Source organism: Mixophyes fleayi, chromosome 7, assembly GCF_038048845.1.
Source record: "Mixophyes fleayi isolate aMixFle1 chromosome 7, aMixFle1.hap1, whole genome shotgun sequence".
In the NCBI taxonomy this organism is placed as follows: domain Eukaryota; kingdom Metazoa; phylum Chordata; class Amphibia; order Anura; family Limnodynastidae; genus Mixophyes; species Mixophyes fleayi.
In genome coordinates, this window is record NC_134408.1 from 25,038,059 (window position 1) to 25,326,416 (window position 288,358).

The 288,358-nt window shown below is 42.1% G+C and overlaps 13 protein-coding genes and 1 long non-coding RNA gene across 21 annotated transcripts in view; 9 read left to right on the forward strand and 5 right to left on the reverse strand.

The window, feature by feature from the left end:
- The first annotated feature begins 2,150 nt into the window (after nt 1-2,150).
- GLIS2 (GLIS family zinc finger 2) lies at nt 2,151-37,219 on the forward strand. 2 transcript variants are annotated; one of them, XM_075179426.1, is made up of 7 exons: nt 2,151-2,892; nt 20,970-21,182; nt 21,379-21,527; nt 21,879-22,052; nt 22,628-22,761; nt 26,267-26,385; nt 32,752-37,219. In XM_075179426.1, the coding sequence occupies exons 2-7, from the start codon at nt 21,005-21,007 to the stop codon at nt 33,483-33,485; spliced, it is 1,488 nt and encodes a 495-aa protein (XP_075035527.1). In that variant the 5' UTR covers nt 2,151-2,892; nt 20,970-21,004; the 3' UTR covers nt 33,486-37,219. The 2 variants fall into 2 exon arrangements, with proteins under 2 accessions (XP_075035527.1, XP_075035528.1); XM_075179427.1 differs by lacking the exon at nt 2,151-2,892 and adding an exon at nt 20,610-20,850.
- A 3,254-nt stretch (nt 37,220-40,473) lies between these two features.
- On the reverse strand, nt 40,474-140,961 carry PAM16 (presequence translocase associated motor 16). Of its 3 annotated transcripts, XM_075179432.1 has the most exons (31): nt 140,743-140,961; nt 138,400-138,496; nt 135,605-135,679; nt 134,634-134,704; nt 132,418-132,595; nt 131,791-131,867; nt 126,536-126,586; nt 115,384-115,470; nt 115,079-115,161; nt 71,302-71,356; nt 70,655-70,712; nt 70,362-70,507; nt 69,692-69,787; nt 69,373-69,483; nt 69,072-69,168; nt 65,235-65,410; nt 64,585-64,690; nt 63,740-63,826; nt 61,325-61,467; nt 60,338-60,442; nt 60,074-60,159; nt 59,807-59,948; nt 59,075-59,164; nt 58,800-58,916; nt 58,557-58,692; nt 58,289-58,377; nt 57,871-57,957; nt 44,091-44,175; nt 42,747-42,886; nt 41,932-41,997; nt 40,474-40,712 (listed from the first exon to the last, which is right to left on the reverse strand). In XM_075179432.1, exons 1-31 carry the CDS (start codon nt 140,800-140,802, stop codon nt 40,629-40,631), a joined length of 3,081 nt encoding a protein of 1,026 aa, XP_075035533.1. In that variant the 5' UTR covers nt 140,803-140,961; the 3' UTR covers nt 40,474-40,628. The 3 variants fall into 3 exon arrangements, with proteins under 3 accessions (XP_075035533.1, XP_075035532.1, XP_075035531.1); XM_075179430.1 differs by lacking the exons at nt 40,474-40,712; nt 41,932-41,997; nt 42,747-42,886; nt 44,091-44,175 and adding an exon at nt 56,101-56,693 and having other exon boundaries at nt 140,743-140,960; XM_075179431.1 differs by lacking the exons at nt 57,871-57,957; nt 58,289-58,377; nt 58,557-58,692; ... (22 more) ...; nt 138,400-138,496; nt 140,743-140,961 and adding an exon at nt 45,486-45,592.
- On the forward strand, nt 45,449-48,200 carry LOC142097529 (uncharacterized). 2 transcript variants are annotated; one of them, XR_012678199.1, is made up of 2 exons: nt 45,449-45,624; nt 47,166-48,200. It is a non-coding gene; the product is annotated as an uncharacterized LOC142097529 (long non-coding RNA). The 2 variants fall into 2 exon arrangements; XR_012678198.1 differs by lacking the exon at nt 45,449-45,624 and adding an exon at nt 45,633-45,719.
- VASN (vasorin) lies at nt 86,419-100,164 on the forward strand. Its single transcript, XM_075179434.1, has 2 exons — nt 86,419-86,828; nt 97,496-100,164. The coding sequence occupies exon 2, from the start codon at nt 97,506-97,508 to the stop codon at nt 99,477-99,479; it is 1,974 nt and encodes a 657-aa protein (XP_075035535.1). The 5' UTR covers nt 86,419-86,828; nt 97,496-97,505; the 3' UTR covers nt 99,480-100,164.
- Nucleotides 140,962-146,218: 5,257 nt separating the features above from the next.
- DNAJA3 (DnaJ heat shock protein family (Hsp40) member A3) lies at nt 146,219-155,704 on the forward strand. 2 transcript variants are annotated; one of them, XM_075179428.1, is made up of 12 exons: nt 146,219-146,403; nt 147,257-147,381; nt 148,565-148,648; nt 149,655-149,855; nt 150,002-150,154; nt 150,265-150,412; nt 150,725-150,789; nt 151,990-152,118; nt 152,238-152,353; nt 152,436-152,533; nt 153,280-153,391; nt 154,552-155,704. In XM_075179428.1, exons 1-11 carry the CDS (start codon nt 146,256-146,258, stop codon nt 153,387-153,389), a joined length of 1,377 nt encoding a protein of 458 aa, XP_075035529.1. In that variant the 5' UTR covers nt 146,219-146,255; the 3' UTR covers nt 153,390-153,391; nt 154,552-155,704. The 2 variants fall into 2 exon arrangements, with proteins under 2 accessions (XP_075035529.1, XP_075035530.1); XM_075179429.1 differs by lacking the exon at nt 153,280-153,391.
- Nucleotides 155,705-164,461: 8,757 nt separating this feature from the next.
- Nucleotides 164,462-172,129, forward strand: ECI1 (enoyl-CoA delta isomerase 1). The gene is made up of 7 exons (XM_075179435.1): nt 164,462-164,564; nt 166,372-166,476; nt 167,798-167,925; nt 169,553-169,699; nt 170,133-170,254; nt 170,802-170,980; nt 171,688-172,129. The coding sequence occupies exons 1-7, from the start codon at nt 164,513-164,515 to the stop codon at nt 171,852-171,854; spliced, it is 900 nt and encodes a 299-aa protein (XP_075035536.1). The 5' UTR covers nt 164,462-164,512; the 3' UTR covers nt 171,855-172,129.
- Nucleotides 172,130-174,882: 2,753 nt separating this feature from the next.
- On the reverse strand, nt 174,883-191,268 carry LOC142097530 (deoxyribonuclease-1-like). Its single transcript, XM_075179436.1, has 9 exons — nt 191,160-191,268; nt 185,297-185,430; nt 183,479-183,567; nt 182,426-182,512; nt 180,290-180,405; nt 178,849-178,961; nt 177,928-178,082; nt 175,723-175,819; nt 174,883-175,478 (listed from the first exon to the last, which is right to left on the reverse strand). Exons 2-9 carry the CDS (start codon nt 185,426-185,428, stop codon nt 175,425-175,427), a joined length of 843 nt encoding a protein of 280 aa, XP_075035537.1. The 5' UTR covers nt 185,429-185,430; nt 191,160-191,268; the 3' UTR covers nt 174,883-175,424.
- Nucleotides 191,269-205,415: 14,147 nt separating this feature from the next.
- On the forward strand, nt 205,416-211,027 carry INTS15 (integrator complex subunit 15). Its single transcript, XM_075179437.1, has 7 exons — nt 205,416-205,534; nt 205,868-206,066; nt 206,339-206,560; nt 207,524-207,689; nt 208,144-208,629; nt 209,213-209,252; nt 210,501-211,027. The coding sequence occupies exons 2-7, from the start codon at nt 205,875-205,877 to the stop codon at nt 210,799-210,801; spliced, it is 1,407 nt and encodes a 468-aa protein (XP_075035538.1). The 5' UTR covers nt 205,416-205,534; nt 205,868-205,874; the 3' UTR covers nt 210,802-211,027.
- A 5,497-nt stretch (nt 211,028-216,524) lies between these two features.
- NAA60 (N-alpha-acetyltransferase 60, NatF catalytic subunit) lies at nt 216,525-227,176 on the forward strand. The gene is made up of 8 exons (XM_075179438.1): nt 216,525-216,725; nt 218,080-218,163; nt 219,669-219,784; nt 219,869-219,998; nt 220,090-220,186; nt 222,062-222,296; nt 223,691-223,852; nt 224,780-227,176. The coding sequence occupies exons 3-7, from the start codon at nt 219,675-219,677 to the stop codon at nt 223,845-223,847; spliced, it is 729 nt and encodes a 242-aa protein (XP_075035539.1). The 5' UTR covers nt 216,525-216,725; nt 218,080-218,163; nt 219,669-219,674; the 3' UTR covers nt 223,848-223,852; nt 224,780-227,176.
- Nucleotides 227,177-244,797: 17,621 nt separating this feature from the next.
- LOC142098649 (forkhead box protein J1.2-like) lies at nt 244,798-250,736 on the reverse strand. The gene is made up of 3 exons (XM_075181479.1): nt 250,619-250,736; nt 247,946-248,417; nt 244,798-246,068 (listed from the first exon to the last, which is right to left on the reverse strand). Exons 2-3 carry the CDS (start codon nt 248,411-248,413, stop codon nt 245,415-245,417), a joined length of 1,122 nt encoding a protein of 373 aa, XP_075037580.1. The 5' UTR covers nt 248,414-248,417; nt 250,619-250,736; the 3' UTR covers nt 244,798-245,414.
- A 10,018-nt stretch (nt 250,737-260,754) lies between these two features.
- On the reverse strand, nt 260,755-266,735 carry NUBP2 (NUBP iron-sulfur cluster assembly factor 2, cytosolic). The gene is made up of 7 exons (XM_075179443.1): nt 266,631-266,735; nt 266,085-266,203; nt 264,856-265,054; nt 264,132-264,286; nt 263,851-263,961; nt 262,275-262,344; nt 260,755-261,193 (listed from the first exon to the last, which is right to left on the reverse strand). The coding sequence occupies exons 1-7, from the start codon at nt 266,644-266,646 to the stop codon at nt 261,051-261,053; spliced, it is 813 nt and encodes a 270-aa protein (XP_075035544.1). The 5' UTR covers nt 266,647-266,735; the 3' UTR covers nt 260,755-261,050.
- A 252-nt stretch (nt 266,736-266,987) lies between these two features.
- SPSB3 (splA/ryanodine receptor domain and SOCS box containing 3) lies at nt 266,988-276,260 on the forward strand. 3 transcript variants are annotated; one of them, XM_075179440.1, is made up of 7 exons: nt 266,988-267,091; nt 269,741-269,885; nt 271,338-271,512; nt 271,591-271,778; nt 272,378-272,480; nt 272,589-272,714; nt 272,963-276,260. In XM_075179440.1, exons 2-7 carry the CDS (start codon nt 269,757-269,759, stop codon nt 273,322-273,324), a joined length of 1,083 nt encoding a protein of 360 aa, XP_075035541.1. In that variant the 5' UTR covers nt 266,988-267,091; nt 269,741-269,756; the 3' UTR covers nt 273,325-276,260. The 3 variants fall into 3 exon arrangements, with proteins under 3 accessions (XP_075035541.1, XP_075035542.1, XP_075035543.1); XM_075179442.1 differs by lacking the exon at nt 266,988-267,091 and adding an exon at nt 270,743-270,864 and having other exon boundaries at nt 269,770-269,885; XM_075179441.1 differs by lacking the exon at nt 266,988-267,091 and having other exon boundaries at nt 268,928-269,885.
- Nucleotides 276,261-276,509: 249 nt separating this feature from the next.
- Nucleotides 276,510-286,433, reverse strand: EME2 (essential meiotic structure-specific endonuclease subunit 2). The gene is made up of 8 exons (XM_075179439.1): nt 285,372-286,433; nt 284,085-284,221; nt 282,538-282,630; nt 281,056-281,168; nt 280,847-280,958; nt 280,417-280,532; nt 279,753-279,942; nt 276,510-277,766 (listed from the first exon to the last, which is right to left on the reverse strand). Exons 1-8 carry the CDS (start codon nt 285,976-285,978, stop codon nt 277,530-277,532), a joined length of 1,605 nt encoding a protein of 534 aa, XP_075035540.1. The 5' UTR covers nt 285,979-286,433; the 3' UTR covers nt 276,510-277,529.
- A 634-nt stretch (nt 286,434-287,067) lies between these two features.
- Nucleotides 287,068-288,358, forward strand: part of MRPS34 (mitochondrial ribosomal protein S34) — a 5,674-nt gene continuing 4,383 nt past the window's right edge. Inside the window, exon 1 of the mRNA XM_075179444.1 lies at nt 287,068-287,298. Coding sequence (XP_075035545.1) covers nt 287,185-287,298 — 114 coding nt within the window. The 5' untranslated portion in view covers nt 287,068-287,184. The remainder of the gene's footprint in view (nt 287,299-288,358) is intronic.

The window sequence follows — 288,358 nt, forward strand, 5'->3', positions numbered from 1 at the left end:
ATACACCTCTGCTCATGAGTGATTACACCCTCCGCCCTCTTTGGGGGAAGAAGAATGAAGGAATGTCCGTCCTGCACAGATTATCTGTGTTTCTTTCTCACCATCAGTAACTGACTGTTACTGACCTACTGGTATCACCTTGCCACCAGACACTCGCCAACTTCGAATGCCAACTGCTACAACTATTGTAGGAGAATCTCGCTGACACCACCAGACTCCTTTGCGGCACCTAGAACCGCTTACTTTTAAGGTAGCTGGTATAGCTGCTACAGCACCTCTTTGCTGTGGGTCGACTGCTACCTCCTGACCACAGATTAGAGTGTAAGCTCTTATCTGTAGGTCACAGGATGCAGCAGGCAATAGGCGTCAGGCAGAATCTTCAAGCAGTGATATTTAATTGCTCAAGTTGACCATCCAGAAGTACAGATGGTGTAATACATTACATGGTCAAACAGAGCTCTTTATATACTGTTTTTGACACACATGTTGACAGGGGGTAAACCAGCCCCCTTTCCTTTTTGGCACCACAAAGTCTAAGATATATTAAATGATTAGCATTGGGATGTGATATGTTCTCTAAACTTGGATTGAAATGCAATTTAAACTTAACAAAATTTACATCAATCTGTGATTTCCTAAATTACTTGTTGTTAGGTTTCCACTCTCTCTAATTAGCATGGGATTTCCTTTCTTACAAACACACATTTCCTTCAACATATGCCTACTGCATCACAAATCAATACATTTGTAATAGAAAAATCAGTACATTTTGCAATTATATACATTGGCGCACTGCGCCACTAATTTATACACTAAATTATTTCTAAATGATTCAGCCACAGTGACATTAATTGAATATTTTTTTTTTCTGTGCAGTCTTTTGGGACTGTATATTCTACATGTTTTGGACATATCCTGCAGTGTATTGTCTGTTAGACAAGAGCGTACCTAGACCCATATTCAACAAGAGACGTTTCCTCAGATCCTCCTAGTTGATTACGAACGTGCGTATGCCCATTTTACGTGCGTTAAAAAACCCCAACACATTTTATGTTAGTTTTGCATGCCTTAATGAATAAGGCCCCGTATATCTAATATACATAATTGTAATAGCTTTTTGTATTCTCGTTTGTAACCGTCTATTATAAAAATATTTAATTTACCTTTTTCAGAACTGTAGAAATCACTATATCTGTATTATCCTGTATTTAACATAACACATAGCTGAGCAGGCTTCCTAACTATACACTGTATTTTAATGTTATACTGTGTTTTATACGCTCACACCTGTTAATAACAATAAGGGGTATTCTATTCTCTTTGTATACACTATAAACATACCAAATGTCGCCTGTGGAACTTGCTCACGTGTACAATTTTTCTATTGGGTCTATTTTTTGGTGCATTTTAGTGCTGTATGCATGTCTTATCTATACAGGGCATGTGTGTCATATGTAAGTATTGGCACAGTGTATCTGTGATGTGTGTTGTTTACCTGTGATGTGTTTACAAGACTCCTCTAGAGTTTTGGTGATATGTTTGCAGGCTTGTGTGGAATTTTTGTGTTATATCAGCAAGTGTTACATCTGTATATAAGTGGGTTTGTGTCTACAGGAATGACACTGTTATAGGGGCTGGGCCATGTATTGCTGATAAGTAATATGTACATGCATACTGTGTATAGTTTAAAAGTTGAGTAAGGTGTGCAATACTTGGAGTAAGGTGTGCAATACTTGGAGTAAGGTGTGCAATACTTGGGAGAAATGCAGTTGTGTATTTTGAGATTTGTGCAATCTTATTATGGTATGCAATGTGTTGTAACTGTGGCTGTGTGTGCAGAGACGGTCTTTTTTTGTTACATTGTGTGTTTTTTGTGTGTCATATGTGCAGTATGTGTGTAGGGGTGGAGTTGTGTATGTGTGGTATGTGTGTAGGGGTGAGAGCTTGGCTGAGAGAGATCCCTTATATTATTCAAAGCCACTCCTTTCCCCTGTGTACTGGGAGAGAAGGGGAGAGAGGGTTCTGCAGCAGGCGCCTGTCCCCCTCCTATGGGCAGAGACTGGGAGGGGAAGAACTTGGAGAGGGGCGGTGTGGTGATACCCCCCTCCCTCCTCTCCCCTGCAGCCCCTGTCTGGATGGCCCCGCGCATGCGCGTTATAGCTGCAGCCCTGGAGTAGAACTGATGTTGGAGGGTCATTCTCAGACAGTTCTGCAGGGCTGCAATAAATCACCCTGCACATTCCCACCCCTCCCTCCCTCTCTCTGTCTGTCTCCCTCCCTCTCTCACTCTCTCTCTCTCCTTCCTTCCTTCCTCCCATCAGCCTGCCACCTCTCACTTTGCAGCCTCTTCTCCCTGCTTTCCTAACCCAGATCCCCCCTCCCCCTTGTCCCCTATTCTCACCCTATAAAATTGGGGATTTGATATGCTCCCCCATACCCTAGCAATTCCTGACAGTCAAGAACACCCTTTATCTCTGCAGATTAGGGAGGTTCTGTGTCAGATAATAGAACACCCCCCCCCCCCTCTCTCTTTATTTCTCACCACCCCACTGATACCCCCCATACAGCAAATATGACTCCTGGATCTGTCTATTAAAAAAAAAAAGGGGGTTACCGCTTCACCTCAATTGGATCTATAGCAAAGAAGACTCAACGACCCTCCTCCAGACAGGGATCCAGAATCCCAGACTGTTTGTTGTGGGGGGGAATATATTGCATATTTCTGAAATCCTGGAGAAAAAAAAAAAAATCAGGAAAAGGATCTATTTTGAAGGAGGATAAGATTCTTTTGGAAATCGTTTTATTTTTATTTTATTTTTTAATATTTTTTTTTCAAGCACCAAAGAAGACAAGGATCACTATTATCCCCCAGACATTGCAACCTGCAAAAAGGTGAGAATGATGACAAGGGTTGTGGGGGGCAGAGAAGGGGGAGGGGTGATGTTTTTCCAGACCTGTTTATTAGCACAGTTATAGTTTATAGTATAATTGGAGCAACTGTGTGAAGAATAAAGGGTTAGTCCTTCAGGGTCACAGAAAGGTGATATTATTATACAGAGGGTAGGCTAACCCCTGGGTGCCTTGTGGTGTGTATGGGACTGTGTTCTCCCCAAGAAGTGTCATGGTGTTGGGCTGAGTGCAGCATATATTATGCATGATACTGAGTATAGGGGGAGACCTGTCACACCAGTGTACTGGAGAGGAGGGGGGGTGATCTGTCACATCGTTATACTGGGGGGAGGGGAATCCAGGGGATTTTACACTATGTACCCCCTTAATAAAAGCCTGATAGTGTCACTGGTAGATTGCTGTATGTCACTATATTCAGCAGTAAGGTGCAATTCATGTTAATACTAAACACCATATATAATGCTGTATATTCATTTAGCAATGTTACAATATTTTGCTTGTTAGTTTGTATAGGAGTGTCAAGTGATACCTGCACGTTAACATATGGGAGATGACTATCCCGTTGTTTGTAGGTCGGATAAGGTGAGGTATGGCTTCTGTTGACTGTATTGTATCATATTTTCCCCTTATTATGTGAGGGACAGGGGACTGTGATACAGTGTTTGTAAAAGGACAGACATATTTTGTACAAAATACGTATTTGTAGTATATGGATATTCATTTAAAATACATGTGTATGTGTCATACAGATTAAGGAGAGGTCTCTGCCCTGATGTATAGAAGCATGGCTGCTTTCAGTAAAATTTCTCATAGTTAAAGAAAATTATTTGTTTTGTCTGTCAGCAAAATAGAATATTGTATGGACACAATTATACAACATTGTTTGTTTGAGTTTCTTAGCCCTGTATTTACAACACTTAAGTTCACTTGTTTAGAGATTATTTGTGCATTATTAAAATGCTTCAAAAGTAAAAATTGCAATCTGGCGTTTGTGTTTACCAGTAAATGTCCAGTGTAATATTTTATAAGGGATGGCAATTCTTATTGGTCGGAGTTTGTCCTGATTTCTGTCATGTGGTCTGTGATTTAGGAGGTAAGGACGAGTCTGTGTATTAGGATAGGAAAGGCCTGTGTCCTGATGTATGTGTATTAGGAGTAAAGAGGTCTGTGTCCTGATGTCTGTGTATTAGGAGGAGGGGAGAGGTCTGCGTCCTGATGTCTGTGTATTAGGAGGAGGGGAGAGGTCTGCGTCCTGATGTCTGTGTATTAGGAGGAGGGGAGAGGTCTGCGTCCTGATGTCTGTGTATTAGGAGGAGGGGAGAGGTCTGCGTCCTGATGTCTGTGTATTAGGAGGAGGGGAGAGGTCTGCGTCCTGATGTCTGTGTATTAGGAGAAGGGGAGAGGTCTGCGTCCTGATGTCTGTGTATTAGGAGGAGGGGAGAGGTCTGCGTCCTGATGTCTGTGTATTAGGAGGAGGGGAGAGGTCTGCGTCCTGATGTCTGTGTATTAGGAGGAAGGGAGGGGTCTGTGTCCTGATGTCTGTGTATTAGGAGGAGAGAGTGGGGTCTGTGTCCTGATATCTGTGTATTAGGACAGGGAAGGCCTGTGTTCTGATGTCTGTGTATTAGAAGGAGAGGAGGGGTCTGTGTCCTGATATCTGTGTATTAGGAGGGGTCCGTGTCCTGATGTCTGTGTATTAGGAGGAGAGGAGGGGTCTGTGTCCTGATGTCTGTGTATTAGGAGGAGAGGAGGGGTCTGTGTCCTGATGTCTGTGTATTAGGAGGAGAGGAGTGTTTTAGGAATTGATGTCTGTGCACTACGAGGACTGGAGACATCTGTTTCCTGGTATCTGTGTATTAGGAGGAGGGAAGTGGTTTGGGTTGTTCCTGACTGTGTATTAGTTGACTGAAGAGATCTATGACCGGTTGTCTTTATATTAAGAGGAAAGCAAAGGTTTGTGTTTTGACAGACATCATAATAGTCCTGATTTAGACAGGTCAGTCCCCATTTAAGGGACAGCATTATCGCACGGGGAGAAAGTGAGGAGATCTGACTGTTTACTACTGCTCTACATAGCAGACCAGCAGTCAGTGGGTGCCAGCACACCTGCCATAGGTGCACACAGCATTGATAAGGTGTTTTGGAGTTGGTTGGGGACGGGCCTGCACTCAAAAGCGCCCCCAATGGGATGTGGCCACGCCCATGATGGATGATCATGCCCCCTTCTCATGAGCGCACCGCTGCACATTGTCCCAATTCCGACTTCAAAATTTGGGAGGTGTGGTATTAGGGTAGGCAGGAGGTCTGTGTCCTAAGCCTTGTGTATTAGGTTATGCAAGAGATCTGTGTCTGATATGTGTATTAGGAAGAAGGGGAGTGGTCTTTGTCCTGATATCTGTGTATTAGGTAAAAGGGGTATGGTCTGTGTATTAGGTAGAAAGGGAGTGGTCTGTGTCTTGATATCTGTGTATTAGGTAGAAGGGGAGTGGTCTGTGTCCTGATATGTGTCCTGATATCTGTGTATTTGGTAGAAGGGGAGTGGTCTGTGTATTAGGTAGAAGGGGAGTGGTCTGTGTCCTGATATCTGTGTATTAGGTAGAAGGGGAGTGGTCTGTGTCCTGATATCTGTGTATTAGGTAGAAGGGGAGTGGTCTGTGTCTTGATATCTGTGTATTAGGTAGAAGGGGAGTGGTCTGTGTCCTGATATCTGTGTATTAGGTAGAAGGGGAGTGGTCTGTGTCCTGATATCTGTGTATTAGGAGGAGGTCGGGGATGTTTGCTGGAGGGCTGCTGGTGGAGAACCAATGCACTGCCTCAGCTGAGAACTGGCTCCTGTTTGGATGAGTGTCCTGGCCTTCCAGTCAGGAGCTGCCTGTCACTTTGAGTCTGTGTGTGAAATTCATCTTCTCTTCTGGCCCTCCAGCGGCGGCCGAGGTTGCCCTCCATAAGTCCCCACTGCAAGAGACTACAAGGAACAGCTACATCTGTAAAATAATGGTGGTCCCGGGGAACACTGGCTCACTCTCATTTACTAGTCTACAGTAAAAATGTGTTGTGTAAAACTCCTACTACAGGTGGACAGCCCCTTTTAAATCCATTTGATCCCAGGTTATTGCAGTAGGAAAACAAGGTGCAATGCAATAAAAAAAACTAAGCCGTCAACTGTGCAACAGGTGAATGTGGGCAAGTTCTGTTCAGTTTGTTTGGACTTATACACATGCACACCGTGGGCAGCTACAACATCCTACTAGACCACACCCATTTCGGGTGAGGTCATACCCATTTCTGGTGAGGTCACACCCATTTCCAGAAGGACACACCTGTAATAGATACCAAAAATTATGACTTGTCTTGTGAAAACCTCACCTTTTGGCCGTTGTGTGTATACAGCATGTGACGGTGTCCCACCATGAAATCCGAAATACATTATTTTAGGCCTGAAAAGCCCTGTGTCTGCTAGTTCTGGGTGTACTAGACTTCATCTATGCTAGATCTGGATATACAACATAAGAAGTATACTATATTTGTGCGTCTTTCCCAATACGCATTTGCCCTGCAGTATTAGGTCCTGGGTACATTGAACATCAGTGTGCTCAGCTCCTGTGTGTGTCTAGATCTTAGTGTGCCAGGTTTGCAGGTTGTAACTATAATAATGTCCTCTGTAGTGCAAACCTCCCAACATGTCAATCAGCCAATAAAAAGATGCACTTTTCCCCATGCCTTCAATAATGTAACAAAGCATTACTCCCATCATACTAAATCACAGCCTACTATACACCAATGCACATAATATAAACGGTGACTGCTACTTTTTGTCAGCCAGTGAAATATTTTATCAATTCAGATCTAGAATTCAGTAAGAGGAGGACAATATGGCAGAGTGTTTGGTTCCACAAGGACTGGAGCCCGGGTCATAGTCTGCAGAATGGCTGCTGTAAGATCACGGGTACAGGACGGGTGCAGATAGGAGGGATCTGTCTGTGTATTCTGATTGTCAGAGGCCCTGTGCGTGTGGGGTGAGTGGGTTTTGTGTCAGCCTGGTTTGATGTGTAGGCCCTTTGTATTCTGGAGCTGGGTGTGTGAAGCCTGTGTATTCTGGAGATGGATTTGTTAAGACTCTGTGTATCCTGTAGTTGGGTATGCGCAGGCCGTGTGTTTTCTGGAGATGGAGTCGATGGACCCTTTGTACTCTGGAGTTGTGTCTATGAGAGCCATGTATGTATTAAGGAGCTATTAATGGGGGAACTGCAAGAATTGTGGACCCGCACTAGGACTTGATGCACAGAAGTGCGCTTATTTTTTACGTATGTTACTGCTTGTTATTTGAGACTTGAACCCCAAAAATCCATCTGCTTTGTGGGTTTGCTGAACCACGTGAAAGCGTGTATTGAGGAAAGATGTCATATGAGTCCAACCGACTAACACTTTAGGACCACACCCCTTATATTTTCCAGTTTCTCTCCTAAAATATACTTGGTCCTGCAATTTAGGAAATAGCTCTGTGAATGTGCCCACTCCACCCTTTTCATTTAAAACTGCTCTACCACACACTTGATAAATTTTAGTAAGTCTCTCCATACTCTAGCGCAGTCATTCCCAACTCCAGTCCTCATGGACCCCTAACAGTGCATGTTTTCCAGATCTCTTTGCTGGAGCACAGGTGTAATCATTACTAACTGCCACATTTTGAAAGATCCACAGGGGGCACCTGGAAAACCTGCACTGTTAGGGGTCCCTGAGGACTGGAGTTGGGATACAGTGCTCTAGCGGGTTACTCGGGGGCGGATCCATGCAGCTCCTCCTCCTGGGGCAGGCAGAGGGTGGTTGTGAGTGGGAGGACCAATCACAAGCTGAAACCTCTTGATTGTGGCTTATGATTGGTCCTCCAGTTCACATCGTTCCGCCCCCAGTTTTAATCTGGAGCTGAGAAGCCTGGTGAATAGTGGGTACAAGGAGCAGCCCCCGGGGCCCTGGCTAAAGTAGGGTTAGTAAAATTTAGTTAGTAGATGGTAGTGCAGATTTAAATAGTCTCCTTCTGCAATACACAATCTATTTTTTTGCATATTGAGACAAATGTTTGATTGCGTAACTGATGCTGCGATCTTGGCCCACAGATTCATGCTTTTCTCTGTGAAATTGGATGCATTTTTGCAAAACTAGGCGCGTGACCTCACCTGTGGTCTTTTTGTGGTTCGTAAATGACCCTTATTGCATATTCTGGTATGTTAGTTCTGAATCTGGGTGTGTTGTGGAGCTGGGGTAAATCCTGTGTACTGTATGTTGAAGCTTTCAGGTGTCGATTCTATCCAATATTACTGATTTTCTTGGGAGCATCCCAATTCCTGTAGGTCAAAATGGGACGTACTAGAAGAAGAGTAAATGGGTGTGGCCTGGGTGAATTTGGGGCAGGACCTCTTATCAGGAATGCTGAAGCTGCCTGTTTGAGACTCTGTGTGTTCCGATCTACAAAACATCCAATCCCTGCCAAAAATCTGTCTTGTCCAACCACGGCAACATTCTGAGGAAACCCCGCCCAGCTTACCATCAATGGAACCTCTTTCAGGGTATACAAATTGGGACAGTCCCCTAAAATCTGGATTATTGGGAGGTATGGTGTAGAGAAGGCCCGGCCAACCTGTGGCTCTCTAGCTGTTGTGAAACTACAATTCTAGATATAATTTTGTAGAATGTACTAAATAAATGATAACTAGAATCTGATTGGTTGCTACAGGCAACATCTCCACTCTTCAAACCAGCCGGAAACTCGCAGCTTGATACATTTACCCCCTGGTCAGCTGAACTAATGAATCTGGGAAGATTGTGACCAGTGATCTAGGATGAATGCTTAGGTCAGTGGTTCCCAAACTGTGCGCCTAGGCTCCTTGGGGTGCCTCGGCCAGGACCAGTGGTAAGCAAAGCGGGGGACTACTTGGTAATAATTTTGACTTAGGGGTGCCTTGAAAAAAGTATGGAGGTCCTAAGGGGGATCCACTGGCTTAGGTTATGATTTAAGACAATTCTTATTTTATAGGCTCTTTTTACACTGTCTATGCAGTGTGGTGAACCCACCTTTCTTCACACGCTTGTGCTCAATGCAGCTGGTTTCTTACCATTAGTGGCGGCCTCTGCTGGTCAGCTTCTATAGTGATCTGTGAGGATTCAATGCCGTTTCCTGCACTGGTCATAACAGCTCTAATAGATCATTACAGAATCTGGCCAGCAGAGGTCCCCACTAATAGGAAGTGTCAGAGTCCTGCTGCATTGACAAGACAGCAAGGCAGACAGATATGTGATTTAATTATTCTTGCTTACAGACTGGTAAAAGCTTTTCTGTCAGTCATCGTTTAATTGACATCCATGTAAATTGAAATCCTGTATTCCTAGTTAGTATTTGCACGGACGCACACAGGGAGCCTTTGACTATTGTTATTATGGAAGGAACTTACATTATGAACAACTTTTGATAAAGGGGACTAAGTTGTAATCCATCAATTGTTTGCTTTACCCACCCAACACCATAAAAATATTGTTCTAAATTTAACTTTATTAATTAGATGTTCAGATATAATAATTTTCAAACTCAGCTCTCAAGGAGTGTTGGCCCAGGATCAAAATCTGTCAGGGGGACCAGAATTGATATGGGTGTGCCTTGTATTATGATCATGTCCAGTGGTCAGGTCATGTTGGGGGTGTAGTGTCCTATGTCTGTATAGAGTGTAATAGAATTGTATTATGATCATGTCCAGTGGTCAGGTCATGTGGAAGGTGTAGTGTCCTATGTCTGTATACAGTGTAATAGGGTTGTATTATGATCATGCCCAGTGGTCAGGTCATGTTGGGGGTGTAGTATCCTATGTCTGTATACAGTGTAATAGGGTTGTATTATGATCATGTCCAGTGGTCAGGTCATGTTGGGGGTGTAGTGTCCTATGTCTGTATAGAGTGTAATAGAATTGTATTATGATCCTGTCCAGTGGTCAGGTCATGTTAGGGGTGTAGTGTCCTATGTCTGTATAGAGTGTAATAGAATTGTATTATGATCATGTCCAGTGGTCAGGTCATGTTGGGGGTGTAGTGTCCTATGTCTGTATAGATGTAATAGAATTGTATTATGATCATGTCCAGTGGTCAGGTCATGTTGGGAGTGTAGTGTCCTATGTCTGTATAGAGTGTAATAGAATTGTATTATGATCATGTCCAGTGGTCAGGTCATGTTGGGAGTGTAGTGTCCTATGTCTGTATAGAGTGTAATAGAATTGTATTATGATCATGCCCAGTGGTCAGGTCATGTTGGAGGTGTAGTGTCCTATGTCTGTATAGAGTGTAATAGAATTGTATTATGATCATGCCCAGTGGTCAGGTCATGTTGGGGCTGTAGTGTCCTATGTCTGTATAGAGTGTAATAGAATTGTATTATGATCATGTCCAGTGGTCAGGTCATGTTGGGGGTGTAGTGTCCTATGTCTGTATAGAGGGTAATAGAATTGTATTATGATCATGTCCAGTGGTCAGGTCATGTTGGGGGTGTAGTGTCTTATGTCTGTACAGAGTGTAATAGAATTGTATTATGATCATGTCCAGTGGTCAGGTCATGTTGGGGGTGTAGTGTCCTATGTCTGTACAGAGTGTAATAGAATTGTATTATGATCATGTCCGGTGGTCAGGTCATGTTGGGGGTGTAGTGTCCTATGTCTGTATAGAGTGTAATAGAATTGTATTATGATCATGTCCAGTGGTCAGGTCATGTTGGGGGTGTAGTGTCCTATGTCTGTATAGATGTAATAGAATTGTATTATGATCATGCCCAGTGGTCAGGTCATGTTGGGGGTGTAGTATCCTATGTCTGTATACAGTGTAATAGGGTTGTATTATGATCATGTCCAGTGGTCAGGTCATGTTGGGGGTGTAGTGTCCTATGTCTGTATAGAGTGTAATAGAATTGTATTATGATCCTGTCCAGTGGTCAGGTCATGTTAGGGGTGTAGTGTCCTATGTCTGTATAGAGTGTAATAGAATTGTATTATGATCATGTCCAGTGGTCAGGTCATGTTGGGGGTGTAGTGTCCTATGTCTGTATAGATGTAATAGAATTGTATTATGATCATGTCCAGTGGTCAGGTCATGTTGGGAGTGTAGTGTCCTATGTCTGTATAGAGTGTAATAGAATTGTATTATGATCATGTCCAGTGGTCAGGTCATGTTGGGAGTGTAGTGTCCTATGTCTGTATAGAGTGTAATAGAATTGTATTATGATCATGCCCAGTGGTCAGGTCATGTTGGAGGTGTAGTGTCCTATGTCTGTATAGAGTGTAATAGAATTGTATTATGATCATGCCCAGTGGTCAGGTCATGTTGGGGCTGTAGTGTCCTATGTCTGTATAGAGTGTAATAGAATTGTATTATGATCATGTCCAGTGGTCAGGTCATGTTGGGGGTGTAGTGTCCTATGTCTGTATAGAGGGTAATAGAATTGTATTATGATCATGTCCAGTGGTCAGGTCATGTTGGGGGTGTAGTGTCTTATGTCTGTACAGAGTGTAATAGAATTGTATTATGATCATGTCCAGTGGTCAGGTCATGTTGGGGGTGTAGTGTCCTATGTCTGTACAGAGTGTAATAGAATTGTATTATGATCATGTCCGGTGGTCAGGTCATGTTGGGGGTGTAGTGTCCTATGTCTGTATATAGTGTAATAGAATTGTATTATGATCATGTCCGGTGGTCAGGTCATGTTGTGGGTGTAGTGTCCTATGTCTGTATAGTGTGTAATGGAATTGTATTATGATCATGTCCAGTGGTCAGGTCATGTTGGAGGTGTAGTGTCCTATGTCTGTATACAGTGTAATAGAATTGTATTATGATCATGTCCAGTGGTCAGGTCATGTTGGAGGTGTAGTGTCCTATGTCTGTATACAGTGTAATAGAATTGTATTATGATCATGTCCAGTGGTCAGGTCATGTTGGAGGTGCAGTGTCTTATGTCTGTATAGAGGGTAATAGAATTGTATTATGATCATGTCCAGTGGTCAGGTCATGTTGGGAGGTGTAGTGTCCTATGTCTGTATACAGTGTAATAGAATTGTATTATGATCATGTCCAGTGGTCAGGTCATGTTGGAGGTGTAGTGTCCTATGTCTGTATATAGTGTAATAGAATTGTATTATGATCATGTCCGGTGGTCAGGTCATGTTGGGGGTGTAGTGTCCTATGTCTGTATAGAGTGCAGCAGAAAAGTTTTATGGCCATGTCCATGGTATATATTCCAGCTTTCAGCTTTCAGCCAATGAAAAGTGCTCTGGTGATGACTCCCACAAATTGCCAGGGCACAGACTTGTGCAGTATGAATGGGGTCAACCCGGGAAATTCCCGGGTCCGAGGTGCAGTATGAATGGTGTTTCTGAGCTGGGACGCTCCGAGCCCCTGCTAAAACCCGGCTTCAAAAACCCGGGATATTGCCGGGGCGGCAGTATGAAAGTGGTATAACTAGTGTGTAATAGTCCTTGTAAGGACCCCTTAAGCAAATAAACAGCACTGCTTGAAGATTCTGCCTGACCCCTATTGCCTGCTGTATCCTTTGACCAACAGATAAGAACTTACATTCTAATCCTCCCTCCCTTAGGATGTAAGCTCGTTTGAGCAGGTCACTTCTTCCCTCGTGTCTCCACACCTGTTCTTCTGCTCCGTCCTTACTCCATTTGTCTGTCCCGGAGTTTCTGAAGCACTGGTACTTTGTGTTTACTGTTCTGTACTGTTTAACCCTGTATGGTTTACTGTTTGTACTATGTACGGCGCTGCGGACACCTTGTGGCGCCTAACAAATAAATGATGATGATGATGATGATAATAATAATCCCTTCCCTGGTTGTCCTGTGTTGAACCCAGCGTCTATAAGTCAACCCTCTGCCCGCTACCCAGCAGTTCTGATCCATAGTAAGCAGTCAGGATGTACCAGCCAACCCACAGCAAAGAGGTGCTGTAGAAGCTATACCAGCTACCCCAGAAGTAAGTGGTTGTAGGCGCTGCGAAGGAGCCTGGTGGTGGCACCAAGATTCTCCTACAACTATTGCGCAGTTGGCATTCGCAGTTGGCGAGTGTTTGGTAGCAAGGTGATATCATCACCATCATCCCCATTTATTTATATAGCGCCATTAATTCCGCAGCGCTGGAGTGGTCAGTAGCAGTCGGTTATTGACGGTGAGAAAGAAACCCAGATAAATTGTGCAGGAAGAACATCCCTTGTTGTTACAAAGCTTTACTACTGTTTTTTTGTTTTCTTTTATTTTTGTTTGTTACCCTCTTTTGTGTCGTCTTTGTGATTTTTTATTTTTTTATTTTTTTTCTACTCTCTCCAGGAGCCACTGTGGCAATGGACAGAACATGCTTTACATCATTACACCTGTTGTTCTTTACTCATCACTTTGGTATTTCGGGTTGGGCTTAAAACAGTAGTGTGTCTTTCTAACTAATGGGGGCAGAATGTTCCAATCACTGGAGTTATCTGTACAAGCCTAGTACACTTGCTTATACCTCGATAAATGGACATTAACGGTCCCAAAACATCGTATTAAACACAGAAACTTTGCTAAACTTGTGACGTTACGCTGTTTTTATCAAGTATTTGCTGGCCAGACACATCTCTATCCATCTAATCCAGGGATACGCTGAATGCAGCATTCGGTGCTAAATATAGCGGAATATAAGAGTTTATAGCAAAATCTGGCTGTAGATCATGCAAATTTAAATTGAATTGTAATTGTAGCGCACAGGACACACGGCAGGTAATTTTCGACTTGTAGTACAAAGTGTGATTTGGGCCATCGGTGTACTGCGATTTGTGCCAAAGTACATGTGTTTGGGCAGCAAGATGGTGGATATTTGCAGAGGAACAAATTTTACACAGACCGAGGGGAAGAGCTAGTTGGAGTGAGGGTGTTTCTTGCAAGCTACGGCGCCCACTTTTGCAGACTGGTCCAAAAACGAGATTTAAGTTTGTGGAGTGATTATTGCAATGCGTTAAGGAGTGGGGCGGGCACATTATTAGGGGCATTCCTGAGGATGGGCAAACAGCCATTTGCACTGTGCAGAAGGACTTTACTTTATACCAGCTCAGAGCCCATGGTCTTTGTGTCTCCTACTGTACTTTTAATGGAACCAATGTTGTGCCTCCAAGTTGCATTTCTGTAGTGAAGCGTATTTCCAGGTGGACTCCAAGCAAAGTCATAAAAACTTCATACCCTTAAAATTTACACATGTAATAAGCACAGTCTTGATCATTGATGGTGTGGTACTCATCATCTCCCGAATCGACTATTGCAATTGCCTCCTTACTGGTCTTCTCAAAATCAGACTTGAACCCCTACAATCTATTATGCATGCAGCAGCTAGATTGATTTTCCTTGCAAACCGTTATTCCTCTGCTGAGCCACTCTGTCAGTCTCTACGTTGGCTGCCTGTATTGCAACAAATCCAATATAAAATTCTTCTACTAACATACAAGGCCGTCAACAAAATTGCACTGACATACATTTCCTCATTTGTCTCAAAATATCTCCCAACTCGACACCTCCATTCTGCACAAGATCTACGTCTCTCTTCCACTCTCATCACATCCCCCCATTCTCGGTTACAGGACTTTTTTCGGGCTGCACCCACTTTGTGGAATTCCCTCCCTCGCACAGTAAGACTTTCCTCTAGTCTCTAAACATTTTCTGAAAACCCACCTCTTCAGACAAGCTTATGATATTCCTCAACCACCATCTTAATCTCCCCTATTACCACCCTCAACACAAGACAACAACCCTCTGACCAACATTGCCACACACACAGCCCACTCGGTACGTTTACCTTTGCATTCTAGGTGGTCCAGTGTGCAATATGATGTAGCACATGCCCTAATCTTGCGAGCAGGGTTCTCTTACCTCTCTGTCTGTCTGTATTACACAGTATTGTCTTATTAATGTTTGTTCCCAATTGTAAAGCGCTACGGAATTTGCTGGCGCTATATAAATTGATGATGATGATGGTACTAAACTGCTAGGTGGGTTGGACCTTCATGTAATGTTACATGTCTGTAAGGTGCGCCTCTTCCGCAGATTTAGGTTGGAGAGGAATCTCTATCTAGATGCCGCACTGCAGAACCAAAGCACTTTGCTACGTACATTAAGTGCACTTCTTAAAGAGGCCCAAAGTTTTCCCAAAGGGAATGAAATTTGCGGACACATTGCAGTATTTAACTTGGATGGCCGGGGGAATGGGGATCAGCAAAGACCAGCTGCTGAAGACTTCAATACACTCCTTGAGCTACGCGTTTCCTTAGTAGAGTGTTGTCTCCAGCCATCTACAACAGAAATACATCTTACAGGCTGAAGTAAATAAATGAAAAAGGTCAAAAATCTTAAATACCAATAAATACCATGCACCTCCGCACTCCTGATCATTCTCCTGGTTTGTAATCCATCAGTCTGTACAGAGCACTTAGGCTACCTAGTACGCTGTAGACCGGTGATGGACAACCTAATACACTTCAGGGGCCGCACGGGCGGCCCTCTAACATTCAAAAGGGCCACACATTACCCTTAATCTCAGTAATAGTTTAAAATAATACATATAATCAAAGAAAGAGACGAGTAACATATCAGCAGGCATTTTAAGTGTTACAAACTGTAATAAATCTGGCAATAAAGTACGAAGGAGCTGGAAGCCGCAGGTGCGGGCTCGTAGGACCGCCTGTTGGCCAACATTGTTGTAGAATCATCGCTCAGTCTTATAAAGCCTTAGGCTTGTGTGAACTCCGCTCTATCCCCCAGAATGATGCCAGATAGAGACACACTATCGGTCATAAACGTTGATTTATGCTAATGTCCAGCAATGGTTTACTTGTCTTCTCAGTATTATAACCTCCGGTCTGCCTATTATAGATACCGTAATCATAATTGAATCGTATAATATTTGTCTACAAAGGTGCACACGTGCTGTAATAGCTACGGCCAGTTAGGCCATTTTAGACCTAATTTTCCGCAAATCCCATCATGTATGTACTCAAGAAGACTGCTTACATCATCTGATGGGGAAACATTCTGTGTTGGTCGGGATGGACCATAAACTCGGTTGGATGATGATTGCAACTGACTGAATGTGCTAATGGTACCCATCTGATCCGGCCAGTATGTGAAGACGTTTGTCAGAGATCTGGTGGGTGTGTTAGTTTGTGGATTGCCGGCTTAACGGTGAATAATTTATAGGAAGAGTTCAAAGTTTATAAGACTTCGTCCCTGACAATGTGTTAAAAAGTGTAGTATCTATCTACAGTTATCTCATATGCTATATATTTTAAAAAGCCTTTTCACCTTTAGCCATATTTTTTTTGTATAACCTAATGTACTTTTTTATAGAAACTTTGTTCTACAATTCTAGCAGTATATATATATATATATATATATATATATATATATATATACACAAGTTAACCCGTGCATGATACTCATGCATTCTAGTCAAATCAAGCTACTTAAGGTCTTAAAAAGGTTCTTGTCATGCATTTGGACCTAGCCCAGGCCTCCTCAGTGGAAGAGCGTTACTTCCCGACGCAAGCGGCCTTTTTAATGTGTGTTCATGAGGTAAAATTACCTCATGAAAATGAGTTTGACCCCTCAAATCGTAAATTTAGCCTTTACTACCCCTCCCACGGGGGGAAGGGGGGATGATGGAAGTTAACTGACTTGACTATTCTAATTTTTTTGTCAAATAATGTCAGTATACCAAATTTCAGGTCAATTGGACGAGCCCTTTCTGAGAAAATAGTTTTTTCCACACACACACACACACACACACACTAACGCACGCCTCTACACATGTGTGTTCATGAGGTAAAATTACCTCACGAAAATGAGTTTGAGCCCTACCAAATTTCAGCCCTTTTTGAATTTTTTTCCCCACACACACTAAGAATTTCGTAGGTCAGTGTATAACTCTGCCCAGCAGGTGGCGCTGCAACTTGGTTTTTTTTTTCCACACACAGACAGACAGACGCCACTAAGCATTTATATATTAGATATGTGAATATATATATATATATATATATATATATATATATATAGATTAGATATACATATTATATATTGTTTATTTACATAGTGTTAACATATTTTGCAACATGATACGTTGTGAAATCTCCATGTAAATGCACACACTAACATGCTGAAACAATAAAGATGTCTCTGTTTAATTGAGATCATGATCTGAGTGAGAATTACATGTAATACACACTAGGTATCGAGGAAGCAATGATGTTATCTTGGGGTATAGTGGTCGCGTGTACAGTGAAAGTAATGAAAGATGATTGAAATATATTCATCTTTGGTATTTTTAATATATTGGAATTAATATATTGATACATTTTTGGGATTCTTACTGCTGTTGAACACAACGTTCTCTGTGATGTAAAAAATCTCTACAAAGCTTTTTTATAAAAAATGTATTAAAAATAATTATTATTATGTGAGTGTTCACCACTTTTGCTTATCTACAACTAAATAAACCTTGGTACAATCAGTTGTGTTCAGAGATCAAATGAATTCCATCTATGTACAGTTAAATCAGCAATTAAGTGAAAATTGTAGGTGTGGTTTTTTTGGGTTTTTACATAAATCACAGTGGCAGGCTCTAGAAGTACCTTGTTAATTAACTTTCTCCTTGGTTATTTTTTTCCTTCAGACTACTATTAATTATTGATAGTTCTGCAGATCTTCCACAGTGTAATGTCACTGCCATAGCAACCACAGTCACATGACACATCACGTGACTGTGGCTTTGGAATGCCCCTCTAAGCTCTGTTTTCACAGTGACATCCTCCCCCTTCTCCCCCTTCTTCTCCCTCTTTGGCCTGTACCCATACGTTAGACTGACTGTGTTTGTGTCTGGCAGGCAGAAGATGCATTTTGTATCTGCTCTGTGCACTGTGACATCCTCCCCTTCCTTCATTCCCCTCTGACCCTCTGTGGCAGCCATACTTGCTTGCCCTCCAGAGAGGTATTGAAATTTAGATAATGATTTGTAGGTGGATAGCTAGGATGGTGAAAGGCAATTTCAAGGGAAAAAAACCTTCTATATCGTATTGCTGCTTTAAAAGGTTTCAATTGATTTAAAAATAAATACATTTTGCATGTAAAAATCTCAGAATTAGTGGCTTTCTAAAGAAGAGCTTCGTCATGAAGACCGAAGAACATTGAAAGTAAATCCGAGAAAAGATTATTGAAATGCACCAATCAGTGGAAGGTTATAAGAAAATTCCACAGACTTTTAATATCGCCAGATCGCTGTCAAAGTCCATCATAAAGAAATTGAGAGAATTTGGCACAACTTGGAATATTTTTAGAACTTGCTGTCCTTCCATAAAAAGGTTGTGGCCCTCTGACCAACCCCTTGATGTGGTTTGGTGGTATTAAACGTAGAGGGAGCTTGTCACGTCTGATAGCCTGATAGAAGCTGAATGGTACCACGACGGATTATCAAGACGTCTCTGGGTTACGAGAGAGACTCACAGAGCAGAATCCAATCCGGAGACAGGAGAAGGGTTAGTAACAAATCTGGAGTACAGAGATCCAATACAAAGGCCTACAGAAACACCAGGATCACTAGTGGAAGGGAATCTAACAACCAGAAAGCTCAGTTTAAATGGTCAGAGGAGGTTTGAATCTGGTGACCAGGGAACCCAGAAGGTGCACAGGACCTAGAACTAGAGAGAAGATTTAAATTCCAGCAGGACAGTGATCCAAAATGTACAGCAAATGCAATATTAGAGTTACATAGAAAAAAAAACCAATGTCCCGGGCTGTCCCAGGAATAGCCTGGACCTCAATTTCACTGAGAATCTGTGGAATGATTTGGAAATTGTTGTTCACCAACAGTCCCCATCCATCCTCATGGAACTCGGGGAATACTTTAGAATTAGAAGTATCCATCTGTGAGTCTCTACCAGCTCTAATGGTGTAATGACCACTAAAACAGGTGGCTGAATACCAGAGCGTCCAAATATTGGTGATATATTATTTGTAATCAATGAATTAAAAGCTTGAAAGTTTTTTTTATTTGTTTTTAAGGAGTATATTGTGTTGAGCCCGTGTATGAGGTTCAGGATCCCCTGTGGCTGTCATTGTACATTGGAGAAGGGGGAGGGAATTCCTGAATGGATGGAGTGGAAAAGCCTGGGGACAGGTTTAAACATGCCGGGATTTGGTCTCTAAACTGGGTAGAAACTTTGGTTTATAGTGGGGATTATTTTAACCCTTACATCGCCACTCTCGTCCGGCTTGTTGTAACGTTATTTTGCTCATCTGGAGAGAAGCATTGTGCAGACTGAGAGGTGTATTTAGTGTTACCAAACATTGTTACACTGTGATATTAGCGGATAACCAGAAAATCAGTATGTGTACAGCTGTTATACTCTATATAATGATTAGGACTCTCCTCTCTGTGTCAGCTGTAAGGACACATAACAGTGTCTCTGTGTGGATCATGCTGCAAGGACCAGGAATGAAGAGATAATATCAAGGTCAGGAACTCTGGGGGGGGGGGGCCCTAGCTCACATTGTGCACTGGGACCACTGGCAGGAATCCCATTTCAGGTGTCTATTCTCAGTAATGCATTATACCTGGTCTGTAGTCATCTATCACAGCATCTCTCTGATTCCCTGGTGGTTACACCCTGTCACTGCCTCTTAGTCGCCCTTCACTTCTACCATCAATTGTGTCCTCCCTCTCCCCCTGTATCACAGCTGGCTGCACTCTCACTGTGTGTATCCGACACTGACCCCGGGAGACTCTCCACCTCTGTGTGTGTGAATATTCACATGTGATCTGTGACTCTGTGTATGTATGTACAAGTATGTGTGCAAGTGAGTCTGTATATATGTGTGTGTATGTACATGTGTGATGTGTGTATGAGCCTGTTTATGTATGTATGTATGTATGTACATGTACAGGTGTGTGTGTATATATAATATATATATGTGTGTGTGTGTACATGTGTGATGTGTGTATGAGCCTGTGTATGTATGTATGTACATGTACAGGTGTGTGTGTGTGTGTGTGTGTATATATTATATATATATATAAATATATTTAAATTAAATACACACATGATGTGTGCATTGATGGTAGGTTGATTCTTAATTGCTTCCTGCAATGGATAAACTGTAACCGAGGGCTAAATATTACTAGGTTGAATAGCTTATTTGTCTGTATATGTAATTATCTGTGTATAGACGTGTACACGTTTGTATAAGCAGGCGTGCATTCCTTTGTATGTATATATGCTTCTGCCGTTCACCTGGTCTCATGTATCTGTGTTTTACAGAACCTAGCACTTCATTCTCTTCCTCCTCTATACTCACCCCCCCACCCTCAGCTACCTGACACCTAATTACTTCCTTACTCATTTCCTAGTTCTCCCTCTTCCTCCTCTTCATGTCTTTCCCCCCCTTCCACTCTCTTTCCTGTCCTCTCAGTCCTCTCCTGTGAGCCCCCCCCCCTCTACTTCAGTGTCCTTCCCCCTTTACATTTTCTGTGTCATCCCCCCCCCCCCCCCCAGCATCTCTCTCCACCCTCCCGTTTCTCTCTCCACAGTGCTCCCAGGCCTGCTAACATTCCTCAGTGTCTGGCCCATGGCTGGCTAGTTGCCCAGTATGGGGGTGGCGCGGGGTGGGGGGGACACGCCTTTATCCCCACATGGCACTGAATGGGTGATCCTCCCTCTCCCACATTCCCTTAGGAGAGGGGGCATCTGACGGGGTGGGGGGATAATATGCCCCCCTCATCCTCGAGGAAACCACACGTGGCACTTGATAGTACCCTTTCACTGACACGGCACCCAGCCACACACAGTTATTTAACCCTTAGTTCCGTGGCAGGCCACATGGTACTAAAATAAGGGATGTTCTGCAGGTCTGTAACAAGCAATGGGTTAATGATGCAATGTGCAGCGGATTTCTGACAATCCCAGGGCTAACTGAGTAAAGCTGTGTGGGCTGTTTCTAATTCACTTCTTCTTTCCTGCACTTTAGGACAGCTGGGGGTGCTCTGGGTGTAGCCATTGACCATGCACTCCCTGGACGAGCCCTTGGACCTGAAGCTCAGTATCTCTAAGCTGCGGGCAGCACGAGAGAAGCGAGATCGTACTGGGGGGAGCGCTAGGAAACGTTCTGTGCACCATGAGCTGATGATACGGGATGATGGAACAACTGTTATCACCCCTGTGTGTTCCTCGCCCCCACCAGGTAAACGTTCTGTGCCAATGTCTATAGTACCCGTCTTCCTGCTTTGTGTTATACAGCTACTGTCCCACCCATTATATTTGTATAAATGTCTGCTTCCTCTCTGCTGTGCCGCCTGCCCAGATCACCTGCACTGTGCCATTCTCTGACATGATGCCAATGCACCTGGGTAATAATAATCCTGCTTTATCCTGTACAGGGTTCCTGCCTCGTTTTCGGGAAAGGGACAGTCCACCCTTTTCTTCTCCCCCAATTGTGGACCTCAGCCTCTCCCCCTCTTCTGGTATGGACTCCCCTAGCCGTGCATCCTTGTCCCCCGAAAGGGTGACTGGAGGGGACACCCTGTTGGTGAGTCCACCCCACAGTGATTATTAGTACAGACCTCTAGGACAATACAATGCTAAGCTGCCCAGACCTGTAGGTGGCAGCGTTCTATTCAGCTGATCAGAGGCATCTGGCTCTGATCCCAAACATATTTTATACAAGAAGATTTTGCTTCAAGGACGTGTCTAGCCCAGAGCTGTCCCACTTACATATCCTCATTATTGCAGTCCTCATGTACACCTAGAGGTAATGCAGACTGCAGTCCCCAGAACAGATAATATCTTCTGTACTTTCCTCTGAGAATAACATATATCTCTGTTCATCTCTCTCCGCCACCCCCATCTTATCTGTCCATGTCCTCTCTCTGTCCCTCAGGACACTCCGTCACTGCGCTGCAGGGGTGATACCGCTCCCAGTCCCTTCCAGTTCTTCCTGCCTCTTGGCTCCGGACTCCAGCTGCCACCCTCCATGTTCCTGACTCCCCCCAAAGAGAGACGTCTGTCCCTGGAATACACAGAGCAAAAACAACTGGTGTGTCAGTGGGCGAAGGTAAGCTCCATTCCCTCCAGGTCCCCCCTATAGACTCTCCGGACCTGAGTCATTAAGGAGAGCCAACCAAAAAATAGGAATACCTTTACATCTTGGCAAAACCATGTTTTTATTGGAGGGGGGGGGGGATTTAAAGTGTCAAGACAGATTTATAGTTGGGGTAGGGCGTGTCCTAGATCAACTTTAAATTTCAGTGTCAAAATAAAGCTGTCAGGTTTTTGTGTGCTACATTATATAGCAGCCAGTATTTTCCTTACATGCAAAATAATATACTAATTTGCACCCCTTGCATTGTAACATGGTTTGTCCAAGAGAACACTTACTCTTCCTTTGCCTTACACTCCTTAATGACTAAGGCCCTCCGTCTTTCCATAGATGGCCTATTGTCTGTTGTTTATCTCATGGTCCCATGTCTTTTTCTGAATGCCTGCTCTAGTGTTTGTGTTGTCAGTGTACATTGTACTCTGCGCTCCATCTTGTCTCTTTCTCTCCTCTCTCTCCTTATCTTCTCTCTGCCCTCCCCTGAAATTCTTCACCTCTTGCTTGGCCTCACCTTTGACCTCTGACCTTTTCAGTGCAATCGTCTTTTCGAGTTGCTGCAAGAGTTGGTGGATCACGTTAATGACTTCCATGTGAAGCCAGAAAAGGATGCTGGATACTGCTGCCACTGGGAGGGATGTGCCCGTCGTGGGAGAGGATTCAATGCCAGGTAAGGTGGAATACAAAGGTTGTCAGGGTACTTTGACTAGAGTCTACAGCAAAATGGCTGCATTAGAAGCATTGCAGAGCAGTTGTACCTTATTGAATATATTTTTATAAAACTACAGGTCAATATTTCAGTCATATAACGCAGCTGCCTCTGGGATACTTTCCGGTAGGAAGCTTTCAGTAGCAAAAAAAATCAGAGTTTAGAGTAAGTGAATTAAAGAGGTTTATATATTATTTTTATCTAAATATGCTAGACTTGATATATTGAGCATGCAAAGAAAATAGGTCCCTTAATTATGATCATCCACCTTGCCCACATACAGTCTTTTTCAATTACTCTGCAATCAAAATGATAAAACATGAATGACCACGTTTCCGAAAGATGTTTTGGCTCGGGCGGTATTGTTTTAGATCTTTCATCTAAAACAAGCATGGCGGATTGTACAAACCTATAGAATATGTTTGCATCTGAGGTAAAAATGTGTGCTTTTGTTCCTTGAAAGTGCGTCTTTCAGATAAATAACAACATTCTTCCATGTTGTGGTTTCTCACATCCACAGTCCAAAACATATGCTGGTAGGTTGGGTGGCTGCTGACAGAATAGATCCTAGTGTAGAATTTAGATTGTAAGCTCCATAGTTAGAGGATCAATATTGAAGGGTCACTTTCCAGACACACTCCATGGTACATAAGTCGAAGCAGCTCACGTTATCCCCTCACCTCTGACCTCTGGGCCAGGAGCGTCACCCCCTCACCTCTGACCTCTGGTCCAGGAGGGTCTTCCCCTCACCTCTGACCACTGGGCCAGGAGCGTGCTGCAGCAAAGGCCTCTGATGTTGGCCAGAAATTGGGTAAAAAGAGATAAGTGCTCTGTGTGCCTGGTCTGTTACAGATTAAGGATAGAGGGATCAAAGGTGAGTAAGGGGGTTGGGGTGTTTTATCTACTCTATAGGGAGAACATACAAACTCCACATAAGATTGAACCCATGGCTCCAGCACTGTGATACAGTAATGCTGTTCACTGCCTCAGTGCTGCCCAAAATGTGTGTTTTCAGTATTTAATGTAGAGCCTGTAACAGCAGACGTTTCAAAATCATTGTGCTGGACAGAAGACCAAGGGGAAACAGAGCTTAATTTTCTGCCCAGCGTTCAAAATAGTGCTGTACGTCATATGACAAGCGGGCATAAGCTATAACAGTGGTAAATGGAATTTCACATGGTGTCATCAATTGAATAAATAGTAAGTAATAGCTTTGTAACAACGTCCTTGACTTGATCTCTGAGTATATGGATCTGTCTGATTTGGCCTCCACGTTTGTGACTGAATGGAACAGATCTGCCCTTTTATGGGCAATTTAAGATACAGTAAGTGATGACCAGTGTAATGGAATAAAGGGCTCTGGGCTGAGTGAGTCTGAGATCAGTGCCCCAAATGTTCATTTCAAACCCAGTAAATTGAATTAAACCAAAAAGATTAAGCGGCAGATGCAGAGTGAGCAAAAATGCCGCGATTCACCGCAAATAGTGTCATTTAGTGGTGGCAGGAGCGGGATGCGGGAGATTTGCAAGCTCTCCCGGGAGTCCGTGAGACCGATCCCAATTTCGGAAGTCACCCGGACATTCCGGGAGAGCTGGCAAGTATGGCATATTTGTGTGATTCTGCCACTTACGGGATGGGAGCAGGAGCTAGTGGATGATGATGATGATGATGATGGTGAGTCTCTGGAACTAGCAAACTGCTTGTGATTGGCTGCTTGCAATTCCTCTCTGTCACTGATTGGTGTAAATTACGCCCAATATAGGACCAACGCTGCACCAGGCCCTAAATCACCTCACAGACCTCATCACTTGCAGCACCACCATCAGAATTATTAAATATCTTAGATTTCTTTAAAAAAATCTTATCTCTGAAACGTCGTCAACATAAATATATAACTGAGAACGTAATGTCCTGTTTATTATCTACAAATCATGATCTAATTTAAATGAAATCTTTGTATATGGTCATGGAAACCGAAAGCAACAGCGCCATCTTGTGGAACGGAGGAAACCAAAATAACATTCTCCCCACAAAGAGTAATTTAAAGGGGAAAATGTTTTTCAGTGAGTTGAATATCGCTGACTGTATTACAGTGAGCCACAAGTGTTGTTAAATTACATTACACTGTCTATATGGTGTACACAACAGTTTATAATTTTCCAGACAGGGGTGCTTATATAATGCAGAGGCTCCCCCAAAAATTAGCGGCACAGTCAACCCACCAGTTTAAACCATGGAGCTGTAGACCCAGGAAGCAATGTGGGAGGGGGTGGGAGGGGGGGCCTAAAAGCATATACCAAGGAGAACCAGATAAAACTCAGTTATTGTGTTCTTGACCTTTGACCAAAGTTGGCTGCTTGTTTGTATCAGACTCCATATGGCAGAGGTGCCCAAACTTGGTCAACTTTTAAGGATTTCTGCTGTAGATACAGGTGGGATAGTTACTGACCCAGCCAAATAACGTAACTCACCTGTACATGATTAAAGAAATCCTAAAAACATGGCCTGTTGGGCGCTCTTGAGGACTGGGGTTGGGGGTTCTTATAGCCAATAGTTATCAACTGAACCTTAGTCTCCCTGGGGACCAAGCTGTACAGTTGTTATGAGTGACCCTTCTATGCCCTGGTTAGTTGAACAGAGTTGGCAACTATATCTCTCTCTAATATCTACATAGCTACAGCCACCACCTACCGCTGTGAGACCGCGGGTCTAGATAGTGACATCTATGGTGGACAGAGTGAATATTCATTTCAGACTCTACCGTAGTGTCATCATACCTACACCCTACTAACTTCACTTTTTCCTTTTTTTCTCCTCATCTATGCGTTAAATTAACTCTGAGAATAAAAGAAGATTGGGACCGTACTTATTATTTCTTGAATGTTTAATGCATTAATAGAAATGTGCTTAAAAAGGAGCTTTGACACATTAAGTGCACGTTGAAGGGGTAAAGGATTTGTCGCTGAGGGGGTAGGCTCAATCTCTGCCAACTCTGAGATAAAGTCCTTTTGCAGTGAGAAACAGGCTTTGTGACTCCCCTATGAATGCCTACACACCACCCTTGAATCTCATTTAAATATTTTGACCAGTTAAATGAAATCTCTTTTGGCATGTAGGAACAAATCGCAACACTCCGAACCACCCCAAATCTGTATATACAGGCTAATTAGCACAAAATAGGTGCATGACATCCATAAATGGCATTGGCTACAGAAAAGAAATATGCAAATTAGTTTTGGCAACTGTGTTATCAAATAAATATGGCAACGGACGGTTGCTATCTTTTGAATAATGTACTGAGCAGACAGCTGTTCTGACATTGAGAGGGCAGGACAGTGCAGGCTTGGTTGCACTACAAGGTGCTAATTTTCTTTTGTTTATGTTTAGCACCCAAGCTTATCCTCTGTGGTGCATGGACAGTCCCCTGTCTCACTGATAACATGACGTCTTTCTGTTAAATCTGCAGGTACAAGATGCTGATTCACATTCGGACCCACACTAACGAGAGGCCACATTGCTGCCCGACTTGTCACAAGAGCTTCTCACGGCTCGAGAACCTGAAGATACACAACCGGTCACACACAGGTATGCCCGCCACGTCCCTGCTTTACCCGCGTCTGTTTGTTTGTCCGTTAAGTTTATTCGCACCCAGTTGCAGACATTTCATGACCAATATTCACAAGGCACAGGTACCAGAGGTAGACAGACGTCCTCAACAAAATGTTTTATGGATATTGGGCCGTAAACTTAAAGCAACCTGCTACATCTGAAAGACAGCGGGTCAACGGAAATTGGGGTGGGGGGGAGAAGTTAGAAGAGGCGCTACGGATAAGAGGCAATAAACGCTAATAGCTATAACATAGAGGTGCGTCAAATTAAAAGTGTCACGAAGGTCACGGTTTAATCAGCGTAGGGATGCAGTGAACCTTATAGACCGGCATAATTTACTTTTAAACGGAAGCATAGAGACCAAATGGGAATTTCCTAAAAAAATATTTGAAATACATACTGTACGGCAACAACATTTCTAGGAAAAACCTAAGGATAGATTTACTAAAATTATTAAAAAGGAAAAGTAGAGGTGTTGCCCATACAACCAATGAGACTCTAGCTATGATCCTCTAGACCAGGGGTCAGGGAACTTTTTTTACCTTTTACCCCCAAAATATATTTAGATACGCCGACGTTACCCCCTTGATTTGAAAAGAAGGAAATCCTATATTATTAATTATTGGAATTCCAAATTTTATTGAATCTATTCAAAATTTCTTTGAAAGCTTCAACTTCAAAACTTCAGGTTTTGGAGAAATGATGTTGCTTCATTTTTGATACGAGAGCATCAATATTGGGGCATTTTGATATCAGAGCACTTTGGATACAGTCTTCAGCATCCAATCAATTTCTCTGATTTGTTTTTATGTTCGTTAGAGTGGAAAATCCTTGTTCGCAAAGGTAGGTTGTTGCAAAAGGCAGCAACTTTTTGACTGCCTCCTTATGTGCAATTTTGATGCCTTTGCATCAGTTGACATCCAAAAATATGACAGATTTGCTTTGTTGTCAAATGCAATACGTGCTTCATTATTGCATCGAAGCTCAAGAAGTGCCTCTGCCAACCCTTGAGGCTCTTCTGGTACAACAGCAATTTCACATTTAAAGAGGTCTACAATCCAACTGACAGCATGTGAATCGGCAGCATTACCCCCAGGAATTTAATTTTTACCCCATTTGGGGTAATACCCCTGTTCCCTGACCACTGCTCTAGACTGTACTATGTAAATGATAGCTAGAATCTGATCGCTAGAGTGATGGGGGTGAAAAGCTATTTTTAGGCACTCCAGTCGTCAAAAGGAGTGAATGCCAAAATTGTAGAGGTGAAAAATGAAAACAACAGAACCATAAGTTTAATATATTGAATCACATATTGAATATTAAAATATAAATATTATCAGATGCAATCAACTTGAACAGTAATTAAAAGGGAAAAAAAGATCAAGCAGTAGAAATATGGAATGTAGCTGATAACCTACTGGGGGGTCAGGGCTGTGACCTGGAGACTCTGATTTTGAACAATTATAGACGACCTAAATTGGACAAACTAAGAGCGTGCCATGTGGCAACGGTTTGATGTGTTTACTCTTGGTCAACTCTATCAGGAAGGTTATTTACAATCCTTTGATCAATTAAAGCAGAGGGTCTGGTCTCTCCTGTTCTGCTTTTTACGTTTTCTCCAATTACGGCATGCCATTAATTCTCAGTTCAGTGACTCCTCACCTCAGATTAGGGTTTCCCCTGTCAAAAAAAAAACTGTCTGCTGTGGGTACATGTAACACAGTATCTATCTTCTACTTCGGGTTTAGGGATATATTTACTAAACGGCGGGTTTGAAAAAGTGGAGATGTTGCCTATAGCAACCAATCAGATTCTAGCTATCATTTTTATTTAGTGCATTATACAAAATGAAAGCTAGAATATGATTGGTTGCTATAGGCAACATCTCCACTTCTTCAAACCCGCCGTTTAGTAAATATACCCCTTAATGTTTAAATACCTTCTGATATATTGATGAATCTCCAATATAAATGGGATGGTGACTTGACTTGTGCCTGGAATCAAGCGCTTCAAAGTCTAACGGAAGCCACATGGTGTCTTCGGTATTAGCAGATACAGTTGTATCTTCTCCAAAGGGTTTATCATTCTCCGATAGGCAATTTCGGATGTAGGGAGCAATTCTAGTGTGGATTAGGGGAGAACACTTAGTGGCATATGCCAGGTGGTGAGGGGCTTCTGGACAGAGGTTTGGGAATGTATTGTAAATATAGCACCAATCCCCCACTTAAGGCCTAGATGTGTCTATTTGGTATTTCCCTGGAGGATATAACTAATAAAACAATGTACAAAACATATGTACTTTGCTGTGTATAATCAGTCAGTTGATAAATAAATAAAACCTAAAAAAACAACTCTAAGAATAATGAAATGCCGGCCAAAATATACATTATTCGGGCTGTGCAGATGGAAAAAAAACCTATAGCACCTAATCGTGATTCCCAAGAGTGTTCCTTTCTTCCTATAGATATACTGTACATCCCAACCTTCTGGTTGGATGGTGGGAAGGGGCTGATGTGTGTTTTTCTATATACAAATCTTTATAACAGCATTACACGGCGATGTGTGGGGCCGAATGTGAAACGGTAAACCACCAGCGGATTACTGAAAACCGCCAGATTGGCTAGATGTCTGAAACGTGCTGGTCGAGGTATCTTGCCATTCAGAACATAAGAGGAGGCACCGTTGACTTATGAATTATGGGGGCAATCATTAATTATTGATTAAGGGGCAAATTTATTTATTAACTTATGGGGGCAATTTTTATATTTCATTATATTATTGGGGCAATATAAATATATAATTAACTGGGCAATACTATTTGATTGCAAATGGGCGTAAAATTATGTATGATTCCCACATGTGGCAGTACATATAGCCCCATTAATATAATAATACAAGAATTGTACCCCACTTAATATAATGAAAAATAACAGTTGCCCCCATGGGTTCATTCCGGGTGGCTGCCATTATGCCACCTATATAAGCTATGTTATTTCTTACATGCGTCGCACCTATTACCAGCACTTACTAACCTCTGTTCTGCTTTTATTCTATTATCTTTGTCATATCTTTGGACTGACTACTGATAGTTCTTCATCTTTCACCATCTACCTTTTACTTGTTTTAATTGTTATTATTGAAGTTCATTGCATTTTAGAATATATATAGATATAGAGGTACCGTATTTGCCGGCGTATAAGACGACTGGGCTTATAAGACGACCCCCAACATTTCCACTCAAAATTATAGAGTTTGTTATATACTCGCCGTATAAGACTACCCCCTCTTCCGCACACCTTCCACACACACACTGTATTAAATCACTGGCCCCCACACATGCTGTATTAAATCACTGGCCCCCACACACACACTGCATGAAGTCACTGGCCCCCACACACACACTGCATGAAGTCACTGGCCCCCTCACACACACACACTGCATGAAGTCACTGGCCCCCACACACACACACTGCATGAAGTCACTGGCCCCCACACACACACTGCATGAAGTCACTGGCCCCCACACACACACACTGCATGAAGTCACTGGCCCCCACACACACACTGCATGAAGTCACTGGCCCCCACACACACACACTGCATGAAGTCACTGGCCCCCACACACACACTGCATGAAGTCACTGGCCCCCACACACACACTGCATGAAGTCACTGGCCCCCACACACACACTGCATGAAGTCACTGGCCCCCACACACACACTGCATGAAGTCACTGGCCCCCACACACACACTGCATGAAGTCACTGGCCCCCACACACACACTGCATGAAGTCACTGGCCCCCACACACACACTGCATGAAGTCACTGGCCCCCACATACTCACTGCATGAAGTCACTGGCCCCCACACACTCACTGCATGAAGTCACTGGCCCCCACACACACACTGCATGAAGTCACTGGCCCCCACACACACACTGCATGAAGTCACTGGCCCCCACACACACACTGCATGAAGTCACTGGCCCCCACACACACACTGCATGAAGTCACTGGCCCCCACACACACACTGCATGAAGTCACTGGCCCCCACACACACACACTGCATGAAGTCACTGGCCCCCACACACACACACTGCATGAAGTCACTGGCCCCCACACACACACACTGCATGAAGTCACTGGCCCCCACACACACACTGCATGAAGTCACTGGCCCCCACACACACACTGCATGAAGTCACTGGCCCCCACACACACACTGCATGAAGTCACTGGCCCCCACACACACACTGCATGAAGTCACTGGCCCCCACACACACACTGCATGAAGTCACTGGCCCCCACACACACACTGCATGAAGTCACTGGCCCCCACACACACACTGCATGAAGTCACTGGCCCCCACATACTCACTGCATGAAGTCACTGGCCCCCACACACTCACTGCATGAAGTCACTGGCCCCCACACACACACTGCATGAAGTCACTGGCCCCCACACACACACTGCATGAAGTCACTGGCCCCCACACACACACTGCATGAAGTCACTGGCCCCCACACACACACTGCATGAAGTCACTGGCCCCCACACACACACTGCATGAAGTCACTGGCCCCCACACACACACTGCATGAAGTCACTGGCCCCCACACACACACTGCATGAAGTCACTGGCCCCCACACACACACTGCATGAAGTCACTGGCCCCCCCACACACACTGCATGAAGTCACTGGCCCCCACACACACACACTGCATGAAGTCACTGGCCCCCACACACACACACTGCATGAAGTCACTGGCCCCCACACACACACACTGCATGAAGTCACTGGCCCCCACACACACACTGCATGAAGTCACTGGCCCCCACACACACACTGCATGAAGTCACTGGCCCCCACACACACACTGCATGAAGTCACTGGCCCCCACACACACACTGCATGAAGTCACTGGCCCCCACACACACACACACTCATATATGCTGATCACACACTCTGCATTGACCTGACATAACATAAAACAAACATAACATAACACATACTAATAACACTTACCTTCTTCTGCTGTCACTCTCCTCTGTCCCCCTCCTGTCACTCTCATCTGTCCCTCTCTCCCTCTCTCACTTTGCCCCCTCTGCCGCGCCCCAGCCATAAAAAAAAAAACAGAAACACTTACCAATCCGCGCGGCGCCGGGACCCAGCATCCTCCTCTCTTACGCAGCCTGTCACTGATATATGACAGGCTGCGTGAGAGAGGAGGATGCTGGGTCCCGGCGCCGCGCGGATTGGTAAGTGTTTCTGTTTGGTTTTTTTTTATGGCTGGCCCGCGGCACCCCTGAGACCCCTGAGTTTGGCACCCGGCGTATAAGACGACCCCCCCACTTGGAGGCATGTTTTTCAGGTCAAAAAAGTCATCTTATACGCTGGCAAATATGGTATATAGATCTATCTCTATCTATATCTCTATCTTAACATTTATTATGTGAGTCACTATATTATTCTGGGAGCACTGCTGTTTACCTCTACAATGTGTTCTACAGAAAGGTTATTTACTTTGGAAAAGGGCACCTTGGTGGTAACCTGGTTATAATGTATAAATATATCCTAGGTCAATACAAAGATTTTTTTAATAAACTTTTCATTACAAAACCATACATAACACAAAGGGTCCTCAATGGCTAATGGAACAAATATGTTTTCTCTGTCGACATAGGAAGGGGTTCTTTACTGTAAGGGTGGTAACGCTGCGGAATTCCTTACCCCATGGGAGGGTGATGGCAAATTTACTAACAGAATTTTAAAATGGATTTGATACCTTTCTTGAAAGAAAAGGTCATCTCTAGGTATAATAAGTAGCAGACATTATGGGGGATTGATCCAGGGAATATATCCAATTGACATTTTTGGGGTTGGAGAGGATTTTGCTACCCCTGTGAGAGGTGGTAGATGTACTCGACGCTCAGATTGCCACAGCTTGTGGATGCAAATTTTAAATAGAGTCTTAGGGGTAGATTAACTAACTAAAATTTCTAAAAGGGAAAAGTGTTGTCCATAGTAACCAATCAGATTCTAGCGATCATGTTCAAGTATGTGCTCGATAAATGATAGCTAGAATCTGATTGGTTGCTATGGGCAACACCTCCCCTTTTCCTTTTTAGAAGTTTAGTAAATCTATTCCTAATTCCTTGTAAACTGCACAGGTCTGGTGGCATTTCCCTAAATCTGATTTCTGCTTTATATAAACCCTGTTTTAACTAATCCTTTCTAGCGTAATTTCTAATGTCACGCTTCATTTTGTAACCATGAACCCATGCTACCCCCTCCTCTTGGAACTTTTTCACACCAGGCCAATTATTTTTCCTCTGCAGGTGAAAAACCCTACATGTGCCCCTACGAGGGCTGCAACAAGCGCTACTCCAACTCCAGCGACCGTTTCAAGCATACGCGCACCCACTATGTGGACAAGCCCTACTACTGCAAGATGCCGGGGTGCCAGAAACGTTACACAGACCCCAGCTCCCTCCGCAAGCACATTAAGGCCCACGGGCACTTCATCTCGCATCAGCAACGCCAGTTACTGAAGATACACCAGCCACCCAAAATGCCAGTGACAGGGGATATCAGCTATGCAAGTGGTGCCCAGCTCATCATTCCCAATCCAGCCGCCATCTTCGGCAGTCAGACGCTGCCAATTCCATTGGCACCGGGACCTTTAGACCTCAGCTCGTTGGCTTGCACTGGAGTAGCATCGGCCCTGGCAGGGTTACCAAATCCCATGCTGACATTGGCAGGATCCCCTTTGAACCTGGCAAAAGGCTCCCTGTTGTCCCAGGCTTACTCTGCGGCTGGTCTCGGCCTACCTTTTGTCTCCTTGGTTACAGCAGGAAAATCAGAAAGCGAGAAGCGGCCCAAGGGTCAGAGGTCAGAGAGTGGCGAGAGGACTGAGGTGACAAAGATGAGGCTGAGTTCACCAGATGGGCTCTCTCTGCTGCCTGCTGGGGTATTAGATCTGTCGCCTGGTGTAGGCTCAGATTCTCTCCTGCCGGGCTGGGTGGTCATTCCTCCAGGGTCTGTGTTACTGAAACCAGCGGTGGTCAACTGAGACGGCCATGCCCCCTGTAACTTCCCACCTGTGCCCACTTCCTACATACACGCCCTGACACAGGCCCTTCATCCCTGTAAGAGGTATAACCCAGTTATATTCCTGGTCCGTGGAACTCTTGCACAAACAACAATACAGAGAATGTGTTTCTTAGGCCTTGTGACCACAGGGTGGCTCCACAGAGGGCCGACTGGATTTATATATTTGCATTGCCTGCAGAATCGCTTTTCCCTTTTTAAGCGGGACCAAACCGGCTGGTTGAATGCCAAATAGTAATGTGATTCTACAGTAAAGAAATGTGGCAAGGACTATTCTGTAAAATCTCATGAGAGACAGGTTTTGTGGACTATGGAGAACGAAGCACTTTGTGATGTTTGGAGGGTCCCTGAGCCAGGTGAAGTTACGTTGTGAGCTGCAGTCTTTTGTTTCTCAGAATTCACGAGAGAAGGTGCAAAGCCTTCTGAGAAAAGCAATAATTTGGGAGATGCTCAGACCAAGCTGACTCTGATATGACAAGAGGGAGCGGAGTTTGGATAGTTTGGGGAACACATCTCTTATCCACTCTCCAATTCTCTGCCGTACTAATCATCTTTTCTGTAGGTCAACTCTTTTACAATGCTCTATCACACTCTCCACTTCCTGCGGCCTAGGTCCTGCATCACTCTTAATTCCAGAACTGTTCCCCTGTCAGATTTATGTTGTCCGAGCCTGCGTGATCTCAGCTCTCTATGTCTTAAATCCTCTTTCTACATTCCATTAATCATTTATTTCTTTCTCACACATAATTATGCACTAGCTCACTCTCTGCACTTCCCCATAATCCTCTCTACCAGCCATTTTCCATACTCCATTTCTCTAACACAAGAAGACCCAGCTCTCCACCCTCCTGTTCGCTAGATTTCCCACGACAACGCATTCAGGCGCAGTGAATGCTGCTTCTCGACGCTTCTCCGGAGAATGTGCACAAATTTTGCTTTTAAACCAATCGACTCCCTATATATCCCTCATTTAACGATGTGTTGAGAAGGAGGTGGATCTCCGCAAGCTCCGTCGGTGAAGGAGCAATCCAAGCTATGTTATAGACTGTGAGCGTGATGTGTGTGTTTGATGCTTTGCTGATGTCCACTGACTGGTGTGAAGATTTCTGGGTGCCCCACTCTCAATTGTTGGGGCTCTACAGCAGGCCAGGCAACCTGTGTCTTTTCAGGTGTTGTAAAACTACAAGTCCCAGCATGCTTTGCCAGTAGATAGACAGCTGGCAAGGTATGCTGGAACTTGTAGTTTCACAGCACCTGGAGAGCAAGAGATTGGCCAGGCCTGCACTATAAGTTTCCACCTAGTGATGGTCTAGTGAATTGCAATGGCTGCTTTTTCTTTCGGACTTAAAGGAAAACTGTAGGAGGTGACCAAAAACCAGTGAAGTTTAAAGTGTTAAATGTTTTAGCAGATTGGGCGTGCTATAATGTGGTTCTTCTCCTGGGTGGGGGAACACATTTTATTTTTTGAACACACATAAAAAAAAGAGAAAATACAAAGAATCCAATGTCCCACCTTTAATTTTAACTTAATTACCACATTTGTGGGAAAGAAATTAAAATAGTGCGTCTTAAAATGTTTTAAACGTGCAATACGTGGATGTGTTCTACACTATACTTTAATAATTGAGCATTCATCCATTTATAAAACAACATTGTTTACACCTAATTCCTCATGTTAAAAATTTACTTTTCAATAGAAAATTCCCAGATCCATCCATACATTATCTGTACAGCGCTATACAATTAGTGGCGCTTTATAAATAAATGGTGATGATGATGATAATACGTTCCACGATGCCCTGGAAACTAACCCAGCCCTCAGCGCATTGAACGTGGTTCCTGCCCTTACTATAAATATATCTTTCTGTGTTACAGACAGAACCTTTCTTCTAATCTGAAAGAGTGACCATGTGCTATCTGTAAGGCACTTGGCGTAAGATCCCCTAAGAGATGCTTATATTTATTTTTAATATATTTAAATATGATAATCATATGACCCTGTAAATGCCTCTTTTATAAAGTCAATGTATAAGTACAAATAAGAATATTTATGGTGTACAACATGGCTGATGTACATTTGATAGATAAACAAGTGCAAACAGCTAGAGCTGGCACCACATGCTGGTGGTATCGGCAGCGATATTGGCTATTTGGCACATGTGGCCTAAAATAAGATTGTGATGCTGATAGTTTACACTTTCAAATTCACAGACCGGTCTCAGTGACACAGAAGAGATTCAGCTGCTCAGCTTGTGCAGTGAACAACTGGATCATAAGGATCTGGCCACGTATTTGTGTGCCCATATTGGACCCCGAGCGGATCGCTCTGTGTGGCTGGCATAGGTGTCCTGTTACCCCCTAGCACAGGAACTTAGCAGTGCATATGTCATGTGCATTTTAACTACAGTTTTCTTTTAAGGCCTTTGATTTTTCTTCATTTTTGCCTCATTTGCAGCCCTTAGAACTGAAACAGCATTTTCTAAAGGGGCCCTTTCCAGTAGGGCCAGTGCCAACTGTGTTTCTGGATGGTTGGGGATTTCAGCAGTCTATATTCAGTAGAGATGAAGCAAACCTGCTTTAATAATTTCTTATTCGACAATATAGTAAACATGGCGCCCCTGCGGTCCCGTTTTACTTTGCACATACAACAGAGATGACCGGACTGTTTTCATTTCCACATTGAGGCAGATTGGCAGTGGCTTTATTTTACTACGTTTAAGGTGTTGCTTTAGTTCCCTTTAGTTCCTATCCTCTTCATTGATAAGAGTCTATGAAAGGGAAGAGACGGCAGCCATTTTGTGGGAGGGACCTGTAGGTCAGTGTTGGCCAACCTGTGACACTCCAGGGGTTTGTGGAACTACAATTCCCAGCATGCTTTGCCAATATATAGCATCTTATTGCGGGAAGGGTATGCTGGGACTTGTAGTTTCACAACACCTGGATTGTCACAGGTTAGCTAACACTGCTGTAGGAGAATGCGCCTCAGGTCTCAATGATGTCAACAGCTCCAAGTGAATTCTGCCCACAAAATGGCCTCCCTAACAGTGGCCCAAAAACAACCAATCAGCTATTAGCTTTCTTTTTCTAACCTGTGCTAGCAAAATGATAAGTATAATCTGATTGGTTCATAGAGATTGCAACACATTTGCAAAGGGTCATTAAGAACAACCTTGAGGTGACAGATTCCATTAAATAAAATCCTTTACACATTTGTATATAACTTATGGTACATCTCCTACCATGCATTTTTATTGCAAATTGATATATCCTCCTTAACAGTAACTAACATGTATCAGGATGTCTGAGACACTTGAGTACAGCAGATGAGCCCAAGGTAATGTCCCCAGTTAAAGGCGTAGAGTTTGCTTAAAGGGAGTGATGCTCTATGTGGCCCAGGGCTACTGGAGCAATGATCTGCAGGCAGCCATTTAAAGTGCCTTCTGTATCATAATTAACCTCCCACATCCCTTTGTGTCTTTAACTCCTCATTGTCCAAGTGAAGACAGCATCGGCGTGCGTGAGAGATGCTGAGTGACTGCACCGTGACGAGACCGCCCCCTTGAGTGCGGAGATTGTCCTGTAAGCTCCCTAAAGGGGCGAGCTGCCAACGAGATGCTTCCCTGAATTGGGGGCGTTTATTCAACCATTAAAAATATAATAAAACAAAAGCAAAAAAAAAAAAAATGCCTCTGTTTGCTTTCTGGAGTTGTGTCTTGTTTGGTTAGAGAGAGAGGATACAAGATGGCCGAAAAGGGACATTAATTTCAATCACTTCCTGGTCAAAGCAGTGGGCATCCTATTACCAGGGACCTCGACAACTGCAAAGGATGCAAGACCCCACGGTTCAGATAAACAGGATAGAGGATTATATTTAACCATTTTTAGAATTTATTTTACTAAAAAAAAAAAAAAAAAAGGCACAATTAGCCTTTAAGCTAAAGGTCTAAATCACTGTTTCCCAACTCCAGTCCTCAGGGACACCTAACAGTGCAGGTTTTCCAGGTACCACCTGTGGATCTTTCAAAATGTGTCAGTTAGTGATGATTACACCAGTGCTCCAGCAAAGAGATCTGGAAAACATGCACTGTTAGGGGTCCATGAGGACTGGAGTTGGGTATGACTGGTCTAAATGATACGTTTAATTGTAAATTTTAATAGCTCGTGTCACCTCTGCTTCTCAAGTTAAATGAAAGTAGAGCAGAGCACTTCTCCAGACTGTACTCACCAAAGGGAAAGAAACTTATTAACACAAAGTCTTAACTCGTATCTCCATACTGTACACAACCAATAACATCAACATTAAAATGAACTACTGAGCAGGGTGTAAAAGCTCAGAGTATTAGTTTTCTCTTGGATGGAAGTAATAGAACAGCATTAGGTAACAAGTGGCCCTGACTATGCATGTAGTCATCACAGTAAGAGCAATGTCACAGAATGAATGCAGTGCATTGACACAGGGCCGGCTAGGCCCCTGGTAACCACAAATGTAACGAGCAGCTTCCTTGTGATCACAATGGGCAGTTCTGAGGCTCTTGGTAAATATCATGGAACCCACTACAGGATGAGAATTTAGGAATACACTGGGGCAAATTCTCAGGAGTTACAAAGGAACAGGAAAGGCAAGTTCTTGATGAACATGAAAGTCACAGATGTTAATTAATATTGTACCAACCAGATCATCATTGCCGTTTACTAGTTACATTTTCATGACCTGCTCCTTCCCATTAGTGGAGCCCCAGGTACAATATGCCCAAGTAGCTTTCCCTGGTCCTCCATTGCTGCGATAGAGCCCCAGAAAAAGTTCATCATTCCCTATTCTAAGATGGTCACATAGATGGGTGTCGGCAGGAGCAAGCACACAGTGGTCGGAGTGCAAATTTAGAAGCGGTGGAATGGAAAATGTAAGCAAATTGAATTTTATAGTTTTACAAACATAGAAGTGGTGGTATAGCATGCCACTGTATACCAACCACTTCTGCCACTGTGTGTATGAATATATAATTTACTTTGGTAAATGTAAAATATATTATTACCGGAAATTCAGATGCACCTTAAACTTGAAAATGGGCTTGGTCATGAATGGAATAAAACCCTGCGGCCCAGACCCTCCAGTCATGGAGCACGTACAGAGCCAACTAATAATTCCTGAAATAAATGATGTGTCTACCTTACACTTGTTTGTTGTGCAATATATTTATTTTATTTTTTTTTGCAATAGAGGAATCTACAGTTATAGTTATGCTGTATTTTAACTATTACTAATGTCTATAATTTTAATACGTTTCCCCTGGTTTCCAAGAGAAGCAGTCCAGCCCTGTTTAGGCATCCATAAACGGCCACCCCAGCATGGAGCATCATAACCACTGATTGACAGTCCCAGCACTGTCACTTTCCTTTGCTAGAAGTTGCTGAATATATTGGTAACATTCTATGAAAAAAATAAAGGGGGGAGGGGGGGATTTCATTTAGTCAGCCCCTCTTCTGTCAGATTTTATGCTGCACATTACATCATATTGCTTACAGTGTAACTATACTATATTTAAAGGGCCATTAGGCTATGTCTGCAGAATCTGTCAGTCATGTGTCTATTAATTCATGCAGCCTGGGCGGTCACTGGTGAATGGATCAGCCTAGCAGTTACAACTAATAACATTTCTCCGTCAATGAAAAAAAAAAATTTAAAACAATATTAAGGTTGTTTCCACGTTATTCCCAGATACATTTTTACATTAATTAGTATTGAGGGAAAATTCTTTGCAAGTCTTACCTAGCACTAATCTAGTTAAAGTTTGTGAAAAAGATCAGAGACAATTTGGTGCTTTGCAATATTACACCTAGATGGAGTCATTCAAACATTTACTAATGTGAGTAAATTTTACTGACAGCGCTTCAATAGAACAAAGTAAATTTAGTTGTTATTTTATTATTATTATTCATTGAATAAACTGGCAAGGGACCTGGAGTTCATCAACAGCAGCTGCAGAACCATTGCACACATTTTCTTTATGCATAATAAACACACTATTGGTACTCGCACATACCCTAAGCATGATGGGATTTAACATGGGTATCACACTGAAGCATCTTCTTCCAATCTGCTCCGCATCTCTCAATTACTTGCATTTCCTTATCTTAAGGACATCCCACAGCCACAACCTCAGGCACATAAGTCAGCCTGCGTTTACTAATGTTCCATATATAAAAGAAGTTTACCAGTTGTCTACGACGCCGAGCTGATCGGCCTATTACTATATGCATAATGCTATTTTACAAGGTGTTTCTGCTAAATTACATATTCAGAAAACAATAAGCACAACCCTGGAGTTATTATTCCAACAGCAAATATTCATAAAACCGCACAGGGCAGAATGTCACAGGTCAGCCACACTTTGGTACATGTCACAGTACTGTGAAGACACTTACGTCAGTTCTTTCTTATGCAGTTAATGTACATGGAACCAGAAAATCGTGACCTGATGATTAGCTGGTCCACTAGAAGTGCATTATAACAAACAGAACTAGAGAATGGACTGTAAGCTCCACAGCAGGCCTGTCCAACCTGCGACCCTCCAGGTGTTGTGAAACTACAAGCCCCAGCATGCTTTGCCAGTAGACAACCTGTTGATAGCAGGAAGGGCATGCTGGGACTTGTAGTTTCACAACACCTGGAGGGCCACAGGTTGGACAGGCCTGGTCTAAAGGAACAAGGAGCCTGGAGAATCCTGTGTTCTGAGCATAAATTATGACAACCCAATATAAAGTGTGGGCAGTACAAGGCAGCACAGGTGCAGGAATAAGTGCTCGGCTGAATATACAGGTTTCTTCATGAGAATGCAGCCGATCCACTCACTAAGGACCAGTGGCCTCAACTCGGGCACAATTTGTGTATTCTCAGCCCGAAAAATATCTGCAGCTTCCGCTCTAAAGATGCCACACAAGACTCACTCCCATTATCTACAAAATATACATCTTTATCATGACATTAATAAATTACAACACATAGGCATTGCCGTTTGTACATTGGCACAGGGGCAAACGCCCCGATTTGCTGTTAGAAAGGTCCATGCATAAAACTAATAATGGGAGACATTTGGCCGGCTGTGCGTCACGTCGACTTGACCTCCTCTTCAGACTTATTCGCGTTTTGGATCTCTAACTCCTGGTCAAGTCGCTCTTTAGCTCGAACAACCTGAAAAAAGATCAAATGATCATCTAGTGTAGTTTTTGTTTTTAGGAATTTACTACAAAGTAACGACATGCTGCTTTTAAACGTAAAAGAGTACTTTCTGGAAGTAGACATAATCAGAGAACCTGGATCTAATAAATAAGATGCTATTACCCACCACATTCATGTAGAATATTGATACAAATTTGGACAATATTTATACTGCCCAATATACAAAGCTCATTTGTAGGGGGGTACAAAACAAACATTTCTGATCTGGCAATAATACAGGAAGGAATTTTTTGGGGACTTTTAGTAGCGTGTTGGAATACATCTTTATATTATAGGAGTTCTGTAATGCAGAACATTGAACAGGGCAAAAATACTTTACACAATTCTGGCTATAGCCTAGACTCCCAAAGTTGATGTATCTCCAGTAATTTGTCACTATGGGCAGTAAGGTGGTTAGCATTAAATGAATACACTATACACCACAAGTCCTTATTGCTAATTAACACTGTCTTCATTTCTTTTGGAAGACATGGAGAAGAACATTTGCGAAGGTCTCTTAGAGGCTCCTAAGTTTATCAGTGTGGATCTGACATACATCTTGTATTGTGTCACATGGGAGAGTCAAAGGATTCCGTGTCAGAAGCCCATGGGAGACTAGAGGTGGACACATGACAGGGATACAAATGCTCAGGGTGTGTGAGGCGTTAAAGATACTAATTATTTATAGATAATATGGTGGTGTTATTGGGGCTTTTTTTCACTTTTACATCAAAAAGTCCCCCACAGCTACAGGCCAATGTCATGGGACAGGGCCATATAGTGTTGCTGTGTTCTGGAATGTGTTCTAGTTGGGTCTCTACAGGATGTGTAGTTTCGGTGTAAAATTGTATGGTCCTGTCTCCCTCCAAGGCTCAGCCAGAACCAGCTGTCTGTAACTACTAGCTCGCTGTGTCTCTCCCTTGTATTGTATGTTGCTGGCAGCAAAAAAAAGATATTACAGGAACGTGAGGATTTTACAGGGATTTCAGAAGCGTTTTGCTCCTGCCCGCTAAAGCCGCACTTCTAATTTGAAGACTGAGGGTGTAAAACAGGGACCAACGAAGGAAGCCAATTATGTACGACTGCAGAGAAAGAGAACAATCCAAATATAAGACTGGCTTTAGGGGGCCTGTCACTTGCATGTTGGCTATGTGTGCATGGAATCTGCTGAGGCCGGATGGGACACACTTACCTTGGACTGCAGGTAGAAGGATCCCCCCAGTGCCTTGTCGTTAGCTTTAAACAGATGATCATAGTTCTAGAGAAGACAAGATAAATCATGAGGGTCTGTCGGGATTTATCTACTCTGAGCATTCTATGTTTATCGGATGAACATAAACCCCCCCCCCCCCCCACCACCAAATGTGGATGACAAAGCTTCACCATATGATATTTACTTATTGCAGTTTATGCCACTTTATACACACACAACCATCCATAAGATTTATACACAGAAGAGGGTGTTTGAGGGATGTCCTTGTTGTACAAGCACATTGTTTTAATCTGACTAGAAACAAAGCAACTGACTCCCCCTCCAAATACAAGTCCTTTGATGTTACACATTTACAAAGCACAGCAAAGGGAGCGATACAAGTTTAGTACTAGGAGAAATACGAGTTCCCTGCCCAGAAAGAAACAAACAGTAGGTGATAGTTTAGTGCATACATATACATGGTCCCAGTGAGCCGCTGGTGTCAAGGTATTGTGATTATAGGAAAAGGTTTTTATAACCTGTGCAAGTCTGGCTCATTCTCAAAACTCCCCAGGGAAAGATTGCCTGGAAAATTCAATGATGCTGATGTTACGCCTTAAATCATGTACCATATGGGCACAAATGTATAAACATCTCCAGTATTTAAGGTTCCATCTTGTGACAGACTATTGTCACAGCAGGCTGCTGGCGTGGAGCAGTTAGTACATCTGGAAATAATTAACGGTATATTTTATAAAGGTAGTTTGAGCTATTTCAATGTAAAAACAAACATCTGCGTCCTGTTGAGGCGCTACCTTATGGATCTCTTCAGGGTCCATTTTGGAAATGTTCAGAATTTGTTGGGCCTCCTGCAGGCTTATTCCGGACAGGCTGCTGGCTGCCGCAGACTCCTTCCCGGCTCGGCCTCCTCTGGCCTCAGCTGCTACTCTGCTTGCTGATAGGGCAAAGAGAGTTAAGGAGGAGAGTAGCAACATATTAGCATAAATACCTGTTATTTTAAAGCATTAATATAGTTTAAACATGCATAAAAGACCAATAAGCCTGCCTCCATTTGCGTTACATAACTGGTCTTCCAAAAATACATTCACAGGTAAGAAATGTTTTGGGAGCTAATCTGATCAAGGAAGGTTTCAAATACAGTTTCCAACCTGGGGAAGTATTTTCCTTACACACACCAAACTTCCTGTCAGAATGTGGCGCTGTATTACAGCCAGAATATCTTAGTCTACTATGATTGATAAGAGAGAACAATAGCTTGCAGTGAGGTAACTGTACATAGAGGGTCTGACGTAAAGTTGAACCAACTCCAGTTTGCGTAGCGGAAGTTGGCACTGTGCATGTCCACAAAGAGAGTAGACGCATATGTACAAACATACACTTCCACCTATCTGGAATCTACACTTCCTTATGACAGGGGAGGTAAAGGGTGTGCAGACGCAGCCCTACTACAGTACAGTGGTGTTCACACAGCCCTGTGGAAATATGCATATATATCCCTGGTAGTAGGTGTATCTTTTGATGCATCCATCACCTGCTAGATGGCAGGTGCTAATACAAACTGCTGATGACTTGGCATAAACCAGACGCATCTCTTGAAGTGTAAGCTCTGCAATAGGGGGAATACGCAATTATTGCAAGAGCTTTTTAATTTTTTTTTTAAAAAGAGTAATTTACCCCAGGTGACAACTTCTCCTGGAATGTATAAGAAGAATATACCACTTCTATTATGCAATTAAAGACAGCATTATAACCACACAAGCAATAAAATGGCACTGAGGCTTCCATGGCGATTTGTCACACACTGGCAGGTACTTTCCTGTAATCTTTGAGCACAAACAAATTCTCCAATAAAAAAAATAAATGCTCTGAATGTATATTTTTGGTAAAATGTGTCACGCTAACAATTAAAAAAAAAAAGGGAACAATTACTCTGACAACGCACATTGGTGCCAATGGCAATTTATTTATTGCTTCAAGTTAAGGAACAGGTGGACATTCAACAAAAAAATAATACAGTTCACTCTTTCCTAAAATATAACACAATACTTGACAGCATTTCACGTTCATGAAACTCACAATATTCTTCAAAAACAGGAATAAAAAGACAGTGGAATCTATTCTGTACTTTGGCCACTTACCATTTAACTCTTGGCGAAGAGCCTTTGTAAACGCCCGTCCCACAACCTGTGCCCCCATCACCAGGATCTGTGCCAAGTATCTCGCCTGTGGGGTAGTATCAAAGTACATGTTATATAAATACATTGCTGGTGAGGTACAACTGATAAATTCAAGGGATTTTCAGATGGTGCTTCAGATTGCATTCCAAAAGGGCTAATGTAGGGAAAAAACAACATGTATTTAACCATGGTAACTTAATCCATACAACGTATACTGATACAAATATGTACAATCTATTAGAGCTTGTTCACAAAGGGGATGATTTAGAATTGAATTTAAAAGTTGCCCATTTGCATATATGCAAGTACGTGTCTGAATGCTTGAAAATATTTTGAAGGAGGAGGCAACAAGGCAGCACAATAGACTGAATATGTGGAGTGAAGCTGAAGAGGACACCAAGGGGAACAGGGGAGAGACCAATCATGATATTGTCAACCACATGAGAGATGATGAGCTCATTTTTGGACATACTGAGCCTTGTGCTGTTGCTTAAGTGAGTGGTGAGGTCAGGGGAGGAGAGGTAGATTTGGGTGTCACCAGCATAGAGATGGTACATTTTTCAATAGAGTAGTCATAAAATTAAGATATTTATTCCGATAGGTCAAAAAGGGAACATAAGCACTAACTCCTCCAGTACACAAAAAAAGGCCATGCTGAAACTTATAGTTCCACAACAGCTGGCAAGCCACAGGTTGCTTATCAATGTTTTGAGGAATATAAACTTGTCAAATATATCAGAGCTGCATGTACATGTGTGTAGTAGGCACAATAACTGCTGACTGCACTTTGTAACAATTTAAAGGGTATTTATGATATGAAATTATATATATATATATATATATATATATATATATATATATACATACATACACACATACATACATACATACATACATACATACATAGGTGGAAGTGGGGGTGTATACAGGTGTGTACCATACCACCACTTATCCTATTGCCTTCATTGTAAAGTGAATAAATCCCATTCACACACAAATTCCCATTACATATGTCATCCCCTCACTCCTACATTCCCACCTTGCACTACACTAATAATCTAGGACCATGAGATTACAGGTAATACACAAGGACAGACCATAAACAATCCCCCCTGTGACCATGAGCTGACAGGGACTACGTGTGAGCCCCCTGTGGTAGCCCCAGCACCCCCCCTCCAGCCACTGCTGGGACTTGTAGTCATGTGGTTGCAGTCAGTGATAGAGGACAGGATGCTGCATGATGACACCTCCATGTAACACACGTGGGGGCTGCGCGGTGTCAGCGGGTGTAATGCCAGTGAGGGGACCGGTGACCCGGCACAGGGGTGTGGTGTGGGGCCGGCGGGTGACACTCACCATCTTGCTCCGGTGCCGTCAAGGTTATTACACGCTGGGGCGGCCGGTTCCTGACCGGCAGAAGGACCTTGATGACATCACGGACACGTGACCGCGTGACGTCGGCGCGCCATGTGACCTGGGCCCGAGTTATATCCGGGTACTTCTCTTAGCGCGCTAATATGAAGCTGCTGTAATGTGTTATATACATCGTCACACCTCGTGTAGAGTATCCCTCACACACGGGCACAGGGTGTATGTAATAGAATATAATATAAATGTAATATACAGTCTTTAGTGACTACACTGGGCCCAGAATTTTTGAAATAACATACAGCAGATGTACTAAAAATAGATGTAAAGAAATATATATCGATGCAGTAAATAAAATTAAAACCAAACTAAGGAGTATATTTACTAAACTGCGGGTTTGAAAAAGAGGAGATGTTGCCTATAGCAACCAATCAGCTTCTAGCTGTCATTTTGTAGAATGCACTAAATAAATGATAACTAGAATCTGATTGGTTGCTATAGGCAACATCTCCACTTTTTCAAACCCGCAGTTTAGTAAATCTAGCCCTAAATCTGTTAATGCCAGAATATGTGAGAGATAACCCCGAATTAGCTTCATTAAGATCTTTTTATTTAACTGCACCATACTTATAACACACAGTTAATATTCAAAATGGCACTTAGCAATCCCAGAATTTCAGCATGTATCTCAAGAGAAGCAAAAAGACATTGAAAATTTACATGAATAAACATCAAGCTGTTTAATTCCCTGTAAATAGGACTCTCTTTACAAATTCAGGTCCAAAAATGTGGGAAACAAGTCACATAAGTATGAACCAAGAAAATGTCAATAGCTGTAATAGATATTCATTAGGAATTTACAAGTCACAATGTGATCCCAGAGTTTCTTTAACATGTTGCTAAAGGGGGTCGAAATTCCACTTACAGAGACATTGCACAGTTCTGTGGTCCGAACCTCCTCCACAACTATTCACAAGTTCTCATCCTATGTAACTGATTAATACACAATTTGGGGAGATGTTAATGGGCAAAATAGTAGGTGAAGATGGTAACACTTGTTTGCATGTGAAATCTTATTATCCAAAATGTAAAGCATGAACAGTACAAATATTTAAGCACTCGGGGGTATATTTACTAAACTGCAGGTTTGAAAAAGTGGAGATGTTGCCTATAGCAACCAATCATTATATTTATCCTTTCTACAAAATGACAGCTAGAATCTGATTGGTTGCTATAGGCAACATCTCCACTTTTTCAAACCCGCAGTTTAGTAAATATACCCCTTAGTCTCAATTTATCTTGGCAGGTTGGTCTAACTGACGATATTTGTCTCGAAATGTGAGACTTTTTCAAAGATAATTTGTTGAGGAGAAGACTCTATAAATAGTGTTTCTCTCATACTCATGGTGTCTGCCCCTTAATTATTCAGCTTCACATCAATTTTTTAGTAACCTGGCCATAGAAAAGGGGAAAACCTTTTTGGTGTTTAGAGAGAACTTTATTTTTCTATCGTACACTTATGTCATATAATAAAAAATAATAGCAAATAAGATCAATCTAAAAACAGTATAAATCCAACTCCAGATAAATCATTGGAAAATCACTTACTGTATTTAAAGTATTCATTATATGCAACTGATTGTCTTGTGTGATCAATTATCGTTGCAGGTCTAAGAAATGTGCCCAGGATATAAGTACAGCACTTCAGTGGCGGAGAAGACCCCTGGCTCTCCAGAAAAGGAGTAATGTTATTTCGAACTGTCCCCTGGAGCCATTGAGAGAGGGGAGAACTGTCAACTTAAGCTGGTTGTCATGCATTGTGCTTATTGGCATGAACTAGTTCCTTGGACAGGTCAGCCTACCTCTGATAGCCAGGCCAGCTTGTCTGACCGTTCCATCAAAATCAACCCTAGACCCTATTCGGAAAGCTGAAAGACATGCTGAAAGTGAAAAAGCATTTTAACATGGATTCTTCTTCAGCCATTGCCCCAAGCAATGCTCATTTGGACACTGACTAAATCATTTTTGTGTATAAATGGAAGCCGTGTCTACACAGACGTGCCTCTTCCAAAGCCACCACGGTCCCTAAAGAAAAAAGGGAGAGGGAAAGTCGGCAGCTGGTTTACTTATGAACACATTAAGGAGAAGCCAGAGAAACCAGCCAGCACTGATCTGAAGATGTTTCATTTGGTGACGGTGCAGAACATTCCAAGAAACAGAAGCAGGAGCCACGTAAAGATCCACGTCCTCCAGACCAGACAACCAAATATGACCTTACTTCTAAGGAGCTGATCCAAATGTTGCTGCAGAGCGGGGCTGAGCTGAGCAGGGAGGAGGAACATGTGCAGGAGCTACAGAATTGCATCCATGAGCTCCTCGTACGCACTATGGACCAGCCACCTGCGCTGCTCCAGACCCCACTGGAGATGGAGCAATCTACAGATCCCAGATGACAAAAATAATCATCTTGCATTATCGTAAATTTAATTGACGGTTGTTTTATAACTTAAAAAAATGTACGTTTTTCTTATTTGATGTGTCATTTGTGATTCAGAGTCGTTTTGTTGATATGTGAATTGATTGCTTGATACCTAAACTCTGTTGTATATAAATATTTATGGTTTCTACGTGGTTTGGCAGATCCTATTTTTCAGCAGCTGCATTCATGTTAATAAAGCTCTCTGCGGGGCCAGAAAAATATTATTTTCAGTTTTGGTTTTTATTGCCAGATCCCAGCCTGAGGAGACCTGAAGCTGCAGGTATCAGTAAGGTCCTGTTGGAAGGCCGGTGAGATCTTCTCTGACAGTTCCTCTTACTTCATACTGTAAAACCTCTGGAGAGATGGTTCTGTTATCTCCTTCAGTACATCATGTACAGGCAGCATTTATATGGTTCAAGCCTCCAAGACAGAACTTACATCAGGGTCATTCCATGTCAGTTCAACCAGGGCTGTCCACCACCCATCTCAGATTTCTACGAAAAATTTGTAGGTAAGAGAGGATGCCAAAGCAACTATTTCTGCCAAATATCTCGACTGTCTGACAATTAGTTGATTAAATATTGATTTAATCAGCAGAGTTCCCTGCTTATTTTTTTGTGGTAGTAGTATATACCTTTTTTAAACACACCCAAAAAAATGGGATCCCTAATGTCAATTGAACCTAGTGTTTTTAATTCTATTCGAAAACCGTGCGTTTTTGCAGTAACGCAAAACATGAGGCAGATAAAGTAATTTGGTTTGGATTTTTGGATTTGGGAGGAAGAGTTACCTTGGGAGTTCAAATTTTGTGGTGATTCCTTAATAAACACCCGTGATACTTCAAATAAACTGGATAAAGAAGTTGCGATTAGTAAATTATTTAATAAATTAAAAAATCAATATTTAATCAACTAATTGTCAGACAGTCGAGATATTTGGCAGAAATAGTTGTTTTGACATTCTCTTTTAACTAAAAAAATTTCAAAAAAATCTAAGATGGGTGGTGGACATTTCATGTTTTTTGGGTGATCTGATGTGGAATGACCCATCAGTCTTTGTCCTGAAGTCTTGAGCACATGTCCTCTGTGTCTTATCTTATGCACATTGTTGTAAATAAAACACCCTTTATGTTAATGAAGAGGTTAATGCTGACATTGTAAACTTTATATCTTTCACATTTCAGTATTTCATTACATTGTTGCTGTACTTGTCACATTACTAACCTCTGTGATTCCAGCACCTCTCTGAAGTAAATAACCTGATTGTATTTGGCTGAGCTTCAGTCCAGGGAGCTGAGGATAATGATGCGGGTATTGGTGAATGTGAACACTCCTCACAGTTCATATACTACTTCTGTACTCTGTGATACCTAGATTCCCTGGGCTGCCGTCAGCACCTCGGTAAGAGCCCCGGTATGGCAGGAGCTCTACTCCTATCCAGCCATGGGAGATGGTGCCTGTTCCACCACAATGTCTATGGGTCCTCCTCAATAACTGGCACTGTGCCCACTCAGAGATCTGGGCTAGCTCTATACGTTATGGGTTACAAGGACGGCCCTGTTTGTTAGGTATAGTCCAAGGAGGCAGACCTGGCTCTGGACTTTATTCTGGATGAAGACCTTTAAAATATAATAGATGTGCAGTAAGAAGGAATTAGAGAAGCAGTAAAATGGCTGCATTATGTAAACATGCTCAGTTGTATATTTGATATGTACTCTTGAAGCTCTATGTTTAAGACATGGCCACCTTATAAGCTTATCATATCCATATCCTCTCCTAGCCCAATTCCAAAGTGACAGTTCTTCTTTGAGCTGTGTGAGTTTCTGGACATGTCCTTTGGAGTAAAAGATGCTTCTGGCGACTAGTGGGTAGCCTGCTAGAGGGCACAGAGGGGTACACAGTAACCTACGTGGATGACAGTGCTAGTCCTGGAAGGAACATTTGATTTACTTGAGTAATGTGCTAGATAGAATAACAGGGGAAGGTTTAACCATAAGAATGAAAAAAATTAAAATTGGCATTATTATTATTATTATTATTATTATCATCATTTATTTGTCAGGCGCCACAAGGTATTCGCAGCGCCGCACACAGTACTAACAGTGGACTATACAGGGTGAAACCATACAGAACAATGAACAAAAAGTACCAATACTTCAGATACTCCGGCTAGTCATATGCAGTAAAGACGGAGCGGAAGAACAGGTATGGAGACAGGAGGGGAGGGGGCCCTGCTCATATGAGCTTACATCCTAAGGGAGGGTAAACAGACCAGGCACAAGAGGAGCCAGTTGAGGCTAGAGGGGAGAAGGGAGGACGAGCTAAAGGGAGGAGATGGGGGTTAAGTAGATGGTTGGTAGGCTTTGAGGAAGAGGTGAGTTTTGAGTGCATGTTTGAAGGAGCACAGAGTAGGAGAGAGACGGATGGAACGAGGGAGGTTGTTCCAGAGAAGGGGGGCTGCACGGGAAAAGTCTTGGATTGTGGAGTGGGAAGAGGTGATAAGAGTGGAAGAGAGGCGGCGGTCGTTGGCTGAGCGCAGGGAGCGGGCAGGAGTGTGAATGGCGAGGAGGTTAGAGATATAAGGATATATACTACTGGAAATTTGTACCCCATTTCAGCATCATAGTTAAGCCCCTGGACATAGGACTGTGAGGAAGCACTACTTTTAAATCTACACTTGCTCAAAACTCTCTTAACTTTGACAGGAGGTTTATAGTGCAAATGTATGTCTCCGACTATGGGCTGGGAGCTGGGCTCAGTCAGGTGAATGATCAAGGGGAAGAACAGGGACTTTAAAGGTCACAATCCTCTCAGCTGGTCACACAGGGTGGCTGGGGAAGCTGCTCAGGTGGAGCCTAACCCTCCAGTAATACACTTTTACTGTACAGCACAGAAAAGGGGGCCACCATGGTAACACAGATGGATCATCGCGTCAGAGCGAAAGCATTGTGTCAGGTGAGCAGGGAAAACAGTCATGCAGGTAACAATTTCCCTGCCACCGTCTAGAACAGGGGTCAGGGAACTTTTTTACCTTTTACCCCAAAATATATTTAGATACGCCGACGTTACCCCTTTGATTTGAAAGGAAGGAAATCATATATTATTATTGGAATTCAAAATTTTATTAAATCTATTCAAAATTTCTTTGAAAGCTTCAACTTCATAACTTCAGGTTTTGGAGAAATGATGTTGCTTCATTTTTGATCCGAGAGCATCAATATTGGGGCATTTTAATGTCAGAGCAATTTGGATACAGTCTTCAGCGTCTAACGAACATAAAAACAAAGCAGAGAAATCGATTGGAGTGGAAAATCCTTGTTCGCAAAGGTAGGTTGTTGCAAAAGGCAGAAACTTTTTGACTGCCTCCTCATGTGCAATTTTGAATGCCTTTGCAGCGGTTGACATCCAAAAATATGACAGATCTGCTTTGTTTTCAGATGCAATACGTGCCTCATTATTGCACCGAAGCTCAAGAAGTGCCTCTGCCAGCCCCTGAGGCTCTTCTGGTACAACAGCAATTTCACATTTAAAGGGGTCTACAATCTGACAGCATGTGAATAGGCAGCATTACCCCCAGGAATTTCATTTTTACCCCATTTGAGGTAATTTACCCGTCCCCTGACCACTGCTCTAGAAGATAGAGGTGTCATATACATGCTACTTACTAGTCATATAGAACTGCAAATAGGTGTTTGTGATTTAATTCACAGTATTAGCTTGGTGTGCCTCAAATGAACTATTTTTCCAACCATGGATTAAAACCTGAGAGGGGAGGACAAAATCACTTTGTTATCTCTCCCCATGATGTATTTATGTACAGAGAGATCCAGATGTGTGTTCTTACCTACAGATGAGTGCCCAATACAAAATATCAAATATTATACATACAGTATTCATGTCAGATACGTAAATGAAGGGAAATTCATGACCTGTTGTGTGGAGGTGATATCCTGAGAGGAAATGTGTTTTGAAACCAATTTGCATTTACACAGTAATTTTGGCTCTGACATCACATTGGAAGGGGAGTATAAATGTTCTGTTAATCTACCAGAGTTAGATTAACATTCACTTCTGGGAATTAATTTCATATTGAGAAGTGTTCTAGTGAATTCATGCTCCACCAGCAAGTTGTGAGAGATTAGTTTGGATAAAGGCAGGGACGTAACTAGAAATGTTAGTGCCCTGGGCGAGAAAGCGCACCAGTGCCCCCCGCCCCTATCTTGTTAGGTGTAGGAGTTCTTTCCCAGCCATTACAAACGCTTGGCAATGCGCCCTGGTAGGTCACACTGCCCTAGATACAGCCCAATGAAACAACAAGACAGTACATTGTGTAACACTACTACTCACACAGCTACTGGGGTACAAGGGGTATAGTCAGCGCAGGCTGAAACCTGTGCCCATTAGCGTGGGCACAACTAACAGGTTTACAGCCACTGAAAGAGGTGCACAGACAATGGAGGAGTGGAGTCAATGTGCAGAGAGCCCAAGCAGGAGGTGCACAGTGTAACTGGTGAGCAGAGGTTATAGGTAATGAGAACAGGAGGGAAGAGGGCCCTGCTCACTAGAGCTTACAATCTAAAGGGAAAGGGGCAGACAAACGTTTGACACATGGGGGTGAGCCAAGGTAAGGGGATCTGAGGGCAAGAATCAGAGATGGAGGATAAGAGAGGGTGAGGTATACTACATCATGAAATGGTTAAGTGGAGGACTGGTAGGTTTTTCTAATTAGTTATAAGTAATGAAGGAGACAGAAGAAGAGGGCGATTGTCAGCGTCTGCTCAATAAAACAAAATAAACTCCAATCATTATTTTTTATAGTGCTTCCTGTTTTATTCCAACAATCCTGCAGCCCTGAGCTTGCACTATACAGTGGTGACTACAACTACTCATACAGGGAGTTCATTCAGACCCTATAGTAAATGGCAGCATCACAGGTGGCGGGTACTGACAAGAGAGCATAAGAACCTCTGTGCAGTTTTGGGACATAACTGAAAACAAGTCACATAAAATATAAAAATACCGAGCACCAGCCCTCAGATCCCAGATCCCAGCTCTCTTCTCCACATGTGTGCGAAATCAGGATAACCCCCAAATCAGTCATGTCATCATCATCACCATTTATTTATATAGCGCCACTGATTCCGCAGCGCTGTACAGAGAGCTCATTCACATCAGTCCCTGCCCCAATGGACTTACAGTCTAAATTCCCTAACATACACACACACATACACACAGACACAGACATACATAGAGAGACTAAGGTCAATTTTGATAGCAGCTAATTAACCTACTAGTATGTTTTTTGGAGTATGGGAGGAAACCGGAGCACCCGGAGGAAACCCACACAAGCACAGGGAGAACATACAAACTCCACACAAAGGCCATGGTCGGGAATTGAACTCAGGACCCCAGCGCTGTGAGGCAGAAGTGCTAACCACTTAGCCACCGTGCTGTCCCCAGGGGAAGGAGGTGCTCCTCCTTGTACTGAGAGTCCCAGTACACCGACTCCTTGTACATGATAGTCACACACGTGTAGTACACACTAACTGTGTCATGAGGCCCTTAATGTTCAGCGCTCTACTCTCAGTATTCTATAGTAATTATACAAGGCATTAATCTGACAACACCTCAAACATGGCAGATGTTTGCTGAATGTTCTGATAGATGCTAATTAGCGCTACCATTGATTGTGATTTTATTTTTTAACACACATAGAAACTTCTAAATGCTGCAACAAATGTTGAATTTGATACAGTGCAAAGTGAACTCATGTCAGAAGGGGGGTGACAGAGAGTTTGAGAATACACGTTACAGTGCTGTAGAAAAGCTGATCATTATAAATCATGTTTTCAACCAAGACAGAAAAAGTAAATGAATGTGAACATTTGAAAAATCATCACATTATTAGTTGGAGGAAAGAAATTGAAACAAAACAATATGTCAGGTATTGGACCCAAAGTCCAATTGTCAGTTACTGGACCTGGTTTCCAGCAGCAGATGTCTGGAGATCCTGCCACTGCCCGCTCTCTATAATGGCGAGCGTGCATGTAATTATATAGTAGCAGTCATGTGACTTAGCCTGTCCAATTCAAAAGTGATCTATATATATATATATAACGCTAAGCTCCTACCTATACTCCTTCGGTCCAGTACATCTTGTGGGTATTCCTGTGATTTATGGCCCTAATCTCACTTTTGCTTATCATTTGGTACAGTTTCCTGTTTTCGGTTGGGCCAGTGCATCTGTGGCTTTAACAGATCTCCAGGTGCTGATGTCCGGAGGAGAGGGGGTCCCGCTACACCCTCGCACAGACCCTGCGCCGGGGATGGCAGTACATGCTGCAGCTCCTGACCGACCCTCGGGAGTTGGTACATGGCATGTTGCACATAGTTGTATAGCGCAAATAACATGCGGCCATGGCGCCCCCTCGGCTTTGCGCCCTGTGCGGTCACACCGGCCGCACCGCCCTCGTTACGGCCCTGGATAAAGGGAGAGTATCAGCTCTTCAGAAAAATCTTGGTGATAGCATTAGTGAGGACAAATATAGCATGTGAGGTAGACAGGGAAAGTTTTAATCACTTTCAACAAACCAGGTGGTTGTTTTTGGATTAAACCGGGTCGCACACACATCGCGCAGGCTCAGGTGAGTGCAGGATCGTGTCAGTGTCTCTTCCTCAGGTGCTTACTCCCCTCCTCTTCCTCCATCGGTCGGGGTCAACCAAGATTCTGTTCATGGCCCATTACTTTTCTCCCTTTATACATCCTATCTTGGTCAACTCATTCACTCCTTTGGCCTGCAGTATCACCTCTATGCTGAAGACTCTCTACCTTTCCTCCCCTGACCTCTCTCCTTCTCTCCTCTACCATGTATCCGACGGCATCTCTACTTGGATGGCTGAACGTTACCTCAAGCTCAATATATCCAAACTGAGCTTGTCATCTTTCCGCCAACCATTCTCATGTCCCCTCCTCCCGTTTATTTCAAAGTTAACAACGTGACCCTCTTCCGTTTCCCATGCACACTGCCTGGGCAATCACTGACATCATCGCGGTCATCATTGACTCCTTCCTCAACTTTACTCTCCACATCCAGATCCTCTGGGCATCCCTGAAGTCTTCACAACATTGCCAAGGTTTGTCCTTTCCTTGCCTTCAATGTCTCAAAGATCATCACCCACATTCTTGTCATCTCCCACCTTGATTATTGCAACTCTCTGGACTGCCTGTTATGTGTCTTTCACCCCTGCAATCTGTGATGAATGCGGCATCATGTCTAATCTAGGCTCGCCATTCAATCCAGAATACAATTCAAGATGCTTACCCTCACCTATAAAGCCCTTGTTAACACCTCCCTTTACTACATCTACAACTTTGTCAAGAAATTCTCCCCTACATACCCAATCCTTTCTGTCAACGACATTCTCCTCTCCTTCTCTCAACCCCTCCTGCAGCAGTTCATCTCTTCTGCTCCCCACCTTTAGAACTTCCTACCCCATCTGACCAGACTTGTCCCAACCTCCAATCTTTTCAAACGCTCCCTCAAAACTCACATTATTCCTACCCAGTCCCATCCCAAGACATCTCTGTCCTCACGTTCCACCTGCCCATTCCACCACTTCCATTGTCTCCTCTCCCCTCTAGAATGTTAGCACTCAAGAGCAGGGCCCTCTCTACTTTCCATCTCATATCCTCATCTCCTTGTCCTCTTGTAATGTTTCTTTATTTTCTAAGTTATGTCTCCTGCTATAGTAGGTTTTCTTGTTCCAATATGTAGTTGTATTTATTGTATTATGTTCGGTTTGCTGACTACTGTGCTGCAGAAACTGTGGTGCATGATCAGAATTTTTTTTGCCTCTGTGTATTGCATGCGTCTCCAAACCGCAGTATATTAAATCCTGCAGATTGGGGCTGAAAACCACGTGATATGTGGCGGTTTCCAAACTGCACAAAAAAACAGATTTTTCATACATTTTCCACTTAGTGTTTACAGTTGTTACTCATCCATGACACTGCTGCATGTGTATTGGTCTTCTTGCTAGGAGTGTGCTTTACCTTTAGTGGTCCTCATATATATTTTACCCCAGCCCTGTAGAGCAGAGCTGAACACAACAGGCAGAGACAGTGATGTTTTGACAGTTTTATTAGAAGATAAGGCAGGCCCTGCTCAGCAGGGTAGATTTGGCAATGCTGCAAGTAGTCCCTGTGTTAGTATAGTGTATGGCTTCTACATAGCAGGTAAACATTAGACAGGGAGTTACCAGGATATCTCATTAGCTTTGTTCCCTTATTCAAAACTAGGTAACTGGGAAGAAACTTGGATTTTGTCCCCGATTGTATAAATTCATGCATTGAGCTTTGAAAACAATACAGGTTTGTAAATCAGATAAAGATTGCTCTGACAGCTGTGCTAATAAAATCACAAGTGTACCCAATCTTATATACACAAGAGGCAAATACAAAATGACATCATACACCAGATGACTTCTTACGATGCCCGTGTGCTCAGTGCACGTGCTGCGAGCTGCTCTTGTGGGTACAATCATCCAGTTTCCGACTTGCCAGGAATGCTGTGAGGATGTAAACAGTTGACCTGAGTTTATTTTTCCCTGGGACTGGAATGTATCAGAAGCAGAGCTGCCGCCTAAGCCTTTTCCAGTTATATGGGAGAGAGGTGAGGGTGAGCAGGCAGCTGGGAACACAGGGGGTCAGGACTAATCCTGGAAAAGACAAAACACAGACTTGTCAAGAGAACAAAGAGCGTTTGTGCGTGGCTCTGTACATTCCTCTATGTACATGTGTGGTACAGAGACGTGCTAGCATGCAGATATTTGCAGAGAAGTGTTTTAATGTGAATCTACTGAGATCTGTGTATAGATTCAGTGTAAACCGAACTGAAGCATCTAACTGGAATATGAAAATCACCCCAGTCCCATTGAAGCTTATAGTCTATCATCATCATCATCTATTTATATATATAGAATTCTGCAGCGCTGTACAGAGAACTCACTCACATCAGTCCCTGCCCCATTGGGGCTTACAGTCTATATTCCCTAACATACACACACACAGATCGAGAGAGACTAAGGGCAATTAAATAGCAGCCAATTAACCTACCAGTATGTTTTTGGAGTGTGGGAGGAAACCGGAGCACGCAGAGAAAACCCACGCAAACACGGGGAGAACATACAAACTCCACACAGATAAGGTCATGGTTGGGAATCAAACTCATGACCCCAGTACTGTGAGGCAGAAGTGCTAACCACTAAGCCACCGTGCTGACCAAATCCAATCAGAAAAGACATTAATTATTATTAAGATTAGTTATAAGAGACAATTCTAAGAGTTAGAGCCTCTCACTGCACAAGCGTTGGGAATGCACAGTAAGATGGAACCACTGCAGGGCAAGACATCTTTACACAGCAGCCACCCTGGACCTCAGCTTGCAGACTATCTGTTTGCCATGCACGCTCCAGCATGGCTCCCCGCATCTGTGGGCAACATGACTGAGGGAGCCCCACAAGAGGCAGCTGAAAGCTGCTACATAGGACCCCTGGGAAAGATGAGTCCAAGTTTTTAAAGTCCCGTCGGCTCACGCATTTTATTAAAAGAATTAAAGATCTGTGTGGGAGATATTACTGGCTCCTCGATTTGACTGAATGGCTCTTGAATTGTACATTATGCTGCCCCCTGGGCGGGTGCTTGGGTGATCAATGCTACTGTTCTTGTAAGGAGCAACAAACAGCTGTTACGTGTGTTAGGACATTTACTCCTTTTCTTTCTTGCAAGTGTCTGGAGCAATTTAGCTTATTTTTACCATGTTCATGCTTTGCTAAAACCACAAGATAATAAATAAATGAAACTTATGATCATCTCATGTCCATGTAATTTACTCACCCACTCGTCTTCATCTACCCCTTCAAAGGCATCCTGGGGCAGAGGATCGTCCCGGTTGCCCAGTTTTGCCACCATTGCATTCAGTAGCTGAGAAACAGAGAGAGAAGTGTGAGCTCTATGCATACATGTAATGGTCACCATGCACACACTAGATGGAGCCATTTCCTGACCTGAATCAATATTGATGAGCATACAGTCTATCAATGCACTAAGAAACAGTGCCTCGTGCCTCAGTGCTGTAATGGTTCTTAGTAGTATAGGATGCACTCTCATAAGTATTGGTTTAGAACACAAAAGTGATGCCTCTTATACAGACAATGGCTATATATTTACTAGTATATATACACTGTATGTCCCTGCTAACAACATTTACTAGATGTACTACTGCTGCAAAAGATACAGGTGTTTGGGATCTGACCTCCTCTTTCTTCTGTTCATCAGTCTTCTCCTGGATGTAGACAGAAGAGGGGGTCTTCTTGGGTGGGGCCTCTTTAGGAGCTTGGCTGACTGAGGGGAGAGAAGGATTATTGATAACATTTGCCAGTATAAAGGATAGAAGCAGCAGAGAAGGCTTAGTGTATAATGCTCTGTGGAGGATGAAAGAAACTGGACGCGGTGAAGTTCTCTGCTCAGAATATCCGATGAACGAAGGAGGTTCCGCAGCAATGCTCAATAAGGTACATTACCTGGAATCATGCCAGCAGGGCACAGGTTGATGCTGTGCTGGTGTTTGTCTTTGCCACTAAGCCATTCCTCTGATGACAAGGCTGCATCCCATGTCACACGTGTGGGTGGGAACACATCGTCTTGGAAAAACTCTTTCTGTGTAGACAAGATAATACCACCAATATTACACTGCTCAAACCAGATCGGTCTTCGGTAGTTGGTGTTATAACTCTCCATGTCTCAGAAATACAGGCAATACCCACCTTAACACGTGGCACACGGAAAGCCACAGGCTCAAGCGAGGTAGAGCAAAAACGCATGGCGCGCAGAATCTCCACCTCCTGCACAGCACAATCCAATTTCCGCAGGTACTGGAAGCCCTGCAATAAGAGGGGACAGTTCTGTGATATTCGTTATACACTAATACATATAGCAAAGCACCACAAGATATCACAGCTATAGCTGCTATGTTCGTGAATATTCCTCTTATAGAGGACCAGCAGGTATTTTACTGGTTGGATATGGTCAGCTGACTCACCTTGTGTGGCTCACTAGAGGTGAAGCTGTTACATTCCAGGAAATAGGGGGTCTCTGGTGTCACCTCATAGAGAAACACTCTGGTGTCACCCTGTGGAGAATTACAGCCGTCAGTGTCACATCAAGAGATTGCATTGTGTGTCCTTTGTAGAGATGCTTAGGACCAGAGACATAAGACACAATGAAAGTGTACCCTACACTTGTCTATAGAGTGTGTGGGGCTACGCAGCACACAACCCTCATTCTGACAAGCGTCAAATCGCACCATCAGCCTAAAAGATTGTTGCTCTGTCTCTGTGTGTCCAACTAATTTAAATCTGGGCTTTCCTGTTAGCGAACGCTACTAAGACAGAGATGTAGATATCAGCTCAGTACAGCGGCACATTACCAGATAAGATAGCTGCAACATGAACAACACCTGTTAATATACATCCATACATAAGCCCCATTGAATCTCACAGTGACAGTCACACTCTGAGGAACAACCGGAGTCATGAGAGTTTTTGAAATAATTGTATATTGTATGTACATACTGTACATGGACACAGTAGTCCAAATGTTTCTTAATTGCATTTGTCTATATCCATGTTCTTAATAATTTGTTATCTACTTTCACAATGCTTATAAATACTGTAGTAACAGGTAAATTGCATTCAAAATTCTTAGAAACGCGATTTTGCTCCTATTACTGCAGCATTATACATGACCCTAAAAGTCACCACAAGGCCCTTACCTTTCCAGTGAGCAGTAGGAGCCCAGTGTCTGGGTCATAGTGCGGAATTAGTGTGGCAGGTGACACGTCAAGACTGAGGATGGTGACAGGGCCGCGTGACAAGTCCTCCGTGCTGTGCAAGGTCAGCAGACGTTCGCTTCGACTGTGAAAAACGATATTGTTATTAGCCATTGTACAGGTGTCCAGATGCATTTCCTGTCAGCTATGACCTATATGCACGGTTCTTTCAGAAGTATTCAGAAACTGGGTATCATTGATTCTACTCACCTGTCAAATCCAGACACAAGGAGATATTTGCCATCACACACCCAGAGAATGCGGGCTCCACGCGCACCTTCAGGTCCAGGCCCCTCCTATGAGCAGAGTTAGAGGAAGAATCACATGACTTGAACTAAATAACCCTATGGGGGACATTTCTGAAAAGGGGTGCACAAGTAATAAAAGTAATGGCACCCTTTACAAAATTAAAGCAAATATCTGAGATACCCATATAGCAGTTTTGAAAAATCCTTTTTAAACACAAGGCCTGACCTGCTTTGGCTGTCTGGAAACCCGTGGTTCATATATGCGAATGCGCTGGTCCTTGCTACAAGTAGCCAAGTATTTGCTGTCCGGACTCCATGCTAGAGAGAAGATCTGTAGAAGAGAAATGGTTAATGGATCCGGCTGTTCTTTGAAGACTCTCTTCCCTATATCAGGAAAACCAACCCTAATAATAAGTCCCTGCTTTATTATATATCTGTTTCCTGTACTCCTATTAAACGTAATCCTGTATCACCCCCAGTGCATTCAGCCACATAACAGACTCTATAAATGATATTAAAGGGAGAGGATTACACTACAGGTGGTGAACTCTGCACAGGTTACCAAAGTAAAACAGCACTTACACATTAAAAAAACAGCTATTCAGACACTTTTACCAGTGACAGGTTGGACCTGTTGTAGAACAAGCACCAGGTGCTAGTAAGACGACATTTATAAACACTCTGTTTCACAAATGTGTGCAATTTTAGGCAATACATTATTTGCACAGGTTTTCTTATTTGTCTTTTACATATGCCCCCTACTCTAGATACATTACAAGAGTTCATGTTCTCATCACTGCCATTATTACATAAATAAAGTTACATACTTCCCTTACTTAAAATGATTTAAAGAGCAGTCAACAAGTCAAAAGTTTTGAAGAGGGGGCATTTAGTACTAGAAAACGAGTCACCTGATTACTGGTGAACCATGGTCACCAGTCATGTGGTACCTTCTGAGGATTACAGCCAATCAGATATGTCCTTCTCCGACACCAAATGCCCCACCCTCTTTCACATTCCTCCGACCCGACTGCTGTCAAGAGCGCAATCAGCATTTAACCACAAAGGGAATATGTAAAGTTATATTATAAATAGTAACATTGATATATTTCTTCTTGTATATTATGTCTGAATGCATTTTATCCTATGTGATTTATAGCATGGCATTACTTCTAGTACTCTGCATGTATAAGTCTGTGTCTGAAGGTGTCACCTGATCTTTGTGACCCTGCAGGGTTATAGCATCTCTTCCTGTCTTCAGGTTCCACACTCGCACAGTAAGGTCATAGGAGGAGGAGACAAGGATATCGGAGGCGCAGGGGTGGAATCGCACTGTGTAAATCCTCTCGTTGTGAGCTGTGGAACAAGAGTAAGGGTTACATCGTAAATGTGCTGAGAATAAACTGTCTTTTGTGCCTAAAGTGAAACTATGTCCCATTTATTTACATAAGGTGTGTAAACCTCTTTCATAGTTTATGCAGCCTATAGGGTAACCAGGCTGCTTCTCTGGTCCAGGAGCATTCCACAGCCATTCTGTTTCCTCCAGCTAACATCAATCATTCCTGGCTCTAATCTGTGTGTGTCCCAGGGTATGATCAGTGCTGGCTGTACTGTGTGTGTGTGTCCCAGTATATGATCAGTGCTGGCTGTACTGTGTGTGTGTGTGTCCTAGTATATGATCAGTGCTGGCTGTACTGTGTGTGTGTCCCAGTATATGATCAGTGCTGGCTGTACTGTGTGTGTGTGTCCCAGTATATGATCAGTGCTGGCTGTACTGTGTGTGTGTCCCAGTATATGATCAGTGCTGGCTGTACTGTGTGTGTGTGTGTCCTAGTATATGATCAGTGCTGGCTGTACTGTGTGTGTGTCCCAGTGTATGATCAGTGCTGGCTGTACTGTGTGTGTGTCCCAGTATATGATCAGTGCTGGCTGTACTGTGTGTGTGTGTCCCAGTATATGATCAGTCCTGGCTGTACTGTGTGTGTGTGTGTGTCCCAGTATATGATCAGTCCTGGCTGTACTGTGTGTGTGTCCCAGTATATGATCAGTGCTGGCTGTATTGTGTGTGTCCCAGTGTATGATCAGTGCTGGCTGTACTGTGTGTGTGTGTGTCCCAGTATATGATCAGTGCTGGCTGTACTGTGTGTGTGTCCCAGTATATGATCAGTGCTGGCTGTACTGTGTGTGTGTGTGTGTGTGTGTGTATCAGTGTATGATCAGTGCTGGCTGTACTGTGTGTGTGTGTGTGTGTGTATATCAGTGTATGATCAGTGCTGGCTGTACTGTGTGTGTGTGTATCAGTGTATGATCAGTGCTGGCTGTACTGTGTGTGTGTGTGTGTGTGTGTGTGTGTGTGTGTGTGTGTGTGTGTGTGTGTGTGTGTGTGTGTATATCAGTGTATGATCAGTGCTGGCTGTACTGTGTGTGTGTGTGTGTGTCCCAGTGTATGATCAGTGCTGGCTGTACTGTGTGTGTGTCCCAGTGTATGATCAGTGCTGGCTGTACTGTGTGTGTGTCCCAGTGTATGATCAGTGCTGGCTGTACTGTGTGTGTGTCCCAGTGTATGATCAGTGCTGGCTGTACTGTGTGTGTGTGTCCCAGTGTATGATCAGTGCCGGCTGTACTGTGTGTGTGTGTCCCAGTGTATGATCAGTGCTGGCTGTACTGTGTGTGTGTGTCCCAGTGTATGATCAGTGCTGGCTGTACTGTGTGTGTGTGTGTCCCAGTGTATGATCAGTGCTGGCTGTACTGTGTGTGTGTGTGTCCCAGTGTATGATCAGTGCTGGCTGTACTGTGTGTGTGTGTCCCAGTGTATGATCAGTGCTGGCTGTACTGTGTGTGTGTCCCAGTGTATGATCAGTGCTGGCTGTACTGTGTGTGTGTGTGTGTGTGTGTGTGTGTGTGTCCCAGTGTATGATCAGTGCTGGCTGTACTGTGTGTGTGTGTCCCAGTGTATGATCAGTGCTGGCTGTACTGTGTGCGTGTCCCAGTGTATGATCAGTGCTGGCTGTACTGTGTGCGTGTCCCAGTGTATGATCAGTGCTGGCTGTACTGTGTGCGTGTCCCAGTGTATGATCAGTGCTGGCTGTACTGTGTGTGTGTGTCCCCCAGTGTATGATCAGTGCTGGCTGTACCGTGTGTGTGTCCCCCAGTGTATGATCAGTGCTGGCTGTACTGTGTCCCCCCCAGTGTATGATCAGTGCTGGCTGTACTGTGTGTCCCCCAGTGTATGATCAGTGCTGGCTGTACTGTGTCCCCCCCAGTGTATGATCAGTGCTGGCTGTACTGTGTGTCCCCCAGTGTATGATCAGTGCTGGCTGTACTGTGTGTGTGTGTGTGTGTATCAGTGTATGATCAGTGCTGGCTGTACTGTGTGTGTGTGTATCAGTGCTGGTTGTACTGTGTGTGTCCCAGCGTATGATCCATTGATGGGGTTGTTCTACTAAGAAGCAGTAAATGCTATGTACAGGATTTGTCAGCTTTCAGCCCATAGTGCCCTGATGAGGGGGGGGGAAGGTCCAAATCTTGTGGCCGGCATGCAATGCATCTTAGCTGTACGACCCTGTAAGAATTATTAACAATGTTTCCTGTAAGAACAGTCATTACCGTATGATGTGTGACCTCTTACCAGCAAGCACAAGTTGGGGTTCAGTAAGTGTCTCCTTAAGCCCATCCTGGGGAATTGTCCACACCCGTATCCGTCCGTCCTCTCCGGCTGATATGGAGGAAAGAAACAAGTGAATTAATAAATATAACAAACATAACTACCACCACCAAGTGTTAAACAACTAATAGGCGTGGGTATTGTAGACAGGCTTGCATCAGTTGTACAGTCTCTCTGGCTCAGGGTTGTCATTTTTATATCTCTCTAAAAAGGTATTTACCAGGTGCACAGCCGGTTGGGATCCAGATACTAGTTTTTGGGGTTCTCTGCTAGAGATGCAACATAAACTTTTTGGGTACTACCTATCTGGGGGTCACAGAACAGAGATACATTGACACTAAAAAGAAAAAAAAAAGTGGAGAAAATATCTTGCTTAGAATTCTTAAAGTTTTATGTATAGACAAGTAGAGGAGGTAAAGTCTAATGAAGCAAACATTACTCCTACTAAGGTGTTTAGTGTTTCAGCTCTGGACGAAAACCGGGACTGTGTGCACTGCAGATGGGGTGTGTGAGTGGAAGGACCAATCTGATATTCAAAGACATTGAGGCTTCTGATTGGTCCTCCAGCTCAAAACCCACTTCTGCGGCCATTTTAAAGGGGTGAGTGAAAAAATTCACCTCTTTAGGTCTTAATGCATCTTTACAAGAAGAAAAAATCTCCATCCAAGTAAATAAGGGACTAACAAAACATGAAAAGACAACAGAAAAACAAAACAGAAACATGGCATTGATAAGGCAATGGAACTGTTGTCTGACATCACTTTCCAATTCTCCCCATAATAAATATAGCCCTGTAGTTACGGTCATACCAATGGCCAGCCGGTAAGGGTTGAATGGGTCCCATGTGAGATCTGTAACAGGCGCCGTGTTCTGGAGAGTGGGCAGTGTATCTGGGAGACGCCCGGTCTGCAGCAGCTGTGAACAAGATATAATCTTCTGCTGAATTATCCATAGAAACACACAATCCTATGATTATAGGTTAGGCCCTAAGGCCTATATGAATAGACTCTGTCATTAACTTCTTTTTTTTGCTTCTTGAAATAGGTCAAACATTCTCCAAGTATGAATTAACAATCTTCTACGTGGAACAATCTGGACTGCTACCAGAACTCTTGACAAATACTGCTGATAGCCGCTGACTGTAAAATCTGGCTCTGATTATTATTCTTATCTCTTATTTATAAAGCACCAACATATTTCTCAGCACTGTTCATTGATGGGATGATAATACAAACAAGTGACGTAACAGAAGATAGCCCTGCCCAAATAAGCTTACAATCTATGGCTATCAACATGAGATACCAATTTTTGGCTAATCCATTTCTTTTTACTTGTCAGCACTAAATCTGTCTAGCACGCTAGCTGTCCCATCACTTAGCAGATTATAGAAACAAAACAAAAATCTTAGGAGCAGAATAAAGTATTTCCAATCTGGCCACACATGTGAGAGGTCACTTACCTCCAAGACTGCCACCTGCCCCCCAGGAGCGGCCATAGGAAGCGCCAGTCGTTGGTGATTTACACAGAATCCATCACTCTCCCCCGGTGTGCTCTGGCTTACCCCTCGCAGGTTAGTAATGTGATTGTCACGGTGGAGGACAGTCCCCTGAGTATGACGGAACCGGGAGCTGGGACCTGTGAGAATCAGACATTAGGTCTATTTTAGATAAAAGCTAGCTAAGCGCCTACAATCCCATGATAATCCAGGCCTTGGAGCCTGGGGTTTGAATGTAAGCTGCAGCAGGGTTGTGGGAGGTGGTTGGATAAGCCACATCGACCACCTCCATCTAGAGTGGTTTGCATCAAACTCCAGGAGGTAAACGCTGGGGCATCATCAGGGCCGGATTAAGAGACTGGAGCCCCCCCCCCCCCTCATGAGCCCCCCAAAAGCGCTTACTTCCTTCCATTCTTCCATCACTGTAGTGCTTCCGTGGCGCACAGGAAGCTTCTTACCGAGGAGATCTCGTGAGAGTGAGACTATTACTCATAGCCTGACTCTCAGGAGATCTCCTCAGTAAGAAGCTTCCTGTGCGCCGCGTAAGGACTACAGTGACAGCAGGCAGCTAACAGCATAACATTTGCTGTTAGCTACCTGCCATTCTCCGTGACCATTCCCGCCCCCGACCTAATGAAAGCCGGCGGGCCCCGCAGATGCCCAAGGCCCCTGGGCTGTAGCCCAGTTAGACCTCGGGTTCATCCGAGCCTGGGCGTCATAGGACTGGGTGCCCTGGCAGGAGTAGATTTCTACTCAACAGTGTGGGAAGTCCATAGGATACTACTGATTGGGGGTTATTGTTTTTCTTCTAAAAACAAAAAAAAAATAATCACAGAATTGTAGTTTGACCATTGATGATTGGAGTGTATTCGACCTGATAGAATGCAGTAAATACTTTATTATCAATGTTTCATGAGATCTCTGAATCCTTTTATCACGACTCCCATGACTGTTAGGGATATTTGTTCTTTGACTCTTTCTAATTTATACATGTGTGAGCGTTATGCAGCTTTATTTGCATTTCACACAAGTGCTATGCAGTCTTCATTCAGATTCCATAGCAACTCCGATCATGTCATTTCTTCTATGTACTTTCTATTCATAACAGTGAATTCCACACAATAGTTTGTTTAACTATAATGTGGCAGACTTTGAATGACATATTTTCTAAGGCTAAATATGCAGCTTTCACGTTGTTTTATTCAGGTCCGCCATATAGTCCAATTATGTGACTAGGAGATATACTTCTTTACATATCTATTACATATTGTCATGGAGCCCTCACTCAGGTCCGCCATATAGTCCAATCATGTGACTAGGAGATATACTTCTTTACATATCTATTACATATTGTCATGGAGCCCTCACTCAGGTCCACCATATAGTCCAATTATGTGACTAGGAGATATACTTCTTTACATATCTATTACATATTGTCATGGAGTCCTCACTCAGGTCCGCCATATAGTCCAATCATGTGACTAGGAGATATACTTCTTTACATATCTATTACATATTGTCATGGAGCCCTCACTCAGGTCCACCATATAGTCCAATCATGTGACTAGGAGATATACTTCTTTACATAACTATTACATATTGTCATGGAGCCCTCACTCAGGTCCACCATATAGTCCAATCATGTGAATAGGAGATATACTTCTATACATATCTATTACACATTGTCATGGAGTCCTCACTCAGGTCCACCATATAGTCCAATCATGTGACAAGGAGATATACTTCTTTACATATCTATTACATATTGTCATGGAGCCCTCACTCAGGTCCACCATATAGTCCAATCATGTGACTAGGAGATATACTTCTTTACATATCTATTACATATTGTCATGGAGCCCTCACTCAGGTCCACCATATAGTCCAATCATGTGAATAGGAGATATACTTCTTTACATATCTATTACACATTGTCATGGAGTCCTCACTCAGGTCCACCATATAGTCCAATCATGTGACTAGGAGATATACTTCTTTACATATCTATTACATATTGTCATGGAGCCCTCACTCAGGTCCACCATATAGTCCAATTATGTGACTAGGAGATATACTTCTTTACATATCTATTACATATTGTCATGGAGTCCTCACTCAGGTCCGCCATATAGTCCAATCATGTGACTAGGAGATATACTTCTTTACATATCTATTACATATTGTCATGGAGCCCTCACTCAGGTCCACCATATAGTCCAATCATGTGACTAGGAGATATACTTCTTTACATATCTATTACATATTGTCATGGAGCCCTCACTCAGGTCCACCATATAGTCCAATCATGTGAATAGGAGATATACTTTTTTACATATCTATTACACATTGTCATGGAGTCCTCACTCAGGTCCACCATATAGTCCAATCATGTGACTAGGAGATATACTTCTTTACATATCTATTACACATTGTCATGGAGTCCTCACTCAGGTCCACCATATAGTCCAATCATGTGACTAGGAGATATACTTATTTACATATCTATTACATATTGTCATGGAGCCCTCACTCAGGTCCTATATCAGCTCTGATCATCTGATGTTTTCTAATAAGTCTCTACTTATGGTCTTGAGATTTATACAAAATTTTCTGTACTTTAAATATATTGGCCATGGTTTTGAATTTAGCATATTTCATGAGGCTATGAATTCCTAGGTATATTGCCTTTAGTAGTATTTTAGTAGTATTTGGGTTTCCTTCATATCCCGAACATTTGCCCATGAAATACAGTTACATTTCCCACTCACCCCTTATCACATCTTTTAATGCCAAGCAAATCGCATTCTACGTTTATGGATAGTTTGTAATTTGTATAAACTATTTATAATTATATTTACATAATAAAGATCTTTTACTTCTTGTTTTCCGCATCACACGTGATATGAACACTCCACCTACAACTTGCAGTACATGTGAGATCACAAATTGTTTCCTATTTGCCACTAATTACACAATAATCCACAGGTATACACACTGCAATGGTTGTAACATTTGTAACACACAGAATAAAATATGCATACTAAAGTACAATGTAGTGAATAGCATTGGATTTATATTGGATTGGCCCGCATCACTAGATTGGCAAGCTTTGGAGTTTCCATGCTTTAATATTGTTTGTCAAATTTCACAAGGTGTTTCACCAAGTAGGTGTTAATAAACCAAACTGGGCGATTCCTGGATAATATACACACAATACCCCTTAATAGCGCTGGATATGTATTGAAGGGACCTGCAATCCCCCCCAAAATCTCTACAAATTGTAAACAAGTACAATCCCGCTTGGGAGTTACTAATAACACACAATCTGTGAGTATAGTTCCATTTGTATTAACTAAACCTGTTGCCAATCAGTAGTGTGTAACAATCAGCCAGTAACTTGTTACTATTCCTTGGTCAGCCAGCAAGTATAACATAAAGTCTACATCAGAATTGCAATCCCATCGGAATTGCGGTAGTTCCTGGGTACAGCGCTGGAATTAGAAGTGGTCAGTGACAACCTGGCACTAGTGGCAGTGTGCTAACACACGCTGCATGGTCACAGTTTCAACACCGTAGATTCTGACAAGAAGTAGATAGCCTGCTTGCAGTCAGGAAGTGGGTAAGTTGGTGGTTTTAATTGTATATTGTTTGATCACTATGACATTTTATGCAAGTTATTATAACAGATGGAAAGATAGAAAGGGGGTGAAATATCATTGTGTCTACAGATTGCTGCAACGCAGGAAGATAACATGAGGTTTCATCTCGCAAAGGCGACACAGCTGAGTGACCATCACTTACCCAGAATGCTTTGCAAGGAGCGTTGGCTGGTGCTGGAGACAATACCACTGGAGGGGGATGTGACAGAGCTGGAAGGAGAAGAGAGGACACTGCCATCCTAAGAGACACAGAGGGAGAGAGAGAGACGTTTCTTGTGGTCACTCATATTTATTAAAGATTTCCAGACAGTTATGATGCCGTGATCAATAGAGCAATACAGTACGACAGCACTTGTCCTTCGGCCTTATAATGTACTACACCACAACATACGACCACAACACTACTACACACAACCAAATCTAGAGTATAACCATAAACTCACGCTTGGCTGAGGGGACACTAGGCTCTGCACTGGATCGGTGGTCTCTTTCCTTTTGCCTAGGTGACAAGAAGGAAGTGATCTTCTGGCTGGGTCTAAGGAGATCTTCTCTACCTGAAAATAACAATGGTATCATGTAACCCTGCGGTGGTTTTGAAAGAGCCACATACAGAGAGTGAAGGGTGGTCCCACTTTCCCGCTACAAACAGCTGGGTCCACCATACAGTGAATGCAGCGGGTACACTTAGACTGATCTCTATGGTTAATGTGTCCTTGTTCTCTGGATGGTCTCCTGGTACAGGCCCAACCAGCTGTCACTTACCTGCTTGTTGTCTCCCGCCCACCAGCTCTGAGTTGAGAGAGCAGCTGTGCAGCTGGCCGTGTCTGGGTACAGGTCAGTCTGGAGATCCTGCACTGCCTGCAGAGCATAGGGACAGAATCAGAGCCAGGGAGGGGATATTAGGCAGGGAGAGAGACAGATTGTGTGTCACGGGGTGACAGGCCGAGACCAAGAGGCAGCGTCACAAAAGTCAGGCAGTATATGCAACAATTTATCCTGTATGGTGCAATTATGTGAAAATAGCAAGTGAAACACATGTATGCAGATGTGACAGTCTCCGTACTTACATTCGCCACCAGGTGTTTTTGACAGCCTGTTGCATAGAACAAATAGTTATTTTATATTTGGAGTTAATAGATGTTAACATGGGAGGACATTAATGATAACAGGTGCTGTAACCCATAGCAACCAACAAGATACTAACATTGCTTTCATTTTCTAAACTGTATTAGAAAGTTAACGTGTCATATGTTGTTACAGCACCAGTTTTCATCCATGTCGCTGCACGCGTTTCATGGAAGACAGTCTCTAGGAACATGCATGGGTGGGAAGATGTGGATACTGTGTATAGAACAGGCAGCGGATACAGTAAGCGCACAGCAGACAGCCCGTGGATACAGGAATTGCATGCGTGGCAGGCGGCCTGTGGTACCTTGCGTGGGACGGTGTAACTGATAGGAATGATGAACCTGTCACTCAGCTGGAGGAGGCGCAGGAGCTCACAGCTCATGACATCAAGGCAAAGCTTAGGGACCAAGGCCAGGCCACGAGTCTGCTGTTCTGTGACACACTGCGAGACTGGAAGACAGGGAGAGACACTTCCTAAAGGACTGCCATACAGCAGGAACACAGCCAGTGTGGTGTAGTACAGGAATAGGAGGGGGAATTGCCCAAACACATGGCCTGGTGCACGGGGACAGCAGGATTAAAAAAAAGTAGACTTACGCTGGGCAAAAGAGTGGGACTCTGTGTTGACCTCCATACAATACATTGTACCTTCACCCTGCAGGAGAAGTAAACAAACAGCTCAGAAACAAATAACACTTAAGACCCTCTAACATGGCACCAAGTGGTTATTTTTAATATCTTAATGATACGCAGAAAAAAGGTATTGTAACCCTCAGCAACCAGATTCTGTATTTTTTAATGAAAGCAAACATCTGGTTGGTTGCTATGGGTTACAGAACTTTTATGCTGCACAGTAACCGCAGCACAATAATCCAAAGACGTTTTATTGCAGGTATTTGTGGCAATGTTACGGCCATACATCCAACCTTTATCAACCACACTTTAACAGTGAACATGACCTGCTTTAAATAACCCACTAATCTAGTGAAACGACTACATAAAATTCAAAGATATCATATTTAGTCCTCAAATCTAATCATTTATATTACATTATAAATATGTGATCAAAAAAGTGATAAAATCACATAGATTAATATTGCAATAATACACCAATTTCCCCTGCACTATTTTCATAAAGGCCCACTGATAAGTTCCTGTCAGCAACTATTAAGTTGGCTATATGGTACGGTTTAGTTACCTGTTGCAGCTAAGACTTCTGGGTAAGGCTAGTCAGACATGTTTACCTGAGCAGCAAGAATGAGGAGGCCTGTGTCTGCATCATAGAGAGGGATGAGTAGTCTGTGGACAGAAAGGACATTGCACACTAACACCACAATGAGAGTTCTGCTGTACATGCACTATTTTATTCCATTTTGTTGTAGAATTATATGCACTTATAACATTATATATCTGTTCTGGAATACACAAAACCCTGGAATCTCCTGGGTTGACCCCATTCATACTGAACACGGGTCTGTCCTGGCAATAAGTGTGAGTCATAACAAGAGGAGCTGAAAAATACTGAGATCATTTAAAGGGGAATGGGTTTTTTTGTACACAAAGATGAAGTCAAAGTAGTTGGTGACTGTTCAGAGCATTTCTTTAATCATGGCTGAGGAGTCACTTTTGTGTAGCCCGGAGTCCATGTTTTATTGCGTTTGTTCCACGTTGTGTCAGGATTAACGATGACGTCATCCTCCAGCGTCCCAGACACCCAATCAGCTTCTTTCTGTGAGACCCGGGTTGAAAAATCAACCCGGGTCTCACCATTCATACTGCAGGCTAACCATGGCCGACACTGGAATTATCCCACCAAAAGTCCCGGGACCACCCGGGAATTTTCACTAACACCATTCATACTGCGCCTAAACCCGGGTCCATCTGAGCTTGCCCTGGCAAAAAACCCGAGTTTTTGAGGCAGTATAAATGGGGTGAAAGCTCCCATCCCAGGCCTTGCACTGACATGGAATATACACAAGGGGGCAGATGCATCTCACACATTTTACTTTCCTCCAGATGTTATCAATGACAAATTGAGTGGTTATGAGCGTGTGCACAGAGATAATTTTGGATGAGGGAGTTACTCCACACAGCGTTATTGTCTATGGACATAAAATCACAACAGCTGCAGGATGAACTTTACCGAATTTTCTTTTTTTGGTTGGACTGAAGCAGACAAGACCTCCCTCATTTTATTAGGGAAGTTTAAAAAGTTCACTGCCCAATACAGTTAAAGGTTGCAAGATAGAGTTCTCTTTCAATTCAGTACAATTATGGCTTATACAGCGACACAAAATTCTGCAGCGCCATACAATGGGATAGTAGAACGATGTTAACACAGGAAACAACACGGGATATATAACATAACGCAAGTTACATAACTAATGCAGGTAACAGAAAAGGACATAGTAGAAGCATCACAGAAGGATGCAACAATAGACTGGAAGCATATAAGCTAAATACTGAGGATAGGGCCATAGAGGAAAGGGGAATAATAGGTGAATTAGTAGAGGACATGCAAGAGGTAAGGGATAGGGGGGCATGGGTGGACGAGATGGGAGGGGACCTGGAGACAAGAGGAAAGAGAGCTTACAATCTACAAGGAAGGGAGGATCTATGTAAAGGATCATTGGTATATTTGGGGAAGAAGAAACAGAAACTGAGATACTGTGAGTCCTTGCGGGAACAGAGTTCTTTTGGATCGAGCAGTCAGCTTATATCTGGCGCCATTGGGACTTGTTGGCGCAGTAAGATGAACATGCCCAATTATGATCACATCACTTCCAATAAGCTCATTATCAGACATTTAAAAGCAGCAAAGGTTGAACAATGAAGCACTCCAATCCTTTATCCTTTATCCAATATTTATTGGCAACTATTAAAAAGCACCCATAGGTACAGTGGCACATAGGTCCAATATACCTATGGGTGCTTTTTAATAGTTACCAATAACGATTAGTTTTAATCTACACCTGGACTGGACTGCTGCATTGTTCAACCTTTGCTTCCTTTAAATGATTCCATATATTTTGGAAGCACCCCCTCATAACTGGTGCACATTAATTTGAAAATGTGACCAGTGAGGATGGTCCATAACCTGGTGCGGAGCTAAACTCTTTTTATTATCAGACATTGCAGTAATTTTTTGGCCGTAAGTTCTAAATGATATAAGCACCCTCCAAAGTGTGTAATATATATAATTACTACTACAGAATACAGTGTGTACATTTAGTTGAAGGATGCAAACTCCAGCTGCCGTCAAACCATCTATACCTCCCATCATAGGAATTTACCTATTCTGATCAGTAAAAGGGGGCAATGTCCTGCAGATCACTAGAGAGCAAAGTGCAAAAAAATCTACTTGCCCCATTGGCTTTAGGACTGTGACAGAGGCTGTGAGCTTAGACACAGTGAGCGTCACAACCAATGGCAGGCTGCAGGATGCTACCTAGGTCACACAGAGAAGAAGAAGCAGATGTAGAGGGAATAGGATTTTAATTGAGGTTGATTGCGGCAGCAGAGTTAGGTCAGCTGGTCCAGAGGGGATGCAGGGACAGGGAACTCTGTTGGGGTCTCACAGACGAGAGACAGTCGGAGGGGATGCTGTGTTTTGATCCCTGCCGCGGCGGAGAGGTTAGCCCCATCCCAGGCTATTTCCTGCTGGGCCCCTTTCTCCAATCTTACGTCACCCTACACAGACCTCTCTCACACTTACCCACTCTCCCAGATCCCCATCCTCTACCTCTAGCTCTAATCACCTCCTTCTCCTTCCCTATGCCCCCCCAGGGCTGGGAAATCTTCCCCCAGAATAACAGGCCCGTGGGAAGTCACTGCTACAACTCACCCACGTTACGTACACTTGCAAGCAACTGAAATGATTAAAAATCCTCCCCATCAGGAAATCCCTTAACACTTTAAACCCTATTCTCTCAGAGAGACCAGCTATAAAAGTGAACAGTTTATTCACAAACTACACTAAGCAACATTCTCAAGCGTTGCTCGTTTTACCATTTATCCTTTTAAAATGAGAAATGTGGGATCCCGCAGACCAGCTCTTTGAACAGACTGATCAACAAACAGCATGTAAATTAAACATACAAAAGCTGTTCACCGAGAAGAAGGATGGACTCTTGTACAAGTTTCCATGGTGATGCGATTAGCAGCGTTCTAAGGCCTAGAGGCGGCAAAGATATATCTACATTTGAACGGTTCCGTAAATATAAATCTGAATGTACACACGGAGAAGACTAGAGGGCTAATTAGTCTTGTGTTTTAGACCAAGGAGCTGTGCTCAGGCAGTCGGCCATTTTTTAAGTGACCCTTTTGGTCCTAGTAGGAATTCTCTCACACATCTCGCTTTCTCTCTTGTCAAACATTCATGGAGAGATTTATCTCTGGAAATATCTCAAGTATAGTGGGGGCCGTGAGAGAGAGGAGGAAAAGAAAACGCGAGAGCATGGATGTTTCAGTCAATAACGCAGTAAGAACCACGTGAGAGGGATGAAAAACTGTTTTACTTTTCCCATTCCATTCTTCTCACAGAGAAAGATTAAAAAAAAAAAAAAAAAAAAAAAGAGAGACAACATGGCTGCCTTTTCTTTTTATCTGTGTTACAACCTGTTCTTAAATGAAAAATATCCTCTACTTCTAAATTATTTGAGTATATCACATACACTAATTGCCAACTGCACGGACGGACATTTTGGAGCTTAGAAGACAAAAATAACAGTCTGACGATGTGGTGCACAGACAACGCTCTGCGCACATTGACGGCAATTACGGTAGAAATTTGCGCTTCTTTTTCCTCACACCTCTATGGGGTGTGAGGAAAAATGAGTCTCCGGAAAGTCCGTGAGACACTTTGCAGCCTATGGGGAGAATTCAGTTCGCTGCTTTCTCCAAAAATATGGATACAGACCACATCAATGGCTGCCTCCGCAGTGACGTCCACTGTTTATAAAGCAAGCGTTCACTTACAAATTGGAATGGCCAGTTTTCAGCGCTTAACTATAAACTTGTTATAAATAGTGCTTAAAAGAGCAAATAAAACACACATTTTGCCATTCATATACAGGAAAGCCTGGGTGTATTTAGATAAATCTGTCCAGTATGTAATCTTTCCAATTTACTTTATAAAACGGACAGGTTTAATGGTGGAGGTGGAGCTTCAGCATACCTGTTAAAATTCCCAATAAAAAAAATAAATCTATCATTCATATGCCCCCTTGATTTGCCCAGGCACACCCCAATCTGAAACCAAGATTCCCTAGGGAAACGCCTTCGGTGCTAGCAGACCAATTTAATAATCTATAAAACTGGATAAAACCCTGCATCTCAGACCACGATTCATCAAATCGTTAATCAAAGAAGATATACACAAACTGTCGAGCGCTGAGAAAATCTGTGATACTCACATCAACCAAATGACATAAGCTAGTAAGATCAGACCAAGTGTATAGGTCAATATTTATTGTATTTAACAGTGCAGATTGCTAAAAAAAATAAAAATAAAAATAATATAACAAGATTAAAAATTCTCGATGACAGACAGTGAATACATCACCCTGCATGTGCACATATAATTCCTAATCAGAAATAAATCTATATTATTGCATGCCCGGGCAAGCAAAATGTTGCATCAGGGAAGGAATAGTAACATCTTCCCCTCAGATGTAAATAATGGCCAAAAAGTATCCTTCTCCTGACACCATGGTATATACAACTGGCAAGCCAAACGGAATGATACTGCCCAAGGATTTCTTACCGGCATGTCAGCTATCCCTCCGGAGGGTCCATAAGATCTGGAAATGATCATTTTGCAGTTTGTGAGGGGAAAGGGGTAAAATCATTAATCATATGTTTTAGCAGAGCTAAAGTGGAAAATCAGTGTAATATTAAAGTAACACTTAAGCACAGGAACTCATTAGGCTACCACAGTATTGGTATTATTGTAGCTATTTTGTGGGCTGAACCAGTATTCATCCTATAATTTCACTATGTTCTAGCAATATCCCCTTGTGCCTCGTGCCTCGGTGATGTCACAAGTTTCTTTGCACCTGTTTTCAAAACCACCCCCCACCTCCTTGACTTATTCTGGAAAACTGCCATTTAAAGCCTAATAGCTTATTTTTTTTATTTTAGAAGACCCTTATCATATTGGTTGCCTGATGGCTGTGTGCATTTTCTTTTAGTCAAATTAAAAAAATCTCAACAGATAAAAAAAAGTATATTTCCCTAGAAGTACTAATGAAGTACTTGTGGATTTTGATACTTAGAATCGACAAGTTTTTAAACAGATTGAGGCTTGAGGTATTGATGTTGTGAGGAAGACACTGGTTTAGAGACTTGCTTTGGACTTTAACAGGACCGATTCCCACAACACCCAGTGATCCCTTGGCCATACATAACTGAGGCTTGAAACCAGGTTCTTAGCCCTGAAACTATGAGACTGTAATACTGTGGGTGACATTCATGAAAACTCTTCTACAGGTACCATATTCTGAGTCTGATTGGTTGCTTTGGATTAACAGCACTTTTTCTTCACAGTTACGCTATCCACACATGGACCTAACCTGCCATTTGTCCAGAGAGCCTGGGCCAGTGGGCAATTTGACCACATATGTAAGTGGCTACATCAAAAATTATCCCGTCGTTCTGGTCGTGTGGCTGAATGACGTCGGGCTTCACTTGGGCCGGAAGATGACCAAACACAAGAACCAAGAGTGGTCATCTTCTTACTGCCATTATTTACAGACTTGCCTGATAACGATGCAATCTATTTTGAGGCCACAGATCCTGCGATATTGGGCCAAATTCTCAATACTGTTACGGATATTGCTGCGTGTGGCTAGCTTTTACTAGAGAAACAGTTTTCATAAATGTCCCCCATTATGTCAGATATTTTGGTCTTCGGGCAGGCTTGCTACCTACCAGGAGCTCATGGGTAGAGGAACAAGCCTGCCCAGCGAAGCACTGGCAGAGTAACGCTTCTGAGCCATTTACACTGCTCTGGAGCGTTAGAGTGGACGGGGTGGCATGCACCCAAGCGCATGCATGAGGCTGTACCCACATGACCTGCTTCAGCAGTCCTTGGGTTTTCCCTCAGCGCTACATTGATGGCACAATGTCTGTAACTACAGACTCTATGTGCTTTTTGTCTTTCATTAACAAAAAATATAAAAAATTTAAACAAGTTTAGTTCCTCTTCATGTGAGGAACAAACAAATGTATAAGGAAGAAAAGAGAGAAATTACCTCAGAACTACACTAGACTCTTCAGAGTAAGGTTCTGAAGAAATATTGACACAAGGAGAAGTTATACTTCCCTTTCAGTCAAAAAACACTTCCAGGGAAAGAAATCCAGATGTTTTCCCTTTTGGTGAGACGAAAGTCTCAAAAAATCTCCTATTACCTTCAAATACAGGGATGCTTATTTAAGCACACTTTCCTCATTCCCTGCAACTGCCCGTAGCAGCCACGAAGAAGGCGGCCACAGTTAGCACAATAATTCTGCCCATTGCAGTTAAACCAAAAATGCGCTTAACAGGCAAAAACACCAGCCCGCAGCATGCACTAGAGGATGACGTCATCTGACCGCCTCAGACTGTAGACTTGGAATAAGAGGATATTATCAAGTCCTCTGCCTCCAATAGCAGAAAAATGCACATAAACCCACTAGAATTGAGAACGAACATCAAAACTAGCTCTCAAAGCCCTCGTTTAACTCCACTCACAGGGATTGTCAGTTACGATCAGTGGTCCAAGTAGTCTGGTATATGGTGGTATGCCATACTGCGACTTCTCCTGCTGCCATTCACCAATTATTTTCCATATTACCACTTTGACCACTGGTTATAATACAATTAAACCGCAGTCTCTTCCTTAAACTAACTGGGAGGCACTATGCAGGGAGGCTTTGGACCTGAGCAGTATGAAACCAAATTCACCTCATAGCTTCATACCTCCCAGGAGAGGCAGATTCTGAAAAAATATCCAGCTCTCTCTAGCCCTATTCATCCTTCTGTCTGACACAGAGAAGATACATAGATGTAAACTTATATGTCAATCCGAAGCACAGATACAATGGTTTGTATCCAGAGTCCGGTCCCCAGAGCTTGTAGGATGGATGCCATGTCACTCCCTTTCCAAAGATTCACCATGGGATCCCTCATAGCTCTTTCCAGGTTATATCAAACCTTCTATAAACACTTCCTTACCACATGTGATGGCAGCTTTATTAAGCTACTAGGGGAATCTCTCTTGGCGGAAGCGTTCATCTCCTCATTACTGCCTACCTAAGACTCCACAGAAGAGCCCAGTACCTTAAGATAATACAAGAGTTTAATGTTTGTAAGAACTTTACTGATAAAATCGAATATAAATTCACAAACCCAGTCACAACCCAGATTCACAAATCCAATGTATTTGGATTTTTATAATGGGAAAATTCCAAGGTCTAGTAACCTTTACTGTAAAATCATACACTCAGCTCTTAACTTGACAATTCCCAATCTAACATAATGAAAGTTGTACCTTAGACTAAGGAGAGGAGCAACCCTTTCTAGACTACACTTCCAAAGGCCTGGACAGCCTGTAGCTCTCCAGGTATGGTCAACCTACATCACCATCATCTATTTATTTATACTTACAAGCCCCCACATGCTTTGCCAGTCAATAGCTGGAAGGGTATACTGGGATTTGTAGTTTCACAACACCTGGAGAGCAACAGGCTGTCCAGTTCTGATCTATTACTTTGGATATAGACACTTTACTCACATACGTAAGTTCACACTTTGATCCAAACCTTGTGCTGATCTCTTTCAAATAAACCGACTTCTTTGCACTCATCCATCCATACAAGGGACCCCTGACTTACTGAAACACCAGACAGGCAGTCATCACATCATCTTAAGGGGAAGAACAAAGTCTTCTTCTTTTGAAAAAAAGGTAATTGAATTAGACCTTACAAAGACCTCACAAAATCCTTCTCTATGTATTGTTGCGAGTCTCACAGCCCCCCTGACATCTCTCCGCTCCTCATCCGATCCAGAACACCCCATAGGGAAGCCAACGTTAATACGATCAGAGCTTATATACCAACAGGTTGAAAAATGCAGCTATCAGCACGTCCCAGTTTAAATCCCCCTCTATCAGGGGGAAAGCAACAAGTCATTGCAACCACCAAGTGAGAGCTATTCTACCCATCAGCTGTTGCCAGCTACCAAGCCTTACCCAAGAACAAAACAAGAAGTTTGGAAGAATCTATTATTTGCAAACTTCATTTGTTCTAGGGAACTAGGCCATGGAGCAACAGCACCTGCCCTCCTTGTATTTAAACTGGGTGTTTCCTCTTTAGAATGGTACATACTTTGTATTCATCAGGATCAGTGAGAAGCCAGAAGGACAATAGAAGCTGGTACAGAATCTTGCAGCACTATCAGACACTGTTAGTTTTCTTGTTATCACTTTCTCTATTGACTTTGTTACTTAAGCTCATGTTTCAGGAAACATACTAATCCCAAATGCAACATGGTATCATAATGTTTTCTGGGGTCCTTTCCTCTCACTCTCTAGGGACTAAACTTCTATAAAAACTGAGGAGTGCTCAAGTGGGTACAGTCAGCTATACGGATGTACATACACACGTCACATACAAGCGTGCGGGCTGGTCCGCTCTACCACCCCAGGGCAGTGTAAAATACTTGAAGCATTTTACGGACAGAGGGTCTGATTCATTAAGGAGTATAAATGCAGATACGTGCTATATTTTGCGTAAAACCGCACTGTACATGCCGGAAACTGGAGCATAAGCCAGAGAATGCAGTAATGTCCAATTAATCTTCGAGTGCAAAGGACTCATACTATAGCCTAGGATTTCATGGGCGGAACGGGGAGGGGACTGGGTGTATGCACGTGGCCAGTTTATAGCAGTGTCTGCAGTGTCTATACGTAAAATTAATTTTACGTATAGTAGACATTAAGAAAATCCTAATAAATTTATTTTATGGGGGAGGGAAAAAACTGAAACTTATTTTTAAATGTTTTGTCTTTAATGGCTATATTATTAAGAGGTGACTTTAACTGAATAGGTTTGTTTTTCTGTGCGTTCATTTGTGACCTATGTTATATACGTATCCTGCAGTGTATTGTCTATTAGACCAGAGCACACCTAGACCCGTATTCAACAACAGACGTATATTATAACATCCGCTCCTCCTTGCATACGCCGGATGTACGTATATTGTTTAAAAAAAAAATCACACATTACGTTCGTTTTACATTTGTTAGTGAATCAGGCCCAGCTTTTCTCCAAGAATGCCTGTTTCTACACCCATCAGCTGTTGCTAGTTACCAAGCCTTAATTCCCTAGAACAAATTAAATCTGCAAATCATATATTCTTACAAACATCTTTTATGCATGACACATGATCTTTTTATTGGTAACAGTCTAGCGAAATACCTTGCTTTCTAATTTATATTACTGTATTTATACAAATATATACCTCAATACTACACTCAGCTACATAAATGTCACATAGCTTGTAATTATAATGTCTATTTAAATGGCCGTTTAATCTAACTACCATGGATGATAAATGACCCCAAAACTATAGATCAGTTTTCCTCAAATGCTTCCCTCAGGGACCACCAAGAGTGCATGTTTTCCATATCTCCTAGCTGAGACATAGGTGTATTAATTACTGACATATGTTAAAAGATCTATGGGTAATTATAATTATGTTACTGGTGATTCTGAGGAGACCTGGAAAATAGGTTAGCGGTCCCCGTGGACCGTATGTCTGAAACACTGTTCTAGACCTCTCACTCAGATAAGAGCTTGATCTTTATGGTAAAGAGAACTATAGGCGACAGGTCACTCAACAGGAGGGGAAATTTGCAGCATACAATTTTTTTTTTATTGTATTTAAGAGTGTTCTACAGATTAGCACAGATGAGTCGTAACCCATAGCAACAAGTATCTGTCATTCTTCTAATACAATTTCCAAGCTCCTGCTGCTGATCAAGAGCCAACTGTAAGATAAATGAATGGGTTCCATGTATGAATCCCAATTGGACTTCGTCCCAGGTGGGAGGGGGGCCTTCCTAATGGAGAATTCTCCGTCTGTCATTTAAACCCGGGAGAGGCGGCCATTTAAGGGCTTCATGAGATCGCAGCCTAACCATTCACTAAGAACCACTGACATCACGGAGGTACTTTGTTTTTGTAGATGACAAATAAATGTCCCACCAAGAACCTGTGATAGCCTGACCCATGGTAACGGGTTAGAGCGCACTTGCTATTAAAGTGCATCTTTATCAGCTACACACAGGGAAGGCGGCTATTTTGTGAAACAAACCAGTATTCTCTGCTCTGACTGAATTTAAAGGTTACATTCTCAAAATAGCTGCTGTCACTGTGTGCAGACAGCAGGTGCATATTAAATTCGTCTTGATGTCTATCAATAATGGGACTAGCAACTTTTTTTTTTTACTTATTAACTTATTTTTCCTGACTTCTGCAATATACAAATCTACACCCATACTCTTCTATATGACTCAGGCAGTTCAATATTTGCTGTAAATGTGTGAAAGGCATTCTAGCTTGACCAATCTTTTTTTCTGTATAGATGTCAGCTAATTCATTGCTTCTTTTGTGATGAGCCATAGCACCCCCCCCCCCCCCACCTACACACACCTGTTTTATGTGTCAGCATACTGACATACACGTGTTACACCTGCTGTCCCGACACACAGAAACAGGTCTTGCCGGTCCCACAAATGTCACCCAGATATTTGGCAAGAATCGGCATGCACCTGACAGAGCTGCGTTTAATATCTTCCTAACTGGAACAAGACGTGTTCTATAATTAGGAAGCAAAGCTTCAGGATCTGACCTATATCTGCAAAACCGAAGTTCAAAACGTGTTAAAGGTTTTCAGAAAACGTATACAGGGTTCGTTAGAGCGGTCCTATCATGACTTGCTAAAATTATATTCGTGTCAGTCACACATCTTGTTGCTTTTGTATTATGAATGGAAAGGTATTGGTGTAATTAACATGTAATTCTTCTGCCAGAGCTATGGCAGCCATCTTTCCAGCTATGCTGACACAATGTATGTCCCCTCCCTGCCCTATATATAGAATGCCTCTCTGACAGGGCGTAAAGAAGTAAATAACTAAACAAGTAATCATATTAAACAAACAGCAAGCATGTTAGGTTTACAGCTAAATATGAAATTTCAAAAGGTGAACTCTCCACCTAACTTTGTGTTAGGTGATGGGAACAGGACAAGCATGGAAGTCTGTCCAATCAGGTGATGCTAAAATGTTCCTCTTCCCCTTTGAAAACCCTCCAGGTTCCAGCAAGGTTTGGACAGCTGAATATTGGAGGTGGACATTCCATTAATCGCCACCAAAAAGGTGCAGAAGAAACACCAGCGAATTATGTACACAGACTGCGTAAATTGTTCAGGGAGAATATTTTTCTGAGTGCTGTGTAAATGACAGCCATGAAGACAGTAGGAACATCACAGGACTCAGGTAATCCCAGTCACCTAACCAGGTCTTCTGGTGACACCTCAGCGTTATTAGACTGGCCGCTCATTGAGGTCATGAGCTCAGCATCATAACGTGGAGTAGATTTGGAGGTCACAGACGGCATAGCAGCCTCTCCCTCTGGCTCACCCACTTTTATTGGCTTAAACGCTATAAATCTGCAAGATGTAACTGAGGAACAGCAGGAGAACATTAGACAGGAGTGTTGCTATAAACTTTTTGTTTGTTGGCCTCCACCCAGTCCTCAAAACTGGTAGGATAATCTTTCCCACCCAGAGCTAGAAGTAGCAGGGCCACATTATTGTCTACAACCATCGTGCTTTGTATCCTGGTATTGCTGCATCCTGATCTACTGGTGTCTTACAAACTCATATCCTGATTGGGATCACACACCTCTTAGAATCCTTTATTTCTAAGGACTGAACACAGTTCTCTAGGTCACTGGACTGTTCGGCTAACAAGGTGCTATCTCACACATGTCCTATTCTTACATCCTGCGTAAACAATATACATTATTTAGAAGTCAATTCACTAAAGATTGAGAATAATGTATTTTCTTCATATAATTTAATATTTTTTGGGGTCTGTTTTGCCAAACTACTTGAAATACGGCTCAAATGACATCATCATCAGCTATTTATATAGCGCCACTAATTGCGCAGCGCTGTACAGAGAACTCGCTCACATCAGTCCCTGCCCCACTGGAGCTTACAGTCTAAACATTGACAGTTCACTCAATATTGTGAGCCGTTTGTCAGTAATTTAGAGGGCAGTATAAATGTAGAGACATTTTTTCATCTGTCAGTAAAAAAATAATGACAATCGTATTGCAAATAAAAGGACAATACCATTCATTATGGGGCTATACAAGTTTCTGAATTACGTAAAGACCTTGGCAATCCTCAGAGCGTTACTAATTTTTACTTTTGGTAGAACATAATATGGTAGTGAATGTGTAAAAAGTGCCAAAGAAATAAGGAGGGATGGTTAGTACTACAGCATATGTATGAAAGGTAATCATCATCATCATCATCATCATTAATTTATATAGCGCCAACATATTCCGTAGCGCTTTACAATTGGGGACAAACACATCATGGTTTGTTATGTTAATTGCATCCATGCATTTATTATTTTGCTTCTCTGTACCCATTGTCCTTTATCTATCTGTACCTCTATGTACGGCACCTTGGGGCGCCTTATAAATAAAAAATAATAATAAAAGACAGAAAAGCTCAGGGCGCTGTACAAAAGAGGTAAATATATGCTTGTAAATACTGCCCAAACATACAGCCCCATTCCTGTAAGCATGGGTTATAATCTCAGACTTACTGTGTGGCAACAGGAGCTGGAACTACAACTCCCAGCATTCCTAACAGCTAGACAGGGAAATGTAGTTATAACAACAGCTGCTTAGTTACAGACAGCACAAGCCAGAGGTAGAGGAAGCCTCTGCTAATCAACTTCTCTAAATCACTAACACTGGATCATAATCCAGAGAAGGGGAGGGGGGTAGTAACCGTCAGCATGCTGGAATGGACTGCAATATATCAGGAACTACTCACGTCTGTGCACACGGATATAAAGTATATACTGTGTGTGTGTGTGTATATATATATATATATATATATATATATATATATATATATATATACACACACACACACACACACACACACACACACCACACACATATATACACACACACACACACACACAGGCACAATGATCTGGAAACCTGTTATCCAGAACGGAAAAATGTACATTATTGCTGCTGTTCTGTCATCTTATCATATAAACAGACATGGTTACCAAGTGTTTCTTCCTGCAGTAACTGGGGAAGGAGCTCTGCTAAACAACTTAATGAGGAGGAGTGTGGGGAGACAATGGAGTGGAGAAGGAGTGTGGGGAGACAGTGGAGTGGAGGAGGAGTGTGGGGAGACAGTGGAGTGGAGGAGGAGTGTGGGGAGATAGTGGAGTGGAGGAGGAGTGTGGGGAGACAGTGGAGTGGAGGAGGAGTGTGGGGAGACAGTGGAGTGGAGGAGGAGTGTGGGGAGACAGTGGAGTGGAGGAGGAGTGTGGGGAGATAGTGGAGTGGAGTGGAGGAGGAGTGTGGGGAGACAGTGGAGTGGAGGAGGAGTGTGGGGAGACAGTGGAGTGGAGTGGAGGAGGAGTGTGGGGAGACAGTGGAGTGGAGTGGAGGAGGAGTGTGGGGAGACAGTGGAGTGGAGTGGAGGAGGAGTGTGGGGAGACAGTGGAGTGGAGTGGAGGAGGAGTGTGGGGAGACAGTGGAGTGGAGTGGAGGAGGAGTGTGGGGAGACAGTGGAGTGGAGGAGGAGTGTGGGGAGACAGTGGAGTGGAGGAGGAGTGTGGGGAGACAGTGGAGTGGAGGAGGAGTGTGGGGAGACAGTGGAGTGGAGGAGGAGTGTGGGGAGACAGTGGAGTGGAGGAGGAGTGTGGGGAGATAGTGGAGTGGAGTGGAGGAGGAGTGTGGGGAGATAGTGGAGTGGAGTGGAGGAGGAGTGTGGGGAGACAGTGGAGTGGAGGAGGAGTGTGGGGAGACAGTGGAGTGGAGTGGAGGAGGAGTGTGGGGAGACAGTGCAGTGGAAGAGGAGTGTGGGGAGACAGTGGAGTGGAGGAGGAGGAGTGTGGGGAGACAGTGGAGTGGAGGAGGAGTGTGGGGAGACAGTGGAGTGGAGGAGGAGTGTGGGGAGACAGTGGAGGAGTGTGGGGGGACAGTGGAGTGGAGGAGGAGTGTAGGGAGACAGTGGAGTGGAGGAGGAGTGTGGGGAGACAGTGGAGGAGTGTGGGGGGACAGTAGAGTGGAGGAGGAGTGTGGGGAGACAGTGGAGTGGAGGAGGAGTGTGGGGAGACAGTGGAGGAGTGTGGGGGGACAGTGGAGTGGAGGAGGAGTGTGGGGATACAGTGGACAGTATATATCACCTAACAATATGCATAAACCTAAAATATGAGGATCATCTAATATATGCATCCCTGTAGATCTATTCCAATGTATGATAAAAGTCTGCTTTTCCCACTTATTTTCAAACTACAATACTCTGGGCTGAAGTAAATAACTACAGTTAACAGGTATTTTTAATATCAATTAAAGGTATAATTCCACCCAAAAATCTCTTTCAACCCCCGATTCTCCTCCTCCAAGTATCAGAACTGTTGTGTTTCAGGTCAGGGACCTCTGCAGGTTCTGACAACTCCCCTCCACCAGTGGTACCAACCCTGCTCCTTACAGAGTTGGCACAAGCAGTGCTGTATTAGCTTTTAACACAGGCACTGACATAACTGTCTGCAGACAGCATCTGATTTACCAAGTAATTCAGCGCCACTGAATTGACAGTTAACGGTGTTCGATAAGCAGCAGATACAGCGTTGGTTAGTTCTCCCAAACCGTGAGGGTCCCTGGCATTGGACGCCCACAGTTCTGCTAGCTGGTGAGAATGGGGATATTGGATAAAAGTTAAAATGATAATTCCCCCCACAGGTAACTAACTGGGGTTGGAAAGGCAGCCACAGACCGTCATCACTGTCAAAAGCATTATTAAACTGACTGTACTGCTGGTTAAATTTTATCCCTAGTGCCATAGTTTTAGGAGATAAGATAAACTATACAGAATTCGCCTATTAAGCAATATCCATGCAGCCTGTCGCGTGGAGGTCACACTGTGCAAACTGCGAGTTATGTAAAGCATAGAGAGGCAGGATGAGCACATTCAGCATCTCTGGGCAGGCTGTAGGTATGGGGTCAGTGGAAAGGTGGAGGTGGGAGGTGTACGATTTAGGGGGGTTAATTCAGGCCAATGGTTAGCTAGGAAGCACTGGAGGGAAGCTTAGCCCTGCCTCTGTGCTGGTGACGCCTTCACTGCCCCAGGCAAACAGCATAGGAATAGCTAAACTATCACTTCCCCAGACAGAAAGAGTGAGCCAGTGAAGGAAAAAGCAGGACACAGCGAGGGGGGGCAGGAGAAGTAGTATAGAGAGAGAGAGAGAGAGAGAGAGAGAGAACTTTGATGAAAAAAAGAGAAGGGGGAAGAGTCTGAGAGACAAAGGCGGCTCAGAGAAGTTGTGAAGTAGAAGAACTCAGAGAGGTGTGAAGTCAGGAGGAGAAAAGTGAACTTCAAGGAGAAGAAGAAAAGTTCAGGACTTTGCTCATCTGGATGTCATTTGATTGTTTGGGATCATCTCCAGTCCCCGGACACACGGTAAGATGCTCTCCTCATTGTATCTATCACCCCGTACAATAACACACATTTATGTGCATAACCCGGGATATTGTATTTACACACCGCTGCACACACTGTCAACACACACAGCCTGGGAGCACAGAAACAGGGGCAGGACAGTGTCAACTACTTAATGCTTGTTTTTACCTCTAAGACATAAAACTAACACAGAGCTGTGGTAAATAAACACAGTACAGATGTGGCTTCATGGGATGCTCAGGTAACACAACATCTGCAGCAGCATCCTCAGCCAGGGATATAAACATCAATACAACTGAGATGGGTCTGGTTCAGCCACTGCCATGGTGCCCAGCTCTGGAGCACCAGTTGACGTACCCGAGGTTGCCACTCTCCTCTGATTGCTCAGCCGGAAAGCCACAGACAGTGTCAGCTTCTACTTACTAACACAACGCACAAAGTGTGCACTCAGAACTACAGACAGACATGTACCTCTATACAGCAACGTCACATTCTACGGGTATTACACAAATTAGCACCACACACAGATATTCAGAAGTGTGGTGTGAAGCAATTGTACACAGCAGCACATAGCTACACATGCTACACAGAGACCTTCTGTCTGCTTCCCACACACAGCGCAAGCTGGCCGTGCAGAGGAGGCAGCCTGGAAGCTGTACAAAGCTGACACATGGACAGTGCACAGTACCACTGCTTGCTGCACATAGTGCCTGTGATCACACTGTGTACAATTAACCCTTCCTTCACTCCCCTGGAATGATCTCCTTTATGTTAGCGTCACGGTTCTACGCCCAACATCTTTACCTTAGAATATTCGTTTTTAGAAAATTTTAATTCCATTTCTCCCTCGATATCAAGGTATAATAAAAATTCCCCTATCGGCAATCAATCACTGCACCATAATTTACTTATTTAATCTTACTTAACTCTCATTATTCCATTTAAATGTCAATTATCCCCTCAACTTCCCTGGCTACCCTTCACCTATCACACCTCTTATATCCACAGCGTAACATCAATCCCTGCACTCAGTCAGCAATTTAATCTGATCCCAATAACATTTCATTTATCTTACCCCAGCATTTCCCATCCATTCTTCTCAACCTATTCCCATTACCATTATCACATTCCCTTATTTCCCCTAAGGTCACTCCACAATGTCCCCCTCACCTCTCGTTCAATCCATAACTTTTACCATCGCCTCCGCTTCCCACAAGTACTGCGTTTCCAAGTTTCTCATTACCTCATAACCTTTACATCCGTGCTCTACTGCCATCATCTTCTCTCTTGCTTATTGCCACCATCTGGTAATCACTCTTCACTAATTTATATAACTTCCGTCATTATATAATGTCCATTTTCATACTACATCATTGTATACTCTTATCCGTTGTCCCCTAATCATGTCCCTTTCACACATCTCCTCTATATTCCCATACTCACAATAAAAGGTAAAACATCTGGATTCAACTTATATCTGGCAACTCATTGTCACTCACTCTCCTTTATATATCTCTCTTCAGCATCTTGTCCCACTCACACTCTACTCCCCCAACAACAAGATCCCCTCATACCACAACCATCACTTACAGTATTTACACGACATTCTCCAAGTATTAATGGGGTGGCTGGGGGTCAAACAATACCGAATCATCGCTACTCTGTCACCTGGGTTTACACATTTAAAGGGGAATTCCACTTTCAGATAATTCTATTGTCCAGACAGATTTGATTTTCAATGCCCTTGGACGCGACAACAGATCTGCTGTGCAGACACAATTGTATCTAGTGCACAGTCCTGAGCTTCCCGGTCATCATATCCAAAGGCAATGAAAATAAACAAATCAGTCTGGACAATAGAATTTTCTAAAGTTGGAGTTGCCCTTTAACTCCTATAAGAGTACAGCTTAACAATAAGCAGGAGATGGAACAAAGAACAGGGCAAATAAAGATATGTGGATCCAGGTAAAGAGGGTTATTAGGGCAATACATCGGTGGGACAGTAATGGGGCATTTCACGCATTCAGCCAGGACAAGGTTCTCAATAAGACTATTTTGACAACAACCCAGATTACTCAGAGGCTGCGGCAGAGCCAAGAATAGAGTAATAGTGACAGGAATCAGGACATCCAACATTGTGATTACAGACAGAGACAGTGGCAGAATGAGTTCATAATGACGCCTTAATATCTCTGTGTGTCATCAGACACACTCAGTGGCAGTTCTGGGCTGTTGGAGAATCACAAGTACAGAAGCCTACAGAATACTATGGGGGTCACACAAACAGACTAAGGGCCACTGTCGGGGTCACACATGCAGCCAGTAAGAGTGTTAGGGCAGGAAATTCAGAGGAGCGATCTCCAGTATCATGCAGCCAATAGCAGAGCCAGGGGTCAGGTCTTGGAACTCTTTTATCCCCCCCGGGACCCCCACGTTTATTTTTATGTTGGGTGGGTGTAATAATACAGCTGCCAACTCTGAGCCTCATCCCAGCCTCTGTGGCTGAACCGCGGGGAGTGGCGATAATTAAAGGCTGGGTGGGGCAGGCAGCTTGTGAAGTAATGCCCAGAATGGTTTGGATAGGGAGGAGAGGAGCCCCCCTGTACTTGTGTGCGTGTGTGTATGTTTGTGTGTATACAAACACACAGGCGCTAAACTCTCTCTCCCTTGTGCAAGCCAACATAAGTAAAGGTAGTGATGATTAACATCTCTCCAAGACTTTTTTTTATTCATAGTTTACTTAAGTTCTAGCTCTGCGGCTTTTGTTGAACTACAATTCCCAAGATGCTCTGCTCGGAAGCGTTGGCATGCCCATGCACACCACAATCAGGAGCTATATTTACTAAATGGTGGGTTTGAAAAAGTGGAGATGTTGCCTATGGCAACCAATCAGATTCTAGCTTTCATTTATTTACTGCATTCTACAAAATGACAGCTAGAATCCGATTGGTTGCCATAGGCAACATCTCCACTTTTTCAAACCCGCAGTTTAGTAAATATGCCCCCAGGTGTTGTTCTGTAGGCATTAGGTTATGGCGAGCAGATAACAGCACAGCCCATCCAGTCTGCACATATTTCTACCTGATTTTGTACACGTGTGTGGTGATATCAGTTACTTTGCTTTTGTGTCACAGATCATGTCCAGAGGCAGACAAGCAGTGTCGCTCTATTTGTTTAGGAACTACAAGTCCCTGCATGACCTGCCACACTTTGGCTTTCCAACTGTGGCGGAACTACAAGTCCAAGTACGTCCTACTAGCCTCTGACTCCCCATAGAGATAGAAGCACACAATGGACTTGTAGTCCCACAGCAGCAGCTAGAGAACTACAGTTGCCTAACTCTGATCACGTCACCACATTCCATTACCGAGATAGAAAAAAATCCTATTTGTATCTGACTTCTGTCAGCTGGGAAGCTTTTTTTTTTTTTTTATTAAGTGCTTCCTCGCACCCTGCAGTTTATTCTGGCACCGTTCCTTCCTCTGTTGTACTTTCTTCAGTGGCTTTAATACATGTGACAGTCTCTGCCAAATGTCTATCCTCTTCAAGTAGATTGTGAGGTAAACATGGCTACACATTTGTAAGGGTTTACCCAGTGTACCTTGCTGCACCACCCCATCTGACTTCTACAGGACGTGTGTGAGAAAAGAAAGACAACTCTCTCACAGCTAATATGCAGATGAAGTACAAGCAGACTTTTCTTCTAAAGTCCTAAACACACTAACCTAGGGCCTGATTCATTAAGGATCTCAAATGAAGAGGATACTCATTTCAGTCTCCTGGACAAAACCATGTTACTATGGAAGGGGTGCAAATAAGTGTTCTGTTTTACACATAAGTTAAATACTGCCTGTTTTTTCATGTAACACACAAATATTTGATAGCTTATTTGTACACTGAAATTTAAAGTTGATATTTGTGTGTTACATGAAAAAACAGTCAGTAGTTAACTTATGTGTAAAACAGAACACTTATTTGCACCCCTTCCATTGTAACATGGTTTTGTCCAGGAGACTGAAATGAGAATCCTCTTCATTTAAGAACCTTAATGAATCAGGCCCCTACTTACTACTTTCATCACCATCCTAGTATTTCCTCTGTGAGGCTATTGCTGCATTAGTGACAATACCGTGTGAGTGTTCTGTCGCCAGAAACTTGTCTCTTCTTCCTGTAACAACCGGCTACACTTGTACCGACTGTCGCTAGTAACAGGTATATAGGGACAGTGTCCGCAGGTCACGTGGGACTACTAGATGCAGGGCACTGTCACTAGTGTAGCCCAGCCACGGCTTGATACATCCTTATATAGAGAGCATTATATAGAAACCTGAGCTTATTTAAAAAAGGAACTCCTGGAAATAAAACAAATAACATTTTAATGGAATGCTGCTATAGCCTGTTTCAAGAAACCTGCCCTACTTGTAGTTAGCAATCCCATTTGGCAAGGAAGGTGTTAAAAGGATGATGCCACAAGAGACTAAGCATCACTGCCATAAAGCATTAAGGGCTGTGTCTCAACTCCCCAGCATTACAAAGAACAGGGAAGGAGGCTTCTCCTCCGCAGGATCTTTATAAAGCTTTAATATCTTAAGCTGCTGTGATTTTACAGCCAAAACATACAGTTAGTCGATGTATAGACAGGTAGTGCATCATTAAGAGGGAACATGACAATAGGGCAATGCATCACAGAGATAGTTAAGGAGTGGGAGGCTGGAACTCATCCTACCTCGCTTATAATAGGCATTGTATTGCAAAGTCTTTGGAAATCGCACAGCATAATTATATATACTCACCCCAGGGCTATAATAGGAAAATATTTGTTATAGTTACTGGAGAGGAATACTTAAAGTGCAATACTCTGCAGATGTAGAAGTACATGTCAGATGCCCTGCAGAAGCAGCAGGTATAGGGGGATACTGTGCGGTATTGGACTGAATTGATGTGGAAGGATATGCAGGAAATAGGTGATGATCACTGATGTAAATATGGCTGGTGTACAGAGCATACACCAGGTCTGGACAACCTGCAGCTCTCCAGGTGTTGTGAAACTACAAGTCCCAGCATACCCTGTCTGCTCTCGGTTCGCTATCAACAGGTAAAGCATGCTGGGGTTTGTAGTTTTACAACATCTGGAGAGCCACAGATTGCCCAGTCCTGGTATACACAATGGGCCTGATTCATTAAGGAAAGTAAAGCAAAAAAAAAAAATGAGTAACTTTGCACCTGGGCAAAACCATGTTGCATTGGAAGGGGGAGGCAAATTTAAAATGTGAGGACAGATTTATAGGTGTGGTAGGGCATGCCCTATATCCACTTTAACTTTCAGTGTACAAATAAAGCTATCAAGTACTTGTGTGCTACATGAAAAAACATCCAGTATTTATCTTATGTGCAAAATCATAAACTAATTTGCACCCCTTGCATTGTGACATGGTTTTGTCCAGGAGAAAACTTACTCATTTTTTTTGCCTTACTTTCCTTAATGAATCAAGCCCAACGTGTATAGAATATTTTTTTTTAATGTCATATAGTTTTGTTTGATAGAGAAACTATATTTTTTATATAGACTTGTTTTGGTTTTTGTACTGTTCCTACAGACACGATTACTGTCTATAAACACTTATTTTCCTTCATAACAAAAAAAAATACTCTTCGATCATTAGAAAAGGCTGCAGGAATATTATTTTACATTAAATAATGACATTTTTCTTTAGAACTTTATTGAAGTGTACCCCTTCCTAAGATAGCAATCAATTCACTGGATATCAGTGAGGTGTGAGGTACAAAAGTGCTTCACAGTGCATGTGGTGGCAGCCATTTTGTAGCAAAACCAATATTTATTAGAATATTGCCCATCAATTCTGTAGAAATTAGGAACCTTACTGATGCCTGAGCGCAAAGTCCTGTCACCCACACACAGCCTTTTTGTGGGCTGATCCTTATAGGAAAGCAGACTATACTAACATCACACGCATGAGGCACTATTTCCTAGCGAACGGATTGGTCACTCATGAAATAGAGATATGTGTTCTTTGTATGTAAAACACAGCAAGTCATTTGTTAATAATATGCAATACTTGGCTGTCAGGCACAAGCAGGGTCACAGTAATAGGAAGTTATGTTTTCATATGCTGGAGGACCGCGGCCTGCTCTGCACGGACCATTGGCACAGGAAACGGTTTGCATGACGCTCTGCAGTCTTGACAGCGATTAAACTGCCATATCCTACAGACCAATCCAAAAAAGGCGCTTAATGATCAGCCACAATGTCACTGTCCTAAAGTTTACTTTTCCTATCAGTGAAAAGTGCCTCCAGGATCAATGACCCCCTCTGCTTCTGTTGTATTAACCCATAGCCTCCCACTAGCTTCCAGCACCCAGATGAGCTCACTGGTTAAAATTCCCAAAAGCTCTAATAAAATATTTTATCCAGTTGTTTATTTATCATCATCATCACCATTTATTTATATAGCGCCACTAATTCCGCAGCGCTGTACAGAGAACTCACTCACATCAGTCCCTGCCACATTGGAGCTTACAGCCTAAATTCCCTAACACACACAATGCCAATTTCTACTAAGTGGTACAATGGCATAATCTACCACCGCTAATTTCGTGTGCTACACACTTTAAGTGTTGGTATACCAGGTTTCAGGTGTTCAGGGGGTCTGTAACAGCTGTGATTCTGTGAGATGGACACTCAGACTCCACAGCAGAAGGTCCCTCGTGTTCCGACCTGCAGATGTCCAGAGACAGGGGAGGGCAGGGGAAAATGCCTTACACTGGGATTCCTAGCGACATAATGCTTGCTTATCAAAGGGCTTGCCGCTGGGCTACTACAGAATGCTGTTTATAGATGCACATATTCTATAGCCAGAGGTAGAATTGCATAGGCACACCTGGATGCATGCCATGAAATAGATCCATTTATCACTGGGCAAAAGTGCTATAGTATCTGTATAGTATGCTTGTAGCACGTAAATTGCACCAAAAACTACTTTAGATTGTAAGCTCACATGTCCAACGATCTCTAAATTTCTTGATTTAATTATGGCTAATTACGAAAAAATATTGCAAAATGAAAAAAGTGCAGTAGCCTATAGCAACCAATGAGAAATGAGCTTTGATCGTTCTAGTGAAAGTCAGACAATGAGAGCATCTGATTGGATCACTATTTGCACCTTTTGGAATATGTCAGTACTTTATAAATACTGGCTACTAATACTCAGGGTATTGCAGCCACCTACTACATAAACACTGTATGTTCTGGTGAACTTTTAATGCCCATCATTATTATTGCTGTACAATCTCAGATCTTTACTCAGCCCCTGCTCCAGTGGAGCTTACAATCTATTTTGCATACCACTGGCAGATACACATACGCACATTATAGCCGATACACCTGGAAGGAGACCCACAAGAACCAACACAACAAAGATATCACTGTGGACCCTGGGTTAGCTACTACTATGCGGTCTATTCAGTCATTCTTTGTGATTGATAGGGATAGTAGTCCAAGCTGGAAAGCCTAGTGTAGGCTTACAGACATATAAAACATTCATATATACGTAGTCACGTATAGGACACATTTAATAAGAAGGGTGTTATACTTTGCCTCGCTTCACTTTAAGTCTTAAAACAGATGACTAACGTCTACTTTCTCATCCCATCAGTGCTTAGCACAGCCCTACTCGTATTCATTTAATATGATTTATTATTAGAATGTTTATTAGCAGCTTCACCCTGCCGAGTCACCGGCTTGTGATATGTAGTAAAATGTCTCATACGTATTTCCGTGTTGGCCTGTACTAATCTAGCTAAAGGTTTGATTGCGTGCCAATAAATAACAAAATACTGCTAAAATTTGTCCCATTTAATTCACCTAGACTGGGTTAAATAATTCTTATTAAATATAATGCCTCTTATTATACCACCCCCCCATGCCCCAGATTACTTAGAGCAGAGATTCCAAATCGTGCTGCAGATCAAATTGATGGAAAACTCAATCCGCCCAGTCTTATACAGTGGACTATACAGATAGCAACACACAGATGTAAGAGGCAGCGAAAATGAGCCAAGCACAAACGTCTGACTTCAGGGGCAGAGGTCTAAGAAACCCCTTTAATTCAGCCCATATTATTTCAACTGGGAAAATGGGAGCAGAACATTTGTAAATATTTATCAAAGCTGGTGCACGTAGAAAACACGCTGTAACCCATGGCAACCAATTTGATGTATATGTTTAGGAAAGAAAACCAAGACACCCCAGATGTACACCCAGCTCAGAGCATAGCAGTGGTTGGCTGAGACAACAGGATGGTACCTGGGATAGCAAGAGCAACAATCTCAGAAGCCCACCTTAAACCACACTCACTTTTACCATCAGGATAGTTATGTGTAAAGTTTACTCCTGACAGGATGACACTGCTTCCCCCCCCCCCCCCCCTCCAATTCTCCAGACAGCACAAGCCTTGCTTACCCCCCTTGTAGCAATTACCAAATTGCCCCTCCTCTCCCCACCATCTGTAACATCTCTGCACTTATCCCTCTTTATTCTAGTCCATTCTCTCCTCTCACCTCTGCCCCCCCATCTCACAGCTGCACATTCCTCAGAATATTACCTGCCTCCTACTGACCCCTTCCTTAACTCTGTCAGTACAGGCTCTGATACAGACATATACACATTCTATCTCTACTGATCTCCTGATGTACTCATGCGGAAGAGAACTCTGGCAATATGTACTGATGGAAAAAGCCATGCCCATACATTGTTTTCTGCAGGGATTTGCAAGATAATTGTGGGAATTCTCAAGCATTTACTTTATGCACACACACAATTCAGCTAATAGGAAGGGACTGCGAGGCAGAGGCTGTAGAGAGGGGACTGTAGAACAGTATCTGTGCGAGGCAGAGGCTGTAGAGACGGGACTACAGAACAGTGTCTGTGCGAGGCAGAGCCTCTAGACAGGGGACTGGAGAACAGTGTCTGTGCGAGGCAGAGCCTCTAGACAGGGGACTGCAGAACAGTGTCTGTGCGAGGCAGAGCCTCTAGACAGGGGACTGGAGAACAGTGTCTGTGCGAGGCAGAGCCTCTAGACAGGGGACTGGAGAACAGTGTCTGTGCGAGGCAGAGCCTCTAGACAGGGGACTGCAGAACAGTGTCTGTGCGAGGCAGAGCCTCTAGACAGAGGACTGTAGAACAGTGTCTGTGCGAGGCAGAGCCTCTAGACAGGGGACTGGAGAACAGTGTATGTGCGAGGCAGAGGCTCTAGACAGGGGACTGTAGAACAGTGTCTGTGTGAGGCAGAGCCTCTAGACAGGGGACTGTAGAACAGTGTCTGTGCGAGGCAGAGCCTCTAGACAGGGGACTGTAGAACAGTGTCTTTGCGAGGCAGAGCCTCTAGACAGGGGGACTGTAGAACAGTGTATGTGCAAGGCAGAGCTCTAGACAGAGGACTGGAGAACAGTGTATGTGCGAGGCAGAGCTCTAGACAGAGGACTGGAGAACAGTGCGAGGCAGGACCTCTAGACAGGGGACTGTAGAACAGTGTCTGTGCGAGGCATGACCTCTAGACAGGGGACTGTAAAACAGTGTCTGTGCGAGGCAGGACCTCTAGACAGGGGACTGTAGAACAGTGTCTGTGCGAGGCAGAGCCTCTAGACAGGGGACTGTAGAACAGTGTATGTGCGAGGCAGGACCTCTAGACAGAGGACTGGAGAACAGTGCAAGGCAGGACCTCTAGACAGGGGACTGTAGAACAGTGTCTGTGCGAGGCAGGACCTCTAGACAGGGGACTGTAGAACAGTGTCTGTGCGAGGCAGGACCTCTAGACAGGGGACTGTAGAACAGTGTCTGTGCGAGGCAGGACCTCTAGACAGGGGACTGTAGAACAGTGTCTGTGCGAGGCAGGACCTCTAGACAAGGGACTGTAGAACAGTGTCTGTGCGAGGCAGGACCTCTAGACAAGGGACTGTAGAACAGTGTCTGTGCGAGGCAGGACCTCTAGACAAGGGACCGTAGAACAGTGTATGTGTAAGGTAAAGCCTGTAGAGTGGGGACTGTATAAGCTTGTATGTCTGAAGCAGATTCTATAGAATTGTGTCTGTGCAAGGCAAAGTCTGTAGAGAGGTAACTGTAGAAGTGTGTCTTTGTGAGGCAAAGTCTGTAGAAAGGGGAATGTAGAAGTGTGTCTGTGTGAGGCTGAGCCTCTATGGTGGGGACTGGAGAAGTGTGTAGAGAAAAGAGCCGGAGTAACTTGTGTGAGGCACAGGGAAACAGTAGAAGTGTGTCAGTGTGAGGCAGAGAGTCTAGATGGGGACTGGAGGAGTGTTTCTATACAAGACTGTGTGGCCTAGGACACAGCCTTTTATCTACATGATGTTTTAGAAGTGACAGACGAGAAGGGGGGTCTACATACCGGTAGGGGCTGTGTTTATACACACAGGGCATGGCCTGACAAGCACAAGCCTTTCTTGTGCTGGAGTTGAAAGGTCATCTAACCTTAATGATAGGGGTACAAATACCAGGATATATTGTTAACTAATTCACTACAAGACAGAAGTATCCTGTCACCACAAGATATACTAGTATTTTCTATGTGTTTTTATGCTTTTCTATGTGTTTTAGTACCATGTGTTAATTATATCTTGTTGTTTCATTTTAACAGAATTTGCATCATGTATCTGCCCTTTGTATGGACTGTGCTACTTAGCACTGCTTACACTCTCCTCATTGAAGGTTGTCCAGATGGCTGTCAATGCAACCAACCATTTACCGTCTTCTGCTCGACTCGCAAGAACCCCAACTTTCCCCGAAGCATACCTCAGAACACTATCCAATTGTACCTCTTTGGAAATGGCATCAGCCTGGTAGAGGAAAGCAGCTTCTCAGGTCTGTGGGAACTGCAGCTCTTAGACCTGTCTCATAACAAGCTCTCTAAACTACCCGGAGGGGTCTTCAAAAGCTTGGCAAACCTCAGCAACCTGGACCTCTCATCCAACCAAATTAGTGAGATCTCTGCAGAGACATTTCAGGGGCTAGGTCGACTAGAGAGGTTATACCTCAGTGAGAACCAAATTCGCAGCATTCATCCAGATGCCTTCAGAGGCCTTGAGAAACTACTGGAACTAAAGTTGATAAAGAATCAATTGGTAGTCACTCCAGCCTTCTCTCTCCCACATCTTCTACTCTTGGATCTCAGCTATAATTCTATCCCTTCCATCCAACCTGGGACATTCCATGCAAGCAATATTGAAACTTTACGGTTGGCTGGTTTAGGTTTGAAAGAGGTACCAGCAGGTCTTTTAAACGTTCTTAAGAATCTTCATGAACTGGACATATCGGACAATCAGCTGAATAAGGTGCCTACTGGTCTACGTGGCTTAACCAAACTCAATCTTGCTGGCAACACTGCAATTTCTCAGCTTCAACCTGATGACTTTTCTGGCCTTACTAGGTTACAAGACTTAGACTTAAGTGGATTAAGCCTGCGCACTTTGCCAAAGGGTTTATTTCAATATTCAACAGGACTCCGTGGTGTGAGCTTGGCAGAAAACCCTTTCAATTGTGTGTGCCTATTAAGCTGGCTAACAGAATGGTTGAGGATCAATGGGCTTTCTCTACTCCGCTCAGAAGAAACTCGCTGCCACTTCCCTCCCAAAAATGCTGGTAAGATCTTGAGCAATTTGCAGAACTCTGAATTTGGCTGTCCTGTACCAACAACGGTCTTTGTGCCTACAACCATAGCACCTAGCAGTACAGCAGCACCACCTGTACCCACCAATCCTAGGCTAACATATACCGTGACCACTGTCACTACCACCACAATTTCACCTAAACACCCAATAGATGAAGAACTCGCTCCACCCACTCTATATGATCAGCTGTGTCCGCCTCAAACTTGCTTAAATGGTGGCTTTTGCCGCTTGGATTCACTAGGTGAACTGGAATGTGACTGTCCAATTGGATTCTACGGAATGTACTGTGAGATGTTGACGTTAACACCAGTAGATTTTACTGAGCAGCCAACAATACAGCTGCAAGTGCTTGAAGTGACTAGCAGTTCTCTCAAAGTAGATCTACAAAGTTATATCCAAAGTAAGAAACATCTACCAGGGCTTAGGCTGACAGTGCAAAATCTCTCTGGACCAGACCATCGGCCTGTTATCTACCAGCTGCCGCCAACACTCCCACACTATACACTGATGGAACTGGCTGCTAACAGCACTTATAAGATCTGTCTTGGAACCATGCGTGATGTAAACCCAGAGACTGAACTATGCACTGAGGCACAGACTACAGGAGAATCTCCAAAACACAGTGCCCACATTACTCATACCCAGGAGGGAAGTCTGACTTTAGTTTTGGTGCCTGCTGTAGCTGCTGGTATCCTCCTCTTGGTGGTCATAATAAGTGCTGTCTGCTATGCACGGAGACGTAGAGAAAAGGCACACACAGGTGAGATCGGAGGTCCACTGGAGTTGGAAGGTGTTAAAACAGCACTTGAAGAGAAGGAAGAGTTAAAAAAATTGCCTGAAAGTCCAAATAGTCCAGAAAAAGGGGGCGAGTCGGAAGAGCCTCTCATGCAGTCTGCCAGAGTTGGAAATAATAACGATGCACCTACGGGTCGGCTTCCACACTCTTACTTTTAAGCTGGAGACCGACACCAAACCTAGGGACCCAAACACACTCCTGGTACCAAGCAGCGGGAATTTCTAAGGTATCTTTCATAAGACATGTCTGAGCTTGCTGGGAGACCTGCCCAGAAGACAGCTGTGCTGTCTAGGCATTTGGGCAGAGGACAATAAAGGAGGGCTCATCTGCTTGCAGCTCCAAATACAAAACGATGAGCAGGGGTAATATCTAGAAACAATTGCATGCCAGCGCAACAGTTACCGCTTGTATGTTACCCAGAAACACCCTGCGGCCAATAGGGTTTTTCTTACGGACATCGGAGAGACAGATGTTCTAAGCTCAGTGCTGGGACTCAGACTCAGGCCACACATGGGTCTGGAAAGACATTATAGCTGAGCAAAGGCAAAAAAGAAAACAAGCAAAAAAAACCAACCCAGAATAAAAGAAAACAAAAAGAACTTACAAGCCTTCTAACACGAAGGGGCACTTACTTGACTGGACAGAACAGCATTTCATTAAGTTTTTAAATATTAAAAGCATGCATCCTATGCCCATGAAGGTGAACAATTAATTTGTCCTGACAAATGAACGGTAATGTCAGGGAAATTTGGGGATGGCGGGGGTACAAGGCACCGATTGCTGGACAAGGTGGTGCCGATAAGTAATAATTGGCCGCCGTGTAATAAATATTGATTCTTTTTATGTGTCTGGTTTTCTGTTTTATTATTTTTGTTACTCCCGCGGCACAGAGTTGAAGCTCTGCAATCAACTACAGGCAGGATATTCTGACACTTGTAGTTCCACACCACCTGGAGAGCCACAGGCTGTCTGCCTCTGCTCTCAGACATAGTATAAATTCCAAGAGTAAGTGGTTTTGCAGAATCAGACACCACATTGCAGTGCTTCTCAAGGATACGTGGCCGTTCTGCAGCCTCTAATTGTCTGCCAAGGTCTCACTTTCAATTTTTCCAACAACTATGAAGTAAGGGGAAAAAGTGAGGTATCAGCTCATCTGCTGAAGCCATTAGAACCAGACCGCTCCAATTGGAAGGCGTGTGCATAGGTTAAGTGGAGGGGGATGATATAGGGGGTGGCTGATATGTGGGCCCCTTAGGAAAGCTATGACTGCTCATCAACCCTTTCGTTGCAAAAGAATACCCTAGCTTACATTGGGAGCAATAGAGGAGCTTTGTTTTAAAAGGTAAGATGTAGAATGCATTGATTAATGCTCGCCTTCATTATGCTACAGTGCTACAGAGCTGTTATGCCAAGCCACTTCCTGTTGGAGACCTGGACACTCTCATTGTCATGTATGTGCTCATCTCCAGAGCCCTGTGTGTAGTGTAACATTTACCAGATCACGCTAATGACTTAACCCAGAGGGGTTGTGGAGCAGACTGCTGCTGGCGATGTGCACAAAGGATTGTTGCTTTGATCAGTACAGCCTCCATCTAAAAATAGCTTCCGTTTGTGATCTGCAGAGCACTGTCACAGTTTCTCCTATATGACATATACCCCCCTAAAATCCCAAAAATGCATTTCCTCTCACTGTATATAAATTCAGAGCCTGATTACGTGAGCTGAGTGCGCTGTGTCATCTGCTGCGCTGTGACATCTTACAGTACCCTTAGACTTCCTACCTGTGTGACACTTGCAGGAGAGCTTGCAGTCAGAGTTGGAGTTCAGGAGTAAGAAGGGGGATGGGGGGGGGGGGTCTGGAAGTCATTATCTGTGCTGGGCAGGAGGTCTGCAGCTAATCTGTGGCGAGTGTGCAGGGAGTAAGAAGGAGGGAGGGGGCAGGTGTGTGCATCCTGAGGCCATGTTTTATATTACAAGGAAAGAAAGGTCTCTCTGTGAAGGAGAGATATTATCCAAATATCAGTGGGGTGGGGGAGAGAAGCAGGGGCAGTACATTGCCTTGACAGACTAGAGGAAAAACAGACAGGCAGAAAGCGTCAGAGACGGGTTGAGATTTATACTATACGTGTGTGTATTATAATATATATATATATATATATATATATCACACACACACACACACTGTAGATGGAGGTAATGAGTTCATGCATGTCATTAATGAATTCAGAAAGAGTCAGAGGTACTAGGTTAGTACTTGTTATGTATGAAGGGATATTCACACATCGGTAGCAGGTTAGTGATTATTATGTAATTATAATGTAAGAATGAAGAGAGATTGAAGAAGAATTCATACGGACAACAATAAGGCCATGAATGGATGAGTACATGACACAGAGGATCGAGAGCAGCACAAGATATGAGTGCAGGCAGGAGTGAGTTGCAGTACATGGTAGAGAGGAATGATAGCAGCACAGGGTATAAGTGAGTGCAGGAGTGAGTTGCAGCACATGGTATAAGTGAGTGCAGGAGTGTTGCAGTACATGGTAGAGAGGAATGATAGCAGCACAGGGTATAAGTGAGTGCAGGAGTGAGTTGCAGTACATGGTAGAGAGGAATGATAGCAGCACATGGTATGAGTGAGTACAATAGTGAGTTGCAGCACATGGTATAAGTGAGTGCAGGAGTGAGTTGCAGCACATGGTATAAGTGAGTGCAGGAGTGTTGCAGTACATGGTAGAGAGGAATGATAGCAGCACAGGGTATAAGTGAGTGCAGGAGTGAGTTGCAGTACATGGTAGAGAGGAATGATAGCAGCACAGGGTATAAGTGAGTGCAGGAGTGAGTTGCAGTACATGGTAGAGAGGAATGATAGCAGCACAAGGTATAAGTGAGTGCAGGAGTGAGTTGCAGTACATGGTATAAGTGAGGGCAGAAGTGAGTTGCAGTACATGGTAGAGAGGAATGATAGCAGCACATGGTATGAGTGAGTACAATAGTGAGTTGCAGCACATGGTATAAGTGAGTGCAGGAGTGAGTTGCAGCACATGGTATAAGTGAGTGCAGGAGTGTTGCAGTACATGGTAGAGAGGAATGATAGCAGCACAGGGTATAAGTGAGTGCAGGAGTGAGTTGCAGTACATGGTAGAGAGGAATGATAGCAGCACAAGGTATAAGTGAGTGCAGGAGTGAGTTGCAGTACATGGTAGAGAGAAATTATAGCAGCACAGGGTATAAGTGAGTGCAGGAGTGAGTTGCAGCACATGGTATAAGTGAGTGCAGGAGTGTTGCAGTACATGGTAGAGAGGAATGATAGCAGCACAGGGTATAAGTGAGTGCAGGAGTGAGTTGCAGTACATGGTAAGAAGAATGATAGCAGCACATGGTATGAGTGAGTACAATAGTGAGTTGCAGCACATAGCATAAGTGAGGGCAGAAGTGAGTTGCAGTACATGGTAGAGAGGAATGATAGCAGCACATGGTAAGAGTGAGTACAATAGTGAGTTGCAGCACATGGTATAAGTGAGTGCAGGAGTGTTGCAGTACATGGTAGAGAGGAATGATAGCAGCACAGGGTATAAGTGAGTGCAGGAGTGAGTTGCAGTACATGGTATGAATGAGTGCAGGAGTGAGTCGCAGTACATGGTATAATAAGTGAGTGCAGGAGTGAGTTGAAGCACATGGTATGAATGAGTGCAGGAGTGAGTTAGAGTACATGGTAGAGAGGAATGATAGCAGCACATGGTATGAGTGAGTACAATAGTGAGTTGCAGCACATGGTATAAGTGAGTGCAGGAGTGTTGCAGTACATGGTAGAGAGGAATGATAGCAGCACAGGGTATAAGTGAGTGCAGGAGTGAGTCGCAGTACATGGTATAAGTGAGGGCAGAAGTGAGTTGCAGTACATGGTAGAGAGGAATGATAGCAGCACATGGTAAGAGTGAGTACAATAGTGAGTTGCAGCACATGGTATAAGTGAGTGCAGGAGTGTTGCAGTACATGGTAGAGAGGAATGATAGCAGCACAGGGTATAAGTGAGTGCAGGAGTGAGTCGCAGTACATGGTATAAGTGAGGGCAGGAGTGAGTTGCAGCACATGGTATAAGTGAGGGCAGAAGTGAGTTGCAGTACATGGTAGAGAGGAATGATAGCAGCACATGGTATGAGTGAGTACAATAGTGAGTTGCAGCACATGGTATAAGTGAGTGCAGGAGTGAGTTGCAGCACATGGTATAAGTGAGTGCAGGAGTGTTGCAGTACATGGTAGAGAGGAATGATAGCAGCACAGGGTATAAGTGAGTGCAGGAGTGAGTTGCAGTACATGGTATGAATGAGTGCAGGAGTGAGTCGCAGTACATGGTATAAGTGAGTGCAGGAGTGAGTTGAAGCACATGGTATGAATGAGTGCAGGAGTGAGTTAGAGTACATGGTATAGAGGAATGATAGCAGCAAAGGATGTGAGTGCAGGAGTGATCACAGAACAGACAATGAACGAGTGCAGTATTAAGTGAGAGGAGTGAGCATAGCACACGATACAGGGTACTGAGTGCAGGACACAATACACAGGAGTGAGTGAGAAGCACAAACGGAGGAGTGAAACCTCAGAATGAGGCCTTTGTTTGGCTCTCAGACACCGGCCCCTGGATTCCTGCTGGAATTTGCTGCTGTGTAAATATTTTCACTCTGGACGCGTCTCTCTTCCAATCCCTTAAATCTGCGCCAACTTCTAGCCTCAAATTAAAAACCAGACTCTGTACTGAAAAGCATGCTGGGATATTGTACCCCGCACAAAGCTCTCTTATGTCTTGTTATTAACTCTCTGCGGTCTGGGATATTGCCAAAAACCTGCAGTTCTCCTTCATTAACCCCGTTGTCAGAGCATTATAACCATATCAATCAGTTGACTTACAGATTGTTATGTAATTAACTTTCACCTATATACCTGCAAAATATGTTTATTCATTCTCTCCCAACACCTATTGTATCCAAACCACTGGGTGACTATTGTGCCTTTCTCGTGCACCAATTCTAAAGCACTACAAGAAAAGCTAACAATTTGTGAGACAAAAGAAGATTTAGCCACTTAAAAGCAAACACCTGCAGCATATTGCATTAGTAAGCAATGCTCTGCTGACAGAGGTTGCAGAACAAATCTTAATCCACCTCTTCTTAAAAATAATAATAAAAAATAAATTACCCTTTTGTCACCACAAAGTCTTACATGAACGTTGTTAAAATTCTAACCACTTGGCGCACACGGGGTTAACGTTTTCATATGATTCAATCCCTTAATTTATCCCCTTCATTAACTAAATCAACGTTAGCATCTGGGAGCCATTTCTGAATGGACATTAAAATCTGCCAGAGCTAAGACTGGATAGAAGGGGGGTGAGGGGTGAGGTAAGAGAACTTATTTCTGGTATAATTATGGGGTCAGCTGGTCCCATTGGGACGGAGACTGAGGGCTATGTGGAGAGACGGGAGGAGGCGGTGAGGGGGGAAGAGTTGCCAGAGTTAGGCACTCACCTAAGAATTACCACTCTGTGGTCTATATACATATTTAGGAGATGAGCTGTATATACCACAAGATGGGCGATATCCTGCCATGCCGAAGAGCAGAGCTTACCCGGACTGGATTAGAAGTCAGGATGCTTGAGGCCTGGCTCTGACCTGTTTATTTTATGATTGCTATGGAGATCAGCCGCTGTCTGAGCTCTTGCTAAATAAACCTACTCCTGGAGACTAGGAAACAAGGAGAGTGGGGGGTGGAAGAAAGGCACAGATGAATATCTACAAATAAAAATCTACAGTGATACACATAAATCTATTACCATAATGCTGTGGACATTAACTGGCACAAGCAACTCGCCTCAACACTATTTACATCCTCAAATAATTATTTTGCATAATGCAGTTTTAATTAAACTGCAGTACTTTACATAAAGCGTTGCCTACACATCTACAAAGAGCACTGATCCGCACCGGAGTGCCTTGGTGATCCGCTCCGGAGTGCCTTGGTGATCCGCCCTGGATGATCCGCACCGGAGTGCCTTGGATGATCCGCACCGGAGTGCCTTGGATGATCCGCTCCGGAGTGCATTGGTGATCCGCTCCGGAGTGCCTTGGTGATCCGCTCCGGAGTGCCTTGGTGATCCGCTCCGGAGTGCCTTGGTGATCCGCTCCGGAGTGCCTTGGTGATCCGCTCCACGCACTTCTAGCTGCATGAAGGACATCTCTACCAAGTAATTGTGCGCAGAGACACAAAGACAACCTCCAGAAGCGCACTGTGCTAGAGTATAAACTCTACAATGATCTCCAACCTCCTACTCATTTAGCATCACACCATTTAGTTAAATAAAAAACTTTTTTATCTAAAATACTGCCTGGATCAGCCTGATGTATGGCCTATATTAATGAGCGAGCAGGGGGGGGATAAGGATTGTCTTTATTATAGCTGGTAATTTTGTGTGTGATGTGTTTTATTATATTGCTCACCGTGCGCCTGGAAAGCCGCATCTCTACCTAAGTGCAATATCAAGGTGCAAAAACGGGGCCATTAAAGTGTAGTAAGGAACCCTGCGGTGAGCTGGTGCAAGTGCTTTTGCAGAATGGAAATGGCAAGGAATTGTCTGAAAATGCACACGCCCCACCCCTTTATCTCGTATTCAATAGTTGTTCACTGCAACCTGAAATCTTGTTTCTACAACATATCTGCTAGGAACGCCTTCCCAACATGTCTCCCCTCTGCTGGTGCAAACTGCCGCTGCTCGCAAATGTCGCCATCTTATTACGCAAATCAACTACAGCTGCTGTATTACATGATCCCTCATCTATCACTGCTGTATTACATGATCCCTCATCTATCACTGCTGTATTACATGACCTCTCTTCCATCACTGCTGTATTACATGACCTCTCTTCTATCACTGCTGTATTACATGACCTCTCTTCCATCACTGCTGTATTACATGACCTCTTTTCTATCACTGCTGTATTACATGGCCTTTCTTCTATCACTGCTGTATTACATGGCCTCTCTTCTATCACTGCTGTATTGCGTGACCTCTCTTCTATCACTGCTGTATCACATGACATCTCTTCCATCACTGCTGTATTACATGACCTCTCTTCTATCACTGCTGTATTACACGACCTCTCTTCTATCACTGCTGTATTACATGACATCTCTTCCATCACTGCTGTATTACATGACCTCTCTTCTATCACTGCTGTATTACGTGACCTCTCTTCTATCACTGCTGTATTACGTGACCTCTCTTCTATCACTGCTGTATTACGTGACCTCTCTTCTATCACTGCTGTATTACATAGCCTTTCTTCTATCACTGCTGTATTACATGACATCTCTTCTATCACTGCTGTATCACATGACATCTCTTCCATCACTGCTGTATCACATGACCTCTCTTCTATCACTGCTGTATTACATGACTTCTCTTCTATCACTGCTGTATTACATGACATGACCCATCATCCTCTCTCTCCCGTATCTATCACTTATCTATCACATGACCCATCATCCTGTATATATCACTTATCTAATCACATGACCCATCATCCTCTATCCGTCACTTATCTATCACATGACCCATCATCTTGTATATATCAATCTATAAACATGACCCACCATCCTTTATCTGTCCCGTCTCTATTACTTATCTATAATATGACCCATCATCCTATATCTGTCCTGTATCTATCACATGACCCATCATCCTATATCTATCACTGCTCTAATACAGACTATAAAATCTTGTCTTTCTCACTGATATATTACAAGATGCCTCATCCTATAACTATCATTGCTTTATTACATGACCCTTCATCCTGTAACTGCACTGTGTTAATACGCTGCTATTAGAATACATATATTACCATGTCTATACTACTGTAATTCTAATCTTAGAACTTTGTCTATATTATAAGCCCTAAACTAAAGCAGAAGAAGAACAGATACGCTGTCGCCTGAGCAGTCTGAGTCGGCACAAAAGACAAACAATTACAACCAGATGGTGTCTGACCGATCTCCAAAAATCATCATGAGTTATTTATATAGCGCCACTAATTCCGCAGCGCTGTACAGAGAACTCATTCACATCAGTCCCTGCCCCATTGGGGCTTACAGTCTAAATTCCCTAACATACACACACACAGACAGAGGGACTAGGGTCAATTTAATAGCAACCAATTAGCCTACTAGAATGTTTTTGGAGTGTGGGGAGGAAACTGGAGCACCCAGAGGAAACCCACGCAAACACGGGGAGAACATACAAACTCCTCACAGATAAGGCCATGGTCGGGAATGGAACTCATGACCCCAGTGCTGTGAGGCAGAAGTGCTAACCACTACGCCACTGTCAGTATAATCAGACGATTCCAGTATATCTGTAACAGTACCGACTGCCTCCACATTGCAGCCGCAAACAAAACTAGGAATGTGCCCTCTAACTACAGCTATTGCTTGTCTATTACATGGTTATATGTTTGTTTATGTCTGTTGCATAATGTCCTGGTGTGCTGCTCCCAGCTCCTGCAGTAATTAAAATTGCAAAATGAGACATCCCTGTAGTGACGAAAATCATCAGTTATGGGCAGCACGGTGCCTTGGTGGTTAGCACTTCTGCCTCACAGCACTGGGGTCATGAGTTTGATTCCTGACCATGGCCTTATCCGTGTGGTTTGTATGTTCTCCCTGTGTTTGCGTGTCTTTCCTCCCACACTCCAAAAACATACTGGTAGGTTAATTGGCTGCTATCAAATTAACCCTAGTCTGTGTGTCTGTGTGCATGTGTGCATGTGTATGTTAGGGAATTCAGACTGTAAGCTCCAATGGGGCAGGGACTGATGTGAGTGAGTTCTCTGTACAGCGCTGCGGAATTAGTGGCGCTACATAAATAACTGATGATGATCAGCTAATGCTCATTGATAAGACTCCATGTACAATACCAAATGAGAACTTCCCCTGTATACATAGGTTATATCCTGAATGATTCCTTTACTTATGCAGGAACCACTAAAATATTTCTCATGTCTCACTGCCCAGTGGGAAACATTAATAAATAAGCCACTGCTATTCAGCAGAAGAGGCTTCTGGGTAAAGTCATTTACATGGCAGCTTCTTGAACCAATGTTTGAGTGTTGAGCGCAATATGCAGGCTTGTACAGACACAAAATACCAACACTGATATAGAGATGTTTCATCCTTGTTAGAAGGTAAGGCATAAAAGAATTTCTAATACAATTTAAGGTAAATGACAGAGTTCGCTATAATTATGTCTTAAATACAGGCCTTCATACAACTATTTTCCCATTTTTCACCTTGTATTAGTATAGTGGTCATAGTTTTCAGCTAACTGCACTGTGCAATCAATATGTATCAGCATCCGTCAAGAAGTTTGATATGATGCTGGAATGTGTAAGTAAGTCAACACTAATTACATATACAACATAATCACTGGGGGTATATTTACTAAACTGCGGGTTTGAAAAAGTGAAGATCTTACCTCTAGCAACCAATCAGATTTTGGCTGTCATTTTGTAGAATGTATTAAATAAATGATAACTAGAATCTGATTGGTTGCTATAGGCAAACCTGCAATTTAGTAATTATACCTGTGGGATAATTCTAAAAAAATGTTGCACTGTAAAAGTTCCTGCGATCCATAATAACCAATCAAACATTATCTTCTATAGTGTAATCGGCACTACAGCAACCGTGCAGAGAGGTCTAGGCTATTTGCTGATTTTGTTTGTAACCTACTTGCTGTCACATTTCACACAGTTCCAAACTAAACTCTCTTAAAGAATTCTAAATTAAGCTTTGAATAACATGTCACTCATCAATATACTTGCAGAACTTGTATCACATATTTCAGATTTTCTCGTGTGAATACTTGCTAGTTAGCATCTTATCATGTTAGGACTGACCAGGAGAGGAAGATATTGGTGTGGGGTGGTCAGGTTAAAGTATGTTTCAATATGTGGAACTAACATTTCCTGTTTTTAATATAGAAAAGTAGTTAGAACAGCATCATTAATTTTGTATTTGGTAGGTGCAGAGCATCAATGATTTTCTTTCTTTCTTCCTTTCTTTATAAAATTGCGTCATTTTGGACCTGCCCCCTGTGATGTAATTTTACACCGGGGGCGATTCATGGAGTATCGCGGAATTTTGGACCAAATTCTGGCCACTTCACTAGAAAGTCGGCAGAATTCGGGAGATTGCCATACTCTCCCAGGAGTCCGCGAGACTCTCCCAAAATGCGGGAGTCTTCCGGACATTCCCGGAGAGTTGACAAGAGTGCTTTATACAATGCGGGCAATGCTCTTTTGCACCCCAATTTGTACATGGTAAGTGCAGAATATCAATGTTTTGATTTTATATGTATATGTGTGTGTATGTATAATATATATATATATATATATATATATATATATATATATATATATATATATATATATATATATATATATATATATATATATATATATAATCTTCCCTAACAAACATAACTGGACAAACCACAGATGGAATAAAGCACAGCGTGAATAGTAAAAGTTGTATGAGGGTGTATACAGTCTCAAAGATATTTTGTTTTGATGAAGGAATTATTTTATTACTTTATTAACAAACTTATAAATTAAAGATGACTTAAAGGTAGAAAATCCCATTAACTAAATCACACTTAGGAATACCTCATGTGCAATTAGAATTGAGATATTCAAAATGGACAATCTCCTTTAAAATATTAATAAATGGGATGGGAATCCAAACTCCCCCTTCAGCCAAAGCAGAATATTAACCCAGATTGGCAGGTACTGTGCAAGCCGAAGAGGGTGTCCAGGTCAGGTAGAGGGATGATCATGTGACACACATATCGAATCTTGGGGCACCATCTTTAAACAGGTACTCTGCAATGCAGAGGTTGGGTTTCAAGCTGAACGATTAAATGATAAAACATGCAGGCTACATGTAGTTTCCCCTCCTATGGAGTGTTACAAGACGTGTGAGCAGTTTGTTTAACAAGACACAATGATAAATATTTGTAGTGGGATTCATTAGCCTGAAGCGTCAACTTGGGGAATGTGGTTTACATAATACATCATTCTGTTTCTTCTGAAGAATATCAGATATTTGGATGGGAGCCTTCTAATGAGGTTCAGCATTATTTCAGGATGTTCACATTCTTTCTTAATTAAATACATAACTGCCATGCAATTAAAATGTCTTCTGAGGATTTTTGTTTGGGTAATTCTGTTCCTTCGTTCTCTGTACTGCAAGCATTGGAGTGATTTAATTCTCTGTATTACACAAGTTAGAAGAGAAGTCTTGTAAAGTAACTACTTGTCTTCCACTTGATGGTGAGGTACCATGTTTTATGCTACACATTCTAGAATTACTTTTGCACACTTTAAAGTTTCCTGCAAAATGACCCTGAACTAGACCACGACCATCTTGTGACATGGGGCTAGATTTACTAAGCTGCGGGTTTGAAAAAGTGGGGATGTTGCCTATAGCAACCAATCAGATTCTAGCTTTCATTTTGTAGAAGGTACTAAATAAATGAAAGCTAGAATCTGATTGGTTGCTATAGGCAACAACCCCACTTTTTCAAACCCGCAGTTTAGTAAATCTAGCCCATAGGGTTTAAAAAAAAAGAAGAAAGAATTTCAACACCAGGGGGTAAATGTATCAAGCTGAGAGTTTTCCGGCAGATTTGAAAAACCAATCAGATTCTAGCTATCATTTATTTAGTACATTCTACAAAATGACAGCTAGACTCTGATTGGTTCCTATAGGCAACATCTCCAGTTTTCAAACCCACCGGAAAACTCTCAGCTTGATACATTTGCCCCCAGGGGTTCTGATTCCTCATCCTCACAACCCATTGGCTGAAGATAGATTGAGGAGACAGGTTTCAGCATCTAATGTCACAGTTAGCAATACTCCGATTTGCGGCCTGTCTACAAGAACCCGACTACACTCTGAAAGGTGAAACTCTGGAGCTCTATGAGAGTCACTAATAGTTTTAATCCCTAAGGATGTTTAAGTAGGAAAAGAAGCGATCCACCAGAATCCACCGCTGTCATTATCTATTTATTTATATATATAGCACCACTAATTCCGCAGCGCTGTACAGAGAACTCACTCACATCAGTCCCTGCCCCATTGGAGCTTACAATCTAAATCCCCTAACACACACACACACACACAGACCGAGAGAGACTAAGGGCAATTTAATAGCAGCCCATTAACCTACCAGTATGTTTTTGGAGTGTGGAAGGAAACCGAAGCACCCAGAGGAAACCCACGCAAACACGGGGAGAACATACAAACTCCACATAGATAAGGCCATGGTCGGGAATGGAACTCATGACCCCAGTGAGGCAGAAGTGCTAACCACTGAGCCATCGTGCTGCCCAGTAAACCAATCATTCTCTCCAGGGGGTAAATGTATGAAACTGCGCAGGGAGAATTTAAAGCAACAATGGCTTTAAAAGGCACGTTTTGGTAGATGACTGTACACGTGGGCCGACGCTGAACCTCTGCCAACCAGATGTATGTTATCCAGAAACGGAATCTATTTTGATTCCAAATTTTGTCTTGATCCTTCCGAGGCATTGAGCGCATCTAGTGGCCACAAACGCGACGCGATAATGCCAATTACGTGACAACGTGACAGTGGCAGATATCAAATGAGACTGAGAACCATAAAAACCATGTTGAGGAAATGACTTGTCCTTGAGAAAGCAGCAGCTCCTTTTCGTACGGTGGGGGTTGAAGATTCTCCCATACACAGGAAACATTGTCACAGCACAGGCAGATGCAATCAAGCAGTCAAGGACATTATAAACCTGACCAGAAGAGAACCAATGACATTCCTCAGTATTAATTAAAGAATTCCTCCTTCTCAGAGTGTGTTCTGTAACATTTCCAGAGTTCATTCTGTACATTGGCCAAGTGAAACACGGCTTAAATACACTTTACAGCACGAGGAGTCATATATAAAGGGCCAGATAGTCCAGAAGCAAACCGGAGTGGAAATAGAGCATGTTGTCAATAACAATGCAAGTTTTTCTACTGTTTATTATAGTCGCATTATAGTACCGAGTGTACAAAGCCAAGACAGAGACATACAACAGACCAGTCCGCCCATCCAATGCCTCCTGTCTGCCCAATCATCATCATCACCACCATTTATTTATACAGCGCCACTAATTCCGTAGCGCTGTACAGAGAACACACTCACATCAGTCCCTGCCCCATTGGAGCTTACAGTCTAAATTCCCTAACATATACACACACCCACACACTCACACACAGACTTGGGTCAATTTGATAGCAGCCAATTAACCTACTAGTATGTTTTTGGAGTGTGGGAGGAAACCGGAGCACCCGGAGGAAACCCACACAAACACAGGGAGAACATACAAACTCCACACAGATAAGGGCATGGTCGGGAATCGAACTCACGACCCCAGTGCTGTGCGGCAGAAGTGCCAACTACTAGGCCACCGTGCTGCCCACATATCAGTCGCTCATATATCTTATGAGATAACCTGCACACAACTTGCGTTAAAAAAAAAAAATGAACGCGGAACTAAGCGTAGTTCTGGATGTCATCAAATACAAACGGATCTCAATATACGTGTCCATTTGGGCATAAGTACGCTCTGGCTAAACGTTCCTTGCCGTATGCAGAGAGACAGCACATAGCGCAGGATAAGCACATGTATAAGTGCAATATAAAGTCCCATCAGAACGCATGCAGAAAAAAAAATATTTTATAAAATAAATTAACAACTTAATACTATATTCACTAATACAAATATTTGCTAAAAAAAGGTTTTAATTTTTTTAAAAATAGTAAATACATAAATCAGGATGTTCTTACTGCGTACTGTGCATACAATGTGTTATTGTAGTTTCTTTTACTTACGTACATACATGTTCTGTGCTATTTAGTGGCACGCATAAGTGTAGTTTTCAATACAAACACGAAGCCCTGACTGTCATCATTAACAGTCGGCACAGACACCTGCCCTGGAGCTGGTGCAAATGATACGGCTAAAAAACACGTTATTGAGAGAAACCAAGAACACGAATTGTCCGCATCTGCGTAGAGACGCCCTTCGTGCACATCGCCTGCATTAATCTGCCCCGTCCCTATTCCGCCCTTCACGTAATAGACAGTCGTAAGTGTCACTTCCATTCAGACATGAATTGTATGCAATGCGCTGATTGGCCCAATGTCCATTTCTGATCATGCACGAGCTATTTAACTCAAGATACGCTACGCAAATGAGCGTACGCACGTAGGTGAATCTGAGCCTAGATGTCTAGTGTAGTGAGACATATGAAAACGGATATTAGATTGGTTGAAACAGTGCTTTATTATATAGCCCCCTAGCCTAACATACCCAGGTTTTTCCTGGGACATATCTTTTTAAATTTTGGACAAAAAGAAGCATATCCTCTGTATTGGGGCATGGTCAAGGCAGTTTCGGGGTGAGGCAGAGTCTGTCTCTATTTTTAAATTGGGAGCATTGAAAGGTATGAGTCTAGTAATCTATCTAGAGATCTGAAGATCAACATAGACCCAATATGAAATATTCTCCAGTATACAGTGGATAATTGAGACTATTACTATACATTTATGGAGGGTGATAGGAGAGCAATGCTTTAAGGCAAGACGTCTGAAATATCACAATAGATGATAGAAAACTACTCTATAAACCTCCAAGGAGGTTACTACTGCAAATCAGCATGCCACATATGTAGATATGAAGGTAATTTATAATAGACTATAAAATATTGGATTGCGCACATCAATATATAATGGAAAGTTCCTCTTTTTGCAGAGCATGGGATCCACGCTAACAGTTATTATTAACCTTTATTTATAGTGTCAACATATTACGCAGCACTTCAAAGAGAATGTCTGAGCGTTCCCATCGGTCCTTCTTATAATGATCTTGTTTATGAGACACCAATATATGCCAAAAGCAATTCAAATAGCCATAAAACACGGTACTTTATGAGGGCAGAAAGGTGGAGATTGCTCTGCTGACAAAAGGACATAACGTAACAGGCTATACAAGGACAGCCAATAGTCCCAGGTCTGGTGGGACAGTCACAATTTCTGGACCTCAAAAAAGCCAGGTCTACGGGGATGAGGGAATGGCTTCTGGGTAATGGGGATGTGCCCTGGGGGATCCTGGGAGGGCCTGTTTGATTTAGAAGCGTGATTATTTTGTCCCAGTAGTTTTATTTCAAATTTTTGGAGGGGTGCAAGAATACTAAGGGATGGATGATTATAGCTTATCTACACATTAATATATTAAAGTAAAAAAAAAAAAAAAAGATCAGCATCATTTTGGAAGCTGTACAAAAGAAGAAAAACATTCATTCATACTTATTGGGTTCATTTGAAAACAAAACAGGTCACAGACCATAGTGTTTTCCAATTGGCCACAGCGTTGCTGTGATATCACAACATTTCTTGGCCAATCAAATTCTGGCATTTCTCAGTTTCAGGCTCACTCTCACTGAAGGGGTGAAGAGATGTTCTATATTCCATGTTTCTATGACTCTGAATTTTGCAAGATATATAGTTTAAACAAGAAAGGCCAGATTATTTCTTGAAATGTTACCTTTAAACTGCCCTTCACAACACTGTGGAACTCACTAACCATTTACTGTACAGCAAACAGAACTATTTTAAAAACCTTGTTCCTACCCTGAGGAGGCATCCAGTGAGAAGGAGGTCACCGGTCGGCTGAAGTTGCGAAGATCCCAAAGCAGTAACTCTCGCTCCCTGACCTAATGTAACATGGGAAGAGTAAGTGGTTGAAAGTACATTGTACATTAACGAGAGCAAGGAAAGCGTCAGAGAGAGGTGGAGGCACAGCAATTAGACGGCAGAGTAGTTCGGATACGGAAACGTTCCGCTCCCTCACTAAGGTCTACTGGTACCCAAAGGCTCAGGTAGAAAGAGTTTAACAGTTCGGAGAGGGGGTCGCTGAGGCTTGGGATATACTCTACCTGGTTGAATCCGGATGTTATGAGATGATTGTCGGAATTCGTCCAGACTACCCGAGAGTCCTTATTGTTATCATGACCCTGTGCGTCCTGAAAGAAGCCAAGAGACCGTTAATGCAGCGTATGGGCTGTATATAATATATAGCTTAATGATAAAAGTAGGAGTGTTATCAGCACAGCAAATCCTACTTCTCTTATATTCATATGTAGACGCGAAAACAGCCATTTGGGCGGGGAGAACCCAATATTCAGTCAAAGGGTTCACTGGGAATAAGGGACATCAGTGAGGCGTGAGGGAGAAAGAAAGAACACAGTGAATTTATTAAGGACATTAGTGAGGCGTGAGGCACAATGTGAGAACACAGTGAATTTCTTAAGGACATTAGTGAGCCACAAAGTGAGAACACAGTGAGCTTATTAACGGGGCACATTGTAAGAACGCAGCACTGAAGTATGCTGAAGAGGTCACAGGATTTTAGTAATACACATAAGACTAGAATCTATTATATTACTCCCAATAACTTCAATGAAACAGGAACAGAATGATATAGAAAAATGGCATAGAACGTGTCTGGATGGACCAATCAATAAAATAAATCATCAGCAGCACTATCATATATGATGAGAGCATAACTGAAGAGAACCACAAGTCTTAATTTTTGTTTTAAATGACAATTCTGCAGTATAATGTCCCTTTAGACAGTAACACCCGATAACCTGCTCCCACCTGTTCAATGCAAACTCTGCCAGGGCAGAAGCTGTCACTACACTTCAGGCAGCAACAAATTCTCCTGTCACTCAATGTGACCCCACACTTGGCCAACTGTAGCAGTGCCACTCCTGTAATGTGATCTCCAAACTAGTACAGACCTGGCTGCAGCCTGCACCGTGCTGCCTCCTGCTCTAAGCGTGGCACTGGGTTATGCTGGCACTGCCACAGCCTGGCAGTGAGCTGGCACTCCCGTCAGCCATGTGAAATCTCTGTCTCCAGGCTTAGCTGACACACGTTATGTCTCCTGCAGTTTTATAACATATACACTTGTCTGTATATATATATATATATATAGCCTATAAGCCGTGGAGCATGTATATGTGTGCGTGTAAATATTTATACCAGTGTGTGAAGTGCAGGTGTCAATAGAAAAATAGACAAGACAGCGTGTATAGGTTTCTACAAGCGTGTGAAAGCCACTAGACTATAGAAAATAAATATTATTACAGGACAGAGTTCATAGTCATACATGTGGCTGTAGTACGGCCGATCCACTCAGGGTTCTCTATAACAACATCTCCTGTAAACATGGAATCTCATGTAAAAGCTACTACATGGCTTCACTATGTGGGGTCACATATGTAACTGTGTCTATAAAAACTTCTGTATATTAATAAGCGTCGCTGCAAACATGGATCCTATGCCTCACATTTTATTTTTGGTCTTTCTTTCATCTGTAAAACATAAACTCATTTCCACAGTCCAAAAACATAGGATAGGGGGGGGATTCAATTAGCCGCTCGGTGCCGCCGGACATCGCCTGGATTGCCGGCCAATGTGGTAACAAATCTCCCGTTCTCCTCACATCTTTATGGAACGTGAGGGAAAATGAACGGTGATTTGAGAATAAATATTGACGCCGTGCGTCTCCGCGGACTGTTCCGGAGAAAAATCTCAACACTTGGCGGATAACAGAACTCCCCCTATAGTAATAGGTCAATGGGCTGCTGACTAAACTGGGCCCTAGTGTGTATGTATCTGTGTGTTACGGAGATTAGACTGTAACCTCCAATGGGGCAGAAGACTAATGTGAATAATAAATGTTCTCGGTACAGCGCTGCGGAATATGGGGGTGCTATATAAATAAACGGTAATCATAATAAGTTTTATACATACAGCCTCAGTCAAGTGTACCTGAGAACAGATAGGTGTATATGTTCTATCAAAGTATAAATAGAGACCACAAGTCTCTCACTACACACAAATTCATATATTAACCTTTAGATTGGAAGTGAAATGCTGCATCCAGTGTAACCTCTATTTAGGCTCATTTCCATATACGTATACATGCATGTATAGATTATATAGCCTTGTGTATAAGCGGTTAAGACTGGGAGGAGATGTCGCTGTTACTATTTATAGATATCACCTCCGCTTGGTCCTCACTTCCCACGACCCCAAACCCTGTAATCCCACACACTTCCTGCGAGTCGAGGGGGAAAGAATGACAAGAAGATGCCCTTACACACAGTTATTACAGATTCTCGTTCTGTCACAGAGTCTGTGTGTGCTTCTATAGGCACATGTGTCACGCCTGGTCTACAAATATGTGCTCAGCTCCCAGGAACACATAGAGATTTCTTTTTTAGATACATATTCAATAACAGATAGAGAGTAATTGCTGTTTGGTCAGTCCCAGCTCAGTACATACACCCTTGTTCCATCTTCAAACACCTTCCGCCTGTTGCCATGTTGTCATGGCAACAGAGGTCTGACATCTTGGATTCTGCATGGGGAAATAGCCAGGCAAACATCAAACCCATGGGAATTAGCAACTGGACACAGCTGTGACTGTCACAGAGTCCCCCTACGACAAATATATCCCCCCTGTAAAGCTAATAACAAGTGGTCAGCATTCCTTCAGTGTATAGGAAACAGGGAGCGCTTGTACATCAGTTCCGGAACACATTAAACGTACGAATTGTAGGACTTCACTAACTAACAGGGATCACACTAAGGGGTTGAAAAAGGTGCGGGTTGAAAAAAAAAGTGGAGATGTTGCCTATAGCAATCAATCAGATTCTTTCATTTTGTAAAATGTACTAAATAAATGATAACTAGAATCTGATTGGTTGCTATAGGCAACATCTCTACTTTTTCAAACACGCAGTTTGATACATTTACCCCTAAGTAATTACTGACCGCTAGTGTAAGAGCAGATTTCTTAAAGCTGCTCACATAAAGGCAGATACAATCATACAACCTGAGAGAGAAACAACTAGATTGGATCGCTAAGGTCCATTGGTTTTTGAAAAGAATCAATGGTTGTTTAGGTCTTAGAGTAATGCCGTAAACAGAGGGTTCGCCCCAGAGGTGGAACTAGTGAGGTTTGGTCCCTGGTGCAGGGAGGCCCCCGACCCTCTGCATCTGCCATGCAGCGGGCCCCATTATCTCCATGGGCCCACTTCTCTTGCTGCACCAATGGTAGTTCTGCCTCTGGTTCGCCCCCTACGTCAGTCCAGTCCTCGTTAATAGGACATTTCTATTAAGATATATTGAAGAGAGTGGGAGGATAAATCACACACCAAAATTTCAGTGCCATAAGGCTGATGGAGAATCCTGGCTTCAGCTGACAGAAAGGGTCCTGGGGGGGCGGAAGTTCACCCATTATTATTTGAGGTGGGGGAGAAAAACATCACAACTTTCTTACACTGGTTGTGCACTAGAGCTTTGCGCCAGGCTTTATTTGATGACATGGTGCAAATGGTAATCTCTAAAGGTCAATTACTAAACCGGAAAATATGCGCAAGTGTGCCGAATGCAATTCAGGGTGCACGCGCATTTCACGGTCTTTGGAAACAAGCGCGTAAAAGCAGTCTTCTGCTAATTTTGTGGGTTTATCGATGCTCCGGAAAAAGCACAGGGTGAAAACTGCAAAAACATCACAACAAAGCCCACCCCTTTATTCAACTTTTCGGATTTTCTAAATTACTGCTCGGTTTGGCTTCATCTAGGTCTTAATTTTATCACGCGAGCAAGGTGACATCAGGACTGTGTAGCATCTGTCACTTTGTGTGTTTCAAGCTTTTAATTATATTGGTTGAGGTGCGCTTATATATATGCACTTTCCCACAGGAAAGCACAAGAGCATCCCGTAATAGGTATAGAAACAAGACCCGATCTCTAGGACCTCAGTGTTGGCGGAGAATTCGAGACCTTTTACTGAGAGAAAAGGTAGATGCGCCCAACCACAAACCTGTAAATAAATAATAATAATAATATAATAATAAATACGCCCACTCCACCCTTTTATCAAATTTAAATAATCCCATCTCGCATAATGAAATCTCATTCCTGTACAAAATTATCACCGTGTATCTGATGCTCAGGACTGTTGTTAACGCCAACCAACTTGTTGCTCAGTACTTGGCGATACTGGCTGGCAGCAGCAATAGTACGCTTAGCGCTTAGCACTTCGCCCCCAAGTCTGGGGTCAATCTGTTCATGCGTGAACCGGCTTATATTTCCACTTTCGTGAAAACCGTGTTCATGGTAAATAAGCTTCCCCATGCTTTACCGGAGGCCGCCTCGCTGATAGTCATCAACGCCCCAGGGTCTTTATTAATTAGGGAGAAGTCCTAATTCCAGCGATAAACTCTTTTTTCCGTCAGAAAAAGGGAAATTATCCAGATGATTAATAGACCCCTTTGTCCGCTTTAATTAAAGTGCTTCTGTTGCCGCCACAGAGTGAGGCAGCCATTTTGTCGGTAGAACCAACATCCATAAGACTGCAGTCTACCAGTTCATAGGACTCGGTGATATCAGTGAGGCACGTTGTGAGAAGGAAGCACTTAAGTATCTGTCCCAGTGATATTGCAGGTTCCCAGTGAAGGCAAAGGCCCCATTCTCATGACAGTAGCGGCAGCCATTTTGTAGGCTGAACCAATAGTGTGTAAGTGACAAACGCTTACTTTTTACCCCTAGAAATCTATAGCCAAGAATACAAAATTTCTCAGAATTCAGACTCCTCCAGAATAATTTTACTACAATCGTCACCCAAAACTGATTTAGCTGAGAAACCTTCAAGGCACATGATTTTCTGTTTCAAAGAGACATAAAAGTAATGACTGCCTGCAAAGCATGCTGGGAGTTGTAGTGCAAGCTGAGGAGCCATCTGTGGTATATTGGCTGACGTAACTTGACTGCTTACAAAATGCAGTGTCCAATATGTAGTGTTACGGTTTCCATGAGACGGGCCTAAATGTTTGTATTTCTCAAGTCCAAAATTGTGAAACAGTTTTATATCTTCCAGGAATGTTAAGAAATGATGAATCACACTGAGTAAAACCACTGGGACTATGTCTGGTATAAACAGCTCATTCACAGTGTAGGAGATCAGAAGAGCTTTATCTCGCTTCTACCCCCACCTAGCTGGACATCATGGAAGTGACTTTATGTCTTTGTCCAAAATATCTCTGTATTAGAACGAGGGGAAAGGTTTGTGTGTTTATGATGCATATTAGAAGGAGGGGGGATGTTTATATCCTGATGCCTGTGTATTAGAAAGAGAGGTCAGTGTCTGGATGCTTGTGTATTAGGAAGAGAGGTCTGTGCCCTGATGCCTGTGTATTAGGAAGAGAGGTCTGTGCCCTGATGCCTGCGTATTAGGAAGAGAGGTCGGTGTCCCGATATGTGAGTATTAGGAGGAGGGGAGAGGTCTGTGACCTTCTATCTGTGTATTACGCAGAGATTATTGTATATAAAGCAGAGGAGAGATGCCCATTTATTAGAAGATCATGACTTCTGTGTATTAGGAAGAGGGGAGAATATTTGTCCTGTTGTCTGTGTATTAGGAGGAGGGTTGAGGTCTGAGTCCTGATACCTCTAAGGAGAATATGCCTGTGTATTAGGAAGTGAGGTCAGTGTCTGGATGCTTGTGTATTAGGAAGAGAGTTCTGTGCACTGATGCCTGTGTATTTGGACAAGAGAACTGTGTCCTGATACCTCTGTATAAGGACATGTCTGTGTATTAAGAAGATAAGTCTGTGTCTTGATGCCTTTGTATTAAAAATAGATGTATGTGCCCTGATGTCTGTGTATTAGGAAGAGAGGTCTGTGTATTAGGAAGAGAGGCTTATGCCCTGATGTCTGTGAATTAGGAAGAGAGGCCTGTGCATTAGGAAGAGAGGCTTGTGCCCTGATGTCTGTGTATTAAGAAAAGAGAGCTCTGTGTATTAGGAAGAGAGGCTTATGCCCTGATGTCTGTGAATTAGGAAGAGAGGCCTGTGCATTAGGAAGAGAGGCTTGTGCCCTGATGTCTGTGTATTAGGAAGAGAGTATTGTGCCCTGGTGTCTTTGTATTAGGAAGAGAGGTCTGTGTATTAGGAAGAGAGGATTGTGCCCTGATGTCTGTGTATTAGGAAGAGAGGTCTGTGTATTAGGAAGAGAGTATTGTGCCCTGATGTCTGTGTATTAGGAAGAGAGGCCTGTGTATTAGGAAGAGAGGCTTATGCCCTGATGTCTGTGAATTAGGAAGAGAGGTCTGTGTATTAGGAAGAGAGGCTTGTGCCCTGATGTCTGTGTATTAGGAAGAGAGGACTGTGTATTAAGAAGAGAGGCTTATGCCCTGATGTCTGTGAATTAGAAAGAGAGGTCTGTGTATTAGGAAGAGAGGCTTATGCCCTGATGTCTGTGTATTAGGGAGAGAGGCCTGTGTATTAGGAAGAGAGGCTTATGCCCTGATGTCTGTGAATTAGAAAGAGAGGTCTGTGTATTAGGAAGAGAGGCCTGTGTATTTGGAAGAGAGGCCTGTGTATTTGGAAGAGAGGCCTGTGTATTAGGAAGAGAGGATTGTGCCCTGATGTCTGTGAATTAGAGAGGTCTGTGAATTAGGAAGAGAGGCCTGTGTCCTGATGTCTGTATATTAGAAAGAGGCCTGTGTATTAGGAAGAGGCTTGTGCGCTGATGTCTGTGTATTAGGAAGAGAGGATTGTGCCCAGATGTCTGTGTATTAAGAAGAGAGGATTGTGCCCTGATGTCTGTGTATTAGGAAGAGAGGAGAGGACTGTGTCCGGATGTCTGTGTATTAGGTAAACTGAGCAGACTATTGTCCCATCGCCTGCATATTAGAAGCACACAAGCTACTGTGAGAGGGGGATGAGGGTTTCTCATGAGAAGCCTGGTTTGAGTGGCTAATGGAGAACATGTGCTGAAGTAATTTTGCGCCAAGCAGAAGAACAAACTGAAATTAAACCCTTTCTTCAAAGCCAGATCTGCAGAACATTCCTGCACTAATAGTTTCAACACTGAGATCCTGGCATTAACCCCTCCATGCCCGTACAAGTACAACATTCATCTCTTAATGTCCAGCAAGATTTTACGAAAGGAAATAACAGCAGATCTCCCTTTAACCCGTTGCGGTCCGGGGCACTTTAACACCAGAGCTGCAGATTCGGCACCTCCCTCCCCGCTGCCCCCATCTGTGCAAAGGATCCAGACCTGCAGACCATTCCCCCAAGGAAGAGGAAATTGAGTGTATTTGGACAGAGAGGGAGAAGAGGTTAGCAGGAATTTCATGATGCTGGAGGAAAGAATTTCTCTCCTCCTCCCTCTCGTACGCCCAAAGTGCTGAAGGATGCTGGGCCTGCAACATCTGGAAACGTTTTCTGCGGCCAGTTCACCCACACACTCAGGGATGAGGCTGCCCAATTTAATCCTGTTGCATGTGGCACTGGTTGTGCCAACACACACAGGAGGTACCCGGCCCAATCTCTATACCCTACTGCTGACCCCTGAGCAGGCAATGCGGACAGGCGATATATGCTGGTTATGACTAAGGCCGTATGAGAAAACACAGAATAATTGACAGATAAGCCGCCCCCACAAATACAATTTCTTCCTTTTCATAATAATTCTGCTGATCCTGTATGTTGTCTCACTGTCTCCTTCGCATCAGCTCGGAATGTGCTCATCGCTGCAGGATTTAAAACATGCTGGTATCATGTGACAATGTGCTCAAATTGTTATTGGCTATCGTCCCTCAAAATACTTTGCACTTCAAATTTTAGCCTCAGACATCTGCAAACCAGTTTCTTCATCTATATAACCCAATCTCCCTGCAGCGTCAGAATGAAATCCTGTCCTGCCACTTCTGTGACATCTGATTCTCTCCCTGACACGTCTGTCCATGAATTTGAAGCATTCTATAAGTTATAGTTAGAGAGAAACTGCGAAAGAGCGCTTGGAGGGAGGATTAAGGGACGCAGGCTGTGGTTTAGCGCAGATGCTTAGATGTTACAGAATTAAATTGAAGAAACTCTACAGCATGCATACATGGCGCTCTCTGGTGGTGAAATCAATATTGCATTTCTAAGACAATTTTTTTCTGAAACACAGTAGGACATTTATTGGGCATATAAAGTGTTACCACTCTATAATTACTTGCAATATACGGAGTAAATAAAGAGTTAGGGCTCAAAAGGAGTGTTGTTTTTGCCCGTTTTCTAGCCTGCATTAATGGGACGGAGAACTACCATGTCTGAATGACCCATTAGGGAGATTAAATTAGGATATTTCTAAAGTGCTGAAGCAAAACAACCTGTACTAAGGAGCTCAAACGAGTATGAAACAGGCTGTCTGTAGGTGGATGAACTGTGTGTGGCTGATTCATTAACTCCACTGCTGCTATGTAAATGGAATTAATCTAAAGTTTCCAAAAATATGGCTGATCTTTTTTTCGCCCATGTGTTCTTCTATTATTGCACATATAAACGTGTGTATCCTGCAGGCTGTTCTATCTGCCTGCATACGGCAAGTATCATATAGCCAGAACATACTTAGACCCATTTTCAAACGAATATGAACATAAGAAAACAAACATGCATGCAAATTGCATGTCATTTTTTTTTTTTAAACGCCAGCTGTATTCAGATCTCCTTTCCTTAAAGAATCGGCGCTATAATATGCATTCAATAGGCTGCATTGTTATGGATATTGATTCAGCCCATTAAAAACTGTCTCCACTCTAAGTATGTGGGAAATACAACATACTGTATGTTTAAAAAAATTCCAGCACTTCTTAATACATGTTTTACGTATAGATAAAAATAAATTCTAATTCTAATTGAAGTGGACCTTTCAGTGAAGCGTTTTCAGCATATGCAGGTTACTGCGTGTGAATATCTAAAGTACACTGACAGGCTACTTACTAAGCGCATCATTATAATGTTGATAAGCCAGTGATACCTGAAGGCGGTCTCAACACTACTAACCAATACAGAGTGACTTTCCTCCCCCTCTGACCAATCAGAGTGAAGCCGCTCTGTTTTGATTAGAAGCTGATTGGACGCGCAACCTCTCAGTTGCGTTGCAGCAAGGAGCATGTTATTGTCATACACAAAGTTTTTTTTTCATTGTATTCCCAATGGATTTCAAGCAGGAAGAAAGAAGAGGAACCTCTCCGGATGTAGACGAGCGCTAATGTGGAGAACACAGGGTGTGGGGGGGTTTATTTATTTATTTATTTTTTAAAGTATTTTTCTTCACTGTCTTGGTGTGTTTATGTTACAGTAATTCTTTGCAGGTGCACAATAAGTCCAGTGGGTCCCAGATGCCAGGACATGTTGTCGCTTGTAGCTCTACGTGTGCCTGCATGCTCTGGCAGCCATGTGCCGGCTGGCGTTCGTAGTTCGACAAACGCCTACATAAGTAATTAGGCATGTCAGGGCTTTCTGGGATCAGTAGTGCACCAGCAAATAAAAAAAAGATTTTATTTATTTCTTTAAACCCTTTATTACCCCAGCACTCACTGGCAAGGAGTGTTGGGAGGAGCCAGAGTGCTATTTTCTTCTAAAGGGGGAGGAGGCACTTTTTTTTTTGCAGGCCAGATTTCCCTAGGGAATTGAGCATCGTACTGAACAGGCTATGACTGCCTCACCTTATGACAGGGGACCCCACGCTGCATCACCAGAGCAGCCGGTCAGAGCCTGGTGCTGGTATCGGCTGTATCTGGGGGACCGCATGCTGTTCGTCCCTATGACCTGGATGTTACCAGCCAAGGCTCCGAGTGCTGGGGCTGGGAACACTTTGGGAGGGCAACAATGTTTTTTTTTTAAATATTTATTTTTACCTTTTTTCTATTTATTTTTTTTATTAATTGCACCAAGTCTCAGATGCCAGCAAAAGGCTGATCCGCTTGTCCCTGCAGGTCAGCATCATTCACAATTACAGGAACATGCTCTTACAGTGCTCTGCCCTCCCCCCCCCCATTCCACCTCTACTGGAGTAAGAAAGGGCAAATGTCAGATGCTACCGACACTATTGTGCGTGGGCATGTGCAGAGAAATTAGCACAATTTACGCTAATCAAACGAGCATACGTCCAACTTGGCATCAGCCCCATTGTGCTTTAATAGGGCGAGGCAGGAGTCAAGGGTTTTTATAAGTGCAGATTTTAAAGAAGGCATTCTCAGGTTATGGATGTACGGGAGTATAAAATAGAATTAAGGCTGGGTACACACTACATATAATGTCCCCCCATGCAATATCGATAACATATTTTACCAACGTCTGAAGGTTCCTATCAGCAGCCGATTCCTGTGTACACACTATATACGTTTTATACGATTTACCTTCAGATCTGTGCTCTTCATCTGTCATAACCATCGGCTGAAAAGATGATGACTCTGCCCACTCCATAGAGATCTAGGGACACTGCCGGTCCTGAGTGTATACACACTGCAGGACTGGAACAACAACGTTCCATTGTTTATAGAGATTTTTAGTCCGTTTATAATATCAAATGAAACAATACGGTGTGCTTTGGAACAATAATCGCTCATCGTGGGAGTGTACACACTAATGCGAGATTGGGTCGAATGATCATTTATCGTTTGATTGGCCCGATAATCGGATGAAAAACCTGTAGTGCTTACCCAGCCTTACTCCTAGGGCTAGATTTACTAAACGACGGGTTTGAAAAAGTGGAGATGTTGCCTACCAAACAGATTCTCTCTGTCATTTATTTAGTACATTCTACAAAATGAAAGCTAGAATCTGATTGGTTGCTATAGGCAACATCTCCACTTTTTCAAACCCGCAGTTTAGTAAATCTAGCCCCTAGTGTTTTACTGAGTGACTCAGAATAACTGGTTTACACTGGGGGATCAGATAACAGAGGAGGAGAGGAAGAATGAAACAATGACATGAAGGGATCCCTATCTCCTGTTGTGACACGCTCTGTAAATCTTATCTATGTGTGACATTTGTTTATAGGATGTACCAGCATGTAATCACATGCTAACAAATGTCCTAATGCAAAGAGACTTGTACCAGCAAATGCTCAAAACAATACACTTAAACATGATTCAGTGCGTTACTGTATCACTACCCCCCTCCTCCCCTGGTCCCATCACTTTCCTCCATATCTGACATTCTTGGTCATTACCTGGATGGCTTCAGAGCTCTTGCGGACATCAAAAATCCTCAGCCTCTTGTCCTGCGGGAAGGGAAACCGTACAATGTCACAGGGAAGAAAGTCTGTACAGACATGATCAGCACGTTGGTTTACAAAATACTGTTACTACATGAATCCCCAAAACTTACAATGTGCGAGGTTACACACGACGCAAGAGGTTACATACAACGTGAGAGGTTACACACGACGTGAGAGGTTACACGCGACGTGGGAGGTCACATACGACGTGAGAGGTCACATACGACGTGAGAGGTCACATACAATGTCAAACAGGGAAATTCATTTTTACTAAAATGCTTTTCTTTCATTGCTGTGTAGAAACATTGCAAAAAGTAAAGATAATAATGGTCACGTTATATGATGGAGTTTAGATTAGTCTCACTGTATGGGAGTTTGTATGTTCTCCCCGTGTTTGCGTGGGTTTCCTCCGGGTGCTCTGGTTTCCTCCCACACTCCAAAAACATACTGGTAGGTTAATTGGCTGCTATCAAAATTGACCCTAGTCTCTCTCTCTCTCTTTGTCTGTGTGTCTATATTAGGGAATTTAGACTGTAAGCTTCAATGGGGCAGGGACTGATGTGAATGAATTTTCTGATCAGCGCTGCGGAATCAGTGGCGCTATATAAATAAATGGTGATGATGATAATAACTGATGTGAATGACAAATATTCTCTGTACAGCGCTACAGAATTGGTGGCGCTATATAAATAAATGATAATCATTCTTCAAGGCTGGGAAAATCAAGTAGCCATTCAGAGCTTTTGGAATGCTCACAGCAGCACAGATTATTTTAGCTCAATCAATTCCTACATGTATAAGTAAGATTGAAGTTAGAGATCCTAAGCCATCATGGAGCCAAGATTATGATCATCTAAACATTAACACCAGCACTGAGTAGTGTGGCTCATGTCAGGAACACTTTACTCCTGGATTTAAGGAAGTTCATACATCCAAGGTGTTAGAGCCAATAAGGAATGGCTTCTGTTGTGACATCACTTCCTCCACACTGATTAAATAATCTTCTGACTGAAAACTGAGCTTCTATACGGGTCCATCTAAGGCTAGGTACACACTGAAGAATTTTCCGACCGATGTGTTATCTACGACTGCTCGGACGATTAATGAGCACACACTAGTCACGTTTTACACGATTAACGAAAGACCGACCGACCGTCGGGGGAAGTGACTTTTCACGTCCATATTGTCGTAAGCAAAGATTAGAAATTTGTACACACTGAAACGACTAATGCAATGATAACCCCAAGAAATTGAAATAAAGGGCAGACCATGTTTAATAGTAACCACCCCAAACCTCATAAAAAAGCGAAGGCAACACATTTTCTTCATACATTCGCTAGCACGTGTACATTGAACGCTCGTTCTCAACCGCAAAACAAAAATAAGTATGTTTACTAATATGGATACTTTTGAAATGAGCGACACCACGTGGGACTGGTACAAGCATCAGAAATTAACATACACGCCACCAAAGGAGGCGCAGTTCGGCGGCTGCTCGTGGATCGATCGGAAACCTCTACACACTACATGATCGGTAGGTGGATTGGTCAGGAAATATTAAACAGTACGACCAACCAAATGAGCTGACAATCGACACTTTGGTACGACTTTTGACCATCGTGTCACTATACATACTAACCCGACGTCGTATGTCGGCTGATTTGCCCGATTATTGGACGAAAACGCTTTAGTGTGTACCTAGCCTAAAGAAAAAGATCCATGATTTTACCAAACCTGTGATCCTCAAATCAGGAAATACAATATGTATGTATAAAATTATCACACAGGTATCATCATCACCATTTATTTATATAGCGCCACTAATTCCACAGCGCTGTACAGAGAACTCATTCACATTAGTCCCTGCCCCATTGGAGCTTACAATCTAAATTCCCTAACACACACATATATACACACACACACACACACACACACACACACACTAGGGTCAATTTGATAGCAGCCAATTAACCTACCGGTATGTTTTTTGGAGTATGGGAGGAAACCGGAGCGCCTGGAGGAAACCCACGCAAACATGGGGAGAACATACAAATTCCTCACAGATAAGGTTTCTGCTTTTTGGATATTAAACTCATCACCACAGAAGATCGGTACTATTAACTGTTAAACATGGAACAAGAGGTAAAAATCGGGACTGCCAGGGAAAAAGTGGGAGCCTTAATTTAACTCTGCACAGATATACCACACTTTTGTTTTATAAATTAGCAGAAGCAGGAACACCTGCAAAAAATAAAACAGGTACGTAGTAACAGGTCTTTAATGTCATAATTCTTACCGCTCAGTCTGTATGTATTACCCAGTATTGTTTTATTACTGTTTGTTCCCAACTGAAAAGCGCTACGGAATTTGCTGGCGCTATATAAATAAATGTTGATGATGACGATGATTCATTATGCTAAGAGCGCCACCTGCAGTGTGAAGTCTGCTAAAATTGTATTATTGTATGAGAAGGCAGCATATGAAGTCACCAGTGACATCACTACGGCAGTGTCTCAGTTCAAATGATACCAGAGACATCACATCACTAGTTCTAGCTGTTCATTAAATTGAACACAAATTTTGGGTTCAGCTCTTAAAAATGTCTGTTTCTGCCATCTGCAGATGAGGGACATAGTTTCAGTCACTGTAACCACCTATCGACGACCTATTGTAGAGCATGGATGGCACCAATTATACTTTCTCATGTTGGGCAGAAGCATCATCACATCAGTATCTGAAGCACAGCGCCACCTGTTGGTGAATAAAGCATTTGATTCTAAGCTTGATTGGCTCCTGTGAGCTGAATTTCATCATCATCATCACCATTTATTTATATAGCGCCACTGATTCTGCAGCGCTTCACAGAGAACTCACTCACATCAGTCCCTGCCCCATTGGTGCTTACAGTCTAAATTCCCTAACACATACACACAGACACCGAGAGACTAAGGTCCATTTTGATAGCAGCCAATTAACCTACTGGTATGTTTTTTGGAGTGTGGGAGGAAACCGGAGCACCCGGAGGAAACCCACGCAAACAAGGGGAGAACATACAAACTCCTCACAGATAAGGCCATAGTCGGAAATTGAACTCATGACCCGGTGCTGTGAGGCAGAAGTGCTAACCACTGAGCCACCGTGCTACCCCACGTCTGGTCAATCTTATAAAGTCATGTACCCACCTATGCAATGTTACTTGAAATGCAATTTCTGCAACAATTTCACTAACTGATAGTCCCAATGAGTGTGCCGATTCACGTGTACACACCTACACAGTTTACCTTCAGATCTGTGATCTTCATCTCTCATAACCATCTGCTGAAAAGATTGTGACTCTGTACAGATAACGGCTTACACTGCTGGTCGTGAGTGCGTACACACTGCCACATTTACTCAACATTGTTCCATTGTTACTCTTAATTTTTAGGAAGTTTAGAAAACCAAATCAACGGATGCGATGTGCTTGGTATGATAAAACAGGATTGTGGGAGCGTACAGACTAATGCAATATCTGACGAAACAGAGACACAGAATTTGACAGCAGATAACAGCCGCTTGGCCCATCGTCTGCCCATTTTTTAACCTATGGTAACCTCAAACCCTATTTGATCCTCAGTTCTTTGTAAGGATATTCTTATGTCTATCCCAAGCATGTTTAAACTGCTCTACTGTATTAGCCTCTACCACCTCTGATGGGAGACTATTCCACTTATCCACTACCCTTTCTGTGAACTAACTTTTCCTCAGATTTCCTCTGAACCTACTTCCCCCCAGTGTCAGTGCATGTCCTCATGTTCTAATACTTCTCTTCCCCCCAGTGTCAGTGCATGTCCTCGTGTTCTAATACTTCTCTTCCCCCCAGTGTCAGTGCATGTCCTCGTGTTCTAATACTTCTCTTCCCTTGTAGAATGTTTCCCTTCTGTACCTTATTCAAACCCTTGATATATTTGAAAGTTTCTACCATGTCCCCCCCTTTCCCTTCTCTGCTCCAAACTATACAACTATACAAATGGTCATGAATCGCGTGATCTGCCTGATAATTGCATAGGCGTGTACCCAGCTTAACTATTAATCTCCATTTCTGTCACATCCTGACATCCAGTGCTCAATGATGTTCCAAACTTGTGCCTGTATGTCTTTTCTATGTTCCTTTCATGTATTGGTTACCGAAACGGTTTGATTTGGTTCCTTGTTGATACGATTTTATAGACCAGGCTCGAACCAGTTGGAAATTGTTCATTTAATTTGTATTTTATCTGGAAACCTGTTATTATATGTATGAACAACGTGTATATATAGCACTGGTGGGCACACTGTACAGCGAGAGGCGGCAATGGATCGCCAATCATTTTGAGCAAGCAGCCAAGAACAGGAGGAACTGCCATCCAGAGGGTAGGGTATGAAACAGAAGGAGAAAAAAACTCTGAAGGCTTGGGGGAGATATCCATGCTTTGCTCAGGAAGTAGGTGATGGACATTATCATCATCATCATCATTTATATAGCGCCACTAATTCCACAGCGCTGTACAGAGAACTCACATCAGTCCCTGCCCCAATGGGGCTTACAGTCTAAATTCCCTAACACACACACACAGATTAGGGTCAATTTGTTAGCAGCCAATTAACCTTCCAGTATGTTTTGGAGTTTGGGAAGAAGCCGGAGCACCCGGAGGAAACCCACTCAAACACGGGGAGAACATACAAACTCCTCACAGATAAAGCCATGGTCAGCAATTGAACTCATGACCCCAGTACTGTAAGGCAGAAGTGCTAACCACTAGGCCACCGTGCTGCCCCTACTCTAACCTCAACCACTAGCCAGAATGATGGCAGAGTGGTTAGCATTGCTGCCTCAAAGCATTGGGGTTATGAGTTCGTTTCCAGCAAGGTCCCTATGTGTGTGGAATGTGTATGTTCTCCCCGAGTTTTCGTGGGTTTACTCCCACAGTCCAAAAACGTACCAGCAGGTTAACTGGCTTCTGACAAAATAGGCCTGTGTGTGTCCGTGTGTTAGGGAATTAGATTGTAGGCTCCCTTGGGCAGGAATAGATGTGAATGATCACAAATCCTCTGTACAGTGCTGCGTAATAGGATATATCAGTAATAACCACTGCCCTGAGATTGAAACACAAACACACAATGGCACGTTCTGACACAAAACAACAATTAAAGTTCTTATAACGTGAATGACATCTCTGTGCACTCACCTTTGAGGATGTCCCAATAAGGACACCATCCTGGCTCCAGCAAATGCTCTGCACCTGATCCCCGTGATCATCCAAAGCTACAGAAGACAAGAAAGGATTTTATGTGAGGTTCTTAGATACTCAAGGGAAAACGTACTACTTTGTAAATCTTCACAGATCTGTAAATCAACTTTGCAGTTAACAATGTGCTTCATTTTAATTGCTTACTGTATATTAAAAATTCTTTATTATGATTTACTATACAATAGGATATTGGGAACTTGTACAAAAAAAAAAATAATATTAATAAATTATTAGCCGTTGAATGGCTTGGCGACTGATGTTTTGGATTCTGAACGATTGGTTAACAAACCCGCTATAATTGTATAGTAAGATCTTCGTTTCTCGCTATAACATTTAGAAAACAACTTTCCATCCCATATAATGAATATGCCCAGTTTAGGAGGCGATTTCCTGGACGTGCCAGTTACTGAAGTTAGGAGGTGCCAGCGCTACCACGGCAGTTATAAACCACTTAAAAAAACATATTAAAGAAATATAATGGGAAAGTACGTTATTTACAGCATTTTATGGAAAATTAAAAATGAGGTAAGAGTTTATTTTTTAATGTTTTTTCATGGTTGTCACCTGCAAGGGCCGTTTCTCTGGAGAGATCCCAGATTTGGGCAGTTTTGTTGGTTGTAGACACCAGTAAGGCATCAGCTGAGGGGTGGAACTGCAAGGCTTTCACAGCACCCCCTTCCACGGTCAGGATCCCAGTAGGGTCACCCACTTCTCCTGCCTCTGACACGTGCCATAACTTTACCTGCAAAACAAGAGTAGGAACCATAGGGACACTGGTCAGAACTCTATACATAGGAGATGATGGGGAGTAAACTGCAAATCGTGCCTGAGTGAAGAATTTGCTCCCATGAAAACCATATTGCACCACATGGGGGGCAAATGCAAAGTTTTTCTTTCCATGCTGGGCAAATACTGCGTGCAGCACACATACTGGACAGCTCTATGTACACACAGCATTTTAGGACTGGGCCATCCATACTCACAATGTGATTTTAGATGACCAACGTGCCGGCAGTACTCATATCGAATGCTGGATGGGCCACGAACACATGTCAAGAGGATATGCTGCATTTATGCTCCCCCCCAGCATTCGCTATGAGTGAAAATGGCTCACCTCACTATAAAGGCCATTATAAATATAATACCTTTATTCTGATAAGCCGTGCAAATATTTACATATGTATTTGTGAATGTCATTATTAACTTTTTTAGATCAAGTATTTTATGTTCACTGTCCCTTTAAATATATATATATATATATATATATATATATATATATATATATATATATATATATATATATATATATATATATATATAAAGCATAGTTGCCTACTCTCCCGGAAAGTCCGGGAGACTCACGAATTTTTGAGAATCCTCCCGGACTCTAAGGAACCTCATGGTTCCTGACCTGTTCAGTTAGTTGACTGGTGGGGGCAGGGCTTAATGATGTTTTTTATGTGTCATCACAGCCCCCCTCCCGCTCAAATAGGCCAAACTGACTGTGACATTCAGGGGACGGGGCCAAGTTGTGTGTCCCACTTGGCCACGCCCCAAAAAAAATCGCCAGTGAGTTCTCCCCTCCCAGAACGGAGATCTCAAAAGTTGTCATGTATGATATAGAGCGACCCAGAATATCTTACTTCAGGAATGGAGATTTGAGTGAACATGTCAAAAATTCTGTCAACAGAACCAACTTATTAGATTTAATGTTAAATGAATATTATACGGACACATATGTTATTTTGCTTTGCAGATCTCTACTTAATAAGTAAAACACTCAAAAACCAGGTTCATTCACAAGGTATTGTGTGGTAATTCCATCTAAGTTCTCTGTTATTTCCACCACAATGTTACTGTATTGTGGACTAATATCGCTACCACAATAAAACTACCCGACACCTACACACACGATGGAGGCAGCCATTTTGTGGGCTAAACCAATATTCACAAGAATGCAGCCTAGGAACTAATGACATCTCTGAGACATGAGGTGCAACTTGTAGGAGTGCCTCATGCCACAATGAAATCACTGGTTCCTAACACACTCATAGGGGCATAGTCAATTAGCTTGGCGGTCCACGAGTACGTGGCTGCTGCACTTTACTTAAAGTAATACGGCAATATGGCGAAGGGAAATCCGCGTTATTGCGGTACAGCATATTACTGTTGCGGCCGTTCCGGCGTGTAGTCCGAGCAAATTGAATATGTCCCATAGGCTGCATTCCCATGAGTATTGCTTTAGACTACAAAATGTCCGTGCCCCCTCTGTGTGGGCAATAAATACAATTTAACAGATGCAAATCTACAGAAAAATATAGTTTAGAGTGCAGAATACCATATGCCTGTGTCTTTTACTAAACAATTACAGATGAACACCTGCAATGCTTCTTTATGTCCTAAAGTGCCCCAATCTGTTCACCAAGTGTATTTCACAGAATGCCATCCGCTGGGGCCCAGGGCAGAGGAGGGCGATTACAAACACGCTCATGCAGATCACCGTATGCTAGTGGCTCGCAACCAATCATATGTCTGAACAATCCGTTCAATCGTTTGTCACTTGAACGCTGTTGATAATGTATATTTGAGGGGTGGTTGCACTCCTCTATACTAGACCAACCTTCGTAAAAAGTTCACATACCTGCTGTTGGCTCAGGCTTCAGTATGGATAAAACTTCAAATGATTAATTAATTTCTACAAGAACAGGTTTAAAACAAACACTCACACATCTAATGGCCAACTCAGATTTCTAAACAAATAAAGCAATGTTCCTACTCACTGTTTGGTCAGCAGATCCCGTGACCAGGAGCCTGTCGTCAAACGGAGAAAACGCAAAGTCTGTCACCACGTCTGAGGTAATGACGGGGGTAAAACACAGACATGAAAGATAGAAAACACGTTTTTTAAAATGTAAGTAGAATAATGGGAAGAAAACACACAGTAGAAAACAAAAAATACACGGTGAACAACAGACACTGAGGATACAAACACAGATTAGGTAGGTTTGACAACAAACCAGGGTGATATTTCCCACATCAGGAGTAATTGCTTAGACAACAAAATGGCTGCCTTCACTGTTTGAGCCAAAACGTGCACACTAAGGGCTTGTGTATTTGTATATTAGTTTGCTCATATTTACGCCAAACAAGAAAATAGATCTTTATATGACTTAGCCATATTTTCAACAACCTAGAAACATCCAAAGTCATTAACTTAAATAAGTATTAAAATGTATTTGTCTAAGGCCCTTACAAATTGGGATTAGTAGAAATTATAGGAAACAGAGCAGAACCTTTTCAGTGCGATGGAACAGTCTTTTCTGTCAGTATATACAGGAAATATGTGGGATTTTAATGGCAGTTACCAGCCTAAGGTTGCAGATCTAATATGTAATCAGGACCGTAACTTGCATTATAGCAAGCATAGCAATACAAACAGGGTTACATGTCATGGCAATAATACAGTTTAAGGCATTCTTGTTAATAGATTATATAAAGGGTGATTAAAAAGGGAGACCTGTGTTAATACGCTAGAACTGTGTGTATGTTAGGGAATTTAGACTGTAAGCTCCAATGGGGCAGGGACTGATGTGAGTGAGTTCTCTGTACAGCGCTGTGGAATCAGTGGCGCTATATAAATAAATGGTGATGATGATGATGGTGATAAGTTATCTAAATCAAGGTGTTTTGTGTTTTTTAAAGGTTTTCATTTTATTCCACTTTAAGATCAGCAAACGTTCCCTCCACACACCTGAGTGACAATGCAGCCGAGAGGATGTCCTCTTCTCTCCTTGCTCCACCTGGAGGGAGGTGATGCCCAGCACCCCTACAAATATACACACACAGCATGGAATAAAATCATTACTGGCCATCACACAGGAACACATTTGTTAACTACAGTTCTAAAACATTTTACATTATATAATTATGCGGCTGTTTCCTACATTTTATATTTTTCTGTGGCGCTAAACTCTGAATTCTTTTCTGTGTCTGAATAACGAACAAAAAGTGAACTTCCATAATAAAATGAAGCTGGAGGTGACTACATGATAAATGAGTTATATCTTGCAACACTGGGGCACTCCTGCGATGAGATGAAGGCACATTCTTCTCTCTGGGAGCAGAATTATAGACGCATCGGAGACCAGGGGGTAAATGCATCAAGCTGCAAGTTTTTCGGTGGGTTTAAAAGTGGAGATGTTGCCTATAGCAACCAATCAGATTCTAGCTATCATTTATTTAGTACATTCTACAAAGTGACATCTAGAATCTGATTGGTTGCTATAGGCAACATCTCCACTTTTCAAACCCGCTGGAAACTGGCAGCTTGATACATTTACCCCAAGGCCTTCAACTTAGCTCCCGAAAATACAGTATTTCTTCCCTTGTGCCTTCACCCCTCACATATTGTTATTGGAGGAGGAAGTGCACAGTGACACAGAAAGTAATCACTGGGTGCTTCCTCCTGCAGTCACTGTGCGAGGTGCACAGCGGTCAGTGATGGCAGGAGTACAGGTGAGGACAAATACTGCTTTTATTCCCACTGTTAAGTATCAGCATGCTGCTCACTGCAAAATAAAATGAGCAGTGTTTATTCTGCAAGGAACCACACTGCATTTTCAACAGTGTTTCCCCAAAAATATTAAACCTCCATGCAAACATTTTTTATGCAACTAGATGCCCTTTTGGGAGAATCATACTCTGCAGGTCAGAGAAGTTAAAAATATGCAATGTGTGTGTACTGTGCTTTGGTGGTTTATGCTTTCAATCTGTGGTCTGAGTGGAGGTAACTGTCAATCACGTTAAAAAAAAAAAAACACATGCACCTGAGTAACAGAGAATTGCAAGTGATTGACAGTTACACCCCCCGGCCCCCCCTCAGACCACAGATGCTGCTGATTAAAGCATAAACTGCCACAAACCCTATGGAAAATACAATAAGTTCAGCGAGTTTCTAACGCTCACCTAGTATTGTTAGAAGCAGCGACAGAACGGGGGTATTCTGGCATCATCAGTAGTGACTGATGTCTCCGAGTAACGGTTGAGAACAGTGGGTTTCTACATAGGGACTTGTGCTTACACATTTTTTGTGCACTACGAAAATACATAGTCCACATTATACATAGAATTATTTAAGTTCACAATACTTACCACTTGCTATAATTCAATGATTCAGTGTTTAACATTACAATTGACAATTTCATTCTATTCTTAGAACAAATTTTAGGCTAAGGCTAAGCAGGTGATTTCCAATCTCTGCAATTAAACCTCATGCGATAGATCGCGTAAAATAGCAGAATGTGCCTTGTCACAAATGTATGTGATTAATCTCGTGAAATTAATTGCACAAAGGAAGAAGAGAAAACACTTCTGTGTTGTCTATTGCAGTGAGCGTTTCCTGCCCAGAATCGCCTACCATATCCTGAATGAGCAACTAATCGCTCATCCCACTATACGTAAAGAAGTTCATTCGATGCAATTAAGTTGCGTGAGGAGATTGAAGGAGATCATTGCACTGCAAAGCAATTAAAAATCACTTGTGCAGCAAAGGACATGTTGCCATGAGTTAAAAATTAATCTTTTGAGATCACAAAACTAATCATTTCCGATGGAGCCTAGGCCTTATAGACAGCAAAGAATTAACTTATGCATCAATAACAAGGAGTTTTGGGAAGCAATTTGGCTGCTACGTCCTGTACCTTCTGCAACCGGTACAACTCTAGAATGCATTGGCAGTGGATACTGCATCAATCCAACTACATGGATATAACAGCATGAATTTTGGCATATGATCAGGCAGAAATCAGATGCTGAGATGTAGCAATAATCCTGAGCTCGGAGAGAGAATTTGCTGATAATTGGCACTTGATGTTCAATTGATAAATTACGATCCAGTACAACATACCAATTGCACAAATGGGGGTAGATTTATAAACCTTCTAAAAAGCAAAACAGTGCTGTTGCCCATAGCAACCAATCAGATTCTAGCTACCATTTATCCAATACAATCTACAAAATGATAGCTAGAATCTGATTGGTTGCTATGGGCAACACCTCTCTACCGCATGGACTGAATTCAGCAGACTTAGACCCATTGGCTGCTGTTTCTGCCATCTTGTATTCAGCCTTACGTACTTCTGATTTTCCAAGGTTCACAGTTACAATGGGGGTTGCCATAATGAGGGTTATATAACCATCTCTGATTCTGTTACAAATTCCACCATTTTCAACCTTATATCTGTTACTTGGGTGGAGTTTGCTTATTGAGTACATAACGAAAGACACACACTGAGAGGGAGATTCAACTGCCGGCAATGTGGCGGACGGACAACGTGCCATGCACATTAGCGGCAATTACAGTATAAATATCTGCTCATATTCTCTTGCACCTCTATGGGGTGCGAGGAAATACGAGCGGAGGTTTGAGGCAAATCTCTGCCGCACAGTGTCTTGCGGACGTCCCTGAGACACCTCACATCTAATTGAATTCCCCCCTGAGAGTGTATTTGGAAAAACACACCTAATAACTGAGAGAAGCAGACCTACCTGAACTGTCTGTGTTATACACGATCCAACTATGTCCACTCTTTATGTTGTTTCCATTGGAAAAAGTGGATACGCCTCCGATGTCCCCAATCCAACCCTAAAATCACATGGCACTACATGAGAGAAAGGCACACAACAAATATACGTGTAGTACATATAAGATAAAGCTAACTGTTGTCTGTGGGCCGTCTGCAGTTATGTTCCTCCTAATGTCACACTTGCCAAATATTTTAACTTTCTCTGGGCTATCCTGACTCCTTTTAACGTGATCTTTATCCTGACCCCAGATCTTATTATCAGCTAAAGTACAAGTGTTGACAAGGTTCTGTAGTTCTATTACATAAAGGTCTACTTCTGAAGCTGCGATGAGTCAAACTCTAGACAAAACAAATGTTTTCTCTGTAGAAGCTCTCAATACATCAAGAGAAACAGGAGAAATCGGAGATCTCAATAGGGCCGCGATCAGACCCAATTCAATAAGCCGTGAAAAGCTTTGCTGTTCACCGCCAGCCTTAAAAAGCTTACTTTTTTAATGGGGTCCAAAGCCGCCGGAGAAACCGGTCTGAATCCCACTTCGGGCGGATGTCACTACGGCTAGCCAATGAGCCCTGGCTTGGTAAATAGCAGCGGTACTACATTTTGCTTCAATGCGATAAGCAGCGATACAAAATGCAAGTTTCTGCTGCCCACTAAGCACCAATGGTAAATAGACCCCTAAGGGGGATATTCAATTGTTGGCGTTACAGCCAAAAGTAACGCGCACCGCGCACTATTGCCGTCATTACGGTAATAGTGCGCGTAAATAACGTTATTACGGTACATTTCTCGCTGGATTTCAGGGAGCTGCGAGCTGAAACTCGGCTTACTATTACCGGAATACCGGTAATAGTTTTTCCGCGGCGGAAACCGCAGACAATTGAATATGCCCCTAAATGTCTATAAAGTGGCTCAGTCCCATGTCTACTCCCAGCAATCTGAAAAGTTAATGCCATTTACAAAATGTATTTACAGTGCCAGAGTTCACCATTTATCCTGGGTACTGTCCATGCACTGCCTGCTTTGCCTGCCAGAGAATGCTGGGACTTACTGAGCTGATAATATATATACATTAGTTTTACATGCATTCATTTCTTACCAACAACCTTGCGCTGTTTTATTTGGCTGCCATCAATGCTGTGCCCTGGCAGTTTATCTAGCTATGGTTGCGATGTAGTATAGGAAGTGCAGAAGGAAATGAGAATCTTATGACATGTTCAAACAAACAAGACACCGGAAATCTGCAGACGTTCAAACACTGCTCTCCCTGTATAGCGCATACAGTAGCTCACAGCTTGGGTACAAATCAAGCTCTGTTTTGTGTTTATGATGTGAAATGATGATGATGTGACATCAGTGGGATTAAATCCTGGCTGACAGAAGCTATTCACATACATTAGCATTGCGTGGGAGGTTCCTCTGCCTGTCAGGCTGTTACAGCTGCAGCACAGTGTAAGCATCTTATATGGGTATAAACAACTCGAAATAGAAATCTGTTTTTTAGTTCTTCATCGGTGGTATTTTCTTTAACAATTGGAGTAGTTTTATTTATGATACTGGAACACACATAGCTGGAAGTAATAATACAAAGTGTGTATAGGATTCCGCTGGGTATAAGCAATAATATGGTTTAGGCATCTACATACCACAAGCCAAATGTACTAGCAGAGCCAATTGCAAGCACATAAAAATGAACATTATACACACCATGGTATAAAAATAAATAAAATAGTGCAAATAAGTTTTAAGTCTAATTGTATTCAAGAAATCAAACTTAAGATATTCTTTAAAAGTGCTTTACATGAGCAAGGTCCCTCCCTGGCTCTAAGACAGTAACCGACATACACAGGGTAGGTTAGACCCATCTCTGCTTGAGAACAGATGTATAACCCAGAGATCAGTCATTCTGATTGACACGCAAGTGCCCTGTCTTGCACATGAACACTAGAGTTAAGATAATAATTTGGACTAGTAGTCCAAAGGTTAAGAACTCCAGGCTAACATAAATACAGCTCTATATATAGCATGCAACACACCACAATTCTGATCATGCAAAAGCGTGTGCACATGTAAATCTGCTCTGTATGTGAACCTAGGTATGATCTCATTCATTAACCCTGCCCTGACCACCTAAATCATTATTACTTTCTAGCTGTGCATATTAACCCTTCTTCTGTTGCAGATTGTGCAATTCCTCTACATGCATTTCCTCCAAAGCCATTAACCCTTTAGGGTGCAAATATTCCTATTACATGCACCACTTCCCACTCACATGTAATTAGCTGTACCTCTCCCCCCCCCTCTTACCTCCTTTTTGGGGATTTTGGGGATGCAGTTCTTGAACTTGGATGTCTTGAATCGATTCATGATGGTGCAGACTGTCTACTCCCCAGTGACTGTCCCTCCCTGAGCTGGGCTGTCTCCCTGTCTCTCAATCAGATGAGCTGTCTTATTTTCTCTCTTCTTGTCTCCCTCTTCTGTCTCTGGAGTCCCTCCCTGCCCCTGAGACAGGAACCAGCGATGACATCGGCAATCCATTGCTCCGCTCTGCTCCTGTCCTCTTTTACCTCTGACATCCTCTAGCTAGGTCTGCTTATAATAAACTTTTTCTTGTAATGATTCGTGTATATTTTCATAGTTTTTTATTCATTTATTTTGCCTAAAACAGAGTAAAGCAGCCTATGGCTCCCCTGCTATAAGTTCCTGACAGGTTATGGCTGACAGGACATGCTGGGACTTGTGGTTCCCCAGCAGTTGAACAGACACTGTTTGCCTGCCCTTGGCCTAAATGATCATTGTTCATAATTATATATTGTTCAAATTATTTATATACATGTATTTTTATAAGGATGGATTTTATTTTTATTTCCTTTCTGATTTTCTTTGTTGGTGGGAATCCCCGGTGCACATAAACTGATAAATGACTATTTTATATTAAACATACCCACTTACAAACAAGTCTCAACGTTTTAACCAAAATATTACATATTTTACACACAGAACAGTCTATAAATCTTGTAAACTTGATATATTGATCGTGTGCAAAAAAAGAGATTACTTGATTATTCAATGTACCCACTCTCAAAGTAATAAAATTGATTCTAAGTACTAGGAAATCACAATACCTGAATGACCTTTATAATTAGGATTTTTGCATTCCATAGATGTAGCAATAATTGTAAAATCTCATCTAATATGATCACATCATGGGTTCCGTCAGTTACATTGGTTCTAACCAGCTCAGCTTTTATATACAGGAAGCTACCAAGATCGTCTCTCTTAGGGGCATATTTAATGGAGCACTATCGTGCACTTACTGTGAAATCCACGGCCCTCTGTGTGTCCTGCATATTTAAGAAGGGTGCATCGCAGCAGATATCGTGGATATCTGCTGCTTTGCATTTCTTTTCATTTTTGGGAGCAGTCACCATTCTACAGTATGGTGACTGCTCCCAGCTGCAATCTAACAAGTTCCGAAAAAAAAATATTCGGAAACTTGTCATGTTAATGTACGCCAGCCAAAGTTGGCGTACATTATCATAAACGAAAAATTTCAATGCTGTCAGCTCTGCTTCGAAGAGCAGAGCTGGACAGTGCATGTGTGGAGGGATCACATGATCCCTCCCTGTCACTCACCGCTCTCTCATTGCAGAGACAGAGCGGAGATGTTGATTGATGAATGAAGAGGAGAGAAGAAGACCTGGAGGAGATCCGGAGACAGCGCATTCCGAAGAGGACGTGGTAAGTATGATTTTTTTTTATCACAAAAACAGCAGTTTATCGGAACTGCTGTTTCGGTGTTCCGTTTTTCCTAAATTTGAGAAATAGTTCAATCCTTATCAATGCGATAAGGATTGAAAACTACTGAAAACTCACTTTATGAGAAGATTGATAAATGTGCCCCATAAACTGGCCACACACATTACAATTAGAGATGCTCAGGCTAAGTCCCTCGAGAACCAAACACACCCGAACTTAGGGGCAAAACGCCCTCAGAATCGAAAACGAGGCAAAACGTCATCGTTAGTTACGTCGTCAGATCTCGCAAGTTTTTAATTCCTTTTTCAAGATCCAGCATAACGGGTGCTGGGAGGAAGGCCGGACACCCATTTTTCTTTTCTGCCACTGCTGTGTGCCAATGTGTCCTAGATGTGCTAGGAACTGCTATGTGTTTGTGTCATTGCTATGTCGCTTACCATCCAGCCAGGTCGCTGCAGTCTTTGTCCGAAAGTGTATGTAAATAATATTGTATTCTGTGAGGTTGTCAACATTGACTGCAAATGACTTGAAATTAGTGTTATTGAGGTTAATAATAATGTAAGAACAAAAAAAGAGCAAAAATATGTGATTTTAGCATATTTTAGGATTCCCTAAAACAACCAAAACCAAAACACACAAGGGTGGTTTTACAAAACCAAAACACATGAGGGTGGTTTTACAAAACCAAAACACAAAGCTAATCCAAATCCCCCCCAAAAAAAAACAGTTCACGGGGGTCAGTGAGCACCTCTAATTACAATACAATCTTTCAGTGCCATCTTTTGTTATAGAATTGATAAAGAATCAACATGTCTGTGGATGAGAATAGATCCATTACAATGAATTGTAGATGTTAAAATCAATCAATAATCCATTTAGTTTCAGTGGAAAGGTCTCATTCAAAACATTTGTACTGAAGTTGATTGAATTGTATGTATTGTAGTCGTTTGGTTAAGTCTCAGTATCCTTGTAATGTGTTTGAAGACAGTATTTTCTTTTTTGACTTACGGTCTGATTGCAATGTGTGTGCTTAGATTTTACAGTCATGAATGACACAAATATTATTTTTCACAAAGTCTGCTGCTTCAGTTTTTATGATGGCAATTTGCATATACTCCAGAATGTTATGAAGAATGATCAGATGAATCAAAATTAATTTCAAAGTCCCTCTTTGCCATGACAATGAACTTTATCCCAAAAACAACATTTCCACTGCATTTTAGTCCTATCACAAAAGGACCAACTGACATCAGGTCAGTGATTCTCTCGTTAACACAGGTGAGAGTGTTGACGAGGACAAGGCTGGAGATCACTCTGTCATGCTGATTGAGATAGAATAGCAGACTGGAAGTTTTAAAAGGAGGGTAGTGCTTGAAATAATTGCTCTTCCTCTGTTAACCATGGTTATCTGCAAGGAAACATGTGCAGTCATCATTGCTTTGCACAAAAAAGGGCTTCACAGGCAAGGACATTGCTGCTCGTAAGATTTCACCTAAATCAACCATTTATCGGATCATCAAGAACTTCAAGGAGAGAGGTTCAATAATTGTGAAGAAGGCTTCAGGGCGCCCAAGAACGTCCAGCAAGCGCTAGGACGTCTCCTAAAGTTGATTCAGCTGCGGGATCGGGGCACCACCAGTGCAGAGCTTGCTCAGAAATGGCAGCAGGCAGGTGTGAGTGCATCTGCACGCACAGTGAGGGGAAGACTTTGGAGAAGGGCCTGGTGTCAAGAAGGCCAGCAAAGAAGCCTCTTCTCTCCAGGAAAAACATCAGGGACAGACTGATGTTCTGCAAAAGGTACAGGGATTGGACTGCTGAGGACTGGGGTAAAGTCCTTTTCTCTGATGAATCCCTTTTCAAATTGTTTGGAGCATCTGGAAAAATGCTTGTCTGGAGAAGAAAAGGTGAGTGCTACCATCAGTCCTGTGTCATGCCAACAGTAAAGCATCCTGAGACCATTCATGTGTGGGGTTGCTTCTCAGCCAAGGGAGCGGGCTCAGTCACAATTTTGCCTAAGAACACAGCCATGAATAAAGAATGGTACCAAAACAAACTCTAAGAGCAACTTCTCCAAGAACAGTTTGGTGACGAACAATGACTTTTCCAGCATGATGGAGCATCTTGCCATAAGGCAAAAGTGATAACTAAGTGGCTCAGGGATCAAAACATTTAAATTTTGGGTCCATGGCCAGGAAACTCCCCAGACCTTAATCCCATTAAGAACCAGGGGCGGATTTAGACTTTATGTTTAGGGGGGGGCGATTTTCCATAATCACGCCCCTCCTTTGCTCTGATTGGCTGGCCCGCGTTAAACCCCGCCTTCCGCCCGCGATTGGCCCAGCCCCCTCCCGTTGTGATCGCCGTCTGGGACCACTCTGATTGGCTGGCCCACATTTAGCCCCGCCCCTCCCATTTTGATCGGCGGCTGGGACCTAGCTTTTTGCTGCTAGGGGGGGCGAATGCCCCGATCGCCCCCCCCCCCCCTGGATCCGCCACTGTTGAGAACTTGTGGTCAATCCTCAAGAGGCAGTTAGACAAACAAAAATCCACAAATTCTGATACACTCCAAGCATTGATTAGGCAAGAATGGGCAGCCACCAGTCAGTATGTGGCCCAGAAGTTGATTGACAGCATGCCAGGGTGAATTGCAGAGGTCTTCAAAAAGAACGGTCAACGCTACAAATATTGACTCTTTGCATAAACTTAATGTAATTGACACTACTTCAATCCACATCATGAGGGCTATTTATGATGCCAGGGTAAGAACCTGGTCTCTATTGCTATGTAAATTAGGTTTCACCCCGATTTAAGAAAAAATAGTCATCAGGGCAGCTGTGCGATGGTCGGCTTCCCATGGATACTGTCTGGCATTGGTAAGAGCAGTCTTATTGCTCGCCAAGCCAGAACATGGGCCCTCTACGCAGGTGTGAGACAGAAAGTCGCCACTAGTATTGGAAGCCTGGATTTGGGTTTCCAGTTCCAGATTCGTGAAAAATAAATTAAAAACTATAATTGTTTTTTTTTGTACAAAAATAGACAAAGAAACTAACTTTACATTTATGGGGAACCTTTGCTGTAGGCCCCTGGTGAAGGCTACCAAAGGTGAGTGTTCATTGGCCAAGGGGCTTTTATAAATAGCCCAAATACTAAAATGATCCTGTCTCATGGGAAAAGTCACTATCAGCATGCTGATTTATAAGTACACACTATACATGTTTTTAAAAAATTACCCTCAGATCTTTGCTCTTCACCTGTCATAATGACACACTGCAGGATTGGACCGACATAGGAGCGAGATGTATAGTTATGCTGAACAATCAAATTAAACGACGATTGGTACTTTGGAACGACAGTCGTTCATCGTTTAAGTAACTTAGTTCTTGGCCCGAATGGTCATTTATTGCTTGATTGACCCAATAGTCAGCTAAAATACCTGTAGTGTGTACCCAGCCTTGAGGCTTGAAAAAATGATCTGCATGTTTGTTAATATTTGTCAATGTTATTTTTTTTTTGCTTTTTAGAACCTCATCTTTAATAACTATTAAATTATAAAACGCCCAAAACTTACACTAATAGTGAGATTTGTATTAAATACACAGAATAAGAGGACCTGTACCGGACAATTGATCAGACTTCACAAATGGAGACATTTCCAGGATAAAAAAAAATTCCATGGACTATGTTACAGAAGCCTATGAATGAAAAGACAAATACTATACATAAAGTTCTGCATAAAGAAAACAATGTATGCCAAAACGTGAATAAATTATTTTTATATAGGGCATGAACAAGTTATAGGTATGTCTAGGTACTGTCAGGCCATGGACATCAGTGTTTTGCTTTGGAAATCAGAGACATTTTACGCAACTTTCTAGAAAAGTGCAGAAAGCGCCCACACTCATACATTAAGCACAGATAGGAGTACAAAGATGGCGGCCAATAGCCTTCCGCCTCTCAGACAGCGCGTCTGAGAGGCGCAAGATGGCGGATTTCCGGTGTCCTAATGACATTCCTCACCCGGTGTATGAGTGACGCATGCGCGGTGGAGACTGCTTGTCAAGATGGCGGCCCGCTGTTCCTCGCGTTGCCTCTCAGCTGCTCTAACTGGAGCTCGCAGCCAGCTGCCTCCTGGGGTACATCGGTGGCACCGAGGTGAGGGGTCCCTGCTGCTGGCTCTGCGGACAGCGGCCGCCCGGGTGTCTGCCGGAGGTGAGTGTCTGCAGTGAGTCCATGGAGGACAGCTAGTGGCCGGGGTCTCTCTGATGTGTGCTGGACTCCCAAGGTTATTCTGCTTTGTGGCTTTAGGACAGGCTTTAAGCCATATGTGAAATCTCAGGCTGCAGTGGGGTCACTGATCCTAACACCTGCTGGGACTTGTAGTTCCTGCTGGGACTTGTAGTTCCTGCTGGGACTTGTAGTTCCTGCTGGGGCTTCTTGCAAATGTTTGGTGCCTTTTGTAAAGCCAATTTTTCAGTATTAGCAACACTGTAAAAATTGTGTTCTTTTTATAACTACAATTTAAACCTAGTGTTATAGTGAGAGTGATGTTATAAAGGAGATGACGTGTTGGCATTCTTTGTGTAGAGACTAACCTTGGCAGTGAGGGAGGGGGTTTGTAATAAAGAGGGAACACTATATTTATTAAAGAATATTTAAAACTACACTACCACCTATTGTAGCATTTTACTAAGGTGCGCCTGTCACATGCAGTCATTTTTCTCAGGTTCGCCTGTCACATGCAGTAATTTTTCTCAGGTTCCTTCAATCCTCCCACAGTCTTCATCATCAGACAAAAACTGGGGTAATGGGGTTGGGGGGGAGCGAGATGAGAAATCTCAAATTGCAATCTCCTGAGTGCAGCTTGTGATTGGTTCTTTTGCCCACACCACGAGGAACAGGTCTTCTGTCTTTTTAAAGTGACAAGCAGAAATTATTTGCTAGGTCTGTATTTCTTTACTAAAAATACTAAATAGGAGGATTGCAGTGATGAAATCTCATAGGGTTTTATTGACCTCTCATTGAGCTATACATCATGTAACAGTTGTGTATCATCTTTTTGTAGCCTATACTGGAAATGTCTCACACTTTCACACAAGTTCATCAGTTTGCAACAAGACAGACTTTTACCAGGTTCTGGGGGTCTCGAGGAATGCGACCCAGAAAGAAATCAAGAAGGCCTATTATCAGGTAATTATTAATAAGATTGAGATTGAAAATATATTGTTTAAAAATCTGTGCCTTAGAAAGATCAGGATCTGCAACAAACATACATCTTAAATATTTGTAGCCCAAAACTGTAATTTCCACTTTCAAATTCCAAATTTCCTGAGGGAAGAAAATGGGAGCCAGAACCTCACTTTTTCAAAATGTAATGTTAGGATTTCTGCAGAATCACAACATGCTTTACAATGACTAGTCCAATCCATAATATTGCTTATAGCTAAGTGATGAGTGACCTGCTTTCTTTTTTTTTTTTATTTATTTATTTATTTATTTTTAATAAAAACTTACTGATGTTGTGTAAATGCTGGGGAAAGACTTTCCAGACATTTCCTTAAAAGACAGACAAAATGCAGGCTTGTGCCAAGGTAGATGTTTTCCTACGCAAGTATGCAAAAATGTTTATGCTGCTTGATTAGGGTCACAATTATATTTGAGCGAGGTTGTTCTAGAAAGTGTTCTATAGGGCACATTGGAAGCTATTTGAGAGGATGGGGGCGGCTCTCTCTACGTGTCCTGGTTGCACAATGGTCCTAGTACTACATGTACTGGTCTCTTTTGATGTCTGGAGGTTTATATATTGATAAGTATAGTTAAGCTTTATTTTCCCCATAGTTAAAGTCATTATATTTATAGTCTTATACGCATGCAGTGGCCTACTAATCAAAGCATCCATCTGTTCTTCATATGAACCCTATACTCCTGTCTGTTTTATTCTACTGTGTCTTTCTGCACCCTCCAGTACTAATGACTGACTGCTATACAGTAAAAGGTTATGGGAAACAGGTTTACAGTTGTAGGTGACCAGCTCTGCACATTGGCTTATCCTTTATGGAGGTTCAATGTCAACAGGGGTCCTGCACACTCAGAAGAAGTAGTTTAGGGGAATACCAACCTATAGAGAATACTAGATAGAATCTGGTTGCTTTGGGCAACATCTCCATTTTTACTTTTTATAAGGTTTGATACATTTACCCCTGAATGTTGAATGCAATGGTTGGATACTCAGGAACCTGATGATACAAATGGAATTATAAACTGTTTCATGGGTTACAGGGTTATAGTTAAAGCTGTTGTGATCTGGTGTTGGCAGATATAAAACAAATAATATTTTGTATCTAAAATTATCTGCATTTTGTCTTTTCTCTAGCTGGCCAAAAAATACCATCCAGACACAAACAAGGAGGATCCGCAGGCCAAGGAGAAGTTCTCTCAGTTGGCAGAAGCATACGAGGTATCTGACATTACACACCTGACCTGGGATGTAAATATATTGTTAAACTCCTGTAAATAATAACTGTATAATTGGTGAGTTCTCATGAAATTGTTTATTAGGAAAATGTGTAATATAAGGAATAATGCACTTCCTACTTTAAAGTACTTAAATTTATGGCATCATTTTTCTTTTATTGTCTCTTTAAAATGTATTAAAATTGGTTAATCTTATTAGGCTTTTAATTTGGCAGCTTTGTGCCATGGTCTGGTGAGGTAGAAAGTTACCAACCACAGCCTAGAATGGGATTCTTGCAACAACATAATCTCAGTTTGAAAAGTGAACCACATATTGTATATATGTACAGGGCCTGTATGTGGAGTGGGCATGGATGGTTGAGGTAGTATGCTTTATAGTTGTTGAAATATAATTTAACTTTTAATATTTTTCTGCAAAAGCTGTATAACCACCACCACCCAGTCAGTCAGTCCAATATTTATTTTGTGGCCTTTACAATTGTTAAAAAAAAATATAAATATATATATATATATATATATATATATATATATATATATATATATATATATATATTCTTATATTCTTATATTTCTATATTGTTTTTAGTACAAATGGGTATGAATTTACTCTGTGACATTAGTGTATTGGTCGCTTACAAACAGTGGAGGCAGCCACTTTGTAAATTCGTGATATCGCTAGTGATAGGTTATATTCTCATGACACACAAGGGCTGTTCCTATTGTAGATAATTGGTTCTTTAAAACCGGAACCTTGTCTGATTCAAGAGCTGTAAGCTGTTGGTTATTTTCTGTTTGTAGCAATATATTTGTGCCATCTTCTATCAGGTATGTCACAATCTCTCTTCCCATCTGCAGAATGTACAAATAACTGATCCCGTTTGTTTTTGTACTAAAAGGAAGGCCTGTGATGCCTATGTTGGAGGCTACCAGCCGCTTGTCCACCAGTGTAGTTTTGTGGTTTATATTCACAAACCGATTCCCGCTTTCAGGTCCTGAGCGATGAAGTGAAACGCAAGCAGTACGATGCGTACGGCACTGCCGATTTTGCAGCGGGTGCTAGCGGAGGTGGACAGCAGTACTGGAGAGGTGGTCCCACTGTGGATCCTGAGGAACTCTTCCGCAAGATCTTTGGGGAGTTTTCTGGATCGCCCTTCGGCGACTTCAATAATGTTTTCGACCAGCCTCAAGAGGTGAGTTTTGCTGATCCCACTTTAAGTGAACAAAAGTGTGTAAATATCCTCCGATCACAACAAGTGAAGTGTTCCTGTCAATCGCTGACTGTGGCGGCATTTTTCAATTGTAAGCCGTATTCTACTTTGACTCCTCTCTTGTGCAGTACATCATGGACCTCACGTTTACTCAGGCAGCCAAGGGCGTAAACAAAGAGCTGTCTGTTAACATCACAGAGACATGTCAGAGGTGCAATGGGAAAGGAAACGAGCCTGGCACTAAACTTCAGCACTGTCACTACTGCAATGGCACTGGCATGGTAAGTGGAGCAAATATCGTCCATCCTTTGCAACCATCATCACACCTGTTGTTCTTTGGTGCCCGTCATCTTTATTGGACCAACCATGTGATCAGACTGTATCTTTGTAGGAGACCATAAACACCGGCCCCTTTGTTATGCGATCAACGTGTCGGCGCTGTGGTGGGCGGGGTTCAACAATGACCAATCCCTGTCTGTCCTGCCGAGGGAGTGGAGAGGTCAAGCAGAGGAAGTCTGTGACTGTGCCAGTCCCCGCTGGTAAGTGTTTACTACAGTTGTATACGCCGCCCAGTGGTCATTTACTAACAAGGTGGAACAACGCATAGGCGGTAATTCAATGCAGCCAATCAGCAATTGGCTTTTTTTCATGATATGCAATAAAAGCTGCTTGCTTGCTATAGATCACTGGACATTACCACTTTGCTCCTTGTTGGTATAGAGCTCCCAGCCTTTCTCAGTTTGTGTGCATTTTGCTTAGTAATTGCATTTTGTGCACCAGATGTAATTTGTTGTCATCTTTGTTTCACACTGATGTGAAATGGCAGAATTTTTATACTTTGTCTCCAACAGGCGTGGAAGATGGGCAGACTGTTCGGATGCCAGTGGGGAAGAAGGAAATCTTTATCACATTTCGGGTTGGTATAGTTAGCTGGCTCATTATCTTTAGGTTTATCAGAGTTAAAATCTAATTTTTAACTGTTGTCTGTGAATGTTTCTCTCACAAAAGTTAATAAGTTCTGGATGTTTGGAAATTCTGAAGTCTGCCCAGCAGAGGGCAATGCCCTGCACTGATTTAACCCTCGATTTTGCTTGCAGAGTAAAGCAGAAAAGCATATGATAAATGTGTGTTGCGGGGCACTAATGTCATAGTTGAAAGATCAATCATGTCTCTTGTTTCAAGTTAGAATTCTAATCCTTCACTATTCTCTACTCCAGTTTTACAACATCAGCCTAGTGAATTGGTAGATATTTGGACTCCAGGTTCACTTTATTCCATGTGGGGTCCTGCTGATGGTATTTTTTGCTCTGCTCACTCAAGGATTTTGTTTGTCTATGGGCTGAATGCAACAAATAGCGAAACTACAGTTTACAGCACAGTGACAATCCAGTGATACTGAAGGAGAAGAGGCGCTAAAGATGACCACGACTCTGACATTGACGTTTGTTCCTATGGATACATTGAATCCATACAGAAATACAATCTGTTTAAGCAAAACTATAATATATACATCATGTTTTTAAATATTTGTATTAGGGATTAAAAATGTATTATATAATAGTGTCTTGTCGTGATATTATGCATTGATTACAGAAGGTTCACTGGTGGCAGCCCACCCGCACAGGACGTCCATCACTCCCTCACAAGGGGAATTAGAGACAATACCATATACATGTCTGAACCCTAACCCCCTCTATTCATGCATATAGTACTATATAAATGGGTGGGTTATACACCATTTCCATTTGACTACTCCTGCACTACCGATAAAGGCCTGCCAGAGTTCTGGACTTCCCTAACAGGCCTTCCAATACCTTTGTTATACAGTGAACAACTGTGTCTTATTCCTTTGTCATGATGACCAATCTTTCTCATTGTATCAGTGATGGATTATAAATTGCTTTCTGTGCAGAGTATTTCAGGATTTAAACTGAGGCTCTTGTTTTACTCAATGTTAACTTAAACATGTCTACATCTTGGTGTTACTTGTGCTTCGTCCAAGTGTTTATTAATGGGGTGCGGTATCCTTGATAAGGTTGCTGAAAATGACTTGCCATGTAACCTGTTGCACTGCTGAGTTACCTTGACATTGTTGTGATGTAACAATACATTACAGGTACAGAAGAGTCCCCTCTTCAGACGGGCTGGGGCAGATATCCACTCGGACCTCCATATTTCCATCGCTCAAGCAGTCTTGGGTGGGACAGCCCGGGCGCAAGGACTGTATGACCCTATCAATGTTGCTGTAAGTTTTCTTCCTGAAATCTAGATCCTGTATGAATCGTTTTCCTTTCTCCTACTGTTGCCTATCTGTTGGTGTGTGTCGTTTCTGTATCCCCCTCATCTATCTGTGCTTGTTCCCAGATACCAGCAGGCACACAGGCAGATCAGAGTATTAGAATCGGCGGCAAAGGCATAACGAGAATGAACAGTTACGGCTATGGAGACCACTACATCCATATAAAGCTTAAGGTTCCGAGGTGAGTGGGTTAGGGAGATGTAAGTGCAGTCCCAGGTGTGACATAAAGACCCTGGTTCACCCACTTCTCTGCTTCCACTTAGGAACCTGACTGACAGACAACGGACACTGATGCTGAGCTTCGCTGAAGATGAGACAGACATGGAAGGCACAGTGAATGGAATCACAAACACGACGACAGGTAGATAAAGCTCTAATCCAAAGGATTCTATCTGTAAAGGAGACTATTCCAAATAGGGGAGTACAGAAGAAAATGTGTTTAACATGCTAATTACACTACATGAAGGATTTACCTCCATTTCTGTGTCCTCTTCCTGCATGTTTGTCAGAAATTATAAAGTGGTTAAATTGTATGTATACCACTTACCTAAATTGTCTCAAATTCAGCACTTTTACATGGAGTAAAAAATATTAATTTTATCTAAAGGTAGTACATATTCACAATCTTTACCTACAAATAACAGATTCTTAAGTAATGAACCCTACAGTCATTTTTAACCGTGGAAATTAATTGTTCTATGACGTATTTTCAGAATCTTTAATTGTTTAAAAGAAGAAAAATAAACTCCTTTTTGTTCTGTACACAAGTAAAACCATTTTTTCCTGTACTCCCGTTTACAGTATTATGAGTGAAACGTTTTTGCTGCGTTTGAAATGATTGTTCCCGTTAGTGAAACTTCCTGCTCTCGCTTCATCTCACTCTGTTATGGGCAACCGTCAGTTGATAGTCTACGCACACTATAACCCAGCCACCCATGGATATCACAAAAACAAATTCTAGGTGTGGTTGAAAATAAATGAAGATTGGTACAATTACTGGACCTATTTTAGAAGGAATGCTCCCAAACAGTCTGTTCAAAAATGAGAGTAGAACACATTGGTTTGGGGTGGCAAAAGCCTCTGATGCCTGTTGTTTGTGCCCACTAGGCAGTGCCCAGCAGAGATCTGCAGCTGTTGAGGACAGTCCTGACACTGAGCAGGCAGGGGAGAACAAGGAGGGATTCCTAAGCAAATTAAAGAAAATGTTTAGTTCTTGACGGTAGGAATAGCCCATTTTTATTTGTCTCGTATAGAACATGCGCTCTCTGTATTACACCAAACTAAATCTGCCGAGAGTTCGGTGTAGACACTTACTGGGCCTGATTCATTAAGGAAAGTAAAGCAAGAAAATTAGTAACTTTGAACCTTGGCAAAACCAATGCAAGGGGTGCAAATGGGTTTATTGTTTTGCACATAAGGAAAATAATGGCTGTTTTTTCACGTAGGATGCAAATACTTGATAGCTTTATTTTTACACTGAAATTGAAAGTTGATCTAGGACATGCTCTACCCCAATTATAAATCTGTCCTCACATTTTAAATTTACCTCCCCCTCCAATACAACATGATTTTGCCAAGGTCCAAAGTTACTTTTTACTTTCCTTAATGAATCGGGTCCATTGTTTAGGAAATGTTTATTGGTTCCACACCAGTGTGCCCGCGTATCAGAAATGTGTGTGTCAGATGTACAGGAAAATTTGTGTATTTATGTTTAACCTCCATCATTGAGTGCTGACCACAATCAGAACTGATGGGTTGGTTATGCCAAGATTATTTTAGCCATAAATTCACATTTCCCGGTGGCAGCAGTTCTAAAATGATCACACATATAGTGGAGCCACTGACTCCATGTTACTTTACCTTGACATTCTGGAGAGGTTAATTCTTTCATTGCTCTGATAGAGAATATCTTCAGGGATATGAGAATCATGCCTGAGCTCAGGTCCCAGACCCTCACAATTACCAGCTGCAGCTTTCTGCTAGGAACGACATCTGTGCTAACTTCTGCACACCAGTCCTGAATATCTATTACCTTATGGTTTTATACACTGTGGAAGTACTGTATTTTTACACCTTAAGACAGACACACAAGATGGATAAAAAAGTGTATCTGTCTTGTGCTTCTGTTTTGATCTGTGCTATCTGGGCTGACGTCAGATTGACACATCAAGTGCCACATGGGAAATTGCATATTGTCTCATTCTGGATTTTGTAGTTTTATTTCAGCTTGTGAGACGACACAAAGGTTTTGCTTCTCCTGCTAGATCTTTTACATGGGTTAATACGTTGTCTTGCACTTCCCATGCTAAACATTGTTAGATGTCTTTGTACACTTTGGCTGATTTATTGTCCATGCTAATTAATATCTGTACTTTGCAGGAAAGAGATCAGCTGGAAACTAAGAAATAGTTTGGACTCTTCTTGCCATGGACACACAGAACATTGTAATGTGGCACCTTAATTCTTGGAACTTGCCCTGCGTGACACCAGACAGACCGGATCAGTTTACTGCCATCTGCGGACACTCGTAATGCAGGAGCACAGCCTGTCTCGCTGTAAATGAAGGACTCTCCAGGACTGGCCAAGCTCTTTGTTCCTTTCAGTTTAAAGCCCTTGTATTAATTTTTTGGACAAGTTGCAGAGCATTGCTATAACCTACTTGTGTTCGTTCTCACCATGAAAACATGGAGGTCTCCAGTTGTGGAATATATTTAGGTACCCAAAATATATATTACTTAGGTCACCAGGGTGGACATGCAAATATTGACTTTCTGCTTCACCCCATGTGTGAAATGATGACTTTAGTATCACATGTTTGTATCGAGTTACAGTGTAGTAAATTTACTGTACACGAGGAGGAAACATAACATCCAGTTTCTAGATAAAGCATGTTTGATTTTTTTGCATCTGGATTCTGATGCAGTATCAAATGTGACCTGGCACCTTTATCCATGAATGTCTTATAGTCTACAACAGTACAACAACTAGCATATGAGCTTTGTTGGACCCGGTTGCTGCAGGTGTTCATTACATAAGTGCTGCCGGCTGTGAATATTTCTTCTAATCGTTATTTGTGTTTACTCACTGACAGAAAAAGTGACTGGGAAGCTGTGATCATCCGTTTGTTGTGGAGAGCTATAGCGTTTAATATATGGCCCCTGTCCTCATTCTCTGCCGTTTATTTTATTTCTCTTATTTTAAAACATAAGATCTCTTCTGGCAGGGCTTTATAAACTGTCCATATATGTGCTGTTATAGACACAGGTCTTACTCATACTAGGGATACCCTTATGTGTGTACCTGCATTGCACTAATCTATGTTTTCTCGGACAGGAAATGTTTGCTCTTTTGGATGTTAGAGCTCATCCGTTATGCCTAGGGTGTAGACTACTAAATTGTAACATTAATGCACATAATTTTAGGTAAATATTTTGAAGCAGCCCATGTCAAAAAATATTTTCTGTCCTGTGCTCATCGGTGTAGAGATGTTTTGCTGCTTGTTCCAAATAGCCTATAAAATTTCTGCCATTCAGTGTCCTTTGTGGTTTTTTTATGTGTAAAGTGTTGACTATCGACCTTAGGTTTTCTCTGCTGGGTGTAGTTTTGTACTAGCAACACCACATTGATTGACAGGAAATTAGTATGGCCAGGGAGTGTGTTATTTAATAGGGATTAATCATCCCTTTCTTACCTACACTCCTGCCTGTATTCCAGGCTCCAAAAATATGCCAAAATCTGGTAAAAATAACAATAATTTTGTAAAAGAATCATCATTGAGAATGAATGGTCTATTGGGCACCTGATTTATCTGAGTCTTTGATTGGAAATGCCTTCAAGGATGGCACTTGGCTCCTCACCAGCTGCAGCCTATGGCCCCCTATTCTCTTTATATTCAGGAATCCTGAAGACAATTCTCAGTTCGTCTGCTCAGTCACTCAGTGACAACTTTATTAACTTTTCTAATACTGGAGAGCACTTTTCTGACATAAAAGCCTGAATTCTTCATGATATGGATTCACCAAGGTGCTGGAACCCATACTTGTTTATATGATGCCACCATGCAGTTGGAGATTTGCTGGTGCACTATTGGATTGAGATCTGGTGACACTGGAGGTCATTGGTTTACACAGAACTCATTGTCAGCAATACTTGGATAGTCTGTGACATTTAAACAATGCTCGATTGGTATTAAGTGACCTAATGTGCGCCAAGAAAACATTCCTCACATCATAACCACCATCACCAGCTTACACTGTTGACACAAGGCAGAATGCATTCATGTTGTTTATTCCAAATTTTGACCCTACCATCTGCATATTGCAGCATAAATCAAGATTAGTCAGACCAAGCAATGTTTTCCTATATTCAACTGTCCAGTTTTGGTGAGCCTTAGCTGACAGGGTTGAAGCCCGGTGTGGTCTTCTGCTGCTGTAGCCCATCCAATTCAAGGTTCGCCATGTTGTGCGCTCAGAGATGCTCTTCTGCATGCTGCTGTTGTAACGCATGGTTATTTGAGTTACTGTCGCCTTCCTGTCAGCTTGAACCAGTCTGGCCAATCTCTTTTGACCTCTCACTTTACCAAGGCATTTTCACTCACAATTCTACCACTCACTGGATGTTTTTTGTTTTGTGCACCATTCTCTGTAAATTCTAGAGACTGTGAAACTCTTAGGAGATTAGCAGTTTATGAGATACTAAAACCACCCCGTCTGACACCAACAAAAATTCCATGGTCACTTACATCACCTCTTGACTACGTCTGCATGCTTTTATGTATTGAGTTGCTGACATGTTTTGCGTTAACGAGCAGGCCCAGATTCTGGGATTTGGAGATCGATGAGTACTTGGCTTCACACAAACTCACCCATGTGGGTAAACATACAAAGTTACTCAAAAGTCTGAAGCTTTACTTGTCCCCTAATTTTAAGGATCACTCAATTGATTTACTATATAAAGCCAGGTGACGGATGCTTATAACCCAGTGAAGATCTTGAACCAAGTCTTCCACACGTGACAACAAATTGTGTATTGGGCTCCTGTGTCTAATCTGTGGCACTTCTTTACAACAGATGAATGTCTGTTTTTGGTCTTCTCTAGGACCCCTGAACACTATTGAATCACTTTAATCACAAGGCCAGCTCCAAAGACTTAGTGCTTATTTTATGGCAGATTTATATTGATCACTGCAAGTACTTAAGGAAAACCTAAGGGTGGATGGTGAGTGAGAGAGAATCTGTTGGTAAGTACATGTCAGAGAATTAAGAAAGAAAGGGAGACTCCCATTGTTTTTCTATGAAAAAAAATAACTTCTGGAGGAAACATCTTTCCTTTTGGCATTTCCGATAACCGTTAATATGTAGAAGTGTGACATTGTTTGGTTCTGGATACAGAAGGATACTTTTCATTGTATTCAACAATATAGCTGTTGGCTAGGGGGACTAATATCTCCAAGTAGGTGGTATACCTCACAGGAATTGGATACAAAGCATGTATAAATAGTATAGAAGAGAGAATGCAGGCACGAAATTAGCCTGTCCCACATATGATGGATTTGCAACAAGATCAAGAGTGTATGGAAAGAGGTTTGTGGCCCAATTTGCTGTATTACTAGCGGTCAAGTCATCGTCGTCCTACCTGGCCATCTTGTACTCTGCTCCAAGGGCTCTCCCAGAGGTGCCCACCTATCAGACATCGGTGAAACAATGACAACTGTAATGTAGTGGCTAAAAACTGAGGATGACTCTTCTGAACTGGCCACAAAAAGTGACGTAGCTTCCATAATAATAATATGATGAGTTTTGTCCCAGGTTGTCGAATCCTTGTGCTAAAGTATTAGTGAATGGTATGATTTCAAGTATTATTGATATTCGAAATGGTGCTAATTATTGCCCACTATCCCCTCTTCTTTTTGTCCTAACGATAACATTTGGCGGAACTAATTAGAATTAACCAAGACATTAAAGGCGTGGAGGGAGGGGGGAAGAATATAAATTATTACCATTTGCAGATGATGTTTGACCTATCCATTCCTTCCCTCGTACATCTCTCCTGAAGTTTTAGAAAACTCTAGATTCTCTAGTCCGAGAAACTCTAAGGGCCAGATTTACTAAACTGCGGGTTTGAAAAAGAGGAGATGTTGCCAATAGCAACCAATCAGATTCTAGCTGTCATTTATTTAGTGCACTCTACAAAATGACAGCTATAATCTGATTGGTTGCTATAGGCAACATCTCAACCTTTTTCAAACCAGCAGTTTAGTAAATATACCCCTAAAACTCCAATCAGATCCAAAGAAAACTGCATCACATCAAGTCATTACCTACTCACAATCTGGAATTGGACAAGCAAGCCTTAGCTCAGAACTACAATTTTAACTGGAGAGTGAAAATTAAATTAGTATAAAAAGAGATTTGCATGCACAGAGATAGCAGTTTATCTCTTGGTTCAGGCAATTAAAATGATTGTGCTCACGAGAATTTTATATTCTTTCAAGCAACTCTGGTTCATGTCACTGGGGAGGTTATTAAACAAATACAGAACTTATCTCAAGATGTATCTGGTTAAGTAAACCATCCAGGCTAAAGATTTCTATTATAACCAGAAAGTCTGGTGGTAGGGGCAGGGCATTATTAAGAAATATTATTATGATATCTAAGGCAAGAACTCTGAAAACATTGGTGTTGGAGGAATGATATATTGAGACATCTTGACCATGTTGTCTACAATGTGCAAAATTCAATTAGGCAGTGCTGTACAGCTCAATTTGCACAAGTGTGAGTAGATCTTTGTCAAAGCACATAAGTTTACAGAGCAAGATGGTGCATTTGCAGAGGAGCACAGTTTGCACTGGCTGAAGGCAGGAGTTGGACAGAGAGAGAGACTTCTTTGCAAAGAACAGAGTAAGCTCAGTGGCGAACCCAGTTTTGCAGAGAAACATTATTGAAGTGAGATATGAGGGTGTATAACATGCATGTTAAGGGTGTTCCTTGTGTGGAAAGGCTCTGCAAAATTATTAAACTTTTGGAAGTGCTGTCAGTGGATATCTCGTTCTATACTTTCAATGAGGCACAGCTTGTGCCTTCCGATTGCAGAAGCTCATTTCTAGGTGCACTTTCCCCAATGTAAAACAAAGCTTTAAATACGCAAACGTGTACCATGTAACAATAGCGGTCCTGTTCTAGGAAGCTGAACTGTTCATGTGATCATTACACTTATTACATGGCACCTCTTCAGATTTTCCACCTCTCTCCTTGTAGAATCTCAGATGTTATGATATTCTAGTGGGATCTCCCATTAGTTTCTTTCCCCCAGTTCTTATGATACAAAAAGTATTGAAGATCAGAGACGACTTGGTATCATTTCCTAATTCTGGCTACGAAGGACATGGTTTCCAGACCTAGTCACCATTTTTAGAAGAACGAATATGGAAACTCTTACTAACACAGGATTTGATTCAGTAGCGAAGCCTTGTACATCCAGACCTCAGGTGACTCAGATTGGTTAAGGTTTTCATGCAAAGATCTGTCTTCATAAGTCATCAATGTACTTCTTGCTGCAAGACCATCAACCACAAAGTTTATAATATAGTACAGCATCCCAGGTGACACTTAGACTTGACTGATTTAAAATAATATCTTTCCCATCACCTACTGTTAGCAAGGACTTGCTGCACAATTATGCAATGGGATGACCAATGTTGGAGCCTAGTGCAGATACTAAATTGTACTGGATTAATGTCACTACACAATAAAGATACTAGTGGTCAAGGAGGGTCCTTTTAAATAGGATATTCAAGGTAGTAAGTCATCTCACGCTCCCTGGAAACGGTCAACTGTACCTGGCAGCTGGGGTGGGGAGGACGGTGCCTTACTTTACTAAACCTGATAGTGTGGAAGACAGGTTTAATCACTGATGAGCTCAAGATCTCTCCCTCTCTTCACTTTTGCAGCACTCAATATTGGCTGTAGGAAGAGGCACTCTCTCTTCCCTCCAGCATATTGGTTTCTTCAGCAGCTCTACTCCTATTGCTGACTGACCTCCAAGAGAGCAGGATGCCCAGCTGGCTCCTCCATTTATGTTGTTTTGGGGGACTACCCCAAAATAATGAAAATTATAATTCTGTCAGTGACATCATCGAACGCAGATATGATGTGTCCACTAGGGGGCAGAGTAAGCCTGCACTACACTAATAAAATGTGTTTACAAGTACAATTGGCTATGTAATATAACAAAAGCTAGGATTTGGGGAGGATTTATACATTATTTTAAATGTTTCTCTCCACTTGCAGCTAATGAGGGAGGATTTAACACCTTGGTATGTGCTGTCTTCAAAATTAAAGAAACAAGATTTTGGGTATTTATTATCAAGAGGTGGCTTTTCCTGATATGGTTACACTGTGCTATTACATCTATTGGTGCACTCTATCTCCACTGAAAGTCAGTGTTATATAGTTCTCAAGTCCATAATGGCTGTCCCAGAAGCAAAAAGCATCTTTTGACTAGCCATGTGCCTCGATTTGCACAAGTCCACTTGGATTTCCACCAGAGTGCAAAGTTTTACAGAGCAATATGTTTAAAGAGGCCCAACAGCTTCCACAGGTAGAGGGGAAGAGGTGGGTGAAGTGAAGGCATTCATAGAACAGTACAAAGTAGGCACATGAATCCTTCTCATTTTGAGGTGCAGGGCAGAAATTAGATTTGACTTTGCTGTGTAGGATTATTGTCATAAGGTTAAAGGGGTGTAGTGGGTCCATTTTTAGGGTCATTTTCCCGCTGCACAGCTATTTTCACTCACAAAGGGACTTTAGCACCAGCTGAGAGCTGTAGGTTTTCATGTGTCATCCTATTCTTTTCAAGGGAACCTTTTTGCAGAAATCACATTTCAATGCACACTTCAAGCAATGTAATAAAATATTTACACAAACATAATTGCTACATGTAGTAGTCCACTTTTTCTCCTGAATATTATAAGCTATAAATGAAGCTAAACCTAGCAGTATCTTGGGTGACAGGGGTGGAACTAAAGTGAGGGGATAGATTCAATTTAGTGCAATGTGCCCTGAAGTGCCTCCAGAATATTCGTGGGGGCACTCTGCAGCGATGCAGTGTTGTTTTGGATTTTGCCTTGAATCCCACAGATGTGATGTTGGGTACCGTTGCACTGGAAGTGCCTACAGCCGAACATTGCTCTGCACATCGCGCAGGATTGTAACGGCCCTGTAGAATGCTGAATGACAGTTGCAATAATGCACATTGCGACTTTTCAGAATTTTGCACCTTGCCAGACAACTAGGTGCACTTCTAGGCCACATAGTTAACTTCTGAGAGCGGTGGGTATGCATACACCTTAAAACACACTGGCCCGCCAGCCAACACACAGACACAAGACTAATGGCCCTTTCAAATGCCATTAGAAAGACATTTCCATTTTAACCTGGAAATGTAATTGTAGTAAGACATATTAACCTATAGAAAAATGGAATGTCCTAGAAGTTCTTCTGTACAGTCATCTCAACCGTGGACTGTGTGATTATATTATTAATTTTTATTTGTAAGGAGCCACAAAGTGTCCACAGCGTTGTACAGGAACAAACAAGAGAACAGTACAAGGTATGACATTACAGTACAGTAAACGAGCAGCACAATAACTCAGGAAGCTCAGAGCACAGCTTAAGAAAGGGTGAGGGAAAGTCGGGACAGCGGGAAAGTCAGCACAGCAGGAAACCTGGTGTTCCCAGTGTGGGCGTAGTAACAGGTTAAGAGCTTTAAAAAAGGAGCAGTGAAAAGCAGGAGCAGAGTCGGTAGGCAGGACGCTAAAGAAGTAGGTAGGAAGAGTAGCTATGGAGCAGAGTTAAAAGTGGTGGAACCAGGAGGAGAGAGGACCTGCTCAGAGGAGCTTAAAATCTAAGGGGAAAGGCGGACAAACTTAAGACACAGGGAAAGTGAAATGGGGACTGGGTCAAACGGAGCAAGAAGGAGAGAGGGAGAGGTAGCCGACAGGTGGATAGTTAGGCAGATAACTGAAAGGCTTTTAGGAAGAGGTGGGTTTTTAATGCCCGTTTGAAACTGCTTAGCTTGGGGGAGGATCTGATAGCATGAGGGAGATTGTTCCAATGGAGGGGGGCACCATGGGAGAAGTCTTGAATACGTGAGTGGGAAGAGGTAATCAGAGGGGAGGAGAGGCGACAATCGTTGACAGATCGCAGAGTGCGGAAAGGAGAGTGAATGGAGAGAAGGTTGGAGATATAGGGAGCAAGGGAGTTGGCAAGGGCCTTGTATGTGAGGGTATGGAGCTTGAAAAGGATTCTGTAGAAGGGGAGACAGATGTGTAGCTGTGAGAAAGGAAGATGAGTCTGGAAGCGGCATTAAACACAGAACAAAGGCAAGCGAGATGAGAGTGTGGGAGGCCAGTGAGGAGAAGGTAACAGTAATCCAACCAAGGGAGTGGATGAGAGATTTGGTGGCATCATGGGAGAGGAAGGGCCGAATACGAGCAATAATGCATAGCTAGAAGTGGCAGAATTTGGCAAGAGAATGGATGTGTAGGGCAAAGGAGAGAGAGGAGTCGAGGGTGACACCAAGGCAGCGAACTTGGGGAACAGTTGAGATAGTAGAGTTGTCAACATTGATAGAGAGGTCAGGGGCGGAGGTGGTTCTAGATGGAGGAAAAACAATAAGTCGGTTTTAGCGATGTCAAGTTTTAGAAATCTGAAGGAATTAAATCAGATTAAAGAGGTGAGGTGGGAGCAGCCGGTGAGGGAGAGGGAGCGAAGGAGGTGAAAGGGGATAGAATCCAGGGGGCAGATTGAAGGGGGAGAGGAAGAAATGAGAGAGTGGACTTCATCACCTGAGGTTGGGCAGAAGGAGTAGAGGAGATGGTGGCTGGAGGGAAAGGAGGGATGAGAGGAGGGGTGATGGAAGACTAATTGGAGGAGTAGATTTCAAGCCTGGAGGCCTCAATGTTAGAAGAGAAAAAGGAGGCAAAGTCAGTGGCAGTAATGGAGGATGGGAGGGGAGGAGGCATAGGAGAGTGTTGAAGGTGCCAAAGAGGCGGCAGGGATTGGAGGACTGTGAAGAGATGAGATTCAGAAGAGATGATTCAGCTAAGAGTTAACCAAAGTGTATCATTGTGTTTACAGGCTTTTGTCCATTTTTTCTGCTCATGGCATGCTTCCATTGCGATATATAGAATTTGTCATTTTCCAAAAGGATATGGTCATGCAATAAAATAAGCTTTTGTTCCAAAGTTCTGACCCTAATTACAACCATCCTTGGTGTCCATCATACAAATGCTGTGTTTGGTTAAAAAGATCTGTCCTCTTCAACTGTAAGCCATATACTCCTAAGACTTTTTCTTTCTTTAAACGTAAAGAACCAGAAACTGCTTCAGTGGGATTTTGTCTCTCTCTCATTAGCAAAGTTTTAACTCAACATAAAACGATGTACATTAACAGTGATTTCCCACAAAACTTATATACATTATATACAGTTCTGAAGAATCTGGCATTCTCCCTGATGCTGAGCCAGTACAAGACGTGGTTGGCTTCACTATCTGTGGCATGATGACACGGTTCAGAAATTGTGTCCTATGTTACTGTATTGATGCTTATGGAGGTGGCCATTTTCATGGAGACCAAGATTTATTCCGACAGGTAAGACAACATGACTTCAGTAATGGAGCCAGAAATGTAAAAGACACTTCAGTCTGTAGAGATTCATTAGCTGCTTTTGTTTAACGCATAGTTGCCTACTCCCGCATATCTGGGAGACCTCCCGGGAGAGCAGGGCAACCTCCCGGTTCTCACCCCTGCAATAGATAAGTGACAGGGAACGGGACTTAATGACCCAAACATAGCAATGAGTGGCATGGAGTAGGTCTAAGTGGCTAGTGGGCAGGTTTGCGTGGCGTGCAGATACGTCTGAGTGGCATGTGGGAAGGTAAGGGTAATATATCACCCTTCTGCAGGTTGAAGAGCCACAAATGTGGCCCCTGAAGTATATTGGGTTGCCCATCACTACTTTTAAGGGGTGTATATACACAATCTATCTGCAATAGGCTTCAGACATAAATATTTTTGAATAAATGATGTATATACTGTGGTTTAAAATATACTGGGTCGGCAAATCATTTGGAGATTCCATAACACAACAAAAAGATCTCATTCTCCACTAATTACCTACATAAATACTTGTATTTAACTACTTGCACCCATGTTATCCTTCCACCCACCAGGTGTCACCCTTTCCGAGTTATATATCTGAGAAACAGGTTGTGCTTGTACAGCACAGCTCAGCTGATCCAGTGCGCCGCTGCCAGTGCCTAGGGAAAAGGTCATACAAGATGGCGGCGCTGGCTGTGCTTAGGAGTGCGACTCCTGGCCGGCTCCTATCAGGTGCGTGAGTTCCCGCCCTAAACAACCGCCACTACCCGCGCGCTGACTTCCCGCTCCAGTGGCGCGAAATGGTTTCTCTGCCCCCCTCCATGAGAGGTTTCCCGCGCAGTACAGGCGCTGCTGCTCAGTCAGTGACACACACAGAGGTGGATGTGCCCTCTGTGGACTCTTGTGTAACACTAGCGGGCAGTGTACTTCTACTAGATAGGACATTTCTTGTTACTAAATAAGGACACGTTAACTAAAGTTATCCCCCAGGAAATATGGCTGATAATGTTATTGTAATTGATTTACTCGATAACTGCATAGAGCAGACTTGGGAAGTTGTCTCGCTCCAGCTGTTGTACTGCATGGCATGCTGGGACATGTAGTTGCACCACATGCAGAGAGAGACACAAGTTGATCATGTTGGAACTACAAGTCTCAGCATGCTAGGTGGGCTGGCTGTGACCAGTTTCACAAATAGCTGAAGGCACAAAGCTTGTCTGCCCCAGATATAATAAATGAAATCACTTTATAATTTGGATCTGTTAAATAATCTAAATAATGTTATGCCACAGTTGGTTTTTATCTCAAAAGTGAGATTAAAAAAACAAAGCATCACGATTGGTGACTTTGTTTTACATATATTGTGATACGATGGAACGCCTATGCCACCATGTCTTCTGGTTGGAGACCGGCTGGTCCTGCCTTGCTACCAACCCCTTTCTTTATCCCTGAACGCACCCCATCTAAACACTATAGGGGTGTGCTCCGCTGCCACCACCAGGCTCCTTCACTGGCACCTGAAACCGCTTCTTTCTGAGTAACTTGCTGCTGGTGTACCCCTGGGCTGGTACCCCTGACTTCTTCCTTCAGATCAGGGGTGCCGTGCATGGTTTCCCCTGGCCTCTCACAATGGCCAGAGCTGCATGGTAACGGGCAGGGCGTTGGTACTAGAGGCTGGGTCCCAAACCTCAGAACGGCCGAATAACGGATAAGATTGGTCTTATCTGTATGTCACAGGCTACAGCAGACAATAGGTGTCAAAGCAGGATCTTGAAACAGGGATGTTTATTACTCAGAAAGGGTCTTTATAAGGACCGTTACATACTAGTTAGAGGTACTAGTGATCATCCATAAGTACAGATGGTGTATGCAAAATAAAGCTCTTTTTATACAGTTTCTGGACACATGTTGGAAAGCGGTAAACCTGCCCACGCATGGCAGGGGGCACACATGGGCATTCAATGTTTAGCATCAGGATGTAATATATCCTCTCAACTTGGATGTAATGCAATATAAATTTAACACAATTTACATCAATCTGTGATTTCCCAAATTACTTGTTTCATTATTCAGATAGTTCCCCTGTCTCTCGAACAGGATTACAACCCCCTGCTGTGCATTCAGGCTAAAGAGATGTGTTGGTCACTCTCAGATTAAAAGGATTAATTAACATTGGATTTAATTTCTTCAGAAATGTTAAAAAAAACAAATTTCCTCCAACATGGTGCACTACCTCAGACATCAATATATTTCCAATGCAGAAATCCGTACATTTGCAGTGATATGCATCGGTGCACTCTGCCAGTAATTGAAATACATTTATACAATAAGTTATTTTAAGTTGATCCAGCCACATATATAACTTATATTTAATGAAAATCCATGATAGCTTATATCTATAGAACCAGAGTTGGTTTTTGTATGGTGATTACATACAACTAGTAAAATAAATACAATCATTAATACAAGTAACACATTTTTATATCTGTAGTGTTTAAAATGTAATATGAGCTTTTTTTTTTATTATTGCAATTCTCAGGATCATTGTATGTGCGTAACGGTGGGCTGGCATTATGGTCGCGCCATCACAACCAGCGGAACTTCAGTAACAATAAAATTCTTGTAGAATTGGATGAAGCAACTGGTAAGATATGGAGCTAAAAGTCCTGTTTTTCAGCTTTTAGTAATTTCTTTTCTACCTTCGTGACCTGGGGTAATTCATGCATTCATGGGCAGATCACATGGCAATTTTGCTGCGTGTCTATTCTCTGTGTACACATTTCACTTAGGTATGTTTTGGGAATTTTCTGGACTTAGGCTTCATTAGAGTAGTAAGGTAAATGTTGATTTTAGAAGCGTTATATAGGCAACCAAGAATACATTCCATGATTATTTCAATAGTAACCTCTAGAATTTGATATTTTTTTTAATGACTGCAGTTTTAACTATTACAGCACTCTTACTTAATATGATGCATTTTTATTTTACTTTTTTCTTTTATGTTTTAAAATGTTGAGTCACATTTATCTGAAACTCTATATTGATCAAAGGCTGAAAGAAGTGAAAGGGCCACGTGCACCCCAAAAACAGCAGCACGGTTTGACATTCCAGATTTCCACTATTGTGATGTCACGTGTTCCTGTAATCCGTGCATTGCTCAGCAATTGGGTGGTCAGGAAATGCAAGTGATTAGTTTCTAGAATCCTTGACAAGCCAGGATCGGGTTATGGGGCTGCCTGCTAAAGTAAGAGGATAGTAGGGAGGATTTAACCTTATCAGTTAGATAAAATCACCTCCTGTCCTCCAGCTAGTAGAACAGAAGCCCTGCTATAACCAAGATGATCTGATATTTCAATATTTTGAAGTTTCTTCGCTTAATCGTTCTGATTGGTTTACCTTACCATTTATTCGTTTGGTAGGTTTGATTAATTTTGTTACTGATAATTTGCAACATATGTTATATGGGCAGAATGACGGACTGTCATCCAATTTGGTCATGCACATTGGTTACCAGCTTGGAAAGATTTGGCCCTTTCAAGTTTGAGCTAAGCAACCAGAACACGTACAGGCCCATTAGTTATCTCCCAAATAAGATTTATGATCCTTCATGAACATAATGCTATCCATTTTGATCTCCTACACTATACTGATTTTGCTTTATGTTTTAACTATCTTAAATTATCATGCATTTCTCCAAGATTGAAGTGCAGCATATTTACTAAATGACCGGTAACTGTGCAAAGAATTTAGCTCATGTACCGGTAAGTCTGTTACCACTGTGGCCAATCTTCCTACAGCTGCGCATTCAGCTCCACTTTTATCACTGAATAAAGGCTACAGAGCAGCTTACCAGTATATTTGGATCAGGTTTCTAGTAAAGGGAGCTATGCTTTTTGATCAAAGGCCGCAGCTAAAGCCTCATGTTACTGATAAGGCAAAATAATGCAGCTCTGTCTCTGTCTCAGGGGTGGCAGTCATGAAAATGAAAAATCCTCCCGTGAACAGTCTCAGCTTGGAGGTTCTGACAGAGTTTTCTATCGGTCTGGAGAAGCTGGAATTAGACCGTGGCTGCCGTGGGCTTATCCTGACTTCTGTATGTTTGATTACATGGTATCATTTATGCACATATATGACAGTACTGATTCAGATATGTTCTGTTAGCAACTGGCTATATAACATACTTGGCAACTTTCTAAAGTTGGCTTCCGGGAGTCTGCCGGGGGAGGTGGGCGTGATGGGGGATGGGGCTCCAAAATTCACGTCATTTTGGAACCGCCCCGTGACGTAATGATGCAAATGCGTCATTTGATAGCAGGGGGGGGGAGGGGGGCAAATGACGCGATTCCCGGGGAATCGTGGCGTTTTGGACTTAAATATGCCCACTTCCTAGTGAGGTGGGCAGATGCGGGAGATTGTCACACTATCCCGGGAGTCCGTGAGACTCTCGCGAAATGCGGGAGTCTTCCGGATATTTTGGGAGAGCTGTCAAGTATGCTATACTGTATAATATATATAGATAGGTATAGTGCAGGAATCGGCGCTCAAGGTGTGACAGTATTGGAAAATAAACCAAAGTTCAGTGGAAAATATAAGTCATAAATAAATGGATCTTTCAAGATTCTGGATAGTCCTCTTGGACCAAGGTTATAAGTCCAGTCTTGTATATATGTAAAAGACAGAAAACAGAGAAATCAGAGGACTAGTGTGTATATGTGATAGCCCATCACCATAATCACCACACCAAAAGATCAATAAAATAGCTTATCTGCATAAACTGCTCTTATTCAAAGGCAGGAACCGTTTAGCTGTGTAGCAACTTCCAGAATAATAATATAACCAGCTTCCCCGGTATCATGATGTTTCTCCAGAAATCTACATAATCAGCACATCTGTATGTCTGTTCCTCAATCATACACCAGTCACAAAACCTCTCAAATCAAGTGGCAGTCACAAAGATCAGCTCCCAGTGCAATAGGAGTATTAATAGCAGCTTCTCAACGCGTTTCGTCTGTCTCCACAGAGGGTCTCTGGTGTCTGCAGTCGCCACACTGTCAGCTCGTGTATTCCGCTGGTTTGAATGTAAATATTTCTCTGTTTTCTGTCTTTTACATATATACAAGACTGGACTTATAACCTTGGTCCAAGAGGACTATCCAGAATCTTGAAAGATCCATTTATTTATGACTTATATTTTCCACTGAACTTTGGTTTATTTTCCAACACTGTCACACCTTGAGCGCCGATTCCTGCACTATACCTATCTATATACTCTGGACTTACCATCCAATATAAGGAAGGCTGCCTCCATACGTGGAAGAGGTGTTTTCGTGGACTCTTTTTGAAATATTCTTATACAATACTGTTGTTTGCGCCAATTTTTTATTGTTGTATATCTTGTATAATATATATGTATACATTTTATCTGATGGATCCTTTCAGTTTTTTTGGAGTCTTCTACCATATATTACATCGTAAAACATTTTTTTGCCTACAATTTTATTCCTCATTCGACTAACATGGGACCATTTTTATTTGTACTTGAGTAAAGCATTAGAATTTTATAGAATATAAATGGTAAACTCAATAAAAGCTATATATCTTCATCAAAGAGGGTTTAATTATTATTTATTTTTTATTTTTTTTCTAAAATACATTGCATGTCTATTTGTAGGCTTGCCAACAGCTGTTTTATTCCCTCTTTTTAAATATTCTTTGTTTAGGCATGTCCCAAAATCTTCTCCGCTGGGCTGGACATCACAGAGATGTGTGGGAAAAGTGCGGAGCACTACGCAGCTTTCTGGAGAGCTGTACAGGAAATGTGGTTGAAGCTGTATGGGTCCAGTATGGTGACCATTGCTGCTATCAATGTAAGGGCCTCTCGTTTAAAGATTGTTTGTTTCTTGTAATAATTTGACATCCATGTATTGTGTGGCTAAAGTTAAACATAATAATTTCTTGTTTATAGGGCTTGTATACAAAAGTAGCTTTCCTGAGGTGGTTGTTTTTTTGCAAATGCTGTCCACACGAACAGCAATTAAATAGATCAATAGATACTTTGCCTGCCGGTGTTGTGTTCCATTTGGAACACAAGACAAGTATTCCGCTAGCATGGACAAGCCTATAGGTATAAATGGACTTGCTGTCTAATGACAAAAATAAACGTTAATGTTGTATAATGCTGCTGCAAATTTGATATCACTTTACAAGTACAGTGTCATGTTTAGGTCCTTGTAGATCCTATTGTAAATGTCATGTATTGTAGAACTGCTAAGGAATTAATCGCTTCCTCTTGTTACACAGGGATCGAGCCCTGCTGGTGGGTGCCTCATGTCCTTGTGTTGTGATTACCGGATCATGGCTGACAATCCTAAATTCGCCATTGGCCTGAATGAGACCCAGCTAGGCATAGTTGCTCCTTTCTGGTAATGTGTTGTCCAGGGAAATGTTAGAATTTTGCTTGTATATTTTGATGTATGCAACTAAACAGTGAAGGTGTGCCTGCAATTCAATCGTATCCATTGTTCATATAATTACATGTGTGCTTCCACTCTGTTTAGCACACAACCATTTTAGTCGTTGGGGTTTATATTATGAATAGCCTTTGAAAATGCTATTTTAAGCTGAATTTTATATAAAATATAAGAAGTATGCCTTCAGAATGAGAGAAATACGTATTTATAGTTTGCTGTTAAACAGATATATCGGCGATTAAACAGTTAATTAGACTGGGATTAGACTTTATTAAAATGTGTCCATCAGCCACATGTCCAATATTCTTTCTTAGTTTAACACCTTCCTGAGGTTTTTATGTATAGAAACAATGACACTATAAACTGTTGTTGTGGTTTGTTTTTTTGTTTGTTGTTTTGTTTTCTTTCATTTTAAAACAGATTGTAATTCATCCTTAGGCATGTTGGTCGGGAGTGGCATAAATATGTATACCCAACTTCTTGTTTGTATTCCCTTTAGGTTCAAGGACACCATGACAAACACTTTAGGTAATCGTATGACTGAGCAATCCCTCCAGCTGGGCCAAATGTTTACAGCTCCAGATGCACTTAAAATTGGGCTTGTGGATCAGTTGGTCCCAGAAGATCGGGTACAGAGCACGGCAGCTGCAGCCGTGGCCCAGTGGCTTGCTGTCCCAGGTAAAGGCCACATAAAAGCACAGTAGCTTTGATGAGTAATGCACACTGCAAGCACTTTTTTTATTGTAATTTTAAACAGTAGTGAACAAACCCATATTCTATAATAGACATACTAGATTCACCAGAACAATCAAATCATATTTTCCAATAATGAAACATCGATAAATACTTCCTTACAATAAGTGTAAGAGTCAAAAGCTTGGTGTGCCAAGCAAGAATATGAATACAAGCATTCCACCTGTCTACGTCTGCTGCAGCTTCTCTTATTCAGCCAGCATTTATAGCTTGGTTTCAAGTAGTCCGTCACTCGGCTTCTGCCAATTTGTTCCAGGAATGCTGCTTTTATTTTTTTTCTTCCAGTTTTTCTGTGTCCTCATGCTCCTTAATTAATCAGATTAACTTGATAGCTGTTGTACTCTATGGAGAACAGTAGGCTGGTGTCACCTGTGTTATAGAAAGCTATGCTTTTCCAGCCAAATAAAAGCGTAACGTTCTGAAGCTGTGACATGAGAAGCAAGCACTTCATAGCTTCTCAGCTGTGAGAAGGCTGCATGTGGTATTATCTACATATCAGTGTTTCCTGTGTCATATGGAAATGTACTACTACAGGAGAATTAGAATGCTGCAGTTCTGGTTACAAAACACAGCATTCTAGAAAGCTATAGCTTTCTAGCAGTTTCATGTCCATATTTTGTTTTTTTCTACAGATCATGCCCGTCAGCTTACCAAGTCCATGATGCGCAAGCCCGCCATAGACAGATTAGTCAAACAGAGGGAAGCTGATATCAACAATTTTGTCAGCTTTATCACAAAGGACTCCATCCAGAAGTCTTTGCAGGTCTACATGGAAATGCTAAAACAGAGGAAGCAGTAACCAGCAAAGTGGATGATGGAATATGGGAAAAGCCATAAACTGCCATAAATCACAAACATTGATAGCAACGAGGAAGTGAAGTTGGAATCTTGCTCTTTTAAGCTGTCTACTTTACCCGTCATTGTATCTAGAAAACTGAATTTTTGAATTGTACAGGGATATTACATCTTCACTGTATCTGTGTGACTTATTATTTCTGCACACAAATAGGCAGAAATGTGGAAATCCACATGTGTGCTTTGTACTAACTAATAAAATATTTTGTGAAGAACAAAGCCTTCAAGTGTTATGTCAAAGTCCATAAGGTTCAACTGCACTTGTCAATCTGGTTTTAAATGGAATAAGTCTTGTTAACAAGGATTCTGGTTTATTGAAAAAAAAATCCAAGAGAAACCTGTTGGTTTGCTTCTGACTGACTAGTGAGTGTCGTATAGGCAAACGTTTTCTAGCATTAGTTTAGACCTTCATTACGTGGACTATTTTGGAACGCTTATGTTTTGTTTCCAATTGCATAGTTCTCCTAGTCAAATACAGTATTTCTGTTGACTTCTGTTTTTGTTTTCTTTCTAGAGGCTGCTTCAATGGGAAGCCCTCACACCACTTTTTTGCTTTTACATCAGTAATTTTTATTGAAAAGTTTAACATATGGGGTACAGAAAATAAAAGGGTTACACAGATAAGGGGCGGTGGGACACTAGGGAAACACCCTCACAGAGAAGGGTATGGGAGTTGCTCAAGGAAGATCTTAACATAGATGAGACAATAATTAGTATATGTGTAGAGAGCTGAAATGAGAAGGCATTGAAAATAGAGAAGCACTTTAATACACAATGTGGTAATGTAAGTCTGAAAAATAGTTAAAAAAGATCTTGGAATATGGGCCACTAGTTCTTGCGAGGAGACTCAGGGGGATGCTAAAAATACTTGAGGGAAGAGGTTTCTCTATTGGCTTCAACCCCCTTTGTGGTATACACATGCCATTTGTACCACTTCATGATAGGGGCTGAAGCAGAGGTAGAATAAGGCATGTCAATCGTCTCCATTTCGAAGCTGTGCTGAATTTTGGAGATAATTTTAGATAGAACAGGAGGGGCAGCAGTCATCTAGTTTTGGGCTGTCGCTGCTTTTGGCGCAATCAAAATATGTCCTAGCAGGTATCTGTCGTGTTTAGGGACAGAGGTGGGATACAGGTGAAGCAATGCCAAAGCCGGGTCCATATCCAGAGGTTCCCCCTCCCCCAAAACGATTGATATGACGTAAAATATCTCTCGCCAGAGTGGTTGAATCACTGGACATATCTGAAAGACAAAATATATTGGCCGATTGGGTGCATTGACGCCAGCAAGATTTTGTTTGTGAAGGCCAAATGCCATGGAGCCTAGCAGGAGTAAGATGGATCCTATTTTACTAGCTTAACATACATCTCTGAATGATTAACCAATTTTGACATACAGTGTGACGTAGTGTATATGGTTTCCCACTAACGAGGGGAAAGGGTGCGGTTGAGGTCCGATTCCCATCTTATTTGAGAAGGGCTTTTGGAGGGGGTGAGAAGGGATTGGAGATACTGATACAAGAAAGTGATACCCCCCTCTGTTAAAGCCTTTCAATAACCTGTCCAGGATTTGGGCCGGAGGAAGAGCTAGGGAGTGAGGAATCTTAGAAGCTGCCCCTATCCAGTGGCGTATTTGGACATACTTAAACATGTCTTTAGTGGGGATGCCGAAGCGCTCCTGAAGAAGGGCAAAAGGGAGCAACAGGTCCTTGCCATAGAGACCTTTAAAGGAGATCACACCCGTAGAGAGGTGAAGCTCAGGGATAAGTCTAGAAAGGGCCTGAAGGGAGATATTTTACGAATAGGGAGTGATAACTCTGTGTGATGGATCATTAGACTATCCCAATTCTGCAAAGCGTCCGAAAAGGAGAGGAGACGAAGAGAGGGGGGTGGGCAAGCGTTCTTTTAGGGATCCACAACAAGTCTTTCAAGGGGTAAGTTCAAGAGGAGCCCCGTTCTAAATCAACCCACGGTTTGGTGTTAGAAGGAAGGGCCCAATCTCGAAGATCTAAAAGTATGCAGGCCTCTCGATAACCGGTTAGTTTGGGGAGGTTAAGCCTTCCAGCTGTTTAGGATGAGTCCTACAGTGGTAGGCCAGGAGGGGACATTTTTGTTTACAGGCATAGGACATCATTCGTTTATAGAGAAGGTCCATGTATCGTTTGGGAACAATATAAGGCATAGTGTGAAAGAGGTACATTCATTTTGGCAGAAACATCATCTTAAAAGTTGCAATATGGCCCAGCCAGGAGAGCTCATAGTAGATCCAACTTGTGGTCAATGCTGTAAGGTGTAGAAGGGGTGGGGCAAAGTTGGTTTCAAATAGTCAGCGGTGTAGTGGGGGTAATTTGAATACCCAGGTAGGGTAAGGTTTTCTGGACCCACACAAAGGGAAACCTCTGCTGCTAAGATTTAAGGTGAGGGGGGGGAGGGAGCGCTGACAGTTTTTTCCAGTATAACTAAGTTTTGGGGTATAAAGAGGTAAATCTGCAGTACTTAAAGCAGATTTGTCCATTTCAATGTCTATAACCATGTTCAAGTTCCCCGAAATTAGCAGACGACCTATGTGAAGGAGATATCCTTGGTAACATATGTTCTGTAACAAATTGAGACATGGTTACGGGATATATATATATATATATATAATGACCACAGTAGTAAATGATTCATTCACAGTTCCAACAAAGATGAAGAAGCAGCCAGAGGGATCATGATAAATATCAAATCAATTGCACTCTCTAGTTCAGCAAAATGGCAACTCCTAAGTATTTGTCCAAAGCCAGTTAAATGAGTGATATGCCAAAAGAAATGATTTTGTGATTGTGACACATAGCTTACAGAATAAAAAACAGAAACTGCTTTCAATGTCCTTATTATATTTAATTGTAGACAGTTATTTTTTATGAAAACAAATCACAATAACTCTTCTCTAAAACTGATTAGTCATAAATCAAACACCAACATATAGTGAAATAATTTTATCATGTTTAATATTGTTAGCAAAATTACACATTTTTTAAACAACATATAAAATGGCATTTTTTTTTTACAATACTGTACAAGTTCCATAGACATTTAAAAGCTCTCAGTTCATTGTTTCACCTTAATAGATTGATTTGTACAATATCACTTAATACAATATAATACAGTTTCAGACGCAGGCTGACTTACAAGCTACAGTATTCGGTCACGAACCGATCTAGAGTGGCTGGTGAGAGCATTTCTCATTCATATTCTTACCCTTTAATTTTTCTTATATTATTCATTATAACAATTATGTCACATAATATAATGTGTGATGTATGTATTACATTATTTTCCACAGGGATATTATTATAGTTTATTGATACATAATGTTTTAAATCATCCATGTAATAATATTCCTGATTAAATGTCTATATGAATGAATAGTGGCACAGTAGAACATTCCTTAAATGTGTAGAGTCCTCGTGTTGATTGTACATAGTTGGTGTGCAAATGTTTCTTCTGTAGCTACACAGTGACAATGGCCTGGCTTAAACCATCATCATTTCGATCTCCACAGGGTAGTGGTCGCTCACAGCCAAAGCCTACAGATGAACAAACATATAAAATATAGTTAGAGGTCTGTCATTAAAACAATTGTGCTCAACAATGTTCCACTTTATAGCAAAGTGTATATGTGGTTTAAAAGGTTTTTAATGTATCCTCAAAAATGAGAAAGAAAGTGGGTAATTTCTGAAAAATCCACATTTTTAGAATAAATGCCCCATTTTTATTTCACCTTACTGAATGCTGTTGACTGGTTTGCAGTATTTTATCTCTATGACTTACCTGCTCTTGAGTTAGTTTGTACTTTTCATTAAAGTTAAATATCTTGGCTGAATCAGGCACTATGGCGTTATGAAGGTCTTCACCGCTGATAACAATTCTGCAGAAAAAAAAGAAGTTGGGTCTCTGAACTTTGTGTCATAAAATGGCAAGTTTGACACCATATTCTTTCTGTAATTGTCCACAGAAACCTTTCAATACTCTAAGCCTTTGAGCTACTATTGAATTGCGCTGCTCCTTCCATTATTTCATTCCTTATAAATGACTATTTGCTCATCTCCGTTCTCCTCCCCCTGACATTGCCTATGTTCTAGGCAGCCATGTCTTCACTTGCACAAGCATACAATCTGACTCCCACTTGCTCAGCACGCTCCTCTCCCAAAATACTCTGCACTGCAGTAAATGGTTATCTCAGTATATACAACTTATTTTAGCCCCACCTACTTCAATACTTACAGACTGTTACACATGGACATGCAATAGATGGTCAATGATATGGCCACAGGAGATTGAGGCAACTGGTCAGTGACATGGGCAAAAAAGGGTCCAGACTGGGGCAATTGTGATGAGAGACACAGTGGAACCAGATAGAGGCATATAGTGTTTTGTCACATTATGTACCTACTATTTTGAGGACTTGAGATCAGGAAGAACAGAACTATTCAGGATTTAATTAAAAGAGGGTTGAAAAATCCAGAGAAGAAGCGACTTATGCCAAAGTCTTAGAAAGGAAGATGCACCTTTGATAAGGAGGATAGTACAGATGTACATAATTGTTCAAGGACAATATCCTAGTGGTGAGGATTGAAAAATAAAACCAAAATGCTTGCTCCTTTGATTATATGAGGAAAAATTGAGAAGCAAAACATGATTTGCCAGATCCTTAAAAATATGCCTAGAATACGTTGTTTATTAGTCTCAGTGAATATTGGATTCAATTGTACCATTGATTATCAGTCTCCTACAAATGTTTTATTTAACCTTTTTGATAACTTCTAGTGTTTAAGCTGATATTTTTATTTCCTTTGCACCATTGTAAAACATGTGATTGATGTCATGATTATTGCATGTACAAAATGCTTCCAATAAAAATATTTTAATAACAAATAAAAAAATATCCCTAGAACAGTTAGAAGGTCATTAAACCAAGGCTCCAAAAGAACAATTAATCTCTTCCTTACCAGACCTCAAAAAGACTGTCAATCATATATTGTATACTTCAACACAAAAAGAAAGGATAGCAGCGAATGTACCGCATGTTGAGGGAGATTACCTTTCTGGATCAGAATTAAATGATCTACTACAAAATAAAGAAGATGAGAAAAAGGCATCTCCCATCAAGAAGAAGCAATTAAAAGTAAAAAAAAAAAGCAAATAAGCTTCAAGAAAAACAGGAATTTCAGAAGAAAAATCTAGCAGATGTCAGTTCCAAAAAAGGAAAAACAAAGGGTTCCCTTTTACTCCCAACAACACTGAGGCTGGACAAAGATCTAGTCAGTGATGATGCCAGAAGTCCCATGGGAGGGAGACTCTCAGTTTTTGTCAGACTGGGAGCAAATTTCCTCAAACAGGTGTGTTCTCTTTCCAAGAATCTCTGACACTCTACAAGGACTGTAATCTCTTTCATCATCATCACTTATTTATATAGCACCACCAGTTCCTCAGCGCTCTACAAAGAATATTTGTCACTCATATCAGTTCCTGCCCCAATGGAGCTTACAGTCTAAATTCCCTAAAAAAAGCATGGCAATGTAATACACCACAGTTCGTCAATTATTAAACAATGGTCTATGTTTTAATGGGTTAGGAACTCTTTAATGCAAAGTAAGATAGGATTATGCTTAACTTGTTGAATTAATTCAATTGTTGCTTTCAATAAATATGAATAAATGGCAAATACCTTAAATGCATAAACTTATTAAAGGAGCCTCCTTTGTAGGATGATTAAGCCTTAATTATTTAGGACTATGCACATTTCCAGTGTTATGGAAATACCGAGGTCAAACCAAGAAAATAGTTTGCTCAGGCATCTGCCAGATGTTGTATACGGTATACTGTATGCCCATGGTTACGTCTCATAATGTATGACGATGAATAGTATGAAAATGAGAAGAATGTTCCCCTTTAATTATCTGATGACCCCTTTAGAAGACCATTTATTACCGTGTGAACCTATTGACCATCCACTGTTGGCTTTCTGCCAGTTACCTGTCATAGGCACAGAATGTTTTTCCTACAGTTGTGTCAACGTCGTGGGGGATCAGCCAGGTGAAGTCTTCACTGGTGTATAGACGGATGCTGTCCCAGTCAGAGTCGGTCACGTAGCTGCAGCCAGCATTGAAATCTCCCAGGAAAATAATATTCTATGAAAAATAAACAATGAATGGAGCCTGGATTTATTATTATTATTATTATTATTATTATTAATAATAATATTTATTTATAGGGCGCCACAAGAGGTCCGGAGCACAGTACAGTGGGAAAACAACAAGACAGTACATGGTATAACAGTACAATACAGTAAACAAAAGGCACTACAACTCAACGCAGCTACTGGGGTGCAAGGGGTATATTCAGTACAGGCTGAAACCTGTGCCCATTAGCGTGGGCGCAACTTACAGGTTTAGAGCCACTGAAAGAGGTGCAAAGACAATAGAGGAGTGGAGTCAATGGGCAGAGAGCCCAAGCAGGAGGTGCACAGTGTAACTGGTGAGCAGAGGTTATAGGTAATGAGAACAGGAGGGAAGAGGGCCCTGCTCACTAGAGCTTACAATCTAAAGGGAAAGGGGCAGACAAGCAGGTGTTAAAATATATGTCCTGGGGCTCAATTTTGTGTCTAAAACATGCTCCATTCCTGCTATATTTACTGTACTTTAAAATTTAAATCTGGACCTGACTGTGGGACCACATGTTGTCCATACAGAGACTGTACTTTACCTGTTTGTTGGAGACTGTGTCTTGTAACTATTGTACAGCAGGATACATATATTGTATCAGTTATGAACATGCAACAGCTACATCAAAAGTCATGTAAAGCATCATCTCAGCCCTGAACTCCATGAAACGCGTGATGCCAGACAATATACTATAATGCACCACTCATCTACCCAAGCAGGTCACAGTACTTACATCAGTATGCCACTTCTTACATACATCTTCATAGACATCATACAATGCATCTATCTCCCGAACAGCATCTTTGGGTGCAGAATGTAACGGGACCAGAACAATGTTTTGAATAACTGGAACAAAAACATAGATATTATAATATAGAAACAAACTACTTTATATACTGCATACTTCTAGCATTTAATGTCAATAATGATTAAACACTAGCATTATTCCACAGGTCTACTGTACTACAGCGGACATACTGCACCTAACCTTGTCATCTCCACTGGCATATTCTGACTTATGTCACAAGAAAGGTAGATGATCTGCGCTTTCTAAATGTCAGTGTACTTTTGCTGCCACTCAGGGAAGGGAAAGAGGGGATAATAGTTCTCTAGATTATAGAAAGAAGATCAGGGTTCCCATGCTAAATACTGTGGAATTTATTCTGAACAATATACTGTTGTTTATGTTTGCCATGATGTATATATATTTATATTGTCAGATTATACTTTGCCTTTTGTAACTAATTCTATTAAACGTGTTGTACCGAATTTAATAAGAAACTTAATTTGTCATCTCTGCTATTTTTCTAAACTAGCGGAAAACTATCTTCATTAATTTACCAACACACAGAATCCGTTTTGTCAGCAGCCAATTAACCTACCTGTATGTTTTTGGACTTAATAACAATAACAATAAAGTTGATGTCTATGATCACAAAAACATCCCTACCTTGAGTTACAGCTACAGAAAAGTATTTTTTTTGTGAGAAAGAGCCATAAAATCAATAAAAAAACAAACTTAATCAAAAGTACAAATATCTTGTGGTTTCCTATCTGTGCTGTAAAGTATATGTATTTTGGCAAAGTTGTATATATGTTTTGCTTTAACAATTCCAAGCATTATAAGGAAATGTACCACATTAATACAAAGACCAAAAATAGATCAGATAATGGGATAGGCAACTGTGGTCTTGCTAGAATTTGGAAATACAAATCCATACTTCCAATATTCCTGGAAAACCACAGGTTAAAGTCTCAAGACTACATATCCTCCAGGCTGATAATACCGGAACCATTTATCTACCATTTAAGATCGCATTATGTGCTGAATAAAACAATGAAGTCACCTGAAAGGTAATAAAATCACTTGACCTCGGGCTAGATTTACTAAGCTGCGGGTTTGAAAAAGTGGGGATGTTGCCTATAGCAACCAATCAGATTCTAGCTTTCATTTACTTAGTACCTTCTACAAAATGATAGCTAGAATCTGATTGGTTGCTATAGGCAACATCCCCACTTTTTCAAACCCGCAGCTTAGTAAATCTAGCTTCTCATGTCTTATATTGTCACAGTTCTTCTTGATGACTTTTAGTTTAATTATAATTAACATATACAATTTACACTATTACATATATAATTGACACTTTTGTATTATAAAGGATTATACTTATGACCTGTGCCTGGAGCATTGAACATGACCACAAATGGTTCCCTGCTGAAGGTATCTTCTCCAGTGTACATGTTGTGATCGTGGTAATGATAGGACTCTTGCACACTCACCTTGTCATTCCTATAGGGTGTAAATAAACATGATGCATTAGGGTTCTTGAGCATATATCATTTTGACTCCAAAACTGTAATTTGCACTAGGCAATAATCCAACTTTACTGTTTTGTACAGGAGGGTTCCGGTTTATCCTGCAGCCAAAAATGGTCAAACTGGACCAGGTATTGTTGGGCAGATCGGGAATGTAGCTTTGCAGGTTGGGTAACAGTGTATGCGGATTGGGACATGTCCATGTGCTCTAAAGCTGTCTCTAAAATTCTAAAATTGCATTTACTAACACTACGGGCATTCACTAACACTAAGGGGTATATTTACTAAACTGCAGGTTTGAAAAAGTGGAGGTGTTGCCTATAGCAACCAATCAGATTCTAGCTTTTATTTTGTACAATGTACTAAATAAATGATAACGAGAATCTGATTGGTTGCTACAGGCAACATCTCCACTTTTTGAAACCCGCAGTTTAGTAAATATACCCCTAAGGGCCACTTAAGGATCCCAAAGAATACAGGCCCACAATACTTATCTTTTTGTGCAAGTGTGTCTAGTTGCCAAGTGTGTTTTAAGGTGCACATCTACTACCCAGTTTTTATAAAACACCCATGTATCAGCAACTGCATTTGCAGATACTTCAGAAAATGGGCAGTATGTCACTACAAGTATAGCTTACTCACTTCTGAAGCCCTGATAAACATAAATCATGTCTTGATGTGTAATTTAAAAATAAGTGTTCCCTCTCCCCCCCCCCCCTTTCATAACCTGGGCTGGTTACTGCTAATGCAGTTTATGGATGACATGGTTTGCTGGAACCAGTAGCGTCATATATAAAAAAAAGCTCTGAGCTCTGGTTCTTAGGTCACTTTAGGGGGAACAATATTATTATTATTTAATTATTCATTCTTTATACTGCAAAGAGATACAGCTGCTAATAGGCAAACTTGCAGATGTGTCCACCTCCGATATAGTCGCAATTATGTGAACCTAAGCATAGGGAGTTGTAAGATACAGCCACATTTGCATATGGACGTATGCATACGCATCATTGGTGGACATGCACGGTACAGAGATGCATATCTTACAGCAAAAAATGACTCTCAACCAACTCTACATGAGGCACAGTGTGTATTTAAATACAACATTTTAGTCTGTCACCTGTTTAAGTATGTTTCTGCCAATGCAACACACCTATGCATATAAACATCAATTATCCCTGTGATACTCTATCCATGAGTCACGTGTGATCCATTAGGCAACGTACACCCACGTGAACATGTTATTACACTGAGTCCTTCCTGATATTGCAAATAATCTGGGAATTATACCATGTTCAATACCGATACCTTTTGTGTCATCTTTCGGTCATGTTCTGGGTGCCCGCTCAAAACATTGTGCACCTTGACTATATTTAGAGCCCATAACAATAATAGCTACAATTGATCAAATCATATAATTAAAGTGATACATTCAGAAAGAATTCAGAAAGAATACTTCCAAATTAGTACAGTTCTCAAACAATCAAAGGTTTACTGCTATAGAATCTATGTGTATTTACGGAACAATTTTGCAACTTCAGTTTATACATATTTTTAAGCATGGCTGAGATTCTCTGTTGGAGAGTACAATGCTTAATTAGGGACTTTCAGGGTAATTTTGATAGGATTATTTGGAATCTATTGTTATTAACTTTTCAGTTGCTTCTAGTGACTAAGTAAGCATAGATTTAAATTGTTTCTTAACCTGTAAACTGGAAATTTCAGCCAACATGTAGCAATACAGTTTGAAAAGATAGAAGTCCGGGCTCCCGATCCCTTACCTCCTCTTTACAACAATAAAAGACTACTGTTCTGGTTTACTCTCTCTGTAAAGAGTTAACCCTAACCCTTAATGAGTTAAAAAAAAAAAAAATCCAAACCAAATTAACATCTCAGTTGCACAAATGTCTTTTATATGTGTTAAAAAGACTTTACATATACTATATTCTATATGATACAGATGTCCAAACTTGTTCTCCACAGAGAAATCTCACCTGTAAACAAACACGTAACGCTCTTTGTAAGTGTCTCTTCCTAAAGTATCGCTGGACTCGTAGGAATATACGGGTTTTGGAAATTTTCTGTGGATCAATAAAAAGTCAGCAACACACAATAGTACACAACACTGAACATAATAATAACATGACCGAAAAAAACAATGCAATGGCATACCTGTAGTATCAAATTAACAGTTCAATGTACTAAAGTAGAGTTTCCAGACTCATGCCCCAGTCCCTCACTAAAAGTCCAGTTTTTAAGAATATCCATATCTATTGTTTATTATATCGCACCAACATATGACACAGTGGAATGTGTAATCAGCCCCGTTAGAGCTTACAATCTAAATTCTTTACCAGACAAGCACACACACAAATACACACACACACACACACATACACACATACATGCAGGCGCACAGTATGGTCCAATTTTTCAGCAGTTAATCTATCATCGTGTTTTTGAATTACAATACTTGTGAGGCTTGGGAAAGACCGAATAGATAAATCTGCTTTTATCTACATTATATTGTTGCTGTTGTCCGAGGCCAAATCTACCATGTATCTGGTGTTTCATAGAGCGAATAGATCTATCTGTATGTAGGCTGCTTTACATACAGTGTATGACTGGATGGAATCAGATGACGTATGGGGGTATATCTACTAAACTGCTGAATTGAAAAGTGGAGATATTGCCTATAGCAACCAATCAGATTCTAGTTGTCATTTTGTAGAATGTACTAAATAAATGACAGCTAGAATCTGATTGGTTGCTATTGGCAACATCTCCACTTTTTCAAAAACGCAGTTTAGTAAATATACCCCATGGAGTTACTATATATTTTATATAGTTCCCTATTAAATGGATAAGATGGCAACCCAATTTCCATCCTAGATAATTACATTTTTTGTCTCTTCCTAAACACTGCATGTGGCATCATTAATACAGATCTTTCAGGATTGAGGTAACTTGGTATCAGCTTCAACTATAACGTTTTGTGCTTCAAAGAAATGACTAAGAACAGTAAAAGATAAAAAGTAAATTCTGACCTGTTCAGTTCCTCCATCATTAATTCAACTGCACTGAGATCCGTATCCCTGACTTCCTGAATCAGAACTATATCATAACGACACAATATCTGCAAGGATGGGCAAAAATTACAGGAAGGCAACAAGAGCAACACAAACATATTAGAACTTTACAAATCTACAAACATCAAACAAACAAGCTGGATATAGAGGGCCTGAGTCATTAAGGAATGAAAATACTGATATGAGTAATGTTCAAGCCAACAATGTCCAATTCATCTTTGAGTGCAAATGCTCCTTATTACAGCCTAAGATTTCAAAGGCGGCAGAGGAAGGGGACTGGGTGTGTGCACGTAGTCAATGTACTGTAAGCTCAAGCGCACGCAGCAGCATCTGATTCAAGTTTTGGGCATCTCTAAGGTACGTGATTTTCGGTCGTATCGATTGCACCAGCTACACTGGTGTAAGTGCCAATTACTAGTGATGACGGCTGTGTATGAATGCTAGAACATGTGTTTGCAATCGAGCAACTGTAAAAAAGTATTTTATGTTCAGTAGACTTTCAAAACACCCTAATAAATGTATTTTATGGGAACAAAAACTAAAAAAATAAACATTTTGTTTTAATTTTTAATGTTTTGTCATTAATGACTATTATTAACAGATGACATTATTTGAACATTTGTTGCTTCTGTTTTCTGTATGTTCTTTTGTGACTTTATGTTCCACATATGTATTAGAAGTATCACAAAGTTTATTATCTGAAAGAGTAGAGCAGACGTACACCCAGTACTCATCAACAGATGTATCTTCAGATACACTCCTTGTTGAATCCGGATGTGTGTATGCCCGACACATGTGCGTTTTTTTTAAAATGCACAATACGTTCATTTTGCGTTCCTTGATGAATCAGGCCCGCAAACTTAATTTCACATAGAGAGGCACTTGAGAGCAGAACCGTCCCACATCAGGAGGAGCCTCCCATTACTATAATGTGCTACTGGGAGACCCTGCCGCTTCCACTATCAAACTCACAGTCTGTGGCGTCTTGCTTAACTCCATCCCCCTCCTTACGTCATGATACTGCTCATGTCACATGCGGACCTGTCCTTAATAACACAATCACACAAGTGCACAGATCATTGCCTCCCACAAGATCAGTACAATGCAGTAAAATTATCTGTGCTGCTGTGAGTATTCTCATAATCTGATTAGCAACAGATTATGCTATATCGATCAATATCATACTGGCAGGATATGACCACGATAAGGGAGGATGTTTTAATCATATCTATTTGTTATTTTACCGAATGTCAGTGAATATATTCATGGCAGTAATCCATCAATCTTATCAATCACTGTTATCTTTCCACCCCACCTAACATCCAAATTGCCTCAACACATCCCTATTGACCAAGCAGTATTCCTATCCATTTCCCACTTTCATTAAATATTATTAATGGTTTATGTTTTCAGACAACATTATAATAGCATGAGACATACACAGTACTATTAGTGTTTAAGCAGATGCTAACCAGCAACAAATGGGAAAATCACATTCACTTGATTTAGTGAAATAAATGTAATGATAAATACATATGACACAGAGGTGAGCTGTACTTTGGCTTTGCACAAGCTCATGGGAGCAGCGATTAATGAAGGGGAATGAACCATCTCAGACCGACAGTGACCATTGTCCTCCATAAATAACCGCATTGTTTATTAGACTGTGTTTATGAGTTTACTTTATTATATCTACTATGGAATAACATTGAATCACTTGCGATCACATACAATGTACTCTACTTGAAAGAGCAAGTGGCATAAATGACTCTTTACCTTTAATATGATTGTAGATACATCAGGTTTTGTCATCTTAGAGTCTCCAAAGGCCTGAATGTTAAATGCTCCAATCTTTAAAGCTGAGACGCTGCACAGGGTCAGGGTGAGTGCAATCACAACACGAATCATCTCTGTGATGAGACCAAACCACACATTACACACAGAACATCCTCTTACATCTCTGTTTGCTGGGACAATATATATATATATATATATATATATATATATATATATATATATATATATATATATATATTTCTCCGTTTGTCTTCTTGCATGATATGTCAAAGCATTTATATCATGCACTGATGCTTCTATCAGGATGCTGGAGATTTAGCAAGCAATTTTATATTTTTTTTTTTAAGGCTCAATTTATTAGTATTTTTTAGAACCTACTAATGATGCCCCAAACCCTTTATTGTGATCCTGAATCATGTTACAAAATATTGGCTAAATCCTGATTCCAATCTTATCCAAAATTTTCATGAAACTGATTTTCTTTTAAACTTGGAATGGTAACTCTGTCCTACACACTAAAATTACAGGAATTCAGGGCAGGATTGACACAAGTCAAGCTGCAAATCACCTTGAGTGTGCACTAGTGTGTCTGGATGTTCTACCCAACGCATTTCACTCCGCTCTACAGAGACTCTTCCACAAACTAGAAGTACGTCTGGATGAGAGGTGGAAAAATCTTTAGAGGCGCACTGTGTATAAGTGTAAACCTCACTTTAGAATTCAGCCAACCACCTCTTTAGTATCATGCCTTTGTTTCAAATAAACTCAAAAACAATGTTCTCCTAAAATAATGTTTGGTATAGCCTAACTTATCACCTCTGCCTATGCAAACTGCCTCTCGTCTACAAATGTGGCCCTCTTGCTCCGTAATCCTATCCGCCCAGGCAGTAATCTAGGGGTGCAGCCCTCTATTCCCTAAAACCCAACCTGCTATCCACCTTACAGAGAACTTTCTAAAGTTGTGTCATTTATGTTAAAAAGCAAAATAAGTGTCAATGATCTGCACAAGTCATCTCCACATCGGGTAGACTTACATCAAGTTCATTGTTCTCATTCACTCAGTTAACTGTTCTTTGCTGATGAAAGTAAATACGCTTTTCCTGTGCTCATTGCAGGAAAACCACCATCCCTCACCCTAATCTGGCACTAGACACAATTCTACTGTGCCTGACACTGAATATTAATGCTAAATTCAATGAAGAATTGGCCAAACCATAAGGTTTCATTTGAGCCTGTATCTTGCTAAAAATCTCAGATTACAAGTGTCCCCAGCCAAGGGCTGCCTGGCAGAATTTAGCCCAAGACTCAGTTGATCAGCCTATTAGAAACATTTTAAAGGAAAATAAGTGCAGGTAGACTGGCCTGGGGTGCCGATGCCCCATTGCCCCCCCAGCGCAGCCAGCCCCTGTCCCTAGCCAATAGGCAAAATCCTCTCTACCATTGTGTTTTGTCAGAAACCTGAAATTGCGTTCACATCATCTGTGTCTCCCACTAACTGACATTACATGAAACATTTTGTGTTTCATAATAAAATGGGTTATGCAATAAAAAAGGCTAAACACAAGTTTGTAGGCACCATACGTCATCACAGATTTTCCTAACTACAGCAGATATTAACAATACTTAAATTATTTTAAAAAATATATTGAAAACTATTATTGAAGTTAACTAGAACAATAATTTGTCTAATTAATGAAACTTCAATCATCATTTACTTTAAATTTCTTAAGATCTTTTGCTAGCAATTGTCCTTGTGAACACTGATTTCTGTGTTGAAGGATAGATTTACAGTCACATGTAGAACATGGAATATTGGTTTTACTAATTAACATAACTGACTCAGTACATATTTGCATAGTAATTTAGTAATTACAACACTCTGAAACTATACCCACATAACTTTGAAGTTGCACAACTGAATGGATACGTTGCCAAGACATTGTTTGGGTTAAGTAACTCACGCTGAATTTCGATAATGCAAAGCTCACATTAATAGTACATTAATTTTACGGCCACGTTCTGTGTTATTATGGTTCACATGCTATGAACCATTGTTAACTGACAGCTTCTGCATCCTACTGATGCATTTGGAAGATTTTTAGCAAAATAAATTTTTGACCAAATTAAAATCTAGCTTTCAGGGACTCCAAGATTTTAAATACTATTATTTGCATATTATCCAGGATTATTTCATAACCTAATTTTTTATTAGCTTGAAAACTAGAGATGGAGGTGCACTAGTGATATAAAGACTATAAATACTGGAAGAGGGGGTGTGTTAGTGATACAAAGACTAGGAAAATTAGAAGAGAGAGTGTGCACACTGGTTAGCATTGCTGCCTTGCAGATGTACCAGTGTTATAAAGAGTGGGAGTACTAGAAGAGAAGTACCAGTGATATAAAATGGCAAATTCTAGAAGTATACCAGTGATATAAAGAGAGGTAGTATTAGAAGAGAAGGAGTACCAGTAATATAAAGAGAAGTGGTACTAGAAGAGATGGAGTATCAGTGATATAAAGTATGGTGGTATTAGAAGAGAAGGAGTACCAGTGATATAAAGTATGGTAGTATTAGAAGAGAAGGAGTACCAGTGATATAAAGTATAGTAGTATTAGAAGAGAACTAGTACCAGTACTATAAAGTATAGTAGTATTAGAAGAGAAGGAGTACCAGTGATATAAAGTATGGTGGTATTAGAATAGAAGGAATACCAGTGATATAAAGTATGGTAGTATTAGAAGAGAAGGAGTACCAGTGATATAAAGTATGGTAGTATTAGAAGAGAAGGAGTACCAGTGATATAAAGTATGGTAGTATTAGAAGAGAAGGAGTACCAGTGATATAAAGTATGGTAGTATTAGAAGAGAAGGAGTACCAGTAATATAAAGTATAGTAGTATTAGAAGAGAAGGAGTACCAGTGATATAAAGTATGGTGGTATTAGAAGAGAAGCAGTACCAGTGATATAAAGTATGGTAGTATTAGAAGAGAAGGAGTACCAGTGATAGAAAGTATGGTAGTATTAGAAGAGAAGGAGTACCAGTGATATAAAGTATGGTAGTATTAGAAGAGAAGGAGTACCAGTGATATAAAGTATGGTAGTATTAGAAGAGAAGGAGTACCAGTGATATAAAGTATAGTAGTATTAGAATAGAAGGAGTACCAGTAATATAAAGTATAGTAGTATTAGAAGAGAAGGAGTACCAGTGATATAAAGTATGGTGGTATTAGAAGAGAAGGAGTACCAGTGATATAAAGTATGGTGGTATTAGAAGAGAAGGAGTACCCAGTGATATAAAGTATAGTAGTATTAGAAGAGAAGGAGTACCAGTGATATAAAGTATGGTAGTATTAGAAGAGAAGGAGTACCAGTGATATAAAGTATAGTAGTATTAGAATAGAAGGAGTACCAGTAATATAAAGTATAGTAGTATTAGAAGAGAAGGAGTACCAGTGATATAAAGTATGGTGGTATTAGAAGAGAACTAGTACCAGTAATATAAAGTATAGTAGTATTAGAAGAGAAGGAGTACCAGTAATATAAAGTATGGTAGTATTAGAAGAGAAGGAGTACCAGTGATATAAAGTATGGTAGTATTAGAAGAGAAGGAGTACCAGTGATATAAAGTATGGTGGTATTAGAAGAGAAGGAGTACAAGTGATATAAAGTATGGTGGTATTAGAAGAGAAGGAGTACCAGTGATATAAACTATGGTGGTATTAGAAGAGAAGGAGTACCAGTGATATAAAGTATAGTAGTATTAGAAGAGAAGGAGTACCAGTGATATAAAGTATGGTAGTATTAGAAGAGAAGGAGTACCAGTGATATAAAGTATGGTAGTATTAGAAGAGAAGGAGTACCAGTGATATAAAGTATGGTAGTATTAGAAGAGAAGGAGTACCAGTGATATAAAGTATGGTGGTATTAGAAGAGAAGGAGTACCCAGTGATATAAAGTATAGTAGTATTAGAAGAGAAGGAGTACCAGTGATATAAAGTATGGTAGTATTAGAAGAGAAGGAGTACCAGTGATATAAAGTATAGTAGTATTAGAAGAGAAGGAGTACCAGTGATATAAAGTATGGTAGTATTAGAAGAGAAGGAGTACCAGTGATATAAAGTATGGTAGTATTAGAAGAGAAGGAGTACCAGTAATATAAAGTATAGTAGTATTAGAAGAGAAGGAGTACCAGTGATATAAAGTATGGTGGTATTAGAAGAGAACTAGTACCAGTAATATAAAGTATAGTAGTATTAGAAGAGAAGGAGTACCAGTGATAGAAAGTATGGTAGTATTAGAAGAGGAGTACCAGTAATATAAAGTATAGTAGTATTAGAAGAGAAGGAGTACCAGTGATATAAAGTATGGTAGTATTAGAAGAGAAGGAGTACCAGTGATATAAAGTATGGTAGTATTAGAAAAGAAGGAGTACCAGTGATATAAAGTATGGTAGTATTAGAAGAGAAGGAGTACCAGCGATATAAAGTATGGTAGTATTAGAAGAGAAGGAGTACCAGTGATATAAAGTATGATGGTATTAGAAGAGAAGGAGTACCAGTGATATATAAAGTATGGTGGTACTAGAAGAGAAGGAGTACCAGTGATATAAAGTATAGTGGTATTAGAAGAGGAGTACCAGTGATATAAAGTATGGTGGTATTAGAAGAGAATGAGTACCAGTGATATAAAGTATAGTAGTATTAGAAGAGAAGGAGTACCAGTGATATAAAGTATAGTAGTATTAGAAGAGAAGGAGTACCAGTGATATAAAGTATAGTAGTATTAGAAGAGAAGGAGTACCAGTAATATAAAGTATAGTAGTATTAGAAGAGAAGGAGTACCAGTGATATAAAGTATGGTAGTATTAGAAGAGAAGGAGTACCAGTGATATAAAGTATGGTAGTATTAGAAGAGAACTAGTACCAGTGATATAAAGTATGGTGGTATTAGAAGAGAAGGAGTACCAGTGATATAAAGTATGGTGGTATTAGAAGAGAAGGAGTACCAGTGATATAAAGTATGGTGGTATTAGAATAGAAGGAATACCAGTGATATAAAGTATAGTAGTATTAGAAGAGAAGGAGTAACAGTGATATAAAGTATGGTAGTATTAGAAGAGAAGGAGTATCAGTGATATAAAGTATGGTGGTATTAGAAGAGAAGGAGTACCAGTGATATAAAGTATGGTGGTATTAGAAGAGAAGGAGTACCAGTGATATAAAGTATGGTGGTATTAGAAGAGAAGGAGTACCAGTGATATAAAGTATAGTAGTATTAGAAGAGAAGGAGTACCAGTGATATAAAGTATGGTGGTATTAGAAGAGAACTAGTACCAGTAATATAAAGTATAGTAGTATTAGAAGAGAAGGAGTACAAGTGATATAAAGTATGGTGGTATTAGAAGAAAACTAGTACCAGTAATATAAAGTATAGTAGTATTAGAAGAGAAGGAGTACCAGTGATATAAAGTATGGTGGTATTAGAAGAGAAGGAGTACCAGTGATATAAAGTATGGTGGTATTAGAAGAGAACTAGTACCAGTAATATAAAGTATAGTAGTATTAGAAGAGAAGGAGTACCAGTGATATAAAGTATGGTGGTATTAGAATAGAAGGAGTAACAGTGATATAAAGTATAGTGGTATTACTAATGAGGGAGACAGAAGCAATAACACACTGAAATAAATAACAATGAAGAGCTGCCTTCTGGCTAGCTTGATCCTCACGTATATTTATAAATTATAGGAAAAGTTATTATAGGTGTTATACGTTAAACTAGTTGTAAAACTATGAGAAATCTGAAGCATCACATAGACACAGAATAACAATATCTGATACTCACTGGATGGTGACAGGTGAGCCTGGTAGCTGAAATGTGTCTGCGGGTGTCAGTCTGACTCTCCCTGATGGTTACAGGTTCTTTAAGTGATTAATTGGAGTCCTTTGACAGCAGGCTATATAAAATAAATCCTCCCATACAACCACATCTGCCTCAGCCAACAATGCTGCTCCTCCCAACATTGCTTTATCTTATTATGAAAGACAGGTCACGGTCACACCAGTATACATCAACACTATATACACTGTAGTTTATATCATGTTATCAGTGGTTGATTAAGTCGGTCTGGGGTCTTACCTACACCATGGGTACCTTATCATACTCCATGCAGTGACAGACAGCAATAGATGGCTGCCCCTAGGCAGAGCCAGAACATTAGGTCAACGTAGGGCTCAGCAGGCACTAAGGTGCCTGGATTACCCTAATGCATTTTTATGTTTTAAAGTGGTTTATTTATTGAGGGGGACAAGGGGCCCAAACCAGTATCATGCCTAGAGCACCATATGGTCATAATCAACACTTCAACCCTGCCCAGCGGGGAATGAAAGGGGAAAAAATATGGGGGATACATTTTTCATTAGGGTAAGTTTCACATTAAACCGCAGTCCCCATCATTTTCAATAGGGACTGCGGTCTGGGGCAATTTAATAAGCTCCAAAAATCCTAGTTTTTTGGAACTCAAGCCCATCTGTTCTACCCTATGGGGAGAGCATTGTGGAAGAGGGATCTTTAGATCCCGCTCCGGGGTGTCATTACGGCTCTGTGTGAATCATGGCAATGTGCAGCGTGGGACAGAGCCATCCTGCTTCCCACGTGATCAGCCACAACATTGGAACCACTGACAAGTGAATAACAATGGTTATCTCGTTACAATGTCACCTTCAAGGGGTGGGATATTTTAAGCAAGATAATTACTTTTTTTTAATTAATCAACAGTAAAGGGCGGCAGTAAGTGTCATTGTGCTGCATGTTCATCATTACAAGCAAAGGACCATAATGGAGATACAGTATGCCTATTAAACTTAAACTGAATTTCTTTTTATTCTGTATGTGTGTTTATTTTGGCATCCTCCATTTTTTGTTTTCTGGGGAACGATTACAACGGCCATGTACAGGACAAAACCAATATGTTTGGATTCATGACCTTAGTATTTAAAAATAAAGCAGTGAGGTGTTGATACAGTCGAAATTGAGGCATTTTCCTCCATTGCGTAGAGTCACAGAGCTTTTCAGATTTGGAAACAAAATTCGGAATTATTATAATATTAATATTATGATTTAATTCCTACTGCACCAACACATTCCATTGCAAATTAATGTATTCATTCATATCAGTTACTATCCCAGTCAAGCTTAAAATTTAACTTCCAAGGCCAAGAACTGCTAGGACACAATGCTACCACTATGTCAGCCACTGCCTGCATCTGGACTGACGGTGTTTGGGCATCTAAGCACATGACTTGTGCATGGTTTGCAGTTGAGCATACTGGAAGATTTAAAGTGAAAAACAAACCCAATGGAACACATTTTTCTAAGCTATTTAATATGAATCTGAGCAGCAGGCAAACAGTAAAATTCAATATTTGGATAATGTTGCTTCAAGAAGACAAGTGGACCAAACAACCACAGGCAGGAAGTGTCTTAAGTCACTTAGAATCTAGTGTGTTAAACGCCTACACTTCCACAATGCAGAACCATCTCAGAAGGGCAGTGACCCCGTTGTATGTGTACACGCAAGAGTGTGTCAAGGGCAAAGTAGGCACAATTGTACAAGAGACATGCAGTTTTGGTGTAAACCCTGCTTTTGGAAATTATATCTTAATTGTTATTTTTTATATGATGGAATGTTTTTCTTTTACCTCTTGGAAATATTTGTATGCTTCCAAAAATATTCAACAAGCTTTTACTCTTTGCATGTCAATATTGTTTTTGTTGATCATAATAAACTATTTATTTAGAATTTGGTTAAAAAATATAATGTGTAAAAAATATAGACAATCTACACAAACTATTCCAATCAAATAAATAACTATCCCGATCTTATAAATACATCTGCTCAGCTTCTCTGTGAAAAACGTATCATGTATTATTGTCATGTTCAGTTATGCAGCCAATTTGTGTGGACTCTGAGAGGGTATTTGAGTAATTTAATCTCACGGGATGCAGGTTGCTTGGTCGGCCCAGAGACATCGAACGATCTCCTCGACTGTTCAGTTCCCTACAATACATTGCCTTATTGTAGCTCAATGGAAACAGCCATCCAGCTAACTGGAAGAATCACAGATGTCTGAAGGATGGAATGGATCACAACTAGTTTGTATGATCTATTCTCTGCTCTCTGAGAGCCATGGGAGTTTCACCTGAATGCCATAGTCTAACAGTATGGATAAATATGGAAATTATATAGATGGAATTAAGTTTATTTTGCTTTAATTGTTTCAAGTTGATATTTTTTGTCCTGACCCAAACTTTACCAGAGAGAGATTTGTCTGTGGATATTTACCTTGGGCTTTTCCTTTTTCAAGCTTCAAAGAAGACTAGCATACTGTAGGCCTGATTCATTAAGCAAAGCAAAACAAACGTATTGTGTGGTTTTTAGCAAAAAGCTTGCCTATGCGATCGTTATCACTAGTAATCGGTACTTATTCCAGCCCTGTAGCTGGGGCAAGTGATAAGACAGAAAAACACGTACCTTTGAGATGCCCAAAGCTTGAGTCGGACACCGCTGTGTGCGTTTGAGCTTGGCACGTCCCTATTTTGAAATAGACTATGTGCATGCGTCCACACCCCTCCCTGTACCGCCCTTTGCGCTCGAAGATGAATTGGACATTGCTGCGTTCACTGTTGTATCATCATCAGCAGCTATTTATATAGCGCCACTAATTCCGCAGTGCTGTACAGAGAACTCACTCACATCAGTCCCTGCCCCATTGGAGCTTACTGTCTAAATTCCCTAACACACACACACAGGCCAATTTGATAGCAGCCAATTAACCTACTAGTATGTTTTGGAGTGTGGAAGAAAATCTGAGGAGACATGAGGAGAACATATATATATTCCACACAGGCCATGGTCGGGAATCAAACTCATGACCCCAGTGCTGTGAGGCAGAAGTGCTAACCACTAAACCACCGCGCTGCCCATATGGTCTGGTTCTGGCATGCGGAGAGTGATTTATGCAGAATATGGGACGTCACAGCATTTTCAGTTCTTTAATGAATCAGGTCCTGTTTGTTTAAAAATAATAATAATAATAATATAACCTTTATTAAAAGAATACAGTTTAAAAAATAAATAAATGAATGTATGAACAATACAATTTCAAGATTTAAAAATGATCAACAATGAAAATTCTTGTTTGGATGATTGGATTATTCAGTCTAAGTGTAGATAGGAGGTTTTAACCACCTCTAATAAAAAAGAACAAATAATCTCCCAGACTAATTCACTTAACATATATTCTGTATGAATAACCATAGGGAAAGAAACATGAAAGGATAATTATATACTCTAGCACCTGTTGTAAAAAACAAATGAGTGTTTGAAAAAGTAGGACACATAAACATTTGTATGTCACAACACACTCATAGTAACAACAAACCTGGCACATGTCAGATCATGCAGTCTGTAGGTGGGGTTTCAAGAGTAATTAAACATTCAAAGTAGCTGGCATAGATGTTGAGTAATGTAATATATTGGGTGCTTGAGGCATAGAAGAGTAACTTGTGACCTTTATCATTCACATACAAGGCGAAGACACTGTCCTCCAACATCAGTGCAAATGGCTTACATTTCATTCCACAAATTATTTGTTTTATTATTACCAGGTATTTATATAGCGCCACCAGTGATCGGACTGGGGGTGTATACGGTGGTATGCCATACCGCCACTTCTCCTACTGCCGGCATTGTAACACTATCACATTCCACTCAGTGGTGGGATTCAAATAAATTAACAACCAGTTCTCTGCTTTAATGACCATTTTTAATTTACAAAAAGATATACTGAAAGGTAGTTTAATATTTCATGCATTTAATACTCAAATTAATATGCATTTAATGCATATTAATACTCAAATAATACATAATTTAATACTCAAATAATACTTTATGCTGCTAATATCAAGATAAGAACAGTAATGAGTCATGTTATCCCACACAGTAGTACCCCCATTTCATTATGCCACAGTAATGCCCCTCTTCATCACACTCTGCCATGCTGCTTTTGCCCCTCAAAACACTTTGCCATGGTGCCTTTGCCCCTCAAAACAGTCTGTCATGCTACCTTTGCCCCTCAAAACAGTCTGCCATGCTGCCTTTGCCCCTGAAAAAAATGTCTGCCATGCTGCCTTTGCTTCCCCTTGGTTACGTTCCTTCAGTTACCTTTTCTATCGGCTTCTTTCTTCTCTTCTGTCTTCTTGTTGCCGACTCCTCTCTGCGCCGCTCCTCACTCACTGAATGTCGGGCGTGACGTGACGACGTCACGTCCGACATTCAGTGCGGACAGACCAGGGAGGAGGAGTGCCGACGTCGCGCACAGGTGAGTTTTTTTTGTTTGTTTTTTTTCAAGGAGTCTGCTCCCCCCCACCAACGAAGATGGTGGATTCAGCCTGTAGTCACTGGTTCGCCAAACCGAGCCTAAAATTAGGTATTGGTTCTGGCGAACCGGTGAGAACCGACTGAATCCCACCACTGATTCCACTCACTTATATTTCCATTTTTCATACCGCCACTTCTAAATTTCCATTTCGACCACTGAGCGCCAACATATTATGCTTCATTCTAGGGACAATATTTAATCATTCACATTAGTCACTGCCCCGGTGAGCTTACAATCTATACTTCCTACCACACAGACAGACATACAGACCATGGTGAGGTTTGTCAAAAGCCAATAAACCTGAGCGCCTGGAGGAAACCCATGCAAACACGAGGTGCACATACAAACTTCACAAAGATATTGGAAGCTGACCCATTGCCCCTAGGGACTGTGAGACAGCAATGCTAACCACAGTGCCACCATACATATATATAATGCAAGGTTTCAGGGTTGCCTCCTTTGTCAAGCTTATGTGAACAAACACCATCTAGGGGGTTAATTAGTGCCTTCATTTTCAATGGAGGAAATATCTTTCCAATCCCAATTTCCTCCACTATAAATTCATAATGTCATCTTACAGCCCTGCTCTTTCAATTGCTTCCTTCCTCTTCATCACTCACAGAACATGAGTTTGCGACACAGTTCAACATCATATTTCCTCATTCCACCCTCAGTTCATTCTCTCCAGTAACCGAGAACAAATTCTCTGCACTCATCTCATCATCTCACCCTATAAATTGTCCCCTCGACCACAAATCTCCCTCACAATTTCCTCAGTCTCCCCAGCAGGCTGCTTTGGTGTCACACTTGACTCCACCCTCTGTTTTATTCCTCACAACCTAACTATCTCCCAGTCTTGTCGCCTCCACCTTAGAATTATTTCCAGAATATTCCCTTTTCTTACCCAAAATGCTACCAACACTCTTATCCATTCTCTCATCATTTCCCGCCTTGACTAATGTAACTTGCTGCTATCTGGCATTCCTCTCACCCATCTATCCGCTCTTCAATGCATCTTAAATCCTGCTGCAAGGCTGATCTTCCTCTATCACTGCTCCCCATCTGCAGCACCACTTTGCAAATCCCTACACTGACTCCCTGTGTCCTCCAGAATCCAATTCAAGTTACTCACTGTTACCTAAAAAGCCCTCATCAACACCACCCCTGCATACACCTTCAATCTCATATCAAAATCCTCTCCCTCCCACCCTCTTAGATCTACCTCTGACCTTTTCGTTGTCTCGTCTGTGGTGACCACCTCTCACTCCAGCCTACAAGACTTCTCCCGTGCTGCTCCCCACTTATGGAATTCCCTACCACGCTCAATCAGACTTTCCCACAGCCTACAAATATTTAAAAGCTCTTTGAAAACCCGTCTTTTTATTAGAGCTATTCAGATAATACTCGCACTGGATTTTTGCTTCTCGTTATGGCAAGAACACACACAATATATATATATATATATATATATATATATATATATATATATAAAAGAATTGGACATGTCACATCAGTAAATAAACAAGACTTTATTGAGAATATGTATTTTCCCATTTTCACACTGTTCCTGTATGCACTTGCATACAGGAACACATAGATGCCATTTGGAGCATGTAAAAAAAGTTTATTATTGATTCGCCATTAAAAGATTTACTTCAAGTTTTGACAGCGCACCACGTGGGAGACGTAGAGACAACATCATACATTTAAATATAGGCGCCCAGAGAGGCGTTGCTGTTAGAGGAACTATCGGCAGATTGGTGGTTGTGAGTGCATACAGACTGCAGGATTGGAACGACATTGTTCCATTGTTGAACGAGATTTTTAGTTGAGTTTAAAAATCAAATGAAACGATACGATGAGCTTTGGAACGATAACCATTGGATAAATGAATAACTATAGCACCTCGCCTTCAAGTCAAATACATAGAAATTTTCCGAAAAATGACGTTCTGTGTGCTAAATAGGTTATTGTGCTAGTTTTGTTTTGCTAACGGATAAATGCAGAAACAAATGCACTTTAAAATAGTGTGCATGATGTAGAATACACATATTATTTCCATAGGCACACTCATAAACCGACATACTCAATAAACAGACCCACTTGTGTGCCATGATGGAACACTTAGAGGTATATTTACTAAACTGCTGGTTTGAAAAAGTGGAGATGTTGCCTATAGCAACCAATCAGATTCTAGCTTTCATTTTGTAGAATGTACTAAAAAAAATGACAGCTAGAATCTGATTGGTTACTATAGGCAACATCTCCACTTTTTTAAACCCGCAGTTTAGTAAAATACCCCTTAGTATTATTTGCACACAACAACTGATGAAGAAAGAGAGCCGGTGAATGGAAGACCATGCATTGCATCTAAGTTTTTAATGTTTTTCAAGCTTTCGGAAACACACGTGTGAACATAGCCTAACATGCTATCATTGCTTGGGCACAGTGCCCACTTTCTGGCATTTATCATACCTGTGACAGTGAGTCATTAATACACAAGACGGGATGAGGTAATCACTATAGATATAAATAAGGTTTGGTTGCAGTGTTTGGTTATTAATCACTGTTGATTACTGTAGCCATTCCCACACGGAACAAGCTCGTTTCCCCCTGATCTAGTCAAACCTGCACAAAACAATGAACCTGCGTACATACACGTTAGTAATATGACATATGTCAGACTACATTCATGTAAACACAACAACATCAGACTCCTCAATACACCCAAACACTGACAACTGCTGTCAGTAACAACGTTACGTCATATTGAAAAGGAGAATAACACAAAGCAATAAAATATCAACCTTTTACTCTCATAATCCCCATTCTGCACTAATTCCATCAGAATTTTAATCTCAAGGAAGGAAATATTATCCTCCAGGTTGTAATCGGGCTTTATATCATAAATACATATATTTTATGTTGTTGTATGAGCACAATTATCATTTAATACCCCATTTTATTGTAAAAAGGGAAAGTGTAACATTTATTAAAAAAGGTAACCATCACCTCTGAAAGGGATTGTGGAAAGACTTGTATATAATCTATCCTTTAATCTATAAAGCAGGGGGGTCCTGCTGTTCCCTAATATCAGCAACCACCAAAACACACAAACACACAGTTCTCCCTAAGCTAACTTTAGCACCGTGAATGCCATACAAGCAAGGAATTTCAGTTTCCTGAATGAATAATTACTTTATACTGTAATACAGTATCAAATGCCATGCTTAAATGTAAATTAAGGTCTTTAAATTATTAAATCCAACTGATTTAAATCTTCATCATCAATAAAAATAAAATGGTAGAAAGTTAGTATTACTTTGTAATGATACTCACTCTAGAGAAAGCGGTGGTATAGGAATACACTCTTTAGAGAAGCCGGTGGTTTGTCACTTACTAGACAGATACTTATAGGTTAACTGCAAGGGGACACTTTCCACAAATTCCACAGTCTGTCAATACCACCAGCAGTGAGATCAATAAATCTGTATAGGAGTACTTAGGAATGTGGTGGAGTCCGCTATAGAATTAGGTCTTGCTGCTACAATAGTTAGTATATTGTAATATAGTATAAAATCATACAAGAGCATAACAATTAAATAACATTAAATAAAGCCTTGCAATCTGGGCAGCACAGTGGATAAATGGTTAGCACTTCTGTCTTACAATTCAATTCCCGACCATGGCCTTATCTGTGAGGAGTTTCTATGTTCTCCCTGTGTTTGCGTGGGTTTCCTCCGGGTGCTCCGGTTTCCTCCCACACTTCAAAAACATACTGTGTGTGTGTGTGTGTTAGGGAATTCAGACTGTAAGCCCCAATGGGGCAGGGACTGATGTGATTGAGTACAGCGCTGCGGAATTAGTGGCGCTATATAAATAAATGGTGATGATGATGATGATGATGATGAATAGTCAAAACAGCCAATGTGACTGCCATAGAGCCCGATATTATAAGGGAGCCCAACACTGAATAAAATCTAGTGAAAATCTAGTTTCTAATATAATTAAAAGCCACCAAGGAGTTTTGCAATTTGATGAAGATACTAAGCTTTCTCCAGGCTTGTAACATCTTTATAATACACAATTGATGCTAAAATGTGTATAAACTACAGTAAATAATATCTGTATAAAAGGTGACTTTTGAAGAGATCTCTTGTAATCTGTGTCATCACTTCCTAATGGTGTTCAATAGGACAACCTGTGTATTATAGGGAATAATGCTAGGCTTTCTCAATAGAATTGTCTTTGCTGGATAGCCTCTTAACGGAGCGGCTGTCCTGGCATGAATAGGTTCGTAAATTGATCAGAAAATGTATCTCTAATTGTTGCGATCAGCGGCAATAATAGATACTACATTACATAAATTGGTCCTATATAACAGGGCCTCAAAAGAAAACAATATCTCTGATAGGAGCACTCGGAATGCTGTAATCCACTGATATTTAACTTATTTTAAGAGATGTAGTAACATTAAAAATATTCTTTATTGATTCCCTTTAAGATATAAACAGGACAAAGTTATGGCATTAAATAAAGTCTTGCAAGATTAAAATACATGACATAAATAGCACAAAGTGTCAAGAATAATATTTATCACAGATTATCCCCAGACTAATTTGTTTATTAATGAATAAATCCACTCATAAATATATTCAGTGTTTGTTTATTGAAAACACTGACATCCTTGACTTTGTTGCAATTCTTTGAAAGAGTCTCCATTGTAACAATAAGATTGTCATTCAAAGAAATATAGGTTTGTACATGGTAAAATAGTTATAAGCCAAATACTTAAAATGTAATACATTAGTACACCTTGTGGATATACAAAAAGTGAAATTTGTGTATAATATAATATTAAGATTTCTAAGATTAAATTCAATGATAAGGCTGGAAAGATATAATTATTATGTGACTGATAAATCTGGGTGTTAGCTCTGCCTTAAGAATAAATCCTTGTGAGACAATTTTGGGGTGTAACTTAGAAACAATGGTGTGATTCCTTAAGCTGTGGAATGTCACTAGTAGATCATTTCTGCAGCGATCTCTGTACAACGAGTAGGTAGGGAGTCTTCAGTTAGTGATCAATCACAGACCTGACAATAAAGGGTGATACTCTGAAACCCTTACAGTTTCTTACCAACTTAATATTACAGCCATATCAGAATTTATTAGAGAATTACATATTTTACACAGCTGAAAACTTGTGTATGCAGAACTCCATGTCTGCTCTTTTCTTTTTGCATACGGACACCTGCACTTCTCTTGTCTTGCATGTGACTGTTAAAAAGCTGGAATATTTCATGTTATATATTAGGATCTTTGCTTATGCATATGAAATCTTCTGTCTACCTTGCTCTCGAATGACTCAGACAAGTGACTCACTCATAGAAGGACAGCCATACAAGTATAGCAAATAGATTACTAGAAAGTCAATATATACTGATGTTGTTGGATAGAGACTGTCACACAATGAAATGTTATGTCACTTAACACTGTAATTAATTAATTGTAGAAAACATCCCCATTCTGAACATACTACACAAGGCAAGTGACAAGGAACACATAATATCACTGTGAATGCTGTGTGTTTAAGTCACTCTTCATATGTACGATCAAGGAAGATTACAGACAACCATATCCGGAATCCCCCTCCACAGCTATACTGATATAAGAAGTCCACTGGGGGAGGGGTGGGAATGTCCGAGCGCCCAAACACCACAGGGGAGGAAGGCCCCTGACTCCATGTGCAGGGCACTCGTTTTACTGTAAGGGGAAAGGGGAAGATACGGGAGGGACAGCTCCACAAGGTGAGTGCATCAAGGGAACAACCCTCACCTCGGCTATACTCATGGACTCGGGTCTGCGACGGCGACTCCCTCTCTCCCTTCCGCTCCAGAGATTCTCCACAAACCTTGTCTTACAAATCACACCTGCAAAACAAGGAACACAAAGCCACAACAACAATCCCTTCCGCAGCACCCCAGATACTCAATCCCGAGGGACCGCTATGGAACACAAGGTACCTTTTTCTCCTCGCACGGGACACTCCCACGCCTGGAGATGCTGTCACTCCTCAGGGCTTCGCCCACGGCCTAAGCCCTGGCTGTTAGGCCTGCCTTGTCCTGGGGCTCAGGACTTAGGTGCCCTTCTGGATGGGTGGAGGAGTTCTGTAAACCACTCCAGACTCTACTTCTTAACTACCATGGGACCGAGTCTCCCCTACACTACTTTGGGACTTAGCATCCCGCTAGACCTGGGCCAAATGCCCACTATCAACTATCAGGGCCTATTGCCCTACTAACCATCAGGGATCTTCTGTCCCTCTAACTGCAAGGACCCAATGTCCTACTTCGCTACAGGGCAGCAGCCCTGCTACACTCGCGAAAGCCTATCGCTCATCTCGCCCAGAGGCCTCTGCCTCTCTACACTTCAAAGGGCCTCGTGCCCTGCTACGCTGCAAGGGCCTCATGCCTTGCTACGCTCCAAGGGCCTCACACATGTACTGACCACACAAGTATTGACCACACGAGTAATGACCACACCAGTACTGACCACACCAGTACTGACCATACCAATACTGACCACGTCAGTACTGACCATACCAATACTGCCCACGTCAGTACTGACCACACCAGTACTGACCACACCAATACTGACCATGCCAGTACTAACCAAACCAGTACTGATCACATAAATACTGACCACACCAATGCTGACCACACCAATACTGACCACACAAGTAATGACCACACCAATACTAACCATACCAGTACTGACCACACTAATACTGACCATACCAGTACTGACCACACAAGTAATGACCACACCAGTACTGAACACACCAATACGGAATGTTTTTTTTTAAAAACTAATGACCGGAGAACAATTACCCTGATTTTTGTCACTCCGATCTACAAAGTTCAAAATAGTGCTAGGAAACATCTTAAAAAGCCATACTCTGACTTAGATTGTAATGTAGTTCTCCTTGCAGCCTGCTACACATCAGGGGTGGCATTAGTGGCCCTCTAACCTTTCAAAGGGCTGTACACTACACTTAAGGCTGAATTTACTAAATGGCGGGTTTGAAAAAGTGGAGATGTTGCCTATAGCAACCAATCAGATTCTCTCTGTCATTTATTTAGTACATTCTACAAAATGACAGCTAGAATCTGATTAGTTGCTATAGGCAACATCTCCACTTTTTCAAACCCGCAGTTTAGTAAATCTAGCCCTTAGTCTTTGTAATAAGTTACAACACATTTAATCAAAGAAAAAGACACAAGACACAAGTTCTCAATGGGATTAAGGTCTGGGGAGTTTCCTGGCCTTGGACCCAGAATTTCGATGTTTTGATCCCAAAGCCATTTAATTGTCACTTTTGCCTTATGACAAGGTGCTCAATCATGCTGGAAAAGGCATTGTTCATCACCAACTGTTCTTGGATGGTTGGGAGAAGTTGCTCTTGGAGGATGTTTTGGTACCATTCTTTATTCATGGCTGTGTTCTTAGGCAAAATTGTGAGTGAGCCCACTGCCTTGGCTGAGAAGCAACCCCACACATGAATGGTCTCAGGATGCTTTACTGTTGGCATGACACAGGACTGATGGTAGCACTTACCTTTTCTTCTCCGGTCAAGCATTTTTCCAGATGCCCCGAACAATCTGAAAGGGGAATCATCAGAGAAAATGACTTTACCCCAGTCCTCAGCAGTCCAATCCCTGTACATTTTGCAGAATATCAGTCTGTCCCTAATGTTTTTCCTGCAGAGAAGTGGCTTCTTTGCTGGCCTTCTTGACACCAGGCCATTCTCCAAAAGTTTTCGCCTCACTGTGCGTGCAGTTGCACTCACACCTGCCTGCTGCCATTCCTGAGCGAGCTCTGCACTGGTGGTGCCCCGATTCCGCAGCTGAATCAACTTTAGGAGACGGTCCTGGCACTTGCTGGACGTTATTAGGCGCCCTGAAGCCTTCTTCACAACTATTGAACCTCTCTCCTTAAAGTTCTTGATGATTCGATAAATGGTTGATTTACGTGCAATTTTATTAGCAGCAATATCCTTCCTGTGAAACCTTTTTTGTGCAAATCAATGATGACAGCATGTGTTTCCTTGCAGGTAACCATGGTTTGAACAGAGGAAGAACAATGATTTCAAGCACCACCCTCCTTTTAAAGCTTCCAGAATGTTATTCTAACTCAATCAGCATGACAGAGTGCTCTCCAGCCTTGTCCTCATCAACACTTTCATCTGTGTTACCCAGAGAATCACTTACCTGATGTCAGTTGGTCCTTTTGTGGCAGGGCTAAAATGCAGTGGAAAAGTTGTTTTTAGGATGAAGTTCATTGTCATGGCAAAGAGGGACTTAGAAATTAATTGCAATTCATCTGATCAGTCTTTGTGACATTCTGGAATATATGCAAATTGCCATTATAAAAACTGAGGTAGCAGACTTTGAGAAAAATAATATTTGTGTCATTCTCAAAACTTTTGTCCATGACTGTATGTGTCATGTTATTTTATCTTTTTATATACCTTAGGTATTGTCACATTTTCATATTGTCATATTCAATTCCATTTAATATCATCTTTGTCTTATGAATGATCTCATGTGCTAATTAAGCTTGGATATTCTAGGTGCTACATAACTGAAAAAAAACCAGAATTGTTTGGTTTACAAACTTTGGTTAATTTAATTTGAATTGTAGTGGGTTAAAAGTTAGGGATAACCAATGAACTCCCATAAAGTGTTAGCTATTAAATCAAATCTTGATTTGATTTGAGTTACGGACAAAGTTAACAAGTGTGAGATAATATTTTTTGGGTTATTAATACTTTTTAGACAAACAACGTGGTTTGCTGTGATTAGCCCTTTGCCACACACTCATCACTCAGGCTTTGGTAAGTGCTGTATGTGATACTCAGGGTAGGGCAATCACATCAACAAGCCTCATCCACCCAAGTAAACTGTAAAACTCAGTGGAAAAAAAAAAGGTATTTTCAACATGCCCCTGCCAACATTGAAGGTAAGTGCTTCACTACCTCCAACTAATTTGGGAATCTTTGTTGCCAAACGTTCTATATAAAATATATATATAATGCACAGAAACGTTTGGTTGTATTTGCAGGTGTACTTTGCTCAGTGGATGCATCTAAACAGGTCATGCACAGCAGATCATGAAGCACTAGAACCTCCATCATGTTATTTTTAATGTACTTGTATATAATGCGCTTATTTCATTTTAAGTACTCTTTTATAAGAAGTGGTAGGGTCCAAATAATAAGCACAATATTCTTATTTATTTATTGTGCAGTTGGTCAAAACTGAAAAATAGGGACGAATTGATATTCCCAGGTATAAACTGCAAACAAAAAGGCACTACTAGCACCTAACATTCATCGTTATTGGGTAATCTGGGACATCTTCCACATTTGAGGAATTTCCACTTTTACAACAACTGTGTTTACAGTAACATTAATCTCTGCGGAGTCAATCATCACAGTGCAGGTAAAACACTCTCCAGTTTCCCATCTTCATATTAGGCAGTGTATATCAACGTGACAATGTCTGCTTACTTTTAAATAAAGTTGTTTTTGAAAAAGAAAAAAAAAATTATAAAAAAAAACTTGCCATCGATTGAATAAACTGGATCGAGGCTTGGATTAGCCCCGCCCACTGTAGGATACGGTGGCCGGGTGGGGATGTCTTGGGTTTTGCAGGCCCCGTTGTAATCGTGTGTGGTTCCTGTGAGCAGGAAGAGTCCGGTCCTGGGTGGAAGGTGATTATTAAACGGCTTTATTCTGATATGTGTATAATAGTGTACAGAGCTGTATTGCTTGTGGATAACCCGAGGTGCCTGGTAATCATGCTATGGGGGAGATGGTTTCATAGCCATGTATTTATGTTATCATTAATAATTTACTTATTTAATCTGCACATAATTTTTAAGCATTTTGTAGATTTTATGCAGTTGTTGAATTACATGTCAAAGGATGCAGGCTGGCAGGGTATGCTTGGACTTGTAGTCCCACAGCAATCGCTGTACCACAGATTTCCCAAAATTGACCTTATGGCATGTGTGTAAACTAAGCTGTCTGCTCTTTTTTGACAGGGACACGATGAGTGACATTCGCCATTCTCTCCTGCGTCGTGATGCCCTCAGCGCAGCCAAGGAGCTGCTTTATCACCTGGACATCTATTTCAGCAGCCAGCTTCAGAGCGCCCCGGTGCCGCTGGTCGAGAAAGGGCCCATCGAATTGCTTGAAGAGTTTGTCTTCCAAGTCCTCAAGGAGCGGGGGACTCATGGCAAGGTGCCTGCATGTTCTGTTCTACTAAGACATTGTGATGGTCATCTGTACACAGGGAGCAGAATCATTTATACAATTATTTTGTTATATGTGTCACATTTCCCTGCTAGAACAACAACAAATTATTCTATTGAACAAACAAAGACCCTTCAGTTTCTTTTCAGAACATAGTTACAATATTGTAGTGCAAAGTCAAAATGACTGAATGGGCTAATAAGTATAAGTAGAAGTACGTGCCCCAATAATTAACTAGCTGCATGTTTCTCCTTTTTTAGCGTCTTACTGACATGCAAGAACTGCAGTTGCTGGAGATACTTTGCAACTACTTCCAGGAGCAAAGCAAGGAGCCAGTCCGTCAGGTCATCTTTTCCTCGCTCTTCAGCCCACAGGGCAATAAAGCAGATGAGCAGCGTATGGCTCTGCTGGGGAAGCTGACGTCTATGGCGGTGGCAGTGTGTCGGGTACCTGTGCTGGAATGTGCCGCTTCATGGCTGCAGGTACAGAGAGTAACTGGTAAACGGTCGACTTTCATGAAATACAATCTAATGCTATATAATTATTTACAGAATCTTATTGTTCGTAGGTAAATACCGGCCTTTTAATTTAATTTCAAATAATATGTATATTGAGTGATTGCTGCGTCTGATGAATTTAAGTTTCACTTGGATATGTAGAGTTTGGGGGACTGCAGATAAGTCAGATTGTGGGAGACGTTTCAAAGGGAGTAATTGTTATTCAATTGAATCAATATTCAATTGTTAGCGAGTTTCGAAGTTCGAGCGCGTTAAGTCATTTTTTTGCTATTTTTCCTTATTTTCGAGTGCGGAAACCTCTCCCGAAATTCTAATTTATTTATTTTTTGTTACCGAAACGGTGTTATCGCGCTCCAACCGTTTGTCAATGTTAAAGTATAGGCTGTTTTTTAACGCTGATTGTGAAACAGGCAAATCTGTTGTTTCATCTCGCACCTCCTTGGTCTGCTCAAAGAAATTTTTTTTTTATTAAGTTAAGAAAAATATACATTGTTGCTTGCAGTGCTGGGGCCCTTCTTGATTGCAGTGTGGGGACCCATTCTCTTGTGCAGTGCTGGGGCCATTCTTGATTGCAGTGTGGGGGCCCATTCTCTTGTGCAGTGCTGGGGCCCTTCTTGATTGAATTAATTTGCATTAATTTTTTATACTAAAATGACTGCCTTAACCACTCCTCATTTCAAACTCACTAGGGCCAATAATAGAGCACGAGGGGGTGGATGCAATATTAACAATTGAATTGAGCGTTTTTTTTCACCCGTCTCGCTAACAATTGAATATGCCCCATTATGTCTCGAGGGTAAAACAGACATTGGAGAGCTCTACATTTTGAGCTGTTGATTTTAGTAGTTGTTAATGAGCTTTATGTTGCTTTGTGAAGTTATGTGAGGTAGTTGACTCTGTTCTGTATTCTTCTTATGTTAATGCCAGCGCACGCCAGCTGTGTACTGTGTTCGTTTGGCCAAAGCACTGGTGGATGACTACTGTGGCCTAGTTCCAGGCTCTATTCAGACGTTAAAGCAGATCTTCAGTGTCAGCCCTCGTTTCTGCTGTCAGTTCATCACTGCAGTTGCTGCACTGTATGACATGTCCTCAGGTGAGTGACAATCTGTCTCTTTATAGTTGTTGTGTTTCCATCATGGTCAGTGTTCTCTTGTTTTCTAAAGAGGAGAAAATGTTTAGCTGTTGTACACAAGTCTCTACAGTCATCTAGTTTTATCTGACACACATTATGCATAATGGACCTTTTTAATGTCGGGAGCAAATTTGCAACCTTTGGCAAAACCAAGTTGCTCTGCAGAGAGGCAAACTTACACGTGCGTACCAATTTTAGAGTTATTTCTTTTTTATTTTCTTTGTTCCTAACTAAAGGATATATCAATACTGTCTCCAGTTGTTTCTACTATATATTTTTAATTACCAGGTTTCACAGAGACCAGTATAATTACTATGACTATACTTCATTAACCATTGCTGTTCCAAAGTGAGAAGCATAAAATGATTACAAAAATATATCTTTCCAAACAAGTCTCTGTTCTAATATATTGCAGAGGATCTTCTCCCCCCTCATAATCTCCTGGAAATGATTGTAACCTGGATTTTCGAGGATCCCCGTCTCATTCTGATCACTTTCCTCAACACTCCCATCACCGCCAACCTGCCCATCGGCTTCTTGGACTTCTCGCCACTAATGAGCCTGGTGCGGTGGTGCGTGATAGCCCCCCTGGCTTACAGACGCAAGCAGAAGGCGGCTGGTGGTGGGGTGACTGGAGACAATCAAAGCCTTTACTCCAAGCTACACTTGAGTGTACTGCAGGGCCTTATGGTCCTCCAGACTCACCTGACCGAGAAAAACTTATATGGGCGACTGGCGCTAGTGCTGTTTGAGCAGTTGGTACCTCTAGTCGAAGAGCTGGGACAACTCTGTGAGGAGCTTAACCCACTGAATGCCGAGCAAGAGATGGAGCTGGCGTTGGATCGGCTGGCACAGGCGCTACAAGTCTCCATGGCCACAGGAGCGTTACTTTGCACCCGTGGTGAGTATTGGATCAGACCTAAAGGAAATGTTCAAAACTCAGAAGGTTCTAATGGATGTGCAGATTTCCAATATAGTTGTAGCAAGCAAGCAAGCCATTCGTGAGTGAGCGATGTCCTGGGACGTCACTGTTTTTATTCAATTGATTTGTGTCCGAGTCAATAGGGCAGACTCCCTTGTGGCTCCAGAAAGATGTATCCATAGAGGTTTTGTCCGCCCATTGCGGCTCTCAGGAGTACACACAAGCTTGGGTAACATATTTAATGTTTAGAAGTCACCAGTTATCACTCTTCTTTACTGACTATTGTTTTCCAAAGACAATGTTGACTTTTATATGAGAAAGCCAACCATCATTCTTCAGTAAGATGTGCTGTCTAAAAATAAAGTAGTTAAAAGGAATAATTTAAGGAAAGCTCTACTATGAAGAGCTGCAGTGGGAATCTGCTGTTTAGTGCAACCCTGCACAGTGAACTTTTCTTAAAAAGTTCAGTACTACCATAATTTCCAGAGACACTAGAGTGTACAATGGGACTTAGCCATGACATTTGTGATTTCATTGTTACTATAATGTATTTTTCTTTCAGATGACCTCAGGACCCTCTGTGCAAGGCTCCCCCATAATAAGTGAGTGCTTTCTATATACTGTATTTATTTGATTAAAATGAAATGGACCATCACATGTAAAGTGAGTTTAAACATCACATGCTTCCAGTGAAAGAAGACAAGATATATATTCAAACTTGCATCAGTTCAGATGTTTGGTATTGTATGTAACATTGTTATATACCCCACATCACGTTCCTTTATCCGATATTTTAGGTCCCAAAATACTTCTTGTAATATCCTTCAATATGCTTACACACAGGACATGTGATTATGTATAGGACAAATATCTCCCAGTGACCAAACCCAATAGTACTAAGAAGAGCCTGAAGCTTTTAAATATTTACTTGTGAATGTTTCTAGTAGCTTTTATGTAAAATCATTTATGGCTAAGGTTAAGCAGGAAGTATACATTTTAAGGAGAGCAAAACAAAAAAAAAAAAGTTTGCTCCTAGACAAACCAAGTTACAATGCAAGGGGAGCAAATTAGTTTATTATTTTGCGTGTAAGGAAAATACTGGCTGCTTTTTCTTGTAGCACACAAATATTTGATAGTTTATTTGTACACTGACATTTAAAGTGTGTCTAGGGAATGCCGTATTCCACCTATAAATCTGTCCCCACATTTTATTTTTACCCTCCCCTCCAATGCAACATAGTTTTGCCCAGATGCAAAGTTACTCCTTTTATATGCTTCGCTCTCCTTCATGTCTCGGGCACTTTGTGTCTATATCTATTGAAAACCCAGTCACCTTAACGTGTAAGAAATATATCATTTTTTTATTTTTATTTTTTTTAGTTAGTATATATTATAAATTGTTATACTATAGATGTAATTTCTCACCTGTATTCCCCTTCATGTTCTCTATCGTGTTTTATTGCATAGCTACAGATTTATCAGCTAAAAAACATTTTTGCTCCTGAACTGCTCTCTACTCCAATAGCAGATCCATGGTTCCCCCATGCCTGGTACACTTGGTATTTGGGAGATACTACCCTTTCTAGCACCAGCTGTCCCATGATCCTCCAAGCTCAGCTGGTGTAAATTGACCATTTCAACGTTATGGGTCGGAAGCTGGTTAGAGGATTCTACTAGTTGGGGTGGACTTGAAGGGATTTATTTATTTTTTTGTAACCTGGCTTTTTCATTTAATGACAGGGCTATTGACCCATATAATAGTAACTTTGTTTTTTTCTTGTAGATCACTGCAGAGTAATGCTCAATTAACCCTCATTATTTTTTGTGTTTTTATTTTTTTATTCCCCCAGCCTAATGCAGTTGGTGGTATCTGGCCCAGTTCAGCCGCAGCCTGCTCATCCCACTTTGACTCCTACGTACTACCCTCACATTCATACGCCACCTCTTGGTTACCCCACACTTCCTGCTCATGCAGCACTGCCCGCACATACATCATTGCCTGCCCATGCAGCTCTGCCTACACACACATCTCTGCCAGCTCACGCAGCACTCCCTACACATGCCGCTCTTCCCGCGCACCCGTCTTTACCAGGTCATCCTGTGCAGACGTTCATGCCGGGCATGGCCTTTCCTTATCGCCCGATGCGTTGACTTCATCTGCAATGTTACAGAGAGAGACTTTCATTGTCACAGAGCTGCAAGAGGACTGCAGGACCCAGAGAAGCTTCAGGGATCAACAGAACACTGTTATTCCTGGATAACAAGGACATCATCACAATACAGGGAGGGCAGGGTTTATTAGCTTAATATGGAGATGGTTCCACTGTTTAGGTCACTCTAATTGTTTTTCCATTAATAATGAGCGCCTCAGACATCACCAGGTTCTCTGTTGTTATTGTACAACTTTACGGACAGATGGAGTTGTCAAAGAAAAATAAATCGGGGCTCTCTTGTGACCTGGTTTGGCGTGGGGAGAGCATTTCCTCCAGCTCATGCTTGATACGCTATGTTGTCTTGTGCCTTTCTCCTAAGCACACAGCAGGAGAGCTGACCTGGGGACAAGATCTATTCTTACAAAGTGACTTGACTTGTGTGTCAAATTATCCTGACTGTGCTATTCCTGCTCCTGAGTTGGCTTCCACTGTGCCAGTAGATAGTCATCTGCTAGCTGGCACAATATGCTGGGACTTGTAGTTCCACAACACCTGGCGAGCCGCAGGTTTGCCAGACTAGCACTAGTCCTTACACCTTTCCTGCTGTGTCGTTAAGAGGAAGGCATTCCCAGGAAATGGCTTTTTGCATAAAGAGCATGCTGACTTAAATGCCTTTTTTTGGAGGGGGGGGGGGGGGGGGGGGTCTTGTACCTGATTCTTTGGACTCTGGGGTATATTTGCTAAGCTGTGGGTTTGAAAAAGTGGAGATGTTGCCTATAGCAACCAATCAGATTATAGCTGTCATGGTATAGACTCTGTAGAGTGCACTAGCTAAATGATAGCTAGAATCTGATTGGTTGCTATAGGCAACATCTCCACTTTTTCAAACCCGCAGTTTAGTAAATATACCCCTATGTATGTAAAGCTATAAAATTTAATTGGAGAACCTCTCTTTGCTTGATTACCATGGATTAGTGCTATTAACAGAATAACTGTTCAGCTTCCTACCTGTACAGGCAGCAAATAGGATAGTATTAATGTTCTACCGCCTAATGTGTGCTGTATTACATTTTTAGGAATTTGTTGCCTACCAGGCAGGTGACATAACACGATCTACTAATAAGGAGCTGTGACAGAGTAGGAAATAACGGCACCCATAGAAGATGGCTTCACACAGAAGCACTTAGCCTCCACCTGTAGAACATTTGCCATATGTGTCTTGGACTAACTCCATCTGTATGGGCTGGCAATCCTTTTTGAATATCCTCTGCAGTACTGACTGTAGTTTGAGGGGGGAGGGGGAAGATATTTGCCAAGAAATTATATCTTGAATTCAGAATCCATTTTGTTTCAGTATATTTGTATTATGATTTGTTTTTCTGATGTAATTTAAGGGTTTTCCGAGCTGTAATTGAGTTATGGCTGCACTTAAGGAGAAGCAGAGATGTACTAAAGTTCCTGTAATCTTGGGGCCAGGCCTGTTTGTAATATATATACATAAGTAACATCCAGATGGCAGACAGAACGTGTCACTAGTGAGCGATGGGAATCTTGGACATGGAAATCCCTTTGATAACCTATTTGATTGACAGGCTTTTCTAAATTTAAGATTCTGATTTTAAAAGTAATTTTTAGGAGATACCCTTTTTAAAATGACACAAGCACGCTGAACTAAGAGCAGCTACTGTGTTTATATTTTTGTGTATATTTTTTTTAAAGAAAATGTGATAATTAAATAATAAAGAAAAGTATTTGCCAGCACAGCACAAAATATATTTTTCCTCAGGCCCTCTGCAAATATCTGAACAATATACTATAGGTGCCTGTATTAAGGTGAACTACATGTTATAAACACCTGCGTTTATATTCAGCCCTGTGCTGAAGGATATAGAGCAACCTTTTATTGCCAGTGCGCCTTCCAGCTGAAACATCCAAGTGTGCCATATATAGATATACACACATTTTTATTCAAAGGATAGGGCATTTAAAAAGGTAAACAAAGATTAAAAAAATGTTTCATCTGTTATTGTCATTCAGAGATGGCAAAAAAAAGAAGGGGTTACCGCCAACAATAGCAGTATTATACCCAGAGGTAACCCTCTGAAGAAAAAGCCCATACAATTTATTAAAGGAAGGTTGTGCTTACCCGCCAGTCTCAGGTTCAGTTATGTGGCGCTGGATGCGGTTTTGCCTTGGTCGTTTACCTCCTTGGCAGCTAACAACACTGCCTACCACATTCAGGAGAGGAGAAGTGGAAGACAAGGGGGTAGAAGGTGCAATAGCACTGTGGGTTGTGGGCGCACATATGACTAAAGGGGAAATAAATGGGATGGAGGGGACAAGGGAGACATGCACACAAAGAGAGAAAGGGACAGGCAGTCCTAATATAAGACATACACACAAACGGGGCACACGTAGGCAGGGACCCAGGGCCGTAACGGGCTGGGCGACCGCCCAAGGCGTAACGCTAAAGGGAGGCGCAATTTCGGAATATTTTAGGTTAATTCGGTTAAAATTGAGCGCTAGGGGGAGCAGCATTTTTCTTTCTCGCCCCAGGCGCTAGAATTCTAAGTTTACGGCTCTGCAGGGGCCAGAGGCAGACATTGGGAGGAAAAAATGGAGACAGAAAAAGTCAGGGTTGCAATGCAGATGGGAGAGCTAATTAACTTGGATCAGGTGCCACTTTTACAGTGCACAGAGTCTGAAGGGAGAAGAAGGGACACAGCCGGACGCTAGATGTTGCACTGCAGTATCTACAGTCCAAATGGAAAGTACTTGTTCCCCCAGAGAGACTGGCGGTGGAAGCTCAGAGCTACCGAAAACAACGCGCCCCCTTAATGTCTGGTTGTGACCATGGGGTTGGTGTGCCAGTGAAAACCGCTCTGCGTGCCACGTCTGGAACGCATGCCGGGGGTTGCTGACCCCTGAAATAGAGGGTAGTGATGCAAATCTCAGTGCTTATAGACTGGCACTTAAGATACAAACGTAAGATACAAAAATTTGTAATATTTGCCAATTTTGATCAATATATATTTATGATTATTTCACTGGGATATGAGTACCAATTAAAAAAAAAAATTGGTAGAAAGTGGCTTTAAATAAGTAAAGTTTAAGAAAACTGAACTCAAATGAGAGCAACTGGAGCCTTGTCAGAGTTAGAGAAACTTATAGTCAAGCTGAGCATGTGAACATTAACAACCAAAACGTTACCAGAGCCACCTGCAATATAAACATCTACAAAATAGAGAAGGTGTGTGAAATGCACCTCCTTATGAAATGAAATTCATATGTCTGACTGGTTTTCTTCACCAATTGTGTTCAGATTTCATTATAGAACCATATTATGCTGCTTTTACAGAAATTAGTGGGTTCTGTAGATTGACTTTATATGAAAAGAAGCAGAATAGGTGGTCCATATCTTTAGCACATGGTTGCCTCCTGAATTAGGGGGATACCTTATGGATAATATGGCAATTTTCTTGCAAGGGAGAGCATCTTCCTATAAGGTGGATGTGGTATGATCATGCAAAGTGCATCATCAAACCCCACCTACATCAATGACAACTGAGTGGGCAGGGATGTTATTAGTGTAATGATGCAAATGGTATCAAGTTACGTCAATTTATATTATACCTTCCCTCGGCACTGTGGTGGAACTACTGCCACTGCAGGTGGTACGGGCATTATAAGGCCTGGCAAAGCTAGGTAACTCTCCCAAAGCAACACTCTGCTCTCAGGAGATCAGAGTGGGTGTCTCTACTGAGCATATTTGGGTGAGGCAACAGTAGGGGTTTTACTGCACACTCTCCGGTACCATGCTTGCTGGAGTGGCATGACTGGGTTCTCCTCCAAATTTTGCAATGGGGCCTGGAGAAGCAGTGGTTTACTTCAGTATTTTCCTGCAGGAAGCTATGAAAGTAGCCAAATATGCTTTAACACAACAAAAAAATATAAATGATGACCTAGGTCGGCATGTCCTTTGTGAACTGTGAGTGAAAGTCACAAGTGAATTCTTCTATTAGGATATAATGCATGCCTAGGTGGGCTGGGACTGAGCTCTGGAACTACATATTGAAACATTTTCTCTTAGGACTGAAGTATTCGGGAGCTGGAATATTTAGCTATTTAATAGTGTTCACCAGCTGCATATGTCTGCCACAGGTTTGGTGTGACCTTGCGGCCCAAGAATAGCTTGCAGTTTCCTATTAGCAGGCAGTGTCGCACCCTCCTAGACTGAGGTTGTGTAGCATTGGAAAAATCCACTGGTGCAAAAACAATTTCATCTTGTGATTAATGGAAGTCTGAACACCATTGAAGAGATACCAGTGGTTTCATAACACAAATGCATTGTGGGACTATTGTCTTAGAATGTGTAAATTGCCACAGCATTACTGCCTGTATACATTGGTCTTTGCTGGTGCCACCTGGTTTTCTTAGGACAGACCCATTTTTTTATTTTAAACACTTGGATCCTTACAATGTGTTTTATTCCATAATTTGGACTTCATGCAAACACATTAAGTGGCAATAGGTTCCTTTAAAAGTTTTACTTTATTATACCGTTCAACATTGCCACTGGGCAAATCGGGACATACTGACAAAAGGCGGGTATGGTCTGGCCATACGGAGAACACCTTTATTAGGTTAGGGCTGTGCGAGAGGGCTGACAACCTTAAGGGGGAGCAGAAAGATGAATATTTTAGGTTCATTTGGTTCGTTTTTGCCCCAGGTGCTAAAATTTGGCTCTGGTCAGCGTCATACCCAGGGGAGGCGGAGGTAGTGTGCACTTCTTTCTTTGTGCAGCTCTTTTGAAGACTAGGGGCTAGGTTTACTAAACTGCAGGTTTGGAAAAGTGGAGATGTTGCCTATAGCAACCAATCAGATCCTAGCTTTCATTTATTTAGTACATTCTACACAATGACCGCTAGAGTCTGATTGGTTGCTATAGGCAACATCTCCACTTTTTCAAACCCGCAGTTTAGTAAATATACCTAGAAGGCAGGGCCGTAACTAGGGCTGTGCAACAGGGGGCGACCGCCCAGGGCGCAACGCTGAAGGGGGGCGCAATTTAGGAATATTTTAGGTTAATTTGGTTAAAATTGAGGGTTTAGGGGGGCGGCATTTGTCTTTCTCGCCGAGGGCGCTAGAATTCTAAGTTACAGCTCTGCTAGAAGGACACACTTGCATTAGTCTCTGTAAAGCACTATGTGATATTGCACTATGTGATATTTAGGCGCTATATAAAGGATAATACACAAATACGCTTTATTTGTGACCTAATATAAAGCATTTTTCTGGAGTGAATGGATTGTGCAAACTGTAGGTCACATGAGAGTATCTTGTTTTTTTATTTCAAAATCACTTTATTGCATGTACTGATCGTTTGTAGCCTACTCTGCACGTGACAGGTATATAAACTGATTTACTAAAGTGGTTTCATTGGATTTGATCGTCGAGGAAGATGTTCTCAGGCAAACTTGCTCTTTTCAATGCACCTGACAGCAAGGTGTAGCCTATATTTGGGTAAACCACCAGCACTAACAACTTCACAAGGGTATTTCGCAAACGAGCGGCCATAAACCTATTTATAACCGTCCCCCTCAGCCAGCAACGCTTACTACGCATGCGCACACAGCCGTCCCCACCAGCCAGCCCGCTTACTACGCATGCGCACACAGCCGTCCCCACCATCCAGTCCGCTTACTGCGCATGCGCGCGCGCAGGGATCGCTTTTGTTGCTATGGAGACGGTGACGGGCCCGCGCCCAGCAGCTGGGATGCTCGCGCCCGCGGCAAGGAAATAGCTGTCCTCGCGAGTTCCTGCGTCGGTGACAGCAAAACAACGGGGTTACCGGAAGTACCGGGGGGGAGGCCGTTCCCGGGACTGCAGCGGCAGACACAGCACCCAGCGGAGGATAAAGGGGTAACTACTGATATCTGTGTATGTGGGGGGTAGATCAGGTGCAGGAGGTGTGGGGGGGCCCTGGTCATACACTGATCAGTGCTGGTAACTGCTTCTGTCACCCCCTTATATGGTTATTACTTATAGTGACACCCAGCACAGAGTAATATGACATACTACACTATGATATATGATACAGGGACACGTAACCTCTGGTGTGCAATAGGATCCTGTCATCAGTCAGCACCAGTTGGGAATAATACACCTGCACTAGTAAGTTATGCTCCATTACCTGCCGTATCCTGTGTCCACCAGTCCTAATAATGGCTAAGATCACAGATCTGATTTATGAGCAGATCATCCAATATTGCTCTAATTGTAGTTCCCTATATTGAGAGGTTCCTTACACTGTGCATGAACCTCCTTTTTTCTATATGTTGTACAGTTGCAGTAAGTTGGAACAGTTATTTAATTGATCTTAAATGTCTAAAACGGAAATACAAGTTGGCTTATAGCCAATAGTTTCCATTACTTGACATGTTTGCCATTGTTTCTATATTTGCTTAAGCTGGGTACACACTATACTGTTTTCGTCCAATAATCGGCTCAAACAGCCGACATACGACCGCTCGTTCAAAAGTCAGGTCAGTGTGTGCAGTGACACGATGGTCGAAAGTCTGCCCAAATGGACGATTGTCGCCTCATTTGGTTGGCCGTACCGTTAAATATTTTCGTTCCAATCTCGTTTCAGCTGTGTAGTGTGTATAAACTTCCGTCCGATCCACAACAGTGAGTACGTAATTACAATCATTGCTCACGACAACATGGCTGTAAAAAGTCGCTAAAGGGACGTCCGCTCTTCCCTTTATCGTCCTAAACAAGGCTAGTGTGTATGCAGTCCATGGACCGAGCGATCGGAACATCGATCGCATGTAAAATCACTCGGCATAAAAAGTTGGTTGAAATTTCTGTAGTGTGTACCCAGCATTAGTGTAAGCCAGGCCAGGCTAACAAAGTATTGTGAAACTATAAGTCCCAGCATGCCCTCAGAGCTATCAGCTGTGAGGGCATGCTGAAAGCTAATAATAATAATAATCTACAGTATGCAATCTCCCTACATTTCTAAACTTCCCTTGGTAATGTCATATTTCCAAATACTACTGACCACATAAACATGAAGACCAGTGATGAAATGGCACTGGGATTTGTCAGTCACATCATACCATAGGAACCAATAACTGTTGCCTACAATAGACTGGTACTGTAGTGTAGTATATGACTTGGATATTGTTTCCACTGATCAACAAAGTAAAATTAGGGCCAGTATCTTCTAATATAAATGCCAGCTTTATTTTCTTACTTTATTTGTCTCTAGCTCATGGAGTCTCTGTAAACAGTGTTGGAGCTCAGGGCTCAGTCGGGGAAAGCTGATCTGAGACCAGTCTGCTCCGGAAACAAGGTGAGGTCTCTGGGATTCAGATGATTAACCTTGTATTTCCATTTTGGTACAGAATATAAGATATTATTGTTTTCTGGATTCACAGCGTGTGTTTGATCATAGAAGTGCTACAGAGCACTGTTCCAGCGTCTAAGGTCCAGGAATTGCTTCTGTCTCCTGGCCAGGCTATAGAAGGCAGTGTCTGGGTGCACTATAAGGGTTGTTTGTGTGTGTAGATAAACAAGCATGTTATTTTTTCCTGGTGGCTCAATATACAGGAGACTACAAGATGACTGGCATTATACATGTGTGTCTGGGTTAGGTTGGTCCCAGGGTATAGCTGGCACTGTTGACTAGGTGGAGGGTATGGGGGGCTGCTCTTGGGCTCAGTACGATTGTGAACTGTTGTCTATGCACAGGGGACAATGACTCTTTTATTACTATTTTACTTGATACTATACAGGAATAACACTCACTATTTTGTCTGACCATACCTGCTTATAAGTCTAAATTACCTCACATTTTCTGGGCAAAATACAGATTCCAGTGTTCTGACATTAACTTCTTCATAAGTAACTTCCTGGTGTGCTTTGTGTTTTGAACCAAGTACATTCTAAATCAGGGTTACCACTTAATCTTTTTCTTCCTTCCAACACATGTTTTCTATTAACTGTTTAAGGTGGTTTCCAGGGTAATGGGAAGAGTAGCACAATGTTTGGGTTCCTCTCCCTTTTCCTTTAGCTATAAAGTGGATAGGGTAGAAACTTCCACCAGTATATATTCATCTGAGGGAATTTAGGGGTTGTTTGAAAACCCCAATAATGCCACACTGCCACCTACTTGTAAAAGGTTACTAACACGTGCTTCTTCCCCCCTAAGCTCCATGGGCTGCTTCATGTTTCCTAGTGCATATCTGCTCTTCTCACAACACCCTGAAACCTGGGGCTGTGTGATGCTGCAAAGTTGGGTATGAGCAGGAGGACCAATCAGAAGTCGCAACTGAGAGATTATGGCTTATGATTTCTCTTCCAGCTCACACTCCATGTCCTCCCCTTATCCCAGGGTTCGTAGGAGCAGACCCCAGGGCTGCATAAAGTAAAATGTATGTGGTAGTGGAGCTTTAAACACTTGGTGGTATATTTACTAAACTGCGCGATTGAAAAAGTGGGGATGTTGCCTATAGCAACCAATCAGATTCTAGCTTTCATTTATTTAGTACATTCTACAAAATGACAGCTAGAATCTGATTGGTCGCTATAGGCAACATCTCTACTTTTTGAAACCCGCAGTTTAGTAAATATTACCCCTTGGTCTTTTCTGACACAGTTTGACAATGGCAAGCTGTGTTGTAGCAAAAACCTAGGCCATGTTATACAACCTGCAGGCGGTGATAGATCTCAAGGTTACAAACCATTACTAATCAGTTTTGATATGGTATTAGACTGACTTATTGTTATATTTCTGTTCATAAAGTTTATAGTTTTCAATTTTTAGTGCTGATTGCCCCTCCCCCCTCTCTTTGTCAGGTGTGAATGAGCGAGGAAGAGCCCCCCCCTGCTCTCGCTGACACTGTTCTGCGTTTCCTTTGCCATGATGACATAGACACAGTGAAGGAACTATGTGCCGACTGGTTCCCCATCGAGTAAGTCCTATTCAGGGGTGAGTTACACTGTGCCAATAGTATACATGGAAAATCGCCTGTGTAATCACTTGTGTTCAACCACAGGTACCCAGATTCCTGGTACAGAGACATCACATCGAACAAGAAATTCTTCTCCCTGGCAGCCACATACCATGGGCAGATAGTGGGCATGATAGTGGCAGAAATAAAAAGCAGGACCAAAGTGCACAAGGAGGTGAGTAAAAGCTCAGTATTATGCTATCCCCGTAGGCGGCCTGTCATTCTGGTAGTGCAGAACCTGGACGTGTTATGTGTTTCTGTTTTAGGATGGGGACATCTTGGCATCCAGTTTCTCGAGCGACACACAAGTGGCGTACATTCTGAGTCTTGGTGTGGTGAAAGAATACCGGAAACACGGGATTGGTGAGGGGCAAGATTTCATGATTGCTTTAACATTACCAGCAGATTAGTACCGTGTTACATACACACGACTGGACAAATGCAAAACCGTGCAGCTTCATGTGTACACTGCAAGGTGGACTAGTCATTTTTCCACTAGGGACTAATACTGGTCTGGTCAACCTGTAGCTCTCCAGGTGTTGTGAAACTACAAGCCCCAGCATGCATTGCCAGGTGAAACCCAGACTATAGCTGAGAGGACATGCTGGGACTTGTAGTTTCACAACAGCTGGAGAGCCACAGGTTGGCCAGGCCTGGACTAATACATGCTTCTTTGGTGATTACATCCCTGATTAGAGTCATGATGTGATACAAGGTGGGAACCGGGTGTGACATGACAGGCAGCTTTTATCATCGGTGTGCTTGTGCGTTTAAGCACAGGAAACCACTGGCCATGTAGTGTGACAACACCACATTATGTTACTGTGCAGAATACACTTTTGCTTCTTCAGAAGCAGTTTTCGCTTTTCTGTTTTTGCACTTATTTTTTGTCTATGAAACCTGCAATAGTAACACAGTTTCACTCCATACCTCCCCTACCTGCTCTTTTCCTCTATTCCCTCACTTAGCAACTTTACCATACAATGATTGCAGCAGGGTGCACGTGATATTTGGATGGGTACACGTTGTCATTAGATTATGTGGTAGACACTTCTCTGTATGGAGTATTACAAAAGCTTATTTTACATGGTTTATTGTGTTTATCTGATGATATTTCTCCAACCTCATTATTTAGTGGTAAGTTGTTGGGCTTAGTGGTTAGCACTTCTGCCTCACATCGCTGGGGTCATGAGTTCGATTCCCGACCATGGTCTTATCTGTGTGGAGTTTGTATGTTCTTCCCGTGTTTGTGTGGGTTTCCTCCCACTCCAAAAACATACTAGTAGTTTATTTGACTGCTACTAAATTGGCCTTAGTCTCTCTCGGTCTGTGTGTGTATGTTGGGGAATTTAGATTGTAAGCTCCAATGGGGCAGGGACTGATGTGAATGAGTTCTCTGTACAGCACGGAATTAGTGGCAATATATAAATAAATAGATCAATAATATCATTAATAAGTAAGAAGGAGAGAAACATCTCTTCATTTTATTAGTTTTGGTTTTTTGATGTCTAGAAATTTAAGTTATTGAACCTTTTTACAGATATTTTTAATACAGCATCAGCCCAAACTTCCAGCAAGTTATGACTTTTAATGAGAATGTCCCGCAATTTACACCATAGAATGTAATGTAACTGCTTCTATTCTGGCTTCCCAGATAAACTTCAACTGCTGACCTCCCATAAACCTATGTTGATCCCTCCCTGCAATATTTAGTAATGTATGCAGGTTTCTGCTGTCTCCTTTTTGGTCTGCAGGGTTCAGTAGGTTCTGCAAATATACTGTGAAGTATCCAGAATGTTAGAGAGAGCACAAGATTGTACTGTACCCATGTTAAATGTTATGATCAGTGTACAGCATGACTTGTCAAGGAAACACCCATGAAATACAACACATACATTATAGATGCTATTTTAATTTTACACTTTTCTGTGGTTATCAACAACTTTCCGTAAGAAAAAAAAGAAAATAATTTTGTGGTTTTACAGTATAAGAATATCTTTCCTTCTGCTGAGATAAATGCAGGTACTTCCAATGCATTATGATATCACGCATCCTCCCAGTAACCACCTTGATGATAGCCAAAAGGAATTTGTTTTTAGTGTTGACAAGAAGTGTCCAAGGACGGTCTTTTCATTTAAGAAGCTGCTTTATAGAAGATGGTACATAGTACAGTTCCTTTTTCCGATTATGCATGGGATAGGTGTGACTCCTTGCCCTGACTTCTAGCTCTCCTCTCAGGTTCCCTACTGCTGGAAAGTTTGAAGAGTCATATCTCCAGCACGGCCCAGGACCTCTGCAAAGCGCTGTACCTGCATGTCCTGACCACCAACAGCAGCGCCATCCGCTTCTACGAGAACCGCCACTTCTATCAGCACCACTATCTGCCATATTATTACTCCATCCGCGGGGTGCTGCAAGATGCCTACACTTACGTCTTATACCTCAACGGAGGGCACCCGCCCTGGACAGTGATATATCCTTCACTGGGCACCATCCGTAACTGGCTGCAGAAGTGGTGGTTATTTATATATGGGGGAAGTATTCAGTTCAGGTTTGTAATGTGACTTTTTTAAACCCCAGATCGGTTCTCTCCTAACAAATGGCAAAAAAAAATGTAAAATCAAATTAATTTAAGCAAAAACAGTGTATGTTATTGATGTTTCCAGATTTATAAATGGATCTAATTGCCCTAGAGGCAGCTGTTTTTGTAGAGCTCCTCCTGTATTTACTACACCAGAGAAAATGCTAGAGCAACCTGCCCCACAGTCGTGTAATATTTGTAGAGCTGTACAAGAACATGATGTCTAGATCGCACATCCCACAGGATGATGAGATGATGTGGTTGGTGTGATCACTGAATCAAACATTGGCTGATGACCGCACAATAAACTCACTCAGGGATACACTGTGGTTAAGATAATGGAAATATAGATGCATTCTGGGGATGTTGTGGTTGGTAATGTCTTTGGGTTTCCTCTTAAGGCACTCCTCTTCTCTGACCCCTCTTTCTATATCCAAGAAGGCTTTAGTAATTATTTTTGGATAGTGTTTACTCCTGAACCTCTCAATGAAGATTTGAAACTGCGCCTCAAAAGTCACTACACAGAGTACATTGGTGTCTCAATTGACTAAACAGAATATTAACCACTTCCTATTGACTACTGCAAAAATCCAGATGCCTGTTCATATGTACCAGTTTAAATAATGTTCTAGCAATTCTGCTGCCTCTTTCCCTGCCTAAGAAAAATCTCTTTAAATTGTTTTCAATGAAACTATAATCTTTGCCAATCATTTATTGACCATCTAAATGGCACTTTTTTTTTATTTTTTATTTATGATATATTTGGGTGATACTTGCAGAAGCATTGATGTCTGTAAAGCTTCACACAGTGGACTAGCTCTCTAGCCGAGATGGAGAGATCTACATCGCAGTGTGAGTGAGACTCTGTGTATACGCTGTATCATACTATGTTACTTTGGTGTTTCATTCATTGATCACATCTTGCAGCCTGTAAAATTATACATCCTGTTTCTGCACAGATCTGTGTTACACTATAGTGGGTCGTCCTCCCCTAAGGTTAGTCTTCGGGTTATTGTCTCAGGGACAGGACTACTTTTACATGGAGGAGCTGCCCACAGCATTATAGGGAGAAAAGGTGAAACTCGCCCACACGCTTTGTACCTGTCCATACAGCTAGATCAAGTAAGCGATTACATCAGATACACCTTAACATTAAACATTTAACAGAGAGAGGTGTCTTTACAGGAGTGTTTGGAGGATTTCTTTCCTGTTTTAAGTGTCATTCTATGATTAAGTTATAAACCTTTGATTGGAGGTGGCTCATGTTTTCCTTAACCTCTCTGCACGGACTACCTGCAGCACTTGGGCTCTGCGCTGGCTGGCCTCAGCCCATGCTCACTCCCGCAGAGGATATACCGCCAGGCTCACACACTGCTGCGCAGTCTGATACCTTGGTCTGGCATCTCGGCAAAGAGTGGCATTGAGTACAGTCGCACCATGTGACCCAGGTATTATTATTATTATTATTAATTATTTGGCGCCACAAGGTTTGCGCAGTGCCGTACAAAATACAAAAGCAATAGACCAAAACAGTACAGGGTACAGCAGTATAGAGCAAAACGAGTAAAACCAAGACTCCAGATGCTTCAAACAGCAAGTACATTGATGTTGGAGAAGAAATGATAAAGAGACAGAAGGGAAGAGGGCCCTGCTCATAAGAGCTTACATACTAAAGGGAGGAGAACAAGGGTGGTGAAAGTTAGGTTGATGGTTGATAGGCTTTGAGGAACAGATGGGTTTTGAGAGCCCGTTTGAATGTGCTCAGATTAGGGGACAGACGGATGGAGCAAGGGAGGTCGTTCCAGTGAGGGGGGGGCAGCACGGGAGAAGTCTTGAATTGTGGCGTGGAGAGGCAACGGTCATTGGCTGAACGCAGGGAACGGGCGGGAGTGTTTTGGAGAGGAGGTTAGCGATATAAGGGCAGTGGAATGGGAGAGGGCCTTTTAGGTGACCGGTGAGGAGTTTAAAGAGGATTCTGGAGGGGAAAAGGGAGCCAGTGTAGAGCAAGAGCAGCATGAAAGAAAGATGAGTCTCGCTGCCGCAGTAAGAATGGGTGAAGGGGAGCAAGATGGGAGTGAGGGAGGCCCGTAAGGAGAAGGTTGCAGTAAACGAGGATGGACATTATGAGAGCTTGGATAATGGGTATCTCTGATTTACCACCATGTGGTGAGGAATCTAATTTACATGATCTGTACTCGCCAGGCACCTGCTCCTAGTGAGTTGATGAGCTGCATTCCCTTGAATATTCATTTAGCTTGCAAAATGGCTGCCTCCGTTGTGTGTTGACAACTGAATGTCTGCTGTGGAGAAGCAATTTTCCTCTGGAAACGCTGACAAATGTACACATGGATCTTCTCCCTCTGTCTCCCCCACAGGTGTTGGCCACAGAACTGCAGCTGGCGGTCTTAGGACATCACACTCTGCTCCGCACATCTCCATGATAGGACACTGATTACTTTCCTTAGAGAAGTAACGCTATCACATGGCTTCCATCACAGGATACAGGGTCTCTTATTCCATCAACTCGTAGCAGCGCAGGATCTGCTATACACCTGTGCACAATATTCACAAGAACCTATGATGGGATCTTCCTCTACTGTTTCCATTCTGTCTGGCTGCTGCTTTACCCCCTGGTCCCTCAATAAGCCTTTTTATTTAAGGAAGATCCCATTCTCTCCAGTGACGCAGGAAGCAGCCTACCTTCTGCCCTATTTTGTAGCCTGGAGCTGCTTGTGCTTTTATAAATGCATATAATTTTTTTTTAATTATTATTATTTTTCATTACACCTGCGTTGGTGTTGGGAGTCGGGGTCACCATGTTTCTCTTCTCAGAACACCGCTTACCTGTTTTCTAGGGGAAACAAACAGCAAGTACTGTTCCAGGCTCATGGATGGGGTGACGACAAGGGCCTCACAGCACTATGCATAATGTTTATGAGGACTCTGCTATGTAGAGAACAGAATTCCCTTCCCATCAGTGTCTTCCCTTTGTGTTCTGCAGCACAGGGTCTGACCAATATACCTGTACAATGCTGGTATCCGCTCCCGGTGCACAGTTTATATGTCTACTTAGGAATGTGGGATGGGTACAACAGGTTTTCTTTTACGTCTTTTTTTTTCTTTAATGATTTGTTTGGGCCAAGAGATGGGCCCCAATTATATGCGTGAACACGTGTTAGGAATGTCCTGATTTTGGGTCAGGTGCCAAGATTTTAAAGTGCATCTCCACTCGGCGGGGGCAGCCATGTTTGTGTTGAACCAATGTTTATCAAGCCACTTGGACCCAGTGTTGTCATTAATGAATTGACTTTCTCATAAATATTGGTCCTTCGAATGGCTGCTTTTGCTGGGTGCAGGCAACTGGTGTAGCTTAATCAAGCCCTGGTTTCTGGTAAATTCCATAGGATTCTGCTTTTACTGTAATGTACATATAATCACACATGAAACTCACTTGATTTCCCCTCCCACCCAGTTATATGGTAATCTTAGGACTCTGTTTGCACTCTGTGTATGTGTGTGTGTACAATATGTGTACACTTGTAGATTTATACATACGGTCTATTGTGTAAAGTATATATGTGTATGATTGCAGTGTGGAAGCAGGATATTATTGACCTTGTCCATTGGATAATGTTGACATTTATTTTTGTCTGGAAGGGCTTTGCAAAGGGATCTTACAGAACATTTCAAACATGATTTTAACCCTTTATCTGTGATGAAATAATAATAAAAACATATATAGACAACGACTTCTACCAGTGGCACCAACATATGTATTAATAGTGACTTCACACAGTCCACATTCCCTAACGGTTAGGTTATAATAATCTCCATTATCTGCTCTATGGTTTTTGTTCTTTTGTTTTTTAGGATACTCTTTATAAGAATGTTCTGATGTTATGTTCTGCTTCTGTTCACCTGTTGTGAGTTCCTTGTTTCCTGGAGGTGCCAGCTGCCAGCCTACCTACTTGGTAGTTACACCCCTGCAATAAAAAACGCTGGTCCTGCAGTGAGGACGACTGTTCCTGTTGGTAGAAGACTCGTTGATTGACGTTGCCCAGCTCTGCTTCTTTGTCCTGCCCAGCAGCAGATGAGGGCAGAGGTGTAGATAATGGTGCCAGTGCTGACCCTTAAGTTACTTTACCAACCAGACTTGTTTCTGGGGCTGGGTAGCCCCTGTCCCAGCACATCACTAAGCTACCCAGCAGTTTACTTGCCCTGAATATAACCCATGTGGCTTTTCATTTGTACCAAGTACCTGGGCTATGTTGACCATATAAAAAATTTTACTGTGTCGATGACACAGATTTATTGTTTATATTAATATACCAAATGTAAAGCTGCATTTAATCACTTATTATTGCTGTACTCCTGCCCTGGAGCCCCAGGGGCAGCTCTGGCGTCTCACAGCCCCAGTTTTCCGTTATACTGCAGAGGGGGTGTGTCGGTGGGAGGACCAATCGGAAGCCACAATCACAGAGATTGGACCTCTCACTCCCCCCACAGTCATTTTAAAGAAGCAGACTTAAATGTTCTAATGCAGCTTTCAATCAGAAATATGCAGTATATTCACTCACAATACCAAGCCTGTGTCCCTCTGATGTACCTGCGTGTATAGATGTCTGTTTGAGTATATGTATGGATGAGCTTTGTGTCTACTCTCCTTGGGTTGCATTTAGCTACACACTTGCACCGGTCATTGTGAATCCTTTGGATGTTTTCTATTTATGAAAAGGTGTTGTAAAATAATAAAATATTCTAGAATCATTGCACATGGTCTTCTCCCTCTGCTGCTTGGTCATTGTTAATCCTGACACTGGCTCTGATAAGTGGGTTGCATCATTATTTGCTTCTATGTAAATGAGTTTGCACAGTTGGGTTGTTGGATAACTGTTGGCTGGTGATAGTGGACTTTGCACACAGTTGGAAACATCTCAATAGGGCCAGAAGAGCTCTCATTCACTGTGTAGGATCCTGGTGAGAACATTTTCCCTGTATTTTTCACTTCCTGAAAACTTTTCTCCCGTAATGGATAGAAACCTGGAGACATTTCCACACGGGTGCTTCCAGCATCTAATGTATGTTGTATATTGACATTGCTAATTATATCATCTGGCAAACATGTTTACCCTACAAGTAGTTTCAGCCATCGAACAGTTAAGCCAGTGTGAAGGAATGCAAGTAGTGACTCGGGAACATGTTTGGGCAAGCCCTAGTGACCGCACGTTTTGTGTTCCTGCCAGTCACAATGCCCTGGGAGGTAGAAAAGAAGGGGGGAGTTGTCAACCACCCAAGAACCCGGGCAGGTCTGTTCATGCTGAACATTCCTAGGAAGTAACCAGAAGGGTTAAAAACTGGCAGGACCTGTTCCTAATGCCCGTCCTAGTCTTCACAGCGGACACTCAATGGTGTCTGTTTTCAGGCCACGTACTACCTAAGCTTGTTGTCCACAGGAGCAAATTGAGCAGAGATAGATAACGTGGCTCTTGATTTTGAACTGTTGTGTAGCTACTACATCCTGCTAGTCTACAAATGGTGGAGAGTCTCCAAGTCTGTAATAGACTATCTGCAAGGTTACCAGAAGACAAGCCACTGCACTTGAGAATATGTATATGAATAGTACAAAGAGTAAGGTGGAGAGAAATAAAGAATTTGATAGCAGATGAGAACCATTTTTTAACCTATGGTAACCTCCAACCCTATTTAATTCTCATTTCTATTGACAGATATCCTTATGTCTGTCCCAAGCATGTTTAAATTGCTCTACTGTATTAGCCTCTACCACTTCTGATGGGAGGCTATTCCACTTACCCACTACCCTTTCTGTGAAGTAATTTTTCCTCAAATTTCCTCTGAACCTGCTTCCCTCCAGTGTCAGTGCATGTCCTCGTGTTCTAATACTTCTCTTCCCCCCAGTGTCAGTGCATGTCCTCGTGTTCTAATACTTCTCTTCCCCCCAGTGTCAGTGCATGTCCTCGTGTTCTAATACTTCTCTTCCCCCCAGTGTCAGTACATCTCCTCGTGTTCTAATACTTCTCTTCCCCCCCAGTGTCAGTACATCTCCTCGTGTTCTAATACTTCTCTTCCCCCCCAGTGTCAGTGCATGTCCTCGTGTTCTAATACTTCTCTTCCCCCCCAGTGTCAGTGTATGTCCTCGTGTTCTAATACTTCTCTTCCCCCCCAGTGTCAGTGCATGTCCTCGTGTTCTAATACTTCTCTTCCCCCCCCCAGTGTCAGTGCATGTCCTCGTGTTCTAATACTTCTCTTCCCCCCCAGTGTCAGTGCATGTCCTCGTGTTCTAATACTTCTCTTCCCCCCCAGTGTCAGTGCATGTCCTCGTGTTCTAATACTTCTCTTCCCCCCCAGTGTCAGTGCATGTCCTCGTGTTCTAATACTTCTCTTCCCCCCCAGTGTCAGTGCATGTCCTCGTGTTCTAATACTTCTCTTCCCCCCCAGTGTCAGTGCATGTCCTCGTGTTCTAATACTTCTCTTCCCCCCCAGTGTCAGTGCATGTCCTCGTGTTCTAATACTTCTCTTCCCCCCAGTGTCAGTACATGTCCTCGTGTTCTAATACTTCTCTTCCCCCCAGTGTCAGTACATGTCCTCGTGTTCTAATACTTCTCTTCCCCCCCAGTGTCAGTGCATGTCCTCGTGTTCTAATACTTCTCTTCCCCCCAGTGTCAGTACATGTCCTCGTGTTCTAATACTTCTCTTCCCCCCCAGTGTCAGTGCATGTCCTCGTGTTCTAATACTTCTCTTCCCCCCCAGTGTCAGTGCATGTCCTCGTGTTCTAATACTTCTCTTCCCCCCAGTGTCAGTACATGTCCTCGTGTTCTAATACTTCTCTTCCCCCCAGTGTCAGTACATGTCCTCGTGTTCTAATACTTCTCTTCCCCCCAGTGTCAGTGCATGTCCTCGTGTTCTAATACTTCTCTTCCCTCCAGTGTCAGTGCATGTCCTCGTGTTCTAATACTTCTCTTCCCCCCAGTGTCAGTACATGTCCTCGTGTTCTAATACTTCTCTTCCCCCCCAGTGTCAGTGCATGTCCTCGTGTTCTAATACTTCTCTTCCCCCCCAGTGTCAGTGCATGTCCTCGTGTTCTAATACTTCTCTTCCCCCCAGTGTCAGTGCATGTCCTCGTGTTCTAATACTCCTCTTCCTTTGAATGTTACACTCCTGTACCTGGTTAGAAACTTTCAAATATATCAAGGGTTTTATCATGCCCCCCCCCCCCCCCCCCCCTTTCCCTTCTTTGCTCCAAACAATACATATTGAGATCTTTTAGTAGTTCCGGGTACGTTTTGTGCTGTAGGCCATGCAGCATTTTAGTTGCCCTTCTTTGTACAGTCTCTAATGTATTTATATCCTTTGGGAGATATGACCTCCATAACACAGTATTCTAGATGAGGTTGTACAATAACCTCTACAGTGACATTATTACTTCTTTCTTTCTGCTACTGATTCCTCTCCCTATACCACCAAGCATCTGACTTGCCTTCATTGCTTTATTACATTGCTTACCTGCCTTTAAGTCACCTGGAATAGTGACTCCTAGATCCCTTTCCTCCTCAGCAGTTTCCATACAGATCATGGATGGTTTGCAAAACAGTAATTGTGAGATTTAATATGATTTGGGTTTATCTGTACACAGTACCTGTAACCAGGGGTAGAAGTGGGGTGTATACGGTGGTATGACATACCGCCACTCCTGCTACTGCCTTCATTGTAACACTATCACATTCCATTCACTTACATTCCCATTACATCTCTCATACCGCCACTGCTACTGTCCACTTTGACCACTGCCGGTAACAATACAATAGTGGGAGTACCTTTCCCTTCCATATGGTACCCACAGCACTGAACTGCACATGTATAAATGATAGTGTACGTGTGTACGCTATGCATAGTGTCATATAGGTGATATAAGGCTGGCTGAATGCTGCTTGCCAGGAGATAGCACAGCCGTGGAAGGGTTAACATGCCCCCCCTGCTACCTGATCTGTGGAGGACTAAAAAGATAAGGTTACCTGGCTTTTGTTGTTTCACATGTAACACAAGGAAGGGATCGGAGACTAACTATTGCATTGTCACGCCACACACCCAACACACTCTCTATGTATTGTGCCATACACCGTCTTCCTGCTTATCCAATACTCCCCTCGCTGCTAAGATTACTTCCTCTCCAGTCTATGAAACCAAGCAAGTACTAATACATCCTCCACTCTAGATCGTCTATACTACCTGGTGGTAATAGATCACACTCTCTAGATCTGCGATATTACATCATTAACTCTAGATCACCTCTATCCCCCTGACATCATAAATCCTCCTATAGAAATATCCTATATTCATTCCCAGTGCATAGTGGTGTTTGCTACATGACACCTACATGGTAATACCCTTCAGTCGACCACCCAGCTGTAGTTCAGTAACAACTATCTGATGGTCATGCAGGGTGAGGTGGGCAAAGAGAATCCCTGGTACATGTAAGTGTGATATAAGTGACGTTTAAGTGAGGCAGGTGAAGTGATGCAGAAACACAAATAATAAAGGTAGTGGTCAACGGGTCATCTTCTGGGGTAAGTACATTGGGGTGTTTATTTACAAGGTAATCATCTCTAGATGAACACAATAACTCCCCACAGTAATGTCTCTCAATTGGTCTGAAATCCCCATTGGCTAGGATGCCGGAGTTCTCCTTTATAGATCTCTCCCCGTGCGCCAACACCCAACGTGACTCTCGCACAGGTCTGGTTCAACAGAACTCTCTCTTCTTGAAGTCAGCATGGTTTGCCCACACCACCCAATATCTCTTCCCAAGTGTTCCTCTCTCTCGGAAGGCCTCACTTCTCCCCTGTTATGTCACAAGGGGGCATTATATCTAGATTTGTTATTCTGCCCTGTGCTAATAATTTATTCTCTCTAGCCAGCCTCTCTAGATCTCGTATACTGCTCCAGTGGTAATAAGCCAGCCTCTCTAGATCTCTTATACTGCCCCAGTGGTAATAAGCCAGCCTCTCTAGATCTCTTATACTGCCCCAGTGGTAATAAGCCAGCCTCTCTAGATCTCTTATACTGTCCCAGAGGTAATAAGCCAGCCTCTCTAGATCTCGTATACTGCCCCAGTGGTAATAAGCCAGCCTCTCTAGATCTCTTATACTGCCCCAGTGGTAATAAGCCAGCCTCTCTAGATCTCTTATACTGCCCCAGTGGTAATAAGCCAGCCTCTCTAGATCTCTTATACTGCCCCAGAGGTAATAAGCCAGCCTCTCTAGATCTCATACTGTCCCAGTGGTAATAAGCCAGCCTCTCTAGATCTCTTATACTGCCCCAGAGGTAATAAGCCAGCCTCTCTAGATCTCTTATACTGCCCCAGAGGTAATAAGCCAGCCTCTCTAGATCTCTTATACTGCCCCAGTGGTAATAAGCCAGCCTCTCTAGATCTCTTATACTGCCCCAGTGGTAATAAGCCAGCCTCTCTAGATCTCTTATACTGCCCCAGTGGTAATAAGCCAGCCTCTCTAGATCTCTTATACTGCCCCAGTGGTAATAAGCCAGCCTCTCTAGATCTCTTATAGTGCCCCAGAGGTAATAAGCCAGCCTCTCTAGATCTCTTATACTGCCCCAGTGGTAATAAGCCAGCCTCTCTAGATCTCTTATACTGCCCCAGTGGTAATAAGCCAGCCTCTCTAGATCTCTTATACTGCCCCAGTGGTAATAAGCCAGCCTCTCTAGATCTCTTATACTGCCCCAGTGGTAATAAGCCAGCCTCTCTAGATCTCTTATACTGCCCCAGTGGTAATAAGCCAGCCTCTCTAGATCTCTTATACTGCCCCAGTGGTAATAAGCCAGCCTCTCTAGATCTCTTATACTGCCCCAGAGGTAATAAGCCAGCCTCTCTAGATCTCTTATACTGCCCCAGTGGTAATAAGCCAGCCTCTCTAGATCTCGTATACTGCCCCAGTGGTAATAAGCCAGCCTCTCTAGATCTCTTATACTGCCCCAGAGGTATAAGCCAGCCTCTCTAGATCTCTTATACTGCCCCAGAGGTAATAAGCCAGCCTCTCTAGATCTCTTATCCTGCCCCAGAGGTAAAAAGCCAGCCTCTCTAGATCTCTTATACTGCCCCAGAGGTAATAAGCCAGCCTCTCTAGATCTCTTATACTGCCCCAGAGGTAATAAGCCAGCCTCTCTAGATCTCTTATACTGCCCCAGTGGTAATAAGCCAGCCTCTCTAGATCTCTTATACTGCCCCAGTGGTAATAAGCCAGCCTCTCTAGATCTCTTATACTGCCCCAGTGGTAATAAGCCAGCCTCTCTAGATCTCTTATACTGCCCCAGTGGTAATAAGCCAGCCTCTCTAGATCTCTTATACTGCCCCAGAGGTAATAAGCCAGCCTCTCTAGATCTCTTATACTGCCCCAGAGGTAATAAGCCAGCCTCTCTAGATCTCTTATACTGCCCCAGTGGTAATAAGCCAGCCTCTCTAGATCTCTTATACTGCCCCAGAGGTAATAAGCCAGCCTCTCTAGATCTCTTATACTGCCCCAGTGGTAATAAGCCAGCCTCTCTAGATCTCTTATACTGCCCCAGAGGTAATAAGCCAGCCTCTCTAGATCTCTTATACTGCCCCAGTGGTAATAAGCCAGCCTCTCTAGATCTCGTATACTGCCCCAGTGGTAATAAGCCAGCCTCTCTAGATCTCTTATCCTGCCCCAGAGGTAATAAGCCAGCCTCTCTAGATCTCTTATACTGCCCCAGAGGTAATAAGCCAGCCTCTCTAGATCTCTTATCCTGCCCCAGAGGTAAAAAGCCAGCCTCTCTAGATCTCTTATACTGCCCCAGAGGTAATAAGCCAGCCTCTCTAGATCTCATACTGTCCCAGTGGTAATAAGCCAGCCTCTCTAGATCTCTTATCCTGCCCGAGTGGTAATAAGCCAGCCTCTCTAGATCTCTTATACTGCCCCAGTGGTAATAAGCCAGCCTCTCTAGATCTCTTATACTGCCCCAGAGGTAATAAGCCAGCCTCTCTAGATCTCTTATACTGCCCCAGTGGTAATAAGCCAGCCTCTCTAGATCTCTTATCCTGCCCCAGAGGTAAAAAGCCAGCCTCTCTAGATCTCTTATCCTGCCCCAGTGGTAATAAGCCAGCCTCTCTAGATCTCTTATACTGCCCCAGTGGTAATAAGCCAGCCTCTCTAGATCTCTTATACTGCCCCAGTGGTAATAAGCCAGCCTCTCTAGATCTCTTATCCTGCCCGAGTGGTAATAAGCCAGCCTCTCTAGATCTCTTATACTGCCCCAGTGGTAATAAGCCAGCCTCTCTAGATCTCTTATACTGCCCCAGAGGTAATAAGCCAGCCTCTCTAGATCTCTTATACTGCCCCAGTGGTAATAAGCCAGCCTCTCTAGATCTCTTATCCTGCCCCAGAGGTAAAAAGCCAGCCTCTCTAGATCTCTTATCCTGCCCGAGTGGTAATAAGCCAGCCTCTCTAGATCTCTTATACTGCCCCAGAGGTAATAAGCCAGCCTCTCTAGATCTCTTATACTGCCCCAGTGGTAATAAGCCAGCCTCTCTAGATCTCTTATCCTGCCCCAGAGGTAAAAAACCAGCCTCTCTAGATCTCTTATCCTGCCCGAGTGGTAATAAGCCAGCCTCTCTAGATCTCTTATACTGCCCCAGAGGTAATAAGCCAGCCTCTCTAGATCTCTTATACTGCCCCAGTGGTAATAAGCCAGCCTCTCTAGATCTCGTATACTGCCCCAGTGGTAATAAGCCAGCCTCTCTAGATCTCTTATACTGCCCCAGAGGTAATAAGCCAGCCTCTCTAGATCTCTTATACTGCCCCAGAGGTAATAAGCCAGCCTCTCTAGATCTCTTATCCTGCCCCAGAGGTAAAAAGCCAGCCTCTCTAGATCTCTTATACTGCCCCAGAGGTAATAAGCCAGCCTCTCTAGATCTCATACTGTCCCAGTGGTAATAAGCCAGCCTCTCTAGATCTCTTATCCTGCCCGAGTGGTAATAAGCCAGCCTCTCTAGATCTCTTATACTGCCCCAGTGGTAATAAGCCAGCCTCTCTAGATCTCTTATACTGCCCCAGTGGTAATAAGCCAGCCTCTCTAGATCTCTTATACTGCCCCAGAGGTAATAAGCCAGCCTCTCTAGATCTCATACTGTCCCAGTGGTAATAAGCCAGCCTCTCTAGATCTCATACTGTCCCAGTGGTAATAAGCCAGCCTCTCTAGATCTCTTATCCTGCCCGAGTGGTAATAAGCCAGCCTCTCTAGATCTCTTATACTGCCCCAGTGGTAATAAGCCAGCCTCTCTAGATCTCTTATACTGCCCCAGAGGTAATAAGCCAGCCTCTCTAGATCTCTTATACTGCCCCAGTGGTAATAAGCCAGCCTCTCTAGATCTCTTATCCTGCCCCAGAGGTAAAAAGCCAGCCTCTCTAGATCTCTTATCCTGCCCGAGTGGTAATAAGCCAGCCTCTCTAGATCTCTTATACTGCCCCAGTGGTAATAAGCCAGCCTCTCTAGATCTCTTATCCTGCCCCAGTGGTAATAAGCCAGCCTCTCTAGATCTCGTATACTGCCCCAGTGGTAATAAGCCAGCCTCTCTAGATCTCTTATACTGCCCCAGAGGTATAAGCCAGCCTCTCTAGATCTCTTATACTGCCCCAGAGGTAATAAGCCAGCCTCTCTAGATCTCTTATCCTGCCCCAGAGGTAAAAAGCCAGCCTCTCTAGATCTCTTATCCTGCCCCAGAGGTAATAAGCCAGCCTCTCTAGATCTCTTATACTGCCCCAGAGGTAATAAGCCAGCCTCTCTAGATCTCTTATACTGCCCCAGAGGTAATAAGCCAGCCTCTCTAGATCTCTTATACTGCCCCAGTGGTAATAAGCCAGCCTCTCTAGATCTCTTATACTGCCCCAGAGGTAATAAGCCAGCCTCTCTAGATCTCTTATACTGCCCCAGTGGTAATAAGCCAGCCTCTCTAGATCTCGTATACTGCCCCAGTGGTAATAAGCCAGCCTCTCTAGATCTCTTATACTGCCCCAGAGGTATAAGCCAGCCTCTCTAGATCTCTTATACTGCCCCAGAGGTAATAAGCCAGCCTCTCTAGATCTCTTATCCTGCCCCAGAGGTAAAAAGCCAGCCTCTCTAGATCTCTTATACTGCCCCAGAGGTAATAAGCCAGCCTCTCTAGATCTCTTATACTGCCCCAGAGGTAATAAGCCAGCCTCTCTAGATCTCTTATACTGCCCCAGTGGTAATAAGCCAGCCTCTCTAGATCTCTTATACTGCCCCAGTGGTAATAAGCCAGCCTCTCTAGATCTCTTATACTGCCCCAGTGGTAATAAGCCAGCCTCTCTAGATCTCTTATACTGCCCCAGTGGTAATAAGCCAGCCTCTCTAGATCTCTTATACTGCCCCAGAGGTAATAAGCCAGCCTCTCTAGATCTCTTATACTGCCCCAGAGGTAATAAGCCAGCCTCTCTAGATCTCTTATACTGCCCCAGTGGTAATAAGCCAGCCTCTCTAGATCTCTTATACTGCCCCAGAGGTAATAAGCCAGCCTCTCTAGATCTCTTATACTGCCCCAGTGGTAATAAGCCAGCCTCTCTAGATCTCTTATACTGCCCCAGAGGTAATAAGCCAGCCTCTCTAGATCTCTTATACTGCCCCAGTGGTAATAAGCCAGCCTCTCTAGATCTCGTATACTGCCCCAGTGGTAATAAGCCAGCCTCTCTAGATCTCTTATACTGCCCCAGAGGTAATAAGCCAGCCTCTCTAGATCTCTTATACTGCCCCAGAGGTAATAAGCCAGCCTCTCTAGATCTCTTATCCTGCCCCAGAGGTAAAAAGCCAGCCTCTCTAGATCTCTTATACTGCCCCAGAGGTAATAAGCCAGCCTCTCTAGATCTCATACTGTCCCAGTGGTAATAAGCCAGCCTCTCTAGATCTCTTATCCTGCCCGAGTGGTAATAAGCCAGCCTCTCTAGATCTCTTATACTGCCCCAGTGGTAATAAGCCAGCCTCTCTAGATCTCTTATACTGCCCCAGAGGTAATAAGCCAGCCTCTCTAGATCTCTTATACTGCCCCAGTGGTAATAAGCCAGCCTCTCTAGATCTCTTATCCTGCCCCAGAGGTAAAAAGCCAGCCTCTCTAGATCTCTTATCCTGCCCCAGTGGTAATAAGCCAGCCTCTCTAGATCTCTTATACTGCCCCAGTGGTAATAAGCCAGCCTCTCTAGATCTCTTATACTGCCCCAGTGGTAATAAGCCAGCCTCTCTAGATCTCTTATCCTGCCCGAGTGGTAATAAGCCAGCCTCTCTAGATCTCTTATACTGCCCCAGTGGTAATAAGCCAGCCTCTCTAGATCTCTTATACTGCCCCAGAGGTAATAAGCCAGCCTCTCTAGATCTCTTATACTGCCCCAGTGGTAATAAGCCAGCCTCTCTAGATCTCTTATCCTGCCCCAGAGGTAAAAAGCCAGCCTCTCTAGATCTCTTATCCTGCCCGAGTGGTAATAAGCCAGCCTCTCTAGATCTCTTATACTGCCCCAGAGGTAATAAGCCAGCCTCTCTAGATCTCTTATACTGCCCCAGTGGTAATAAGCCAGCCTCTCTAGATCTCTTATCCTGCCCCAGAGGTAAAAAACCAGCCTCTCTAGATCTCTTATCCTGCCCGAGTGGTAATAAGCCAGCCTCTCTCGATCTCTTATACTGCCCCAGAGGTAATAAGCCAGCCTCTCTAGATCTCTTATACTGCCCCAGTGGTAATAAGCCAGCCTCTCTAGATCTCGTATACTGCCCCAGTGGTAATAAGCCAGCCTCTCTAGATCTCTTATACTGCCCCAGAGGTAATAAGCCAGCCTCTCTAGATCTCTTATACTGCCCCAGAGGTAATAAGCCAGCCTCTCTAGATCTCTTATCCTGCCCCAGAGGTAAAAAGCCAGCCTCTCTAGATCTCTTATACTGCCCCAGAGGTAATAAGCCAGCCTCTCTAGATCTCATACTGTCCCAGTGGTAATAAGCCAGCCTCTCTAGATCTCTTATCCTGCCCGAGTGGTAATAAGCCAGCCTCTCTAGATCTCTTATACTGCCCCAGTGGTAATAAGCCAGCCTCTCTAGATCTCTTATACTGCCCCAGTGGTAATAAGCCAGCCTCTCTAGATCTCTTATACTGCCCCAGAGGTAATAAGCCAGCCTCTCTAGATCTCTTATCCTGCCCCAGAGGTAAAAAGCCAGCCTCTCTAGATCTCTTATACTGCCCCAGAGGTAATAAGCCAGCCTCTCTAGATCTCATACTGTCCCAGTGGTAATAAGCCAGCCTCTCTAGATCTCATACTGTCCCAGTGGTAATAAGCCAGCCTCTCTAGATCTCTTATCCTGCCCGAGTGGTAATAAGCCAGCCTCTCTAGATCTCTTATACTGCCCCAGTGGTAATAAGCCAGCCTCTCTAGATCTCTTATCCTGCCCGAGTGGTAATAAGCCAGCCTCTCTAGATCTCTTATACTGCCCCAGTGGTAATAAGCCAGCCTCTCTAGATCTCTTATACTGCCCCAGAGGTAATAAGCCAGCCTCTCTAGATCTCTTATACTGCCCCAGTGGTAATAAGCCAGCCTCTCTAGATCTCTTATCCTGCCCCAGAGGTAAAAAGCCAGCCTCTCTAGATCTCTTATCCTGCCCGAGTGGTAATAAGCCAGCCTCTCTAGATCTCTTATACTGCCCCAGAGGTAATAAGCCAGCCTCTCTAGATCTCTTATACTGCCCCAGTGGTAATAAGCCAGCCTCTCTAGATCTCTTATCCTGCCCCAGAGGTAAAAAGCCAGCCTCTCTAGATCTCTTATCCTGCCCGAGTGGTAATAAGCCAGCCTCTCTAGATCTCTTATACTGCCCCAGAGGTAATAAACCAGCCTCTCTAGATCTCTTATACTGCCCCAGTGGTAATAAGCCAGCCTCTCTAGATCTCGTATACTGCCCCAGTGGTAATAAGCCAGCCTCTCTAGATCTCTTATACTGCCCCAGAGTTAATAAGCCAGCCTCTCTAGATCTCTTATACTGCCCCAGAGGTAATAAGCCAGCCTCTCTAGATCTCTTATCCTGCCCCAGAGGTAAAAAGCCAGCCTCTCTAGATCTCTTATACTGCCCCAGAGGTAATAAGCCAGCCTCTCTAGATCTCATACTGTCCCAGTGGTAATAAGCCAGCCTCTCTAGATCTCTTATCCTGCCCGAGTGGTAATAAGCCAGCCTCTCTAGATCTCTTATACTGCCCCAGTGGTAATAAGCCAGCCTCTCTAGATCTCTTATACTGCCCCAGTGGTAATAAGCCAGCCTCTCTAGATCTCTTATACTGCCCCAGAGGTAATAAGCCAGCCTCTCTAGATCTCTTATCCTGCCCCAGAGGTAAAAAGCCAGCCTCTCTAGATCTCTTATACTGCCCCAGAGGTAATAAGCCAGCCTCTCTAGATCTCATACTGTCCCAGTGGTAATAAGCCAGCCTCTCTAGATCTCTTATCCTGCCCGAGTGGTAATAAGCCAGCCTCTCTAGATCTCTTATACTGCCCCAGTGGTAATAAGCCAGCCTCTCTAGATCTCTTATACTGCCCCAGTGGTAATAAGCCAGCCTCTCTAGATCTCTTATACTGCCCCAGTGGTAATAAGCCAGCCTCTCTAGATCTCTTATACTGCCCCAGAGGTAATAAGCCAGCCTCTCTAGATCTCTTATCCTGCTCTACCGGCAAAAAATAATCCTCTCTAAATTTCCTACACTGCCATTGTGGGAATAAATAATCTTCAGAACCAATATATTGGCCCAATGCTAAAAAAATTTAAAATTATTATTTTCACATATAGTGAGCCAATGGTAGTAAAACATTCTCTACAAATCACCTATACTGACCCAGTGGTAGTAAATCATCCATTCTAGATTTCCTGTGCTACTCCAGTGGTCATACATAATCCCCTCTAAATCTTGTATACTGCCCCAGTCCTAATCAATCCTCCTCTCCTAATCTGCTATACTACTCCTTTGGTAATACATTTCCCACTTTGGATACATTATTCTGACACAATGGTAACACAGCATCCCCTCTAGATCACCTACTGTGATTCAATGGTAACACAGCATCCCCTCTAGATTACCTATAGTGATCCAATGGTAATACAGCATCCTCTCCAGGGGGTAAATGTATCATAGTGCGGCTTGTACAAGTCGCCGGAAATCGGTGAGATGACAGCTTAAATTTAAAGCGGCGCTGCCTTGTAAAGGGAAGTTTCCCTTTACAAGGCAGTGCCGCTTTAAATTTAAGCTGTCATCTCGCCGATTTCCGGCGACTTATACAACCTGCACTATGATACATTTACCCCCAGATCTCTTAGAAAATAACAGCATGTTCTTCCAGATCTCTTATACTGCCCACTGGTAAATATATCATTAACTCTAAGGGCTAGATTTACTAAGCTGCAGGTTTGAAAAAGTGGGGATGTTGCCTATAGCAACCAATCAGATTCTAGCTTTCATTTATTTAGTACTTTGTACAAAATGACAGCTAGAATCTGATTGGTTGCTATAGGCTACATCCCCCCTTTTTCAAACCCACAGCTTAGTAAATCTAGCCCTAAATCTCCTAAATGGCCCCACTGCTAATATGTAATTATGTATTCGGATAGTATTCGCAGCGCTTCACTTTTTCCACGTTTTGTTATGTTACAGCCTTATTCCAAAATGGAATAAATTCCTTTTTTCCCTCAAAATTCTGCACATTTTTGCAAATTTATTAAAAGTAAAAAACTAAGAAATCACATGTACATAAGTATTCACAGCCTTTGCTCAATACTTTGTTGATGCACCTTTGACAGCAATTACAGCCTCAAGTCTTTTTGAATATGATGTCACAAGCTTGGCACACCTATCTTTGGGCAGTTTCACCCATTCCTCTTTGCAGCACCTCTCAAGCTCCATCAGGTTGGATGGGAAGCGTCAGTGCACAGCCATTTTCAGATCTCCCCAGAGATGTTCAGTCGGATTTAGGTCTGGGCTCTGGCTGGGCTACTCAAGGACATTCACAGAGTTGAATCCACTCCTTTGATATCTTGGCTGTGTGCTTAGGGTCGTTGTCCTGCTGAAAGATGAACTGTCGCCCCAGTCTGAGGTCAAGAGCGCTCTGGAGCAGGTTTTCATCCAGGATCTCTCTATACATTGCTGCAGTCATCTTTCCCTCTATCCTGAGTAGTCTCTAAGTTCCTGTCCCTGAAAAACAACCCCACAGCATGATGCTGCCACCTCCATGCTCCACTGTAGGGATGGTCTTGGCCTGGTGATGAGCGGTGCCTTGTTTCCTCCAAACATGACGCCTGGCATTCACACCAAAGAGTTCAATCTTTGTCTCATCAGACCAGAGAAGTTTGTTTCTCATGGTCTGAGTGTCCTTCAGGTGCATTTTGGCAAACTTCAGGCGGCATGCCATGTGCTTTTTACTAAGGAGTGGCTTCTGTCTGCCCACTCTACCATACAGGCCTGATTGGTGGATTGCTGTAGAGATGGTTGTCCTTCTGGAAGGTTCTTCTCTCTCCACATAGAAATGCTGTAGCTCTGGCAGAGTGACCATCGGGTTCTTGATCAACTCCCTGACTAGGACTCTTCTCCCTTGATCGCTCAGTTTAGACCAGCTCTAGGAAGAGTCCTGGTGGTTCCGAACTTCTTCCATTTACGGATGATGGAGGCCACTGTGCTCATTGGGACCTTCAAATAAGCAGATTTTTTTCTGTACCCTTCCCCAAATTTGTGCCTCGAGACAATCCTGTCTCGGAGGTCTACAGACAATTCCTTTGACTTCATGCTTGGTTTATGCTCTGACATGCACTGTCAAGTGTGGGACCTTATATAGACAGGTGTGTGCCTTTGCAAATCATGTCCAATCAACTGAATTTGTCCAATCTACTTAATTGGAGTCCACAGGTGCAATCATGTCCAATCAACTTAATTGGAGTCCACAGATGGACTCCAATTAAGCTGTAGGAACATCTCAAGGATGATCAGTGGAAACCGGAGCACCCGGAAGAAACCCACGCAAATACGGAGAACATACAAAATCCTCACAGATAAGGCCATGGTCGGGAATTGAACTCATGACCCCAGTGCTTTGAGAAAGAAGTGTTAACCACCAAGCCACCGTGTTGCCCACATATATATGGCTCTTCAGACATGCTGAAGATGGAAGTGACCACTTCTGTAATATAACCCAGAAACAATATAAATGTCCTCCTAGTGCGCTGCTACTCTCAGCGCTGTGATGTCATGGCGCATGCTGATCACATGTCCTTATCAAATGTAATTATTCATTTTATTTGTTGCCATTGTAAAAACCTTAACATCTGTAGCCCATTGCGAAACGTTGTATTCGGTTGCAATTGTTTTCAAGCTGAGACTGTTCTGGTGGGGCAGGGTCTGATGTGAATGATTACATATTCTCTGTACAGCGCCGCGTCAAGTGATGGCGCTATATAAATAAAGTAAAAATAATCATAATAATAATTTTGACGAAAATAATTCAAACTGATTTCTACATTTATGATGGATTGTTTTTTAAAATAATAATTGTTTACAATAATATCTTCTCATTCTACCCCAATGTAAGTGTTAAATAACTAAATAACGTTCGAGTTCAACTTCCTGAAAATATAACCGTCTATTTTCAGTGAGTTTTATTTTTACATTTATGTAAATGTTCCCTGTAGCTACTCTGTTTTTCCTCTAATTATGGCTTATTCACGATGAATTCACTGATCGTACCAAAAATATATTGTGCTGCCCTTTTGTAAGAGCTGAGGACCACCTGTTAGTCTGGCCACGGCCGTATTGATGATTGGGGGTGGGGAGATGGTGGGGGGAGAGGGGACACCATAGAGGGAGGGATGAGCAGCGGTCAGACAGGTGTGAGACAGGATCTGGCAGATGAGGTGATCACATTAATAATTAACTAAGTCTTGGGATAGTTATCCAGACATGCCAATACGATCCATGTCATGATGGAGACATTTCTCTAGTTCAGGAACCCCCGTTTAGTTTTTTACTAGATAGTTAATATCAAGCATGGAAGTTCATAAAAGGTCATATTCAAGTATTATTAAGATATTTACACTGTAACTTATGATTATATTCGGAATTCCAAGTAAAGTGCTATGATACATAATTACCAAGAGACTGGTTAGGAGACAAGAGGAAGTACAATGTGCAAGGGCATATTGTTTCCCCAACTAATATCTCCTGTCAATCAGGAGTGCATTTTCTTCTTCTACAAAAGATATATGTCTTGGAAGCTGTCTATAGGAGTGCATGGTCTCTGAGGCACAGATAAATACCACAGATAACCTATAGACTTGTAGGGGTTGCTTAGTTAGGGTCCACCAACCTTATCTGACTCTCACATACTTTAATTAAAATGAAGGTCATTGAGGTCACTTAGTGCCTTATACCCACTCTCAATGCCTACGCCTAAATACCTCCCCCTCCTGTGTAATTATACCAGGGGAAACTGAGCCTCTGCTGGAAATAATTAGCTGCTCTCTGCTGAGAGAAGAGGTAGTCACGCAGAATTCTAGAATTACACTGGGAACCTTGTAAAACAGCAGGAGTTTCCCGTGTTCCCTCCTGAAACCACAGTAGATTATGGTATCTTTTCCCAAAGATATCCCGGGAACTAGCCACACAGAGAACATTTCTATTTTTATGATACAAAAGGTAAAATATGGTGTTGCCCACCGACATTTTTCTAGTGCAGTTTAGTAAGTGAAAGCAAAATTGTGATTGGTTGATACGGGCAACACCACGTTACTCCTGTGCACCAGTGTGCGGAGTGTCAACGCTGATAGGCAGCTATATCTAGCCACACGTTTCATTTTTAAATATCTGTATGGTATAGCTGTTGCCTAATCACAGTGGAAGCTCTTCTTGGGCTAAACTAACATGAGAGTGCAGTCCATAAATTCAGCAGGAATTAGTTACATTTGAGGCACGGGGTGCATTATGCCTCAGTGATAACACAAGTTCTTAGTGAATTAATAGCCTGAATATTATTTCAGCCAATAAAAGGGTGTGCAGGAGATGAGAACACTTTAATAATAGGGGATTGGACATACTGTATCCCTCTTCTTATGTACACTTTCCCCCACAGAATATATATTTGCATCAATTATCTGTCGTTTTTTTTATAGGGGGGGTCACAAAATTTTGCGGCACTGGCCTTTTTGTGCACATGAGATCGAAAAACCTGCACTGCTACCTAGCTACTACTGGCTGGGTGTGATAATGGAAGATATTATGGCATTTCCAAGTGGACATAAATAAACTAAGGATTTAGCAGAGCAAGCATAGGATTATTCTAGGAGGGATTTCATCTTTAAATCAGGATGTGTAAAGAGCCACAAATGCTCAGATATATAAGTACTTCGACATACGCTTGAATTGTGATGACTGTTTCTGTTAGTGGTATATCCACATAGGCAAACCGATAGGGGTTTCCCAGTGCCTGGAAACCCCCCTCCAAGCCTGGGGCACTGTATAATTGAGGTGGCTGGACCCTGCTCCCGCTTCACATTGCTCTGCTTGAAAAGGGAGAGCTGCGTGCACCTAACAGTAGTACACGCAGCATTGCCCATGTATATTATGGGGATAGGAAGAGTTGGAGAGCAGACAAGCACTGTCTAAAACGCAGGTCTTAAACTTCTGCATCTTTTGCTAGCGGGATTTGCCCTTACGTGTTCCTAGACCTACTGTAACCCCACTACACAGAATGAATTGACTAATTCATCCCAGCCCTGCTCATAGACTACAGATTCCACAAAACGCACACACGGTTCAGAATGGTTGTATGCCTGGAACTTCTCACCTCTGCAAAACAGCCTGTTGTCTGCAAAGATCAATTAGCACAACATTTTGCACCAACTTTGGATATATAGAGGTTCATGGTCCTGGATAATGAGGTTATCACACACATATGATCTCATACTGGTACAAGCTGGGACTTGCAGTTCCACAAGGTGCGTAAGCCTGGTAAAAGTATGAGATCACATGTGTATGTGATGACATCTTTATCCAAGACCATGAACCTCTATATCCAAATAATATCGAGCCTTATTTCAACACACAGTGAGGATTATACACTAACATTGCATTAATGTGCACATTTTAATTAAACAGTAGCAACCAATCAAACAGCCGCTTTCATTATCTAACTTAAAAGGATAACATCTAATTGCTGATTGGCTGCAATAGTTTAGTCCAAATGTGCATATAATGCAATGATGGTTAATTACCCTCAGCCTCTTAGAAATGGCCTCACCCTACTGTTCATAATAACAGAAAGACACCATTTTACTCCATTTCATTTATTTTGCACATGTCAGAGAGGCCTACAACTTAGGCTTCATATCTGGAGCTGACTCTCTGTGAAATAACATATAAAATCCATTTATTCTCCACATAAAATCTATTAGGTGAATAGATATTTCAATTTATTAAAGAGCTCTTTGTCACTCGCATCGTTTGTTAATAATCTATCATTGTTAAAGAACCTGTAAAAATATATTTATGCTTGATGTATTACAATGGCTGTGATCATTGCCTTCTCCAGAGTTGCTCTGAAACCTCAGTGCAACATGTCAGGGTGAGACGTGGGCCTAGATTTTAAAGTTCAGAGGCCTCTAATTAAAAAAAATGCATAAACTGTAAAGACTTGAAAGTCCTCGTATGGCTAAACTCTCAGTGTTGAGAAATAGGACAAAATAAGGTGATTATGATCATTCTCTCAACAGTTTCCGCTCTTTTTAGGTCATAAGTGAGACTGAGACCCACCTAAAATACCACATCCCAGCAATAAAAAGTTGGCAGGGATTAAAGCTGCAGGTCGGCAAGACAATATTCCAAGTCCAATCGTATCAGCAATCTGCCACCCAGCCATGGGCTACTAATAACTGAAAGGCTTTTGTTATTTCGATAGGTCATAAAAATGTCTCAACCCGTTCCCAAGGTGGGCATTCGTACAAGGAATTTTCAGCATAGCCATTGTCACTGTACCACTGGTCTACCACAGGCTCCTCTTTCAACTCTTCCCAAGTAGGATGGTGGTCAGTAGGCAAGAACCATTGGCTTTCCATTATGGCAGGCTCCTGTTGCGCTACTTTCACGTCGGGAGCGCTCACGACTGAAGCGTTGACCGCAGAAGAAGCTAGGTCTCCCTCCCACCACATTGATATCAAGGCCGTCTGTAGATCTAAGTCATCAAAGTTGCTCCCGTGCAATGGATCTTCGTGGGAGAAGAGGTTGTCCCCATTCCGTTCTTGGGCCGACAGCGCCGGCAAAACAGGACTTGGTTTTTCTTGTCTCCGTAGCTGCTTGTATGCACAGGAGGTACGCTGTGTTTGGTGGTTATTAGGACGAGCAGAGGACTGGTATGGATGGTGGATCGCTACCTTGTTGTACCTCGGAGGATAAAGGTGAGAAGCTGGCATCCTTCTCCTCTTCAGTACTCCGTTCACAAACATATCTGCATAACGAGGATCCATCTGCCAAAATCCACCCTTCCCAGGCTCGTCCTTGCCTCGGGGAACCTTCATGAAACATTTATTCAGGGAGAGGTTATGGCGGATCGAGTTCTAAAACACAAAAAGAACATTAAATACATATATTATAATTCCATGTGCAGAACTAACAACTCGGGTCTCTTTAGCAGATGAATAAATTTACTGCAGAATAAACTGTCCTACAATAGGTCCCTTTCTCAAGGCAAAAGAGGAGCAATGAAAATGTTGCCTTAACACATCTTTAGTATTGTCTTTTCTACTCCATATTCTATAATGTTTTATCACCATTTTTCAGCCACTTTCGCCTCCTCCAATGCTAATGAGAAAAAAAGTGGGCGTGGTTTCGTTGACTCCACAATAAAACATCACTTTTATGGAATACGTGTAATGTAGTTTGTTACATTGCTCCGCCCCCCCCCCAACTGAATCTTCAATACATATTTTAAAAATAAATAATCCAAACCGGATTAGTAAGGGAGAAAAACTATAAAGGTGTCAATTTTCTTAGAAAAAGACTTTAGGGATTAAAAAACAACAAGGAAGGACATTTTTACATCTTAAATAATGACTTTTAAGTAGAATATTGTGTAAAAATATATAACATATATTGTAGATGCGATGGAAGATTCATTAAAGGTACAGTTAGAGGTAGGCAACCTATGTCTATGCAGCTGTTGTTAAAAGTCCCAGCATGCTTTGTGGTGGGACGCAATGTTCTGCTACAGCTGAGAGCTCCAGGTTAACTACAGACAATTTGATGAATGATCTTTCTCCGCTGCTTTACCTCCCTACCCCCCATCTACTATCTCAGGTGTCTCTTACGACCAGGACAAAGTGCCCCATTATGCAGCTGTCTCTAAGAGCAGGCAGGGAGCATACAGATGACTATAGACAGACACCTGCTACAGACCTCACCAAATGATGAGGCTAGCCATGAATAATGCAGCGTGCCACTGACACAAATGGACCCACGCTAGAACATTTGCAGGTCACCATTGCTCTTTCCATACAAAACTCCTCTTATGTCCCATACGTAGAGAAAATAGAGGTCTAGTGTCAGCTATACCTGCCTTATGCTGTAGATTAATGAGAGGATCCCTCATCTCAGCTCCCATACACAATAACAAAGATACCCCCTCACTTCAGCCCCTGTGCGCAGAAGATTCTTTACACCTCCGCTCCGAAATACCTACAATGATGACCACTGAAATCTGCTCTTTTATAAAAATAATAGAAGTCCCCATCTCATTTCATATACACAAATGGGACCCAACCTCGTCTCTTATACACAGACAATAGACATCCCTTTATTAATGATCTAAAGATAGAAGCTTACTAAAGGGAGAGATGTGCGTTATACAAGTTCACGGATCTGGCATCCCTTTTAGCATAAAACTCGAGTCAAAAGGTCAAAAGGTATACGTTTTAGAATGTTGCTTGATTGGGGCAGCACAGTGGCCTAGTGGTTAGCACTTCTGCCTCACAGCACTGGGGTCACGAGTTCAATTCCCGACCATGGCCTTATCTGTGTGGAGTTTGTATGTTCTCTGTTTGTTTGCGTGGGTTTCCTCCGGGTGCTCCGGTTTCCTCCCACACTCCAAAAACATACTGGTAGGTTAATTGCCTGCTAGTAAAATTGACCCTAGTCTGTGTGTATGTGTGTGTATATTAGGGAATTTAGACTGTAAGCTCCAATGGGGCAGGGACTGATGTGAGTGAGATCTCTGTACAGTGCTGTGGAATTAGTGGCGCTATATAAATAACTGATGATGATGAACATATATAAAAGAAAAGTTTTAAAACAGATATGTTTAATGCATAAATCCATATGCTCACTATGTACCTCTAGTTCCATGTACTCATACAGCTGTTTGTGAAATCAACCTATTCAGGATCTCCAAGAACCAGTGATGAGACCACAAACAATAACAATGTTCAGCATGTCTTACCTGCCAGCTGGGGTCAGCATGCCTGTAGTAACAGAAGTTTTGGGTGATCCAGCTGTATATGGCAGAAAGGGTAAGCTTCCTCTGTTGACTAGCCTCCATGGCCATGCAGATTAGGCTGGCGTAGGAATATGGCGGTTTAACATTAGGATTTGTTCTGTAATCCACTTCCTGGATGGAGTTAGGGACAGATGACATAGGCAGAGAAGGCCAGGCATTGCTTCCAAGGGCAGATCTCTGTTTTGCCATGCAGGGAGCCTGGCAGGAGGCTATATCCCCAGCTGGAGGGCTGCACGGACCCTGGGTTTTGTGAGGAGGAGGAGGAGGACCAGACGTGGCAATGGAGGACAAGTCTGAACTTCGGATGGAAAAGTCTTGAAGCCACTGTAGGTTGGTTAGGCTGTCGTCTTCTCGGATATTGTCCTTGTCCATGAGAAACAGGGACCGGTGATGGGAAGAAAGGACTGGCATAGTCCTAAGGGAAAGAGGGAAGTCATTACAAATATTTACAATGACCAGGTAGGTGATATGAAATAACTTTCTAACAGATACCATATGAGTGGAAGAACACGGTGATTGGAATGTACACGGTATAAAGTTGTAAGATCCTGTCCTGATAATCTGCAGTCAGGAACAGAAGAGGGCAATCTGCGGCTGAATAGTAGCGGTGTAACTACAAGTTTCAGCATGCCCTCATATACATAAGAGAAGGTATTCTGTAGAAGCAACCTCATCTGTGGGAAGTTAGATAGAGTAACAAAGACTTGTATATAGAATCTATATAAAGGCACATTAAAACAATCCTGGTAACTTGTGGTTCCTTATTAAGCCACTTTATGCCAGGGTTTCCTTTATTTCTGAATTATTTTGAATATTATACAATATATATGCATTTGTGTAATTTGTTTCCCCCCCCCCCCCCCATATTCATATCAGGAGTTATAAGTGTTGCTTTAATAAAACATGCATATAATGTTCAGGTAGCTCCTGCAATGCTCGGTCGCCTCTTGTTTGCTCTCCATTTAGCTGCCTCTTCCCTAATGACAGTAAATATAGCAGGATAATTTCCCTCAGTGGGCGCTGTGGCAGCAGCACTACCTCCCTCAGGACCTCACCCCAGAGGCTGTTTGTTCAAACGTGTTCAGAACAAATAGCGCTTGTTCCTGCTGCCTGCGCGTGTGGCTGGGTCACCCAGGGAGTGTCGTTACATATGCAGATAGCAACCTTTTCATGGCTTGTAATGAGAAACCACCTTACGTTAAATAAACTTCATAACTCACTGCTACAGGCAGTAAAGAGACCTTGATGACACACAGCATAATCAGGAGATCACTATATATTATATAGAATCCCAGCACTGTCTGATCCTGCCCTGATAATCAGCAGTCAGGAGATCACTATATATTATATAGAATCCCAGCACTGTCTGATCCTGTCCTGATAATCTGCAGTCAGGAGATCACTATCTATTCTATAGAAACCCAGCACTGTCTGATCCTGTCCTGATAATCAGCAGTCAGGAGATCACTATATATTATATAGAAATCCAGCACTGTCTGATCCTGTCCTGATAATCAGCATTCAGGAGATCACTGTATATTATATAGAAATCGAGCACTGTCTGATCCTGTCCTGATAATCAGCAGTCAGGAGATCACTATCTATTATATAGAAACCCAGCACTGTCTGATCCTGTCCTGATAATCAGCAGTCAGGAGATCACTATATATTATATAGAAATCCAGCACTGTCTGATCCTGTCCTGATAATCTGCAGTCAGGAGATCACTATATATTGACATATAACAGAACTAACTGTGTAGTTGGTCAATATTAAAAAACAGGTATATTTCTAGGGACTTTACTTCTGGATCAGGACAGTTGGCATATAGCACTGTATGATGGACTCAGTGTTATCCTCTCTTTCGTGTAACAGCTGATTTGCAGAAGAAGTCAATCCCCTGGGATGTGTGTGACAGGATCAGATCACCTGGCAATTTGATCAGGATGCAGGAGACTCAATAACAGTAAATAGGCGTGGAGCACTGATCCTCTCCGTCCATAATACTACACTATGCTGTACTTTCCAGTATACATGCACCTACCATGTCTATTATATATGTTATTACATCATAACCTACATAGTCCTAATTACATGTTGTCCCCGTAACCTCATTAATATTACAACGACGTGTCGCTGTATTGAGGTTTGTGTGCAATTATTAATCACAGAGAGACAATATAAATGACAGCCTAGAATTTAATATCTGCATATGCAAGCCTTATGTGTCTAGCATACTCCTTCCAGATCAGACATAGGTACATAGAATATGACACGTTTGGTGAAAGGCAACAGTGAAACGTTTGCATGTGTAAATAATATTAATTACGATGCAACACATGTCCCAGCATGCCTTGCCGGCCTTCCATGCTGTGACTTGTAGTCCCACCACAGTTGCTGGGCTAAATGTTACCTACTACCTATAGCATAGAGATAATAACGGTCACTGCTGCTATGCATGCTATATACATATAAAAGGGAAAGCCTCATGCTATATACATATAAAAGGGAAAGCCTCATGCTATATACATATAAAAGGGAAAGCCTCATGCTATATACATATAAAAGGGAAAGCCTCATGCTATATACATATTAAAGGGAAAGCAGTAGCCTTACCTGAGCCAAATCAAGTTGGGATTAGCGGGTTTGGGGCGATTTGCAGTGTCCTCTGTATAATTATTACACTGTACACTGAACTTGTAGCTCTGCCACCTTACCTCCCAGGGGAGCTCAGCCCTTTAAACATATCTCTGCCTTCTGATTGGCTGCCGGTTGCCTGGTACCCTTTATTCCCCGCTGTCCAGTGAGAGTTTAGAGATTCTCAACTGTTTAGGGGATCGTCAGTAAACTCCTCCTCTGTTCTGGAGCAGAAGAGCTGCCCTCTGCCCTACTTGCTGGGCTGGTGGGCTGCGTCTGTTTATTGACTGTTCCTTGTATGACATCTCTGTAGCTATCTATATATACATGTATGTATTGTGTATATCTAGTGGTCTATGTAGCACCAGATTCAGTCTCTTACTATATAGTTTAGTTTAGTTTTTGGTGTTTTTTTTTTTTAGCTTTTAATTTAATTAGGAATGTCACAAACATAGATGATCTGCACAATGACAACAGACATCCTTATACACTTATCTGAGAACTCTCAGGGCTCTACATACATATCAGGGGTTCCAGAGTCTAGGTGTCAGGATGAAACAGGTCCTACGGTTGTCAATAATATAGATGACATTTTGTTATTATTACCATTAACATAGCAGTAGGAATAATACACAGATGCCTGTAGTTAGCCTACACTTCCCAGTGCACTATTAGAAACATATAAATCTCCTATAAACCAATATTAGTACTGAATTATGCCTTATGGCATTTATAATGTGCATTTTAGAAATTCAGGAGAGTGATGTCTAACAACAGTTCACCGTTATCTGACACTTATCAACTATATTGTGTATAAAAGAGTAGTTAAAGGCTATGTCCACCAGGGGGGGGGGGGTACATAGCCTTTAGCTACATTGTGTGATAACTACACCCTGCCTGTACTCAAAGCCTTATTAAGACCCCATTGGGCTTTAGGCAAGAATTTCCCAAATTTGCTTGTTAAAGAAAACCATAAAATAAACTTTGTGTAATTTGGGACCTTCAGTGCCCACTGGGTCCTAGGTATGAGCCTATGTTGCCTAATGGATGGACTGGTTCAGCTATGACTCACACATTTGTGCAATGATCACATCCAAATATTTTCAATCTTTAAGAGGTCACTGAAAATTCACACTGACCAAACATTCTGCCCAGTCTCTCACCTTGCTAGATTCAGGGGAGGGCTGGCAAATTTAAGCCCGGGGGCAAGATTCAACTCAGCAGACTATTAGGCCCAGTGACCCAGCCCAAAGTAGCCCCCCTACCCCCCAGCCCAGACAGCCCCTGTTTAGTTTGTAAGCTCTTCACCCGTTTTTTGGGTATGTGCTAGTTTGTAATGTTTGCTGTCCTCACTAATGCACAGCTGTAAGTTAAATGTTGGCTCTTAATCACTATTGGATATTATTACCATTAATATTATTATTCCAGACAGTGTGAGAATGGGGTATGAAAGTGCCACTGGAAATCCCATCTGTCCCTCTTATGGACTAGTGTCCTACTGAACATCTTGTCTTTTTAGTGGTGTAATCAGACCAGGAGGAGCCAGAGATAACCCCAGGCAGCCAGGGTGAACCACTAAATAGTTTTGGTTCTCAAAACCCATACCAGTATCTTTCTCTGCATGTTAAGTCTGCTGAGGTTCTGGTGCAGCGCTGAATCTGTTCTATAACCAGTCTGAGGTGGTCATCTTTGGAGATTTTAAATATTTGAGTTATAGTTTTAAATAAAGACCTAATGAGTCAAACTGGCTATGTATTTGTGTCGCACCATTGGTGGCATGGGAAATGTAAGTGAATGGGAATGTAAGTGTAAGGTATAGGAATTTGCTAGCTTTGCAGTGAAGGCAGTAGGAGATGTTGGGGTACGGCATACCACCACATGCACCCCCACTTCCACCACTATAGAATATACTTTGATAAGCAAAATAGAAATGTATGAATGATTGTTCAAGACACACAGGAGTATTTAAGTCATGTCCGCATCAAACGTAGCAATGGTCCCACCAAGGTTTGAAAACCACACGACAATGCGGACTATCTGCACCGGTGTACTATATATAACACATAATTGGTGAATTTTATAGGGGACGTGGTGATGCCATTGTGTCACTGTCACTGTGGGCCCACCCCTTATATGGAATGCATAGCTGGAGGTGGGGCCTAATGATACAAATTGAGTAATTAAGCCCCACCCCTACTGCGATCCAAGAAGTTGCCTAACTTGAGAGGACTCCCCGAAATTCATGAACATCCCCGAAATTCCGGAAGAGTAGGCAAGTATGATATAGCTTGTTTCTGCATTAGGTCATGTGCTGAGTGTATTCACAATCCAAATCTTTCATGCCAGTGATAGGATACAGTTATCAATGAAATCCACAACCCTACATTATGAATTTTCCAGGGTTCTTAGCACCTTTTTCTTATTTAAAAAGGAGATGTCTCCCTCTAGTGTACATTACTTAGTACAACATTAGTAGAATTGCTCAGCCATTATCTATGACAGAAACATTATAGGACTGGCACAATTGGATCTAATCTCTCCCAGCGCAGTTTTATGCTCACAGACATAGAAAGATTAAAGATGTATTGGCAGGTGTTCAGATTAGTACTATAATACTGGATATTACAGATACTTTTCTTACCAGGTCCCTTTATTACACTTAAAGAAACAAATTATAATATGATTATTACCATTAATATAGTTCATTCTGCTATGTGTATACACAGTACAGCTTCACCTGCCTTGGGGTTTAGTTCCACATAAGTGGAGTAAAGTGCCTAAAGCTGAACACAAATGGAGTCATCAGGTCAGGCCAATTTGTCATTTCAAATCCATGCTTGCCAACTATCACAAGGAGGACTCCTGGAGATCAGGGGGAGGTGGGCGTGTGGGGGGCGGGTCTTGGTGTATTGCGACATCTGGCCCTGCCCACTAAACAGCAATCACCTGTTTTGACCAATTGTAGCAGGGGGTGGAGCCACGAAGACGCACAATACACGTCCTAAGCCCCGCTCCCGCCTCATCAATATTAACATTATTAGGATCTGGGAGGTTGACCTGGGAGTCTGGGAGAACGTCCAGAAATTCGTGAATCTCCGGACATTCTGGGAGAGTAGGCAACTATGTTTAAATCTAACCAGTAGTTTTGCTACTTCAGCCTCAGACTCAGACCCACCAGATTCTATCAGATATGCTGAACAATGTGATAGCCTTATATACACATCTCTTTGTTTGTGGGCACCAGCCTACCACACTGCATCGGGCCCTTTGTCATCCAGGATCTCTGCCAAGAGTGTGGACAAATTGGTCACTGATCTGGTCAGCCGGTGATTCGGTAACAGGCTCCCTGTGTGTGACCAGCAGAACATGAACAATTAAGGCCTCAGACAGGTGTTTAAATCCTCCAGATGTGGTAGACACAATACATCAGTCATGTAGGATACACATCTTGTACCAGGTAACACTGTATTTTCCTTACTGCATAATGTCCTATTGATGATCATGTCAATCTTTATTTTCTCCCCATGTGTCTTATTGAGAGGCTACAAAATAAATAAACACAATAACTTTAGTGCAATTTTTAAGGCACCCTAACATGGCAAGAAAGTGAGGAAGAGTTAGCGCAATCTCCAGTACAACAGTTTCTTAAAATAACAAGCAAACACCATGATTTAGTTCACGTCACTCTTTATTTATAAGTAATGATTCTATCACATTAAACATTTCTTTAGTTGAATCCACCCAGAAAACATGACAAAGAAAAAAACAAAATACAGGTAAAATAAGTCATGTTGTGATATATGTAACAAATAAATTTAAAATGTGCTGACTCATTTAGGGTTGAGAGGGAGCGTTTCCTAGCTTAACTCTAGAATGCAGTGTAAATATAAAGCTGGTCAGCGTGGTTTATCCAGGAGTAAATTTGCTCCTTTTTTTTTGCTTTGCTCTTAATTCTAAATGGGGCCTATTAGTATTTTACATACAACCATTGCCTCGAGGTATAGGACTTACCTATATAGTGAGCTAAACACGGACACTATTACATTTTTTATATTTAAAATAATTTCCTTCAACACACTTTAATTTACACATAAAAAGAAACAGATAACTAGATCCAACATACGTAATAAAATAAATGGTATTGTGTTAGCATGCAGAATGAGATACTGAGAGTAACAATCAGTGTGCAGAACACGGAAAGTAATGTGCAGTTATCTGTGTACACACCAAATACTATTAAAGACATGAGATCCCTCTAGTGGACATAGTCCAGTACTGCAGTTGTACACACATCATTTTCTACTATGGACCTCATTAAAAGTGCACTGAATGGCTTTGTTTAGCTCCTGCCATACCGGGGCTCTTACCGAGGTGCTGACGGCAGCCCAGGGAATCTAGGTATCACAGAGTACAGAAGTAGTATATGAACTGTGAGGAGTGTTCACATTCACCAATACCCGCATCATTATCCTCAGCTCCCTGGACTGAAGATCAGCCAAATAAAATCAGATTATTTACTACAGAGAGGTGCCGGAATCACAGAGGTTAGTATTGTGACAAGTACAGCAACAATGTAATGAAATAATCATTGGATTTTCAAGCTTGCTCAAGGCTTTGTCTGCCATCACAAGCATGAAGAGTGGAAACTGGATTTGGACTGGAGTTTGGCCCACTCTCCTATGTCATAACTCTGCAAGGACTCAATTACATCTCCTGTACCTTATCACACTCCATTCAACACTTTTACCCATTCCCCCGTACTACATGCCAATCCCCTCTATCCGCTGTTGCTCCCCCCCGAACATCCAATTCTGTCAACCTTATTCCCATCCTTCTGCTCACTCACCTTCCTGGACTTGTTGAGAGGGGCTATTGAGTCAACATGGCTGAAATTCATTTAATGTAAGGGCTAGTTGTGGTGGGAGGGTGTTAAGAGTGTTCACTCGTTGCTTGGGTTTCCAGGAGGAGAATATTATATAAAAAAGTAAACAGAAATAATACTGGGGATATGTATAGGGTAGGTACTGTAATTATAGTAATATGGTGGAAAGGTGCCAGGGATTTCCATGGGAAAAGCATTCTGGCATGGATGGATAAGAGAGGGTTGGGGAGCCTCAAAACACGATCTTGCCTAGTGCTCCATATCTGGCTCTGAGCAAGCGTTGTATCAATTGATATGTAATGCCTGATAGTTTCTCATTTATCAGCAGTCTCAAAAGTGCCGAAATTCCAGGCTTTATCTTGATGTTTTAGGGTTTCTTTTCAGCGGATAATTAAGAGTTTAGTAGCCAAGATCCAATAGACTAACTAGGAAAACCTGGTGGTAATCGCCTTAAATTAAACTGAAATTTAATGAGTAAATCATCATTAGGCTCTGAGCAAGATAACCCGGCAATATTAGCATTAAAAGATGCGAAGGCAAATGCAGAGTTGTAACCGAGGATATTATGGAGAGGAGTACATAATGTAACCCCCTGTCACTGTGTGTAGTGTGGGGTGCAAAGGGTACACAGTGCACCTCCTTCTCAAGCCCTGGCTAGCTGATGGGCATGGGTGTAAATGATCAGGGGTGTCCCTGCACATGCAGGTGTTTCTTTGTAGTTAGTGGGACACAGGGGATGTCACTTTGGTGCAGTGTAATAGAAGTCACAATAATTTGGGCGCCAGACCATCTCTATAACAAACTCAACTCTTTATTTACACTCCTCTACCTCCAGCACGATAATCCTAATGGTGGCAGCAATAAAGAAAAATATATACAGCTCCTCACTCTCTCCAGCACAGTTCTTAATGTGCAATACGAATATGGTTGCAAATATCTTATCACTCCTCCTGCACAGTTCTTAATGTTATCCAGATGTTAAATAACATAAATCATAGGTCTCTTGCACTCCATACTCACTGCAGATCACCCTCCTCTGCAGGGGCACTCACATGGATGCTAATAGGCAGGCAGCTTCTCCTCCATGCAGCTCTGACACACTCTGTGTACCTCTCAACTGCAGCTCATCCCTCCTCTGCAGGGATAATGTCTCCTGTGCTCTGACACATCACTCTGTGTTCTCTCAGCCTCAGGGTCTGACAATACAGCTACCAGGCCTCTTGTTGCAACCCTACTCCAGGGTCTCTTCCATGCAAAGTGTCCCCTCTCTCTTGGGTTCTCTATAGTGACATGGAGTTCCCCCCCTCATCCAGGGCACACATTCCTTGCCCTGGCTCAGTCACCACGCTCAGACTTCCAGGCAATGCTGGGGGATCCTGGAGCTTCCACCCCACTCTCTCCCAGGTCCCCAGCTACCATCTCTCCTCTCCTGTGTCTCTTCTCTCTCTCTCCCCCCTTACTGACAACCGCTCCTTCCTTTCACTCAGTCTCACAGGCTGGGCTGGGTTATCACCATGGTAACCAGTTTATGTAACTTTTTATAAACTTCTAGCTTTACCCTCTAGGTGACCCCTCCTCTATTCACTGAGGTCTAGGTTTTACTAAAACGCCACTAGGGGGCGTTACAATAATTTAAGGGTATTTGTCATAAATAGTTCTGCTAAATATAGTGGAACAATCTGTGATTGAGGTCCCCTCAAGACGCGCTAATATATTGTATGTAGCTGCAAATAAATGTCACAGTTTCCAGACGACCCAGCAGGTCACATGTTTCAGGTCATCCAGCAGTTGTACATAGAGTTCAAAAACTGTCAGTTTCCAGAGAATCCAGTAGGTGCACATGTGTATTGGCAACTGTCACATTTTACAGAGAACAATGGTAATGTATAGTTGTAATTGGCGGGAAGGGGGGCGCAACTTTTTTTTGCAATAACTCCAAAACGATGCAACTGATTAAAACGCTAATATTTGACTGCAAATCTACAGACCAAAGACCTTTAATTCAGTGCCCTGATCAGACAACTGCATCATAGAAATAAGTCAGTCATAAAGTCGTACTTATGCTATTAATATATAGATAGCCCAAAGCGTTAGGAAGATCATGCAGAACTTCTCAATAAAAGTAATACATGTTGCCATCTGGTGGCGGATTGGGGCATTGCCATGGTGTACTAAAGTTAATGGTCAGGTTTCACATAGCAGTAATTAGGCAAATAATCACAGAAACCTTGTATAGCCAGGTATAGCTGTTGTCAAAAGTATCAGATGCACTAGACGAGTGCCAACATTGATGTTATTGTTAGTTTTAACCAGGCATTTTATATAATGCTCCAGGGTATGAGGAATGTGGTATAAGGAAGGAGATGTGATCAGGGTGGGGGTGGAGGTTGTGAATCATTTATTGGGCACTCGCCCTTGTTCTCCAGCAGTCTCCCCAATACTTTGGATCCAAAGTGAGAGTTTTATCCCCACAGCTCCTGGCTTGGTGGGTGAAAGGCCTGGTTGGTGCTTTAAACATTGACTATGCAGTGGACACCCACCACCTTAAAATGAACCTTTCCCCGCCCCCCCCCCCCATCTCCGTGCTCTGGAGCGATTTGTGAAACATAGAAGTTCGAGTCTCATACAAGATTACACGATTTCTTTTTCACTTCCTTTTTGTTCCGTGAGACTCCTTTCCCCCGTCAGTCCTCTCTCTCTTTCGTACTGTTGGGGAGCACTATATATATATATATATATATATATATATATATATATATATATATATATATATATATATATATATATATACTTCTGCAAAACCTCTTGCATTGACTCCCAACAGATGCCCTCTGTGCAAACCAACGTCATCAAACACACATGGACTTTTTTAGGGTTAAGAGCAAATCCAGAAAGAGGGTGCAAATTGTCACCCTTACCAACCATGTTGAAAGCAAGGGGTGCATTTTATTTTTTTTTGCATGCAGAGAAAATAGTGCTTACTTTTGCATATAGCACACATGCAGAGCAGCTTTATTTTTATACAGGTTTGTACACTTGAGCTAGAATGCTTCCTCAATCCCATCTGTAAATCAGCATATTGTAGCATCCTTGCCTTTTTACTACAGACATGCCTAAAGACTTGTTTATTTTACAATATAACAGTTACAACGCTGAGATTTATTAACAAATAGCTGTGAGCTACAATGAATATAAGAATTGTCTATAAAAACTAATAATATTGGGAACCTCAGGAGTATAACATATTAGATGAATATAATATAGGCAGTATCCTCTCTACATAATAACTACAATATAACTGCATACGATTTGAAACCACAAAACAGCTAATTTAGAGACTAATATAGAATAAATGGTGAATTGACATGTTTGTTTGATGAGATTTCTGGCAGAAATAGTAACCACATGTAGTTGATTTTCACAATAAGAGGAGTTGCTGAGATGTATGAATAATCCAATATACATAAAAACCACTAAAATCAATAAATTAGAAATAAAAAAAAATCTATACATTAGTGCGCACTCAAACTATTTATGAGCAGTGTGTGGCCCCATGTATGGTAATAAACCTTTATTCCCAATGAACAAAACAATTGGTGATAGTATTTGATAATAACATATATTGATATTGCGAATGAAACACCAAGATATAAATACATAATGGACGCATTGGGTATTTATTATAGGAATCTCTTTTCTTCTTGATTTTATAACATGAACACATAGGTCATATTCAATTGTTCCTCCGGCTGCCGGAAAAACGAGCGCTCTAAAACTATTACCGTTTACACGGTAATATTGCGCGCAAAAAACGTTAATACGGTAGTTTATTTCCAGAATTTCATCTCGCAGCTCCCTGAGAAATTCAGCGAGTAATTACCGTATAAACGGTAATAGTTTTAGAGCGCTCGTTTTTTCCGGCGGCCGGAGGAACAATTGAATACGCCCCAAAGTTTTCTAACTTTTTCACAAACATATTGTTTTAATATTTCGCTTGGGTCACAACATATCCACATACTTGCCAACTCTCGCTGAACACCTCCCTGAAACAGGGGTGATCTCCCTCACTCCCTGAAGAGTCTGGCATTCTCCCTGATGCTGAGCCAGTACAAGACATGGTTGGCTTCACCATCTGTGGCATGATGACACTGTTCAGAAATTGTGTCCTATGTCCATGTATTGATGCCTATGGCGGTGGCCATTTTCATGGAGACCAAGATTTAATCAAAGACTGACAGGAAAGACAACATGACTTCAATAATGGAGACAGAAATGTAAGAGACACTTCAGTCTCTAGAGATTCATTAGCTGCTTTTCTTTAACTTATAGTTGCCTACTCTCCCGGAATGTACGGGAGACTCCCGCATTTCTGGGAGACCTTCCAGGCTCCCGAGAGAGCAGAGCAACCTCCCGGTTCTCGCCCCCGCAATACATAAGTGGTGGGGGTGGGGCTTAATTATGCAAATATTGCATCATCTTAGCCCCACCCCCTGTTGTAATGGGCCAAAATTGTGACACCCATTTAGGGGGCGGTGCAAGCTCCATCCCCACCTCTCCCGGGATCAAACGAGGAAAAGTTGGCAAGTATGCATATCAATTACTATTCTAATATTGACTAACAAAACCTTATTTTTTAACTTTAACCAATTTAAGATGAGTTTATCGCAAATTGTTGTGTTCCAATACTGCCAATAGACAGCGTGCCTCCAAAATTGGAACGCTTTCTCTCTTTTTTTGTGTTGTTTACTGTATTTGCTCCAGGAGAGCACCCCCTAAAAATCTGCATAAAAAGTTTGGGATATTTTGCAATTAGAAATTTAAACAAAAGTCTTAGAAGATGATTCTGGTGCGGATAGTATTCTTCCACATGTGATGCCTAAAGACTTGTTGTATTGATTTTGCAGTATTGAGCGAACTGCTTATTATTTTTCATATCCAATTGCTATTTTACAACTTCTGATACTTTCCTTGTAGCTCACAAATGAAGCCACGTTTTCTGCTTGTTCCCCTACAGGAATAAACTGCTACATGAATTTGTGCATTTTCTTAAGAAATCTCCATCCCAGTCTATTAGCTGCATTGATGACCTCAGCCTGGAGAAATTAGACTTCTTAAATTTAAACGTTTTTCTCAACCCAACATGAACTTCTTTATTTTTAGGTCAAAGGACCTTACACCATGATGGCTATTTCCTCCAACATTTGAATACACACTGCAGTCAACTATACTTACATTAAGTAATATGAAGTTTTAATATTGTTAAAGGCAAAAAAAAAATAAAAAAATCACCTATATATTCTACTTCCCTTATGGAATGCCAGCAAATGTAACACTACAAAGAGATATTTGTATGATAGTCACACATTGACAGGATGTCTCCTGCGTGGTAAGATCTTGCATCAGAACAAATGTTTGGTTCAAACCAGAAGAGACATGACAGGTAACTATAATTGGAGTATAAAAGTCATTCATGATCAAGGTCACCATTTCCCCGCAGTCCGGTGTTCTCCCACCTTACAAATCCTCAGGTCAGGAAGTGAGCGCTGCGTTGTCTAGGATCTGTTGAGCAATGCTAGTGATGGATGGGTACGCTGCGCTCTGGGGGAACTCCTGCAGGAAGTCCTTGCCCTGCTCCAGGCTTTGGGTCAGAGTGGGATCCAGAGGCACACACCCTGAAGAAATAAATCACCAAACCATGATATTGAGATAAATATAATTACAATAAGGAATTTCAATTTGAGCCAGAAATCTGATTGCCGTTCAGGGTCCTCCCACAGCATTGGGGGACCATCGGGCTCTCCACAGGCATTTTAGCAAGCCCACCACCTGCTCTGCTCTCACGGAGACCAGACGCACTTCTGGTTTTCACCGTTAATGGTGGTAGTTTCAGGGCCTTAGCGGTGATCCTAAGTGCTTCCACATACAGGCTGGTACCTCCGTGGATCTCTGGATACCACTGGAATGAGCATGACCCCCCCCCCCTCTCCTGTTCAGGTCTACTAGTACACTTAATTTATTAGGGATTGATTAGAACAGGTTTTCCCAGCATAGCCTTTTGCTGGACCCTACACGTGTTACATTGTGTAGACACGCTTTCATTCTTGGTTATAAAATCCAGGGGGCGCCGTGCACACCACTGTAATAACGGGTTGATGTAGTTCCCAGAGTCTCATACTTCATTATCATCATCACCCTTTATTTATATAGCGCCACTGATTACACAGCGTTGTACAGTCCCTGCCCCATTGGAGCCTACAGTCTAAATTCCCTAACACACACACACACACACACACACACACACACAGACACAGACACAGACACAGACACAGACACAGACGACACAGACACAGACACAGACGACACAGACACAGACACAGACACAGACGACACAGACACAGACACAGACACAGACACAGACACAGACACAGACACAGACACAGACACAGACACAGACACAGACACAGACAGAGACTAGGGTTAATTTTTGATGGCAGCCGATTAACCTATTAGTATATTTTTGGAGTGTGGGAGGAAACCGGAGCACCCGGAGGAAACCCACGCAAACACGGGGAGAACATACAAACTCCACACAGATAAGGCCATGGTCGGGAATTGAACTCATGACCCCAGTGCTGTGAGGCAGAAGTGCTAACCACTAAGCCACCGTGCTGCCCTATATATTCTTTTCCCTATTCCCCAACATATGAGAAAATATTTAACAGAGGATTATAGAGATTGCATTACTTTATTTACCTAGAAATGGGACTCCAGCATGCCGTGCCAGCTCCTCACCACCTCCCTTGGAAAAAATGTTTGTGCATTCCTAAGATAAGACAGACAACAGTGAGTACAGCTACGGTGTCAAAACCCACTTTCCTGTCCTTGGTGGACCAAACGTTCAACAAAAATAATACAGAATAGACCAGTGGCGCTGGTCTATATTCAGCTAGATGCCCAAGTGTCTGTGTGACACTGTTGCCTGGAGCACAGAAGAGGTGGTTCCTGATAGAACGTAAAGTGTGGATGTGACATTTGCAAGACGTTGCAGATTTCACAGCTCCCAACCTTGTAATTAAGGGATATAGTGGCGGTTCCGGAAAACAGTCAATTCTCAACGGTTTGCCATCATTTTCGTAAAACAGCAATTTCATTATAACCAGACGTCACATCTATGGATGATATTTATATGTCGAATTCAGACCATTTATCAGAGATTACAGGAATTTGGTTTAGGTGGTTAGAATTTAAAGATTCCCCCGATTGCTGCTCCCTGCTAGAGGGCCGAGTACATTTTATGAAGCCAAGAAAATAATTAGTAACCCCTCTAGACGGTTAACAGGATTTGGGCAGTCTCTGCTCACTAAAATGAAAGTTTTTACAATTTTGCACGCACATAGCTTTTCTAAGCGCAAAACCCTGTGGATGGCACTCCTCTGCTCCCCATCCTTCAACCCCCTTTGTTCCCTTACCCAATTGTTCTTAGAAAATGTGCAGATTATGCTTTTCTTTCTATTTTTTTTAAATCAATGTTTACAATGCTTGTACACACCATGTCTGTACCTTTGTATACTCTTCAATATCAGTAAATTAAACAATTAAACAAAAACAAAAAAAAACCCATCTAAAAGCCATTAAAATAAAGTTATGGAATGGTGTAAAACACTTTTAGTCTCTTACAAGTGCACTGATTGCTAAAGCTAGGTACACACTACACAGTTTTCATCCAATAATCGGCTAAATCAACCAACATACGACCGGTCGTTCAAAAGTCGGGTCAGTGTGTGCAGTGACACGATGGTCGAAAGTCTGCCCAAATGGAAGTTTGTCGCCTCATTTGGTTGGTCGTAGCGTTTAATATTTTCGTTCCAATCTCGTTTCCGCTGTGTAGTGTGTATAAACTTCCGTCCGATCCACAACAGTGAGTACGAAATTACATTCATTGTTCACAACAACATGGCTATAAAAAGTTGCTAAAGTGACGTCCGCTCTTCACTTTATCGTCCTAAACAAGGCTAGTGTGTATGCAGTCCATGGACCGAGCGATCGGACCATCTATCGCATGTAAAATCGCTCGGCATAAAAAGTTGGTTGAAATTTCTGTAGTGTGTACCCAGCTTAAGACACAATGGTGGTAAAGAATATTCATGAGATGCACAGGGTGGATTATAATGGTCACAGCCAGGAGGGTAAGAATATGCATTACAAGGATTCCCTGATAAAACAGCTTCATTTAAAAGAGCAAAAAAAAGCCTGGGAAGTCTGCACATCAGGGAGAGGAGAATCCCCACAAACCGGTCTGTCCTCTTAACAAACCTGCTCTCCAGCTCACCGTGCAGTGTGGACAAACAAATCCGCTCATGTTTTCCACGATTCCAATCACTGGAAGCCCCATCTTCTTGCAAAATGTGAGTTCCCGTCGGACGTCTCCCACAGACACAGCCTGCAAGCAGAGGTTCACCCGTAGTCAGAAGGAATTAAGACCAATGAACAGACTAATGGATGCACTGAGAGTAGCACGTTAGCGCCTTTGCGCAATGTAAAGATGCATTTTGGTGCAAAACTAACCTATGAACTTAATTTTTGAACCAAAATGAATAATGTGTAAAGCACCTGTGGTGTGGTGACCAGTACCGCTCCCAAGGGATTGAAGGGCTTCAGAGCATCCACAGTAGATATGTGCTCATCTGATGTTCCTGGGGGGGTGTCAACGATGAGGAAATCCAACTCTCCCCACGCCACATCACCGACAAACTGTTTTATCAGAGCTAGAAGATAAACGGAAATAGGTCACTGTAGGTTTATAACATGACAAAAAAATGATGGAATCCTTCTCACAATGCCTATAATGACTGCTACGTGTACATGTATAATATAGAGCTGGTGGTCGTGATTATTCCAACACTGCCACCATATGATGTCATCCCTAACACTTTATAAGACCAAGACAATGTTCTGCCTATTACATAACGCTATCTGGCTCTCTCACATCTTGCTTCATGGATTGTTTATTTATATCACACCATTATATATTATTAAATACAGGATTTGAGAGAGAGACAATTGTCCATGGACCCGAGGGCATTCCAATCATAGGGTGGTGTAATTTACTGTAAGCCCTAGTATTTAGATTGTAAGCTCCATAAGCAAGGCTCTCACTTTTCAATATATATTCCTGTATAATGAACATATGCAAGGTTGGACAAGTATCAGAAGCCAAGTAACCATTGCAAATTTGAATATACCTTATAATAATCTATGGGAATTTCTTCTCAGTCTGTGTGTGCTCTGCAAGCTTTCCCAACTTGACCTGAAAGCACAACGCTGTACCCCTTACCATTCTTCTTGGGTCCTCTCCACACCACGGCATCATCAGGGCGCTCCAGCAGAAAACCGATAGACATGAGCGAGATAGTCTTCTCCTGGTCCACGTAGACCGGCACCCAGCCACTGTCACACTGATGGACATCTTTATTATGGGCGTTCAGCATGCGCGGGATACTGGGTCCACACAAATCTACATCCAATATCCCAACCTACGCAAAGTCACAAAGCAGCACGGTCAGCCATATCAAGCCACATACAGCACAACATTGCAGAATCGCCTTGGGCAACCATGGGCATGATAGTCGTTGCTCAACTACATCTTCCATGATATAAATGAGAAATAGACTGTGCGCATAAAGACAACAGACAGGGGTAAATTTATCAAGCTGCGCGTTTGAATAAATGGAGATGTTGCCTATAGCAACCAATCAGATTCTAGCTGTCGTTTTGTAGAATGTACTAAATAAATGATAAATAGAATCTGATTGGTTGTCTCCTATAGTGCCACCAGGCAAGGCTGGCAAAGCGTGTCCCCCTGATTCTGCTAGTACCAGCCAAGGTTGGCAGCATTAGTGTTGGTCAACCCGTTTGACGTTTCCCTTATTTTGTTTAACTTTTAATTTGTTTATATCTATTGATTTATGCTAACATTTTGAATGCCCTGTAGACATTTTACATGTCGACATCATGAATGCTGATATTTAATAATGTAATGTGTGTTTATATATATATATATATATATATATATATATATATATATATATATATATATATAACACACATACACCTCCCATATACAAAGGACCTCCTGGAAGAAGGATTCCATCCAAGGTCATGGTACAATCTAGAGACGTTGGCAGACAGATCTCGCCTCTACTGAAGACATATGTTGAATACGCTGGTTTCGCTCCTTTTATTAAGTATTGTGTTTGAAGACAAAACACACTTGAACAATAGTTCATTCTTGTAAATTTATTTGCATCAGACTGGTTACATTACAATTTATTGTTATCACCTCATTACATGTTATTGTTACAAAAGTGATATTCTTTATACATTTACAAATGTCATATACTTTTGCTTGTTAATTATAATGAAACTTCTAGTAAAATGTTTATACAAAAAAAAAAAAACTGTGTCTTACCAAAACCTAAATTTTTTAAATTAAAACTTCAGTTACTTTGTACACATTAGGGCTGGGGTTGTACTAAATAATGGTCGGCATAATGTCACACTCACCTTCTTCCCAGCATGGCGCAATGCTAGAGCAATCTCAGTGGAGATGGTACTCTTGCCAACACCTCCTTTCCCAGACAACACCAGAATGATGTGCCGTACACCAGCCAGATTACCACTATCTGAAACAAAATGTAATATTATGGTCTCGTGTTAGCCCCTTGCGAATCATCCATTCAGTATTCCAGAAACATATCGGTCAACCTGACCCATGAGAGGCTGCTAATGTTCTGCTCATTGAGTTTTCCCCACCTACAACAATGAATTATTTGGCTTTAAACATATTGTTTAACAATGAATATGACACAGGACACTGCATATGGGAAATATGTGAGAAGGAGCAGAACACTAGGACACTTCCATGACTCAGAGGCTGAATGCACAAGTTGGCAGCTATGCAAATTGCTTATGGAAATAACCCGGATGTGTCTGGCATATATATATATATATATATATATATATATATATATATATATATATATATATATATATATAAAACTAAGGAGGTATCCCCATGCCCCCAATATGACACTAGGGGAGAACACTCACCTGTTGCTGTGTCCATGCTGAGAGACACACTTCCGCATGTAAGGAGATTGGCACACCGTACCTCCAATCAACAGCGAGTATAGACAACTACTCTCCGCCTATTGGCTGGACGCAAATATCATTAGAGGAAAGAGGCCTTAGAGGGGGCGGAATATTTCGACCAATGACACCCTATCACTTTCAGTCACATGCCTGCAACACAGTGAACGCGAACAAGAGGCGTCTGCTGGCTGTAAAAGGACTTGCTGGATTCAGCCAATCGGCGTTACAAACTACCCGCTGGTCCCGCCTTAGAGGGTTGACGAACAGGTTCTCCAACGAATTGAGGGACAGCGGAGGGTGATCGACGGTTCTCTTTGGCCAACCAATGCGCGGGGCGGGGCTGCTGTGCTGCTGCTGCTCGTCTGAGGGCAGGGGGAGTTCAGGGGTTACTGTTGACGTCTGTGAGTCCGGGCAGAGAGGTGAGTGCTGGGAGTAGGGGGGGAGAACGGGGCTGTGGGAACAGACTGTGGGGTAGAAGGGGCCCGGGAGTTATAAGGCAGTAATAATGGGGGGGGAGGCATGAGGCACAGCTCGGGGGGATAGGCCATTGGTCCCAGCAGCCTCAGCCAGCTATAGACCATCAGGGGGGTGTTGGTATAGTGTAGGGGTAGGCAACCTGCGGCTCTCCAGGTGTTGTGAAACTACAAATCCCAGCATGCCTTGCCATCTATCTGCTGGTTATCTACTGGCAAAGCATGCTGGGACTTGTAGTTTCACAAACACCTGGAGAGCCGCAGGTTGCCTACCCCAGGTATAGTGTGTGTGTGTGATCCCAATAAGGACAGATATTTACATGGGCACTGCCCCCACCACCCTCTCATAGGGTAACTAATGCCATAAGGACCCACAGGCGCCTTATTTGAGGAGTGTGAAAGCCACAGGTCCTGGAATTATGTTCTTACTCATGTCACAACTTCTCTTCTGGTTCTCAATTCCTGCCCTATGTTATTTTACACTAGAGCTCGGCAATCTGTGGCTCCTCCTGACTTTTGTGGAGCTATAAGTCCCAGCATGCCCTGACATCTAGAGGAGAGACACAGGTTTTCCCAAGTCTGGTCTGAGAGATCTCCATAGGGAAGAAGTGCTGGGTATGAGCAGTAGTGCAATGATATAGGTCAGGGCCGTAACTAGGGCTGTGCGACAGGGGCGACCGCCCAGGGCGCACTGCTGAAGGGGGGCGCAGTTTAGGAATATTTTAGGTTAATTTGGTTAATATTGAGGGCTAGGGGGGGGCGGCATTTGTCTTTCTCGCCCCGGGCGCTAGAATTCCAAGTTACAACTCAGGCTGGGCAAATGACAGAAATACTGCTGGAAATCTGTAGAGAAACTGTGTAATGGGCATCTCTAGCACTGGTCTCTCTGTACAGGGCAATGGTGGTTTGTAGTCTTTGACCCTAACGGGAAGCATGTATGATATTTGCTGTATGTACACTTTCTGTCCAATGTATTTACATAGAATCTGAATATTTTAGTCAAAGCAATAGCTTGGATCCCTCCTGTCAAAATACTGCTTTGCCCTGAATGCGGTTTTGTCTAAAACAGAGAGCCCCTGGCTTAGTGGACATGCTGGAACTTGTAGTTCCACAAGAGCTGTGAAGCCACAGGTAGCCTAAGCCCCTTCTTACACTGTAAGCTGGACAACTCAAATTGGTATTCTGGCTCTGTCCTCTGCTTTTGTTTTGATTTGCAGTTAAATACAGCTGTACATATTGCATAGCATTAAATATAGCACAATCCATTACAAGTTAAGTTAGTATGTCTCATTTCTTTTTTTTGGTTGGCCCCTTGTGAGAGGGATTACATGGATGCCTAGGATGATCGATGCTTGAGCTAATTAAGTGTATTTTTCCTGTTGGCCACAAGATGGCTTTGGGATCAGTTATGGCCCTATCAGAAAGTGTTGTTAATTGGAGAAATATATACATTTAGCCTAGGATCTCTAAACTAGTTGTGGTCCCCTCTTCAATAAAATATTTCTTCCATTGCAGTGTGTGGGCCCTCATTAGAATCACACCCCCATGTGACATTCATGTTGGGCATTCCTGTTCTAACGAGAGACAAAGAGTACCATTTGCCTGTAGATTCCTCTGGAAGCTTACCTTTTACATAACGAGGTGCATTTTCGAAAACTGTATGGGTGGTGCTGGCTGTAGAAATCAACTATGTGTTAGCTTTCCTTTTCTAATCTGTTCTAGAAAAATGACAGTGAGACTGGTTTGGGTGGCACCACCTTTGGAATCCTTTTTTTTTATTGTATTAATCTTCACATTAGGGAATGCTATCAGTTTGTACTCCTTGCCTATGCAGTGTTTCCGCTTTGCAATAAATCGTGGGGTTTTCTCAAAGGGAAATTGAAATATTGGGTGGTTGCTGATTACTATTAACCTGAATGGAGCAACTAAATAGAACCTCTCAAAAACAGAAAAATGTATAAGTATAGTGAGAATGGGGGGCGAAGAAAAAAAAAAACCGTGGTGGATTTTACAACTTTGTTGGATATACTGCACCATATTTAGTTTATTTTTATATTCTGGCGATCCCGGGCCTGCGTTACTGAATAGAAATCAAGTGTTGAAGCAAAACGTGTACATTAAGTACTTTGCAATTGGACATGCATAAGAATGAAAAATGTTTGACTAATCCTCTATGCTTGTGTGCTAACTGAGGTTTTGGAAGATTGTCATGTAAGGGAGATATAAGACTATTGATTTTGTGACATCGATCCAACATTTTGACCCATTAGAAAGTGATACACATGTAAGGTGCAAGGGTCAGCCCTCTCATTCACACTATACTTATACATTTATCTGCTTTTCCAAGGCTTTTGGTGAAGCCTATAGTGCTGATAAGGGCTGCGCGGTTATACCTCTTAAACTATCTTCTGTAAATAGAATCTTTGTTCCAGAGAATTCTAAATGTAGATTCAGGAACAACAAGTGGTTTGTATGTGTAGTGTTTTGCAGGACTTTGGGGGTAGCAGCGCTGACAAGCTAGGGTGGATGCAGCAGAGCTGTGTTTGCAATTAGCCTGTCAACCTTCTTGTCATATATTTCTTTGGACTCTTATAGCTTTTATTGAGGCAACATGGCACGTCGCCCACGCAACAGCCGTGCCTGGCGTTTTGTACTGAGCGGGGTACGTAGAGACCAAGATACCCGAGCACCAGCTCTTCAAACAGGAGATGACTCCTGGGGTTATGATTCTGATGGACAGGTAAACCTGTGCATTTTATTGCTCTCCCTGCTTAGCTGCCCAGAAGCATTGTACCTGCTGGCTGAATGTAAATCTCTGTGTTGACGTCTTCTTTTCTTAGAGGAACACTAAATCCCCAAACTGAATTGTTCAGGTCATACCATGGAGGTAAAATACATTACTCAGTGTGATCCTGGCATTCCCCTGCAGGAATGTTATCGTCCTCTCCACCGATAGTTGAAGCTCCTCCCACATTCTTAGCGCAGTGTCCTGATAGGAGCTCATATAAGTCAAAAAACTTAGCTCTGTGTGAATTTGATACTATTGTGTTCTGAGAGTAGTTTAGTATCCTATGTAACAGCAATGATCATAACCCTTGCATGGGTCATATAAAGACTTACGCTGCCCACATAATAGCTGCAGCCACAGTATAATAGACCCAACTTAACTCCTGTCAGGTTGTAATTGTAACAGATTTCATATTTTATTAACCCATGTTTTAAATTTGGCAATTTTATTCAGGTAAATCAGGGCTGTCAGCATTCATTTATACCGTTATAATATAGATCAGCCAAAAAAAAAAGGTGGCATCCATTTACCTAATGATAGCAGAGTACTTCAAGATTTAGTGATTTATTTTTATTATTTTATATATAAATATTTTTCTAAATCCAATTTATTTTTCTTTATTTTATGGGCCTTATGTTGAAGGTGTTCAATTATGAGATCTAAATGTTGAGCAGCTCTGACTGTCAAATGTCACCTCATCATTTTATTCCACATATAAAACTCAACATTGCAGCTTCCTGGAAGAAACTCACTGTATCCGTTGCTGCTGAAGGCTACCAATAATTATATTATGCTTATTGATTGTATAGGCGCTTGTTATCGGGATGGAATAGGTGAACTAAATGGTGGGACCGTTGTCTAGACTACTTAGATGACTTCCCATTGCCTTTCTCTAGACCATATTTAGAGGGGAACTCCACTTTTACAGCAGGTTTGTTCATTTATATTGTCATTGGATATGAGAAGTACAGACAAGCTCAGGTCTGTCCATTGAATATGTGTATATAGGTATCTGCAGTGTTATCTTTTAGTTTGTCTCCCTTCCGTCCCACCTACAGAAGAGTTCTGTCATTGCTTTCCACATGCCGTGGAAATACCCCGGCATAGACATTTATTGATGTTTGTATCATGACCCCTATACTGTGACATTAGTAGCTTGCGGGACAATAGTGGCCAAGTATATACCTGCTAAGTGGACAGTATGACAGTGGATCTCTGTTCTGTGCCGTTTCCCTGTCAGTTTTCTCATGTGGCGTTCTGGTTTGGAATGCAACAAACAGAAACAAAAGCTCCTGTTAACGTGCCCTTATTATACAGCACTACAGAATAAGTTGGCGCTATATAGAGAGAGGAGCATAATGACAGCAAGCAATCTGAAACGTGACCTCTTGATTTCTTTCACAGCACAGTAATAGCGATTCTGAGATCGAGATGCTCCACTTTCCTCCCTCCATACCCAGCGCTGTGCCGGTGACGGGTGAATCGTATTGTAGCTGCGACAGCCAGAATGGCGCCTACTGCTCCAGCCTGCACACCTTCCACCAGATAAAGAACTGCCAGTGCGGAGAGGAGGACGATTGTAAGACTTCTACGTGACATTTACTGCAAGGAGCTCTCTGTTCCTCGCTTTATCCTTGTTTTGTTTTCCCACTTGCAGATTTCGACTGGGTCTGGGACGATGGAAGTAAATCCACTGCCACTGTGCTGAGCTGCGACAACCGGAAGGTCAGCTTCCACATGGAGTACAGTTGTGGCACGGCTGCCATTCGTGGAGATAAGATGCTAACCAAAGGTCAGCACTTCTGGGAGATCAAGATGACATCACCGGTATACGGCACAGACATGGTATGTCCCCTGGCTTACACAATGTGGACCTTTCATCCAGTTGTAGATTCTAATCTTAGCAGCACCAGTTTATTAATATTTCAGAATGTATTATTAATCATCAGGTCTAATTACTAGTGCAATATGCAGGAGGTACGTGTAGCTGTCAGATGGCAATGGGCTAGTAGTTACACTATGCATATAACGACAGAGAGGAAGAGTGCTGCATTCCAAACTTATCCTGCAACCAGGATTTAACATTTCTCTGATGTGTGCTCTCTGTACCCAGGAATATACCAACCACTGTGACAGGACAGGATAACAAGCTGGGCCTTCAGATTTCAGCTGTTCTATGTCTGTTCACATCCTCAGCCAGCCATGCCCGCCGATGTTAACATCCTTTAACAATATAACCTAATTGTGCTTATGACCTGTCTGTATATGTGCTATACAATGTGTGTGTATAATTAGTTTGTTCAATTTTTTTTGTATTTATTGTAGGGTAGAGCAATGGTCCTCTCCATATCGGAGTAGGTTTTATTATAAGGCTCCCTCCTGTGTTGATCTGGGCTTTGTAATAATACCTCTCAGTATCGGTTGTTTTTATTGTGTGTTCTCAGATGGTCGGCATCGGAACATCCGACGTGAACCTAGACAAGTATCGTCACACCTTCTGCAGTCTGTTGGGGAAAGATGCAGAGAGTTGGGGTCTCTCGTACACAGGTAATAGCAGTAACGCACAACCAGACATTGGCGTGATATGTGGAAAGGACAGAATCCAATGACCTGTTACGTTTTCCCACATATTCCTCTTTCTCCTCTGTCTGCCAGGCCTACTCCAGCACAAAGGAGACAAAAGCAACTTCTCTTCCCGTTTCGGCCAGGGCTCGATTATTGGGGTGCACCTGGATACGTGGCATGGAGTGTTGACTTTCTACAAGAACAGGAAGTGCATAGGTAACCTATGCTTCAATTTCTACTATGTAGATTGTTATCAGAGCACATCCTTGTAAGTGTCCTCACAGCGGGGGCAGACATTTTTTCCCCCAAACCAATATTCAAGATAAGTTAGCCTGTTAACTTACTAGGAACTACTACTATGGCAGCCGGTATTGTGTATATGTTTAGATTAGCAGCAGTGTATGTTAGTGCTGTAGAATATTGTCCTGGAATGGCACTGCTACCTTGTTTCTCTTGCCTTCTAGGAGTCGCAGCCACCCAGCTGAGGAACCAGAAGCTATTCCCTATGGTCTGCTCTACAGCTGCCAAGAGCAGCATGAAAGTAATACGATCGTGTTGCTGCCGCACCTCCCTCCAGTACCTGTGTTGTGCCCGCCTGCGGCAGCTCCTTCCGGATAGCGTGGACTCTCTGTCGGCCTTACCTCTCCCTCCTGGTCTCAAACAAGTGCTGAGTAACAAGCTGGGGTGGGTTTTGCAGATGGGTATAACACCATCCAGGCAGCGGAAAAATGACACTTCAGCCACAGCCTCCTGCGGGAGTGACTCGGACAGCAGCTGCCCGCCGGGGCTAGAGGACTGTCAGAGGAAGCGGTGCCGCAGGATCTAACAGCGGATGGAGGCAAGGGGTACCGTCCTTGGGACCCTTTCACCACCATCTGGCAATACGTCCCACTGTGAACTCTTGTATAGGACAAAGAAAACGAGATATCCTCTCCAAAGGAATAAATATATCATTAAGGGACAATGGAAAACAGGAGCTGCTTTCTCATCATGTAACTTTGTAATACCAGAACGATGGTGCTAGAGTTAGACAGCTCAAGCCTGGTTTTTGGTTTGGCATAATTCAGATCTTCTGCCTTAGGTGGTGCACACGGTTTAATACCGGACCTTCAATTGTTTATGATGTATTCAGATCAATACATGTTATGGTGTTTTATGATCTGTAGCCCTATAAGAAAGCAAGTCTGTTATTAACCAGCACATTACCAGGAGCTGTAGAGTAGAGCAGCCTCCTAGTTCATGGCTAATAGAGACCTAGAGCCCTAACCAGCAACCTCGCTCCCTGTTCACACAAGGGCTTGAAAGTGAACTGGACCAGAATGACAACTTGTCATACGATGAACTCACCATTCAGACCGTTTAATGGCCTGTTCTCCTTGAGGTGAAGACAATGGTTATCCAGTCACATAGAACACCCCTGTATCATAATACTGTTGAATGTATGAGATCAAAAATGCTCTTAGTGCTGAATTCAATGTCCATTCTGAAAAAGAAAATGAATGCGTTGCTGAAGAAAAGCCTACATCATTATACGGCGTTAAGTGGGGGCAATAAAACATTGTCTCATTCAGGAACGGTTAAGACACCCGCTATATAATATTTCTGAATAACTTGGCTATAATCAACCAACAGCAGATTTACAAGTGTTTCAGTTTCAGTCTTCAAAAAGAGTTAACAGGGTGGTAGAATGAGCCAAGTGGGTTTAGTCCCCTTAAGCTGTCACTGCTGATATATCTGAAAGTTGCGGTATAAAATATAGTCTGGATTGCAACACATAAGTAGTGGAGCTAATATATGATTCATCTTTTCTATGGTGGGCTGTACTGTCCTGCGATATCACACGTCGCCTGCTTTACAATGACCACAGGCTGCTGCTGTGTGGGGATTGGCTGTTGGCGCTGATTAGGTTCCATGTGATCCTATTGTTTGGCACCATTCATAAGCCACCACATTTGTGCAAGATGCACCAACCAGTGTGGGTTCCGCAGCAGCAACAAGTCACTTACGCTACATAACCCACGCCAGGCTCCAGAATTGGCCAGTGCCACCTTGAGGGCTACTGCATGGTATGACTTTTTAAGGAGTAAAAACAACCATTTTCCCCGTACTAGTACATCAGGGGAAGTGCTCAGGTCCCCCCTACTCTCTCCAAGCAGTTGTATTGATTTTCTTTGGGTGTCTCTGCTGGGTGGCATAAGTCCATTGGTGATGTGGGAGAACAGCAGGAGGGGGCATCCTACTGCCAGTCTGCTAATGGTAGCTGGTAGTAGGAGGGACCATAGCATCAACCTGCTAATAGCTGGTACACTGGTTTCCATTCTGCTCCTGAGAGAAGACTCCTAGTCAATAATACAGTTACAGTACATAGCACATGCTTCCTGTATAGGAGTCGGGCTTCCTGTAGTAACAGCTGTCGCTAAGAGCTGGAACAGGGTGATTGTCCCAACTCAATATATATCAAACAAAACTTATGTGAAAAATGTAAGTCGTCATTTCCAAAATTACTACAAATATTGACTGCATAGTTTATACCAGTGATAGGCGATCTTAGGGGTCCTTTCATTTATTCAACACAAATTCGATCTGTGAAAACTGGTCGAAACAAGTTCCAAATGTTTCCTTACCTTATATGTTTAGTTTATGCAGTGTGTGATTATTACCCATTACTGTACGTTTCTTTTTAAGTAGATGTGAGTGCCTCAATTTAGCTGCTAATATGTTAAAGCAATATACTGTGGAGGAACGCATTACCTTCAAGCAGTTGATTTTGGATAAGAGTTTGCATTTTAGATTTTTATTTGGAGCTTGTTCAGTAGTTACCTCAATCATTTAAGCATAAAAAAAAGGAAAAGGGGTAGTTCTTCCTGTGAACATTAAAAAAAAGAAAAACAGTTTTGCTTTTATAATCGTAGAAGGCCAATATAGATGTTTCTATTGTCACTCATTGATGAATGTTCTAAATTGGGCTCATTTATTTATAAGGTCACGGTGCTCTGTAGGGCCAGACAACGGGGAACACAGAGCATTCCTAAAATAGGGACATACAAAGTAGACAAGTGCATGTGTGGAAACAATGGGTATAAAGTGCTCTGCTCAGAAGAGCTTACAATCTAATGTGAACAGGGCAGAGGCTAGGTGCATACATTATGTAAAGGAAGCAAGAAATGAGGCACTGAATGTGAGGATCCAAGACAGGTAAATCAAGAAAATCTGTTTAACAGCACAGGGGGTAGATTTACTAAACCTTCTAAAATGGAAAAGCAGAGGTGTTGCCCATAGCAACCAATCAGATTCTAGCTATCATTCTCTAGAATGTACAAGATAAATGATAGCTAGAATCTGATTGGTTGCTATAGGCAACACCTTCACTACCCAATCTCAGTGGTGATCTATTCTATATAAGCATAAACCAGTCTGTGAATTTTATAGAGTGTAGGACTCTGGTTATTCATTTTGTATTCCTATTGTATGAAGTCTTAGTTTATACATCAAGTGTCTTATGAATCACATGACCTCCTCCCCCCCCTTATAAACACTCAGTCACACGCTCACATGCACAAGAGATACAGAAGTGTTTATACAGAGCAAACGAGCTAAGAGCTTTGTGTAGATCTGCAATTCTACTTTATTGTCTTTCTATCGTTCTTTCATTGATCTTTATATTGATGTAACATCTATTTTCAGCTGGAATATGTAATCCGTACAGAAAAATGGCCATAATATAAAAAAATGTGTGTGTACATATAAATATCTCTTAATCAAGCGGTGTATTATGGTTTGTTCAAAAATCTACAATTTAATTTCCACGGTGTATGTTGTGTCCAGAAAAATACAACACCGACGAGGGCGTCCTGCACCGTACCCTCTGATGAACATACATTAAACCACCGGTATGTATAATGCTAAAAAACCCTATCAGCTTAATATGCACTTAATATGTGGTATTATCGGTTTCGTTTCATGTAGTGCTTTCATGGCGATTGATGCAATTTTATCTAAAAGGGAGAAGTATTGGTTTCAAAGGAGTTTATTAATTATTTAAATATTAACAATATGAATTTAACTTTTAGTCACAATATAGTGGTTGAAAAATAAAACGTTTTCAGATGCTAATCGATACAGCATCACTGTCCCTGATCACGTCACAATGACAAAAGGCTTTGGCCTATTATGTTATTCCAGTGACATCTCTTTTATCTGTTATTGGAGGTGGAGACAGCACGGGGCAGCTGGAGCAAGCTCAGGTCTAGCACCCTTAGGGTCTCCATAATTTTTTCAAAGCTCCCCTAAGCCAAAATAATTACCAAGTAGTCCCCCGCCATGCTTATCGCCAGCTCTGTGAGATTGCCGCGGCACACAGTTTGGGAACCACTGGCTTAGGTATTTTTAGGTGGGCAAGATCTTCAGTTTAGACATCAAATTAAAAGTTTTGAAGCGGCAAAGAAAGAAAAGAAAAAAAAAAGTGTGCCCCCTGCTGGAAGAATTTTTCAGTGCGGGAAGGTTGGACATCAATAAATATTGTTGGCATCATCATCACTGATGTCAAAGCGGCTTTATTATCATTTATGTTCCCAACCCATTCTAGTACAAGTTGCTTGCCTACAATTCTTGGTTGCAGCACAGTCCTGTCCCCCTTACTCTACAGGTGAACTCCCCCTGCCCCCATTAACCCAACGCACCCATCCTCTTACAGCCAAATCCTAACATCAACTAACCTACAGTCACAACCGGAGCTGGAGAATATCCCAGTGATTTCACTAATTGGGAAACGGGGTGGTTTGTTTTTTCATACCTTGATGTTTATTAAATTACTGTAATATAATTTTTAGCTGATTGTTGCAATTATTTTACATTCTGCCTAATGAGTGTCCCAGCATCAACCCCTCCCCCATTAGATTGCAAGCTCACAGGAAGGGCCTTCTCTCTCCCCCCCCCTTGCATTTTCTCTGCCATAGAGACTCATGTCAGACATCCTGCCTGCATGATGAGGCATCCGATTAATCTTGAGAACCCACTGTAGGAGTTCATGCACTAGGAGCTCAAGTCTAACACCAGTTCAGGATTGGTTGACGACATGAACAGCCAGATCCGTCGCGACAGGTCTGGACCAATACGTCTTTCTCTTGCTGGGGCTTGGTCAATATCCTGTGTGACCTGACCGTGCTCATCTTGGTCGTCCACGTCTTCAACAGCACCGGCTTTACGCGGCACACGCAGGGCACAGAGAAGAGATTGTCTCTTGCGCTCAGTACTACACTCTGCATAAGCCTGGATACAGAGAGGTGGAGTGAGACAAGTATTGCTATTAATGCAGGAATACAATGTGTATTCGTAGAGGTCAAGCTGACCCATTCCATCCCAGTGATATTACTCTCTGTTCCCAAACTTAGCACCAACTCTTTTCCTGAATGAACTAATTGGAGTAAAAGGCTTGTTTAATAACAAATCATGAAATGAATCGAGTGAAAATGTCAGAGCTAAGTTTGGAACAGAGAAAGATCACCCAGATGGAAGGGGTTAGGTTCTTATCTGTACATAATTCTACTAAATCTTATCATATTTTTGGTTAAAACATCCCCCGTTCTATAAACACCAGTGAAGGCCTTAAACACCTTAATGTGTGTGGTCTTTATATCTAAGCATTTGTTTACACACAAAATACCAAGATCAGCGAGGAACGCATCTAATGTTGCCAAAAAAAAAAGATTAAATACAATATTGAGAGACATAGTAGTGCACATCCAAACATAGCAATTTTATTTATATACTTCCATATCTTTAGACCTGCCTGCAAGTATAATTAATACATGAAATCAGTTATATAAATGGCTTATGTTTATATGATCGAGAATAACACTCTCACACTTAGAAGACAATATATAAGCCAGAGAGACACACTTGAATTTTAAGAGAAAAGCAAGAGAAGGTTAGCTCTTAGGGCTAGTCAATAGTAACCCAAAATAAAGCAAACTTAAATGTGGGTGCTGAACTGGTGTTAAAATGGCTATTTTTATAACTAATGTTTTCATATATTCATCAACATTGCAGGGAAGTTTGCAACAATGTAAGAATGTATAGAAATAAGATTGCTTTTTGAGGATGTGCAATAATATTGCTATTAGTTCAGCATTTGTTTATGTAAACACAATGCACCTGTATGACATTAATAAACATTATTTATAAAGCAGAAGTAGGTATACTAATGCACTTAGCTATGTATGGGGGTACTATGTGTGTGCTACAAAATACAGTGTCCTCCACTTAGTAATATTAGATAAAATCAGATGTATATGTTCGTTGTTGTGGAGCCCTATGGGAGATGACTTTTGCCCTGATTGACGTCTTGGGCGGTGTTGCGTTGAAGTTGCATAGCTAATGGTCAGGTGCTGGGGCACAAGGCTAGAAGCTAGGAAGAAGGGGGACAAGTGGGAGCAATGGAAGTATGGTGTGTGTGTAGTGGTAGGAGCTGATGGAGTCTAAGTTCCAGATTGGGTAGGCAAGAGGGGAAAAGGGAGGGAGGGTGGAGAGCAGACAGGCTCTCACCACCAATAAGGATGCTGTGCAGCTTTAATCTGCAGGATAACAAGGAAACACATACAGCGCTCCACATTTCTAGGACTGAGCTTGCAGATCCTGCAAATTATGTTGCTCGTCGGCAGGACCGCTGCTAGGGTCCACGGCGCCCTAGGCATTTTTTAAAAAGCGGCGCGCCCCCCCCCCTGCAAAAATCGCCGCCCTCCTCCCCTTACCTTGTCTCACCACCGCCTCTCTGCTCCGTCTCCTCCCCTCCACTCACTGACACTAGTAAGTGGAGGGGAGGAGACGGAGCAGAGAGGCGGCGGTGGTGAGAAAATAGCCTCTTCCCCCCCCCTCCCCGTCCATCTGAATGCTGTGCGGCGGCCGTGACAGGTATGGTCAGCGGTCGCCGCACAGTTTTAAAGTATTTTAGAATACTGTGGCGCCCTCCAGAGCCAGGCACCCTAGGCAAGTGCCTAACCTTGCCTATTGGGAGCGCAGGGCCTGCTTGTCGGACAATGCCGTGGCATTGGTGTAATGCAGTGATAGCTAACCTGTGACACTCCAGGTGTTGTGGAACTACAAGCCCCAGCATGCTTTGCCAGTAGATAACTAGCTGATAACTGGCAAAGCATGCTGGGGCTTGTAGTTTCACAACACCTGGAGTGTCACAGGTTAGCCATCACTGGTGTAACAGGTGCAGGCTGTTCTCATCTATTCCCCCTCTGAGATTCTGACCTGCAAGAGCAGCTGAGGAGAAGGATAGGCCTCTGTTATGGCTGCAGCCATTGCCGGACTGACTCTGTTGAATTGCTGAATCTGTCTCCTCCAAGTCAGGGGTAAACCCGAGAGCGATCCTCTAGGACCCCACCCGCGCCAAGTCCCTGTCGAGGTGCAGAAGGAGTAGGTCTGAGCCTCCCAGTGCATCCTGCAGATAGAGAAGAGAGCAGTGTGTATAAAACTGTCCACACACACAGGAAGGCAATCTGTCCCAGAACTAAGGCGGAGGGGTGCAAAGAGTGTAATAAGTGTCCAGTCACATTACCGGACCCTGAAATATATAGCCTGTTATATTTCACAACAGAATGAATAGAACTGGGTTAGGCAACACGCAGGCACTTCACTCTATGCACCTTACATAGACACTGGGAGACCAAATGTCACACAAACAGGAATCACAGTTTCAGCCAATGACAAGTAACAGCAATTAAAGGATGTTTCCACCTTGAAGGTGGCATAAAACTTAATTAAATACCCACAGTCGTACACTAGTGGTCACCCATGCTTTGCTCAGGGATCCGGTACTTATTGTGACATCTGCTGGACAGTTTCTGTAGTGCTGCTCGTTGTACGCATGTACTAATTATTGCTGTCAACCAGCATCGGTTTTCATCAAACTCACCGGAATGGGCGCTGAGCCAAACTCTTCGTCATGGCGCATACGTGTTGTCCGAATTCTTTCCACGTGTCCAGGTATAACACCTCTGTCTCCTGATGTAGCTGCAGATAGACAAGGACCTGGTTTCCCAAATTAAGTCATTGTGCATCAGAGGAAGATACGTAGCAGGTAAAACATCATTACATGAGTAACCAATAGTAACTTAAACAGGGATTTCTCAAAAGTAGCATGCTACCGTGAAAGAACAGCAATAAATGCAGTGCATTAGTGACGCAAAACAGAGTGTACCTAATCCTGAAAATACCCAGATATACCTGTCCTATGTCTATATTGTTTTGACTACATGATACTATAAGCACAATGTAGCAATATACTTTAAGTGGTAGAGAAATGTAGTTAATGATTTACAGGAAACACAACTTGTCCATCCCACCTCATCTATCTGCCGCCTGGTAACGGGACTTTCTGATTGGCTGTCCTGCGAGTCACACCCATCTGTCGCCTCTAGCGAATGTCTTTCCATTTTGCGAGAGAGTCTCTGACACCTGCACGTTCAAAGAGACATATTCTAACATTTATCATGTATCCTAAATTTACAATTGTTGTGGCCCAGACAAAGAACATAACAGAGTGAGCACTTACCTACGATAGTCTTGCAGACCCAAAACAACTAAGGTGATTTTCTTTTCAGGGTATTTTTTGGCCATCCCAAATACAGACTCCGGGGTCTCACTATCCCTGGAGGTTACAGGTGCCTGAAGTGAGAGAGTTCACGTTATAATGCACAGAATCATACAAGCAAAGTGTATTGCTCTACACCACATAAAAACTGAGATTTGATGAAGTTGGTGCATATTGGTTACACTAGATTTACACCAAGTGGTATATTTACTAAACTGCGGGTTTGAAAAAGTGGAGATGTTGCCTACAGCAACCAATCAGATTCTAGTTATTTATTTAGTACATTCTACAAAATGACACCTAGAATCTGATTTGTTGCTATAGGCAACATCCTAACTTTGTCAAACCCGCAGTTTAGTAAATATACCACCAAATTTTCTCTTGGAAAAATGTAGTAAATCCACTAGTGTCCACTTATTTCTTAATAATTGCACATAATTTCTAATGAATTAGATCACAGGTATTGGTGTGCTCTAATTGTTATTTTTTTTTAAGCCAGGAATTGGTGTTTTAGTGCCCCTAGTACAAAAAAATGAGCAAAAGGGTTTGGCAAATTCAGGCCCTCCTCAAAAGAGGAAGGACCCCTCTATCCCCGACTCCTGAAACCAAAAGGTTCCTAAGCTATATAATACTTTAGAAAGAGACAGCTTGTGGCTGTATTGTGGCACTACAAGGCCTATATGTTAGCTACTACTGGTACAATTGGCTACTTGACCAAACACGTGGTGAGATTATGGCTATCATCCAATCACAATTTTTGCCTTTTCCAACAGACATCTGAATGTTCCCGATTGAAGCCTACCTATGCGATCAAACTGCAGTGTGCGCTATCCATTTTATAAGGCACCGTTATAAAACAAACTATTCCAGATCTTTAATTCGCTGATACAGCAAATTATCTCCTAAGGTGCCCACATACACAATATTTAATGGAATATTACAATTATATCTGTGTGTGGTACATAAATAAAATCTTCATTGAAAAAGAATGTTCAGAAATAGGGGCGTCCACTTTTGAAAATTTTGTTTGACCAGGATTTAAAAACAATTATATTGGTGCGTGTGGGCAGATTGCCTAGTTCTGATTGTTTGATCTGTTTTCTGTGTATCTCTCTCCAAGTCTATCAGATATCGGTTGATCTTTGTGTGAACAGATCTATAAATGCAAAGATCTTTTTATTAAAATTCAGAGAACGGTTATGCGAGTGGGCACCCTTAGAGAATGACTGTTTCCACACAGTCACTCTTATAGTACAGTCACCATTCCTGAAATTGCCAAAGATATTGCACAATACTCTGCATTTGATTTTACTGTCTCAATGCGTGCAAAGCAATCACCTGCATTAGCCTAAGCCTGTACTTCTCATACTGTATCCTATGTGTAGTCCCGCAGTTCAGAGGTTACGCGCTAATCCTGTATATTCTTCACAGATCCCCGTTTACCTGGATGTAACCGTGAACGCTCGTCAGAAAATCTTTGGGCTCCACCAGAATCATCATTTCATCTTCTTCCCCTTTACACAACTCCAGACCCTCCTGTAACACAACAGAGGGCTTCTAGGGATCGGAGCATAAAGCCAGCATGTGAAATTAGCTGTAGCTGGATGATTACATCAGCACAGTCAGCATAAACATGTTCTGATTCCATATTATATCATCAACTCCACCATTCTAGCGTAAAGTTCCACTGCTTACCTTTCTATCAGTCTCTCCCTAAAATGAGAGGTGGTGCAGACTCAGCGGGCAGTCTAAAAAAAAAAAAAATGGCACCTGTCCCTGTGGGCTCGGGAGAAGGAATTTAGAAGTTAATTAAACATTTCTTTGATTTAGACAAATCTTTATTGAATGGTTTCAAAAATATATATTTTCTATGGTAAAGGCAGGTCTTTCACAGTAACTATGTAAAAGTGAATTAGCTTCCAAATAAACAATTACTGACTCTGGTCCATATATTTTTCAGGATATTAATGGGACACTAAAATCAAACATTTTCTGTGCTCAATTGTACCTGGCACTGGGGAAATGTATATGCATAGCTCTATGCTGGCAAACTTAGGGAGCCTGCCCCCTTTTTAGGTCACACATCACATGGCATTAGGCCACGTCCCCAGGCTACGGATAATTATATTTCAATTCCAGTGACAAGTGGGCTCTGGCAGGAGATGAACAATGACTGAGAAACAATGGCTGAATACTGAACAGTGACCTCTGGATGCAGACTTACTAGCACCATGATAGAAACGATATTAAGAATATTTTATACATTCATCCCTGAATGTTTACTTTACGCAAGTCAAAGGGAAGATAAAAACTTTTTGACAAACTGTCTCCAATTTATCACAGTCTCTGCCCCTTTGCAGCGAATCAAGAGGTCAGTGCTCATCTCCAGCATCTGTGAGGAATATGGGCACCTGTGCGGTCCTAGTGACCACCACTCATCACTGCTGCACCCTGCAACCTGTATCTATAAAGCAAGAAGTTAATTGTAGCACATTCATCCTACAGGACATTACTAAGAACACTGCACTCTCCTATACAATATGCATTACATAGCACGCACAGCGTCAATCACAGGCAGCATTTATGTGCTCTGAATCAGTAATCATAGGGCTGTAGCCTATCTGTGCATTAGAAATACCTCATGAGTAACATTCATAATTGTCTTAATTAAGTCACTGATCCCTAATGAATTGAATGTGTGTTGGTGACAGTGGTCTTTAGAACAAAGTCTTACAATCTAAATCCCTTAATATATACACACATAGACCGAGATAGACTAAGGGCAATTTAATAGCAGCCAATTATCTTACCAGTATGTTTTTGGAATGTGGGAGGAAACCGGAGCACCTGGAGGAAACCCACAGAAACACAGGGAGAACATACAAACTCCACACAGATAAGGCCATGGTCAGGAATCAAACTCATGACCCCAGTGCTGTGAGGCAGAAGTGCTAACCGCTAAGCCACCATGTTTTCAGGACATAACTTACTACACATGTCCAGTCAATAGGCATCTCTCTCCTCCACATGATGCTGCATGGCACAGTGTGCGGCTCTATGGAACAATTATACCCAGCCGCTCTCAAAGCTTCCAATACATCGTCTGACCCAGCAGCCTGCAGGAGACCTGTGGAAGAGAGAATTAATGCTTTATAAATAATATTTATCAGGACAGATTACTAGCGCTAAGTCGGGACTGCCAAGAGATTGGATTTATTTTACCTAAAGCCTAAGCATTGTGTTCTGGTGCTAAAAGGTCACATGTAACACTACAGACTCAGAATGAGTCATTTACAGCAAAGATTCAGCACAATGCAGCACTAGGCAACAAAATGTCACAATGAAGGAGCAATGTCTCCTTTATTCTATGTAAAGATGATCCCATCTAATGAAACCCAAGTATCTGTATGCACTTGTAACTGTATTTTGCTGGATAGTAAACAGATCCAAATATATAATATAGTGACATTGTAAAAGGACTGCAATAGCTAAGAGGTGGTACAGAGAGCAGACTTGGCAACCTGTGGCTCTCCAGCGGTGGTGGAATCACAAGTCACAGCATACCATGACAGCCTCTGAATTAGGGTCCCAATATGGGTGTACAGTCACAGGTTACATACCTGTTCTGTAATTAAAAAGAAGGTTATATATCCTGCACATTCTAATCATTACACAGACTAATAAAAAGCAGTAATGTTAGTACATTTGTACTTTGTTTATATAGGGCACAAATCATTCTGCTGCACCACTGGGAGCACAAGACCTGGGGGGGGATTCAATTCATTGTGATGAGTCCGGCTGTGTTCATTCCTGGTAATTACAATACCCGAACATCGCAGGTATTCCAGCGCCTCTCTATGGGGTGCTAGGAAACATCTAATGTTACATAGCTGTAGGGTGCGTCCCGGAGGCACTCAGCAGGGGAATCAATTCCCACCTAGAGTTAAAGGGGATTTCCATACTCTGACTATTACAATTTATTGGTTTGTAGATGCCCTTGAGCAACTTTTACTAAATACATAGCTTTATCTTTCTGGCAAGGGATTTATAGCATATAGTCAAGAGATGCTTATTTTGGTTGCCCTTGCATATGACACAAAACCGCTCTGTCGATACAACAGATTCCTCTGCATACAGCAAAGATGCGTTGTATCCAAGGGTGGTAATGACAATGAAAATCACTGCCCAAGTGTAAGGCGCAATGCACAAGCCAATATGTTAAAGTTATCTGAAGAACCACAGCAATTCAATGTGAGCTATGTCCAGATATTTCCTACCTGCATCAACCTGGACAGTCATGTATTTCCCACACTGGTCCGGTCTCAGAAGCTTTAGGGCCAATGCAGATGCTTTTCTTTTATCCTTCTCCTCCTTTTCCAGATTCCTGATTCTCTCGTTCTCCAGTTTCTTGGCCTCTTTCTCCCTTTTTCTCTCCTCCGTCTGTGCCCGCTCAGCCTGGAGTTCCTCAGGGCTCTTTCTCCTCTTTGCTTTTTTGACAGTACTGAGATTGTTGGAGCCAGGAAGAGACAGGGACAAGGTTGATGTATTTATTTCAACAGAGGGTTGTTCATTGTCCTCCTTTATACATCCAGATGAGTCTTCCGTTCCTGCTTTTAGGTCACCACATTGTAGATCTTTAGTTTCAGTGTCCACATCAGGGCTCTCCTGCTCATACAGTGATATTTCCCCAGCTACAATGGTACGGCTCTCCTCATCTCTGAGTAATTCTGTATTTATTTGTGGATCGGGATCCTTAATGTCACTCTTCATGACGCTAACTGACTCTTCCTCATTCTCGGAATCAGAAATCTCCCATGTTTTGGCCCTTTTTAGTAGTTTCCCAGGGGAACTAGTAACAGATACTTTGTCCTGCTCCTTTTCCATATCTAACCTTGTTTATACTAAATAATACAATTTATTCAATAGTTCCAATACTGACGACATTCATCTTAAGATAACTTAAGTAAGACTGAATACACAAATCAATCATTATATATCCAGGTGGATAAAAACACAGCAGTAAGAAATTCAGGGGATAAGTGTGGACCTCACATTTTTGGATCTTTGACAAAATCATTCCTGTTCATGATTATAACAAAAGCCACTGCATATGTACCCAAGCATAAACCTGAATACTAAGCCACGCTATAACATTATTAGGATAACATCAAATACTAGTATATGATAGATTCCGCAACAAACATAATATGCACCAAATAAAACAAAGCTGTAATACGAGAACTAAAAAAGCCTTATTTCTACAGCCAGTATTAAAGTTCTAACACACAAATATGTTCACTGAACACTAGTGATAACACAATTGTCGTTTATGTTGTAGTACATATGCTCACTGAAATAATTTTTATTTTTTTAACCATTTAATAAATATTTTAGTGTTACCTCTATTGTAATACTTAGAATTACTATGCACTTTGCCTTTGACAAGTTAAACCACTAGGAACATGCATTTAAAACCCTGTGTAAATGGATTTTGCACTCCCAGATAATAGCCAGTGTGTTACCCGAGCTGACACAATCCCCTTGCTGCCACAACAAACGTCATGTTAATGTGGTCCAAGAAGAACAGTTAGGAGGGTTGTAAATCAGTGGCCTTTATCTCCGAGACCTCGGTTGCTTCACCAAAATGGCTCCTGTCCTGTAGTAGAGACAATTTCGTCCTCATCTCCAATAACCAATTATTCTAAGACAAGATGTAAATTCTTCGCACGACTAGCTGTCTCACTATTATGCGTCAACTCTTAGCGGCCATATTTATTTTGGGCACTATTGTTTTGTTTTGTTTTTCCCTTTATTTCCAGCATGAGTGAGATATTTTTCACGGCTCACTTGCAGTGTGAAATAATGATAGGAAAATACGCCAAAAAATGACGAATGTGATCAAATTTTATATTACCATTGTAAATAAAGTTTGTTGAAAAGAAAAAAAAAAAAAGACAACGTTGCTGGGCATTCTGGTCGCCTGGTTTATTTGACAGCTTGCTGACGTCAGTAATCCGCGACGTTGCCGTGTGTACCGGGGTCACCCTCACGTGTTTTCGTTCTCCGGTGACCGGGACATCGTACAGGATCATGGCCAAGAAGAAGAAGTTAAGGCTTATTGCCGAGATGGCCAAGAAGGTCCGGGCGTACAGGGAGCTGAAGAACCGCCCGCGGGAGTCCCGGCGCTATGCCTTGGACTATGAGGTGACTGTGACACCACCCCATCTTCCAGTTCTGTGTGCCAAGGATCCCTTCTATGTCGTGGATATATATATATATATATATATATATATATATATATAACAAAAAAAGATATATATGGTGGCGCTAATTACTACAACGTAAATACAGTTTGGATAGACAACTGGTATAGATAATATATAAAGTCCAGTTTTGAGGAATCAGTCCCGAAAACAACACTTAGCTCGGTTGAGAGTGGCAGCCTCAGGATACTTGTGGCCAGATGGTTAGTCCGGATAATGATAATGCTGCAACAGAAAAACAAGTAGGGCGCCCCAATGTGTAATATCAAATATGATGTTGGGAAGATGTAATAACTGCGTACCGTAAAGATGCATTCAAGAAGTAAATGGTCATATGGAGGTTTCCTCTTCAGAGGTAAACCCTCTCAAACTCCATCAGATATAGCGACAATGCAGAAAAAACAGAACAGAAAATAACATAGTGCAGTATTGTTATATATTGAACTGCACCAAATCTGGAAATAGTCCTCCACCAGGAGACAGAGTGCTAGAACAGGTAGTAAACCCAAAGGTGAATAATGTGACACACAGGTACAACGTGCATCCCTAAGTATATAAAAACTGCGTACCAGATAGTCAGAAGACCATGAACTTTCTTAGACCATATATATAAGATCAGGCAATTCCTCTGTCACAACCTCATCTTCAACTAACACTAATCAGAGTCCTCTTTCCATTAGGATGTCACTTTGCAAAGATAATGCGATTAAACCGGTTGCACTGATAACTGTTATGTCTCCGCCGACTGATCGACTGTTGCGCATAGATATATATATATATATATCTATAATCTATCTAATCTATCTATCTGGGGTATTTTTGGTGACTCCATACAGTGCTAAGATACATCCCATCTCTATACAGTATATGATAATGCTGGGTCACTAAGTTACTGTAAACCTCTGTATGTAAGATATCTCTGCTGCCATACAGTGTACTGAGGGTTCATTGTATATTCCCCTGCCGGCATACACTCTGAAGTCCATATGTATGCAGTGTGT

Coding starts and splice junctions, on each gene's coding strand:
- GLIS2 (XM_075179426.1), top strand. CDS start 21,005: ATGCACTCCCTGGACGAGCCCTTGGACCTGAAGCTCAGTATCTCTAAG. Junction 22,762..26,266: donor GGGAGAGGATTCAATGCCAG/GTAAGGTGGAAT, acceptor TTAAATCTGCAG/GTACAAGATGCTGATTCACA. Junction 26,386..32,751: donor ACACAACCGGTCACACACAG/GTATGCCCGCCA, acceptor TTTCCTCTGCAG/GTGAAAAACCCTACATGTGC.
- VASN (XM_075179434.1), top strand. CDS start 97,506: ATGTATCTGCCCTTTGTATGGACTGTGCTACTTAGCACTGCTTACACT.
- PAM16 (XM_075179432.1), bottom strand. CDS start 140,802: ATGAATCGATTCAAGACATCCAAGTTCAAGAACTGCATCCCCAAAATC. Junction 58,378..58,556: donor CCCTGCTGGCATGATTCCAG/GTAATGTACCTT, acceptor CTCTCCCCTCAG/TCAGCCAAGCTCCTAAAGAG. Junction 40,713..41,931: donor CCTTCTACCTGCAGTCCAAG/GTAAGTGTGTCC, acceptor ATCTTTTTTCAG/GTTGTTCGAGCTAAAGAGCG.
- DNAJA3 (XM_075179428.1), top strand. CDS start 146,256: ATGGCGGCCCGCTGTTCCTCGCGTTGCCTCTCAGCTGCTCTAACTGGA. Junction 148,649..149,654: donor AGTTGGCAGAAGCATACGAG/GTATCTGACATT, acceptor TCCCGCTTTCAG/GTCCTGAGCGATGAAGTGAA. Junction 150,790..151,989: donor AAATCTTTATCACATTTCGG/GTTGGTATAGTT, acceptor AATACATTACAG/GTACAGAAGAGTCCCCTCTT.
- ECI1 (XM_075179435.1), top strand. CDS start 164,513: ATGGCGGCGCTGGCTGTGCTTAGGAGTGCGACTCCTGGCCGGCTCCTA. Junction 164,565..166,371: donor TCCTGGCCGGCTCCTATCAG/GTGCGTGAGTTC, acceptor TGCAATTCTCAG/GATCATTGTATGTGCGTAAC. Junction 169,700..170,132: donor TGACCATTGCTGCTATCAAT/GTAAGGGCCTCT, acceptor CTTGTTACACAG/GGATCGAGCCCTGCTGGTGG.
- LOC142097530 (XM_075179436.1), bottom strand. CDS start 185,428: ATGATTCGTGTTGTGATTGCACTCACCCTGACCCTGTGCAGCGTCTCA. Junction 182,513..183,478: donor ATGATGGAGGAACTGAACAG/GTCAGAATTTAC, acceptor ATTGATCCACAG/AAAATTTCCAAAACCCGTAT. Junction 175,820..177,927: donor ACATTCTGTGCCTATGACAG/GTAACTGGCAGA, acceptor TTTTTTCTGCAG/AATTGTTATCAGCGGTGAAG.
- INTS15 (XM_075179437.1), top strand. CDS start 205,875: ATGAGTGACATTCGCCATTCTCTCCTGCGTCGTGATGCCCTCAGCGCA. Junction 207,690..208,143: donor ACTGTATGACATGTCCTCAG/GTGAGTGACAAT, acceptor AATATATTGCAG/AGGATCTTCTCCCCCCTCAT. Junction 208,630..209,212: donor AGCGTTACTTTGCACCCGTG/GTGAGTATTGGA, acceptor TTTTTCTTTCAG/ATGACCTCAGGACCCTCTGT.
- NAA60 (XM_075179438.1), top strand. CDS start 219,675: ATGAGCGAGGAAGAGCCCCCCCCTGCTCTCGCTGACACTGTTCTGCGT. Junction 219,785..219,868: donor GCCGACTGGTTCCCCATCGA/GTAAGTCCTATT, acceptor GTTCAACCACAG/GTACCCAGATTCCTGGTACA. Junction 222,297..223,690: donor CACCCGCCCTGGACAGTGAT/ATATCCTTCACT, acceptor ACCTCTCTGCAC/GGACTACCTGCAGCACTTGG.
- LOC142098649 (XM_075181479.1), bottom strand. CDS start 248,413: ATGCCAGTCCTTTCTTCCCATCACCGGTCCCTGTTTCTCATGGACAAG. Junction 246,069..247,945: donor ATGCTGACCCCAGCTGGCAG/GTAAGACATGCT, acceptor TTTGTGTTTTAG/AACTCGATCCGCCATAACCT.
- NUBP2 (XM_075179443.1), bottom strand. Junction 263,962..264,131: donor TACTGGTCACCACACCACAG/GTGCTTTACACA, acceptor CTCTGCTTGCAG/GCTGTGTCTGTGGGAGACGT. Junction 261,194..262,274: donor TGCTGGAGTCCCATTTCTAG/GTAAATAAAGTA, acceptor TTATTTCTTCAG/GGTGTGTGCCTCTGGATCCC.
- SPSB3 (XM_075179440.1), top strand. CDS start 269,757: ATGGCACGTCGCCCACGCAACAGCCGTGCCTGGCGTTTTGTACTGAGC. Junction 269,886..271,337: donor GTTATGATTCTGATGGACAG/GTAAACCTGTGC, acceptor TTTCTTTCACAG/CACAGTAATAGCGATTCTGA. Junction 272,715..272,962: donor CAAGAACAGGAAGTGCATAG/GTAACCTATGCT, acceptor CTTGCCTTCTAG/GAGTCGCAGCCACCCAGCTG.
- EME2 (XM_075179439.1), bottom strand. CDS start 285,978: ATGGAAAAGGAGCAGGACAAAGTATCTGTTACTAGTTCCCCTGGGAAA. Junction 284,222..285,371: donor GACTGTCCAGGTTGATGCAG/GTAGGAAATATC, acceptor TCTCTTCCACAG/GTCTCCTGCAGGCTGCTGGG. Junction 282,631..284,084: donor CTATTGACTGGACATGTGTA/GTAAGTTATGTC, acceptor GTTGTGTTACAG/GAGGGTCTGGAGTTGTGTAA.